This window comes from Puma concolor, chromosome A1 (assembly GCF_028749965.1).
Source record: "Puma concolor isolate L17-30 chromosome A1, mPumCon1.1.hap2, whole genome shotgun sequence".
NCBI classification, from domain to species: Eukaryota; Metazoa; Chordata; class Mammalia; order Carnivora; family Felidae; genus Puma; species Puma concolor.
This window is the reverse complement of record NC_141667.1, coordinates 25503268-25741977: the sequence shown is the minus strand read 5'-3', so window position 1 is coordinate 25741977 and position 238710 is coordinate 25503268. Positions and strand designations below refer to the sequence as shown.

Below are 238710 nucleotides of genomic sequence, written 5' to 3'. Positions count from 1 at the left end.
TTGCAATCAATTTTGGGGGTTTCACAGGTCCCTGAATCCCATCCACTGATTCCTAGTAGAAAAAGCTATCCACCTGAAATAAGACACACTACTTGATAAATACTTATACTGGATACAAAGCACCAAAATGTCAGCCATAGCTCTGCCATCATTTTGAATCAAATACTATGATTAGGCTTTATTATTAACAAAAAGGAATACCATTAGGCTTTAAGTAAAATGCAAGGAATAAATAGTCTCCATCCCAGGATCATGTAAAACCGTCATCTAGAACGTATAGCTAAATGCACAGTGGATTTCTCGGTATACAATAAATATGTGACATTTGAATTTTTAAACAAATCCTTAGAGACATCCATGACAAGAATGGAGACATTTCCTAAAATTGCACACATTGGAGAGAGTCGCTTGATGCCTTAGCCTGGTCAGTTCCACTAACTCAAAGTGGACTATTTTGCTCCTTTTCTTTCCCCCTGGGTAGCAGTTGGTTCCACCACTGAAGTGATAAACTAGGAGTCACCTTAAGGCATAAACATGCAACATGAAACAATCTTATTTACTAATTTGAATTCCACGTCTGACAGGCACCAAAAGTATAGTAAAGAAGTTTTTCTTTTTTTTTCCTGCAGGATGGCCTGTAGTTTTGTTTCAGCCACTTGAGGATGTTTACACCGTTCACACATCTTGATTTTCCCCCCATAGGCTGCATCCCTCCAAAGCTAGAGATTCTGCTGGGTGGCTCCTCCTCCATAACTTAGTTCTCACTGCTCTCCCTTCTATTCCTCCTCCATGTCCCTCTTGCCCTTGTGGTAATGGCTGGTGGCCATTGCTAGCCTCTGGGTGTCTCAATATCCCTTGTTTGTTCCCTTATCTATAACTCTGAAGGAGTTTCCTTATTGAAGTCCCTTCTTTGGAACTAGCTGAGGTAAGGTCAAGATAAAATCCTCTTTCTGCTAGGACCATCGTGGACCCACTTCGTCATCTTCTATTTTTTCTTTTTTTAAATGCTTATTTATATTTGAGAAAGAGTGTGAGAATCCAAAATGGGCTATGCACTGACAGCAGAGCGCTCCAAGGAGGGCTCCAACCCACCAACCATGAGATCATGACCTGAGCCAAAGTCAGATGATTAACCACCTGAGGCACCTAGGCACCCAGTCCATCTTCTTTTCAAAGAGGTGAATCAGAAAGAAGAGAAGAAAAATGCTTGAGGAAGAGAAAGAAACAATATGGTTTTAAAGATAAGAGTTAACCAGGTAACAGCAAAACTGAAACTCATCAAAAAGAAAATGCTCTTTTCTTTGCAATGGATGCCCTGGTAAGAGGTCACTTAGTAAAATGGTCACCAACCTACTCTTCAACTTTGCCTTTAACAAAAGCCAGTCTTGATAAACATTTCACTAATTTCCATCTTTTGTTTATTCATCTCAAAGCGAAAATGAAACGTCTATTTATTGAGTACATACAGTGTGCTTATAACTCTTGATAATACTTTAAGATATCATTCTTCTTATTTTTTTAAATGTATTTATTTATTTTGAGGCAGAGAGAGAATGAGCAGAGGTGGGTCAGGGAGAGAGGGAGAGAGAGAGAGAATCTAAAGCAGGCTCCATGTTATCAATGCGGAGCCCAACGCAGGGCTCTAACCCATGAAGCGTGAAATCATGACCTAAGCAGATCAAGAGTCAGACTCTTAACTGACCGAGTCACCCAGGAACCCCTACTTAAGGCATTATTAATCTCATTTTAGAGAAGAGGGAACTGAGGCTCTGAGGTAGCAAATAATTTTCCCAGAATCAGATAGCAAGCAGGGGTTAAAGCCAGAATTAATAACTTAGCAAGTATGATTTCATATAGAATATTGTTTTTTTGTATTATTGCAAAGTATTTTTATTTGTTTTGGCCACAATCTTCAGATGCTTTTGATGCTCTGCAAAACAATCTTATTTTGCTTAATTTTTTTATTAAAACAGTTGATCACACTTGTTATTTTTTGTCTTTCTTGAGATTCTTCTATAATTATAGTTAACAAATGAAAAATGTAAGACCAACTGGTGAAATAAAAGATAGAATAGCCCTCAGCTGGTGAAAAAAAAAATAGAAGATGACTATTATTCTTTCTACCCTAGCCTAAGTCTCTGTCTCTGTCACTGTCTCTCCTGGAGAATGCCCACAGCAGAGGATGTACCATGTAGGCAAACAATTAGAAGTTTCTCCCTGGAGAAATTGAATGGTCCTAAAGAAAAGACCTGCATTTTTTTTTTTTTTTTTTTTTTTTGGACTCTCTGGGTTCTCTGAGATAAGCCTATTGCTTCCACATGATCACTCTTCGGCAAAACTGAAAAACTTGCTTATAAACACAGAGTTCCCAGTGCAGCTTTTCTGTGTCCCATTCTTAAATCTAAATGAATAGATAGGGATCACCAGGCATTTGAGCTCCTTAAACATGCAAGAAAATTTCTGAGATAAAAAATTCACTGGATGAGATTGCAATCAGTTGGATACTATAAAAGAGAAGAACAGTAAATTAAAAGAGAAGAAAACAGGAACTATCCATACTAGAAAAACAGAGAAAACCAGTAGTATGTAAAAAATGAGTAGTCTCAGAGTCTTGTGTAACAACTGGAAACCTAGAAGGGGAAGAAAGAAAATGGTACAGAAAGAAATATTTGAAGATAAAATTTGATGAAATATATCAGCTTAAAAATCCAAGAATTTTGAGCAGAATAAGCACAAAGAAACCCATACTAGGCATATTATTGTCAAATTAGTCAAATGACTAAAAAATTACAGATAAAAAGAACATTTTAAAAGCAGCCAGAGAAAAAAGATACATTACACAGAGGGGCACAGTGATGAGCTGGCCTTGAATTCTCAGTCAGAAATGGTGAAAGCTGTGGGGCGCCTGGGTGGCTCAGTCAGTTAGGCCTCTGACTTCGGCTCAGGTCATGATCTCACGGTTCGTGAGTTCAAGCTCCGTGTTGGGCTCTGTCCTGACAGCTCAGAGCCTGGAGCCTGTTTCAGATTCTGTGTCTCCCTCTGTCTCTGCCCCTCCCCCACTCACACTCTGTCTGTCTCTCTCTCTCTCACACACAAATAAATAAACATTAAAAATTAAAAAAAAAGAAATGCTGGGGCGCCTGGGTGGCTCAGTCAGTTGAGCGTCCGACTTCGGCTCAGGTCATGATCTCACAGTCTGTGAGTTCGAGCCCCATATCGAGCTCTGTGCTGATGGCTCAGAGCCTGGAGCCTGCTTCCGATTCTGTGTCTCCCTCTCTCTCTGCCCCTTCCCTGCTCATGCTCTGTCTCTCTCTGTCTCAAAAATAAAAAAAAAAAAAAAATTAAGAAAAAAAATTAAAAAAAAAAAAGAAATGCTGAAAGCTGTAATAGGATCAACATCTGTTAAGTGCTAAAACACACACACACACACACACACACAAATGCCTGTAATCTTGAAATTCTATATTCAGAAAACAATTCTTCAAAAATGAATGCAAACTAAAGACATCTTTTTGTTAAATGAAAGTTGAGCAAATTCATTATCAGCATTTCCAAATGACAAGAAAGGTTAAAGAAAGTGTTCTTAGGCTGAAAGAAAACAATATTATGTAGAAACTCAGATCTACACAAAGGAACAAAGAGTGGCAGTAATGGTAAAAAAAAAAAAAATTGTGGGCAAATAGAAATGAATTTTTCTCTTGTGTGTGTTTTTTAAATTTCCTTCAGGGATTTTTGACTGTTGAAAGCAAAAATAATAATACTTTGTGGGGTTTATAATGCATGTAGGAGTAAAAATATGACAACAATAGTATGAAGAACAAATGAGAGGAAATTACAGTGTATTTGCACTTATTTTATGTGGAGTAATACAATACTATTTGAGGATAGAATGTGGTAAGTTAGAGATATATGTTGTAAACCCTAGAGCAACGACTGAAAGCAAGAAAACAAAAAGGTCTAGCTAATTAGCGATAGAAAATGAAATGGATTACTAAAAAGTATTCAGTGAATCCTAAAGGAGGCGAGAAAAAGGAGAAAAGATACAAAGACATAGGGGAAAAAGGGAAATAAATACAAGAAATATTTTCTTAAAGCCAATCATATTAATAATTAAATTAAATATAAATGTACTATATAGATCAATTAAGAGAGATTGCTGGGGTGCCTGGGTGGCTCAGTCAGTTAAGTGTCAGACTCTTGATTTCAGCTCAGGTCACCATCTCATAGTCATGAGATCAAGCCCTGCATGGGGCTCCATGCTGGGCATGGAGCCTGCTTGGAATTCTCTCTCTCTCTCTCTCTCTCTCTCTCTCTCTCTCTCTTCTCTCTCTCAAAATAAATAAATAAACATTAAAGAAAAGAGAGATTGCTAAAATGGATTAAAAAACAAGACCTGATATATTCTGTCTACAGGGAATATACTTTAACAATAAAAGTGCTGGAGCACCCAGGTGGTTCAGTTGGTTAAGGGTCCAATGTCAGCTGTGGTCATGATCTCACAGCTCATGAGTTTGAGTCCTGCATTGGGCTCTGTGCTGACAGCTCAGAGCCTAGAGCCTGCTATGGATTCTGTGTCTCCCTCTCTCTCTCTCGCTACCCAACTCGTGCACTCTCTCTCTCTTTCAAAAATAAATAAACATTAAAAAATTAAAAAAAAAACAATAAAAGTGCAGATATGTTTTTTACCCCAATCTTTATATTTTTAACCTAAGTCCTCTAAGAGACTTCTAATATGTTCATAGCAACTTGATTCATGTAACTCAAAACTGGAAACAACCCAAAGACTCCCATAAAGAGAAAATGGGTAGGAGTACCTGGGTGGCTCAAGTGGTAAGTATCCAATTCTTGACTTCATCTCAGGTCAAGTTCTCATAGTTAGTGGGATCAAGCCCTGTATTGGGCTCTGGGCTGGCAGCATGGAGCCTGCTAGGGATTCTCTCTCTCCCTCTCACTCTGCCCCTCCCCCATGCCCTCTCTTTCTCTCTTAAAATAAATAAATAGACAGGGTGCCTGGGTGGCTCAGTCAGTTGAGCATCCGACTTCAGCTCAGGTCATGATCTCACGGTTCATGGGTTCAAGCCCCGTGTTGGGATCTGTGCTGACAGCTCAGAGCCTGGAGCCTACTTCAGACTCTGTGTCTCCCTCTCTCTCTGCCCCTCCCCTGTTCATGCTTTGCCTCTCTCTCAAAAATAAATAAACATTAAAAAATTAAAATACATACATACATACATACATAACCATTTAAAACAAGAAAATGGGTAAATTGCAGTATGTTCATATAATTGAATACTACTCAGAATAAAAAAGGAGAGGAGTGCCTGGGTGGCTCAGTCAGTTAAGCATCTGACTTCGGGTCAGATCAGGATCTCATGGTTCATAAGTTCAAGCCCTACATTGGGCTCTGTGATGACAGCTCAGGGCCTGGAGCCTGCTTTGGATTCTGTGTCTCCCTCTCTCTTTGCCCCTCTCCCACTCATGCTCGCACTCTCTCTCTCTCAAAATAAATATTTAAAAAAAAGAATAAAAATGGAGGAGAAAAGAAACAAACTACTGATAAAACAAAAGAGTACGTACTGAATGATTCAATTTATATCATGTTCTAGAACTGACATAGTTAATATAATGTGAAAAATCAGAAATTTGGTTGTCCCAGGAGAGTGGAGTGGTGGGATTGACCAAGAAAGGGCACAAGGGAATTTTCTAGGGTGATGAAAATGTTCTGTCTTGAGAGGGGTGTGGGTTACATGGACATATGTGTATCAAAACTCATTAAAATATACATTTATGATCTGTGAATTTCACTGTATATAAGTTATACCTCAAAATCAAAAGGCAAAAAATTATATAAAATTCAATTCTTAATCATGATATATAAGCTTATAAAGATATAAAGATGGAAAATAACTTCTTTAGCATTATGAATTATTTCTTTCAAAAACCTATTGAAAAAAGGCTTATTGAAAACATCAAAATATAGTGAAATTTAGAAACATTTTTATCAAAGGCAGAGACATCTGCTGATAGCCAAATTGGTCAATACTGTATTTGCCATTGTAATAAGACAAAAGAATGACAAATATAGCATAACTTTTTACTACACACCTTTTAACATTTCTTTTCTTTTTTTTTTTTTTTTTCATTTGAGAGAGAGAGAGGGAAAGGTCGAGCGGGCAAGGGGCAGAGAAAGAGAGAGAGAGAATCCCATGTCCCTGGAGATCATGACCTGAGCTGATATCAAGAGTTGGATGCTCAACTGACTGAGCCACCCAGGCACCCCACCTTTTCATGTTTCTTAAAGCATGTGAATATAATACCTATTACAAAATTAAATGAAAACAATATCAAAAATAAGTGTTGCTGACTTAGATTAGAAAAAAATAAATGAACTATAATAATTTGAAATGAATACCATCATTTCCTGATAATATTATTATCTGTATAAAAAAATCCAAGAAGGGGCATCTGGGTGGCGTAGTCGGTTAAGCATCCGACTCTTGATCTTGGTGCAGGACACCATCTCACTGTGTGGGTTCGATCTCTGCATTGCACCGGGCTCTGTGCTGATGGTGTGGAGCCTGCTTGGGATTCTGTCTCTCCTTCTCTCTGCCCTGCCCCAAATCATGCACGCGTGTGCACTCTCTCTCTCTCTCAAAATAAACAAACTTAATTTTTAAAAAAAAAAAATCCAAGAACATCTATAGACGGGTTACTAGATTTCTGGTGTCTCTTCCCCTTATAAGGAAACCAGTTTCATTGGATTAGGGCCTCATTCCTATGACTTCATTTAACCTTAATTACCTTCCTAAAGGCCTTGTCTCCAAAAACAGTTATATTGGGGGTTAGGGCTTCAACATATGCATTAATTTTTTTTTAATGTTTATTTATTTTTGAGAGAGAGAGAGAGAGAGAGAGCAAGTGGAAGAGGGGCAGAGAGAGAGGGAGACACAGAATCTGAAGTAGGCTCCAGGCTCTGGGCTGTCAGCACAGAGCCTGACGTGGGGCTCAAACTCATGGACCACGAGATCATGACCTGACCTGAAGTTGGATGCTTAACCTACTGAGCCACCCTGGCGCCCCTCAACATATGCATTTTTTGAGGAAAATTCAGCCCATAACAATCAGACTCACCAGTTCATTAGTATTTCAATTATATATTATATAAAACCATCCCAAAACTTACTGTTTTATTGTCTCAATGCAATAATAGTAAAAATAATTCAGTATTTCTCAAGATTCTATGGGTTAACCAGGTAGTTCCTTTGCTTCATGTGGTGTTGATAACAGTTTTGCCAATTTTTTCACTAGCACAAAACATTGCTTACTATCCTTCTGGACTTTAATAGTAGTTTCCCCACTGTTTTTTCAAGCTTCCACTAATAGTCTCCTTGCTCCCCCAGCAGTCTCTATCCACTGCCCAGTCCCAAGGCCATGCCACATATGTTAAGTCGTTATTATAGCTGTACCCCACTTTTGGGTACCAATTTCTCTTTCAGCTAGTCTTTGTTGTGGAGTAAAATACCCCAAAACTTAATGGCTTAAATCAATAACAATTCATCATTTCTTGTAATTCTATGGGTTGGCTAAGCAGTTCTCCACTGCTTTCACGCAGGCTCATTCACACAGCTGCATTCAGCTGGCAGGTCAGCTGGCTGGATACTGAACTTAGCTGAGACAGCTGCTCAGCTTTCTCTTTCCATATGCTCTTTTATCCTGGGCTTCATTATGGTATGGTGGTCTCAAGGCAGCATTCCAAGAGAGTGAACGCAGAAACCATATCACTTCGTGTACCCCCAGCTCTGGAGCTTGCAAAATGCCACTTCCGCCACATTCTAGTGGATAAAGCAAAGAGCAAAGCCAGCCCAGATATAAGAGGTGGGGAAATAGGCTCCACCATTTAATAGGAGGTGCAAAGAATCTGTAGCCATATTTACCACGGAAAGTTATGCCATGTTCCTAGATGGAAAGACTCAGTGTCCTAACGATGTCAGTTCCTTCAAATAAATCTGCATGATGTCATACCAACCGAAATCCCAAAAGAGTATTTCAGGAAACTTGGGAAGTTGTTCCTAAGATTCATATGGAAGATGGACTTTGAGCTGTATTACAAAGCTGTCATCATCAAGACAGTATGGTACTGGCACAAGAACAGACACTCAGATCAATGGAACAGAATAGAGAACACAGAAATGGACCCACAACTGTATGGCCAATTAATCTTTGACAAAGCAGGAAAGAACATCCAACGGAATAAAGACAGTCTCTTCAGCAAGTGGTGCTAGGAAAACTGGACAGCGACATGCAGAACAATGAACCTGAACCACTTTCTTACACCATACACAAAAATAAACTCAAAATGGATGAAACACCTCAATGTAAGACAGGAAGCCATCAAAATCCTCCAGGAGAAAGCAGGCAAAAACCTCTCTGACCGTGGCCACAGCAACTTCTTACTCAACACATCTCCAGAGACAAGGGAAACAAAAGCAAAAATGAATTATTGGGACCTCATCAAAATAAAAAGCTTCTGCACAGCAAAGGAAACAATCAGCAAAACTAAAAGGCAACTGATGGAATGGGAGAAGATATTTGCAAACAACGTATCAGATAAAGGGTTAGTATCCAAAATCTATAAAGCACTTATCAAACTCAACACCTAAAAAACAAATAATCCAGCAAAGAAATGGGCAAAAGACATGAATAGACACATCTCCAAAGAAGACATCCAGATGGCCAACAGACACATGAAAAAATGCTCCACATCACTCAGCATCAGAGAAATACAAATCAAAACCACAATGAGATACCACCTCACATCTGTCAGAATGCCTAGCATTAACAACTCAGGCAACAACACATATTGGAGAGGATGTGGAGAAAGAGGGTCTCTTTTGCACTGCTAGTGGGAATGGAAACTGGTTCAGCCACTCTGGAAAAAAGTCTGGAGTTTCCTCGAAAAATTAAAAATAGAACTACCCTACGACCCAGCAATTGCACCACTAGGTATTTCTCCAAGGGATACAGGTAATGTTGTTTTGAAGGGGCACAGGCACCCCCATGTTTATAGCAGCACTATCAACAAGAGCCAAAGTATGGAAAGAGCCCAAATGTCCATCAATGGATGAATGGATAAAGAAGATGTGGTGTATATATATATACACACACACACACACACACACACACACACACACACACAATGGAGTATTACTCAGCAATAAAAAAGAATGAAATCTTGCCATTTGCAGCTACGTGGTTGGAACTGGAGGGTATTATGCTAAGTAAAATTAGTCAGAGAAAGACAAATATCATATGACTTCTCTCATATGAGGACTTTAAGATACAAAACAGATGAACATAAGGGAAGGGAAGGAAAAATAATATAAAAACAGGGAGGGGGACAAAATGTAAGAGACTCTTAAATATGGAGAACAAATGGAAGGTTACTGGAGGGGTTGTGGGAGGGGGGATGGGCTAAATGGGTAAGGGGTACTAAGGAATCTACTCCTGAAATCATTGTTGCACTATATCCTAACTAACTTGCATGTAAATTTAAAAAATAAATTAAATAAAAATAAAAATAAATCATATAGAAGAGCAAAGGGCTCAGCATCACCAACACAATTTTGAGGAAGGACTGGTCTTCACAGATATCAAGACTTATTATAAAGCTATTTGAACAGCAGGGTATTGGTATAGCAATACAAAAATTGACCAGTGGAAGTAGCTAATAACTACGTGAAAAGATGTTCATTGTCAGCGACTATGGAAGACAGATACTGATTGCTCACAAATTTTCCTTCTTTCTTGCTCACAGACTATCCTGTCCCTCCTCTCCCACATCCAATAACCATGTACTCCAGAAGAGACAGAGTCCTTCTGAAGAGCCACAAGGTGTGAATCTTGATTAATACATGATTGGTTTAGAAGTGAGCATGTGATATAAATCCAGCCAATGAGACATGAGAGTGCACCTGCTGGGGGTTCTGAATAAGGTTTTATAACTCTTTAAAAGGCACATGAGGAAAAGACATGAGCCTCTTCACTTCTTCCCGTCTTTGGAAATTGTTGTGCAAGAGTTGGATCCTTGGAGCTACTGTCCTTTTTGCAACATGAGAGAGTATCTGAATCAAAGGGCAATATCTGAGAATTACAGAGAGAAAATGAGGAAAAAAGACATAGGACTCTGGATGTCTTTGAGCTATTCATTTAACCCCCCCAGCACTTCCCTACCTCCTAAATGGTGTGCAGAGCAAAGAGCAATTCATGTGAAGCCCACACTACATGCAGCATACGTGGGATGTATCACATCCCAAATGGCTTAATGGAGCAATTCACCTTTATGATTTAATAGTGAAAATAGATGAGGTTGATGTTAACTAGACTTAGTGTGCTGGTCATTTTGCAACACCATGCTGTACATTAGATCACCAGAACTCATTCATCTTATGACTGTAAGTTTGTACTTTTTGACCAACATCTCTCTATTTCCCCCACATACCGGAGTCTGGTAACATCATTTTTGAGACTTGGCATAAAAACCCCCTCTTCCCATGGGGCATGTGGGTGGCTCAGTCGGTTAAGCGTCTGACTTCGTGTGTGTGTGGTTTCTCCCTCAGGGTTTGAGAAGTACAGAAGAATTTGTACTTGTGGAGAGTTTGCAACTGACGAGATGCTAATGAAGTGCATGTGGACCTGGAGGTAGTTTGAAATAAACATAACAGAAACCCAAACCTGTGACTGTTGAGAAGGGCAACTCTCTGAAACTCAAGAAAGAACAAAATACCAATGACAGTAAGACTTTTCTCTAAACTTAAACAGAAAGGTCCCTCATACCAGCAGTTTCTTGCATTCACACACACACACACACACACACACACACACACACACACACAGAAAAGCTACCTATTATTATATAAAACAAAAGCCAATTATAGTGTAGGAAAGTACAAACTATAAAAAATCAGAAGTCAATAGAATTGGAGCAACTGGCTTACCTGAAAGAAGAACACCTCATTCTGAGCAGTTACTTGGTGAACACTGCCACCACTGCCCACAGGACCTCGTTGGTGTTGGCCTTCAGACACTCCACTTCCAGATCTAAGTCGAGGAGCTGCCGTACTCTCTTGGTAGCTAAATCATACTGCTCGTCCAGAAGGGGGGCGAAAGCATTCTCCAGGACGTCGGAGGCATGGGCTAGGTAAATAAGGGCCAGCAAACGTTTGTCCATGCGGTGAGGGTCATTCACCCATTTGTCAAGAACAGCTTCCTGTACCTTCTTGATGAGGCACTGCTTGATATTGTGGTTGGTGAGGGGATGTGTCATCACGTCAAAAAGTAGAAAGTTCTGGGGCTCCTGGGTGGCTCAGTTGGTTGAGTGTCTAACACTTAATTTTGACTCAGGTCATGATCTCATGGTTTTGTGGGTACAAGCCCCATGGTGGGCTCTGAGCTGACTGCTCTGGAGTCTGCTTGAGATCCTCTCTCTCTCTCTCTCTCTCTCTCTCTCTCTCTCTTTGCACCCCTCTTTCCCCCTGCACACGCTCTCTTTGTCTCTCTCAAAATAAATAAAGTTTAAAAAATGTAGGAAGTTTTGGGGGCATCTGGGTGGCCCAGTTAGTTAAGTGTCCAACTCTTGATTTCGGCTCAGGTCATGATCTCTGGTTTGTGAGTTCAAGCCCCGCAACGGGCTCTGTGCTGACAGTGTGGAGCCTGTTTGGGATCCTCTTTCTCTACCCCTCCCCGACTCACTCAGTATCTCTCTCTCTCAAAAAAAAAAAAGGCAGAAAGTTTCTACTTGTTTCTCTGTTTTCAATATGTCCTTTTACACCAGGTATTTAATCATTCTTGCATATTGCTTAACTGGTGATACAATTCTAAGAGATTCCACATCTCACCTAAACAAAAGTTTTTGAAAATTAGAGAATTTCAGCCTTATTTTTTTCCACTCTTAATATGAATAGCAAAATGTGTTCATGGTAGCTGGTGTGTTTCTAGAGAAGTAGAATACAGAAAGTATTTTATGTTAGTCTGTTTTCCTCGAATCTGAACTTCTTATGGGACAGGAATCATATTTTATTGATCTCTGTAGCCCCAAGCACCAGGTATATTTCCTGAAACTTAGTACTTGCTCGGTAAGTATCTGTAAAAGAGAACGAATAAACTATTCCAACACACAGAATAGGTGCCTAATAGTTTTAGTATGAGGTAGAAATGAGCCAAATTCTGGCACATTTCAGTTGGCATGAAGGTATCAATTAAATAGCCAAAGGATAAATGAGAGAGGTTTAATTTTTTAAATAAACTTTTTAAAAGAATAATTTTTGATTTACAGAGAAGTTATGAAGATAGTAGAGCATTGCCATATGCCGCACACCCAGTTTGTCCCACACCTCACTGGTTTTCCCATTAGTGTGGTACATTTATCATAATTAACGACCTAGTATTGGTACATTCCTCTTAACTAAAGTTCATACAGTATTCAGATTTCCTTAAGTTTTTGCCTAATACTCTTTTTCTGTTCCTGGATCCTGTCCAAGTTACCACATTCCATTTATGTATTATGTTTGCTTAGGCTCCTCCTGGCTTTGACAGTTCCTCCTTGTTTTGAGGACTTGGACAGTTTTGGGAAGTACTACTTAGGTACTTTGTAGATTGTTCCTCAATTGGGATTTGTCTGATGTTTTCCCCTTGATTAGACTGCAATTAAAGGTTTTTGGAAGGGGTACCACAAAAGTCAAGTACCATCCTCTTCTTATAATATCAAGGATGGACACTATGAACATGACTTATCACTGTTAGTGTTGACTTTGGTCCCTTGGCTGAGATATCTGTCAGTTTTCTCCATCATAAAGCCAAAGCCCCTGCCCCTTTTCATTCTGGACTCTTGAAAGGAAGACACTCTGTGCAGCACACATTTAAGGAGTAGTGATCTAGAGGTGCCTGGCTGGCTCAGTTGGTTAAGTGTCCAACTTCAGCTCTGGTCATGATCTCAGTGCATGAGTTCGAGCCCCATGTCAGTCTCTGTGCTGACAGCTCAGAGCCTAGAGCCTGCTTCAGATTCTGGGTCTCCCTTACTCTCTGCCCCTCTCCTGCTTGTGCTCTGTCTCCTTCTCTCTCAAAAATAAATAAACATTTAAAAAAAATAAAAGGAGTGGTGAGCTATGCTGCACTTCTTTGAGGATAAGGTTTTTACATAAATTATTTGAAATTGAAAGTTTTACTTTTCATTAAAGAATTGAATTTAGGGGTGCCTTGGTAGCTCAGTCAGTTGGGTGGTTAAGCATCTGACTTTGGCTCGGGTCATGGTCTCGTGGTTTGTGGGTTCAGGTCCCGCGTCTGGCTCTGTGCTAACAGTGCAGAGCCTGCTTGGGATTCTCTCTCTCCTTCTCTCTTTCTCTCCCCCCTCTTACAAGCTCTCTCTTTCTCTCAAAATAAATAAATATGCATTAAAAAAAGAATTAATTGAGATTCACATTAAAGATGGCTTGTTGAATAAGTACTCTATTCCTGACAAAAATGCCATGAAAATGAGAGCAGAGGGAATTTTATGGAGGCACAAACCTAAGAGACTAGTAAAGAAAACAATAGCAGTAAAATTTTAGACACTGCAAAGTAAGTGGAAACGTGGTAGATGGATTAGCGATCCAAGAAAACGAATCCTAAACTGGCAGTGGGTAAAGCAGAGAGGTAACCCACATTACACTGCAGATCCCCAAGGCTCAGAAACTGGCACCAGACAGCTGTGGAAACATGGGTGGAGGAGCAGATAATGGTAGGGCTAAAAATAGAGAGATTGTTTGAAAGTCTTTTTAGAAAGTACCTCCAGATCCTCTCATCTATTCTGTGCAGCCAGCCTAGTAGAAGAGAACAAAACACAGGGTCTCTGGACTCAGGCACACAGACACAGTCGAAGGAGGCAGGGATCTCTTACTGAAAACAGGGGGATCAAAGAAAAGTTTATGTCCTAAAATTTGTGACATCTTAGCCTTCTCCTTCCTCTCAATTCCAAGACATTAGGAGAGTCTTCTCTGGAAAATTCTACCAGCCCAACAGAAAAGAATGAAAAACACTGACAAGAGAATTTCCTCAAAGACGTATAATGAAGCCCCCACTGCACCACCTCCCATCATGAACACACATAGTTTCCAAATAACTTTTTGGGCCTCTCTTTCTAAATATGAACAGACTGCCAGGGAGTGCATTCATTTGGTAAAACCCCTCTAATGTGAAACACAGAGCTCAACATAAAATATGAAAATAACAAAAAGATGTTTATAATTGCCCTAAAATGGAATACTCTTCAGTGACAGAAAAAGGAACGACCTGCTGATGCCTGCTGCAGTGAGAACGGTGTTCACACAGCATGTGAGGTGAAAGAAAGCAGACACAGAAGAACATTTATTGTACTATTCTATTTGTATGAAGCATCTAGAAAAAGTAAATGTGTAGACACAGCAGATTATTGGCTGATTGGGACGAGATGGGAATGGAGATGAATTGCAAATGGGAGCATGAGATTTTTTTGGGGTGTAGAAATGTTCTACAACTGGATTGTATGGGGCACCCGGGTGGCTCAGTCAGTTAAGCCTCCGACTTCGGAACAGGTCATGATCTCGTCGTCCATGAGTTCGAGCCCCACATCGGGCTCTGTGCTAACAGCTCAGAGACTGGAGCCTGCTTCAGATTCTGTGTCTCCCTCTCTCTGCCCCTCCCCCATTCATGCTCTGTCTCTCTCTCTCTCTCTCTCTGTCAAAAATAAATAAGCATTAAAAAAAAGAAAAAATAATAAAACTGGATTTAGTGATGGTTGAATGATTCAATGAATACTCCAAACGTCAGTGAATTAGACACTAAAAATGAGTGAATTTAATGACATAGGAATTATATCCTGGGTGGCACAGTTGGTTAAGCATCAGACTCTTGATTTTGGTTCAGGTCATGATCTCACAGTTCATGAGTTCAAGTCCCATGTCAGGCTCTGTGTTGACAGTGTGGAGTCTGCTTAGGATTCTCTCTCCCTCTCTCTCTCTGCTCCTCCCCAGCTCTTTCTCTCAAAAATAAATAAACTTAAAAAAAAAAAAAGAATTATACCTGAATAAACTTGTTTAAAAAAAGAAACTCAGAGAAACAAACTATGGAGGGAGAAGAAAAATGAAAAAGGTCATGGCTATCCCCAGAGAAATAAGAGATGATATGTATCCATATACAAGATGATAGTTTTAAAAAGGACATTCAGAGGATAACAACAACAACAACAAAAAAAAACTAGAAAAATAAAAAATTGGATGGCAGAAATGAAAAACTGAGAAAAGTGGAGGATATAAGGAATCCAAAATGTAGAGCAAAATGGTGAATAACTGGACAATAAGAAAGAAAACATAAGAAATTAGATGGTTGATTCAGGAGGCCTAACAGCTGAATGATAGGAGCTCCAGAAAGAGAGGGCTAAAAAGAATGGTGGGGAAAGTATTGGTAAAATAACATAAACAAATTTTCCAGAGCTCAAGAACATGAGCTTCTTCTCAGAAAGGCCCTTTGGGTATCCAGCCCAATGAATAAAAGACAAAAAACAAAAGCAAACAAAAACCTCAACAAACAATTTTAAAAAACAACAAAAGACTCATTATTGTGAAGTTTCAAACACTGGAGATAAACAGAGGATAGTAAAAGCTTCTGGAAGGGGAGGAGGACATGGGGGGCGCAGATAATGGTGAGACAGATAATGAATAGAAGATTATGAATCAGAACGGCATCAAACATCTCAAACGGGAGGTGGAAAATAATGGAGCTAGACCTTCAAATTTATTTTTAAGTTATTTTTTAGCCAAGTGTTCCATATTTAGTCAAACTCTCCATCAAGTGAAAGAGTAGAAAAGAGACAATCTTCAAAAAAAAATTTAAAATATTTATTTATTTTTTGAGAGAAAGAGAGAAGGGGACAGTGTGAGCAGGGGAGGTGCAGAGAGAGGGAGACACAGAATCCGAAGCAGGCTCCAGGCTCTGAGCTGTCAGCACAGAGCCTGATGCGGGGCTCGAATTCAGGCACTGAGATCATGACCTGAGCCAAAGTTGGCCACTTACCTGACTGAGCCACCCAGGTGCCCCAAAAAGAGACAATTTAGACATGGAGAGGCTCAAAAAAATGTACTTTCCAGACATCTTTCCTAGGAAGCTATTTGAGGATGTGCTTGAGTGTGGATGAATGCTTGCATGTACATACACACACACACACACACACGCACACACTAAATTGAGCCCAAAAAGGGCTCAATTTAGAAAAAAGATATTGGGATATTGAGATACATGGGATTGAGGAGACAGAAGATCCAACGGAGACAAAGAGAATTCCCAGAGTGACAGCAAATGGAGTCCCAACAAAACAGGAGTGAAGCACCCGCAGTGAAACCTTGCAGACTGGAAAGCAGGGGGAGGGAGGCACTAGGAGGATTCTCTGGGACAGGATCCAGGGGATGCGGGAGGCATGAGGGCCAGGATATAATTCTTCAATCACTGAACATGATTTGTATAAAGTGCAATTTACAGCTATTTTATAGAGCTGTTGAGGATGTGGGAATGTTTAATCAGTTGTTCAAAGAAAATGAAGAAAATATTAAAAAAAAATTTTTTTAACATTTATTCATTTTTGAGATTGAGAGAGGCAGAGCATGAGCAGGGGAGGGGCAGAGAGAGAGACACAGAATCTGACGCAGGCTCCAGGCTCCAAGCTGTCAGCACAGAGCCTGACGTGGGGCTTGAACTCACAGACCATGAGATCATGACCTGAGCTAAAGCCGGACGCCCAACCGACTGAGCCACCCAGGTGACCCAGAAAATATTTTAAAATGAGGCAATTATTGGGGAGCCTGGGTAACTCAGTTAAGCATCTGACTCTTGGTTTTGGTTCAGGTCATGATCTCACAGTCACTGAGCTCGAGCTGCACATTTGGCTCTATGCCAATAGTTCAGGGCCTGCTTAGGATTCTCTCTCTCTCCTTCTCTCTGCCCCTCCCGTGCTCATGCCCTCTCTCTCAAAATAAATAAATTTTTAAAAAATTAAAAAAAATAAATAAGCAAAATCAGAGAAAATAGCTAAAAAAATTGGAACTGTTAGCTTGGTGGATGATAGGATAGGAGGGTTGAAGAGAAGGGACTGCTCTTTTATAAAAATCACTTTTAGTAATAATTGATGTTTTATACTATTCAAATGTAGCATGCTGATAAAAATAAGTGGATTTAATTATAATTATAGTTATTTTATTAAAAGCAAAAAATGTAGGGGCACCTGGGTGGCTCAGTCGGTTAAGCGGCCGACTTTTCACGATCTCACAGTTCGTGGGTTTGAGCCCCGCGTCAGGCTCTGGGCTAACAGCTCAGAGCCTGGAGCCTGCTTTGGATTCTGTGTCTCCCTCTCTCTGCCCCTCCCCCACTTGTGCTCTCTCTCTCTCTCCTCTGTCTCTCAAAAATAAATAAACATTAAAAAAAAAGCAAAAAATGTATATTTGAAATTATTCAATATCAAAAATAGGAAACTTCAAATTGTAGTATCAATACTCAATTTAATATGCATAAATTGTATTTAATCATATGAATTAATACCAAAAAGAAGATTTGATTTGGAAAAGCCATTTTGCACTTTATGATTTGCTTTGTAGAATTGGAGTTTTAAAATTGTGATAATTAATTCATGAAGGGTTGAGGATTTGATTCCTACTTTCTGAGGTTTATTAATATTTAAAAGTCTGTATCTGAAGCATAAAGAACTTTATCAAATTAGAGAGTGGTAAATCATTCCCCTTTGAAGAAAAACATCATAATTTGCATTCAAATTCCTTCCTTATCTTTTAAAAAGAGTAAAGACAGCACTGATTTTTAGGCCTCATGATATTTACTACCTCAGGAAGAGTTTGCAAATGGGAATTATACCCAAATCATGAATGTAATCCTGATTACTTTTTCTTCTGGATTAAACATATGTGTACACACCCATATTTAAACATTAAGAAATTGACAACAGTTATTTTACCCATCTGTAGTCTGAGCCCAATGATGGAACAGCCTTTCTCCCTTCTACCCTCCCTCCCTATTTCCCTCTTTTCCTTCTTTCCTCTTTCTAGAAGCATTTACTTTGTTCCCAGTACTAGCTGAATGTTGAGAACACAAAAAAATAGTAAAATAAACTCTTTTCTACAGGGAAATTACAATCTGGTGCCACTTTCCACAACTAGCCATAAAGCAAGGTGTAAGGGAAAGAACAAAGTATTATGAGAACAGAGAGGAATCAGAATTTGCAGGGTGTCTGGGGACAGAATGTAAAGGGAAAAACTCTCCAAAGAGGATACTTTCTTGCTTTGACTTGGAGAGTCAGACAAGCTAAGGGAGAGAGGTGATGCCCTCTGCAGAGGGCGCAGCAGGCATAAAGCATCCTAGGGCACAGAAGGAAACAGTGAAAGGTACAGAGTACCCAGTATCTCTGCCTCCCAAGGTGATTAACTTCTGGCCCATTTTTGCCCTGAACACTCATTCCCTCAAAGTCACCTGCACACACTGGGAAGAGAATAAGAAGCCCGAGGCTGTTGAGTTAGAACTGGACACGCCAGGGTGGAGGGCAGGGAGGGCTCTATAGAACTGGGAATGGCTGTTTCATTCCTGGCACGAAGGAGAATGCATTGTAAGCACATTTGAATAAAGGAGTGCTCTATGAATAGTACTAAATTTGAAATTCTTGAACAAAAGGATTTTCTTCAAGTTCCAGATTATTCAGGTTCAGGTGAGAAATGACTTGACAATTTATATTTGGAAATTGGACATGAGATGTTCTTTCATTTAACAATTATTTACTGGGTGCCTGCTGTGGCTGCTGTCAGTGTTCAAGACACTGGGGGAAAAAAGGTCTTAACATTTGTGACACATATTCAGGGGCTTCTTTATATTTATAGTTCATCTTTCTAGGTTAAAAAAAAAATAATAATTGCCAGAAATCAACTTAAAAATTCATCAAGATCGGGGCATCTGGGTGGCTCAGTTGGTTAAGCATCCAGCTCTCGATTTCATCTAAGGTCATGATCTAATGGTTTGTGAGATCAAACCCTGCATGGGGCTCTGCATTGACAGTGCACGGCCAGCTTGGGATTCTCTCTCTCCCTCCTTTTGCCCTTCTCCGGCTCATGTGCATGCTCTCTCTCTCAAAATAAATAAGTAAACTTTAAAAAAAAATTCATCAAGGCCAATTTAAGGGATTTACCAAGAATATTGCAGATACTTGGATGCAAATGTGAGGAGGTGATTTTTAAAAAATTATTACAAGAGGGGTGCCTGGGTGGCTCAGTTGGTTAAGTGCCCAACTCTTGGTTTCAGAGCAGGTCATGATCTCACAGTTTGTGAGTTTGAGCCCCGAGTCAGGCTCTGTGCTGACAGTGCAAAGCCTGCTTGGGATTCTCTCTCTGCCTGCCTCCTCTCTCTGTCAAAATAAATAAATAAACTTAAAAAAATGTTTAAATTTATTACAAGAAAATTTAGCATTGCCCCTAGTAATACAGAATTATGAAACTGAAAGCACTTATGTGGTGATCTAGTGCCACCGTGTGTCCCAATTACTCAATTACATGATTTAACAGTCAAGATTCTGTATTCTTTTCCTATTGCAGCTGTAACAAATCACCACACATTTGTGAAAAACAACAAATTACCACAAATTTGTCATAAATTTGTAATGTATCTCAGTGGGCTAAAACCAAGGTGTCAGCAGGGCTGTGTGCCTTCAAAGCCCTACAGAAGTCTCTGTTTTACCTTTTCCACATTCTGGAGGCTGCCTGGATTCCCTCACTGGTGGCTCCATTCCAGAACCAACAATGGCCAGTTGAGTCTTATGGTAAATCTCTCTGACACTGCCTCTCCTCTTTCACTTTTAAGGACCCTTGTAATTACATAGGGCCCACCTGGATAATCCAGGATAATCTCACCATCTCAAAATCAGTTGATTAGGAAACTTCTATCTGCAATTTTACTTCTCCCTTGCCATGGAACATAACATATTCACAGGTTTTGGGGATTAGGATGAAAATATCTTGGGGCGCCTGGGTGGCGCAGTCGGTTAAGTGTCCGACTTCAGCCAGGTCACGATCTTGCGGTCTGTGAGTTCGAGCCCCGCGTCGGGCTCTGGGCTGATGGCTCAGAGCCTGGAGCCTGTTTCCGATTCTGTGTCTCCCTCTCTCTCTGCCCCTCCCCCATTCATGCTCTGTCTCTCTCTGTCCCAAAGATAAATAAACGTTGAAAAAAAAAATTAAAAAAAAAAAAGAAAATATCTTTGGGAGGGGGGCATTGTTCTGTATGCCACAGAATCGATTAGGTTTTATTTGGGGGGGATATGCTACTTTTTATGTTTCAAATGATAAAGACATTAAACTGTTTCTCTGTCCTTATTTGTAACTTGGAATTGATAAACAGGAAAAACATATCTTTTGCCAATGTCTGTAAAATTAGCCACTGTGAGAAGTGAAATGATTCATTTTCAGAAATACCAAATCAAAGCTGTGCTGTCTAGTTAACAATAGGTTTACAACCTATTGGGAATTTGTATGAGCCCCTCTCCCCCCACACCCACCTCCCAAACCCTTAGACACTTCACTTCCTGGTTCTTCCCCTCTCCGTTTTTGGGTTTATTTTCACAGGCTTTGCAGTGAGCATGTGCCAAAGAACTGAAGTCTCTGTATCACCTCAAGGAATGTACATTTGTTCCAATCAGACTACTCCTTGCCTTGCATGGGCATAGGCAACGTCGGGTAAGGCTGTAACCTCTGTAGTGCTCAGCCAATGAGGAACCAGGGGAGAGACTTGCATGCTAGGAGATAAATTGTCTGCTGTAACTGCCCCAAGTGTGCCTGTCCACCAGACACCTGCTTTTGCAACACTGTTGATTAAAGCCTTGCTCTACTGTGCTCGGAGTCCCCACGTGCCTCCTTTGATTGGGGCAGTGGGCTTATTTCTCACAGCCATGCACTTAGAAATCCTTCCAGTGAATTTTTACTTATGCTTTACTAATCTTAGCTAGAAAAACCCAAACTAAACATTAAAATATTGTTAAATTCATCTTAAAATTATTTTGACTTGGGGAGCCTGGGTGGCTCAGTTGGTTGAGTGTCTGACTCTTGATTTCAGCTGAGGTCTTGATCTCAGGGTTTGTGTTCATGCCCTGCATCAGGCTCCATGCTGACAGTGCATGGAGCCTGCTTGGGATCCACTGTCTCTCTCTCTGCCCCTCCCTCCCCTGTTCTCTTTCTCTCTCAAAATAAATAAATAAACTTAAAAAAATAATAAAATTATTTTGACTTGGCAAAGGCAGGTGTAAGCCCAAATACTGCTTGGTCATATACAAAATATACAAGTAGAGGGTCTTTTTTGTTTGTTTACAGGGCAAATGGCTTTGTTCACAAACCAGTCAGAATTAAGTTCACAAAAACTCATAATTGGAAAATTTTGTAGGGATTAAAAGAGGAGAAGAAGGGAACCGGTGGATTTTGTTTCTTTACATGTATCTACCTCCATTACTGTAGCAGATGAGCACCCCACTTTTGTACTGGTCATTTTCCAGCCAGGGGAAGAGAGACTATTCTGCACCCACCAGGATTTAATGGGCTGCTTTCTGAGTAGAGATGAGGTAAGGCAGGGTATGCTAATCAAGTCTCACAGGAAAATCAACAAGATAAAATACTTGTGATGTGGTTTGAAGTGTTGGGGTTTGGAGCTGACAGGTAAGAAAGAACTCTTGAGATGTCTTTGGTGCAAACAATGTGGTTTTATTAAAGCACAGGGACAGGGCAGGTGGGCAGAAAGAGCGGCACTAGGATTATGAGTGACTGATTAACTACCCAGGAGCTGGGGGAAGTAGAGATAAGGGGAAGTTTCCAAAAGGACTTTCATATGCTAAAGAAGACTCCGAATCCTGAAGGCATAGCTATTGTCAAGCTAAAGTTGTTTTTCCCTCTAGCAAAGCATTAACTTTTAAGATTGTCAGGAGTTCCTGGAAGAATGCCATACTCTGCCTATCTTAAGTGTTTGTCAATGGGCTGCGGGTTATAAGGAAATTTAATTTTATCTACACTTCTTTCTGCCTTTGTTTCCCACATCACTTATGTTTTCTTTTTATTATTATTATTATTATTAGTTTTTATTTAAATTCCAGTTATTTAACAGTGTAATATTCGTTTTGGGTATACAAAATACTGATTCAACACTTCCATACATCACACGTGCTCATCACAAATGCATTCCTTAATCCTCATCACCTTTTTAACCCATCCCCTCCCCTCCCACCCCCACCTCACCTCCGGTAACCATCTGTTCGTTCTCTATAGTTAAGAGTCTGTTTCTTGGTTTACCTCTCTTTTTCTGTCCCTTTCCTCATTTATTGTTTCTTAAATTCCACTTGTGAGTGAAATCATGGTATTTGTCTTTCTCTGACTGATTTATTTCACTTAGCATAATACTCTCTATCTCCATTCATGTCATTGCAGATGGCAAGATTTCATTCTTTTTTATGGCCACACCTTTGTCCATTCATCAGTCGATGGACACTTGGGCTGTTTCCATAATTTGTCTATTGTAGATAGTGGTGCTATAAGCATCAGGGTGCTTTGAATTAGTGTTTTGTATTCTTTGGGTAAATACATAGTAGTGCTGTGAGATGTAAGGAAGATGATTCATTTTCAGAAATACCAAATCAAAGCTGTGCTCTCTAGTTAACAATAGGTTTACAACCTATGGGAATATGTATGATCCCCCCCGCCCCCCCCACCACAATGGAGTCTCAAACCCTTAGACACTTCACTTCCTGGTTCTTCCCCTCTCCGTTTTTGGGCTTATTTTCACAGGCTTTGCAGTGAGCATGTGGCAAAGAACTCAAGTCTCTGTATCACCTCAAGGAATGTACATTTGTTCCAATCAGACTACTCCTTGCCTTGCATGGGCATAGGCAACATGGGGTAAGGCTGTAAGCTCTGTAGTGCTCAGCCAATGAGGAACCAGGGGAGGGACTTGCATGCTAGGAGATAAATTGTCTGCTGTAACTGCCCCAAGTGTGCCTGTCCACCAGACACCTGCTTTTGCAACACTGTTGATTAAAGCCTTGCTCTACTGTGCTTGGAGTCCCCACATCCTTCCTTTGATTGGGGCAGTGGGCTTATTTCTCACAGTGCAATTGCTGGATCCTAGGGTGATTCTATTTTCAACTTTTTGAGGAATCTCTATACTGTTTTCCAGAGTGGCTGCACCAGTTTTCATTCCCACCAACAGTGCAGGAGGGTTGCCCTTTCTCCACATCCTCGCCAATACGTGTTGTTGCTTGTGTTGCTGATTTTTATTTATTTATTTTTTATTTATTTTTTAATTTTTTTTTAACATTTATTCATTTTTGAGAGACAGAGTGTGAGTAGGGGAGGGGCAGAGAGAGAGGGAGACACAGATCCGAAGCAGGCTCCAGGCTCCGCGCTGTCAGCACAGAGCCCGACGCGGGGCTCGAACTCATGAACCATGAGATCATGACCTGAGCCGAAGTCGGACACTTAACCAACTGAGCCACCCAGGCGCCCCTGTTGCTGATTTTTAAATGCATGGGTTTTCAATAGTGCTTCCCCAGCCTTTTCTGGAATGTCACATATAGTGTACTATGGGAAGGGTACATCAATATTATGCAGGTAGGATGAGGAAGAATATAATAATTGCAGACTTCTTTTTCTGTTGTAAAATTGTTACCAGCTATTAGCAGGACTGACCTGCACATCTCTCCAGGGCCCATGTAAGGCTTCTGCCCAGCTTGAGGAAAGCTTCATGAAAACATTAAAGCATCTCCAACAGAATTTCCTTACAAAGCATTTCAGTAAATTAGCAGTCATTAAACTGCTGTGTAAGTCTCGGCGATAACCTGTTATAGTTTCCATTGTAGAGGTTTTATGTATCTTTTGTTAAATTTCCTCTTAAGTATTTTGTGAAGTAAAATGCTTCTTTAAAAATAGTAATGATTTAAAAAACATAATAATGGTTTTATTTCTTCCTTTGTGATATATACGACTTTTGTATCTTTTCCTTACCTTTTCACCATAGGTGGGACTTCCAGGATAGTGTTGAATGGAAGTGGTCCAAGTGAACATCTTGTCCTTGTTCACTGTCTTGAGGGGAAAGTATTTAATATCTCACGGGCAGTATGGTATTAGCATCAGGTCCTTTCTAGATGCTTTTTTTTTTTAAATGTTTATTTTATTTTATTTATTTATTAGGTTGTTATTAATGTTTATTTATTTTGGGGGGGGGTGGGGAGGGAGAGAGGCAGACAGAGAGGAAGACCAAGGATCTGAAGCAGGCTCTGTGCTGACAGCAGAGAGCCCAATGTAGGGCTCAAACCCACAAACTGTGAGATCATGACCTGAAGTCAGACACTTAACTGACTGAACCACCCAGGCTCCCCAGAGCTTTTTTTTTTTAATCATTTTTATTTTCATTTTATTAAAAAAAATTTTTTTTAATGTTTACTTAGTTTTGAGAGAGAGACAGACAGAGTGCAAGTAGGGGAGGGGCATAGAGAGAGGGAGACACAGAATCCGAAATAGGCTCCAGGCTCTGAGCTGTCAGCACAGAGCCCAATGCGGGGCTCAAACTCACAAACCAGGGATCGTGACCTGAGCCGAAGTCAGATGCTCAACCACTGAGCCACCCAGGTGCCCCCAGAGCCTTTAGTTTTAAAATTATGATGGCTATTGGATTTTATCAGAGGCACTTTTTTCACATTTATTGGTATGATCATATAGTTTTTCTCCTTTGTTCTGTTAATGTGACAAATAACCTCAATTTTCAAAGATTAAGGTGACCTTATACTCCTGGAATAAACCCACTTAACCATGATGTAGTTAGTGTTGCTGCTTTCAAGTAGCTAATATTTTGTGAAAGATTGTTGTATCGTGAGAGATGTTGGTCACAAATTTTCATGTAGTCTTTGTCAAGGTTTTGACAGGGTTATACTGGCTTCATAACATGAGTTGGAAATAGTTTCCGTTTTCTAAAAATGTGTAAGATTAGTATTATTTCTTTCTTAAATGTTTGATAGAATTCCCAAGAGAAACCATCTGGACTTGCAGTTTTCTTTGTAGGAAAGCTTTTGATTAGCATTTCAACTTTAAAAATAGAGTTATTCAGATTTCGATTTCTTTTTGTATCATTTTGTAAGTTGTGTTTTTTTTAAGTTTATTTATTTTGAGAGAGCAAGAAAATGCAAGTGGGGGAGGGGCAGAGAAAGTGGGAAAGAGAATCCCAAGCAGCTTCACACTGTCAGCGTGGAGCCCGATGCGGAGTTTGAACTCATGAACCGTGAGATCATGACCTGAGCTGAAGTCAGATGCTTAACCTACTGAGCCACACAGGTGCCCCTGGATTATTTTACTTCGCATAATATTTTCAAGGTTCATCCATGTTGTAGTATGTATCAAGGTCTCATTCTCTTTCATGATCAAATAATATTCTATTGTATGTATATAGTACATTCTGTTTATCCATTCATCTGTTGATGGACATTTGGGTTGTTTCCATCTTTTGGCTGCTATGAATATGCTCCAATGAATATTGGTGTATGAGTATCTGAATCTCTGCTTTCAGTTCTTTTGGGTATATACATAGGAATGGAATTGCTGGACTATATAATTCCATGTTTAACTTTTTGAAGAACTGTCAAACTCTTTTCCATGGTGGTTGCACCAGTTTTACATCCCCACCAACAGTATATGAAGGTTCCAATTTCTCCAAAGCCTTGCCAACACTTATTTTCCTTAAAAAAAAAAAAAAAAAAAAAAAAAAAAAAGGAGCCATCCGAAGGGGTATGAAGTGCTCTCTCATTGTGGTTTTGATTGGCATTTCCCTAATGACTCATGATGTTGAGCATCTTTTCATGTGTTGGCTTCTTTTATTGACTAGTTGTATATCTTCTTTAAAGAATTCTTTATATATTCTAGATATTAATCCTTTATCAGATATATGATTCACAAATATTTTCTTGTATTCATTGGGAGGTCTTTTTCACTCCCTTGATAATGTTCTTTGATGCAGTAGAGTTTTTAATTTTGATAAAGTACAATACAAAGTCTTTAGGGACAAATTTGAAGAGATTTGGCATCATATTGAGACCTCCTACCTATGAATAATAATATTCTCCATTTACTGAGGTTTTCTTCTATGGCCTATAATGTTTACATTTTATCTTGTAAAGATCTTTTATATTTACTATACAATGTTGAATGTATGTTTGAATGTTTATTCTCAGGTATTTTATACTTAGGTTTCTGTTGTGAATTTCTTTCTGTTGCATTTTCTGTCTGCTGCTGGTGAACTGGAAAACTACCAATTTGTGAATGTCTAGTTGCTATCCAGTCCCTTTGTTGAACTCTGTTATTATTTGCCAGTTTTCATCATATTCGTTTTCACAGTCTATCATTTGGTAGACTAATACTACCCCGGAGCCTCAAATCCCTAGGAATGACAGAAAAGTCATATAAAGAATAAAATCCATAGCATGAAGAAATACCCACACTTTCTCTTTTTTTCATGTGCACAATATGAGAGTATACTATATGCACTGTTAGTCATTTTATATTTTCTGCTCCCTCCTACTAGTGTTCAATATCAGTACACAGAGAGGACCTCTTCCTATTTAAGGGTGATGGTGTAAGGGTGTACAATAACTTACTATGTCGTGCTGAGGAAAACTTTCCCCCATCTTTTACTATTACAGTGAAAATCCTTGTATGAAAGTCTTTGCACAAATATCTGCAGGATCAAAAATTCCTAGAAGTGAAAATCCTAAAACCTGGATCAAAGAGTATATTCATCTTCAATACTGATAACTACTATCAAACTGCCTTCATGAAAGCTGTACCAATACACATTCTCAACAACAGTATATCAGCATGCTGTTTTCTCACACCTTTAGCAACACAACATACGCTGTTTACAATAGTCTGAAAGAAATATAGAGAATTAGTATCTTCATTCTTTTTGTAGAAGATGCTGCTGACGTCCCACCAACTTTACCTGCAGCTGTAGAGGATAGTTCCTAAACATTCCGACAGCACCCAACTTGTGTCTGGATCTCTCTGCTTCTCTTCCTGAATCGCTTTTAGGTGCCATAGGAATTTGCTTAGTTCAAGCAAGGGTAGGCTTTCCAGGGTGGCTGGTAAGTAATAGCATATCAGGCTCTCAGAGGCAACCTTCAACATATGAGGAATGGGAACCAGTGGATAAATGTGCAAGCTTCCTCTTCCCTCAGCAGGCAATTCTAAGCCATGTTCTTACTGATTCCTGAGGGGAACTGAGCGCCTGTTGACTATAGCAGTAATCTCATTGATCTGTTGTTAACTTTTCCACCTTCCTACCTTACTTTCACTACTTCTTCACATCCTGATTTCACCTCCAAGATAAACCACATGCACTCAAATCCCTTCAATACCTGCTTTGAGGAGGACTTAAACTAAAATAGATGACCAGGTTTGGTCCTAGAAAGTTGACCCTCAAGAATCGGACTACAGAATTTGTTCACTCCCTGGTCAGGGAGCAACGAGAATCTCATTGCTGGTTTACGTGGGGGTTGTGGTAATCCATGGCATGCTGGGTTTACTAAGACTCTCATGTCTGATTGTTTAGGATGAGGTACAGGTAGAGGGTCTGGGCTAGGGAATAGTTAACTGCTCTTGAAAGACATGAGGCAATGGTAATTATTAAGGACTGTGGAGGAGGCTGACTTTTCGTTAACTTTCCTGGAAGCCTCGGAGAATGGCACACTAGGTTGGCCAGCTGTCAACTCAGGGCATGCTAGAAGGCTCTCATGGCCAACTTTAATTAATCCGACCCTCATCTCTTGCAGCAGGAGGGCAGATTGTGCTGAATATTAGCCTCAGAATACAATCATAAAAATGTCAGAGCTCTAATGGATATCTAATGCACAGCCAGAGCAGGTGTCCCATCTTAAATTCAGAGCCCTGGAAGGGAAGAAATAGGATTGTGAAATCTGGATGGTTTTATTTAGGTGAATGCACTACACAGTCCAAACCCAATATTTCTCTGAATCTTCCAGACAGGCATGCTTCTTGGTAAACAGGCCGCCTTTCTCTCCTGTGTTGTCTAATACTTTCCTTCCCTTGCTCCCTTCCTTCTTCTCAAACTTGATCCAATTGTAATCTATTTTGTTGTAAGGAGTGAATTGGGAATCCGACCTTTTCTTTTTGAACTAGCTATCCAGTTTTTCAGCACCATTTATTGAATATTTCATCTATCCCCACTGATATAAAATGCACCCTGACTGTATATTACATTCCAGTATGTACTTGGGTCTTGTGGGAGAGAATGCTAAGTATTCACCAAACCTTTTCCCTCCTCTTTCTGGAGACACAACAGGGTGGTCTCTCAGCTTCCAGTGCAGTTAGGAAATGATGGGCCTGATACCTAAAAGCCTTCAGCATGTGACCTTCTAACCTCCTTGCCTTCTGGTAGGTGGAATGGAGCTATCCTCCAGGAAAACTCAGGAAGCCACGTGTTCACAATGGCAGAGTTACAGATACAAGGGGCAGGAGTCCCAGACGCCTCGTTTGCATGAGAGCCTGCAAAGCAGAAACACTGGTTTTGGACTTTATGAAAATGAGGAATAACTTTCATTTTTTATGAGCCACTTGCTTTTTCTTTTTCCCTTAAACTAGATATCCTTACTTTAACTAACATAGATCTATTTCTGTTAGATCCTTTCTTTAACTAACATAGATCTATTCTGTTCCGTTCCATTGTCTGACTACCCATATGCTGGTATTACAGTTTTAATTAATATAATTTTATAATGTATTTTGGTACATAATAGGGCTAATCCCTTCATTAACTTTTATTTTACAGTTTTGGTTTCCCCTGCATGATCGTTTTTCCGTATGAACTTTAGAATTAGCCTCACTACTGGGGCGCCTGGGTGGCTCAGTCGGTTAAGCCTCCGACTTCAGCTCAGGTCATGATCTCACGGTCCGTGAGTTCGAGCCCCGCGTCGGGCTCTGTGCTGACAGCTCAGAGCCTGGAGCCCGTTTCAGATTCTGTGTCTCCCTCTCTCTCTCTCTGACCCTCCCCCATTCATGCTCTGTCTCTCTCTGTCTCAAAAAATAAACGTTAAAAAAAAAAATTTAAAAAAAGAATTAGCCTCACTACTTAAAACAAGATCTCCTTCATATGCTTATTGAAACTGCATTATATGTAGCTTGATATATACATTGATAAAACATTGACATCTTTATAACATTGAATATTCCTCTACAAACACATATCTTTCCATAGATATTTACACCTTCATTTATATTCTTCCATAACTTCATAAAGCTTTTTTTTTGTATAGGTGGTGATTTTTCATTTAGTTTATTCATAGGGGTTTTTTTTTTTTTTTGAGTGAAGTGATGCTATTGTAAGTAAGATCTTTTCTTCTGTTATATTTTATAATTGTTGTTGCTTATATAGGAAGCCTACTGGAGGCTGTGTTGCCCATCTTAGCGTGATGTCAAATAAAAATCAAACACCAGCCTGACAGCCAAGAAAAGCACTTAAAAGCAAAATAAATCTTAAAAATTTTTTGTAGATGTCTCTACTGCACAGCAGAAAAACAGACTGTATAAACAGAAGGTATGTGGTCGTGGGTTGATTCAGAATGGTCATAGAATGTCCTCCTTTTTGACTGAAGTTCCAAAGAGATACTGCATTTATAAACTTTCCATACTCTTCAACAGACACGCATTGTCATGTTGCAGTTTGAGGAGGCCCAATAGACATAACTGTTCTCCAATAAGTTTCTAAACAACTTAGAAATATGCATAGGCATTCAGGCAGATGGAGACAAAAATGTCATCATTACTAGTAAAACTGATATTAGAGAACATGGCTTAAGTCTGGGGCAACAACTGGATAGCACCCCAGATGAATTTTGCCGCCCACGGGCACGACTGCACAATGTAAGCTCTCTCCCAGGGCCTGTTCTTACAAACTATGGAATGAAGGACAAAGCAGAACATATACAGACTTCCAATAGAAGGCATTCGAGAATTCCCTTCTTTCACTCTTCCTTCCCTGGGGAGGAATGAGTAAAAGGGCACAGCAAGGTCAGGACTCTAATGGAAGGTGCCTCCTATAGAAGGAAAATCAGAAGTGAGGAAAAGTGTTTCTCCACCAACACTCAGCAAAGCTATAATTTTTTTAGGGACCCAAAGTTCATATCCACAGTTTTTGATGGTACTGTCCAATATAGGATTTTAATTTTAGGCCAAATTCAAACTATATGTATTAAAAATTTTTTTTTAAATTTATTTTTGAGAAAGAGAGAGAGAGAGAGCATGCAAGCGTGCTCTTGCACGTGAGCAGGGAGGGGCAGGGAGAGAATGGCAAAGAGGATCTGAAGCAGGCTCTGCGCTGACAGCAGGGAGCCTGATGCAGGGCTCAAACCCACGAACCGTGAGATCATGACCTGAGCCAAAATCAAGAGTTGGACGCTTAACTCAAAGTATATTATAAACTCATAGACTGTCAGAAAAATACTCAAGGATGTGCAATAGTCAGTGGAAAAAGTGAATCAGCATAGAGGCATAGAGAAGGTGGAGAACATGATAGGTAGCAAATAGTTACGGTGATTTAAACCGAAAAAAAAAAAAAAAAAGAAATAAGAATTTTAAGACCCATAACAAAAGAGCCTGCCATACTTCTTCTTTTTTTAAATGTTTATTTATTTATTTTGAGAGAAAGAGAGAGTGTGTGCAGGGAGAGGGGCAGAGAGAAAAGGAAAGAATCCCAAGCAGGCTCTGGGCTGTCAACAGAGTCCCATGTGGGGCTCGATCCCGTGAACCACAAGATCATGGCCTGAGCTGAAATCAGGAGTCAGTCACTTAACCAACTGAGTCACCCAGGTGCCCCAAGGCTGCCATACTTCTAATTTAAGGAATATAATGAACCCATGAAATATTGTGCTGATTTAAATATTTAGTTGAGAGTCAGCAGAACTGCAAGATTGTGGCCCACATTCTCTTGGCGAGCTGCTGATCTAATCTCAGACAACCTTGGACTCCACTAGGATAGTTAGTTGCTAGGGAATGAAACAAAAGTTTCCAAGCATGCCAAAATTTTGTATAGAAAACGGATCATTCTAGTTCTTAATCATGTTTTGAGATTTGTTTATTGGCATCTTACACTCTGAGTGATGTGTTCATTTTTCTATGAAAACCAAAGAACCTATAAATTTAAAATAAATTGTTGCTTTAGAAAAAAAATAAAGAGTTAGATGCTTAACAGACCGAGCCACCCAGGAGCCCCAAACTACATGTATTTTCACATTACATTAACATGAGCACTGTGGAACATGCTTCTAATCAGGTGTTTTGTTTTTTAAATTTTTTTTAACGTTTACTTATTTTTGAGAGACAGAGCATGAGGAGGAGAGGGAGACACAGAAGCCGAAGCAGGCTCCAGGCTCCAAGCTGTCAGCACAGAGCCAGACACGGGGCTTGAACTCACAAATTGTGAGATGATGACCTGAGCCGAAGTCGGTCGCTTAACCGACTGAGCCAACCTGGCGCCCCTACTTCTAATCAGGTTTTATCTCTAAGAGAACAGAGTGCAGAAGAGCTGGAAAACTGACACGATTGCCTTTCTCTCATTTATAACACAGTTATTCTATGGATATGATCACTAGATTACAGGTATTATCTTTTAGTTCTTTTGGACTCATGTTTTTGACATACCTAATCCTTGGTAAATGTTCTTGTATTAGTAATGCCTGCATTTGTCCAATTTGCTGTCAAAAATAGCATGCTCAGAAGTGGATGTACAACATAGGGCATACAATGTTTATCACTGCCAACCTTCCAATGACCACTGATATTTTCTGTACTCATTAATTCATTAGACATTAAAAAAATTTCTTTTAATGTTTATTTATTATTTTGAGAGAGACTGAGTGCAAGTGGGGGAGAGACAGAGAGGAGACACAGAATCCGAAGCAGGCTCCAAGCTCTGAGCTGGCAGCACAGAGCCTGATGGAAGGGGGGCAGACTCAAACCTATGAGCCCCTAGATCATGACCTGAGCCGAAGTGGGACATTTAACTGACTGAGCCATTCAGGCACCCCTAAAGTTTATTTATTTTGAGAGAGCAAGAGAATGAGCAGGGGAGGAGGGGCAGAGAGAGGGAGAGAATCCCAAGTAGGCTCTGCACAGCACAGAGCCCATCGTGGGGCTTGATCTCATGAACCTCGAGATCATGAGCCAAAATCAAGACTTAACCAACTAAGCCACCCAGCTGCCCCTCATTAAACATTTTTGAGGCCTTATGATGACCGAGACTATGGCAAGGCCTGGGACTACAAAGATGTATGATATGACCTCAAGGAGCTCACAGTACATTGGGGAGGGCAGATGTAAACAGCTAACTAATGTGCAATCCTGGAGCCCAGTACAGAGTCCCTTAGGAACACAGGGATTCATGACTAACACAAAATTAGATTGCCAAGCTCATATAACTAGTAGCAGGCAGAGGTAGTATTTGAACTTGGACTGATTTTAAAGCCACCAATACCTCAGGGTCACTTTGTGATGACGGTGCCATTCAGTGCCTGTGCTGCTCCAGATGTGGCAATGCTGCAGAAGGTGGATGGTGCTGCCACGCCATTCTCAGGGCAATTTCTGTTGAAACAGCTGACTTTCCAGTCTAGCTCCAACTCTGCCTCAAGGGAGACAATGAGGTATGTCCCTCCTTGAGCCATCAGGGTCACGTCTGATGGGCTGCTACATAACCTTATGAGGCCAAGCGGATAGAGGCATTCCCTCTTCCTCTGAGGAGCCCACTTTCCTTAACGCTCGCCAGGCAGAGGCAGCTCTGTGGTAAGGCTGAGACCCAGAGGAGGGACGCGTGTGAGGGGTCTGGAAATAATAGTGAATTAGTTGGAGGTACTCACTCCACCCTCACCTCCCTGTCATGCTCCAGCGGATACATGAGGGACTTTTTTTGGTACCAGGTCACCTACACATCAGCAACATCAAAAATGATGACAATTCTTGGGGCAGTTGGGTGGCTCAGTGGGTTAAGCGTCCGACTTTGGCTCAGGTCATGATCTCACGGTTCATGAGTTCGAGCTCTGCATCACGCTCTGTGCTGACAGCTTGGAGCCTGGAGCCTGCTTCGGATTCTGCGTCTCCCTCTCTCCCTGCCCCTCCCCTGCTCTCACTCTGTCTCTCTCTCTCTCTCAAAAATAAAGATTAAAAAAAATGATGAAAATTCTAGATTCTATGAAGGTAATTTTAGATTCTATGAAGGTAATTTTAAATTAGGGGGCAGGTAGCAACTTCCAAACAATGTCTACATCAGGGGTTTAGCATCACAAATTCTAGCTTTATCTACAAGCAGGCAGGAGGGAAAGTGTGAAGAGGAACAAAAGCTGGGGCAGGCTGACTTCTCTGACATGCATCGCCCCCACCCCTGCCCCCAATTGCATGAATACACGTTTTACAATTACGAATAAATAGATGCTTGCACCAATTTCAAGACAACACTTTTACACTATGAGTAACTCTGCTTAAAGCTGTTACTTCTTGGGGTACCTGGGTGGCTCAGTCGGTTGAGCGTCTGACTCAGTTTCAGCTCAGGTTGTGATCCCAGGGTTGTGAGATCAAGCCCTGGGTCAGGCTCTGTGCTGAGAATGTGAGAATGGAGCCTGCTTGGGATTCTCTGTCTCCCTCTCCCTCTCTTGCATTCTCTCTCATTCAAAAATAAATAAATAAATAAAAAGCTATTACTTCTTTTCTTATGGGCAAGGACCAGCTTTCTTTGACTAAAAACATTTGAAAATCCATTATTCACAGAAATACAGTGGAAGCTAATGTAGGGTTTTAAAAAAATCAGTGTTTAGGAAAGGCATAAGAAGATCAGTTGAGGGGCGCCTGGGTGGCGCAGTCGGTTAAGCGTCCGACTTCAGCCAGGTCACGATCTCGCGGTCCGTGAGTTTGAGCCCCGCGTCAGGCTCTGGGCTGATGGCTCTGAGCCTGGAGCCTGTTTCCGATTCTGTGTCTCCCTCTCTCTCTGCCCCTCCCCTGTTCATGCTCTGTCTCTCTCTGTCCCAAAAATAAATAAACGTTGAAAAAAAAAAAAAAAAAAGAAGATCAGTTGAGACTTGGAATAGCCATCACAGGTGACACTAAGTAGGGCTGAGTTTGGAAATAACAGTCAATGTTTACTGAATGGTTCTTGTGTTAAGGGTTTTTGTGTGTGTTATTCCTCACAATATCCCAATGAGTTAAGTTCTCTTACTGTAAAAGGGAAGCTGAGACTTAGGTCACGCAGCAGGAACATGGAGAAGGGGACACTGGAGCCAGGCAGTAGCTCTTTGAAGCTCACAGTTTTACCACTATGCTGTACTATATTTCAGTCATAACACTTCTTTCTTGTCTCAGTCTTGGCATGATTCACATCAACTAGGGTGCGAAGGCTCCTAAACAGTGCCGGTGGCCCACGGACGGGCTTCAGTGATCTGTCTGCTGTTGATGAACATTTTGACGTTACAGACGTGCTAGGGATGCTGTAGCTGGAGGATGGCTATTCAACAAGGTCTTCAGAGAACGTGAAATTGTGCAGCCTCAGCCTTGCTTCAGCCTCTGCAATGAGCCCCTGCTTCTGAATCACAGGAACCAAACTCACAAGATACTAATGTATAGAATGTCAACTTACTAATTTGCAGTGGTGAGACATACCCTTCCAGTGACGAATATTTACTGTGCAGAGAACTCCCTCCTAAGAATCCAGGTTCACAGAAACCTTGTCGCCATAACTTCATTTGTTGAACTCAAATGAGAATAAAGGGACAGGATGGCACTGATGTTTGGGATTCCAGAAGTGCAGCTAGAACTACAAAACCACAGAGGCAGTGCAGGACCAGTTAGTTTAGAAACAAGCACAAGAGAGCGCTGTGACTCAGAATAACCAAGTACAGCCTAATAATGAGTATTTACACAGCTGATCCTCATGTATCTCGGGCATTTCTAAAAGATGTCCAACAAAAACTCCTTTAGTTTCATGCAAGTACTTTCTCCTAAGCTGTCTGGTGAATGGATAATCTTGTAGTAAGAAACACACCACTGACTGTAAACCATTAGCAGTATGATGCACACATTGCCAGCAATCCAGGGCCACTACTGCTGAAACAAAATAAAGATTTGGATAGAGTATCATATAAAGGTGAAGAACTTTGACTAAGAGCTCCTTGAGGACATAGAACAAAGATAGAGGCCTACAGGAAAAAAAAAAAAAAAAAAAAAAAATATATATATATATATATATATATATATATATATTTATGAAATTTATTGTCAAATTGGTTTCCATCCAACATCCAGTGCTCATCCCCAAAAGGTGCCCTCCTCAATACCCATCACCCATCCTCCCCTCCCTCCCACCCCCCATTAGCCTTCAGTTTGTTCTCAGTTTTTAAGAGTCTCTTATGGTTTGGCTCTCTCCCTAACTTTTTTTTTTTTTTCTCCTTCCCCTCCCCCATGGTCTTCTGTTAAGTTTCTCAGGATCCACATAATAGTGAAAACATATGGTATCTGTCTTTCTATGACTTATTTCACTTAGCAGAACACGCTCCAGTTCCATCCACGTTGTTACAGAAGGCCATATTTCATTCTTTCTCATTACCAAATAGTATTCCATTGTGTATATAAACCACAATTTCTTTATCATCAGTTGATGGACATTTAGGCTCTTTCCATAGTTTGGCTGTTGTTGAAAGTGCTGCTATAAACATTGGGGTACAAGTGCCCTTATGCATCTCACTACTGTATCCCTTGGGTAAATTCCTAGTAGTGCTATTTCTGGGTCATAGGGTAGATCTGTTTTTAATTTTTTAAGGAACCTCCACACTGTTTTCCAGAGCAGCTGCACCAGTTTACATTCCCACCAACAGTGCAAGAGGGTTCCTGTTTCTCCACATCCTCGCCAGCATCTATAGTCTCCTGATTTGTTCATTTTAGCCATTCTGACTGGCGTGAGGCGATTTTCTCAGTGTGGTTTTGATCTGTATTTCCCTGATGAGGAGGGATGTTGAGCATCTTTTCATGTGCCTGTTGGCCATACAGAAAATATTTCTAAAGAAAAACTTTTCTTCCTCAATACTGAGAAATATATACTTGTTAATACCAAAGCTATAGTCAATGCTTACATTTAAGTCCATTTTCAAGAACTTGCCAAAATCTCATGTGTCAGTGATATGTGCATATAATCCAAAACCCTGTATTGTGGTATTCCTCATTGATATTTAGAACACAGATGAAGGATGTCTTTATAAACTTTTTTTTTTAATCTTTAATTTTTTTTTTTTTATTTTAGAGAGACAGAGAGACATGTGAGCAGGGGAGACAGGCAGACAGACAGAATCTTAAATATTGACTCCACACTCAGCACTGAGACTGACTTAGGGCTTGATCCCACGACCCTGGGATCATGATCTGAGCCAAAATCAAGAGTTAGACGCTCAAACGAGACACCGAGGTGCCCCTAAACTAAACACCTTATTTGAAATGCCCGGTGATATAATTTACCAAATTGGTGGCAGTCAATAGACAGGGACTGAATTTCATTCAAACAGAATTACAGAGCATGAGAACTAAATGATCTGAATGTTCCTAAAATAGAAATTGGTGCCCTTTTTTTTTTTTTCAACGTTTATTTATTTTTGGGACAGAGAGAGACAGAGCATGAACGGGAGAGGGGCAGAGAGAGAGGGAGACACAGAATCGGAAACAGGCTCCAGGCTCTGAGCCATCAGCCCAGAGCCCGACGCGGGGCTCGAACTCACGGACCGCGAGATCGTGACCTGGCTGAAGTCGGACGCTTAACCGACTGCGCCACCCAGGCGCCCCTGGTGCCCTTTTATTCCACCTGAATTAAAACGATGCTTGAGTCACATCCTAGTTCATGGGAATTATAATAAATGACTACTGAAACAGACTCATAAGATCAGTGCTATGAACACATTGAGATCATACACAATTAACTAGTGCTACGGTTTGATTTTAAATCTTTATTTTTTTAATTTTTGTTTTTTGTTTTAAATCTTTAAAATCTCAAAACATACCTTTTTATTTATTTTAGCACACAAAATAATTTACTCATAAAAGTAACATCCGTTTATAGAATTCTAATAAAATTTTTTCAAAACTTAAAAATAAATAGCACTCTTTTGCAATTCTGATTTTACAGAGAAAACTTTTTGGCACATAATGTTCTATCAAAATAGAAAGCTGAATCACTTTGCTTTGCTTTTCACAACAGAAATAGGCATTCACGCTATCAGCCTTGGGAAATTGGTGACGAGAAAAATTCGCAGGAAAATAGCATCATTGGAAAAATGGGATCTGGTGCCATCTATTGAGTGGCAATGGTAATGTGATCTTGGGTATTAGCCATCAAGTTAAGTAACATACAATTGCAGTTACATGCAGCTGCACAGGTACACATGTAGTCAAGGCCTGACAGTAACATGTAAAATGAAAACAAATGCTATGTTAGGACTGAGGAATGGATGGATGTTTTTTTTTCCCCCTTTAAATGCCATCCTACCTTTTAAAGAAAAAGATATTACGTAGTGAAAAATAATTGCTGAACATGGGGAATGCTGAAGACGGGAAGACTGGTAAATTAAGCAAATGGAAAGTTCTATGATTTAGAGGGACTCAGATAGGGTCTCTTCCTCACGGGGAGGCTGGTGGAAGGCAGATATGTCTTTGGGTATTTACCGTAGGTCAGAATTAAGGATTTACCTTTTTTTCTACTATTTACATTAAAAGCTAGTTTATTTGAAGAAATTATCAACCCAGACTGCCAATAAAGTGGCACTTAGGAACTACAACGATAATCGATGCCAATACTGATCATCTGGAGGCACCAAAAACCCTGAAGGGCTTTTCTGATTAGCAAAGAAAATTTTTGTTTTGTTGACTGCTCAAATAGACCTTCTCCATACCAACAATAATGTGAGTTTGCCACAACAGCTGCACCACAACCCTGACAGTCTTGGAAAGGTAGGATTCCTGCAACATTTTCATGGACTAGCAAGTTTATTTATTTATTTTTTTGGTAGCTTTTGAGAATGTTACTTTCTTATCCTACCAGGATGCCTTGAGTACTAAGAAGATGCCTAAGACATGTTTGTGGTTGCTCCTTCATAATACTTCTCGTAATCCATAATTTGTTTCTTAGCCATCCCCTAAGAGGGCAGGGGGCCTTGTCTATCCTGTTCATCACAATATACCCAGCACCTAATTATGTTTAGCACATGTAAATGCTCAATAAATGTCAGTTGGTTGAGTGAATAAATGAATGAATTTTGTACAGTCCAACTGACCTAGGGGGAAAAAACAACCCGCACAAAATGAGGAAGACTATGATGGAAAGGAAGAAAAATAAGCAACAATTAATTGGAGGGGGGGAGCGTAGAACTGATGTAAAAAAAAAAAAATTGTCATCATTCAACAACTGATAAGATCTGTTTGAGATTCAAACTATCTGAAAGATTTTAACAAAGTTAATATAAAAACAAAAGTCTTCTCTGGAAGACTCATTTATAATAAGTTAATGAAAACCCTGTTATTACATCAAGATGTTATAGGAACCTAGTGTTTTGTTGTTTCAAGATGGAGAACACTCTGCTAAATACACCAGGTGAATGTCTACAGCCCCATACAGGGAGCTCAGCACATTAAGGACTTTTTCTTGAATGGTGTCGACTTGCTCAGAAGGACAGTAATCATCCAGACTTGACCTGGAACCAAGAAGGGAAAGAAAAAGAAAAATACACATAAATGTGATCATACTGTGCAGTGAGGAAAAGTCTGCATGTGTTGATTTCAATATAAAATAGAAACAAAGATGTACTGAATTTTGGAATAATAACAGTTGGAAGCTACTAAATAGTTACTCTATGTCAGGTACATTACATTATATTCTTTAATCTTCTCAGCAACTCTATGAAATAGGTACTTTTACTATCCCTTTAAAGGAATCTAAACAGAAAGATTAACCTGCATAAGTCACATAGCTAGTAAGTGCTAGTGACAGGATTCAAAATGACACAGCACGCTTCAAAGCCTCAGTGCTTTATCATTAGACTGCTGTTTCCCTTAGAGGGAGATATGGGAAATACTGGGGGTTCTTAAGTGAGTGGACATCTTTCCTATCCTTTTATTATGGGTACACTAGGGCTAGAAATTACAAGGGTAGAGTCTTCCCAACTGATAATAGGTTTCTACTTCTACAAACTATTTGTTAACAAGCATACAGAATTATCCAGAATCAAATGTGGAGATGTGCTGGTATTAGGATTAGTTTCCTAGATGGTATAAAGGAGAAAAGAGCAAAGTAGGATAAGGCAGGAATCTGTATCTTGGTGACTCTTTGTAGAATCACCAACTACAACTTTAGTTACCAACTAGTTACAGTGTCACTGAAAATTATAGCCAGATTAAGTTCTGAAATGACTTGATCAGCGTCTCCTGGTTCTGGACTTGGGTGAGGAAAGCCATTTGAGGAGGATGGATTGGAAAGAGTGGCATAGAAATCTTTACGGAAGGAAATGGAGGGGTGTCTGGACGGCTCAGTCAGTTAAGTGTCCAACTCTTGATTTCAGCTCAGGTCATGATCTCCCGGCTGTGGGACTGAGCTCTGAACTGGGCTCTGAGCTGACAGTGTGTAGCCTGCTTGAGATTCTCTCTTTCCCTCTTCCCTCCCCCCCCAACTCTCTCTCTTTCTCAAAATAAATAAAAATTTAAAACAACTTGAAAAGGGGTGACTGGGTGTCTCAATTGGTTAAATGTCCAACTTTGGGTCAGGTCATGATCTCACTGCTTGTTGAGTTTGAGCTCCGCGTTTAGCTCTGTGCTGACAACTCAAAGCCTGGAGCCTGCTTGGGATCCTGTGTCTCCCTCTCTCTCTGCCCCTCCCCGCTCATGCTCTGTCTCTCTCAAAAATAAATAAAAAACATTTAAAAAAAACACAAAAACTTAAAAAGAAAAGAAGGAAATGGAATTAGTTATTTAGTCCTTGTCACAAGTATTTTAGACCTAAATAATCTGTGAGACATAATCTGTGAGACTTCTGATAAACTCATTCTATTCTCTGGTGATCAGGTTATTTTTGAGACTAGATGTAAATATTTAAACACAATAAATAAGACAGAGCGATTAAAATTATTAAATACTACCTAATATATACATATGGATAAAGACCTACTTTAAGACAGTATCATATATAAAAGTTTAATTTATAAGCCTCAATCAGTCAAAGCTTTCTGGCTTCTTTAAAACAGAGTAGTTCTTGATGCAAACTACCCTCAAGATGTAGTTTTGGAAATCTGTTGGTGCATTTTTGATTGTCACAATGACAACCGAAGGGCCAAGGTGAGAGGGCAGGGCTGCTAAAATGCTTGCAACATGCAGGACAGTCCTGCACTATGAATGTGAATATGAATACTTGTCCTGTGTCCTACATACTTTTTTCCAAAGTTCATGGAGCACTCACATAAGTGAAAACCATTTTTAATTTTTTGAGCCTAGAATTTAATACTCTTTTACATATGAACAAAGTATTTTTGAAAATGAATTAAATATAAACTAAATTTCCCAAGAATGCAACTACTCTGTATATTGAGGGAAGATTGGACTCTAAGCTTAGAACTTTACCAGGAAATTGTTATGACCAGAAAAAACATGTCACATGGGGCACCTGGGTGACTCTGTCAGTTAAGCATCTGACTCTTGATTTCAGCTCAGGTCATGATCTCACAGTTCGTGAGACTGAGCTCCACATCAGGCTCTGTGCTCACAGTGCAGAGCCTGCTTGGGATTCTCTCTCCCTCTCTCAAAACAAATAAATAAACTTAAAAAAAAAAACAAACATGTCACTATGGCAGTGCTGTTAGGGTATTTGGCCAATACATCACGTGATTATCTGTCTGCATTTGTAACTGTTACATTTAGAGACTCCTTGTAAAGATGCTAGTCTTGTGTGGCATTTTAATACATATTATTTTATCAATTACTTTTATTTCTTTTATGTTAGGATTTTCTTGTGTGTACGCACATATAAACATATGTTTAAATTATGTGTACAGGTATATTATTGCTATAGAATAAATGTTTGTGTCCCCGCCAAATTCGTATATTGAATCCAATCCTCAATGTCATCATATTTTGATTAGATCACAAGGGTGGACCCCTCACGAATGAGATTAGTGCTGTTATAAGAGACCCCAGAGACCTCCTTCATGGGGTTTACAGGGAGAAGATGGCTGTGAACCAGGAAGCAGGTCTTTACCACACTGAATCTGTTAGTAACTTTACCTTAGACCACCCAGCCTCCAGGACTGTGAGAAATGGATTTCTCTTGTTTATAAGCCACCTGGTCTATGGTATGTTTGTTAATGCAGCCTGAATGAACTATGTAGGTTAGATCACCTATGAATTTCATTTCAGGATGGTAAAAGGAGGTTACAAAATATTTGTCATAAAATATATAAAGTACTAACCTCATAGTTCCATACAAAACCAGCCCAAAGATGAACACAGAAAAGTTTCATTAAATTGTTGTAACTATTCAGCAATTATGTTCAAATTTAAAAAATGGCAGCAGCTAAATATTCATTTGTAGGACAAAGAAATAGGAATTCCTGTGTTCATCTGAATAGTATCACCAACTTCAAAGACAAGATAATAAGAATTGTATGTTTTTTGCCAACCATCACTAAGAGGAAAGAGCAAATACAACATCTGAATTTTGAGCTGAGTAGGTAAAAAATTGGTTAGTAATAGTAATCATTAGATTAACCTGTGGAAACTGTATTAATTTCTTATGGCAGCTGTAACAAATTGCCACAAATTTAGCAGCTTAAAGCAACACAAAATTACTACCTTACAGTCTTGTTGGAGATGAGAAGTCCTATAATAGAGGGGCTAGCAGGGCTGCATTCTTCTCTAGGTTCTAGGGGAGAATGTTAGTCTTTCCAGTTTCTGGAGGCTGTCTGCCTTCCTTAGCCTGAGGCCCTATCCTCCATCTTCTAAGCCAGTAGCCTAGCATCTTCCAATTTCTCGAATTCTGACCCTCTTAAAATGACGACTGTGATCACATTGATCCACTGGATAATCCAAGGTATTCTCATTTCAAGATCCTTGAGTTAATTACAACTGCAAGGTCCCTTTTCCTATAGAAGGTTACATATCTGCAGGTTCTGGAGATTCGGATGTGAACATCTTTGGCGTACCACTATTCAGGCTACCACACTTACCTTGCAATTGTCACGAGAGTAGGTTTTGGTAAATTTTTCAGTAAATAATATACAGACTGAATAAGATACTCAATTTCTTGTTCTGTGCTGATATGGTGAGGAAGTTCTGAATAATCACAGGTTAGACCAGCCTGGTGAACCTGAAAATAAGAAAATTAAGAATTACACTATAAGGCTTTATTGTTTTTAGAAAATTCTTTAACCATTAGAGGACTTGCTGATACATTTTTTAATAATATTGTGGACTGGGATTGTTTTTTCCTTAACAGCTTCTGTGTCACAGAAGTTACCTATTCTCTCAAGTTTTGAAAGAACTGGCCTGTACATTTGTTTGGGCCTGATGCCTTTTGTAGGAATAACTCCTTAACTATTTTTTTTATTTTATAATTATGGATTAATTCAGTTGCTGTCTTTACTTGAGTCTATTTTGACAATTCATATTATCTAGCAAATTATCTATTACACCTAGATTCTAAAAGCTGATATAAAATTGTACATAATATTCTGGTTTTACCTTTTCTTTCAACATATTATTTTATTTTTAAAATACATGCATGTACTGCTATATTCAAAGTTTTAAGAGGATACAAGGGAGAGTTTTCCTCCTGTCACCAGTTCCTTATATATCCTTTATGTACAATCAAATAGTACTGACGTACATTTATGTGTCTTAAATGTAAATGACTGATGTTCCAGTCTCATAGCACTAAACTGTGCCTGAAAGCTAGAAGTGGCTCACAGGCTAACATTTTATAGCCTTTGCTTGAAGTTTTGAAAATTGGAACTCAAGTATGTCACTGTTTTCCCTACTGTATATACGTGCAAAGCATGGAAAAAAACCATTAATCTGATATTTTATTGGAGGTTCTGAATACACATCAAAAATTTAACTAGGAACAATCCTCGTAGTAAAATGATATGAATGTTCTTTTCTACTGAACTGATCAAAACACTTAGTGTTCCAACCCTGCAGCTATAGGCACATCATATTTGATTACATTATCTGCAACCAAGCCCATGCCATCCCTTCTGTCTTTCAACAAACAATGTACAAACCACTCCCAACCAGTGGAAAATCCAGATGTAATATAATGATTATAGCAGACCTGCATGAAGACACATTCAATAATGTCATGTGAACTCAAAACATTTTTAAATCCTAAGGATCTTCTAACTCTATCACTCTTAATAACTGCCATGAAAAAAGGGGTGGACTAAGGCGTTTGGACTAGCTCCAATTTAAGCAAAATATTCTTTTGCTAATATTTTTTATTCTTATAAAGTTGGCATTAAATCAATACATAAACTTCAGTTCAAGTAAGGTGGTTTAATTGTATTCCATAACTAAATAAAACACTAGAACAAAACAATTTATTGGAAGTAAAAGCAGCAGCAGGAGTAAAAGAAGAAGACTTATAGGTCTTAGTTTTAGCACAAAATCTGGGAAAAGGCACTTGAACTTCAAATAGGAAATTTTATGCCTCAAATACTGAAAAATGATACAAAAATAAAAGAAATTATCATTAGAAGTATTCACTTTTGCCATAGCTTTCAGGTCACTGTTGGCAAAGTCAGCAATACAGCTGATACGGCTGAGATGTACTTGTCAAAACACCTTCTTTTATCTTTCTGCTTGGTTTTTTTTTTTTTTTTTTTTTAATTTTTTTTTTTTCAACGTTTATTTATTTTTGGGACAGAGAGAGACAGAGCATGAACGGGCGAGGGGCAGAGAGAGAGGGAGGCACAGAATCGGAAACAGGCTCCAGGCTCTGAGCCATCAGCCCAGAGCCCGACGCGGGGCTCGAACTCACGGACCGCGAGATCATGACCTGGCTGAAGTCGGATGCTTAACCGACTGTGCCACCCAGGCGCCCCTCTGCTTGGTTTTTATAATCAGGAAAGTTTTTAGAGGGAGGAAAGAAAGAAGGAGGAAGGAAGGGAGTATAAAAATGAATCGATAAAGAAGGGATATCTTTAGAAAGCTTATTTTTTTGGAAAACTTTTCCAATGTTCTGACTTCTAAGAAGTGTGTATTTTTTCATTTCTTCTCATTTTTTAAAAAGAATTCATTTACACGTCCCTGGTACACAAATAAAAGCAAACCACTTAAATAAAAAGTACTTTTTCTACCCAGAAAAATGTCTTTCTAAAGGGTCAATTTTATACTGCAATATATTTACCATTTCATAGTCTGGTACTTCCATCCGTTTTTTCAAACTCTGTACAAGTGGAATTAGTGATTCCATTCTGGAAAAAAGCCACCCCTCAATTAAACATCACACCACCTCAACTAAAATTACAGAAGCAAATGATAGATATGTAACATTTAAAGTATATCTTTAACAATACATTTCACATGATTGAGAAATGAAAGATAAAGATATTCAAATATCATCTTAAAATATTAAGAAATGTTGTTTTTTCTTACCTAAAAAAGTATACATTGTGTTAAACATTGAAAATTAACACTCAAGAAACTGAGATTTTCCTCTTTTTTAAAAATAGAAGCTCTACTGTGATTTAAAATTATTTTGATCAATAAGAAAACTAAGTGCCTTGAGCACATGGTGTTGAAAAAGTTACCCAAAAGTTCAAAAAAAAATTAAGAATATATTTATTGACATACACAATTACACCCGGGAAAGTTCTATACCATTTAGTATACTAACACTAGTGCCTTTAAGTCATTTAAATTTTATTTATTATTTATTTTTGATGCTTTTTATTTTTGAGAGAGAGAGTGCACGCAAGCAAGCGGGGGAGAGGCAGAGAGAGATGGAGATAGAATCTGAAGGAGGCTCCAGGCTCTGAGCTGTCGGCACAAAGCTTGACATGGGGCTTGAACTCGTGAACTACGAGATCATGACCTGAGCAGAAGTCGGACTTTTAACCAACTGAGCCAACCAGGTGCCCATTATTAAATTTAAATAGAACTCTTTGGGAGTCCTGACTGATGTTTCTAGTATTTTGCCTTCCCCATCAATATCTATGCAACTGCTAGGAGGGAAAAAAGAAAGAGGGGGTCATGGAGACCTATCTATCCACTCATTCTGTTACTCTTTTATGAAAACACTTTCTGGTCTTCTAGACCCTAATCACCTACTTTATTTCTTTTTTTTTTTTTTTTCTTTCTGAGGGTAGGAACCCCTGCCCATTTATTATTATTTTTTTAATATGAAATTTATTGTCAAATTGGTTTCCATCTACTTTATGTACTTCTTAAGGAACAGTGAAGACTCCTTCATGCTGAGGGTCTGGCTCTTCAGGGGCATGGTAAGTTTGGGGAGATTCTTCTTGCTGTCTCACCCACTTTTCCTTTGTGCTATTCTATTTTCCCTCCATTCCAATCATGGTCTGGACTCATTTCTGTTGTAGCCTCATTGTTTTTTCAACTCTGTGACAGAACTCTGCAGGTGCTGAAGAGTTAACTGGGCATGCTTACCAGGCACAGTGGGTTTCAGTGAACGTGGCCCCATCTATAGGCTAGATCCAGGACTCCAAGGTTTTCATGCTATCTTAAGTTTTAAACTCGGCTTGAGACATCACAAATTCACAAAATAGTAGGTACTTTTCAATATTTCTAGGAAGAATCATGTTCTGTGAGATATTTCTAGATCTCCCTCTTCCATCATAATTTCAAGAAGGAGGGAATCATTTTTTGAATGAGTTCCCTATACTGAAGAAGAAGAGCATTAACTGATGTTAAAGTGCCTGGTCAATATTTATTGATGTGATGAATACAATTATGGTTTTTATTCCATACTACTCTTTTTTTAGAGATAATAAAGTTTTATAATGTTTATATTTCAGGGAGGTTTCTCAATATTTGAAACAAAAATTACACTGAATATTTTGAATAGGTAATACATACACATAGCAAAAGACGTTTCTCCCTCATAACTTCATCTATTAGCCATACAATTCCTCTCTTCAGAGGCAACCTCTATTCCAGTTTCCTATGTATTCTTCTAGAAATCTGATGAATTATTACCAATAACAATGACATAATAAGACTTAGTGGCCCAAAATACTATGATTCTAACTTTCTAATTTATGTTGGTATCTTATGACTGATTTCTTACATTTACACTGTGGAGAATAATCTGTGAGAGATCAATTTGAAAATAAGCTAGTTCTGGTCTTCCTATGCTCATGGGGACAAAAAAGTTGATGTCTGATGGTTACATTTTAGTTTTCAGGCTTTTTGTTGAGTCTATATGATTTAAAGAATTATTTCAAAGACTCAACATCACTAATCATTAAGGAAATGCAAACCAACACCACAGTAAGAAATTACCTCACATAAGTCAGAATGGCTAGTATCAAAGAACAAGAAAAGAACAAGTGTTGGTGAGGATGTGGAGAAAAGGAAGCTTTTGTGCACTGTCTGTAAAAATGTAAACTGGTACAGCCACTATGGAAAACAGTATGGAGGTTCTTCAAAAAATTAAAAATAGAAATACCATATGATCCAGGAATTCCACTACTTGGTATTTATTCAAGAAAACAGAAACACTAATTTGAAAAGATATATCCACTCCTATTGTTACTGCAGTATTGTTTGTTATAGTCAAGATATGAAAGCAACCCAAGTGTCCATCGATAGACAAATGAATAAAGAAAATGTAAGACAGATATATGCACATACACATGTCTATGTATACAATGGAATATTACCCAGACATAAAAAAAAGAATGAAATCTTAATATTTATGACAACATGGATGAACCTAGAGTATCATGCTCAGTGAAGTAAGTTTGATAAGTACCACATGATTTCACTTGTGCAATCTAAAGCAGGACAAATGAACAAACAAAAACAGAAACAGACTCATAAATACAGAGAACCAGTGGCTGCCAGAGGGGGTGGGGAGACAGGTGAAACAGGTGAAGGGGATTAAGAGGTCCAAATTTCCAGTTATAAAAATAAGTCACAGGAATAAAAACTAAAGCATAGGGAATATAGTCAATGGTATAATAATATTGTATAGTAACAGGTGGTAACCACATTTATTGTGGTGAGCACTGTAGAATATATCGAATTGTCGATTCATTATGTTGTATACCTGAAACTAATATAATATTGTACGTCAACTACACTTCACTAGAAAAAAACAGAATTAGTTCCAAGAAAAGTACACTATTTATGTCAACATTCTTTCAAACTTGCTTTTTAACACTAAAGGCACTCTTCACCCCACCCTATAAATCGACAAATGATCACACGAAAAGAACTTTCTCTTCATGTTTTCAAGGTAATGTTAATGCTGAGACAATTGGCCAAATAGATGACCTGATGAAGAATCCAGCTTTCAAATCGTGCTTCCTCATATGATGGGCAGTTTTGACCTTCTAGTCATATTGGGTTATCCTTAAAAGGAAGCAAATTTTCACATTTTAATTTACCAATCTAGTAATTTACTTTTTTATTGATAATTTTTTTTTTCTTACTCTCCTTTGAATGGGGGCTGTCTTACAAATCATTAATCTTCTGTAAGACCCAGCACCACATCTTATAGGGGCAGCTACTGCACAATGATTAAAAGCATACCCACTTACTATGGGACTCAGAGCAACTTAAACCTCTGTGTCTTAGCTTCCTCACCTATAAAATGAACACAAAGTCTTAAGATTGTTAGAAGGAATAAATGAGGTAAATGCAAGAAAAAAATCTTACAACTGGGCATATAGATAGCACCTAGTAAAGGCTAACTATTGCTAGTAAATTTGTGTTGGCATTTTTTTTTTTTAAGATACTATTTTTAAGTAAGCACTACACCCAATGTGGGGCTCCAACTCACAACCCTGAGATCAAGCATCACATGCTCTACAAACTGGGCCAGCCAGCATCCTTGTGTTGGCATTTAATACTAATTTTTAAAAAGTAATTTATCTAGCAAACTTAACAATATATCTAGGACTGAAATAAAGTTGGGGAAAAAATGTTTCAAGGTCTTACCCAGGGTTTGAAGCCCATTTCTGTACAGTTTCTTCATCATCACCATCACACAAATCAGCAAAAGCAGCTTCTAAATCTTCTAACTGATGAATTCGAGTATCAACACAATCTACCAAATCTTCCTTTAAGCACATTGAAAAGCCAAGATTATAATTTTTCTTTGAAAAAGTGAAATTCCATTACAATGAAAATATCAGTTCAATTAGTTAAACCATGACTTGTAAGTACTAACCATGGGTTTACCCAATAAACACACAAAGATTCTGGTGAGATGTCCGACAGCACTCTAATGGGCTATAAGATATTATTAGATATGTAACAGACAAAACGCAAAAGAAACAAATGAAGGATACCTCTGTCAGGTTGGTATCAGGCTTTTTAAATTGGTACAACTCTTGTAAGATTTTGTATTCTTCCTGGAAAACAAAACAAAAACCCATATAGTAGGGGAAAAAAACCCAATTGTTTTGATGATATTCTTTAAGTAAAAATGGCTGTGATATTAGGAAGATAGATAATTATTTAAAAATCAGTCTGTGAAAATCCAGCAAATGTATAGTTCAGATATCATTATAAACACTGTCATTTCTATACTGACAAGAATGTATGAAATAGCTATGGAAAAGACTTGATATGAAAGAAGATTTTTAATAATATTCTACTCTATAAATTGGTACATCTTAGGATCTAAACAGATTTTCGCTATTTACAGGAAATATACATGTCCTGAATAACAAAAGAACGCTCCATGTTCACTTTGCAGCCCTTTCCCTAGCTGCAAAAGAGAACCCTGAAGTTCAAAGGTGATAGGGGAGGCAGTTACAATGGAAGAAGGATACTTTCTAAGCACTGACTTTGCAGGAGAGTGTCTCTCTTCATTCAGCACACTAAGTAGCCCCATTATACATGGGTATATCTGGCCCCAAAATCCCATTTAGGAGTATTGTTGCGAAGAAATTATATGCAAGAGCTGAAGTTCACAAAGCACAGTGTTGTGCCACTCCCTCACTGTAATAATCCTGTGACTTGGGTGTGATTATTTTTATTTTATACTTGAACTGTGGGTCAGAAAGGTTAAGTAACTTTCCCAAGAAGTGATAAGCAGAAGCAACAAACAGAACTTAATTCACTCTGGACTTCTGCACATGCTCTTTAAAAAAGGTAAACAAGTGACTTTAACTACATTAAAAAAAAGTCTATTAAATTATAAAGTATACTACATGCTCTTTTCCAAAAGTTCCATAGTACCAAATGGTATAAAGGATACAAAAAACTCCACTACCCAGGTTTCCTGATAGTACTGGAAAAGGAATACCTGCCATTAAGTTCCTTATGTAACTTTTTAGAAATTTTCATTAAAAATATTTGATGAGTATATTTGTAAAATAAATTCCTAAAGTCAGTTTCTTCAGCTTTCAGATGCACCTATTCTTCAAGTTTTCTAAATAGCTCTAAGGTCATTTCATAATTCTAAGAACTTGTGGTTATAGTCACTGGCTCCACATACAACAGCAGAAAGAAATAGCAATTTTTCTCCCTTATTTACAAGTTGGGAAAATACTCTAGGTCCCCCATTCTTGTTCCAGATTACACTAAATCCTCAAATCTTACCTATTTTTAATCATTACCTACTTAGAGGTCTTCAATAACTTAGATAAACCACCATGGCTTCTTATACGTACATATTATGATTGTAAGGTGCAGCATCGTTGTTATAATCAAACACTGAATTTGGGTAGAAAAAATACAGTTGATCTGAATCACTGAAATAGGTCTGAATAACCTCCCAAATGTTGAAGTAAGCAGTTGTGCCCATAAAATGCACCTAGGAATGCTCATTTGGATCATGAATTTACCAGTTTCTTAAATGCCTAGTTCTATCTCAGATCTGTGCATACTAATATTGTCTGGTGATTTGCATTTAAGATCTGATGAGGTACCCTACGGATTAGAGGCGTGAATCATTAGCTGCAAATAGTACATGTGTGATCAGGCACCTGATTCAGATTTTTCAGTGAAAAATCTGTCACACAGGGCTTTCTTTACATGTATAGAATATCTCCGGAAAGATACACCAAGAAACTGGTGATGTTTCTTTCTGAGGTAAGAAACTGAGGAAATGAGGATGGGGTGAGAGAGTGACATTCTTTAATGTATATATTTTCTTACACTGTATGATTTTAGTTTTTTCAACTACCCATGTACGTATTACCTCAATAAATACAAAATAAATACTATCTAGAGCAGGGATTTGCAACCCGCAGCTCACAACCTGTTTTTGTATGGCATTCAAGTTAAGAAAGGTACATATAGGGGCGCCTGGGTGGCGCAGTCGGGTAAGCGTCCGACTTCAGCCAGGTCACGATCTCGCGGTCCGGGAGTTCGAGCCCCGCGTCAGGCTCTGGGCTGATGGCTCAGAGCCTGGAGCCTGTTTCCGATTCTGTGTCTCCCTCTCTCTCTGCCCCTCCCCCGTTCATGCTCTGTCTCTCTCTGTCCCAAAAATAAATAAACGTTGAAAAAAAAAATTAAAAAAAAAAAAAAAAGAAAGGTACATATAAACTTCAATTTAAAAAAAGGTATGTATAATTTAAAAACATTTAAATACAACAAGGAAGAATGTGTGATAGAGACCATATGGGACCCCCAATAAAGTAATTAATATCTGGCTGTTTGCAGAAAATTTGCTGAGCCCTGATCTAGAGAAATGTCATACAATTCTCAAGATCTACATTTTAAAAATGCCACATGTTTACCTGAGTGAACATTTCTTTGAAGGGATTCTTGACTGAAAAAAAATCCAAGTCAATATCCAAAACAAATGCATCCCCTTTCTTCAAAATTTCTAGAATTTCCCCAGTGCTGACTGTTGTCTGGCATTCTTGGCTTTCAGAAAAGCATGGACGTGACTGCTCTAGGCAAGTTTGGCCCTTCTTCTGTGTCACTGTGTCCTTTTCCAGTCCTTCTGAATAAGAGTCACAGTTAGTAGAGGCAGTGTTTTCTGCATCTTCCAGTGCTAGCTTTGGCTTCTTAGCAGAAGACACTGCATCATTTTCTTCTTGATTGTTACAGAGTTTGTAAGGTTTCACCATAATCACATCCAATTGCAAAGGTTTTTGGTTCTCTAGCTGGTCTTCAGTTACATAAAGACCGTCACTTAGAAAGTAATGATCTGTACTTGTAACCCTGCATTAGAGGAAAAAACTATTTTAAAGAAAAATGGACAACTTTGCTGACATTTCATATAGTATTTCCAAAGCACTCAGAAACGTAACAAAGAACATATTTAACAAAAGCTAAGAGCTATCCCTACTTTTTGTAATTCCTGTTCTTCTGCAGAAATAGCATTCCCCAAATTTTTTAGCTGGGCACACAACTGCCCAAAGTAAAGACTGTTAAGTAAAGATTTCATAATCTACCTTGCAGCCAGGTGTGGCCAATTGACTAAGTTCTGGCCTAAGGCTGTGAATGGAAAAGAAGTGTATAAAACCTTGCTCTCCTTTCCTCACTGACTGGCATATGAACGTGGAAGTGGCAAGCCCACCTTGGACTATGAGGACAAAGGCAATACTCTAGAGATGAAGCAAAAAGGTAAAAGGAACTGGAGTTGCTGAACTGGTAAACTGCCACAAAGGCCCTGGGCTGCATGTGGTAAACTCTAATATGAGAAAGAAATAAATGATCTTCTTTAATTAACCTAGTGTGTGTGTGTGTTTTTTTTAACTTAAAAAAAATATTTATTTTTGAGAGAGAAGAGAGAGAGAGAGAGAGAGAGAGAGAGAGAGTGAGCGAGGAAAGGGCACAGAGAGAAAGAGACACAGAATCTAAAGCAGGCTCCAGGCTCTGAGCTATCAGTAGAATCTGACGCAGGGCTTGAACTCATGAACTGTGAGATCATGACCTGAGCCGAAGTCAGATGCTTAACCAAATGAGCCACCAAGGGGCCCCTTTAAGCTAGTGTTTTGGAGCTCATATCAGCTGAAACTTTAACCAAATAATCACTTATGAGAAAAATTGTATCTGGAAATAATTTCGCTTAACAGAAACTTCCTCTGATGTGTTTCAAAGCTTTGTCAAATTTTATATGAACATATTTTAATATGAAAAGCAACTTAAAAATGTTATACATATGCAGAATGCATTTTACAAGTTACAGATTTCTACTCAGTAAGTTCTTAGCTTTTCACTATTTTATGCCTTAGTAAATACTTTGAAAAGCAAAACTAAATTCGTCTTCCAGAGGCAGGCTCTATCCAACTAAAATAAAGGTCATATTTATTTTCTACTCCCCCTCCTCCAGTTATACAGCATTAAATTTAAAAAGGTATTAATTTTCCAAAATAAGATTAATGACATAATAAAGCTAATAAATATCCAGGCTTCTTATAAATTATGCCATCCTAAGAAAGACAAAGCCTGTATTCTCCAAACTAAATTTGCATTCTTCTTTAATAAAGGACCCTTCACATTCATTTCATCACAAGAGAATGTAGAAAGTCAAGAACATGTTGATATTTATAAAGATAATTACAGTATTGCAATACACATAAAACATTGGTTAAACTGCTTACACAACAAAAATAGTTGCACATGTAACTCAAGCCAGAGAATGCTGTAATTTAATTTAGGTTAATTACCTAAAGCTAGTCATAGTACTAAAATGAAAACTCCAAATCTACTTTTTAGCTATTGGATTTACAAAAAAAAAAACAAAAAAAACAAAAAAAAACAAAAACCCAAAATGAGGTAATTTTGCTTTTCCAGTGCTAACTGTTAAATTCAGTGGACAATAGTTATATTGTAAGGAAATGGCATTTCCTTAAATATATAAATCATTAAATATATATATCTATAAGGTATTTCACTGATTTAACGGAATTAGTCATCAATGGAGCCGGAATTCCAGAAGATGGAGACCATATTATTCAAAACCAACTTGACTAGCAACAAAATATAAATGATATGTGAAGAAGGTCCAGAGACATGAAAGCTTGGTTCCTGGTGTTTTGAGAACTATTTAAATAGTTGAGGCTTAATCTGACCCTATCTGTATGTAGAGAACTTACAAGTTATTATGGGGATTCAAAGTAAGATAAAAGAAGAACTCATTCCCTTTCACACTCACAAATATGATGAAATTACCTGATGGTTGTGGTAGAAATGTCTCTGCCTACTAAAAAGTGATGCTTTCCCTCTCTGATTTGCTGAGCCCACATGGGATGAAGCCATAGAACATGAGAAAAATGGCCAGCATAAACCGCAGGCATAATCCAATTCTCAATACTTAATTCTCTGGAAAAGAAATAGAAAGCATGAAAGAAATAGAAATAGAAAGAATAGAAAGAAAGAATAGAAAGCATGAGTGGGTTTTCCAAATGTAATTTCACCCAGAACAAGATTTTAACAATTTTCATAATGACATCAAGGGCTTATTTCCCTTTTTCATTATACTGACATTTGCACTAACAGTGCAAAGCAATGGTGGGTTGATGTCCTGAGATTAATCAAGGCAACAGCATCAACTCTACTAGCAGTCACTGTATTCTTCACTACCAAACACCACTGACCCCTCCCAAAGCCAGTTTCATGTATAAAAAAAAAAAAAAAAAAAAGCCAGTTTACTAGTTTACTAAACCTTGACCCTGAATATACATTTTAAATAGTCTGTGCAGTAAAATGAGAAATGCACAAAAAGTACTTCTGCTACATACTTTGAGGTACCATGGTTGTTTCAAGGAAAAGTACTTGTGACTGAATTGAAAACACCATTTTTCCTGAAAGAAAGATTGATCAACATACAATGGTTATTCAGACTTGAAATTGAATTGTTGGATTTCCACATTCGAACTGAGCTTTAAGAACCACTACTTGTCAAGTTTTGGTATGGTACTGAATATTCATAATTATCTGAAAAAGCTATGAAAATACTGTTCCTAAATTTTCTTCATATAGTTCCACCAAAACAACATATGGCAACAAATCGAATGCAGAAGGAGATAGGAGAAATAGCTGTCTCTTATAAAGGCAAATATTAAAGAGATGGGAAAAAAATTAAATATTGTTATTCTTCTCCCCAGATACTTTGCTTTAAAAAATAAATTTTTCATAAAAATATCATATTTATGCTAACACATACAGGTCTATTAATTTGAATGAATTACTTTAAACATTTCTCAGCTTTAAATTCAAATACGGTAAATATCAATAGATGTAACCTACACTTAGAAGAAAGCTCAGTAATTTTTAGGAATATACAGGAATCCTGAGACTAAAAAGTTTAAGAATTATTCTACAACTGTATAGTCTATATACTTATAAGTTTTTTCAATTTCTAAAATATATAATCTCTAAATTTATAAAAGAGACTAACAACAATGGTAGCCTACCACATTTCTTTAGAAATTAGTGCTCTAGGGGCACCTGGATGGCTCAGTCGGTTGAGCATCTGACTTTGGCTCACGGTTTGTGGGTTCGAGCCCTGCGTAGGGGTCTGTGCTGACAGCTCTGAGCCTGCAGCCTGCTTTGGATTCTGTGTCTCCTTCCCTCTCTGCCCCTCCCTCACTTGTACTCTGTCTCTCATAAATAACATAACATAACATAACATAACATAACATAACATAACATAACATAACATAAAATAAAGAAATTAGTGCTCTAAAATGGGGTTCTGGAAAAAGTCAACTAAAAGAAGTGTAGTAGGCTAAAATTAATTCATGTAAACATCTATCTCTTAATTTTATATTATAAAGAAAAGTTACTGCTATGTAACTTTTTACCTGATATGAGTAGACTACATTCTAACAAAATGCATACATAAACAGTGGCAGAATTTCAGAGAACTTTATTGCTAAAGAAAGGCTTATAAGTCAATGTTTATAGATACATTAGGTATAATCCTTCCTGCGGATTGTACAAATTGCGAGGTTGGAAGGACAATACTGGAAGAAAGGATATACAAGTTAAAGATGTGTTGCCTATATAATTATTGAATAATGTGTTTAAGACACATTATCTTGTGCCTTAGTATTCAGACTTTTTAAGTGGAGGGGTAGGGAGTACTGGCTCAAGTAACATCTAAAGTCTCTTCTACTTCTTTCACTGGCTGGGCCACATTTTTTTTTAAATCAGATTTTATTTAATTAATTAATTAATTTAATGTTTATTTATTTTGAGAGAAAGAGAACATGAGTGGAGGAGACACAGATAGACACAGAACCCGAGGCAGGATCTAGGCTCTGAGCTAGTAGTACAGACAGCAATGTGGGGCTTGAACCCACAAACCAGGAGATCATGACCTGTGCTGAAAACTGGATGCTTAATGGACTGAGCCACCCAGGTGCCCCAGGCTACCTGTTTTTGTAAATAAAGGTTTATTGGAACACAGCTACACTCACTTGTTACATAGTGTCCATGGTTGCTTTCATACTACAAGGGCAGAGATAAGTAACTGCAACGCAGACTGTATGGCCAGCAAGCCTAAGATATTTAATATCTGGCTCTTTATGAAAAAGTCAACAATTGGTGTAATTAAAATAAAACAGGCAAAGAAAAGAAAAAGAAAACACATGAGCTCGGCAAAGTCTAGTTCCCTTAATAGTTCATCACATCTGCAAATTGTATTTCAAGCAAATAAAAGATCTCTAACAGGGGTGCCTGGCTGGCTGTTGCTGGAGCATGCAACTCTTGATCTCCAGCTCTTGAGTTCGAGCCCCACACCAGGGGCAGAGTTCACTTAAAAACAAAACAAAAGAAAAAATCATTAACAAAAATCACGTATTACCCAAAAAGTGTTTCCTTGTCAAACACAGTGTCAGCTGGCATATTCACAGGAATAAGGAGGTCTGGATGTGAATCGAAATGCACAAAACTTATATTACTGGCAGGAAGATGCTTTGAGCCAATGGCCCGGTATATGTAAGGCAGGACCTGTAAAAACACACGCACACATTCAGAATGGGCACTGAAATCATGAGCATCCGCTCAGCTGCAGGCTGAGAAACAATGCTAAACGTAGCCGCCCGGAATTCGAAGCGCACCGAATCGTTAAACGGTAGGCAAATACAAAATCTGTTCGTCCTAGGTGGGTTTAGATAACGTTCTCCAGCTTTTTTCCCTCAGAAGTTCCAGGTTGCTCCTCCAAAGGCCTTAATGGGCATCTCTTGCTGCCATCTCGCCCCCAACACAAACTCGGAAGATGAAGCGGGTAAACAGATGGGCTCTCAGGAAAAAAACGGGTAATGAAGACACATTCTGGCATTAAGGGTGTGTTCAAGCCACCCTGGGTCTCCTGGCCTTTTCCACACCTTAGAATGGTGGAGCCGGGCTAGGTAGCCTGTCAAGCTCTGTGGCTCTAGATTTAAACCGGAAGTGGACAGCACCGCTTAACCCACGCTTGGCTTTTGCTCGGGTCCATACACTCTATCTCTAGGTCCTGGGAAACCCAACTTCCCGCCTCTCCTCTTAACTTTCTCCATCCATAAATCCGGAGCCCACTCCTTCCCTCTTTCATATCCGGATAATCCCCAAGGTCTACGAATTAAAAAAAAAAAAAAAAAAAAAGTCTTAGATGCATGATCCTCCCTCATAGGCTTCCAGAAGACCAGATAAAGGCACCATTTTAGCTACTCCAAAGTAGCACTGCCACAAAAAATAGAAAATACCTTCGGTGTTTACAAACGCAGGGCTCTGTGTTAGATTTATAAGGAAGCTTTTTAATGTTTATTTTTGACAGAGAGAGAGCGCGAGAGAGCGAGCGAGAGACAGAACGCAAGCGGGGGAGGGCCAGAGAGGGAGCAAGACGCACAATCCGCAGCAGGCTCCAGGCTCAGCGCTGCCCGCACAGAGCCCCAGGCGGGGTTGAACCCCGAGATCGTTACCTGAGCCCAAGTCGGATGCTTAACCGACTGGGCCACCCGGGCCACCCCATATTAAAGGATTTATGTACACACCCAGCACACAATAATAGCAGCGGCCCTAAGGGTGCTAAGGTGATGGTCCCGTTTCACAGATGACAGCCCACATTCTTTGCTAAAACCTTCCCACCTACACGGCAGGACTGTGTTGGAGACGCCAGGGAGAGCTGGAAGCCTCCGTTAAGAAGCAGGTTAAGGACACGGGACTCTGCAGTCAGAATGCTCAGGTTCGAAGCCCGACGCCACCAGTTGTTGGTTGCGGGATTTCTGGGCAAATCGCGAGGGTTAAATGAATTGCCCGACGCATACTCAGCGAACCATAAATGTCAGGGCCTGTTCCTCCCAGTTAGTCATTTTGGTGTTTTTTCCCCACAGCAATGGAACTCGCGCGGGTAACAAATTCCGATTATCTCCGGCCTTCGATGCCGAGGCTCCGCCGCCTCCCGGGCCCTCACGCGATTCTGCCTCAGGACCCAGCAGTCGCCGGCTCACCTCCTGGTGATCCTCCACGACCCACACTGGGAGTTTGGAGTAGCGCCGGAGGCGAGCGCGCTCTCCCACAGAGTCTGCGCTCATGGTTTCCCTGTCAGCGTCCTCGCCAGCCGCAGTGCTGAGGCTAGGACTCCCGAAAGCGGGAGCTGCGGCCTCACAGACCCTCCCGGGTGGAAACGCGCGCTCACCCGGTTGTGGTTCCTTATTGGAAGATGTAGAGGACAGGGGGCGGGCGCCGAGGGGTTCTACAAAGACTATTGGCTTAATTATCCATCGCTCTAGTTGACGGACCAATCACTGCGCACAAGGCCCTGTGGCCAGCCCAGAAGCTTTCTCTGTAGAGGTCCAGCTTTCTCCGGTTCGCTTTTTAATTTCCTCGGTTTCCTGTTCCGGAGGCGCGGGAGGCGCTACAGTCCTGGCGGCTGTAGAATAATCCTAGCTTTGCTTTGACGGCAACCTCGCGGCGCGAGAGCCTTTTGTAGGTAAAAGGGGCAACTTGCGGGTGTTGGGAGAGGGAGCGTTTCCGAGTGTCCGGGTTTAAACGGGGCTAAGAGTCCGGGGCTGGGGCGAGAGCCGCCTTTGAGTTATGGTCGTGCAGCCCCTCTTCAGTTCTGCAGCTAAGGGCAAAAAAGCGACCCTAGGCCCGAATCCCGCAAATAGAAATGAAAAATGAGACCTTTCATTCATTTGTGGAACGCAGGCGGTGGTCCAGGCCCGGGGCTGCCGGGGTCTCGGAGTGCCGCGAGACCCTGAGCCCAGCGCTTGCCTCGTGGGGCTCACAGTCTGGCGGGAGATGCAAACAGGGGAAACCGCAATTACAGATGAGCTCGACGAAGGTGACCGGCCTGCAGATGCAAGTGGGGGGAACGGTGTTCTTAATAACGTAGTTGCGCACTATGCAACTCTTTGAGCATAGGCTGATGTTCCTGGTCGTGTTAACTGTACAAAGCGGTTCCCTAAAGCTTCCACACAAGCAGTCTAGGAGTAGACCTACGCCGCAAACAATTACTTTTCCAGTTGCAGTGAATTCCTTGACTTTTGAATTAAAATTTGCATCCATAAGATAGCCCGACTACGCCTTTAATATGTCAGTTTCATAATTAGTGTTTTCAGATATTCTCTCCATAGAAACATCCATGAGGATCTAATCCTGAAAGTATAACTATTACACACTGTCCAACAGTGTTAGTGTTCGTTTCGCACCTCTAGGTTCAGTACACTCCTTTGTATTCCTCTAGACGCTGTGTTGAAATCTTTTCTCTTGTTTATTGCTTTATTTAAGGAAAATGTATTTGTAAGTGGATTGAGAGCTTGAGTCTTGCAGGCTGTGTGTCTTACTCAACTTTGAGTCTGTGGGGCCTGTGACATGTATAGGCTCATTGAATATTGTATGAATCAGTGAAAAGGTCCACTCTTTGGTTTTGATAATGCAAATCTGTGCCGGATATATGTGAAAGGGAAATATACAGTAGCAAGTAGAAACATATGCCATTGGTGAGATAGTAAACATTTATTGACCACCTATGTGCAGGATTTTCTGCCAGGAGCTGTGAAGGATACAGAAATGACTTATGAATCAACCCATGTCCTCAAGGAGCTAATAACCTAGTGGAGAAGTTAGAAATGTACACACATGACTATAATATGAGGCAGTCTCTGGTAAGTGCTGTAAAAGAACTAAGTATGGACTAAGCAATGGTAGTCTAGGGGGAGTGGGATTATTTTCTAAAGGGAACTAGGCAAGGCTTCCCGGAAGAGGTGGCATTTGTAGGCAGATGAAAATTCAGTGGGCAGATTAATATAAGTAGGGAATTTTAGAAGAGTGGGAGCAAAGAACAAGCTGGCTGATAGCACCTGGTATGTTAGGCAACTGGGGAAATCTGGGATCATAGGGATTCACAGGGAAGGTAATGGAGGATAAGCCTGCAAGAAGTTGGGTCCAAACTTGGAGTTTGAATTTGATTCCATTGGCCGTGAACCATAAGTAGCCTGTGGTGGCAAGATCAACTGGGTAGGTCCTGGGTTTATCATGAAGGTCTTAGCCTGAATAATAATCATAAGTCAGACCATATTTCATGCCTACTAGTTATTAAGCACAGTGATTGGCACTGCTATATAATCTGAAATTATTTTCGTGAGCCTTTTGAAAATCTACCTTAAGCCTATTGGTAAAGCTTTTAGTTAGACTTTAAGAGGATGCTTCTGCATTAAAGTTCTTTGCACTTAATATTTATGTATTTAGTTTTTAAAACCTTTTGCTGAAGCTTAAGTATTTGGAAAGCCGTTCATGTTCACAGAATTCTTCAGTGGAAAGAGTTGAGAATGAAATCAAGGATAACTGTTGTGTTTACAAAGTTATTTTGTTAGTATGCTAAGTGCATTAGAGAATGCAAAAATCAATGTTAAGATAATTGCGGACATTAGCAGTTTGGGAAACATTTTTATGTGTATTTTATTCTTTCTGTTCTCTCTGTTCTGTTTTATTCTTTCTGTTCTCCCTATTCTTTCTGTTCTGTTCTCTAGAGTTTATATTCTCTGTGGAAGATGTGACGTATCCAGACAGTACGTCATGATGCAAGGCAATACGTGGTGAGTAGTGTGACAGTCATGGCAGGGGTTTTGGAAGAACAGAGAGAAGAAGAGAAACACTGGCACTGGGTCCTGAGAGTGGGAAGGATTTATATATGTGGGGAGAGGAAGAAATGTGTTCATGAGGGCCATGTACATAGTTAGGAATCCAGACTGCCCTGATGGAACTTACAGTTCTGAGGTGCAGGCAAACATGAAAGGTGGAATTAATTGTGAATTGGAATTACTGTAGGAGCTGCCAAGGAGAAGCACAGAGTGTGAGAGCAGGGAGCCTGACAAAGGCCTGGTAGGTTGGTAATAGTGATTGGAGAAAGGCCAGCAGTGGTGTTATTATTGTAGCCAGGGGAGAAACAATGATGTGAAGTGGATGAACTCCGGAAGTATTTATGAAGTAGAAGTGATGGGAATTTAAAATAAATTTTTGGCTAAGGGGGATAAGGGAGGAGAAGTTGTCAGATAATTCCCTGGTGTATGACTTGAGGAACAATACATGTTATTTATTGAGATAGGCAACACTGAAGCGGGAGCCAGTGGTATTGTCTTGGCGGGGAAGGTCATTAATTCCTTTTGGGACATGTTATGTTGAATTTGCAGGGTCTCTGCTGAGTGTGGAGGAAGGTGAAGACGGGGAGATACTGGTGCAGGTGGAGAAAATGTGGGGTGTGTGGGTGGGATGACATGGCAAAGTTCACACTTTTGGGGAGCCTGAGCGAGGACATAATAGCAAACGTTTAAACAATGGGATGTTGAGTTGGTCATTCTCGAGGAACAGCTTTAGGGAGTGACGGAGTCCAGGGATTGAGACAGGGGAAGAGGGGTTTATTGGCCTTGAGGAGTCTGAGGTGTTACAGAGAACTCAACGTTAGATGGGTGGAATATTCCTGTGGCTGAAGGGGTCTGTCAGTTGCTCTTGAAGATGATCAGGCATTGTGAAACCCAGCTTATGGTGAGTTTTTAGTTCTTTTTCCCTTCTCTCTTTTTCTTTCCTCCCACAAAGTCATAGGATGTCGTTCCACCCAGGACGAGGGTGTCCCCGAGGGCGAGGAGGACATGGAGCCAGACCCTCAGCCCCAGCCTTCAGGCCCCAAAATCTGAGACTACTTCACCCTCAGCAGCCTCCTGTGCAATATCAATACGAACCTCCAAGTGCCCCTTCCACCACATTCTCGAACTCTCCAGCTCCCAGTTTTCTCCCTCCACGACCAGACTTTGTACCCTTCCCTCCACCCATGCCTCCGTCAGCACAAGGCCCTCTTCCCCCCTGCCCTATACGACCCCCCTTCCCCAACCACCAGATGAGGCCCCCCTTCCCAGTGCCTCCCTGTTTTCCTCCTATGCCGCCTCCGATGCCCTGTCCTAATAACCCCCCAGTCCCTGGAGCACCTCCAGGACAAGGCACTTTCCCCTTCATGATGCCCCCTCCTTCCATGCCCCATCCCCCACCACCTCCAGTCATGCCACAGCAGGTCAATTATCAGTACCCTCCAGGATACTCACACCATAATTTCCCACCTCCCAATTTTAACAGTTTCCAGAACAACCCCAGTTCTTTCCCACCCAGTGCTAATAACAGCAATAGTCCTCATTTTAGGCACCTCCCTCCATACCCACTCCCAAAGGCTCCCAGTGAGAGAAGGTCCCCAGAAAGGCTCAAGCACTACGAGGATCACAGGCACCGAGATCACAGTCACGGGCGAGGTGAGCGGCATCGGTCCCTGGATAGGCGGGAACGAGGCCGAAGTCCTGACAGGAGAAGACAAGATAGCCGCTACAGATCAGATTATGACCGAGGGAGGACGCCGTCGCGTCACCGGAGCTATGAGCGGAGCAGGTAAAGCACAAACACATGTGTTTTTTAATGAACTGCAGAGATCCAGACATGTGCCATTTGGGTTTCTCCGCAAACCAGACCAAAAAAGTTCAACAGTGCATTTTGATTTATAAAGGGAAGAATACATGTTTTGGGCTGTTTTAAAGAGGGAGAGACAACTGTCATGTCAGAAAAAGCCACTTTTGAAAAGCATTTCAAAATTAATGTAAACTCATTTCAGTGAGTGTAAGCTGATTACGCTGTATAATACAGCTGACATTTTAATGGTGATCTAATGAAAGTTCATTAGATTTTTCGCATGTTTTTTGCATTATCGTATTTACTTTTGTTGTATGATCACCGTGTCAGCTTACAGCACCTGAGTTCTTTTGGAATTGATCTGTGTATGTTACCAATTAGGAATCAAAGTAGTGAAGCAGAACTTGCTTTCTGGTTTTTAGGATAAGTGGGAGTTTATTGTATGTAATTGCCTTCTTGTTTTGTTTCCTTGTAAAGTGCAATGACATTGGTTACACATCAAAGTTTTCAAAATAGCTTTTAACCTGTTTTGTTGCATTGAAATGTATTCATAGTGAAGAAAGTTATATTTTAAAAATACCATTTTATTCCAGATTACATGTTTTTTTCCCCCAAAAGACCAAATATGTACATATATAAGGAAGTAAGGTTTCCAGCAGATACTTCTTTTTTTGTTTAAAATTTTTTTTTATGTTTATTTATTTTTGAGAGACAGAGCATGAGCGGCAGAGGGGGAGAGAGAGAGAGGGAGACACATAACTCATAGTAGGCTCCAGGCTCTACGTTGTCAGCACAGAGCCTGATGTGGGGCCTGAACCCATGAACTGTGAGACCATGACCTTAGCCGAAGTTGGACGTTTAACCTCCTGAGCCACCCAGGTGCCCCTCCAGCAGGCATTTCTAAACTGAGATTCATAGATGGGTTTGTAGAAATGTTCTGAAATTAATATGCAGCATTTTATGTGTATGCATGTTTTTCTGTAATTAAATTGGTAGCTTACAGCAGAATCTCGAGGTGGTGTGAATCTATTTCTTCAAAAGTCTAAGAACTATTGGTGTAGATGGAAAATACAAATCTACATATTTTTTGTAGATAACGATCGTACCAATTAATTTGTACCTTTGGCAAACTCTTTGTATCGTTGAAGTTTTCCAGAGGTGGAGCTAGTAGTGGTGCTTCTCTTTCTGTCCCATAAGGTGTGTTTACCTTCATTGTCCTGTGGCACTTCTGTGCTAATCTGTGGCATCACTTTGCTTCTTGGTTTCCATGTTTTTCTCATGGCTGTTGGCTTGATTCTGATTGAACATTTTGCCAGTAAGTGGTGGTGGTCATTCTCAGTCCTGAAGGGAGTTACTAATGCTTGGAGGGTTGGAAAGAAAATGTGTTGTGTCCTCTCCCTGACGCCCAGTGGAAGATGGAAGGGAACTTGCTTCCTGCAGGGATGACTGATTTCTGGTGGGCCAGAGCTGACTGAAGTTGGTGGACTTTAAAAAATATTTTCAGCATGAGTTATGTCTCTGGTCAATTTTGTCCTTAATTATTCTGTGATGGGTTAATTAGCAGAGGCTGTGATAGTTTATTTTATAATTTTGTGGTGAAAATCTGATCTGAAAAGTGTTTGTTAATAGTTTTCTGTAAACCTTACAGTGATGATAATCCTTTTTCTGGGGAGACACTTTGTTGCAAACTTTAGCATTCTAGAAGGCACTTTTTTTCCTTTTTGGGGTGCTGCACTTAGAGGAGTTTTTAGGGTTCTGCTGTAAAACATTCTGTAAAATTCTTCCATAAAAAAATTCTTGCATCAGGTTTTAATTTGGGGCTATGTATTTGTTTAAAGAAATTCATGTCCTGTCAACTGAGGATCTCTATCAGTAAGTGAAATTAAGTGCTGAGAATTACCACCAATCTTCGTTATCCTAAACCGTAACTCCTTTACTGTGAAGGACCTATTTAGGCAGTTAGCTCATCTTTCTAAATGGCCTTTATTTATGTTGGAGTTGTTTTGTAACATCCTTGGGGGTGTTTGTCCTGGAGCTGCCCCAGTGTCATGGACACATTATAATCGGCTCCCTTTGAGGTCTTACGTAGAGTGCCAGTCACCTGTCTTATATGGAATGTTTTTGTGAAATAAAAGTGGGGTGTGTGAAGTCCCAGTGTAACTGCTAGAAGTATATTGGAGAAAACCAAAACTTCACAAATCTGTGCATTAAATTGTGTTGAGTTTATTCAAATTCTATAGTCTGTCCTCTGGCTACTTGTCCCCTTATTCCTTAGGATAAGTCAGTCCATCCTTTTTCAGATTCCATCTTTCTTCTTTTTCTTCTCCTCCAAAATGTGCTTGAATAGTAATTACCAGATTGTTTTAGGACAAACTGTTTTTAGAGGAAGTTTGTGAAGAAGTGGATCTATGTATTTGTTATTATGAAAGATCAAAATTACTATGGGGAATGGGAAAAGAAACAGCCATAGATGCAGTGCACTGAGCACGCTGTTTTGCAGTGTGGTGGGACTGGTGCAATGGCTTCCTATAACTGAGTGGTGTTAGAGCACAACAATCCCCGTAGCTGGCCTGTTGAGTACAGTGTGTAGCCATCAGAGAGCTAGTATTATATACCTATATATCTCAGTGCCTGCAGCTAAGGAAGAGTCTTTGGAAGAGTAACCCAAACATTGTTTTTCTTGCTCTAAATGGGTTCATTACATAGTGTTAACTAATGTGGTTTGTAACCAAATTGGCCTTTTCAGTTCATACCAACTCAGAGGTAGCAGTCATCATCAGAAGTGTCATTCTCAAATGCAAAATTCTATTGCCTAGATGTTAAAATACAAACAAAAATCAAGAGTGTCCTTTCAATAGAGTTTGATTTGGAAATTATTATTATTGGCAATTATTCTCAGCTGCCATCAGTACACATATCTGTTGTGTGTTACCACTCACTAGTTGGGATTTTACTGCTTAAAAGTAAACTGTAATTTTTTAAATTTATTTTTTAAGTGACCTCTGCATGCACTGTGGGGCTTAAACTTACAACCCAGAGATCAAGAGTTGTATACTCTACGCACTGAGCCTGCCAGGCGCCCCAGTAAACTGTAATTTTAGAAGTTGTATCAGATAAAGAATGTAGAATCCCAAGCTCTGGCCACTTTATTTTAGACAGCTGGTGTGTCCCTGAGGCTTATGTATATGGTAAAAGTATCATTCAGTGGAATCTTTCTTGAGGAGGGAGTGACCTTTAAGTGAAAAAACATTTCCTGTTTTAATATCTAAACAGTTACATTTTTCTATCAGTTTTGTAAGTTTTGATTTTCAGTGTATTTACATTTCTTCTATTTGGCTATAGGTTGGGGGATATTTTTGATTTCAGACATTTTTATAGTCTTCTTGCTGGACTCAGGCTAATACATTTTTTTTACATGCTGAAATGGGGTGGTTATTTCCCTTAGACTTAGTTGTGATTGACACACACTAGAGTTCCAGTTTTGTTCAAGATCTTCATTGTACTTATTAAATAGACTCAGACATTATTATTGTTATTACTAAATTCCCATTTTACATTGAAAGGTTTTAAAATCCCCTATTTTATTTTACATTGTGTAAACTGTGTCTCTATTTAGAGTTGTTTTCAGAGTAAAACACTATTTAAAGGTAAAGTGACTTACAGTCTCATGGCAGTTAATGAATGATACCTAGAACTATAACTCAGGCCTTTTTTTTTTTTATGTTTTTATTTATTTTTGAGAGAGAGAGATATAACACGTGTGGGGGAGGGGCAGAGAGAGAAGGAGACAGAGGATCCAAAGTGGGATCTGTGCTGACAGCAGAGATCCCGATGTGGGGCTCCAACTCACAAACCGCATGATCATGACCTGAGCCGAAGTCAGATGCTTAACCTACTGAGCCACTAGGGCGCCCTCAGAGTTTAGAACCTTAGCTTAATTTTTACTATAAAAGCTTTAATTTACATTTATTTGATGGATGAAATTTAGAATTTTCTAGCAATCACTAGGTAGTAGAGTCCTTTAAAGTTTTACCTATAGGTTACATAAAAGAATTGGCTGCTTGGAAGGTCTGGAGAGAAGATTATGATAAATCCCCTGTTGCTTAGCATCAAGTATGACTTCTTTCTTCAAAGAAAACAACAAAAAATGTCCAAGTTAGTTAACTTCTGTAAAGAAAAAAAACCTCCGTTATCCTTTAATAAATGATGAATAAAAATGTCCCATCGAGAATAGTGCCAGAAAAATTCTTAGGTGAGGTCCATTTATTTAGAAGATGAATTTATTCAGTGAAAAGAGATGGTGTTTTTGAGTCTTTCTGTTGAAAACAGCTCTGTGTATTAATTCCTTTAAGAGAGCGGGAACGGGAGAGACACAGGCACCGGGACAGCCGAAGATCACCATCTCTGGAAAGGTCCTACAAAAAAGAGTATAAGAGATCTGGAAGGTAAGCAAGGAGTTGACACTGAAAGAAGTCATAGGCTTATCTCCTTGAATTTAGGTTTTGTGCTTCTGCAAACATCACCAAGTCTTCAAAATAGCCTGAGTCTGTCCAAAATGCCCTATGAAAAGCTAAAACAGCCAGTAACTTAAAAACCTTTACTTTCAAGATGTATCGATGATGCACAAGGAAAATTTTGATAAATTTCCAAAAATTAGAAATTATACAAGCCACTTTTTCTGACCTCAGTTGCTATAAAACTGTATATGTTAATAATTCAAGGTTTTTAAAGTTTTTTTTGTTTTTTTTGTTTTTTTTGTTTTTTGAGAGAGAGAGGGAGAGCACGAGTTGGGGAGGGGCAGAGAGGGAGAGACAGAATCCCAAGCAGGCTCTGTGCTATCAGTGCAGAGCCTGACGCAGGGCTTGAACCCATGAACCCCCGTGAGATCATGACCTGAGCTGAAATCAAGAGTTGGATGCTCAGCCAGTTGAGCCACCCAGGCACTCCAGTAATTCAAGGCTTTAAAAAGAAACCTTGGAAATTCATAATTATGCTCTCAAATTTACTTGTTTCAGAAAAAAAAGAGTAAAACTGCAGCCATACTTTATTTAGAAGAACGACATTGACATTGTTGTAAACCAAAACTTACAGGGTGTAACCAGTTCTATACTGAGAGGTAAAATCATGGTCTTATGTAATGGTAATTAAAAACAGCACTCTGGAATCTGACAGATTTGGGGTCAGTTATTTTCCCAATTTGGATATTAGGCAGAGTTATCTAACCTTTTTAAGCCTCAATGTCTTTGTCTAAAATAAGAGCAGTTTTACTTGCCTTTTTGCATGGTAAGGAGATGTTGAGAGAATACATGTAAAAACACTTAGAACTGGGTCCAAAGTTAGTGCCAAATGAATGGTAACTATGTGTGTATATATATATGCGTGTGTGTGTGTGTATAGGTTAAAGTTATATTAATATGTATAAATATGCATATCTAATTACTGTCTGATCACTTAGCTCTACAAACTGGTAGAGTATAAGAAAAGCAGAAAAAAGGATTTAAAGATAAAAAGAAATTAATGAAATAGGAAAAAGAACTATAATACTGTAGCAATATTTGAAAATAAATGCAAGACTTCTTTGAAAGGTTATACAGTTCAAAAAGTGGCAAATCTGGAAAAGATAAACATACATTCCATTAGGTATAAGAAAGAATGTATCATAAGAATGAAGGGGATTTAAAAAGTATAATATGTTGGTATAAGTACAGATACTATATTTACAAAATTTAAAAACTTGGATGTGATGGGTTGATTTCTATGAAAGCAAAAATTACAAACTTCACACAAGCAGAAAGTTTTAATAGGCTAATAACTACGGAAAAAATGGAAAAAGTTGGATTTTTACCACTTCCAAAAATGTATTAAACTGTTCTAGGATACTGATGAAGATGGAAGGGAAAACAGAGATGACAAAACCTAACCCAATGTAGAAAACTATAAAACAATCTGTTATGAATATGGCTATGAAAATTTTCAGTAGTGCGTTAAAGTAACAGTTTATTCCAAGATTGCATGGATAAATAGGTTAGTATCAGGACATCTATAATTAATTCTTTGTGTCAAAATCTGTAGAGTTATCTCTGTACCTGTCTATTAGATATTTAAAATAGAACCAGCATCCTTTTATAAATAGAAACTTTGGTAAACTAGGCATAAAAGCAGACTTTTTTAACATGATAAAAGAATATAGAATATTCTTAGAATACTCATAGAATATTATCTTATGAATATGATTGATACCATTTCAGAAGAGTCGTATTTAATGTTGAAACCTTTCAGGCCTTCCCATACAAGTTAGAAAAAGGATTGAGGCCCCATTGCCTATCACTGTCACCTAACATTGTATAACTGAATGTTATACAATTCAGTTCTTCTTGAAGTGAATGAAAAACAGCGCATTCTCGTGTGTGCCAGGTATTGTACTGGTGTGAGTGAAAACATTCACAAGAGTCCCCACTTTACAGGCATAAGAAAGTTAAGTGCTATGAGGAGTACTTCTGATAGAACAATTACATGTGGCTCTGGGAACACAGCAGCGAAAGCTCAGTCTTGGGTAGTCAGAGAAATTGGTAGAGAAATTGGTATCTTACCTTTTTAATAATTGGTACTTGAAGTGTGTGTAGGAATGCATTAGAGAAGGGGATGGTGAAGGGAGAAAAAAGAGCACATGGGAAGGTTGCAGTGTGGAGAAGTGGCTCTGAGAGGGTCAAGCCTGGAGCTTGGGAAATAAGTTTAGACAGCTTTTGTAGTGATCCATACAAGAAGTGATTATGCCTACATCAGCTCAGTGACCGTGGTAACGGGGAACGGTAGAAGTAACTGAGAGGTGTGTGTGAGATCGAGTCAGTAGGATAACTGATGGTGAGGGAAGAGCAGTCAGCACCTGAGATCTGGTGGCCCCCACTGGGGGTGGGGAGCACTAAGAAAGATGCAAGGTGAGTACAGTTTGGGCATGTGGAATATAAGAATCTGTGAGACAACCAGGTGAAGTTGTGTGGCAGTTTATTGGTTACACAGGTGTAAAGCCCAGAAAAGAGATCCCAGCTGGAAATACTAAATGCCAAGGATAGATGAGATTAGCTAGAGTTTGTTCAGTGAGAAAGGGCCTGAAGAGGAGATAAGGGTAGGAAAAAAAGCCAGACACTGTGTTGGTAGATATTACTGAGGACCCATTTCAGGTTGGTGATTTTTTTTTTTTTTATTTTTTTTTTTTCAACGTTTATTTATTTTTGGGACAGAGAGAGACAGAGCATGAACAGGGGAGGGGCAGAGAGAGAGGGAGACACAGAATCAGAAACAGGCTCCAGGCTCTGAGCCATCAGCCCAGAGCCCGACGCGGGGCTCGAACTCACAGACGGTGAGATCGTGACCTGGCTGAAGTCGGACGCTTAACCGACTGCGCCACCCAGGCGCCCCTCAGGTTGGTGATTTTTAATGTAGAGTGCTGGAAACATCTTCAGTCTAGTGGTTTTCTTCTCCTGTGCCCAGTAGCTTGTGGGGAAGGCAGAAACTTGGATTCTGTGAGTTCCAACTAATGCAGTGGATGAGAAAATTAAAATCATAGATGTACATACTGCAAAGGAAGAAAAGTTATCATAGCCTGTACTATAACTTATTGTTAAGAAACAATTTGTAGTTTGAATTTTGAAGTTTGGAGTGCCTGAGACACTTAGCTAAAAAAGATGTTTTGCCCCTGTTTTGAAATGACCCTCTCAAAATCTTAAAAAGAAAAAGAAAAAGAACATTAATTGATATTCACAGCAGACAACCCTGGCCATCCATCATTCAAGACACCTGCCTTAAGAGAAATGGAGTGAGGATATTTTTGCCCATGTTTCTTGACAATAATAGTAAACATTTCATGGGCTTTTAGTACAGGTCAAAATGTCTGTGTTAGACAACCATATTAGCATTTAACTACCACTTTAATAGCTTGGGAATATGGGTAAGTGATGCAGTTTCTAATTCTGTTTCCTCTGTAGGAGATGTTCATATCTGCCTCATAGGATTCTTCTAAGGGTGAAATGTGAGTGTCAGTAAAATGCTTTAGCAGAGTGCCAGGCTTGCAGTAAGCACTAAAATAAACATACAAACCAAGCCATACCAGTGGGAGCTAAGAGTTGCCATTATTAGCTAATGGTATTAGCAGGAAAATTCAAGAGGATCAGCTAAGAAACCATGAGAATAATTCACTGAAGTTGACAGTTGTAAACAAACAAAAAAAAATCAAAATTAATATCCTTCCTAAATACCAGAAACACCTAAGAAAATGTAATGGGGAAAAAATATACGTTCACTACAGAAATTTTAATTAAAATAAAATATCTTGATAAGCTTAAAAAATACAGATCAGTGTGAAGAAAACTATCAGTGTAGCTGATGACAAGATGACGTAAATGAATGGAGGGCATGCTGTATTCCCATAGTGGAAGTAGAAGACAGTGTTGTAAAAATACCAGTTTTCTTCAAAATAATGTACAGTGTAACGTAACTTCAGTTGAACTGTGGGTTTTTAAACTTTATAATGATTTAAAATAGAAGTGAGAATAATGAAAAATAATAATGCAGGGATATTTGAGCAAAATTAAAATGTTCTATACCCATAATTATTAAAACAATTTGATATGGGTATAAAATATTCCAAATATTGAGCAACATTCAAGTATATATAAAAAAATTTACCTCTGTCATAAAATTGTTTCAAATCAGAGGAGAAACTGATGTGGGGACAATTGACAAAACATGGAGGAAGAAACTAAAGTTAGATTTATGCCTTATATCTTAGAGAGGTAGAATAAAAAAATTTAATGTTAAAAAGTAACTGAAGAAAATAGAAAATATTTATTTAATTTTGGGATGGGAAAGGATTCCAAACATAACACTAAGGCAGGCAGTATAAACAAGATCTCTAGGTTTGGCCATGTAAGTCATATGTAGCAATAGACAGAATTAAAAGGAAAACAAAAAACTGAAAAAGGTTACATTACATTTGACAGAAAGGCAGTTATCTTTTTATTATTTATTTTAATGTTCATTTATTTTTGAGAGAGAGAGAGAGACTGAGGATCTGAAGCAGGCTCTGTGCTGACAGCAGCGAGCCCGGTGTGGGGCTTGAACTCCGAACCATGAGACCATGAGCTGAGTTGGACGCTCAACTGATTGAGCCACGCAGGAACCCCAGAAGGGCAGTTATCTTAATAAAAAAGTTTTTCAATAAATAAAAAAGACTGTACTCCTAGTTTTAACAATACTGGCATAGCATATGACTCGGCTGTTCATAAATGAAGTGACCATGAAACGTTATTTCAATAGTGATAAAAAAAATTGCAAGTTAAATAAGACACTTCTTTCATTGGAATGGCAGAGATTAAAAACAGTCATGTTGACAGAATGTGTAGAAATGGGAACTCCCATATGGTTTTGATTTTAGTCTAGACTAGTACTACCTATCTATAGAGAAGCCTTAAAAAAAGTACACATTCTTTGTGTGAAATAATTTGACAGGTTGCAGAGAATGCAGGTGTGTTCACAGTGGCATTGTTTATGATGACAAAAAAAATAAATGGTAACCTTAATGACTATGATCAGATTTGTTAAATTATGGCATACATGTGTAGATCAATAATACGCACCTATTAAAAGTGGTTCAGGAATGGATGCTTATTGAAGGGTATTCCTGATTTCTTTTGAGAATGGCAAGCTATAGAGTTGTGTGCTTTTTTGTTGTTGTTAAATGTGTGTATTTTTATGTATATATTGTCATATTTATAGGTTTTAACCCATTTGTTAAATATAGCAGTTATTTCTTAGTGGTTTTATGGATGACGAGTTTGTTTGTTTTTTTTTTTGTTAATGCTTTATTTTTCTACAGTGGGCGTATGTATATTTTACTTTACAGTAACTTTTCTGGTAACAAAATGTAATATTTAGAAGTTATATCAATAAGTAATCAATACATAATCTAATTACCCACCCTTTCCCCCTCGATGTATACACACCTACATACTCACACTTTCCCTGTCATAAAGTTAGAAGTTAGTGGTAGAGTTGATGAGAATAGTTAATTTGTGACTTTGATCCAGATGTGAGCTTTCTTGGATAATAGTGACTTTGTTAGTGTTGCTGCAGAGGATGCTACCATAATACTAATACAACAGTTTCTCTCCTTGGCTAGATTCTCAGGGTATGTATGGTTGCATTTAAGTTTTTGGGTGTCAAGTTAAAACCTGTCCTTTAGGTTTTTCTCTCTAAACACATCCATAGGATAGGCCTTTGCACATGTTAAGCCCTAGAAATTCAAGGAGAGCGAGTTGTTTTTATCCTTTTTAAATGAATTAATATCAGTATTTGCAGGGATCAGAATTAGACAGAGTGGTGGTTCACTAAGTAGTAACCCAAGTCTGAGCTTCCAGAGAGATGGTTAGGGATGATATAACTGATTTTCTCTTAGATTATGGTCCTCAAGCTAAATTTATGGCCAAATTGAGACTGTGTTTTGTGAAGCCTTTTTTTTACCCCTTGGCAAAGCAAGCTGTGGAGGATTCAAAAGTAGTATTCTCATTGCTGAGATTGTCCATATGTGGAGATTTTCAAATATTTCCGAAATATCTTTCTCTTCTAGGAGTTATGGTTTTCCAGTTGTCCCTGAACCTGCTGGATGCACACCAGAATTACCTGGGGAGATTATTAAAAATACAGATTCTTGGGCCCCACCCCCGGAGACTGTGAATCAGTAAGTAGATCTGGGGTAGGGCCTGGGAATTTGTATTTTTAAACAACTAACTTCAGGTGATTCTGATGCCACCAGACTAGTGTTTGGGAATCACTGGTTTAACAAAAGTAAATATGTTGATTTGGTATGGCATTTTTATTTTAGGTGAAAAAATGAACTAAACAGGTGAAATAGAATAATCTTACAACATAAGAACATTTTAAATAATTAGCCTCTTTTACCTCCTTTTAAAGTCGCTCCCCAAGTAGGGAGAAAAAGAGAGCTCGTTGGGAGGAAGAAAAAGACAGATGGAGTGACAGCCAGAGCTCTGGCAAAGAGAAGAATTATACCTCAATGAAGGAAAAAGAGCCAGAGGAGACACTGCCTGACAAAAATGAGGAGGAGGAAGAAGAACTTCTTAAGCCGGTGTGGATTCGATGCACCCACTCAGAAAACTACTACTCGAGTGACCCCATGGATCAGGTGGTAGGTCTGAGAAGCGATGACCAGGGTTTCTCAACTTTGGCACCTTCAGCATTGGGAGTTGGGTAATTCTTTGTGGTGGGTGCCATCCTGTACATTGTAAGATGTTGAGCAGCCTCTCTTGAGTTCTGTGCACAGGATACTCCCCAGTTGTGAACCCAAAGCTGTCTTCAGACATTGCCAAATGCCCTCCACCCCTCTCCCCGGTGGAGAATCACTGCTGTAGACCAAAGCTGTCTTCCACAACCAAAGGCAAGAGTGCGGTAGATTAAAGTATCTCTTCGTTCTGCATTTTTATAACACTGTTAGTCTTGATAATGGTGGTTTTCTAAGTTCTCACACATAACTGCTTTATGCAGTTTGTGGTTGTGTTTGTATGTACATTTCCCCCCCAACATGGGAAATAAGGAAGACTTTGAGTTTGTCTCTTAGAAGTCTGACCTTGACCAGAGATAACCACAGGAAGTTTCCCATGCATATTGGCTGGTTTTGTGGAATGGCAGGGGTTATCACCCTTCATGGGCTCTTGAGAGAGCCTGTGCACAGGCTGCTCAAGGGGAGGTTCCTGGGCTCCGCAGCCCATGTGGAGTCTTTGTTGTGTCAGACTCCATGACTTCCTCTTTCGTATACTTGTTTCTTTTGCCTTTTTTATCTTTTATCTTCATTTTATTTTTGGTCACTCTCTGTTTAGTCTCTCTCTTTCTCCAGGTAGGTGTTAGGACTCCATCCCATTAATTTAGGCCTATTTGCCACAGGGTAGACACAGAGTGACGCTCATTGATTAGATGGATGAGTGAAGGAATGATCGTCTATAGGTCTGAGATGTAAGTGGTTGGAGATGGTAGATTTTGTGTATGGGGTTAGATAAAAGAACATTCTGTTTGGAATTTTGTGGAAATAGCTTCTACTTGGCTTGGGCTCTTATCTGTAGAGAACGTAAAAGTAGACTCTCTTGTCTTTGGGAAAAAGAATTTGAGAAATCTCATGATGCTGTGATATTTTACTTGATAAATTAGAGCAGGGTTTTAAGTCATGGTTCATGTGATACAGGAAAGGGAAAGCTCATGCTGAGCATTTTATGGTGCAACTTTACTCGTGCTTCTCATATCTTACTTAATTCTGAAAACAGTCCTGGAAAGAAGGTATCTGTTGGTTAAGCATGTTTGTAAATTATAATACTTGACGAATTGTGACTTAAACTGTGAGCCAGGTTTGTTTTTCTCAACAAGTTGTCTGGAAGGAAGTGGTGGCTGGTGTACATTTAGTGGCTCAGTGATGGCAGAGCTGGCTCTAGTTTGCTATCTGCTGCTTTTGGAGCATCCACTGTGAGTTGCAGGGTGACTGCAGGTGTCATGTTCTTACACACGTCTGTCCAGACACAGGATGCAAGGGCAGTGCTGTGTGGGGCCCAGCGTACCCATGGATCTTTCCTTCTATTCCTTCCCCAGAACTGTATCATATGTCTTTCCCAGGGCTTCATTTTCCATTGCTGCCATAACAAATTTCCACAGACTTTATAGCTTACCACAGCACACATTTATTATCTCACAGCTCTGTAAGTCAGAAGTCAAACTTAGGTGTTGCTGGCTGAATCAAACAAGGCTGTGCTCCTTTCTGGAGAGAATCTGTTTTCTTGGCTCATTCAGGTTATAGGCAGAGTTCAGTTCCTTGTGGCTATAGGATGGTCCTTGCGTCCTTGTTGGCTGGCTGATGAAGGCTGTTTTCACCATCCTGAGGTCATGTGCATCCCTTGGCTCATAGGTCCCTTCCTTCATCTTCAAAACCAGTAGTGCAGGTCGCGTGTCTCTTGTGCTTTGAGGATCTCCAGCCTCTTCTTCCCTTGCACCTCTGATTCCATTTCGAAAGGTTCTCTGCTTTTAAGGGCTCATATTAGATTGGGCCCATCCAGATAATCCAGGATAATATCTTCTTCTCAAAGTCTGTAACCTTAATCACTATCTGCGAAGTTTTTTCTGCCACATAAGGTAACATACTCAGTTCCTGGGTGTTAAGGCAGGGACATCTTTGAGGGTCAGAGGGGGACTCTAAACCCACTTTTCCTAAGACCAGGAATTCTCTACCCCAAATCTGAAGGGAATCATGGTTCTTTTAGCAAAGAAGAAAAGGAGAATGGCTGCCATGGATATTATTCTTAAAACAAAATAAAATAGCAAAGGTTCAAAGAGTTTACACAGGCAGTTTTTTTCCTTATATATTTTATGAGTATATTAAAATTGGTGTAGAAGGAAGGCTAATAAACTAAGCCCAACATTTGCCTTTGTGTTTTGTCATCTGGTGCAGAGAGGTGGCACGAATGTCAGCTGTCCTCGCATTGCCAGTGTCAGTAATGAGCTGGGGCTTTGAAAAGCAATTATCCTCTTTTGGGATAACTGCAGATTTTATGATTTGCTTTAATTTGCTTTTTCTGTCTGATAGGTCTGGTCTTTACATTTTGGAAACTACTAAGTTGAAGAATATGGACATTTAAAGTGATTTCATCCTGGGAAGAGAGAGTGGGGGAAAGTGGAGAGTTTCCTCTAGGAATGCATTGTAGAATCCTGTGTTTGTGGAGTGTGGGTGTGTTGGTGTATGGGTGTGTGCACGTGAGTGTGCATGTATGTGTGTGTGTGTGTGTCTGTGTTCCTGTGTTTTATAGGGTGTATTTGTGGAGGAGGGGATCTATGTTCTTGAAAAAAATTTTTTATTTGAGTATAATTGACAATGTTACATTAGTTTCAGGTGTGCTACATAGTGATTCAACATCTTTGTTATGCTGTGCTCACAAGTGTAGCTACCATCTGTCACCATGCAATGCCAATGTCACCATTGCAATGTCATTGACTGTATTCCCTATGCTGTGCCTTTTACTCCTGTGACTTCTTCATTCCATAAGGATATTTATGTTTGATCATTGGGTTGATGTGGAAGATAGACTATCAGTGATTTTCAGTAGTGGGGAAATGTATGTTCCCTAGCAGAGTGTCAGATATCATGAATTCTTGGGTGGCGGGGGTCATGATTTATTTTTTCATATCAAAAGGCATAGGTGAACAGTTTTTATATTTCTTCTGAATGTTGGCAAGTACATTTTCCTGAAGATTGTGTTAGCCATAAATGTGTGTGATTCAGAACACCCATGCCAGCATTGGCCATTTTGTTTTTAAATGTTTGTTAAATTGAAGGAAATGGCATCTTGCTGTTACAAATCCTTGATTATTTGTGAGGTTGTATGTATCTTTGGTATGGCTATTACTAATGTAGTTCCTAATATTGATTCTTTATTTTTCAAAGGGAGATTCTACTGTGGTTGGAACAAGTAGGCTCCGTGACTTATACGACAAATTTGAGGAAGAACTGGGGAGTAGGCAAGAAAAGGCCAAAGCTGCTAGACCTCCGTGGGAGCCTCCTAAGACAAAGCTAGATGAAGATTTGGGTGAGTTAGAAGTTACGAGACCAAGGCCCTGTGCTCCTGTTACTGCTTAAACCTTGGCTTTGGGGATATGTTCTTGAGAGTCGTATATTGAAATTTCCTCTTTTTCATTTATTTTCCTTAACTATAGTAGCAATATATATAAAAGTAGAACTTTCTCTGTTTTGATCTTATTTTTCCTTAGTTGCATTCAGAATACATAAGCGATCTCATTTGTAAGGCATGCTAACAGTTGTGTCCCTTGTAGAACTGTCCAGTCTTAGAATCAGCACCATAGTCCAGCCTCTCCACCAGAAGCAGGAGTCTATTCCCTGTCACCTGTGCCTCTAATGGGCAGGCATTCCCTTGTGGCTCTCTCCACTGCTAGGGAGCTCCTGCTTTGATGAGGAAATGCCAGCTGTAGGCCAGTTCTGATTGAAGGTTTCTCTCAACTCATATGGATAGTTTCCATAACTTTATCATGTGGTGATCTATTTTTTTTTCATGTGTATTATGAGGTTCCAAGTAGATGCTGAGATCTTTGAGGATAGAAACTGCTTTTCACCACTTTGCAGCCTTAGCCCCTAACAGAAAGCCATTCATAGATCAGGCACTCCCTGTGCCTTTTCCCTGTCTTCTGGCTCTCATCTGCCACCTTCATTTTCCCAGCTGAGAGGCAGCGTCCATGGTGGGTAAAAGCACCGACTGAACCTCAGTTCAGACTCCTGCTCAGCCACTTGCTATATGACCTTGGGCAAGTGATTTCATTCTCTCCATGCCTTACTTTTCTCATCTATAAAAGGAGGATGAACAGCGTCTATCTCATGCAGTACTCAAGAATCCAACCATGTCGGGGTTGGGTTTTATTACTGTGATGTACTGTTAATCTCTTGTAGGAGTAATGTAAGTTCTGGGTCTGTTTTTTCATAAATATATATATTTTTAAGTTTATTATTTATTTTGAGAGAGAGAGAACATGAGCAGGGGAGGCGCAGAGAGAGGAAGAGAGTGAGAATCCCAAGCAGGCTCCGCACTGTCAGCTCAGAGCCCAGTGCGGGGCTCAAACTCACAAACTATGAGATCATGACCTGAGCTGATATCAGAGTCACCGACTAAGCCACTCAGGCACCCCTAGGTCTGTTTTTTTAATTATGGTAAAATACACAGAACAGTAAATGTACCATTTAGCCATTTTGTAAGTATACAGTTCAGTAGTATTTGAGACTATTTACATTGTGTGCTGTCTCCAGAACTCATTTTGCTCAGCTGAAACTCTGTATCCATTAACTCCCCAGTCCCTCCTTCCACCTAGCCTCTGGCAACTACCATGCTACTTTCTATTTCTATGAATACTAGGTACCTCATAGAAGTAGACTCACGTAGTATTTGTCTTTTTGTGACTGGCTTATATCACTTATCATAATCCTTAGTCTGTTTTTATCCAGTCACTTTCAAGGACTAAAATCTTTTATTGCTACTATGGGGAGGAGAAAATAATTTAAAATCTTCAGTCTGGTACTCAGAACCTTCAGTCTGGCGTTTGTGACACTTAAACCCCTTACCTCCTGGTATTTTTCTGTGGGGCCTTTGTCCAGTGCTTGTGCTCCTCCCTCCATGCTTTTGCCTGAGTGCCCCCTTTGCATTTTTTTCCTCTTACCCGCTCATCAGCCAAACTCCACCCCATCCGTGTGCCTGGGTCATGTGCACCTCTTCCAGGAAATCTCAGTGACCTGAGTCAGGGTAGACTCGCCCTTTTCTGAATTACTACACCTATCTATCTATCTATTTATTATTATTATTATTATTATTTTACTACTACACCTTTTTAAATGTGAGACTCCATACCGCTGCTGTGGTTTGCATTTTCCCTGGCATTGTTCATTAGGTCTTTCTCTAAAACTCTTGTTTTCATTGCTTTCTTAACTAGATTGTGACTTAGCAGTATGGGCTGCATTATTTTCCTGGTATTGCCTAGCAGAGTGCTTGGTGTGGAATAGGCTCCCAAATGTTTACTGAAAGAAAAAACAATTGTAAATTTCTTCATCTTCTCTGTTTTCCCTTGCCCTCTTTTAGAGAGTTCCAGTGAATCCGAATGTGAGTCTGATGAGGACAGCACCTGTTCTAGCAGCTCAGACTCTGAAGTTTTTGATGTCATTGCGGAAATAAAACGTAAAAAAGCCCACCCTGACCGACTTCACGATGAACTTTGGTACAATGACCCAGGCCAGGTGTGCATGTTTTTATGCCGTGTTCTTGCTACAAAGGTTGCAAACCCACACATCACATTTATGACTCCGGGCTCAGAATATGCATGTTGGCTAGTATGAAAACTGAATTTTACTCTCAGGGTTGTGTGTCATCCCTCAGAGCTTATTCCTCTTCAGCTTCAGAGTTCGGCACCAAAGCATAAGTACCAGAGCAACTGTCTCTTGAATCATGTTTGACGATGTTTGTAAATTCCATGTTAGGGAGCAGGATAATGGTGCTGCCTCATTAAAGTTGCAGTAAACGGAAAGAGACAAATGGTAGGCTGAGGGAGAGAGCACTTGTAGGTGTTTTTAAAAGCAATTCATCTGGAAGGTATCTTGCAGCAATATAGTAAACAATAAGTCCTGTAAGACTTCATATTTCTTAGCTGGTAATAGTCATAATTACTTATAAGTTCTTTTCCTATTAAGCATTTTTGAGCTAACGATGTCATGGCTGGACATAATCATTTTATTTTTACTTACTGTTTTATTATGAAGTAATACTTAATACCAAATAGTATCTTTATAAAAGATTTATTTTACAAATATACAACACCTGCAAAAATAGTATCTTTAATGCACATGAAGTTATTAAGCTTAATAAAACATACACCTATAAAAAGATACTTTATATTAATTTGAATGCTTTTTTGGTTCTTATTAGATGACTGCTATCTAAGTGGTTTGTTGGATTTTTTTTTTATACAATTAATATAGTTGGAGTACCTGAACAGAAATGTATTTTGTGGTGCTTTTTGCTCTCTTGGAATTGAGCAGAAATGTTTAAAAATTGCAAATGTGTTTTGAAACTTACTTTGACTTATTAACCATGTATATGATCTCTGTGAATAGCTTTACTGAGTTATAATTCACATACCATCCAGTTTACACACTTAAAGTATACAATTCATTTTTTGTGTTTCTGTTCACAAGATTTAACAGTCATCATCACAATTTAATTCTAGCACATTTTTGTTTCCCTGGAAAGAAATCCTGTGTCCATTAGTTGTCCCTCCCCTTTCCTCGTGTGTGGTCTTTTTAATGCACATAGTTCTATCAGGAAGCCTATCCCTCAGTTTATGTCCATTCTTATTTTTATTAGAGATTACAGAGGCTTCCAATATAGATAGTCTCACTCTTCTGTTTACTGTTTAGTTTCATGTCCTCTGTATAGTTGAACCTTGTCAAGTGCTGATTTGCACTGGGGCCAAGACTGGTAAAAGGCAGGAATTAGGATGTCTGTCTACATCCTTGCAAATCAGTGAGGATGAAGTGATTTTTCTACTGACCAGCATTAGGAGTGTGTTGTGATTTTTGAAGGAATCCCATCACATCACTGTTTGCCAACTGTTACTTTGAATAATAACTTTTTTTAATGTTTATTTTTGAGAGAGAGAGAGAGAGAGAGCATGAGCTGGGGAAGGGCAGAGAGGGAGACACAGAATCTGAAGCAGCCTCCAGGCTCTGAGCTGTCAGCACAGAGCCCGACGTGGGCTCAAACCTACAGACCATGAGATCACGACCTGAGCCAAAGTTAGAGGGTTAACTGAGCCACTGAGGTGCCCCTGAATAATATCTTAATGTGATTTTTTTTTTTTTTTTTTTTTTACATAGCAATGTTATTCCTCTGCTGTGCTACCTGAAGCCTTAGATTTCACAAAAGGATAAAGAAAGTTATAGTTTTTCATTTTAATACTTCTTTTCAAAGTTTTATTGAGACATTTTCCTTGGATGTGAGTTATAAATCCCTAGAACTTTAAAGAAACGTGTGTTATGTGTGTGTTGTGTACATACATATGTATATATATACGTATATATATAACATATACATATTAACACATACATATTTTATAATAATACCGAGAAAGTGAGAGATGGATTCTCCCTTCTCCAAACTGATGCTCTCTGGTCTCTCTTTTGATTCACTGTTACCATCTGTATTGAATAAACTCACGAAACTGGCTTTTAAAGCCCTTGATGATTTTGACCTCAGTTCTGCTTCTGTAGTCTTCTTGCTGACGTAAATGATCTATTCTGTTTAGATGGGTCTCATGTCCCTGGAGCATAACATAGGATTTCTTCCTTCCCTTTTTTTCTCATGCTGGTGCCTTGTGTAGAATAGCCATCTTCTTCTCCTGTCCTGTTCTGCCTTTCACATTTTGTTTCTGAAGCCAGTGGTATCTCCACCTGGACTTTTTTCCTTTTTCTTTAAATTACTAAGTATATCATATGTATGTTATCTCTCCTGTATAGAATAAATATTCCTTGAATACCTGAGTTATTTGTCACCCTCCTTCCCCCCACAATGCTTAGCAACCATCTTTCTGCCCAAGAGGCGCTCAGGAATTATTCACTCATCTTATCATGTGGGTGCAGTTCATGGCAGTAAAACGAATTCAGGTGAAAAAACAGATGTTGACTCACCTGATTAGCACTGAGCTAATGCTACTCTGCTTCTAGTGGCATTTTTTTCCCCCCTCTGCTTTGGATACGTTTAGGTTTCTCTTTTGGAAACATTAAATCTGGAGGTCACCTTCAAAGCATTCTGTGTGTTCCTTCAGGGTATAAAATATTCTTTTCTTTTGTGAAAGAGTCATTTTTCCTGAAATAAGAAATAGGAGAAACACACTGAAAAGTGGTAAGAGAAGATGGGGGCAAACAGTGCAGTGACATTGATATTTTCTGCTTGGTTGCACAAATAACTTGGGAATCCAGCGGTGTCATACAGTTTCCCTTTATCAGACAATATAGACAGTTTGCAGCTTTATTGGTTTTGGAACATCCGTTTAATCTTCTAACCATGACAGCCTCTTCAGAACTTCCGTACTCATGACATTAAAACCCACACAGTTTCTGAGGCATCATTGTGCATGGTGTGGATTTTCCCCCCAATAAAAAAGAATTACATTCTGTTTCTGACAGATGAATGATGGGCCACTCTGCAAATGCAGCGCCAAAGCGAGACGCACAGGAATTAGGCACAGCATTTATCCTGGAGAAGAGGTAACCGATTTGGGTTATTATATTTGTAAGTGCTGAGAAGCCAGAAGTAGACAGATGCTGTTGCTGTTCTTTTCCCATAAATGAAATAATACCATCAAAATAGTCTTTTTATCTTCCCCTAATAGTCTCTGTTACTGATAATTGGAGAAGAAAAGTACTTGGGTTTTGGGGTGGGAGTAGGGAATGTTATCAAGGAAACTTAAAAATGTTTGGAAGTTTCATTATTTGAAATAGGCAGGGTGTATTTGAGGGGTTTTTGTTGTTATTCATATCTTAAAACTGTGCATACAGTGAAATTTTTCATGTTTTCTTATAAATGGTTATGAGTTACTTTGGAAAAATGATCTTACTAAGGCACGTGTTCTCTTACCTTTGGGGTATGTAAGGGTCTGCTGTTGTCTCCGTTAGTCTTTGTTAGTCTTTTGTCCTCACTGACTGAGTGGTGTGTGAACTGTTTTACCCTGTGCCCCATCCCCTGGTTCATCAAGGACACTCCAGATATGTTGAACCGAATGAGTTGAATACTTTATATCATAGAGTTACATGTAGTTGCTCCCTTTCAATGATTTTCCATCATTTCCCTCCGCCATCTTTTATTTTATGTTACTCTTATTAATCCCAGATTGTCACTTAATGATTCAGCACATTATATTTAAAAATAGTATATGTAAATCCTTAATTACTATTTAAAACTTGTTTGGGGCTATAATAATAATTAGAATCAAGACTATGAGACAATGATGGATATTTTTAACCACTTCCTTGCTTTTACCTCATTTGTCTTTGAGTACCAGCAAGTGTAGCTAGGAACTGAGGGACAGGATCTGCACCTTGTGAGTGTCCACACCTGTGCTTCAGACGCGGCTCTCTGAAAGCGGGTGCTGCAGTAGAGTTTGCGATGTGAGATGTTTCATGGGGTTTAGGCAAGAAGAGAGTGGAGGCAGGATTGAGCAAAGGGAGAAGTTCACCAGTTATGGACAGGTGTCTTAAAGCCAGAATTACTGGAATTGTCTTAGATCAGGCTGGCATAGCCTTCACACCCCCACTGCCCTCTGTCCCTAAGCAGGCTGCCCCAGGAAGGGCATGATCTTGGGGGAGGGGGCTCTGTAGCAGAGGCAGACCCTGAAAGAGCTGGTAGCTATAGGCTGTCTGCTGTCCTCACAGCTGGGCAGCAGGCCCTTCCTTGAAGGAAGATCCAGGTGGCTGGCTGTGCTAACTGAAGACCTGTGGGAAGACAGGCCCATACTCAGTACATGTTTATTCCTGTGAGAGCAAACTCCTGGCCCTTTCAAGATCGATGGGGCCTATGTCATCAAGTGCATACTAAGTGGCAGGTTGGTCTCCTCAAGGAATGGTGCCATTTGAGGGGCCCATCATTGGTCATTGTAGATGGCCTGTTGGATGTTGGGCGTTGACAGTCAGCTTAGCCAGCTTAGCCTTGATAAGTCAGGTCCATGCTGTTGGGCTCATGTGCTACTGTGGCCACTTCATTCATGTGCCCATACTGTCAACTCTGGGTAGCTGACAGCTGAGGCTGGCTGACTCCATCTGACCGAGTCATATGTCAGTCAGGTGGTTTAGTACCTCTTCTGTGGTGTGTGCTGTCTGATGTACACTTGGCATCACTCACTCCCACTTGTTCACTCACAGGTCTACCCAAGACCTTTCTTTTTTTGATTAAAACAATTTTTTAAGTAATCTCTATACCCAGCCTGGGGCTCAACCTCAAAACCCTGAGATCAAGAGTCACATGCTGCACCGATTTAGCCAGCCAGGCACCTCTACCCCAAGACTTTCTTATCCCTCATCTTCCAATCTTTTTCCTTCTAGGCCTCTGACCAGCTGGCATGGCCACTTGCTTCTGCCATGAGTCCATCTATATTCTAACCTCAGGCTACTTTTCCCCCACAAAGTGGATGACCAGGTACATTGCCTGAAACTCTGCTCACTGGGAAGACTTCTCCTCATCGCTGTCTTTCATATTCCTCCCTGAACGAGGCTGTGGCACAGTCCGTCTTTGGCTTGCTCCCCCATCCCTGACAGACTCATCTGCAAACCAAGCTTGGGCTTTTCCCTCTGCTTTCATCCTTCTGTCCTCAGCCATCGGCTGAGGGAGGGGCGCTCGTGCAGCAGTGGTGGGCCACCTGCTTGCGCAGCTTGTTTGTGCCTGCTGCTCCTGTGTGTGCCTGATTCTGGACGTACGGCCTCTGTCTTGGGATGGAATGTTGCTGGTCCCTTCCAAACTTCTGCCTGGGTGAGACTGACAGAACCCAGCTTCTGATGGGCACTTCAGCCACATGTCTGTTTCTGTCCCTTGGCCGTGCCTTCCATATCCACCATGGCCCACTAGCACACTGGGGGTTGTTTTTCAAAGGCATATAATTCTTTACTACAGATGGCATGGCTTTGCCCCAGAATCCCACATACCAGCATTATGATTCTCCCAGTATGGCCGCAGACTCCCCTCAGCATCTTTTCCTGCCAACAATGTAGGATTTGCTGAGTATTTTGGCCCCTGCATCAGGGCTGCTCTCACTACAGCTTGGAACTGCCGAAGCCTTTGTCGCTGGAGCCACGCTCAAAGCTGGCTGCTTTTTGTGCCACTCTGTGAGTGGGCTGCAGCAATATCCCTGGGTGGGGGTATACTGCCCCCTGAGCCCAGAGAGGCCCGCCTGGTGTTGTGCTTTCTTCTTCATTGTAGGAGGTGGACAATGCAATCATTTGTCTTTTACTTTGGACTGATATCTTGGTATTGAGATCATTGGCTCTTAAAAATGGTGTGGCTGTGGTAGACCCTGGAGTCTTGGTGGGGTTTATCTCTCCCCCTCCAGAGCACGTGTGCTTTGCCAGGGCTTTTAGATGATAAACATGATGTCATAGATGTAGTGGAACATTACAATGTTCTGCAGTATGTCCAGAAGGTCAAGAGTTCCTTGGACTGTTGTGACAGTGAGTGGGAGAGTTAATACAGCCTGGCAGCAAAACTGTAAATGTTGTCTTTTCTGTGTGAATAAACATAGAATGCGAACCATTTCTTATCTTCATTCCGATTGGGATGGAAAAGAATACATTCAGCAAATCAGTTCCTATACACTTTGTACCTGGGCTCATATTAATCAGCTCTATGCCGTAGCACCTGGTGCAGCTGGTACAGTCCGAGGTTCTACGTGGTTGAGCTTGTGGTGGTCTGTAGTCATCCTCCAGGATCCATTTGTTAAACAAAGCTATGATGAAGATCGTCACTCCTGAGTCTTTGGATCCTTAAGGATGGCACTAATCTACACCATTCCCCCAGAGTGATACTATTTTTGATACCTGTGTTGGGAATGGCGGTAACTTCGGTGGTTTCTGCTTGACCTTTCCCATTATGATGGCTCTTACTCCTCTTCTAGAGCAAGGACCCAGTGTGGAGTGGTGCCATCTGCCAGTTTTGTCAAAGACAATGAAACATTCAGGGACAAGGGGAAACACTCACTGGGCAGATCTGTGTAGTCAGTGGACCTAGTTAAGCCAGACCTTGACCAAGATTCCATTTGTTACCTTAGCTTTATATCACCCACTCTCATGTGTACTAGGGTGATATATCTAGTCTCCTCCAAGTATCAGTGTTGATTCAGATGCTGTGTCCAACACTCCTTGAACACTCTGGATTCCCCTTTTCCCAACGTACAGTTATTTGGGTAAATGACTGTATACCCTTTGGTGGAAGGACAGGGTTGTCCTGTCCTGTCCAGGTCTAGTAGGGCCCCCTTCCTCCTGTAGGCCTGGAACTGGGTAAGGGATCATGACTTTCTATTGGGGCAGCCTACCTTCAGCCTCTTGGTTATCCTTTCTTGATTCTTCTGGTGGTACAAACTAAGTATTATTTTTGCTAGCTACCCATTCATTTTACCTAAGGACACCATGTTCTGTTAACTACTTCCGTGACTCCCTGTGAGCCAGACCCCTTTGGTTGCTACTTTGATTTTGCTGGTTATAATGAGACCTGGTTTCTAACAATTAGTCCCATCATCTTGCCTCCCTTGTTTCAGAGTCTTGTCATCCACATTGCTATCAGCAAGCTCTGCTCTGTGACCACCTCTCTTACAGTCAGCCCTGGCCTGCAGAGAAGGCCACCACTGATCTTCCTAGTGAGGCTGGTGCCCCTTCACCAACACATTCCTTTTGGCCTTTGGCATGTGCTCTGGGCCTTCCCACGGAATATGAGAATCTGGTGTATTTTTCAGTTACAGATAATATATCTATTCCAATGTGCCCACTTCCTTGAGTCTTTGAACTACTTCCTTCTGTGTTACAGCAGTTTTGGCATTTTAACTTCACTCATCGTGGGCCATTGCTTTTTCATGCTTTTAGGAGACATCCTAGTAGGCAGTTCCTGACATCTGGTGTCCTTGAATCCTGAATGTTCCCAAGTCAATTAACTCTTTCCTAACTACTGTTTTGTTCTGGCCCTGTTGGTCAACCACTCTCATCTGGTCCCGTGCAGACTCTTGCTGCTGGCACATGCTGACTAGTTCTTGCAGTTCCTTTGGGATATAACCTCTCCTCTCAGCACCTCCCCAGCTGGGTTATGCTGTGACCTAATTATAGGTCTGTTGGCCGGGAGGGGAGACTGATGGGTGCTGGGACAGGGGGAGGTAGTATTGCCTTACAGGGACATTGCCTTTAGACACAGGTGAGTGCTTGCTCTTAGTAGACAGGGATGGTCCACGTCTGAAGAGGCAAAAGGTTTCAGGGAGTCTGAGGAGTTAAACCTGTATGTCCTCATCTCAGGTTTCCAGGTCTCTTCCCTTGGTCAGTACCTTGGTTGGCCGTAATTTTCTTTAGGGTCCATCCAATTCTGACCCTGCACTTGGTCCTGGTCCTCTTGGACTGATCCCTGCAGGTAACAAGAGCTTCTTTGTGTGCCTCGAACAGTCCGTCTGGCTTCCACTTGCCTTTCCTCCCCATCTCCTGTTACATTTCTGTGGACCACTGGTTCTCCAAACATCAGCTTTACCTGGGAACCTCTTAGAAATGCAGTTTTGTAGCCTTCTTCATCTGCTGAATCAGAAACCCTGGGGTGGGGAGCAAGCAATCTGAGATTTAGCAAGCTGTCCAGGTGATCTCAAAGCACACTAAAGTTTGAGGGGCTTAGTGCAGCGTCAGTGGTGCTTAGCAGTAGCTGTCTATACCATTATACTTATAGCACGCATTTTCTCCATAGTCTTAAGTACCTGGTACACTGCATCTGCTTCCGCTCGTATACTCTCCCAATTCACCATCTTTGAAAGTTTCAGTTGGCCTGCCATCTGGTGCCAGGGACTCCAACTACCACCTTGATGGGGTCCTCATTGCCAGTGGGTGCTAAGTGATTCAGATCCAAAATCCCTTCTTGTCTCTGGTTTTCTTGGTTCATACCTGGAGCTACACACACTGGATTCTGCAGAAGCAGATGCTAAGATGAAGTTTGGGTGCCCAGTGTTTCTTAGGGATCTTTGCCTGGGAGGGGAAGAGTGTGTAAGCAAGACTGGACAGAGGGATTATTTGGACTATGAGTCAGTCCTAACAGCCCCTGTCAACCTCGTGGTGATCCAAGGAAGGAGAGCAAAAAAAAAGCATCAGTTTATGTTTTCCTTTTCCCATCTTGACCTCCATGCATACCCTATTCTGCCACCTCTCATGTGTTCTTCGTTTCAGGAACCTTCTAATTTTACTCAGCATATTTGATCCTTTTACTGTTTTTTTCCCCCTATCAAAACCTGATATTACTTTCGAGATTATTTTTCCCTTTTTTTTTTTTTTTTTTTTTAGTATATTGGGAGTTTAGCCAAAGGTCAATTATTGTGTTATTTTACAAATAAGAGGAAGATAGAGAAATTTAGATCTAGAAAGTTCTTTATGTTGTCTGAACTCCTGTTATTGCACATGAGGAAATAGGTTAAATACTGGTGACCGGGCAGTCCTTTCTCATCTTGTTAATACTGTTCTTCCTACCAACCTGTGAAGGAACACATTTAAAACCTCTTTTGTCAGACGTGAATCTAGAAAATACAGTCTATTTTTGAATAAAAATAATTTGCTACTTTACTTTTAAACTCACTTTTGGTTCCCCCCTCAGGCCATCAAGCCCTGTCGCCCTATGACCAACAATGCTGGCAGGCTTTTCCACTATCGAATTACAGTCTCCCCTCCTACAAACTTTTTGGTAAGTTCCTAACAAAATCAGATTTCATTTGTTTTAAAATGTAAATAGGTTGAATGTGTGCAAGTAAGTTAAAATGTGAATAGATTCAGTACTGATTCATTTTTTAAATTTTCTTTAAAAAATATTTTATTTTTGATAAAATTGGCCTTTATCATAATGACTTTTATTTTGCTTCCTCTCACTGTACTACTTTCTGTACCTTTTTTTCAGTTATGTCGTCAGTACCACATAGTAGCCACATACATAATAGCCATGACTTTTGGAGCTATTCATTGGAGCTATGGGAGTTGGAAGAATGCACAGAACACTTTTGCATCTCTTAAAAATCCGTGAATAGCTAATATAAGCTAGCAATCAAGAAGGTCTATTGTATTTATGACAATAGTAGTAATACCTAATATTTATCAACTGTGGTACCAGGAACCACTCTAAGTATTTGACATGTGTTAACTTTTTTCTCACAACAAACCAATGAAGTAGAATTATTATCCCCACTATACAGATGGAGCAGTAGTCCACGTTTTACTCTGAGGTTAAGTAACTTGCTCAAGATTATTCAGATAGTAAGGGTTGAGTGAGGATTTAAGACAGTTTGACTGCAGTGTGCATGACTGTTGGCTGTTGCACTTTGTTGTCTTTCACAGTGCATAATTTATTAATTCTGGTTACTTGTATCCAGAGATTTCAATTTCAAAATTAGATTGTTAGTGATTATATATTTTAACATTATCGAGAGATAATTCATATACCATAAATTCACCCATTTAAAGTGTATACTTCAGTTGTAATTCTTTTCACAGAATTGTGAAACCATCACCGGAATCTAATTTCAGAACATTGTCATCATCCTGAAAAGAAACCCTGTACTTAATGTAGTCAGTTCTTTTGTATCCCTCAGCCTTCAACAACTATTAAGAGACTTTCTGCCTCTATCATTAGCCTATTCTAGATATTTCATGTGAATGGGATCATAGAAAATGTGATTTAGCTTCTTTCACTCAGCATGTTTTTAAGATTCACCCATGTTGTAACATAAAACTCCATTCTTTTTAATGGCCAAATAATATTCCCTTATATGGATATACTACATTTACCTGTTTACGAGTTGACGAACATTTGGCTAGTCTCCACTTTGGGGCTCTTACGAATAATGCTGCTGTAAATTTGTAGACGTTTCTCTGTGGGTGTATGTTTTCTTTTCTCTTGGGTATGAACCTAGGACTAGAGTTGCTGGGTCACGTTGTAAGTATGTTTAAGGAACTACCAAGCTGTTTTCCAAAGTGGCTATACCTTATTATCTTGTCAGAAGTTCTTTCTATTATATTTAATTTAGACCAGCTTTATTTAGAGATATCCGAATAGAAAGTTAACAGTAATATTATGTTACTAATGTACAAAACAACTAATGTACATGTGGATATTCTTTAGCGTGTTCTTTCCATTCTTCACGTATATATAATGTTTAAAAGAATAATGTTCAATACCTGTGTTAAAAACTGTCTTTTAAGTTACCAGTCTTGATAATTAGTTCCATAGTTAGCATCTAGGATTAAAAATGGTGGGTTATAAGAATAGCATAAGGAAGAGAATCTCATACACTTAGATTAACAATTGTATGTTTTAATCACAGATTGAATTTTCAGATAATTAATGTTTTTGATATTATGTGGGAATTGATTTGTAACTGTGTGTGGTGGGTAGCTTCTCTTTGGAGGGCCTGGGAATGCGTGCTGAGGGGTTGTGCCTGTGGCACCCTGACGTCTTTCAGAGACTTTCAGGTGGTTGCTAGTCTTGACTATCGTGATCCTGAGTTTTTTTTCCAGTTTGAGCTTTGAGTTGACTGTGCTATTATCTTGTTCTTGTTAGGACTTTTGTTAGGTCAGAAATATAGTTCAGTAAGAATAGATCTGGTAGTATTGTGGGATTAAATACAACAAGTTCCTAGAAAATGAAGCCATATAGCCTTTTTCTCCTTTATGATACCCATAATAAACATTTTGATAGTCTCAGTATGTAAATATTATTGAAGCTAGAGAATTCCACCAACCAAGAGAATTCCACCTAAAATTAAACTTTTGTATAAAGTTGTCCCTGGAGTTTAGAAAAATGTCAGTGGAGTCCATTGTTGATAGCTTTGTATTCTTATGGATTTCTGCACATGCAAATTATATTATTTAATTCATGCTTTGCGTTTCTGTTTGTTTTCAGACCGACAGACCAACTGTTATAGAATATGATGATCATGAGTATATCTTTGAAGGATTTTCTATGTTTGCACATGCCCCCCTGACCAATGTAAGTATGTTCTAATTGACTGGCTTTCTCCTTTCCTGTACCCTCTTCTTTCTTTTCATTCTTTCCCTCTAAAAGTCAAAATAAATTTTTTTCTTCTGGCTTCTAAGTAACATTTACTTTGTGTTCCTCTGCATGAGCTGCAGGAAGTCTGCAGCGGTTTGTGTCAGGTGGGGGTGTGACATCTGTGCTAATGAGTCACAGGTTTGGTCTACATTAAATGGTGTAAGTAAACATGTGTCAGAATAACATTTTGAGAGTGTGAAAGATTGAAAAAGAAGGATAAACTGTGGATTAATGTGTTGAAGCTATTTTGAGTTGGGTGTCCTTCAGAAGAAGGTTGGAAAGTTTTAAGGAGCGGCTATTTAGTCTTGGAGCTATAGAAAAAGAAATAGCGCTGTGTACAGGACATTTGGACCCTGAATTAATTTCATACAAGTTTCTGCTTTCAAATCCCAGGACTATGTCTTCTTTAAGAGATTTGGTCTGACATACAGATCTGTGATATTTTTATATAGGCATTAAAGCTGCTTTGTTGGTAATTGGTTCAAATGGGAAGTTCTGTATCTATGAGTCAAAATCTTTCTCTTTCAAAGCTAACAGTCTTGGTAATTGTCTTCTTCCGTATTCTAGTTGGACATAGAGTACAATTTGCTGGCAGCTCGAAAAGGCAGTACAGCAGTATACTTTACCCAGTCTAGATGCTGTTGTAGAACTTACTAAATTATATAGCCGTGATGTGCCTGCATTAAAATACAATGTTCTTTAAATCCTTTCTGAATTGGTTATAAGAAATTACATTTGCAGTTTAAAAAGTTATTTAAGTGCTGTTTACTCAAAATGTGAAATTCTGTTCCATTGGAGAGTAAAGAATAAAATTTGCCTAACTTTGTTCCTTTCTGTCATTCTTTTTTCTTTATAAGTAGACATGATTCTATAATAGTGATACTAATTTATTTATTTAATGTTTGTTTATTTTTTGAGAGAGGGAGAGAGTGTGAGCACGAGCGGGGGAGGGGCAGAGAGAGACACACATGCACACGCACACACACACGCACGCATGCACAGAATCTGAAGCAGGCTCCAGGCTTTGAGCTGTCAGCACAGGGCCTGACGCAGGGCTTGAGCACATGAACCGCGAGATCATGACCTGAGCCAAAGTCAGATGCTTAACTGAATGAGCCACCCGGGTACCCCAGTAGTGATACTAATTTAAAGTATTTTTTTCTTTTCTTTTCTCTTCTTTTCTTTTCTCTTCTCTTCTTTTCTTTTTTTTTTGATTTTTTTAATATTTATTTATATTAGAGAGAGAGAGAGCAGAGGAGGGGCAGAGAGAGAGACGGAGACAGAATCTGAAGCAGGCTGCAGGCTCTCAACTGTTAGTACAGAGCCCGACAGCTTGCGAGCTGTGGGGCTGGAACTCCCAAGCTGTGACATCATGACCTGAGCCGAAGTCGGATGCTCAACTGACTGAGCTACCCAGGTGCCCCAAAGCAGATTGTTTTCTTAATGGAATTTTTCTTACTCTACTATATATTTTATCCTAGAGAATTTTCAAGCTCCAGGCTCTCAGCTGTCAGTACAGAGCCTGACAGTATGAGCCCATGGGGCTTGAACTCCCGAGCTATGAGATCATGACCGGAGCTGAAGTCGGACACTCAGCCGGCTGAGTCACCCAGGTGCCCCAAATCAGATTGTTTTTTTAATGGAATTTTTCTTCATCATATATTTTATCCTAGAGAATTTTCTTTAGAAGATAGTTACATTCTAAATATAAAAATAAAATCATTTGATAATATATATAACATCTACCTTCAGTGTGGACCATAATATAGAAACGAATGTAATGTTGGACCATTCTTTTTCTGAGATATAATTGACATATACCATTATATTCCAGGTGCATAGTGTAATGATTCAACATCTGTACATATTGTGAGATGATCACCACAGGAAGTTTAGTAACATCCATCACAACACAGTTACAAAATTTTACATTGAACCATTCTTTAATAGTCTTTATGAAAAGCCACTAAAAGGATTTTGAATTTTGATGGTTTCTTTACTTTTTTTTTTTTTAATGTCTCAGGCACTCCAACCTTTTGTTACACCAAACCTCATAGTCTCAGAGTAGGAAAGGCCATTGGAAGTCCTATAGCCCAGCTCCCCCAACATAATACATTTCTTTTTTCCCCTCAGTGGGCTTGTAAATATAAATAATTTAGTTACTATGAAAATATTTAAAGTTATCTATCTTATCTCTTACTTCCTTAGAAGTAGTATAGATCTTGGGATGCCTGGGTGGCTCAGTCAGCTAAACGTCCGACTCTTTATTTCGGCTCGGGTCATGATCCCAGGGTCATGGGGAACAAGCCCCGTGTCGGGCTCCGCACTGAACATGGAGCCTGCTTAAGATTATTTCTCTCCGGGGTGCCTGGGTGGCTCATTCAGTTAAGCATCTGACTCTTGATTTCAGCTCAAGTCATGACCTCATGGTTTTGTGAGTTTGAGCCCTGCATAGGGCTCTGCACTGACCACTTGGAGCCTGCTTGGGATTCTCCCTCTCTGCCTCTCCCCCTTGTTTGCTCTCTCTCTCTGTCTCTCTTAAAATAAGTAAACTTAAAAAAAAACAAGTAATCTCATCTTAACTTTCAGGCTCACCTTAATCAAAGGAGGAAAGCATTGTGGCTCCAGAGAAACCAGGGGTTTAAACATTAGTGAATTCCACTTACTAGCTGTATGGTTTGACATTTCAATCTTTATAATCCTTGATTTTCTTATTTGTAAGATAGAAGTATTAGTTGTAGCAATCTTACCAGCTTCTGGGAAAAATAAATGAGAGGACACATGAAAAGTGTTTGTCATGTTTTTTGGCACATGATACATGTTGGCATTTCTTATTTCGGGTAGTATGTCAGACCTTGGTTTGTGTCTTTCTTCTAATTTTTTTTTTTTTAAGCCAATTCTTAATATTTATGTGACCTTGGATGAGTGATTCTTTGCACTTTTTAAAAAGCCTGTCAGCATAGGGTTTGGCATTGAGAGGCTGCTAATGCTTCATTAATTGCAGTTGTTACTGTTGTTACGCAATAAAAGATAGGTCTGAAAAAATTCCTGGCTTCAGCATATATTTTATATAAATACTCAAGTTCTCCAAATTTGAGAACTTAACTCTGTAATGAGAAGATAAGCCTCATCATTTATGTTAGAGATGTTGATAAAATAAATCGAGTTTTAAGCTGAATGTTGTACAGTTCATAGGGATTAGATCCATCAAAGGCCTCTTGAATTTGAAATAGCCTCCCAGAAAAAGAATTATTAAATCGCTTTACTGATCTGATTCATTTTCTTGCTAGAGAGAGCATATCAGCAAGAAGGGCATGCAAATGACGGTAACATTAGAATCTCAGCAAATCTAGTTCTGACAAGTTTTCTTAAGATCTTCTTGAATTGAAGTGGATTGAAAGCCTTGTTGGCTAACTATAGAGCATTTGGGAGAATTTTATCCTTTTATGTAGTACATTTTCTATTACTTGCAATACCTGATATTATTAAAGATTTTGACAACATAACTAAAGTTATAAAGATCTATGTATTAGATGCATCATGTCTTGTCCTGTCCTCAAAAACACAAGAAAACCCCTGCTTTTAGTTGGCTTTCCATTTCTAGTAGTCTTACTGCCCTGGATTTAGCTGTCCAGCACCTGGAAGTAGTAGAGTTAGAATGTAGAAGTTTAGGGAGTGTTTTCTGTTTCTTTTTGGTAGTATGAAATAAGAGTTGGTGTCAGTCAGTATTCAAACATGTTTTAAGAAATGGTAGGCATTTATATTATTTGATTGGCCACTGGTTTTGAAATAAATTGAGCTTGCCATATGTAGAAAAATGACAAATTCTCTGAGTCTTAGAGAGAGATGAAGGTTTGAATAGAAAAGGAGACTTTGCCTTTCCAGATTTGTATATCTCACAAGAGCTCTAGTGGTGTGGGTGAGAGCCCAAAAGAAAATAAAGTATAGGGACACCTGGGTGGCTCAGTTGTTTAAGTGTTGTTTGACTTTTGATTTCGGCTCAGGTCATGATCTCCTGGTTCATGAGATTGAGTCCTGTGTCTGGCTCCGCTTTGAGCATGGAGCCTGTTTTGGATTCTCTCTCTGCTGCCACCAACCCCCCTCCCCCGCCTCCCCTGCCCTTTTCCCCAGCTCACACATTTGCTCTCACTCTCTCTCTCTCTTTCGAAAAAAAAAAAAAAGAAATGAAAGAAAGAAAATAAAGTATGTAGAAGAGAAGAGCTCAAAGAAGGAATCCCAGGAAGTGATTTTAGTTGGTATGGGAAAGGACCAGTGGAGTTGCTTTTGCGCATGGTAGGAGGAATCAAGTTGACACTTTTGCTCTTTCGCTGACTGCCTCTTGGGCTATTCCCAAGGGCTCTGGTCCTTTTCTCTTCTGGATGTTCTCTCCTGAGTAATGCAGTCTCACCTACGGTTTTTCCTCCCATGCATCTTCTGATCAAATTGATACTTTTGGCTTTGACGTGTGCTCCACACTCACATTTCAGATTGCCTTTTGGACATATCCACCTTGATATCCCCTCAAGTACCTCACCTTCAACCTATGCAAAACTGAACTTGTCCTCTTCCTCACATACTGAATTTGAGGTATTCAGAGGACACCCTAAGAATTTCTTTGTATTAATGCCATTGTGATTTATCTGTTCATTAGGCCAGAAATCTAGAGATTATTCTCTCTTTCCTTTTTCACTTCCACATCAGAACAGTCATTGTATATTTCACTAACATCTCCCTTGTTTAAGATTTGCTCTTTTATTTCCAGTCTTCTCTTCATTTGGCTCCTGGACTGTTTTTTTCATTAGACTCCAGTCTGGGCTTCCAGTGTCTGGTGTTGCTCTACTATAAACCATTGCCACACTGTTTACATAGCAGCCCATCCAAAATGTAAACTCTCTCACTTAAAGTACTTGGGTAACCTCTCGTTGCCATAAGGATAAGCCTTGAATCGGTAACATGGTTTATACAGTCTGTAGCACACAGTTTATACTTTTCCTGTCTAAAATCTCCTTGCTTCTCTCTCCATGTATTTCACGCCTGAACCGCTTAAAGACTTAGTCTTCCCCAGCTCCCTTTTCTCTTTCTTGCTAAAAACTAAACACCTGTTCTTTCCCAACTTAATTTTTCTGGATGACCTAGAAAATTTCTCCCCATCTTTGCAGACTCAACTCAGATGTTACCTCCTCTTTGGTTCTTTTGTACTTTATACTTTTTTGTTTGCTTATTTGTTTTCAGGTGCACTTACACGTTACATTGTATGCATTCTATTTGTACTTGTTTACATGCCTGTTTGCCTCTTTAGATTCTTGCCTTTTAAAAAAGGCTGTGGCTTATTTTAGAGTAACTCCGAACCTAGCATAATTGTTAGCAAAGAATAGATATTTAAAAATATGAATAGGGGCACCTGGGTGGCTCATTTGATTAAGTGTCTGACTTCGCTCCAGTCATGATCTCACAGTTCGTAAGTTTGAGCCCTGCGTTGAGCTCTGTGCTGACAGCTCAGAGCCTGGAGCCTGTTTCCGATTCTGTGTCTCCCTATTTCTGCCCCTTCTCCAACTCGCACTCGCGTGTGCGCTCTCTCTCTCTCTCTCTCTCTCAGAAATAAATAAATATTTAAAAAATATGAGTAATACACACATTTGTAACTGAAATATTTTTATATGCTATAGGAATAAAGAGCTTAAGAATAATAGTGGCCTTAGTATATCACGTTAGTTGGATTTCTTATTAGAGTTAACTATAAATTTCACTCAAATTAGCCACTATCCTTAAAAAAAAATGAAAAAGCACCAAAGAACTAAACTTCTTTTCTGAGAAACACATTTCCAGCAGATGGCATTATAAGACTATTTTTGTTTTTCTTATCGTTCTTTTTGGTGGTAGAATTAAAGTTTGTTTCTGGTTGCTATGGTTTCTAAAAAGATTGCATCTATATAAAATCATCTATGGGCAGATTGAATGGCCAGAAAAGCCTACTTAACACATCTCTAGGCTTCTGAGTCTATTATTTTCCCCAGCTAGTCAGCTAACACACTACAGTGGCCTCACACTTTCCCTCTCATTCCTTCCTTCATTGAAAAATATACTTATGGAAAACCTATTATATGTAGGCCCTTGGCTAGTGTCTGATGACCAAACAAAATAGATGTGGTTTTATTTCACCTGAGCCTTCCTTCATTTTCACACAGACCTTGAGTATTAGAACACCTAATGAAAGGTGTATTCTCTGGTGCCTTAGAGCTGTGGTCTAGAGCAAAATTTTCTTATTTACCAGCTCCCATTTGCCTTAGACAAGGTAGCTGATGACCCTGCCTTAGTTTCCTCCACTGTACAGTGGGGATAGTAGTTGTGCCTATCTTATAGGTGTATGTGAAGTAGTACAACAGTGCCTGGCTCAATAACTGTTAGCTATTATTATTTTTATTACTGTGTATGCTTTTGCTCCAGAGCCAGGAGCAAAACTCAAAGTGAGTTATATGCACTTTGGTGACAGGAATCTATAACCAATGGGTTGTCATCCAGCTGTCCCTGATGTACCTGAAGAGCTAAAGCTTCTGAAGGATTTTAAAAACCTGAGTAAAAGAAATATTTAATTGTGGTTTTATTAATACTTTAGAGGCAATGTATTTGGTTTAAATGGGTTCTTATCATATTTATGCTGCTGCTAATGTAATAACATGATAGTTAATTAAGCACCAACATTATGCAGGCTTCCTATAGAGACCAGGCTATCTGGGTTCTTGCCATTCAAATCCAGCAGTTGTGGTCAAAGCTCTGTGTATGGTACTGTTAGCAGCTTAGGTTAAGGTGAAACTTTCTCATTTGGTTCATGGCCTTCTGGGTCAGATAGCAAGTGCATGTGTACTGTGAAGGAAGAACTGAACCTATCATTTTTCTTATTGCAGATTCCACTGTGTAAAGTAATTAGATTCAACATAGACTACACAATTCATTTCATTGAGGAGATGATGCCTGAGGTAAGAGAAAAGGTTATTTAATAGCTTCATATAGTTTGCTCTTTTGTTTATTTCACACTCATTTGTTTAAAGCATTGAACTTGGTCAGCTCTGGCTATCTGCCATAGGAATGCCCTTAAAGTGTGGAGTTCACTGTTGGAAGGGCAGTGAGATGTAGCTCTAGGAGCAAGGTTAAAATTTGGGTCCTTTTTCAACTTCTACTGACCTGTTTTGGAACTTTTTTCTCCTCATGTTGCATTTACTGATGGTAACTTTACATCTGTTTCCAGTTTGTTTTGGAAAAGGGGACAGATTTTGGTTATTGGTCGTTATCGGAGAGGAAATTAGAACAGTGAAACCGAATCTGATAGCTGTTGGAATAATCTTATTCATTATCTCCAGTGACAAGATCAGTGCTTGATTCATTTTTCTTCCCATATATTTACATATTTTTCCTAATTGTTTTTCATTGCGGATGCTCAGCAGCTGATTTATCTAAATATATGCAAGAGGTTTAAAATTCCAAAGCAAGATTAATGCGAATCTCAGAATGATTCATTGCCTGATCTTGAATTTAGTGGTGTCAACAAATCACACTAAGAAATAGCAACTAGACAGCAAACAAGCTTGTGCACTTAACATTTGTTGAGTCGGGGTCGATTTCCTGAGCCCCCAGCTCTTCTTGCGAACCTTGTTTAACAGTGCGGCTTTGTCACGGGCAGTGGAGCACTGAGGGGGATTGACGAGCACGACACACATGCTTAGCTTGTACCTGCTTCATTCTGAGCGAGTCCTGGGAATTCTACCTGTCTTTCAAAAAAAGTAAAGAGAAGGGGCCACCCCTTCATTCTCCAGCTTAAAAGGGCTTTTTTGCTTCCTTTTGATTTTTAAGGTCATAAGCCTTCATTTGCTGTTGTAAAGGTTGATGACTTCTGGCGTGATCTCACACAGGGTGATTTGTGAACCCTGAGCAAGACAAGTGGGAAGAATTAGGAGACAAGTCTCACTTGTAAATATATCGTCTGTTAAGCTTGTTGATGGGAGAAATTTTGGTACTAGGTTTTGTAGTTTTTCTTAGCCCTTTATTTGCCTTCATTAAGAGTTTGAACTTTTTTGGGCACAAAAGACCTCTTTTTATGGTAACTCTGTAATAGTGATTCTGGGTGTTTGAAGGGTAAGGGTGAGCAGGGGTAGGGTTGGGGGACAAACCTATTAGAGCCTGTCAGTATGTGTGTGTGTGTGTGTAGTTTGAATTAACAAAAAGTCCCTAGGAGATTCTAATTCTGAGATTTATAAGTGGATTAGGAAAATACAAGGTTTTAATTTTTAAATTTCACATCATTTTATTTGTATGTTTGGAAGGGCTGAGTTCATATTTTTGTAGGAATTCTAATGGCATTATTGCCTACTTTATATAGCCAGCCAATTCGCTCTTATAGGACAGTGGCCATATTTTTTAGGAAATTACATGATTTTAGTATAGTTTTAATACACATTTTTTAAGACACTTGACTAGGACAAGTTGAATCTTTCGTTGATATATATTTGCTGTAGTATAGTAATTTGATTTTGGTTTATTTTTCAGAATTTTTGTGTGAAAGGACTTGAGCTCTTTTCGTTATTCCTGTTCAGAGATATTTTGGAATTGTATGACTGGAATCTTAAAGGTAAATAATAGGATATAAAGAAAAGTATAGTGCTTATAAAAGAATATTGTAATATGTGTAAAAACTTATGAAAGTGGGGAAACAGTTGAAATTTCCATTATTTTTGAAATACCCAGGGAAAAGTATATTATTCATAAGAACAGTTGTTATCATTTGATGTGAATAAGTTCTTATTTTAATACAGTTTGACAGTGTTCATTAGCTAAAATTACCATTATCCATTATCTGATGATACCTCAGAAGATGATACCAGTTACTATCAGTAACTACCTTGATTTATGTGCACTAGGGAAAATCTCATTAGTTAATATTTTAAATTTATTGACCTTTACTCTAATAAACTTCTTCTAAGATGACAGTTTACTAAGACAGAATTTTGGTTAGCCTTCAAAACACACACATACATTTTGAGCTGTATCAGTTTAAAATTAGTTCTTTTTAAAATTTTTTTTTTTTTAACATTTATTTTTGGGAGACAGAGTGTGAACGGGGGAGGGACAGAGAGAGGGGGAAACACAGAATCTGAAGCAGGCTCCAGGCTCTGAGCTGTCAGCACAGAGTTGGATGTGGGGCTCGAACTCACGAACTGTGAGCTCATGATTGCTTAACTGACTGAGCCACCCAGGCACCCCCAAAATTTAGTTCTTAGATAATTGTTCATTCCTTTGGAAGTATCTGTATTCCATCAGTCATTGACTTACCTAATTTTATTTTATTTTTTTATTTTTTTAATTTTTTTTTTCAACGTTTTTTATTTATTTTTGGGACAGAGAGAAACAGAGCATGAACGGGGGAGGGGCAGAGAGAGAGGGAGACACAGCATCGGAAACAGGCTCCAGGCTCCGAGCCATCAGCCCAGAGCCTGACGCGGGGCTCGAACTCACGGACCGCGAGATCGTGACCTGGCTGAAGTCGGACGCTTAACCGACTGCGCCACCCAGGCGCCCCGACTTACCTAATTTTAAAACAGTGTATTGATGGATGGCTTTTCAAACCAAGTTTTTAATGGCATTTCTCTCTTTTCCCCCCAGTTGTATTGATTAAAGTAGAACAGAATTAAAATACAAGCATATTGGGGCACCTGGGTGGCGCAGTCGGTTAAGCATCCGACTTCAGCCAGGTCACGATCTCGCGGTCCGTGAGTTCGAGCCCCGCGTCAGGCTCTGGGCTGATGGCTCGGAGCCTGGAGCCTGTTTCCGATGCTGTGTCTCCCTCTCTCTCTGCCCCTCCCCCGTTCATGCTCTGTCTCTCTCTGTCCCAAAAATAAATAAACGTTGGAAAAAAAAAAAAAATACAAGCATATTATATCATGCAGTAGTTCAGTTATAACAAGTCTTTATATTTTTGGATTTCTAAAAATAGTTTTCCTGTACATGTCATATACTAGGTATATCCTTGGGGCCTTTATTCTCCTCTGACTTTGGGGACTCCCCTCACTGCAGTCTTCATTGGGTGTTTGTGGCAGTTACCACATGATTGATTGAGCCGTTGGGGAGAAGAAGGGGTGGTGTTTTTTATGTCCCTACTTCTCTGGTGGTGTTTTGTTGTGGTTGTCATAAATCTTAGGAATTAAGTCGCAGCGTTTGTTTTCTAAGGCTGTTTTATTTATTTTTTCTTTCCTTTTCACTTGTTTGCTTTAGGCCCTTTGTTTGAAGACAGTCCTCCCTGCTGCCCAAGATTTCATTTCATGCCACGGTTTGTGAGGTTTCTTCCAGGTAAATCTTTTGGCTTGTCAGTGACCCAGTGTGATAGTGCATCTGAAAATAAGCCTGCTGTTCTCCTTTCAATCTTTATGGACAACTTCCCATCTCAGATACTGTTAATTATCTACTTCTTAGGTCAGGAATGAAATGTAAAATTACACATTCTGATTTGTACCCCTGTATAATATATGATAGCCCCAAATTAGATGAGCAGTGGACAAGCGATTTATAAATTTTGAAGATCTAGATAAAGTATCATGCAAGTATTAAAATTAATATGGGAAAACTATGACTCTAAAAAATGCATATAGTTAGTTGGAAAACAATTGGTATAAAATTGTATATGGACTATGATTATAACTAAGGCAAAAATTACTGCAATAATAGGTATATTAATGTACTGTATTATAGGTGGTTTTTTTCCTATTTTTTTTGACACATGCTTTTATGCATTTTATCGTGAAAAAATAAGTCATTTTCTCACTAAGTAAATGTATTACTTTTTAATTTTCATTTATTTATTTTTTTATTTTAGACAAAATACGAGTGGGGAGAGGGGCAGAGGAGGGGTGGCAGGGTGGGGGAGAGAATCCCAGGCAGGCTCCATACCCAGTGTGGAGCCTGATGTGGGGCTTGATCCCAAGATCCTGGGATCATGACCTGAGCCAAGATCAAGAGTCAGACACTCAACCAACAGAGCCACCCAGGAGACCCTTTAATTTTTTTAAAGCAGTATTTTAAGTTTTACATTTTTTTTTCAAGAGTCTAGCTATGTGATATGGTATTCTATTTAGCATTTTTAAAAATGGCAAGGTTTTCTTTTTTTTTTTTTTTTTATGAAATTTATTGTCAAATTGGTTTCCATACAACACCCAGTGCTCATCCCAAAAGTGCCCTCCTCAATACACATCACCCACCCTCTCCTCCCTCCCACCCCCCATCAACCCTCAGTTTGTTCTCAGTTTTTAACAGTCTCTTATGCTTTGGCTGTCTCCCACTCTAACCTCTTTTTTTTTTTTTTTTTTTCCTTCCCCTCCCCCATGGGTTTCTGTTAAGTTTCTCAGGATCCACATAAGAGTGAAACCATATGGTATCTGTCTTTCTCTGTATGGCTTATTTCACTTAGCATCACACTCTCCAGTTCCATCCACGTTGCTACAAAAGGCCATATTTCATTCTTTCTCATTGCCACGTAGTATTCCATTGTGTATATAAACCACAATTTCTTTATCCATTCATCAGTTGATGGACATTTAGGCTCTTTCCATAATTTGGCTATTGTTGAGAGTGCTGCTATGAACATTGGGGTACAAGTGCCCCTATGCATCAGTACTCCTGTATCCCTTGGATAAATTCCTAGCAGTGCTATTGCTGGGTCATAGGGTAGGTCTATTTTTAATTTTCTGAGGAACCTCCACACTGCTTTCCAGAGTGGCTGCACCAATTTGCATTCCCACCAACAGTGCAAGAGGGTTCCCGTTTCTCCACATCCTCTCCAGCATCTATAGTCTCCTGATTTGTACATTTTGGCCACTCTGACTGGCGTGAGGTGATACCTGAGTGTGGTTTTGATTTGTATTTCCCTGATAAGGAGCGACGCTGAACATCTTTTCATGTGCCTGTTGGCCATCCGGATGTCTTCTTTAGAGAAGTGTCTATTCATGTTTTCTGCCCATTTCTTCACTGGGTTATTTGTTTTTCGGGTGTGGAGTTTGGTGAGCTCTTTATAGATTTTGGATACTAGTAAAATGGCAAGGTTTTCAATGAAATCTTTGGATGCGTTTTTGTTTGCAAAATCTTTACCTAAATGAATTCATCCCTAGAATCTCCTTCTGGCGTCACACTTTCTGGTGACATCTTTCTATTCCTCCAGCCTCTTATGCCCTAGTCTGTTTGCTTCTACCTGAATCTGTCTTCCCTTTTCTCCCTGTGTGGAGCCACCTTTCTTTGCCTTCTCTCTTCAGTCTTGTGCTCTGACGTCTATCTCTCAGCTCTACTGACCTCAGCCCCTTGTGCTAGCCACCAACCTCCATTGAAATATCAGTTTAGGGGCGCCTGGATGGCTCAGTCAGTTAAGCGGCCGACTTCAGCTCAGGTCACGATCTCGCGGTCCGTGAGTTCGAGCCCCGTGTCAGGCTCTGGGCTGAGGGCTCAGAGCCTGCAGCCTGCTTCCGATTCTGTGTCTCCCTCTCTCTCTGCCCCTCCCCTGTTCATGCTCTGTCTCTCTCTGTCTCAAAAATAAATAAAACGTTAAAAAAAAAAAATTAAAAAAAAAGAAATATCAGTTTGGCCATTTGCCTTTTCTTGTTCTGTATATGGGCCACTAAGTGATACTGGAGAAAAACAATTAGCTGCTGCAATAGATCTGTGGTCTACAATTTCATCTGGGGAGCTTTTCAGAGTGTAAACTTTCTGCCCACATCTGCATATCAGCAATTTCAGGAGGTCAGCCCTGTGTTCATGCTCTCCTTCTCATGCCTCTTGTCCTCCTGGGTGCTGGAGACCTTGCCTCCCCATGCCTCAGAACCCTCGTATGAGCCTGTCAGACCTTGGTCCATTCACAGCCTGGCTTTGCCTGGGCGCCCTACCCCCTCTAATCTGTCCCCACCCCCTTGCAGCTGCTGATGCCAAAGCTGTCCTCCCAAAAACCACATCAGTTTCAGTCTCTTCCCTGATGTGGTACCTGGGCTCTTGACCCTCTCTTCTGTGTGCTGAGCTCTTTTCGCTTTCCTCCTAGCTCTCTGATTTGTCTTTTATGGCTTTTGTTTCTTGTCTACTCATTCTAGTTTAGATTTTCCTCAAGATTTTGTCCTTGATACTCTTCCCTTAGTTGAGACACTCAGTCACAATGGCTTATTTTTATTTTAGAGTAGCGTTACTTATATTTTTGGTATTATTGTTAATGCTTATTTTATTGGAAAGTTTCATTTGGAAAATGCATTCAAAAGCTTTTCTCCTTTGTACAGCTGGTTTTATTTTATTGAGAAGTCCTTTTTTCTTTTCATGTGAATGTATCTCTGATTTTATAATGGAACTTTAGCAACGAACTTACTAGAAAATGGTGTTAGAGTGAGCTTGTTGAAAGCCTTTCCTTTCTCTATCTGTCTGCCTCTAGGCACTTTATAACCAAACAAATTCTAAGAGAAAGTGGACAGTTTTAAAATCATCTTAAAGAAAAATCTTATGTCAGATATTTACTTTGTGGGATTTGAACTCCTACAAAATGTTTCCTATAACTATGTAGGGATAACATTTAGTTTGTCATAAAGAAAAAGGTTTCTTGATTTATTTTTAAGCAGGATTTACTTTTCCTTGGACTTCCTTTTGGAAATATATATATTAAAAAGCCCTGAAATATACAGAAAAATATTTAACATATAAAATGCATTTTGGTATTGGGTGGCAAATTATGATTGATTTGTTTTCCACAATACGATTTCATTAAAATCTTTTAGAAAATGGTGAATAAAAAACATTTTAATATATTATTTTTATTGTTGTTTGTGCAGAGGCTGTTTCTACATAGTTGTCATCATACTAATGTATGATTTGCATCCCAGTTTTCACTAATTCATTGAGTAGATGGATACTTTTAAAGAATGGGGTATATAGTACCAAATTTCTTCTCTAAAGAATAACATCAGTTTATGCTGCCATGAAAAATGCATTATTAGTCATCTTCACATTTTGGACCCTCCCTCCTTTTTTCTTCACTTCTTCCTTCCTTCCTGTAACTTCATGAGGCTAAGGAGTAAACAGTGTCTGTCTTGTATCAGTGCTAACATACTACTTGGCACATAGCAGGAACTCAATAAATATTTGTTTACTGACTTCAATTGATCACAGTAGTGCCTTAGTTAATTATTCCTGTATTTTGTTACTAATAAGAGTGAATGTACTTTCAAATGTTCTCTGGTATTGTCTCTCATTTTTAAAAATAAAATTTTTAATGTTTATTTTTGAGAGAGAGAGTGACAGAGTGTGAGCGGGGGAGGAGCAGAGGCGGGGTGGGGGGGGGGCGGGGGACACAGAATCTGAAGCAGGCTCCAGGCTCTGAGCTGTCACCACAGAGCCTGACACAGGGCTCAAACCTATAAACTATGAGATCATGACCTGAGCCAAAGTCGGATGCTTAACTAACTGAGCCACCCAGGTGCCCCTTGTATTGTCTCTCATTTTTAAAAAGTAAACCGTTGGGGCGCCTGGGTGGTGCAGTCGGTTAAGTGTCCGACTTCAGCCAGGTCATGATCTCGCGGTCCGTGAGTTCGAGCCCCGCGTCAGGCTCTGGGCTGATGGCTCAGAGCCTGGAGCCTGTTTCGGATTCTGTGTCTCCCTCCCTCTCTGCCCCTCCCCCGTTCATGCTCTGTCTCTCTCTGTCCCAAAAATAAATAAACGTTGAAAAAAAAGTAAACCGTTGAAGTATAACACAAACACTGAAAAATGCCCATATCATAAATATAAGACTTCAGTGAATTTCAACAGTGAATATGACTGTGTACTCATTACCCAGATCAAGATTATCAGCATCCAAGATCCCCTTTGCAGTCACCTCCCTGCTCCTCAAGGGTAGCCTCTGTTCTGACTTAAAATCACCATGTTAGCTTTGCTTGTTTTTTAATGATAAAAGCTATAATTGTGTGTTCCTTTTTATTTTTGTCTTATTTTGCATTAAGAGTTTTTGAGACACTTGGTATACTTAACTGTAGTTGGCTCATTCTCATTACTGCATAGTATTATATGGTATGACTAAGATGTGTTCAACCTATCTGTGATTAATGGGCACTTGGGTTTTGTCAGTTTTTGGCTCTGTCAGATACCATACATATGTTCATCGTTATACTTGTACATGCCTTTTGGTGAGTGTGTATTTGTGCTTTCTCATTGTGGATATATACCTAGGAGTGGAGTAGAAATTTTGGTTGTGTTTATATTAAGCTTTGTAGATAATTTCTAACAGTTTCCCAAAATGGTTGTTTCATTTTCCATCCCCACCCGTAGTATTATATGACCTTTCAAGTTATTCTGCATTCTCACCAACACCTGGCATTTTTCTTTCTTTTTCAAGTTAGCCATTTTGTTGAGTGTTCAGAGGTATCACATTATTGTTTTAATTTTCATTTCCCTAATGACTTATGAAATGGAGCATCATTTCATATATTAACTATTTGGATATTGTCTTTTGAAGTGTCTGTTTAAGTCTTTAGCTTATTTTTCTACTCAGTGATGTCTGCCTTTTTCTCATTTATTTGTAGGTATATAGTATATGGATTATAGATGAGACTTCTGTGAGATGTATAGATTGCTAATACCTCCTCTGTTGATTGCTTTTTCATTATCTTAATGGTGATTTTTGATGAACATAAATTCTTAATTTTAACATAGTCTATACCCAATTTTCCTTTTATGTTTAGAGCTTTTTGTATCTTGTTTATGAAATCTTTGCCTATCTTAAGGTCATCAAGATACTCTCCTGTATTTTCTAGAAATTAGATCTTTAATATGTCTCAAAATTTGTTTCTCTAATTGGTATAAGAATCAAGATTCCTTTTTTTAAATATGGACATCCAGTTGACCCTGCACCATTTATTGGAAAGATCATTCTTTCTTCACAGAATTGAAGTGTTACCTTTACCCTTTATTGGCTCAACTGTGTGTGTGTGTGTGTGTGTGTGTGTGTGTGTGTATGTATGTACACAAATAATACAAAAGTGTGTAAAGCAAAAAAGTAAACATCCCCTTCTAGAAGGGTGAAAATGAGTAAGTGCTATAAATGGTTTGGTTTGTATTCGTTTTAATCCATATAGGGAAAATTATGCTTTTCTTCTTCAAGTGGGATAACACTAAATATGTTATACAGCTTGCCTTTTTTTACTTGACTATTTTAGACATCCGCTATAAAAATACATTGCCTTATTCTTTAATACCTTCATAGCATTCTGTAGTATGAATGGACATTAATTTTTTGGACAGTTCCTCTAGTGACGAATATTTTAGAGATCTCTGTTCTTTTCTCCAGTACATATAAATACTTCGACAATAGTCTTGTACATCTTCTATGAGCTAGAGTTCTAGAAGTGAAATTATTTGTTAAGACAGTATGCACATTTTAAATCTAGAAAGATGTTGCCCACATGTTCTCTAGAAAGGACATAATAGGTAGTTCTAACCAACATTTTTAACAGTATCCTTTTTCTATGTATCTGTCCACATTGGATATTATGTCTTTTATAGTTTGTCCATCTGACAGGCAAAACGTAATCTCATGGTGATTATTTGCATCTTACTTGAACTCTTATGAGAAAGAGCAGCTTTCATATATTTCAGGTATTTAATGATCCTCTCATTCTCATTTACTTTTCATTTATATCAATTTATTATATCTAATTGACAGTGTATCAGTCATCATAATTTTTCTTTAGTTCCCTAGTTTACACAGTTTTGAAGGCAGTGGTTTCATTTGCTCCATACAGATTTATCCAAAATTAAGCTTATAGTTTAAACCAAGGATTATTTAATGCAGGCCAGTTTACCAGGAGTCAAATCACAGAGCAACTAGTTTATTGAGATTTTAAGGATTTTCTCAAGTTTTTGTTTCTTTCCAATCCCTACCTCTACCTTTGATAGCCAGACTATTGATAAGAGCTCTTCTTGAATTAAAGGTTTTATTCTTGCTCTACCTGGGGCCAAGGCAGGGTATAACTCAAGACAGGACGCTGTACTTCTGGGAAACCTGGTCATTGCTTACATCATCACTGTAGTAAACCCTCGGAATTCCTGAATCCGTTTTGCAAATCTGTTTATTACCTTGCAAATTGATTTCTGGAAATTGCCCCATTCTGGAGAAGCAGTTTTCAAGGCATGGCTGAGAGAGAGCCAGAGGGGGAGACTATCTCAAAATTCCCAGGGGGCCAAGTGTAGTGGGATAAAAACATCAATTGATATAGCATCTTAATATAACTGTCTATTTGGAGAGTGATTTTTTGAGGGGGGAGTTTAGAAAATACCTGTTAATACACATTTTCAAAAGTTGAGATTATGTGCAGACATGTTAGCAGGAATATACAGGAAACATAATAATGCAGTTATACAGTTATTCTCCATGTAGGAAAGAGGAAGGTATTTTTATAGTTCTTAAAATAACTATTACACCATTGAAAAATACTTGTTTAACCAGCCATATTCTTAACACAGATTCCCTAACAAATTGTCCCCCCCCCATATAAATAATCAAGCAATATAAGCTGAGAGAATTGGGTCTCTGAGAAACAGTTTATAAAGTCTGTCAGTTCGTTAATGACTGTCCAGATTCATTCCCTGAAACACAAACTCCAGTTCTTCCCGAATAATGAGCCGTTGTCACAGCTCCAGTCCCAGTGCTGGCAGAATTCCTGCTAACCTTAGCTTACCCGCTCTCATTTCTCATTTATATCATGTCCTATTTATCTCAGCCAATGAGATAAAAATTACTTCCTAGCCCTCAGTGACATAGTTCCATAAATCCCCAACATAAACATGTAGCAAAACAGACAAACCAAAAGAGCCAATTCATTAACATTAGTAAATTCATGGCAGTCTGCGAGCAAGTGGCCATGTTATTTATCTGCTTCAGAAAATCATTCCACAAGTATTTATGGAGTGACTTTTTTACCGGGCTGGGTGTGAGGGATGCAGCCCTTGCCCCACAGGCTCTGGCAGGACTCTGGTCTCATCTTCCTTTTCTTACATTCCACAAGGATTGCGCCCCAGTACTGGACCTGGAGCAGTGCCTTGATCCTCCCCTGGGTAAACCTTTCATCTCCGGTTATCTGTCCTGAGTTTCTGCTTTGTCACAGTGGTAAATACCTATCTTTTTAGGTGTTAGTTGCCATTTAAAATATTTAGCAGGTTTCAGCATGGATTTACAATTTCTCCTTCAGCATTACCGACTTTGCACCGATGTGTATGTTTTTACATGGCTCTAGTTTTGATGCTGCTATAAAGCTCTCTTTTCTCATTAGCAGCTTTGTATGTGAACTAGGTAAAAGCATTCTTAGGAGCATTTGGTGGCCTTTTTTCTTTATCTTGCTGGTATTCTTCTCCTAAATTGGGCTTTGCCCTTGGTTTGTAGGCTCAGGTATTCCCCTCTTCCAATACTTTTTGGTTTTTTAGACTTTTTGCTTTAAATTCATAGCACTTAGTCTATTTCATTTCTGTTTTGTTTTGTTTGTTTGTTTGTTTATTTATTTATTTATTTTTAAATTTACATCCAAGTTAGCATATAGTGCAACAGTGATTTCAGGGGTAGATGCCTTGATGCCCCTTACCCATTTAGCCCATCCCCCCCTCCCACAACCCCTCCAGTAACCCTCTGTTCTCCATATTTAAGAGTCTCTTATGTTTTGTCCCTCTCCCTGTTTTTATATTATTTTTGCTTCTCTTCCCTTGTGTTATCTGTTCTGTGTCTTAAAGTCCTTATGTGAGTGAAGTCATATGATATTTGTCTTTCTCTGACTAATTTTGCTTAGGATAATACCCTCTAGTTCCATCCTCGTAGCTGCAAATTCTATTTCACTTCTCCTTGCGGGGCTAGGAAGTCAGCCCTCCGTAACTGCTAGTAGGGAGGTTCTAGTGCTCTTTTGTATACCTGGCGTTGCATGTATTTGCTCCTTCCACCGTACACCAGTCTCCCCAAATAAAATCTGAGTGTTTTTTTCTAATCCTTAGAACAACACTCTCCACCTTCCTATGGCATCCTGGGCTTCTGTTGGATCCTTGTAGGCTCAGAGTTCTCTTTAGGGGTACTACCAAATGTAGAGATTATGAGCCAAATATTATTTTATTCTTTTCTTGGTTCCTAGTGAATCTAGTCAGTGTGGTAGTTCTTCTCGGGGCTCTCTAGGGTTCCTTTCTCTCTGCTGTTCTGTATGTATACACATGTAGCATACATCAGCGTATTCTGGTTTTAAAGTTCTCTTGTCCATCTGTTTGCCTCAGACCCCCTGGAAGTAGAGACCAGTGGGGGCTCAGACAGAGAGGCATTGTGGCTTTGCCCGGCTCCTTAGCAAAGAGGGGAACATCATGGATTGAGGAAGACATCTTATATGCAGGGAGATTGAAATGTTTTTTTGGGACAGACTCTGAGAAATATGCCCTTAACAGTGGAAGTTTGTTAATCAAAGGTGACTCTTGGATTTAAAGCAGATGTTTTGTCATGAGGCATAAAAAGATTTCGCTGCTGTGAGCAGTATTCTGAATCAGTAGGTGGAGCATGTCTTCATGTGGGTTGATTGTATTTTAGTCACTTCTTGGACTTTTTCTTTTTTCTTTCTTTCTTTTTTGTTTTTTGGAGACTCTGTATCTTTGATTAAGGGAACTCTGTTTTCAGAATGCTATCTACGAAGATTCCTCTAGGAACTGTTGTGATTAATCATTATTAGCTTACATATGTCTTGAGGACCTGGAGCTTGTGTTTTTGTTTGTTTTTTTCCATGGCTGTGACAGGGCACCACTCATAGTGCCTGGCACATAATGGTAAAAACCCTGCTCCCTTGTGAGAATAGAATGCAGAGCTCTTACTGTGCTCTGTAAAAGCTGTGCAAGATCTGACTTCCCTGCAACCTCTTTCGTACTCTGTTCCTTACTTCACTCCATCCACGGTGGCCTCTTTGCAGTTCCTAGAACACATCGGTCCCGCTTTCCATAGGACTTCTGCTGTTTTTTTCTATCTGAGACACTCTTCTCCCAGATTGCTGCATGGTGGGTTCCTCTGCTTCTTTCTAGTCTTTGCTCACATGACACCTGTCTGAAGACTCCTTTCCTGACCACCATTTTAAATACAGCCGTAGTGCCTTGCCCATTTTGATTCTGCTTCACGGAAGAATGTTCATCTTGACCTGCTCTGTCATGTAGTTGTTTTTTTATGGTCTCTTTCCCTTCTCTGGAATATAAGGGGTTTTAGCTGTTTAGGTCACCATTGTGTCTCCAGGGTCTAGAAGAGTGCCTGCTGCATAATAGGTGCTCAGTAAATACTTATTGCATATAAGCAAGTATTTAGTGAATGAATGCATGCCTACATATATAGTAGCTCTAGAGCAGCAATGCTGTCCAGTTCTATAACAGCATCTAAGATTTAAAAAAAAATACAGATCAAAAAGGAATTTTGATCTTTAGTTTCTTCTTTCTCAGATGTGTAATCCTGTCCAGGCTCCTATCTCACAGCAACTTATATAAAGATCTTTTATCCTCTTTCTAGTAACCCAAATTCCTTGGGTACCACTAATCCCTCTAGCACAAATAGGACACTCTCATCTGTGCCCACCCATCCCCATAATCTTGGTCCCCTTGTTTCTCCATGAAGTGTTTGGCCCTATGTTGCAGTTCCTAGCATATCTCCTGACCTGGGGAGGGTGGTCATTGTTCTCCATACCTTCAGACCTCTTGTCCTTCCTTGGGTCGAGATTAGGCAAAGAAAAGGGGTACAAGGTGGTTGCATACATTGGTCAAGAAGTTAAGCCCAAAGAGACGGCAGAAGCATGTGAACACAAAATTAATGACCACATTATATTAATGTCTTTGGTTCATCAAGTACCAGATTAATTGGCTCTTTCCAAGGTACTTTAATTATGTCCTTTGTTGTTTTTATGCTCTGTACTTGGTAATATATGCTTCTGTAAGCCTCAGAGTACTCGGTATTTTTTCCGTGTACTAACTCCATAATGATCTTCACGATATTAGTACAGGCTTTTTAGTGCTATTCATCACGGCAGGTGCAGCACATTAGCACCAAAAAATTAGACCATAATGCAACAATAGCTTATTGGAAACATCCATAAATACCTCATAAAAGCTTAGAATTTCCTTAAGACAGTAACATCACTTCTAAAGAGCTTTCATCTGTTACCTTAGAAGGAATGATAAAATATTTAAGACATAACATAGTTCTGTATATTATAAACTGTGGCTCTTTATGCTAGGTGGTTTTAAATTTATTTAGGTAGGCACTTTTTTTATATTCATGCCTCACAAATGGAGCCTTTTATCATTTATAATGTTGTTGTTGCCATTTTAGTAAATGAGATGGTTTATGAGCACTGTTCATCAGTGAAACAAATGGCTTTTGTATTATTTGGCACCTGGTTAAACAATGTAAATTCTAAATTACTTTTTTATAAATGTCCTTTTTTCCCCTTATTGTTTTGTTTTTCCTTATTCGGCTGATGATTGGCTGTTAAGTAGCCTTATTTTTCCCTCTCTTCCACTCCTACTCTAGATGGAGGAAAGGAGGTGCTGTCCATGCACCAGATTCTCCTTTACTTATTACGGTGTAGCAAAGCCCTGGTTCCCGAAGAGGAGATCGCCAATATGCTTCAGTGGGAAGAACTTGAATGGCAGAAATACGCAGAAGAATGCAAAGGCATGATCGTCACCAACCCTGGAACGGTATGTTCTGGTGCTTTCACGTTCTGAGACTGAATTACATGTTCTGAGACTCTTTCCGGGTTTGAATGTTGACAAAAACAGTAACAAAACATTTTAAAAGTTTTAAGTATTCATTCTTGTCCTTTGAATAATTTTCCCTATTTAAAATTTCATTTTATTTTTTTAATGTTTATTTATTTATTTGGGGGGGGCAGAGAGAAAGGGAAACAGAACCCTAATCAGGCTCCACATTGTCAGCACAGAGCCCATTGTGGGGCTTGATTCCACAAACCATGAGATCATGACCTGAGCTGAAATCGAGAGTCAGGTGCTTAATGACTGAGCCACCCAGGTGCCCCAAGTAATTTTTCCTTTTAAATATTTAGTAAAAAAAAAAAAAAAAATTGACAAGGGAGTCATATTGAGTAGTAAATTTCTCTGATTAGTAAATTTTGCCCATTATGGAGAATTTAAAAGTTTTTAGATATGTTCATATCTGATTTTTTTCTGAGTATAAAAGTAACATACTTCACTATAGAAAATTAAGATAATAGAGAAAACATCCCAGAGAAGACAATAAAAGTTATCCATGGTTCCATTTTCCAGAGATATTACTATTTACTTTTCTAACCTCTTTAGAGACTTTCATATTGTTTTAAAACAAAATTGGCATCATACAATTAAATATTAATATTCAGATGTTTTTCTTTTCTTCCTCTTCCAGAAACAACCATAAAATTAATTTTTCATAGTCTTAGTTTCTTTATGAGTATAATTTGAAAAGGCTCCTAAGTTATTTAATTTACCCCCTATTATTGGACACCTAGGTTGCTTCCAGAGTTTTGCTGTCACAAATAGTGCTGTAGTGAATTTGTATATGCATATATAAACACATATATACATAAATATGTATGTATCATTGATTATGTGTCCGTTTAGTGTTTTAGGAAGAAGTCCCATAAATGATATTAGTAGGCTGAAGATATACACATTTTAAAAAGTTTTTATTTATTTATTTTGAGAGAGACAGAGTATGAGCAGGGGAGGGGCAGAGAAAGGGAGAATCTCAAGCACGCTCTGCACTGTTAGTGCAGAGCCCGACAGGGGACTCAAACTCATGAAACTGTGAGATCATGGCCTGAGCTGAAACCAAGAGTTGGATGCTCAACTGACTGAGCTACCCAGGAGCCCCTGAAGATACGCACATTTTTAAGGCTTTTGATACATGTTGTAAATTGCCTTCTAGAAAGGTTCTAAAATTTGCACTTTGACCGGGAGTATATGAGCATGTCCATGTCTTCATATTGGTTATAGTATACTAGTTTAACAAAAATACTATCAATTTACCCGGGGGGAAAATTATGTAGTTCAGTATTTATTTTGGTTTCTAGCAAAAATTGGTATTTTAAATGTTTCTTGGCCTTTCATGTTTTCTTTTGATAATGACCTATTACTATCTCTTGTCTAATTTTCTTTTGTGATACTTGTCCTTTTTCATTGATCCTTTGCCATACTTATTACCAATATTTCCCATTTCTTTGTTTCTTAATTTTTTTTCTAAAAATTAGCCTCTAATGTTAATTCTTGAAGTAAAAATGAAAATATTAAGAGCAGAAAGTCAAAAGTTAAATAGATTCTCTTATAAAGAAAATGCTGTTTTGTATATTTATATGAATTAAAAGTTTTTTCTCTAAAGTATGTTACTGTAATCATAAAATAATTATATATTGGCTTCTTATCAGGATAAAGTTTTCCAGAAATGGAGAATTAAAATATTTTTATGTAAAGAAACAGAGTAATCTATTTAAACAAAGCTGTTGTTTTTAAAAGGCTGCCAAATTGTTTAATAGCCTTGATTCATAAAAATAAAAACTCTGGATCAACTTTTTCTAGCATGACAGTAACATCTGTACAGACAAAATGTTACTATTTACAAATCAAACATTCCGGCTAATACTGATTGTTTCAAACAAATTTAGACAGTGAAAGTGTTTAATAAAAATATGTTTAAACATAAAACTTGTTTAAAACTTAAAACAATCATACAGTTTTTACAATTACATTGTTAGGCCACATAAATAATTGTTAAAGTAACTCTAAAATCTATTAAGTCATAGCATTATGACAATATAACTGTGAATTTGGTTTTTCTTCTTAAATAGTTGCATGAATTTACATTTCTTCTGCCAGTTTTAAAGTGGGGTCAGAGGATGGGTGGGGGTGACGGTGGTGGGAGACACACCTTTTCATCTTGGTGGGTCTGCCTGAAGAGTCTCATGATCTGTAGTGGACACTTTGGGAACACTTTCACCCTGGGGCTTCTTTCCACAGAATGGTTAACATTTCCTAAAATCCTAGAATCAGTTGGAAAGCTTTTGAAAATGTAAGAATATCCTGACTGTCCCCACCCATATATATTTCAAGTATGGGGCCCAAGGATCTCTAGTTTAAAAAAAAATCCCGCAGTGCTTTTCTGATTCATCCATTGCTTGTTTTTGAGCCAAAGGCATTGAGGATATTTACTCCATTGCCGTGATTATCATTTAGCTCCTTTGTTGAGGGACTACTGTTTGAGCTAGGTGTTAGTGAAGTACATAGATTATATATGTTGTTTGTCCGGGCACAAACTCGTGGCATAGCCATATGAAAGTAGTCTGCGATGAATTGTTGAATCAGTGGACCAGTCAGTCGAAAAGCCAATCAAGAAGGCCTGTAGTTTCAGGCGGGATCCCTGGACCAGGCTGCCAGGGATACGTTATAAAGGCTACAGGGAGGTCTTTAAGGAATCAAGAAATTGTAGAATTTATTGGCATGAATAAATTCATATACTTGGAAGGATAAATGGCCAGTTTTGAAGATAATGAAACCAGATTAATCAGGATGAAAGGTTTATGTTGGGAAGTAATCAGAAATAAATTAAGAAAGATAAGTTTGGGTGCCAGACTTGGTGACATGTTAAAATTAATAAAATATGTTTAAAGGAGGAAAATATTCTGAAATTCAGTATCATGGAAACATCATTTCATTATATCTTTTGCGAATAGAACAGAGTAGACATGGCATCACATTTTATCCTCTGCAGTACTTGCTTTGAAAGATTACCCGGTGGTAAGAATATTGGAGACTTTATTAAATTTTTCAAGCCATTATGGTCACATTAAGTACTTTATTGCTGCAGAACTTAAAAGAATTAATCTCCCTCCTGAGGCACTTTGCCTCTGCCAGGGAATACTTTGGTCATTAGCAAGAACTTTTTTTTATTCTTCCTCAAAGCTGGTATGATGGATATTGTAGGGTGTGGCCAAAGTCTAGAACTTATTTCATCTTGCCCCTCTGTAAATTTAGAGATGCTATAGATATTTTAAATCACAATTTCTTTGGTTGATGCCATAGCATGGTGTTTAAAATCATGAAAACATGAATAATTCACTAGCATTTTCAGTTGTGCGATTCCTCTTTTAAAACTGTATCCTGCTGCTTAGATATACAAAATCTTGGTAACATTTCTTAGACATAAATAACATGTTGCTACTGATGATGGGCGTTTAAATAATTTCATATTAGGTTACCTGTTTCTAGAAAATCTTCTCCAAGAAGTTTATTAATTTTGAGAGCAGAGTTCAACTTTTCCAAATACTAGTGAACTTTTGACTGTTAAGTGACATTTAAATATTCTTTTAAAACTTAAGTATACATTGTTTTCTAATCAGTGTGTATGAATTTACACAGATGTATTTATTTTGTCACTTACTTGGATTTGTCAGATGGCTGAGTGGGGCTACAATTATGGGTAGGGTAACCAGCTTGTTTCAGTTGCTGGGGGTTTTCCCAGTTTTACCATTGAAACCCCTCTGTCCTGGTTAAACCAGGCCACCAACCAGACTCTGACTGTGGGCATTGCTGTATGGCAGAATGAATCTTATTGGCCTCCACGTGGATCAACTCTGTGGCATTTGGCTCTAAAGCAGCTGAGTCAAAGAGTTTAGTTTCTAATTAGGGACTGCTGTGAGAGCTGGATATAAGCAAGGAGGTTATATAATAGCTTTTACCATCTTTTCATAAACTTCACCTTTTAGGATGAAAGAAAGGTATTTCACAAACAGTATGTTGTTAACTGAAGAAGGAACCACCTGTTCACTTCTTCCTGTATTAGAATAAAAAAAATGAGGCTTCTATTAAAATTAAAAAATGTTCTCCATTTTTTAATGGAATGAGAAGCTTAACCATTTGGTTTTTGTACCACCATACCTTCTATTTTAAAGGTGTAGAATTAAAGGAATACATAAGATCAGGAGTAAGACAAGGATGCTCACTTTTATTCAACATGTATTGGAAGTCCTACCAGAGCAGTTAGGCAGGAAAAAGAAATAAAAGGCATCCAAATTGTATGGAAGAAGTAAAACTGTCACTATTTGTAGATGATATGACTTTATATATAGAAAACCTCTAAAGGTTCCACCAAAAAACTGTTAGAACTAATAAGTGAATTCAGTGTAGTTGTAGGGTAAAAAAAAAATCAACACATAAAAATTTGTTGGATTTTTATATATTAACAGCAAACTATCAGAAAGGGAACTTAAATTAAGAAAATAGTCCTATCTATAATTACATCAAAAGAATAAGACACCTAGGAGGAAATTTAAACTAGAAAGTGAAAGGCCTGTCCTCTGAAAACTGTAAGACGTTGATGAAAGAAATTGAAGATACAAATGAAAAGGTGTTCTGTGCTCATGGATTGGAATTAATATTATTAAAATGTCCATATTGCTCACAGAAATCTGTGGATTCAGTGCAACCCCTATCAAAATTCTAATGGCATTTTTCACAGAAATAGGATAAACAATCGTAAAATTTGTGTGGAACCACAAAAGATTTTGACTAGCCAAAACAGTCTTAAGAAAGAACAGAGCTGGAGGCATCATGTTCCCTGATTTCAAACTATACAACAGGGCTATAGTAATCAAACGGTATGGCATTAGCAAAAAAGAAAAATAGACACGTTGATCAGTGGAACAGAATAGAGAGCCTGGGAATAAACTCCTGCATATATGGTAAATTAATTTATGACAAAGGAGGCAGGAATATACAATGGGGAAAGGAAGTCTCTTCAATAAATGGTGTTGGGAAAACTGGACAGCCACATGTGAAAGAATGAAATTGGACCACTACCTATGCCATATGCAAAAATTAACTCAAAATGGACTGAAGAATGTAAGATCTGAAACCATGAAACTTACAGGGAAAACATAGGTGGAATCTCTTTGGCATTGGTCTGGGCAATGATGTTTTCGTACCAGACTCCAAAAACAAAGGCAACAAAGGCAAAAGTAAACAAATGGAACTACATCAAACTGAAACACTTGTGTTCAGTGAAGGAGATCATCAACAAAATGAAAAGGCCACCTACTGAATGGGAGAAGATATTTGCCAATCAGATATCCAATAAAGGGTTAATATCCAAAATATATAAAGAACTCACACAGTTCAATAACCAAAAAACCCAAATAATTTGATTAAAAATGGACAGAAGATCTGAATAGACATTTTTCTAAAGAAGATATAAATAGGGGCGCCTGGGTGGTGCAGTCAGTTAAGCGTCCGACTTCAGCCAGGTCACGATCTCACGGTCCGTGAGTTCGAGCCCCGCGTCAGGCTCTGGGCTGATGGCTCGGAGCCTGGAGCCTGTTTCCGATTCTGTGTCTCCCTCTCTCTCTGCCCCTCCCCCGTTCATGCTCTGTCTCTGTCTGTCCCATAAATAAATAAAAACGTTGAAAAAAAATTAAAAAAAAAAAAATAAAGAAGATATAAATGGCCAACAGGCATGAAAAGATGCTCAACATCACTAATCATTAGGAAAATGCAAATCAAAATCATGAATTGTCACCTTGTACCTTTCAGAATGGCTATTACCAAAATGACAAGAAATAACAAGTGTTGGTGAGGGTGTGGAGAAAAAGTAACCCTTGTATACTATTGGGAGTGTACATTGGTGCAGTCACTGGAGAACAGTATGGAGGTTCCTCAAAAAATTGAAAATATACCACATGACCCATGAGTTCCACTTCTGGGTATTTATTTGAAGGAAACAGAAACACGAATTCAAAAAGATATGAACGTTTATGTTCTAGCAGTATTATTTACAGTAGTCAAGATACGGAAAAAATCGAAGTGTTCATCAGTAGATGAATACACACACACACACAATGGAATAGTGCTCAGCCATAAAAAAGAATAAAATCTTGCCATTTGCAACAACATGGATGGGCCTTGATGGTATTACCCTAAGTGAAATAAGTCCCAGAAAAAGACAAACACTGTATGATTTCACTTACATGTGAAATCAAAAAACAAAACGAATGGACAAAGCCAAGCCAAACTTAGATACAGAGAACAGATTGGTGGTTGCCAGAGAGGAAGGGGAGTGGGCAAAATGAGTAAAGGGGATCAAGAGGTATACACTTTCAGTTATAAAATATATAAGTCATGGCGATGTAATGTAAAGCATAGTGACTATAAGTCAGTAATACTGTGTTGCATATTTGAAAGTTGCCAAGAAAAGATCTTGAAGGTTCTTATCATAAGAAAAAATTTTGTAGCTTTGTATGGTGACAGTTGCTAATTAGACTTGTGGTGATCATTTCATGGTGTATACAAATATTGAATTATTATGTCCTATACCTGAAACCAATATAATGATATATATGAATTATACTGCAATTTAAACAAAAGAAAGGAAAAAACAAGGTACATAGAGAACTAATGGAAAAAAATATGGAGAGAGGCATCTGTGTACCCTGAGTAGAAGTAAGCCATTCATTTGATATGTGAAATGAAACAGAATAAGCCAGCACATTTCTTCCCTGTAATGTGGAATATTTCCCCTGTGTCTTTAGAGAGGTTAAGGAAAAGTTATATCTGACTAGGTGTCCTTTTAAAAGTTTAATTTTTAAAGGTTTCTATGTGGACTGCAAAAAAGGACAGACTCATTGTTCATTATGCCAAATGGCATAGACTCATTTGCAGGGATGACATTATAGTTTTTATATAGAATAGCTGCTATGATTAAAGTATTTTAAATGACATTTTCCCTTGGGGGATGAGGCTTTCCCAGAAAAAAACCCAATTAATTTCTTCCTTACTTAGGTTAAAGTCAATACTGAAAGTCTTCTTATGGGAATAAACGGCTTTGATTTTTCTCTCTAGAAACCTAGCTCTGTCCGCATTGATCAACTGGATCGTGAACAGTTCAACCCTGATGTGATTACTTTTCCGATTATCGTCCATTTTGGGATACGCCCTGCACAGTTGAGTTATGCAGGAGATCCACAGTAAGATATTTCTCAGTGTTTGTCATAGCCAATTTCACCTTCTACTAACAGCTGAATTAGCAGAGGAATACCCTTTAGTGGATGCTTTCTTTGTAAAAAAATTAAGACCTGAAATGAGCCATGTTTCCAAATTTAGGTTACCAAATGAAACACGTTTTGGTAGCTCCTGAAGAATTATTTTCTCTATTGATTTGACTGTAGGTAATTATTATTCAATAGGATTATCCTTGGCAGTTTTGGTCAACATGAGTCCTGTATGTTTTTAACCTTAAGGAACTTTTCCTTTATTCATCATTATAATATTTATTGTTATTATTATTATTTACTTTTCCAGTGTACTCTAGAGGAAAGTAACACCATGTTGGTTCCTAGCACTGCCGGATTTATGCAGAGTTCTATTTTGGGAGGCATCTTAATAAGCTCAGGATCCTATGCAAAGTCAAAGGTTGTGTTCTAAGGAGAAGGCATGACTTCTGACTCTTAGAATTGATGTTACTTTCCACGCTTGAGTTTTTCCAACTCGCTTGTTAGTGTTTTTCTGGGAGAAGCTGAGGATGTGTGGGAATAGAAATAGTACCATTATATTCTTCAGAAGTGTTTGGATTTCCTACCTCGTTAAACAAACGAAAAAATGGTTTCCTGACTTAATTTTTTTTTTTAAGGATTCATAATGGGAGAAAAGGGCATGGGAGATTTTCAATTCATAAATACAATTCTGGCTGATACATTAGAAGAGGCTAAAGGGTTTTGTTCTTTTTTTCCCCCCTTTGGATAAAAGTATGAAGCAGTGAACCAGGCACTGTGTAAGTACTTCTTTCTTTCCTCCATTCTCTAAAAAATTGTTACCAAAAAGGAGAGACCCAGCTAAGGCCAAGAAAGGAGCAGTTTGAATATGACAAAATTCTTTGAAAGTCCCTTCTTGTCAAAAATGTTAGTAGAATGTGATAGGCTGTCGTGGACTCTCCGATGGCAGGACTGTGTGCTGCTAAAGGACCGCATTTCTCTTCATTCCCAGGACGCTTTAACAGGATCCTTTACACTGAGCCAGCTTATCCCATATTTGGCTGCAACAAATAAGCTTATTTTTGTCATGGTAAATACAAGTTGGTGCACACCATTCGTCTTTTTCCTTCTCCAGTGGAGAAATGGAGACAGCTGTGTAGCTTGGGTATTGGCATGGATGGGGTTCTCTTTTCTAATATTCTCCAGCTTTTATTTTCAATGTAGGCAGTTCAGAGACCGACAGTATCCTTGTTAAGTAAGGGATCTTTCTTTCAACAACCTCAGAAAGTACATATTTAAATAAAATAGGTAATGATGAGAAATGATACATATTTCTGTTGGTTTTTATGTTTCTTTGGAATTCTTTCCAGAGAGATTCAGGCATATAGTGACACCTCATTTTCAACACAGACTTATAATAATGAACTTAATTACTAGGTTCCAGATGACTCTTGGTCATCCTGCCCCACTGCCCCCAAATCATATCCTTCCTTAGAATGAAGGTTTGTTACCATTAAGGATCTCCAAAAGAATGTAATTTATGATTCAGCAGGCCTATTAAAACAACTGGTTTTATTGCACTTCGGATTCTCGTTCTCCTTGTCTGAGATGTCTGTCTGTCCTTTTCCTTAGGTACCAGAAACTGTGGAAGAGTTATGTGAAACTTCGCCACCTCCTAGCAAATAGTCCCAAAGTTAAACAAACTGACAAACAGAAGCTGGCACAAAGGGAGGTTGGTATCAAATCCTGTTCTGTGATAAATGATGATGTGCTTCAGATTTATTTCAAGATTATTGCATTACACCATTCTTCTAGAATAAGGTGGAAAAACACTTAAAAATATCATACTTTTTCCTCACATTGGTATATAGATTGATTTTCTTTTCCATCTTTCAGTGTCTAAGCATTTTCCCCCTAAAAAGGCCAGTTTCTTCATGGATTCCTACGATTGGGAATAAATGTATCTTTTAGAAATTTTCCAAATTTTAAAACTTGCTAGGTCAGTTTTTTATCGTTAATTAGACTGCATATAGTACAACGTGGGTCTTACTCAAGTTTCTTCATCTTAAGGTTGTAAAAGATTATCTTCCATATGTCTGTTAGTTTAGTAGGGTGAACTTCTAAGGTTTTATATCCCAAATTCCATATTTTTTTACTAATGGGTAGTATTATCCCTGTATTCCAGGATTATTTATGTTTTAATTCTTAATTCATAATTTTAAGAATAAGTGGATTCAATGTCAACATAGATTTTATCTCATTGAAGTTTTATTCTGCTTTGGTAGTATAAGAGAACCAGACTTTGAAGATGGGAAAAGCGTTTGAATTATGGTCTTGTCCACTTCCTGTGATTTGAGCCAGACATCCTCATTAAAAAGGAGGGAAACAAGGCTAAGAGAGGCTGACTCAAATTTCTCTCTGTTGGTGGACCCAGGGAAATAGGTGCTTGTGTGGACTTCTGAAATACTCCATTGAACTTTCCCCCCAATGGTATTTGGTCTGTGGTAGGCACTTAATGGTGGGAGTGGTGCAGTAGTTGTTATGAGTACCTGTGAGATTCTTATTGAGTAAGCATACAAATATAAAATTATTTTTTTATAATTAGTTTTTTGAAGGGAGGTAAAAGGGAAGAGTCTTGCAAAGTCTTGATTATGTCTTGCAAAAGTTTTGAATCATTGTCTTTTTAAAATAAAATGTACCCCTGCAAGAGTTTTTGTAAGGGTTTTGCAAATTAGAAGCAACATTTAGAATTAGGTGGGTTGCAGGTTAATTTACTGATTGTCTTTCTTAGATGTAAATGCTTAACATAAGGCTTGATATAAATATAATTTTTACATGATGATTTTAAGTCCCAAACATCACATTTTGTTTATCAGTACAAGGTCATTTTTTACTTGAACTCACCAGAGTAGTCGATTTGGTTTAGATTTTTTTTCTTATGTAGTTACCAGGAAAGACCGACTTACACCCAAGGCTTTGAGGATCCTGGCCTTCATTTCAAATAAAATATTGTAATTTGGCATAAAGAGGTTTGAATAGGTTTGAATACCTGAATATAAGGGTGATATTCAGTGAATCCAGCTTATAGTCTAATGCTTGATGTTTGGCTTAATATTACCTTACAACTGTCAGGTTACTTATCGTAATGAGTTCTTTTCTAGGAAGCGCTCCAAAAAATACGACAGAAGAATACAATGAGGCGAGAAGTAACAGTGGAGCTGAGTAGTCAAGGATTTTGGAAAACTGGCATCCGTTCTGATGTCTGTCAGGTGATGACGCCTCTGAGAACACAATTATACCTATATATCTCTTTTTTTAAAAGGCATCTGCCACTGAAGTTTTCCTAATTTCCATGAATTTCCGTAGAACATACTGTCTTATAGCTAAATGGAACACCAACCATAAATTGTTTTCTATTGTTTGGGTTTTGTTTTTGTGTCCATTTTCATGTTGTCTTGTTCAGTTTTGTGTGTGTGTGTGTGTGCACGTGTATGTGTGTGCCACTGCGTGTGTACATGTGTGCATGTGTGCAGTGGTGGGCAGTTACTTGGTAGTACTAAATTCTGTCTCTGCATGTTGAGTGAAGGCAAGTCTGTTCTTGAAATGCCCCCGCCTGTTCGCAGCACCTGTGTGGGTGCTTCTGAAAAGAGCTCCAGCAGCTCTACAGGCAGACTCCTGAAGGTGGTGTGTACAAACTTTCCAGACGGATGACGCAAACTTACACTTTAGAGAATTGAAGGCATTAATGAACAGAATCAGTGTAAATTTCATATTTGAGCCAAATGATAATAGTTTTTGATGGGTGAACTAATAGAAGAACAAGTCAGCTATATATGACTGTCTCACTAGTAACTATTTTTGTTTTCCCTATGAGTGGAATTTATACCAGATTAGAGATTCCTAAAACCGAGCATATTCCTGGGCTCTTCACTTGATTCTTTTGTTATGATTGGTACTGGTTATGCTCCATGGGAATTACAGTAGCAGAAATGAGTACACAGGCAGGGATCAAGTAATGTAGTTCACTGTGTTCAGGCTTTTGGAAGAATACTTACAGGCTTCCACTTAATTCTGTTTTGATGGTAGTATATATTGTAATCAGTTCAAGCAGTCTTAGGAATTTATTTCATCATAATGAGGTTTATTTTTTCCTTAAGTCGGTGTTGGCATTTAATTATTATATTGAACAGTGGGATTTAATCTTATCATTAAATGTATTGCTGTGTAATTCATTTATGTTGTGATGTCTGGAGCTACATATTTTTGTGTTAAGATTAATTGCTATTGATGCAGTGTTACTAAATAGTTTGAGAATAGTTACCAACAGTGGCAACCACCTATATCTACCAAGTCTTCAGTTACTTTGTTAACTGACCAATTTTTTTTTTTTTTTTTTACCATAAGTACTTTCAGGAGTGAGTATCTCTGTTGATTCTTTCTTAAAGCCACTTGAAGCCATGATACTCAGGTTTTCAGTTTCTCCCAAACCAACATAATGTCATCCTAAGGTAGACATTATAAGAACAATATGCGGAATGTTCAACAATCTGTTCAAAATCTGGTGCTTTCAGTGATAAGTCAGAATTGATAGAGACATCATAAAATTGTGGAACATTATAAACTGGAAGGAACCTTAGAGATCTTTCAGTTCAGTGGGTTTTAAACTTGTGTGTGTGTGTGTGTGGTTTTTTTTTTTTTTTTTTTTTTGACAAAACCCTATGGAGCCCTAATTTGTTTTTGTTTTTTTTTTTTTTTTTAATTTTTTTTTTTTCCAACATTTATTTATTTTTGGGACAGAGAGAGACAGAGCATGAACGGGCGAGGGGCAGAGAGAGAGGGAGACACAGAATCGGAAACAGGCTCCAGGCTCTGAGCCATCAGCCCAGAGCCCGACGCGGGGCTCGAACTCCCGGACCGTGAGATTGTGACCTGGCTGAAGTCGGACGCTCAACCGACTGCGCCACCCAGGCGCCCCGAGGAGCCCTAATTTGTAAAAAGATAGAAAATAACTAAGGGGTGGTGGGAGTGGAGGGAGTATCCTGTTGTATTGATTTCCACCCTTGTAGCAGGCCCTAAGGCAGTTTTGTTCCACTGGACACAATTTTGTTTAAAGTATTGAGCCCTTGGGGCACCTGGGTGACTAAGTCAGTTAAGCATCCATTCTTGATCTGATCTTGATTGGCTTGGGTCATGATCTCACTCGTTGTGAGATTGAGCCCCACCTCGGCTCTGTGCTGGGCAGTTGGCTCCATGCTGGGCAGTTGGCTCCATGCTGGGCTTGGAGCCTGCTTAAGATTCTCTCCATCTCCTTCTGCCTTTCCCCATCCTCAAAATAAATAAATAAATACATACATACATACATACATACATACATACATACATACATAAGTGTATAAATAAATAAATAAATACAAAATTAAATTAAGATAAAATAAAACAAAGAGCCCTTTTCCCCCCTTTCTTTTCGGTGAAATGTGTGCATATGGGTGCTGAATAATCTTTTCCACTGCAGTTCTGTGTTTTTTCAGCTGTGTCACAGATTTCTTATTCTGGCTTGTCAGCTAGATTAGAAGTAGCTGGAGGACTAGGTTATCATCTCTTTATGTATTATATTTAACCTTCTGTCTGGAGATTGGCAGGCAAAAGCACTCAGTTAATTCCTTTTACTAACTGGTCAGAGAAATTGGACCCTGATTAAAACTCCTGCCAAGGTGAGTACTCCTTGATCTAATAATAGTCCTTTGCTCTGAAGGACTCCCACTCTCCCAAAGACAACTGCCATCTGTTTAGAAGCCATGCTTCCAGTCTCCAATCCTATTTTTTACAAGTAATGTTGGCTTTATTTAATTTCTTATCCTAGAATAAATGTTTCTTTTTGTGTGTGTTCCTGAAATCAGATGGCAGGTGGCATGTAATAATGCAGTTTAAAACATTCAAACTAAAGGCGTTTAGTATGTTTGGTAATGAAGAATAAGAATCTGAGAAAGAGCAGTTAAATGAAGTTATACACTGAATACTTTGAGTAATCCTGAAGCCTGTGAATAGGTAGACTCATACCTAATTTTTTTTTTTAAGTTATTTATTTATTTTGAGACAGAGAGCACACAAGCAGAAGAGGGGCAGAGAGAGTGGGAGAGAAAGAGAATCCCCAGCAGGCCCCGCCCTGACAGTGCAGAACCTGATGCAGGGCTTGGACCCACGAACCACAAGATCATGACCTGAGCCGAAACCCAAGTCAGATGCTTAACTGACTGAGCCAGCCAGGCGCCCCTCACACTTAATTTTAAGGGGAAAAAAACCACTTCTCTAAAATTCTCAGGGGTTGGGCAGGGGAAGGATTCTCTATTTGGTAACACATTGATGTAGAACCCACTGTTCATAAGTAATAATTGCTACTAGGTTGCTGGCAAAAGCCTTTTGATGTTATCTTGCTGCCTCTGAGATGAAACTGTTGTCACACATCTGAGGTGGAGAAACTTAAGTACCAGCCCTTTATTCTAGATGTATAACCTCCCACCAGAGAAGTTACAGGGTTGTTATGAGGTTAGAAAATTCTATCTAATGCTCCAACCAATGTGAGGAGGAATGGGAAGCTAGGTGTGGGCCTGTAACCTATAATTACATGTGAACTAAATGCAGACTTGAGACTGTGTTTAGAGACAAACTATTGAAAGATTTATTCTGTGTTGCTGTTTATTAGAGTGAATTCTAGGTAACATGGGAGGAAAAAAAGCAAGAATTAAAACCTGAAACCAAGGCTGAAAAATTCAACAGTAGGACTCAGAAAAGGAAGAAAGGCAGCATGTTGCTACAGGATCTGTATTTTAAGAGTGGGGTTCTGCCCACTGAGGTTGAATTGGTATCTTATAGAAGTAGGTGCCTGTACCCTCTGCTATGGTAAGGAGGTAGATGGTCCATGGGAATCAATAAACTGAACCATAAGAATGGAGAATGGATAAATGTGACAAACAGAGACATCAAAAAAGAAGCAAGGAATCTGCTACCATTATGGTGATATAGCCCATATAAGGCTTATCCCAAACTGGGGAGATGAACTAATTGAGAAAACTAAGGAGGCACAGGTGCATGGAGAATTGCTGTTGGTGCTAGGGAGACAAGCTGAGTTGTGGTGGTTGGTCTTTGTACTGGGTAGATCCAGGGCTATATTTGGATGCATTAATAGCTGTGCTGTCTTCCCATAGTAACTCTGGAATGAAATGGAGGGCTGCCTTGCTGGATCACAATAACTGATACTCGCTTCATGATTTATCAAGGGGACTGAACAGTGTAAAGAAATATCTCTAGGGATTAAGAGTTTTGGACAACACATTGAAGGAATCATTTTCTAAGTTTGAACTTGGGAGAGAAAATGGAGATTTATACCTCTGAGAGACATATGGCTTCACAGTTACTGATAACAAATTTTTGGACAATGAGAGGTACTTATTTTTTTATTTTATTTTTTTGAACTGGAGATGTCGTGCTTCTCGTAATGGAAGAAAAGGAGATTTTGCTTTGATGGCTGACTGGCCTTATAGAGAACTGTTAAAATTACATTTTTATTATACAAATGTCAGACATATAAAAGGTCAGGGAGAAAAGTGTAATGAACTCTATGTAGTCCTCACACAGCCTCAGTGGTTATCAGCAGCATTTCTGTAATATCAAATACCAGCCAGTGTTCATGTTTTCCTGTTAGATCTGTGTCAGTCTGCTTGAATTGGGATTCAAACAAGATTCATACATTGTGATGAGTTGATGTATTTTAAGTCTCTTTACCCTAAGTTCTCATTCCATTTTCCCTTTGTTTTCCTTGCAAATTTTTGTTGTTGAAGAAACTCAAAGCTCATGTTCAGTAATGGAAGTGTTCCTGCGGTCTGATCTGATCTGAATTTTGCTGATTGTAACTTGATGGTATCATCTAACATGTGCTTCTCTCCCTTGTATATCCTATACATTGTTATAAACTGCTGTCTAATACAATACTACTGGCTACACATGGGTTTATAAACTTAATTAGAATTAAATGAAATTAGGGGTGCCTGGATATCTAAGGGTCTGACTTAGACTCAGGTCATGGTCTCACGGTTTGTGAATTCAAGCCCCATGTTGGGCTCTGTGCTGACAGCTCAGAGCCAGGAGCCTGCTTTGGATTCTGTGTCTCCCTCTCTTTGTGCCCCTCCCCCACTTGTGCTCTGTCTCTCAAAAATAAATAAATGTGAAAATATTTTTTTTAGAATTAAATGAAATTAAAAATTCAGTTCTTAGTTGTCCTAGCCACAGTTCCAGCTCTTATTAGACACATCTTGCTATTGCCTGTTATAACAGCAGAAATGCAGAATATTTTCATCATCATAGGACGTTCTGTCGAATGGCACTGATCACTTGTAAGTATATTTTTTTTGCGCAACCTACTCTTAAGTGGTAGTGTGGTGTCTCTCTCCCTGTCTCTTTTTATTGTAAGTGGATTATTTAAGGGTGCCTGGGTGGCTCAGTCAGTTAAGCATCCATCTGACTTCGACTCAGGTCATGATCTCATGGTTCTTGAGTTTGAGCCCTGCGTTGAGCTCTGTGCTGACCGCTGACACCTGGAGCCTGGAGCCTGCTCTGGATTCTGTGTCTCCCTCTCTCTCTGCCCCTCCCCCTCTCACACTCTGTGTCTTTCTCTCTCACAAATAAATAAACATTAAAAAAAAATTGTAAGTGGATTATCCAAACATTTAATAGTTCTTTTAGAGAGTAAATTCTGTTCATAGAAATCTGACTTAATCAGACCATTTTTCAATTGAAGAAATAAGTCTTTGAATTGGAATGTATTTCTCCCCAGTCGTATACCTTATTTTAAAAATTGAAGTATAGTTGACATAAAATTAAATTAGTTTCACGTATACAACATAGTGATTCAGCAACTGTATACATGATGAAATACCACAATAAGTGTATTACAGTATTATTGACAATATTCCGTATGGTATGCTTTTTACCTCTGTGACTTATTTATTTTATAACTGGAAGTTTGTAACTCTTAATCCCCTTTACCTATTTCGTCCATTTTCCTAATCCCCTCCTGTTGGCAATCTCCAGTTTGTTTTCTATATTTATGAGTCTTTCTCTCTTTTGTTATTGTTTGTTCATTTGTTTTGTTTTTTAGATTCTACATGTAAGTAAGTCATAAGGTTTTTTGCCTTTCTCTGTCTGGCTTATTTCACTTAGCATAATACCTTCTGGGTCCATCCATGGTCTCTCTTGTGTGTAGCATTTTTAGTCACTAATGAATTATGACCTAGACCCAGTAATTCACTAAGAGCTTCCAAAGTGATATTTTAATTCTGTCTTTCTGCATTTATTAGTTAGAATACTTTAAAAAAGAATCTTTCCCTCATCAACTATTTGATATTCATACCAAAAAAAGTACTCATTTTTCTTTAATACACTAATAATAGTCCCAGGATAACAATATTAATGGCACCGATTATGGGAAGCAGTTGTTTGGGGGTATTCCTTTTTATCTGTGATTATCTACAGATATGACACAAGGCATGCACACACATTACTGTGGTTTGGTCGCTTGTGCTTGTATCACAAACTGGGTACACAGATTCATTTATTTCATTTGACTTTTGATTTAAAGTGTTTCTTTTAGAAAGTATTGTTTTGTAAACCTGTAAAATATTTTCCATGTTTCCAAACTCAGGTTTATAAAGCCAAGTCTGTTTTAAAATAATCTAATTTGTATCTCTTTCCTCTACTCCTTTCTTGCCACTCTGCACCCCTAAGGGTAGCCATCTTTTAGAAATGGTTTAATTTTTTCCTTTAATATAAGAAAACACAGACACACGCGCGCGCACACGCACGCATACATTCTTTGTATGTTTGGCCTCCCCGCTGTCAAACTGTTTTTTGTTACGTGGTCCCTGTGAGCTCCATTTTCGTTGTTTGTTTGTTTGTTTTCTCTTTTTTTTCTTTTTTTCTTTTTACATCTCTTTGTATTCGGGAAGGTTCATAATTCTGTATGAATGGTTATCTTTTTATTAACATCTTTGTAGTCTAATGAAACTTCTCCCTCCCCTCCTATGTGTGTCCCATTGCCCATTATTGAAAATAAATGATTATTATTTCTTGTGCTTCTCTCTCTCATCCAGCACCTAATTTGAAGTGATTATCCTTTTTTAAAAAATGTTTATTTATTTTTCAGAGAGAGAGAGAGTGAGCACGAGCAGGGGAGGGGCAGAGAGAGAGGGAGACAGAATCCAAAGCAGTCTCTAGGCTCTGAGCTGTCAGCCCAGAGCCCAACATGGGGCTTGAACTCATAAACTGAGAACATGACCTGAGCTGAAGTCGAATGCCCAATTGAGCCACTCTGGTGCCCCTCAAGTGATTATCCTTTTGTTGCAAGTTAGTATTTATGAGACACACAGCAGCCTCATCCCTACTCTTCATGGACTTCACGTTCTCCCCTCATTTTCTGATAGTTGTAGTAATCTGTTAGAGTATTAGGCATTTTCTATAATGTTGACTCACTTATTGATTATCTGTAGTTAAAAATATATTTGAAGGTAATTGCTAGTTTATATGGCAGTGTATATCCCCCTTGTTTTGATTGTCTGAGTTCCTTTCTGGCAGATTCCTTAAGAAGGGCTTATTGAAACAATTATCCTTAAGGTCCTGCATGTTCCTAACCCTTTGTCTTTAAATATAAAGGCCACTTAAACTGGATTTAAAATTTGTGAGTTATGTTTTCTTTTTTTAACATCTTAAATGTGTTCTCTTTGTTATCTGGCGTAAAGCTCTGTTGTCAAAAGTGTGATAATATGAATTTTATAAGTGACTTGGCCCTTTTGTCTCAGTGCCTAAAGGATTTTTTTCCTTTAAAAACTAATAATAGCCATACTAGAATATGTCTCAGCTTTTTTGGTTACTTTTTTCAGATATGCTGTGTACCCTTCAGTATATACTTTCAAGTTGTCTTTTATCTCAAATGTTTTCTTGAATTACATATTTCATTATTCTGTCCTGTTGTATTGATTTTCTTTAAGGATTCATGTTATATGCACTTTGTACCTTCTTTGTTTATCTTCTGTATCTATCATTTTCTTTTGAATCCTTCATTTCTTTTTGATTTTTTTATTTCTCTAAAATTTTGCCTTTTTCCATCTTTTATTTCTCAAAGGCACTATCCATTGGTTAATTTGCTGTTCATTCTCTTTAGTCTGTATTCTTAAAATGATTTTTTCCTTTTGTGTCTTTTCTCTGAGGTTTGTCACTTTTTTTCAAATCTTCCTTTCCTCCAGTCATTTCATTTCCGAATTAATGTAAATGTAATACTTATTTGTAGGGTTTTTTTTTTAATTGCTTCCTTTGTTTTCTTAATTTTGTTTATCTTATTTTGAAATGTTAGGTTACAGCTTTCATCTGTTTTGTTGGCATGTTTTTCTGGCTTTATTTTTTAATTATCTGAGGAATCTTATTCTGTTCTTTCCATTTTCTGATAAAATCCTTGGATGGGGTATGATCATGATTTTGTATTGCTCTTCAAGTTAAATAATGTTAGATAAGTAAGTGAAATATTTTCTCGTACTTTTAGGAGGGAGGTAGAAGTCAGATTAACTTTTCACGGTTAAAGAGCCCCTCCTGCTGCTTTTGCAAAGTGATAAAAGACATGGCTTCATAATATCTGAGACCTGCCCTCTCTGCTTTCCTCCCCTACTTTTATCTGGACTTTCTCTTTCTTTTGCCCTTTATTCTTCCTCTCTTGCTTAAATGTGGCTTTTACTGTCCGTACTTGCTTCACCATGGGACTTTATCCTCGAAGGGAACTTCAGTTTTTAATTTTGAGTATTTATAGGGCCTTAGCTTCTCTGGCAGCATTACACTGTCCTCTTGTACTCACCCGGTAGATTGGAATCTGCAGAGCCCTCTCCAGTTTTGGTCACAGTTTTATTTTTTTTTATTTTTAAAAAATGTTTATTTTTGAGAGTGATGGAGATAGAGTGTAAGCAGGGGAGGAGCAGAGAGCGAGGAAGACACAGAATCCCAAGCAGGCTCTGGGCTGTGAGCTGTCAGCACAGAGCCTGATGTGGGGCTTGAACCCGCAGACCATGAGATCATGACCTGAGCTGAAGTCATGAATGCTTAACCAACTGAGCCCCCCAGGTGCCCCACAAAGTTTGATAATATAAAAAAGGGCACCTAGGTGGGTCAGTCGGTTGAATATCCAACTCTTGCTTTTGCCCTGGGTCATGATTCCAGGGTTTTGAGATTGAGCCCCACGTCAGGTTCTGTGCTGAGTGTGGAGCCTGCTTAAGATTCTTTCTCTTTCTCCCTCTGCCCCTTTCCCCTGCTCATGCTTGCTCACTCCCTCTAAAATAAATAAAATGAAAAAAAAAAAAAAAAAAACAACAACTGAGCTAGAGATTTTAACAGTCTTATACATAATGTTGAGACTTTGTTGTCTAGGTTACAAGATGGGCATGGGTCATATATAGCTTTTAGTGATATTCACAAGAAACACTCATATCTGTAAAGATAAACTAGTATTATTTGGAGCAAGTTTAGAGGAAGTAGTGAAAGGAATCAGAGCTGTTTGACATGAGTAAAGGTTAAAGGAAATAAGACTTAGGTTAGTGAAGAAAAGATGTGGAGACATTACCATTAAATGTTTTTTTTTGTTTTTTTTTTTTTGTTTTTTGTTTTTTTTTGTCCCCAAGGGTATAACTAGGTTTCAAGGGATAAACCTCCAAGAGATAGATTTAGATTAAATGTTGATAATAACTTTCTAATCACCAGAGTACTCTAAAGAGGGTGTTCTTTCCTTTTTAAAGAATTTTTTATTAGAGTGCCTTGGTGGCTCAGTCGGTTGAGCGACTGACTCTTGATATTGGCTCTGGTCATGATCTCATGGTCGTGAGACCAAGCCCCGCTTTGGGCTCTGTGCCAACAGCTTGGAACCTGCTTCGGATTCTCTCCCTCTCTCTCTACCCCTCCCCTGCTTTTCCATTGCTCTCTCTCTCTCTCTCTCTCAAAATAAGTAAGTATTTAAAAAATTATTTTTTATTGTTTTTAATTTTTTTAAGTTTATTTGTTTATTTTGAGAGAGAGAGAGAGAGAGAGAGCACAAGCAGGGGAGGGGCATAGAGAGAGGGAGGGAGAGGGAGGGAGAGGGAGAGGGGGAGAGAGAGAGAGAGAAAGAGAAAGAGAAATCCAAGCAGGCTCTGTGCCATCAGCACAGAGCCCAATGTGGGACTTGAATTCATGAACCGAGAGATCATGACCTGAGCCAAGGTGGAGAGTCGAATGCTCATCTGACTGAGCCACCCAAGTGCAGCCCGACCCAGCATTTTCTTTATTAAGTATAGTTGACATACAATGTTATGTTAGTTTTAGCTGCACAACATGGTGATTGAACAGTTCTGTATATTACATAGTGCTCACTGTGATAAGTGTAGTCATGATCTGTCATCATACGTTATTACAACATTATTGACTGTATTCCCAATACTGTACTTTTCATCTCTGTGACTTAATGTATTTATAACTGAAAGTTTATACCTTTTAATCTTTCACCCATGCTCCACCCCCTTTCCCTCTGGCAACCACCAGGGTGTTCTCTGTACTAATTTCATTTGTTCGTTTTGGTTTTTTTAGATTCCATATAGAAGTGAGATCATATGGTATTTGTCTTTCTCTGAGTGATTTATTTCAGTTAGCATAATACCCTGAAGAGGGTGTTATTTTCTTGACAGGGGATGATCTCTTACTGGAGGTATTAAAAAAATAATTCATCAGTTTGAGTTCATACTTAAAGAAGATAGTTGCACTGTGTAGTCTTCATGACCCTTCTACCTTGAGTTTTTAGCATCAACTCCCTTGAGCTTTCTGCAATTTAAATGCCTGGAAAGTGATACCAGACATTGGTCACAAGTTTGTTTCCCTATTAACATGTTCTTTAATGCAGCACTTATGAGAACAACATGGAGGAAATGCCAATACTTCTGATCATGATGGCATATCTCTGGGAAGCCCTTGAGGGCAGAGAGTGTCTATCTTTTTTCTCTTCCACAACCCTAGTAAGCCTTGCACATGGAGGTGCTCAATATGTATTTATTGAATTGAAATGGAAAAAAGGACTTCCTCTTGATTGGAGTTCCTAATTGGGAGCATTGATCTTTACTTATAAGTTAATAATACAGGAGACTGATTTCTGCATTTTCAAGCAAATCCATTTTCATGTATTTTTAAACAATGCCATCTGAAAATACTTCAAAGAGTAAAATGATATAAAGCGTATGTCAGTCATTCTGTGGGCTGTGCCCATCCTCTAGGTTCTGATGAATAAGATGAATAAGAATGACTCCTTTCTCTCAAGTTCTAGGGAAATATTATTAAGAAAAAGAGAAGGCTATGCCTTTTATGAAATTATTTCCAATAAGGCATCTTTATAGCCAAATGAGAAGTGATTGAAACGAAAGTAAAAGTTCCATGTCCTCAGGTGACTTACCTGTATTGGTGGTTTTATAAAAGTCATCCTCAGATTATTAGATCATTAAGTATTAAACATGGAATGGCCCTTTGAGATCATCTGGCTGAGAAGTTCTTACCTGGAGGATAGTGATAGGCTTTTAGGGGTCTGTGAACCCATTAAAATTGCATACCTTTTTTTTACGTGTTTATGCACATAGGCATTTTTCTGGGAAACAGTCATTTTCCTTAGATTCTCAAAAAAGTCTTGACCTTGACAAAGTTTCAGAATTTGTAAGTCCTAATCCATTCTCTTGGAATTAAAGGCAGGAGGCCCAGAAATTCTGATGACTTGCTGAGATTACCCTGCTGTATCCTGTTGAAGCCGGGCTACTCCTACCTGAGTGAGGCTGAGAGGCCTTGTGCTGAGCATTTTTTTGTATTTGCTCATTTCATCCTTTTAACCACCCCCCCCCCCCCCCCGCAAAAAAAAAAAAAGTAGCTATACTGATTATTCCCATTCGGTAGGTGAGAAAACTGAGAGAGGGAGGTTAAATAACTCCCCTGTCAAGTCCCACAATTAATGAGTGACAGCAGGAATCAGACCTGGGCACTGTGATTCCTGAGACTACACCCTTCGTAACTATAGTCCACCACCCCTCATATGGGATTCGCAAAGATGCAATCTGGGATGGAAAATGGTTCTTGTTTGTTGTAAGTTAGATGAAGCATTTTTAGAAGTTTTTATAGAGTTAAACATATTGAAATTTTCTTTCCTAGCATGCAATGATGTTGCCTGTTTTGACCCATCATATCCGCTACCACCAATGCCTAATGCATCTGGACAAATTAATAGGATATACTTTCCAAGATCGTTGTCTGTTACAGGTAAGAATTACTCTCCTGTACACTCATAATGACAAAATAGGGGTAATTCATCTTGCAGGTTACAAATGGAACATTGAGATTCTCCGTTCTGGGAGATAATGAGGACGTTTAGAAACATAGCTCTCCATTACTCTGGTCTCTGGTTGCCACTTTTAAACACTTTTTCTCACTTTTTTTTTTTTTTTTTTGACACTGTCTTTAAAGAAACAGGCTAAAATTTGCCTGTCAAACCTGAGTCCCTTCTTTCAGCCTTCCCTTCTCTATGGCTCTTCTTTTCACGTGATGACTATCCTAGTTCTCCTTTGAAAGATGTGAATTTTTAGGTTTCTTTTCAGAAGAGGACTTGTACTAGAGCTCTGGTACAAGCTCTGACACTGGAAGAGAGAAGATGGAAAGATGAGGGCTTAAAATTTGACTGGATACATAGATCTCTTTCCTGTTTCATTTGAAATGGTTTAAAGATGGCACTTCTGAGTTAAACTAAATTTATTTCATTGAAATTTTAGCTGGCCATGACTCATCCAAGTCATCACTTAAATTTTGGAATGAATCCTGATCATGCCAGGAATTCTTTATCTAACTGTGGAATTCGGCAGCCCAAGTATGGAGATAGAAAAGTTCATCACATGCACATGCGGAAAAAAGGTATGTTTGGATTCTACCATTGTATTTTGGCCTGTGTTCTCTATTGTAAACTAAATCCTCATGATATGACTGTTTTATACTCTCATTCCTTACTGCTTTATGACCCATATATAACAGCATTCACTTTGAGCATTATTATAAGGATGGATACAATTTTTAGAAAAATTTGTTGCTCCCTTTCAAGTGCTTTAAGTAACTTTAGTTGATCACACTTGTAGACATGCAGATATTAAACCTTTTGAAATCAAATTGGGGTAAAATAGATAATTATCTATCTGTCATATCATGATCCTAGAATGGTTCTAACAGTATTTATTTGTGTATTTTTTTAATAGGAATTAACACCTTAATAAATATTATGTCACGTCTTGGACAAGATGATCCAACTCCCTCAAGGTAAAGTAACTTTTCTTAGTAACAGCCTTATTGAGATATAATTCACATACCATATAATTCACCCATTTAAAGTATACAATTCAGTGGTTTTTAGAATGTTTACACAATGGTGCAACACTACTTAATTTTAGAATGTTTTCAGCACCCCAAAAAGAAACCCCTTACTTCCTGTTTCCCCTCAGCCTGCCCATCCCTAGGCAACCGTATTTTGCTTTCAGTCTGCTTCCAATCTCTATGGATTTGCCTATTCTGAACATTTCATGTAAATGGTATCATACAATGTGGTCCTTTGTGACTGGCCTCTTTTACTTAGCACAATGTTTTCAAGATTTATCCATGTTATAGTATGTGTTAGTGCTTTGTTTCATTTTATTGTCAAGTGATACTCCATGGTGTGGGTATGTCATGTTTTATTTATCGTTGATGGGTGTTTGGGTTGTTTCCACTTTTTGGCAATTATGAGTGATATTGCTGTGAATATTTGTGTACAGGTTTTTGTGTGGATATATATTTTGATTTTCTTGGGTATATACCTAGGAGTGGAATTTCTGGGTCATATGGTAACTTTGTTTAACCTTTTAAGTAACTGCCAGACTGTTTTCCAAAGTGGCTACATTATTTTATATTCTCAGAAGCAGTATGTAATAGGTTCTGATTTCTTCACATCTTTCCCAACATTTGTGAATCTAGCCATCTTAGTAGGTAGGAAGTATTACCTCATTTGTGGTTTTGTTTGTATTTCCCTGATGGCTAATGATGTTGTGTATCTTTTCATGTGCTTAATTGGCCATTTGTATATCTTACCTAAGAGAACTATCTGTTGGGAATCTTTTCCTGTGTTTAATTGGGTTATTTTAAGTTACTGATTTAGAATCATTTTTATATATTCCAGATATAAGTCTCATCAGATGCAAATTTGCAAAAATTTTTTCTCATTCTAAGGATTGTTTCTTCATTCTTTTGAAGATGTCCTTCAAAGAAAAGTTTTGATGAAGTCCAATTTTTCTGTTACTTCTTGTGTTGCTTATACTTTTGGTGTCATGTCTAAGAAGCGACTGCCTAATATGGAGTCACAGAGATTTACATCTTTTTTCTTTTAAGAGTTGTATAGTTTTTTTTCTCTTACATTTAGATCTTTGGTCTATTTTAGAGTTAATTTTTGTGTGTGGTGTGGTGTAGGGGTCCAGCTGCAGTCTTTTGATGTGGATATCCAGTTGTGCCAGCATCATTTGTTGAAAATGCTAATCTTTCTCCACTAAATTGTCTTGACACCCTTGTTGATAATTAATTGATGGTATATGTGAGGATTCTTTTTGGACTCTCAGTTCTATTCTGTTGATCTTTATGTCTGTCCTTATGCTGGTACCACACTGTCTTGATAACTAACTTTATAGTAAGTTTTGAAAATAAGAAATGCAAGATCTCCAACTTTTTTTTCCTCTTCTTCTTCTTTCAAGTTTGTTTTGGCTACCCCAGACCCATTACATTTCCACATGAAATTTTGGATTAGCTTATCAATTTTTGCAAAGAAGCCAGCTAGGATTTTGGTAGGGATTGTATTGAATCTATAGATCAATTTGTGAATGATTACCATCTTAATATTAAGTTCTGATCCCTAAACATTATATATCTTTACATTTATTTAAGTCATTTAAAAAAAATTTATTTTGTAAAGTTTATTTATTTTGAGAGAGAGAGAGAGAGAGAGAGAAAATGAATGAATGGGGGAGGGGCAGAGAAAGAGAATCCCGTGCAGTGCAGAGTCCGATGTGGGGATTGAACTCACCAACTGTGAGATCATGACCAGAGCCAAAATCAAGAGTTGAATGCTTAACTGATTGAGCCACCCAAGCACCCCAAGTCATGTTTTTTTTTTTAAATACTAATATTATTGTGTTTTTATTTATTTATTTTTATAATATTTGTTTATTTATTTTGAGCAACACAGTGGGGGGGTGAGGGACAGAGAGAGAGAAGAGAAAGAATCCCAGACAGGCTCCACGCTATCAGCGAGCGTGGAGCCTGACAAGGGGCTTGATCTCAACGAACCATGAGAGTACGACCTGAACTGAGATCAAGAGTTGGACATTTAACCGACAAGCCACCCAGGTGCCCCTAATTAAGTCATCTTTAATTAATTTAATTTACTTTATATTATAGTTTTAAGAGTACATTTTGTCTTTTGCTAAATTTATTCCTAAGTATTTTATTCTTTTTGATGCTATTATATATGGAATTGTTTTCTTAATTTCATTTTTGGATTGTTCATTGCCATTGTAGACAAATAGAATCAGTTTTTGTATATTGATGTTGTATCTTGCAACCTTGATGAGCTCCTTTGTTAGCTATAATAGTTTTTTAGTGGATTGTGTAGTATTTTTTTGTGTATATGATCATATCACCTACAAATAGAGATGGTTTTAGTTTTTCCGTTCCACTTTGGATGCCTTTTATTTCATTCTTTAAACATAGTTGCCCTGGCTAGAGCTTCCAGTATAATGCTGAATAGAAGTGGTAAGAGTGGGTCCTTGTCTTCTTCCTAAAATCTTTAGGTGAAAGCATTTTTTTACTGTTGAGTCTGATGTTAGCTGTGGGTTTTTCGCAGATGTCTTTTTTTTTTTTTTAATGTCTATTTATTTTTGAGAGAGACAGAGCATGAGTGGGGGAGGGGCAGAGAGAGAGGGAGACACAGAATCGGAAGCAGGCTCCAGGCTCCAAGCTGTCAGCACAGAGCCTGACGCAGGGCTTGAACTCATGAGCTGTGAGATCATGACCTGAGCCAAAGTCGGATGCTCAACAGACTGAGCCACCCAGGCACCCCTGTAGATGTCTTTTAATCAGGCTGAGGAAATTTCTTTCTGTTCCTAGTTTGCTGAATGTTTTTATTATGAAAGTATGTAGAATTTTGTCAGATGTTCTTTTTGTTTTTTATTCATTTATTTTTTTGCTATTGAGATGATCTTTTTTTTTTTTTTTCATTTATTCTATTCATGTGGTATATTGTGTTCATTGATGTTGAACCAACCTTGCTTTCCTGGGATATATCTCACTTGATCATGATGTATAATCCTTTTTATATGCTACAAATTTAGTCTACTAGTATTGTTGGGGATTTTTATGTCTATAGTCATAAGAGTTATTGGTCTGTAGTTTTCCTTTTCTGTGATGTTTTGTTTGGTTTTATTATTAGGATAATACTGGCCTTATATAACGGATTGGAAATTTTTATATGTTAATTCTCATTATTGTCTTTCTTGATTTTAAGAGATACTCTCATATATTAACATTCTTAATTTTGTGTGGCCTTAAGCCCCTGAAGAATCTGGAAAGGAAGTGGACTGGGTCTAAACTCATTAATAGCCCTGGAAAACTAATGGAGGCAATTGCCTAATGGCTGAAGAGTCTCTGATGTTGCCCTCAGGAAGCTTATCTTTGTGTGTAAAACACAGTGGGTTATACTCTGAAAGCCAATAGAGATTGCTAGAGGGCAGATTTCTTTTTAAAATGGACTGTTGAGAAGTTAAATAGCCAGGCTTATCCCTCTTGGATCCAGACTTAAATGGATTAAAGGTGGGTAGAGCCGGGATAGAAGTGACAGGGTTGACTGTTGCTGCAGCTCATAACTGGCTTCCACAGCCAAGAGCATGGCCAGCCATAGCTAGCATAACTTCCTTTTCTACCTCTTTCTTCATCTGTCACTTTTCTTTTTAAATTGGCTTGCCTTGAGTTGCTCTCTTTTGAAATTATCATAGACCATACTATCTTCCTCTTCAATCAAGAGGTGAAAAGAAAGGCAGGATGAAACTTTAAAATTTTCGTTTGAAGATGATCATACGCCTTACTATGGTATTCTGTGAAAGCCTAAGATCAGAAAAGAGCTGTCTAATTAAAAGAGCCCTTAATCACACCCTCAGGGACAGTGTGGCCATGGTTTCCTTTTACCCTGCTATATTGTAGAGTCTCCAGATGACCAGTTCTGTGTTTTAATAAGTGGAACCCTGAGTTCCCTGCGGCCCCATTGAAAAAGGCAAGGCTACACATTCCCTACACATGTACTTTACACTGATGAAAGCATGAGCTTAAATTATCTTTGTCTCATCTACCCCAACCATAGTTGTTGGTACGTAAATTGTCTCTGATAGCGTTGTTCAGACCTCACGGTTTTTTTTCCTTTTCCCCGTCACAAAGAACAGGGCTTTCTTTCCGTGGCAGAAGGAATGATATCTGAGAAACCGTGTTCATTTGAACTCAACCATGTTGAAAATGATAGAGAATAAACAGATATGATGTGTCCTTTGCTGCTTGTGTCGAGAGTCTCCTGATTATTGCTTATTGCTGATGTGGGGTTGACCCCAGGTTTCTGTTCAGTAAGAGCCTCCTTGCTTCTTTGGTGGCAGCGTCTGCTACGGCTGGACTGTGGTTGTCCAGCGGTCTCTGCTGTGCATGGCTCTTCATACATGTTTAATCCAACAGACGTTTATCTAGTACCTTTTGAGTTTGAGGTAATTTGTAGGTATTTTGGAGGATTTAAAGGCAAGTGAGACAAAGCCCCCACTCACCAGAAGGTGTGACTACCTTAGGTGGGGTAAGAGTGCTATGAACATAAATAACTTAATGTAAAAGATACTCTGCTAAGTGCTTCACTCAAGGTCAAAACAAAATATACATAGTCTGCTGTGGGGCTGAGGATAGCTCTGGTGGTTGTTTAGGGATTATAGGTCAGTTTTATATTATGCACTTGAATAATTGAGTTCACTTGAAATGATTTGCCCTCTCCTTTTATTTCTTAGTTTGCTATTTTAAAACGGGATGCAGTTGTCCCTGCTCCTTGGAAGTGTTTGTGTATCTTTAAAGTAAACCCTGTCGGGGCACCTGGGTGCTTCAGTCAGTTAAGTGTCTGACTCTTGGTTTCAGCTCAGGTCATGATCTTACAGTTTGTGGGTTCGAGCCCTGTGTTAGGCTGTCAGTGCAGAGCCTGCTTGGGATCTCTCTCCCTCTCTCTGCTCCTTCCCTACTCATTTTCTCTCTCTCTCTTTCAAAACAAATAAATTAATTAAAAAAAAACTATCAAATTGCAAGTGTCAGTGGTTGTATCTCCTCCCAAACAAGCTTGCTCAGAACCTCGAACTTGAGAAAGGAAAAAGAGAAGGAGTGAGGTACTAATGGAAATAGGAATGTGGAGGAGCAGGACAGGCAGAAGAGAAGGGTGAGAGGAGGGGCTCTTGATCGAATCCTTCTCCTGATCCTCCTGGAAACCACTCCTCCCACCCCTGTCTATCCTGCACTGCAGTTAGTGACCACATTCTGCCACTTCTGCCCTCATACTGCCTCTGCATTCAGTCGCCTGGCTATTTCTGGAGCCTCACTTCTAGTATTTTTTTATGTCTGTTTATTTATTTTGAGAGAAAGAGAGAGAGCGAGCATGCACACAAGCAGGGGCAGGGGCAGAGAGAGAAGGGGAAGGGGAGAGAGAGAGAGAGAGAGAGAGAGAGAGAGAGAGAGAGAGAGAAAGAGAATCCCAAGCAGGCTCTGCACTGTCAGCACAGAGCCCGATGTGGGTCTTGATCTCATGAGTCATGAGATCATGACCTGAGCTGAAATCAAGAGGTGGACACTTAACTGACTGAGCCACCCAGATGCCCGTCTCAATTCTAGTTTTTAGCTGTAACCTGCTTGAAAGCTTTTAATGAGATCTCATCACCTACTGGATAAGTCTGAACCTCCCCACCTGGCAATCCCAGCAGCTGTGATCTGGCCCCAGGCCAGTGTTCCAGGTACACCTTTCTTTTCCCTGTGGCTACCTACACACCAGTAAGACTGAGGTCCTTTACTGTGCTATCTGGTGTACCCTTTCCCTTCCCCAAACGCCAGCAGTCATTGTACAGCTCCCCCTGGAATGCCCTGGAACTCTGTGTGATGGGCTTATTTTCTTTACTGTAAGCATTTTGAAGGTCTGTGGTCATACCCTTTTTCTTTGTTGGTTTGTTTTGTTTTGTTTTGTTTTGTTTTGTTTGCAACTAGTGCCTTGCATAGAGCAGAAGCTCAGTAAGTAAGTATTAAAGAGAGAATGCCATTCGTGATAATACTTTCCTCTTAGGTTATTTACTTGTTTACATTTCCCTAGAAATAGGGAAACTTGATGTTAAGGGTCATGGTCAGAGCCATCAGTAGAGGTTTAAATGGCAGGTTAGTATCTTATATAACCTGATTTGACACCAGCTAAGATTTACAAAAAGGCATGAAGACTTAAATAAAAATATGTCTGCCTATCAAAACTATAAAATAATTAACTCTTATGATGGCATCATCTCATGTGAATATGCCACCCTTAATTTTTGAAGTGTCACTGTTTAACCACATAAATCTCAGTTGTATGATTATATTTAACTTCTGTAGATTGCAATGAAATGTTACCACAGAAAGGGTCTCTGAAAGATTAAACTTCAGGTGGCATTCAAGTAATCCATATATTATCAGTAAGACCTTTAGGAAAGAGGGGCGAGAAGACTGTTAATAGAAAAATAAGCTGCCATGGGGCCCTGGGTGGCTAAGTTGGTTGAGTGTCTGACTGGCTCAGGTCATGATCTCACGGTTTGGTTCGTGAGCTCAACCCCCACGTTGGGCTCGCTGGTGTTCATGCAGAGCCTGCTTCAGATCCTCTATCCCTCTCTCCCGCTCTGTCCCTCCTGCTGTTTACGTTCTCTCAAAAATAAAAATGAGCTGCCTTGTTTTATTTTGTTTTTGATTTGTAGAGACAGGTATGGACTATTTATTAATGTCTGTGTTTAAAGAAGTGGTGGTAGTTAAAAAGTTTCAATCAATTATACCTAAATATCTCTCATTAAAGACAGTAAAACATGCTTGAGTACATGTGAATTCTACTGAGTAGATTTGCTGTCTTAAATATTTCAAGTAAAATCCCAGAGATGCTTATCCTGGGATCCCTATGTCCAGTGAGTCTCAGATCTAGTAGCTCTCTGACCTCCCTACTCCCTAAGTGTCCAGACAGATGTAATGAATAGAATTCCTGAATTGGGTGGAAGGTTCAGCTGATCTCTAGCACCCCTTCTACCTTCACTTTACCTGTCACTGGTTAAGGCCTGAAATGCAAAGGTGAGAAAATGTCCATACTATCACTGTAGTAGTCACCCTTGGACTTGGCCCATCCCAAGATGGTTTTCCATGAAGTAAATGACACCTTACAGGAATTACTGTTACAGGGAGACCATTATGTATTATAAAGTGCTTTGAATTCCTCAGGCCAAATGTGCTGTATAAATGATATACTTAGTCTAGATTTCATAATGCCTTTGCTGATTCAGTTCTCAAAAACAAATGGAGTGTTTATTGCTCAGTAAACATCTCCTCTTGGAACTAGTTAGCATTTATAAAGAGGGTGATTAAAGAGTGTGGAAACAATAGAAGAAGGAACAAAAGCTTGGCCTCTGCAGTCAAGTGACTAGCAGCTCGATGTGTCCATTTTTTTCTAGATAAACCGTTAAATTAGGAATTGTCCGTTACAATAATGAACTGAAGTGGTATTTAATCCCCATTTTTGTTTGTGACTCACGGCCAGCATTTAGTCACAGTGTAGACACAGAAAAACATACGCTGGATATGGGCAAATTATTTAGTAGATGGCAGACTCACTATTGAATAAACCTGTTTGAAACTGTGACCTTGTATTTTTAACACATTAAATAATAATAGTCTAACTTTGTGGTTATTAAAATCCTAGACCTAGTTCTTGTCCTGAAAGTTTATAAAACAAATTAAAGTAAAATTTATGCCAATATGACTTCATTCAAATAGTATATGACTCAAAGCAGCTATTATTCTTTGGCCAGATGTCTTATTTTTTTCCTAGATGTCTCACTGTTTAATAAAGTATAAGACAATCCAAATATGGTTTGTCTGCACCCCAGGTGTGGTTTCTTACTTTCCATGTTAAGCAGATTTTCTGTACAGTGCTTTGAACTATTGGCAAAAAAAATAGTCTCCACCACAGAAAATGCTATTCTCATTTTACTGACTTTTGGAAGAGAATAGGGTAATACTAATTTCTTTTTTTATAAAAACTCAACATTTCTTTTTGCTGTTCCCATCATCTCTCAGGAGAACAGTTTATTAGGTTTCATGAAATTAAGTTAGCAAGAGGTCTTAGGCCTAGTTACCATGTTAACTAGGGCCTCTACTCCTTGATGCGCTAAGAACGATGACAGACACTTTTGGAGTTTTGGTTTATTTGGAAAACAAAATCACAGTATCAAGTAGCTTCTAAAACATACTTTTAAAATATAATGTTTACTTATTCTTGGCTAATGGATTAGCAACAAAGTCTTCTAAAATCTAATACAAAGTAGGTAAGACTGAGGAAAATATGTTTGAGGGCTTTTTTCTTTTCCTTTTCTTTCTCTTTCTTCTCTTTCTGTAAGCTATTAGATTATGAATTCTTCATCATAGCTATAAATTGTTTACTTTTTCCCCTGCATTTTCCATTATTGACTATTAACTGCTTTCCAGAATGCCTTTTTCACATAAATAAAGGACATATTGAAATGAAAGTTCAGAATCATATCTTTGTTGCTCATATCTTTCTAGTTTTCTCCTATTATGTTTATTTTTCCTTTAAAATTCTAAAATGTGGAGGAATGAAAAAAAATGTGGAGGCATGGTAGGGTGGAAGAATTAAATTATGAGATATGTGAGATAATATAAAATTGAACTCAAGTTACCAAGTAGATGATTTGGTAGCCAGGAGTCATTTAATTTATAAATAACTATCTTAAAAATTTTTCCACATGTATGGAAACTATAGGGTGATTTTATTTTATTTATTTTATTTTTTTAATTTTTTTTTTTAAATTTTTTTTTTTCAACATTTATTTATTTTTGGGACAGAGAGAGACAGAGCATGAACGGGGGAGGGGCAGAGAGAGAGGGAGACACAGAATCGGAAACAGGCTCCAGGCTCTGAGCCATCAGCCCAGAGCCTGACGCGGGGCTCGAACTCCCGGACCGCGAGATCGTGACCTGGCTGAAGTCGGATGCTTAACCGACTGCGCCACCCAGGCGCCCCTATAGGGTGATTTTAAATATGGGAACTAGGGGTGCCTGGGTGGCTCAGTCAGTTAAGTGTGTGACTCTTGATTTTGGTTCAGGTCATGATCTCATGGTTGTGAGATGGAGCCCCGTGTTGGACTCCACACTGCACGTGGAGCCTGCTTAAGATCCTTTCTCCCTCTCTCCCTCCCCCCCCCCCCCCACCCCTCTCCCCTGCTCATGCTCAGGTACTTGCACTCCCACTGTCTCTCAAAAAATAAATAAACAGTAAATAAGGAAACTAAACTGGCATACATGAGGCAGTGAACAATAAAAGATAGTATATAATTTTGTTATAAATTGAGTGATAAACGCTTAAGTCATGTGGGGCTAGGGGTGCTCCTGGGAGCTCCAGTGATTCGGGCAGGCCCCCAGCTGACATTAAGAACAAACAGGATTTGGGAGAGGTAACATGGAAGGGAGAAGCAGTGGTGTGTCTGGTCAACTTAGAGTCGTGAATTGCTGTTGAAAGTAGATGAAACGGGTGGTTACTGTGGGACTAGAGAATCGCCTTGAAAACCAGGCAGGTTTGGACTTGATAGTCAGCTATTGAATTTTTGAAGATGAGGGTCAGTATCAGAAGATGAGGAGAACCCTGGAGTTAGGGAGGTGAGATCCTGCCCAGGCCCAGGTCTGTCCCCTTCATTGCTCAGGTCCCAGGGATTTGGTGTGCTCTCCTTTCCCTGTCACTGTTGTCACCATCCTTCCTGGCTTCCTTCTGTTATAATCCTCCAGACCCATAGTTTCTGTGTCTGCCGCTAGCCTTGAAACAGGAACCCGGGTTCTTCCCATAAGAGGCTTCAAACACACGTTAGTTTGCAGCCTACTCTAATCAGAACCGGGTTTGTCTTTTCTGTTTCACAGAGATGCTCCCCCCCCGCCCCCCACTCCATTGGCCTTAACAGTGTCCTCAGCATCACATCCATGCTCTCTTTGCATCTTACCTGGATCCGTTTCTTTCTTGACGCTTGTTCTTGTCTGCTGAGGGATAACACTGGCCTCCTTTTCCGCCCACCTCCCCAACCAGTCCCCTCTCCTTTGCTGGTTTTTCTTCTGCTTGACCTCAAGTGTGGCCCTCCCCTGGGCTCAGTCCTGAGATCCTTTTTTGCTAGCTTAATTCTCTATATAGGTAGTATCATCCAGTTCCATCGCCCAAAATCCTGTCTAAACATTGACCACTCCTAAAGATTTATTACCAGCTTTGTTCTTGCCCGTGAACAGTAGGATCATAGATACTGGATTTCTCCATTTGGATGTTTCATGGACATTTCAAAGTAAACATTCTTCAAATGCACCTCCTGCTTCTGCCCAAACCTGTTCCTTTTGGTCCTCCCCTCACAGTAAATGGCACCACCTTTCACCCAGCTATGGAAGCCAAAATCTAGGTATTGACCTTCATTCTTTTCTTTTCTCGCCTTCCCCACCATTTCCTCCCAGCTTGAGCCTCCATCATGTCTCACCAGACAGCCACAGTACCCCTCTCAGTGCTTGTCACCCTGCATGCTGTCTTCGCACAGCAGCCAGGGTGGCCTTTTAAAAACCTGAACCAGATCACGTCACATCTCTGCTCAGCCAAAGGTAGCGATCTGCTTTAGCACTGAGGGAAGGTGGCTGTGCTGGACTTTCTGAGAGGCAGACAGAGGTTTCCTATGGACTACCTTCCGGGTCATTTCAGCCTTACACTTGGATATGAGGAACTTAGCCTGGGAGATGTGCCTTCATCACTCAGTGAAGGTGTAAATAAAGTGTGATATGCACTGAGGGGGGAGTATTAATTTAGATGAGAGCCCTCGGGCAAGCATTCACAGAGAAACAACATTTGGTAGGCCTTGAGGAATGAGTAGGCTCAGTGCACCGGAGCGATGGTGGAAAGCTTTAGGGCATATGCCCTTTTCAGAGAGTACCACACAGTTTGGGGGCAGGAGCCCAAAACATAGGTGGGAGAGGATAGCAGTGGATACTGGGACTTGAAAAAATAGGTTAGGCCTCTTTTGAAGGACTTTAGATGCTAAGTTAAATTTAGAGTTTGGGCAATGGGAAGCTGTTCTTAGAACATTGTACCAAATCTTTTTCAGTGCTCAGTTCTAACTCATTAGAGTGCATTCTCCTTTCTCTTACCCACATTTAGCAGTGTGGAAAGATTCACAGCTGTTAGGGTGATAACTCCTCACTTTAAATCTGATTCCCAGGGGAAGGAAGCCCTCAGGTAGGAAGGCCTTAAGTACAGAGTACGATAGAATGCCCCCTCCCTTACCCAGTAGGTGTGCCATACTTCGACTAAGATGGTGGTCAGTGCTTTTGATTATGAAGAATAAGGTAGAGTGTTTCAATTACAAAAGGAGCTCTCATGTGTCTTTTCTTTGAGAAGAGAGGGAGGGAATGTAGATGTTTGCTATTTTAAGTGATTTTTTTAAAATTTTCCTACAGGATTAATCACAATGAAAGGTTGGAGTTCCTAGGTGACGCTGTTGTTGAATTTCTGACCAGGTAAGGAGGGTTTTCTGCTGTCCCCTAATAATTACATTTTATAGGTAACATACTTACTCTGTTACCCTCTTTGTAATTATCTAAATAAGGGATTGAAACACAATGTATTTTGTCTCTTCCGTACAGCTTGAAAGCTATATGTCTGTGTCTCTTGCCCTGATAAATTGTACTCACTGACGCTGTAATGCACAAGATTATAAGATGAAAGGCTAGTGTCTTTGTCTTGTCAAGTTTATGTTCAAGTTGCTACAACCACAAGAGATCCAGCTTGTCTTGGTCTCGATGCTTCAGAGCTTATATTCAATTTGTAGAGAAGGGGATGATATTTTAAAATGTCATTTCATTTTCTAGGATTTGTCTTTAATCCATTTCTCACTCTTTCTGATCTCAAGGGAAGTAATTTTAATGACGAGATTTTGGTATGCATATGTGTGTGCGTGCATGTGTGTATTTGTATGTATTTTCTCTCCAGAAATGTGTTTGTGTCCTTAATTCAGGGGTAGGGGTAGGAAAGCCCACAGGGTCTCTCTTTTAAAGGGAGACAACATGTACCTCTCTGGGAACTATCTTGAGCTATTTGTATTCTTTCTGGGTCATTTCTTTTCGCAAAAAGGACATAATGAGACAGAGGGGGCTCTTCTCCAAGCCTGTTCTCACTGGACACAACAGGACTAAACAAGCTAGCTGCCCCAATCAACAGCAGATCCTAAAAACTGGGGTGAGATTTAGGAGCGGCAGTTGCTGATGGTGCAACTGTCCATGTGGCCTTCTTCCAAACCTCCATGCTTTCCATCAACCCCTTTGGCTTTCCTTGGGGCCAGTCTTGGTTCTGTTCCTGTCCCTGTTGTATTTGTAAAGGATATGCCACCACTGCTGCCTGCTCGGGGCTTCCAGGCTCGTCTTCAGAGGCTACTCATAACTCAGCCCAAGCAAAGGTATTTGTTTCCAGGCCTGGTATCTGAGTGTCACATAAATTTGCTCTTAGCAGTCCATGACCAACCGCTCAGGTCTTTGTTGTCATCAGATTTGTCAGAGAAGTCTTTTTTTTTTTTTTTTTTTTCCTTCAACGTTTTTATTTATTTTTGGGACAGAGAGAGACAGAGCATGAACGGGGGAGGGGCAGAGAGAGAGGGAGACACAGAATCGGAAATAGGCTCCAGGCTCTGAGCCATCAGCCCAGAGCCTGACGCGGGGCTCGAACTCACAGACCGCGAGATCGTGACCTGGCTGAAGTCGGACGCTTAACCAACTGCGCCACCCAGGCGCCCCGTCAGAGAAGTCTTTTAACACAAGTAGATGTGAAAATAGGAGTGAATGGTGCTGTTTGGGTTTTAGTACATTCAGATATACTGTGCTTCCTATTTAACTTTCATAGACTTTTAATCAAACCCTTCAGTTTGGTTCAACACAGCTGATACCTGTTGTGCAGATATTGTGTGCCAGGCCTGTTTTTGTAACTTGGAGCTACAGACAGAAGGTTGTGATGCATATTTATATATGTACCTTTTTTTTTTTTTTTTTGCAGTGTCCATTTGTACTACTTGTTTCCTAGTCTGGAAGAAGGAGGATTAGCAACTTACCGGACCGCCATTGTTCAGAATCAGCACCTTGCCATGTTAGCAAAGGTATGTCAAGCATCTGAAGCATTTGTGGTAAAGTCGGAAGTTTTCTTCTTCATTCCATGCATAATTTTGCATTTGAATAAGTAACTCTTTAGGGTATATTAAGAGTTTAATATTTTATAGACTGGGAAGGATTTTTTTTTGTTTGGGTTTTAAAGATTCAGTCTTATTAGTTCTGTTACCTTTGTGAGTTCACCAGCAACTAATGAACTCCATGGTGAAGTAACTTGATAACAGAAGAGGAAAAATTTGACAGATGTGCGTGAATAGAGTTAAACATTTGGGGAAAAGGAACAAGAACAGAGCAAAGAAATGAAATATTTTGTATCTTCCCTTTGTGTAAAATTTCTGTATGGCATTTGTCTTTAATTTACACTAATAAGCAGCATTATAGCTTTGAATGAAATATGCCTGCCCATTTATACCCACAAGGGATACTTTCTAGATGTTTGAGAATTCCCAGATATCACAAATCCCAGTAGGGTTTAGGTTGTCCAGCCAGCCACATTGACTTCATTGTTTGACTCTTTTCAGTTTAGATTCATGGTGGACATTTTACTTATTTACATTATCTTATCTGATCTTCCTGTCTCTATATGGTGTCTTAGGACAGTAAATTAGAGCAAACCAATTCAGGCGCTGGAATTGGCCACCAGGATTCCAGTCCACAGTGGGGTGAGGGGGGACCTAGGCAGGTTGTCGTCTCTCCTCCAAGCCTCTGCTCTCTCATCTGTAAAGTGGAGATGGCATCAGTGCCTGCCACTCAGGGTGGTTGTAAGAAAGGAAATTATTGTTTGAGTGGTTTTGTTTTTTTAAGTTTCTTTAGTTATTCTGAGAGAGAGAGAGAGAGAGAGAGAGAGACAGAGAGACAGAGAGAGAATGAGAGAATGCCAAACAGGCTCCACACCATTGGTTGAGAGCCCTATGCAGGGCTCGAACTCACACCATGAGATCGTGACCTGAGCTGAAGTCGAACACTTAACCAACTGAGCCACCCAGGTGCCCCAATATTATCGTTTGAGTTGGGAGAATTCACTTTGTAAAGTACTTGGCATAATCCTTGTTAGTAGTAATCACAGAAAGAGGTAAATAAATTAGTAGGAGTTTGTTGTTTTTATTGTTGCTACCACTGTTTTCATTATAAATTATGACATTTTAAAGACCTGTGTGTTTATTCAGTAGTAAGGGAACTGTGGCTTTTAAATCTCCAAACACCAATCAATGATTCACTGGAAAAACTTTTCTGAGTTTCCCTTGATTTTTGCTTTCTTTTTCTTTTTTTTTTTTTCTTCATTTTATAGAAAAGACTGGATTAAACCCATCCTGGTTCTTAATTTGATCTTGCTAAGGCATTTAGTATATTCAAAATGGTTAATTTTAGCCTCTGGTTTTTATGTTAGCAAGAGTGTATTATTTAATTTTATGTAACAATATCATCATAATGATGGCATTTGAGAATGCAAGTAATGACACATTAATAAAAAACTATAGGCGACATGTATGCCAACTTGGTTTTAGGAGCTTCACAATGAGTGAAATTCTACAACCCTATGTACAACTACTTCAATGTTTCGTTGCTTTAATTGTCAAAATGTTTCCTGACAGGGCACATAAATGTCCACTGGAAATAAATGTTAATAAGTAGTTATCAACTATACTCCCAATTTTTTTTTCAGTTTAAGATATAATGGATTGTTTTTCAAACAGTTGTAGGCAGGATATTTACAAAGTTTGAAAAATTGCCATAGCAGGAAAACAGAAACTGTTATGTGACACCTGGGGTATGTACAAACCCGTGAGTTAATTTGCCCAGTTTCTCCCTTCACTTTTCTGTATGATCTTCTTCCACCCCAAGTACTGACACTCCCATAGCATTCAACATTCATCTGCTCCAGCAGAAGGCAGTGGTGGCCTTGCCCTCTGTCTAGACCAGTGGTTTGAACCATTTGGGAGGGAAGTACTTGACAGAGGATTGCTGAGAATCTCTGAGAATCTAATGAAAGCTCAGGTCAGCTCTCCACAGACAGATGAACTTTTAACACAAGCACCAGTTGAACACCACTCTCCTTTTTAAAAGTTCCACTAATGCCTACGGGAAAAAGTAAAGATGTAGAGCAGGGATTATGAAAACTTGGAAAATTCATAGCATTCCAGAATACTTGTTTGTAATATAAAACATGACTTGCAGTCTATTCTCAAACAGGGCTCCAGAGATTAGCAGACAATTGGATTTTCCCAGTGAAGTTGTGCAACAGATGAAATTTACATATTCTAGCATAAGCTCTTGCACTTAGGGATCAATTTTTTAAAAGATGTGTTTTCTGCTGTTGCATTTGTGGTAGTCGAAACTCATTTGAATATATTTTGTACTCATGAATTCGTAGCAGTACAGAATACTGATAGCACATATGTCTGGTTTTTATTGTCTCTTTTTCCAGTGTAAATGGATATGGATATTAAAATACACTGAGACACACGAAATCTGAGTATCCTATTTGAGGACTGATAAGACTTCTATTGTCCTAGTTGGTTCATTAACTTGTGACTTGGTCCATATTACATAGCATGTTCCTGTTTAGTAAGAATTTATTGAACTGAATTATAGGGTAATGGAAACAGATTTATTGCATGCATATGCAATGTTTGTATTTTTCTCCTTTTATGGGAAGAATTGTGATTTCCATTTATTCAGTCTCAGGAGTTTTATTTTAAAAAATCATTCATACTGTGTCTAGTTCTAAAAGGACTTGATTTGTGTCTTATAATACAATAGGGTAAGAAATCAGTAGGACTTAACTCAAAGTAAAGGGAAAATATGCAGGAAAATAAATGAAGCCAGAGTGAAGTTACTATATACAGATATATTCGTAAGTCCTACACAATTTCCAGATCTTGGCCACAAATTTGCTTCTAAACTTTCCTGAGGCCAAATTAAAAAAAAAGAAGCATAATTCATTACAAACAATAGTCCAGGAGCCCTTAGGGTAAATCCAACTCCGTTGCTCAGATTTCACTGAGCCTTCTGAAAGATGAGTACAGAGACCTCACAGAGTGGACACAAGTACAGAGATAAAGGGCCACAGAAATCCTTAATCCAAACTACAAAAAAAAAAAAAAAAAAAAAAAAAAAGATTTAGAGATACAAGGCATTTTGAAATCTTCCAAGGGTTCCCATTGGTTCTGCCACATACAAATTTGTTCTGTATAGTACAGACATCAATACCGTATAAATTGGGAATCAAAGAGGTTGACTTTGGGTTAGATTTGTGTCTCTAGACATGTTGGGTGAACCCAAAGGCCCATGGTCTTATAGCATAGTCTTTTTCCAGCTTTGGCTAGTGCTTGGTCTGAACTTGGAATTAGACTCAGATCTGATCAGTTCTGAACCATCAGAGTTGAAACATCAGAGTTCATAGAAGCCTAGTTGGGGAAAGGTTGAGATTAGTCAGATCTGAACCATATGTAAGGACTCCTAATGAATGGCAAGCTAAACTCTCTTACTTTATTGACATAAGACCAATTAATTTGTATCCATAATCCCTTACCCCCAGGAGATGTTGAGTTGTTGCAGTTATGACTTCGTCAGATTCTTTCTTTCTTATTGTCATTTTGAATTTTGTAGAAACTTGAACTGGATCGTTTTATGCTTTATGCTCATGGACCTGACCTTTGTAGGGAATCAGACCTTCGACATGCAATGGCTAATTGTTTTGAAGCATTAATAGGTAATTTCTCTTTTTATAATCTAATTTCTTGTATGCTTAAAATGTTTGGAGACCATATAAAATTCAGTGTGGAAACTTGGGACAAAGTTAGTTGTTTCCAAAGCATGTGAGGTCCCTAGTAGAACACTAACTTCACGTATTGTGGTTATTGTAGCTCTTCCAGAGCAGCAGTCTTGCTTTCTTTTCTTGCATTCCCCATGCTTGAACTGGTGTCTGATGTCATGTACGTGCATGGTTAGTATATACTGAATTGAATTGAAGTAAGTTAATATGTAGATGGATTACTTTCCAGATTTGATTCAGGACCACATGCATAAATAAACAGTAAGTAGGTTGCTTGTGAGGCCCTAACACTGTTTTTAATCACATTTTAAACTGTTTACAAGATTTTCTGACTTCAACAATTTGAAAACACTGCATTTTTTAAATCCCAGGGCTTGAGTCTATGTAACTATTACTTACTCACTTGAAGCAAGACTGATGCAGACACTTTACTTCCTCGGTTTCTTTTTTACTATAACCAGAATATAGTTAGCTATTGGCACAGGAAAGTTATGAAGAGTTAATGAGCTGGTGATTGCAAGTATGCTTTACAGTGAAATGTAACCGTAGATTGACAATTCCTTGATTTTTTTTTTTTTTTTTTTTTAGGTAAATGATTGAGTACATTTTATGTTTCAAAGGCCTTTGTGCTTCCTTATCAATTTTTCCTTCTTCCTTTGAAAATGAGTATAAAAGCATCCCATTATAGTTTTGTACTGATGATGGTAACAAGAGAATGTTTAATAATTAGTATCCACAGTCTTTTCACAGCTATGTCTGTTTTGCACAAATATGTCTATTTTCAGAGAATGTGTCACATGGAATTACTGTGCTCTGTACACATAATAATTTTGACAGTGTTACAGTTGGCTCCCAAGCCAGGCAGACATGATTCAATTCCTTTTTGCTTTATTTATCAGCACTGTGTCTTCACCAAGTTACTGAGTCTCTTTGAGCCTCAGTTTCCCCATCTGTGACATGGAGATAGGATCACTTATCTCACAGAATTGTGAGAATCTTAATATGCAACCCTGGCAGCCACCCCTTCAGAGTTCCATTTCCTTAAACCTTCCCCAAATCACCTACTATAAGCCAAAGTCCTATAAATCTTTTGTAACACTCTTTACTGAGGTGTCCTATGAAGGTGAAGATAAGAATGCAAAAATGCTTTGCACTTTGCCTAGGGCCTGAGTAGTCCCCAAACCACTACTGCTACTTTTACTATCCTTCTCATTGTTACTAGCATTATTATTATTATTACTATAACTATGGACAAATAATAAATGTATTTATTCATCAAAAGTCCTGGTGACTAAGTGTCTTAATGTTTTACTTAAGAAATGCCTTTCTGAAGACAGATATAAAAATATGATTTCAAAAATATAGGACTATCTTACTCCAGAGTTATTTGATACTCAATTAAAATGTTATTTGATTTGATGCCCAGTTTAAATGTTAAATAGTTATTTCAAATTAAAGAAAAAGGTCCTGATTTTTTAAAATTTATTTATTTTTTATGAGAGAGAGAGAGAGAGAGAGAGAGAGAGAGAGAATCCCAAGCAGGCTCTGCGCTGTCAGTGTAGATCCCGACCTGGGGCTCAGTCCCATGAACCATGAGATCATGACCTGAGCTGGGGTTAAAAGTTGGAAGCTCATCACCAAACTCCACACCCAAAAACAAATAATCCAGTGAAGAAATGGGCAGAAAACATGAATAGACACTTCTGTAAAGAAGACATCCAGATGGCCAACAGGCACATGAAAAGAGGCTCAACATCGCTCCTCCTCAGGGAAATACAAATCAAAACCACACTCAGATATCACCTCACGCCAGTCAGAGTGGCCAAAATGAACAAATCAGGAGACTATAGATGCTGGAGAGGATGTGGAGAAACGGGAACCCTCCTGCACTATTGGTGGGAATGCAAACTGGTGCAGCCACTCTGGAAAACAGTGTGGAGGTTCCTCAAAAAATTAAAAATAGATCTACCCTATGACCCAACAATAGCACTGCTAGGAATTTACCCAAGGGATACAGGAGTGCTGATACATAGGGGCAGTTGTACCTCAGTGTTTATAGCAGCACTCTCAACAATAGCCAAATTATGGAAAGAGCCTAAGTGTCCATCAACTGACGAATGGATAAAGAAATTGTGGTTTATATACACAATGGAATACTACGTGGCAGTGAGAAAGAATGAAATATGGCCTTTTGTAGCAACGTGGATGGAACTGGAGAGTGTTATGCTAAGTGAAATAAGTCATACAGAGAAAGACAGATACTATATGTTTTCACTCTTATGTGGATCCTGAGAAACTTAACAGAAACCCATGGGGGAGGGGAAGGAAAAAAAAAAAAAGAAAAAAAAAAGAGGTTAGAGAGGGAGAGAGCCAAAGCATAAGAGACTCTTAAAAACTGAGAACAAACTGAGGTTGATGGGGGGTGGAAGGGAGGGGAGGGTAGGTGATGGGCATTGAAGAGGGCATCTTTTGGGATGAGAACTGGGTGTTGTATGGAAACCAATTTGACAATAAATTTCATATATTAAAAAATAAAAAGATAGAATTCCACCCTCCCCAAAAAAGTTGGAAGCTCAGCCAACTGAGCCATCCAGGTGCCCCTGAGATTGTCCTGATTTTTATTTGCAGAAGCCTTTATTGATCTGAGCTCAGGTTTTATCAGGTCTTTTTATGGTCTAAAACATAAACTATAAATATAAAATAAAACCTAACATGCTCGTAAAGTCGGTATTTGTGCATAGTTCCCTTAGTAAGTTCATACCCATACCTCGCATGATAGTTCATAGTAGGCCTCTTTTTACTTAAAATATTGGATTTAGGTTTTAGTAACTTGAATTTCACATTTCAGTCGAATTTATAGTACAAATCCTGGCTCAGAGAGGGAAGATGCTACCTTTAAATTAGTTGCTCTGGTCTTGTCAATTTTTTTTCTTTAATGTGAGTGAGTTTTGGCTTGCCTTTTTGCTTTATTTATAGAGACATATAATTTTCTTTGAATATTAATGCAGCCTTCCTTTTGGCATTCTCTTCCTTTTATCTAGGAGCTGTTTACTTGGAGGGAAGCCTGGAGGAAGCCAAACAGTTATTTGGACGCTTACTCTTTAATGATCCGGTATTTATCTTGAATCATTTGATTTTTCTCAAGTATCATTATAGAAGATTTTATATCAATTAGTGTTTGTGTTTAAAGAGAGTGTAGGAGAAACAAAGTTCCCGAATATGCCATGGATGGTAGATTTCAATACAACAAAAATAACTTACTCAACCCTGTTGCAAATGGGAAAGTTCTGTGGGCATTTGCATTAGGAATTTGCCTTCTACCTGAGACCCCGTTTCTCCCATGGCCACTTAACAAATTCAATATGAATACTTTGCTTTATTTTCAAGTATCTTGAAGTTGATTATGATTTTCTGTTTTATAATGGTTGGGTACCTACGCCATGCAAGCTTACTTGAAGCTATAGCCTTTTGGCTTTTCTGTTTAGGATTTATTTTTATATAAACTATGGAGACTAGATAAATGTATATTTATTTTAGAAAGTCAGTTCATAGGGAGTTTCTGGTTTCTGACAGGGCTATGAATAAAGAGTATGAAGGTACTTTTTTTTCCTTCCTTAAACAAGTTATAGTTTAAGAACAAATGATAGATTCTAAAATAGTCCCTATTGTTACTAAAGTATTAAGCTATTAATATTGCTAGAGCCACTTTTTAAAATCCTGCATGTAATAGAGCATACTGGATGCTTTTTGTACCAAAACAAGTCAATTTAACATTTAAAGGGAGACGCAACTCTGTATTCCAAATTGAAATGTCATTATAATTGAGTGAAATAGCCCTCATGGAGCAATAAAGAACATAGGAAGCCAGTGTTTTAAGCCTTTGTGAAGCCTTCAGCTTAAATGGCTGTCAGATGTTATTACTGAATTACTTAGGATATTTAAAAAAAAAAAGAATCAATAGTTTTGAAAAATGTGACCTCGATAATGTTCATATTTGAGGATTTGATTTTTTTATATTTGTTTTTATAGAGATTTGTGATGATTTTATGTTTGTGAATTTTCTCCTGATGGGAAAGTTATCTACAGATGTTCCATGTTCCCCATTTTGTCCTACACATACAAATGAGTGTGCATCTTGATTTATATCTGTAGCAGATGGCATGTATTTTAAGTCTTTTTCTCAAATCTTAAAATATCTTTGTTTTGGCCTTTATCTTTTGTTGGCAATTTCAGCAACTTCTTTACTTTCTTCCTCCTTCCAGTCTTGCCTTACACTAGTCCCCTCACTCCCAGCTACTCCCTGCCCCCTTCTCCCATCGTACCTGCTGCACCCCCCCCCCCCCAAATCTATGCTGTGTTCCTGGTTTCCTGAATTATATGCAGGTTTACACCATGTGCTTTTCATTGCATCGGTTTTTGTTTAGATTTGTTTCTCTTTTTAAACTGCTTCTTTCTCCCACTTGTCTACTTAGCAAGCTTATCTTATATTTCCAGTACCGAGTGCAGTGCTGGCAAGCGCAGTATTTAATAAATATTTGTTAACAGAATAAAATGAAGTGATTCAATGAAAAAGCAGAGTCTGAACATGATCTTACAAATGGGAAGGCCGAGATTCAGAATTCATCTTAGTGTGTCTTTATGAAACTGAGCAGTGCTTAGTAATACATGGTCTTTCTGTTTCACCATTTTCAAGTGCACACACCAGGCCATTCTGACTCATTTGACATCTCCATATTGGTTCACATCTATTAAGTGTAATGTGTGAGAGGCGGGGGTGAACCGTTGAATTTTTTCTTGAGTAATGATACTGTGAAAGTCTAATCAGCCACAGGCAGCCAGACACAAACCTGTAGGCCCACAAAACAGAGTTATTGAATCCATGTAGTGAGGGAGGCGGGAGGGCTGGTGCTGGCAGATTGTAAGGAGGAGCCAGGGAAGCAGGGATCAGTTCTTGGTTGGTAGTCTTTTCTGAAGCTGAGTTAGAAGAAGCCGTGGGTTGGGGTGCCTGGGTGCCTCAGTTGATTGAATGACCACCTCTTGGTTTTGGCTCAGGTCATGATCCCATGGTGGTGGGATTGAGCCCCTCGTCAGGTACTGCACTGAGTGTGGAGCCTGCTTGAGATTCATTCTCTCTCTCTCTCTCTCTCTCTCTCTCTCTCCCTCTCTCCCCCGTCTCCCCTCCCCCTCCCGCTCCATCCCCCCTCCCCTGTCCCTCTCCCTCTCTCCCCCACCTCCCTCCCTCCCTCTCTCTCTCTCTCTCTCTCTCTCTCTCTCAAAAAAAAAAAAAAAAAAAAAAAAAGGCAGCCACGGATTAATTTGGGATTGGGTGCTGTCAGGAGCCAAGGGCAAGTTAACATAGTGTCCCCAGTAATCTTTATTCAGAGGAGAAGACATAGCAAAGCAGATCAGAGGGCAACATCGGCAGAAAAGCAGTGGTCCCTCAAAGAGGGTGTCTTTTCTGGCATTTTACAGCGGCTGTAAGACCTTGAGGGAAACATAGTTTCCTGCCATCTTTGCAGTAGGCTTTATGTCTGTCGTCCCCCTAGCCCTGTTGACAGCGGGACTGTTTTTGCATTCTCAGCCTGGTCTGATGTTCATTCACTCTTTCATCCCAGACTGTTTTTCCTGGTTCCATGTTTTCATCTTTGCGTAGCCCTTCATGGTTTCCCAATACATTCAGATCCATTGTTGCAATCTGATCTTCCCAATGGCTTCTTGGAAAGATAGGGAGAGATTACTATGTAATCTTTCATATTCTCCCATTCCCTTCCCACCCCCTTTTTGTCTTTATGTGTCTGTCCCAATATCTCCTTCCCTGGCCTTTCTCTGGAGCCCCAGAGATTGGGATGTCTTTTCAAATTGCCCCTGGGCAACTTCATGTGGGTACATACCTCGTTTCAACATTTTTAGTGTTTGAACTCATCACCTTAATACTAAAATGTATTTCACCTCTTTTACTTTTATCATCTAAACCGAAAACCTTACGATCTTCTTTTGTCCTGAAGCTTTTTCCTTCCCATCTCTATGAGTTGCAGACTCTTCTATCAGTTCTGTCCCTAGTATGTCTTTTTTTTTTTTTAATGTTTATTTATTTATTTTGAGAGAGAGAGAGTGTCTGCAAAGGCATGAGTGGGGGTGGGACAAAGAGAGAGGGAGAGAAAGAATCCCAAGCTGGCCCCACACTGTTAGCGTGCAGCCCTATGCGAGGCTCAATCTCATGAACCATGAGATCATGACCTGAACTGAAATCGAGAGTGGGATGCTTAACTGACTGAGCCACCCAGGCATCCCTGTGTCTAATATGGCTTGAATTGGTTCCTGTTTGCTTTAATGTTTGCCCTCCTCATTTCTCACATGAAGTATTTAACCATTCCAGTCTATCGTTCACACTACATTTAGAGTTGTCTTCTTTTTAGTGTATGGATTTGACTATTTTCTTTCTTGCTTAAGATCTTTGATTTCTTTACTGTCTGCCAAGGCCTGTATTATACAACCGAGCATTTAATAGTTTTCATAATCTAATTCCCATCTATTTTTTGTTTCCTTTCTTCTCCCCCTTTGTGCCATTCTAGGAATTCCCTTTTTTAATTAAAAATTTCTTTAAGACTTGATTTTTTAGAGCAGTTTTAGGCTCACAGACATATTGAGAGTAAAAATTTCCTATACTCCCCCTCCTCTGCCACACGTTCCTAGCCTCTCCCATTTTATCAACATCACCCATCAGAGTGGTACATTTATTACAGTTGATGAACCTACATTGATACATCATCATCTCTCAAGGTCCCGTAGTTTACCTTAGGGTTCACTTTTGGTGTTATACATTCTGTGGGTTTGGAGAAATGTGTAATGCCATGTACCCATTATAATACCATATAGAGTATTTTCACTGTCCTAAAATCCTGTGTTCTACCTATTAGGAGTTACCTTTTTGTGCCTGTTTTCTTTGAGACATATTATTTATGCATATACGGTGCCCTGCTTTTGATTGCCACTCTCTGCTGATTTGCCAAATTTTTCATGTCATTCAGGATACATCTGAAGAGTTACCTCTTCTTTGAAGCTTTATCTGATACCCCCAAGCAGAATTTTCCTTGCATTGATTTATATCACTATTATAGAACTGATCTCAGTTCATTAAATTATACTTATTTACCTTCATTTTCCCCCACTAGGCTCCTTTGAGGACAGGAATAGTGTCTCATTTGTTTTAGTAAGCTAATATATAATGGGTATTTGATAAAAATATGTTGCTAAACAACAAGCATTGGTGAGGATGTGGAGAAAAATTCTCTTGTACTGTTGGTCAGAATGAAAACTGGTGCATCCATTCTGGAAAACAGTATGGAGGTTCCTCAGAAAATTAAAAATAGAACTACCCTACAGTCCACTAATTACACTACTGGGTGTTTACCCAAAAAATACAAAAACACTAATTGTAAAAGATACATGCACCCCTATCTTTTTTTTAATGGGTAAGGACAGATTTTAATCAGTAATATACTATTGTAATAAGAAAGAAGGTCTAGTGTGAACTGATCCAACTTTGATTTGGACAGAATGACTGGGCATTTTAAATAGAGTCAGGGAAGTGAAAATGACAAAGGAGGGATCAGTGTAAATCATGTACTTTTATGTTTATTGCATTATTTTATGTTTATTGCATTATTGCATATGTTATTGCATTATTTACAATAGCCAAACTATGGAAGCAGCCCAAGTGTCTATTGATAGATGAATGGATAAAGACACACACACACACACACACACACAAAGAGAAGAATATTACTCAGCCATAAAAAAGAATGAAATCTTGCCATATGCAATGATGTGGATGGAGCTAAAGAGTATAATGCTAAGCAAAATAAGTCAGAGAAAGACATATACCATAAGATCTCACTTATATGTGGAATTTAAGAAACAAAACAAATGAGCAAAAGAAAAACAAAAAGATAAACTGAGAAACAGACTCTTAACTATAGAGAACAAACTGATGGTTACCAGAGGAGGTGAGTAAAGGGATGGGTCAAATAGGTGATGAAGATTAAAGAGTACACTTAGCACGATGAACAAAATAAAAAAAAATGTTGCATTAATAAATGTCTCAGCAGTCAGTCAGCATTTTCTGGAACACACTGAAGGAAGAGGTTTTTGCCTTGAATAGATGGTAGAGCTAGAATTCCAGTCTGGAGTTTTTATTTTACAGGCTATTTTCTCTCACACCAAGGGATGGCAGAACCTGATCTCTGAGTAGGGTAGATGAAAGGAAATGGAGGCAGTTGAAATAATTTAGGTGTGAGGTGTTAAGTGGTTATACATCTAAGACATCTCAGGAGAAATCACAGTGTCACTGAGTGAAAAACAGGAGAAAGGGGAAAGAGGAATTAGAATTAAGTTCCTGAGAATTTCGAATATTGGAGACTAGAGTCGGTTAGAAGAGATAGCTGTTGATTGTTACTGTTGATATGATCAACATTAGTAGTAGCATCTTCTGTGTGCCAGCACTGGGCCTGTTGCTTTGAGGAGGAAAAAAGCATGAGAGAACGTGAGAAAGTTGTAAGAAGGGAGTGACATTCTGTGTAATTCATGCTACAGAGAATTCAAGGGAAAGGTTATTGGTTAAGAGAAGCTCTCTAAAGTGCCTTAAAACAGTTTGATATTTAAGCTTTCTTTTTTTTAAAATATTGGCAACAAAACACAAACAAACCCAAAACCTCTTAAGTATATTTTACTGGGATGCAAGTTGCCCAAAAAAACACTGAATATTTTATTTCACATGGTCATCATGTGTGCCACAGTGATACTAAATTTTCCTATTCTTCTCTGCCCCCCCCCCCCCCAGTTTTTAAAAAAGATTTTTCCCTCTTTTTAAAAATCTTTTGTTACTTGTTTGAAAAACTTAACATCAAGGCCAGAAAGTAGATTCAGTCAGAGGCTCCCTAGAGTCTAAAACTGAAGGAAAAACGCTTTAATCCTGAGGAAGTTCTAATTATAACTGCCTCTAGATTTAGCTCAGTGGATAAAATAATGTACTGGGCTTCTCCGTAAAATCCACTCATTTCCATATTTCAAGAGAACATTTGTAGTGACCCACAGTAAAAGTGTGGTCTTATAGATCTGAGAGTTTAGGCACTAGATATGGATGTTTTCCACTCCATCTTAAAGCAGCTCAAATGATAATGAACGAGTGCCTAAAATGAAAGACATCTGAGATGAGTTTTAATTACAAAAGGCACAGCTGATGCGCATTTCTAGGGAATGATAAACTAAAAAATATGATGAAAACAGCAGCTTAATCCCATGTATTAGGTTAAGCAAATGTGTAACTGACTTTTAAAAGGTATCTTTGACTTCTGGGGGTGGAGGTGGCTCTTTTCCTCCCCAGCTTAATAGGCTAATTAGAGTCACTACAGGCGGTTTGAGTGGTGAATACACTTTAAAAAAATTAGTTTGCTAGCACTATTGAATTTGCAATAAGTGGAGTCAGCATCTGAAATAGTTCACTATTTCAAATAATGGCATTTTATTTAGTACTCCAGAGTGTGTTAAATGGCTCCCTCGAGCATTAAAGGCATCACTCTGTTTTCCAGGACCTACGTGAAGTCTGGCTCAATTATCCTCTCCACCCACTCCAAGTAAGTGTGACCTTCCTGTCTGAAGTGAGCTTTAGAAGGGGTTCATGTTATTTTAGCTTGCCTGTTTCCCCTCCTGCTTTTATAAACCTTTGATTCCCTTCAGTGGCACTATGACTTGAGGCTGGGTGTTAGGCAGAATTGGAAAACTTTGGAACAAATATTAAAATGAACCCATTTGTGTTGCATTTGTGCTCTGGGATGGGATGGGGAAAGCCCTGGGAGTTGTCTTCCTTCAAGTCAGGAGGATGTCCTTGTGTGATTGTGGTTTGGTGCCCTCTCTCCCCCCAAAAAAGTGATATTCAAAGCTTAATGTGTTGATTGCAGTGTATCTTCCTGCATGCTATTGTAGAGAAAGTAATATGGAGTCAAGTCTGGGCTTAGTAAAAAGAACAAATACTAAATGAACATTGCTAAATTGTAACCTACTTTGGATCTTGGAAATTGAAGGCTTTGACTCAAATTGCATAAAACATTGTAAATTAAAATTTTAGTACAATGTGATGACTTTTTGCTCAAGATTTTGGTATTTAAAAGATGTATGTATGGTAACCCTCTTTTTCCCAGTTTAAAAATTCTTTGTATTTGCTTGTATTTCTATTTTACTTGGAGATATACAAATGTATGTATACATGTATATATATATACGTACATACTTTTATATATGCATGTGTGTATATGTACATTATACATATATAAGAATAATCACTAGTGGCTGAACTTTCATGAGAGGCTTTATGATATGGTAATAAATGGCATTAATTCAAAGAACTTTAGAAACATTACTATGAAATTGTCCAAAGTTGTTGAAAATGTTCACTTTAATTATGCTTTTCGTGTTTGCTCTCTGCCAATTGTTAAAGGCTCATTATTATGTGGAGCCACCTGCCTAGTGGTATGATAATCTCCAGTGTAAGCTGAATCTAGTTTTAGTGGTGTTCATTTACCAAAATAGGTGGTCCCTAGAAGACACACAGAGGTCATGTTCCTCTAGTACAGCGGTTCTCAGAGGGCAGTTCCCAGACCAGCAGCACCTGTGTCTCTTTCTCCTGGGAAGTTGCTTGACAGGCAGACTCTCAGTCCTTTCTCCAGACGTACTGAATCAGAAACTCGGGCGGTAGAGCTCAGCCATCTGGATGTAATAAGCCCTGCAAGAGCTCCGATGAACACGAGAGTTTGAGAAGCACTGCGTTACTAGATATACATATTCTCCACCAGCAGTCCTTCCCTTTGCCTCTTCCTTGGGGAGTTAGTATAATACTTGGGATTTTGAACTATCTGTGTACAGTACTTGGCCTTGAAATTTGATAGAAGATTGGAAAATATTTTTTGAGCCCTCTTTAAATATTAGGTTTGTTTGCCATTCTAAGGGTTGAGAAAGAAGCTTCCATGTTTTATTGGCATTTCAGAAATTTCTGCCCATAGGAGAAGGAATTTTATAAAACACTATCCTAGAATTGATAATTACTTTTGTAACCAAACACTGCACATAGTTTTGTATTTATTTTCTTCTCATGCAGCTACAAGAGCCAAATACTGATCGACAACTTATTGAGACTTCTCCAGTTCTACAGAAACTTACTGAGTTTGAAGAAGCAATTGGAGTAATTTTTACTCATGTTCGACTTCTGGCAAGAGCATTCACATTGAGAACTGTGGGATTTAACCATCTGACCCTGTAAGTTAGAATTGCTCGTGTAATCCCAGTGTGACCATTTAGACAGGAAGTCCCAAACCTTTGCTGCATGCCTTTCAAAGGAATTGGGATTTCAAACATGTTTCCAGGAAGGTCACATCAGGAGATGGTGAGTAGCCAGACACTGGGATATGTTCCAATACAATATTTTTGGTTTCATTGTCGTGCATCTTATTTCTTCGTAGAGTAGAAGAGAAGCATGAAGGAAGTAAAAATTTTATCTGTAAAGGGATAGATATTAAGTATTTTAGGCTTTGCAGGCCATGTGGTCTCTGTTTCAGTGATTCAACTCTGCTCTAGTAGCATGAAAGCAGCCATAGAGAAAATGTAAATGAATGAGCGTGGCTGTGTCCCAATTAAATTTGCAAAAACAGACCAAGGGCTGAAATTGGCCCTCCACCCTAGCTCTAGATGAGTGATTTGGAGATGAGCTAATGTAATAATTAGGAAAATAACCAAAATGTTATTTTTTTGCATGTTTTTCATTCTGTTTTTGGCTTCTCTCCCCCAAATCAAATATTCACAGCTATCTTTAAAGTGTAAAGATTTAAGATTCTTGTCATAGATATTTTTTTTAGTGTCCTTAAACTGGATTCCAGATAGAGTATATATTTCAATAAAGAAGTAAAGATTTAACAAAAATCTTTTCTGGACCTTTTTGCTTTATTTCATCTGAATGGGGGTTCTCTGTGCAGATAACAATCTGTACTATATTTTTCAGTTGATATTCCTTAACCTCTGACCAGACACCATTTACCAATCTTTATTTTAGCAGTTTTGTAATCCTAAGATGGTGCTCACTTTCTTCTTCAAGACCCAATCTATATTGACTCAGATCTCTCCTCAATTGAGAGGCCTTAGGGACTTGTATTTAATTTTGTGCTTTAAAGCAAGGTGAATACATTGCCTTTTAAAATCATGTCTTTTTAAAAATTCTGTTTCTTTTTTTAATAATACAAATGCCTATTGATCTCTTCTGCATTGATGTTGTTTTTTTCCAGAGGCCACAATCAGAGGATGGAATTCCTAGGTGATTCCATAATGCAGCTGGTAGCCACTGAGTACTTGTTTATTCATTTCCCAGATCATCATGAAGGACACTTAACTGTGAGTTTGTGTTAAATCATTCCCTCCAGTAAGATTGCTATATAATAAAGTGAAGATTGGAAGAGCCAGATATATATTTCTGTAATTGATTACTTAATTCTTGGTGACGTTAGCATAGTATATGGCTTTGTTCATTTCGTTATGCAAATTGTATACAAAGCAGTTTACGAGAAGAACTCATTTTATACGTCTTCGTTAATGGTTACCTACTCTGTGCAAGACATTGAGCTAGGCTTCATGGGAAGAGCAAATATTAGTTGACACCAATCTATCCATAAGGAGTTTAAAAACTATTAGCAGCAATGAAAAATGTAAGGCAATAACTGCAAATTGTCTTTCTCTTTTTGTGTGTGTGTATGTGTGTATACGTGGTGTATATGTGTGTTATATGTGTATGCATACCCATACATGTGCACTATGAAAAATAGAAGTAAGTAATTGTAACTAAATGCAGGAAAGAACCATATGGAATATTATGAAGAGCATAGGTAAACTGCTGCACTTGTGCTGTTTAGGAAAAGATCAGCTTTCTTGTATCTGTGATTTCTAAGAAGGCTTTGTGGATATGATGATCTTTGAGCCTTTAAATACGAATAGGATTGGGCCATTAGGAGTTAGTGGGAAGAAATTTTTGTGCAAAGACACACCACAACATGGGCATACTGAAATAAGGGCACAACCTGAAAAACCAGAATAGAGACACAGTAGGGAATGAGTTTGGCTGGATCCAGGGTGGAGTTGAAAGGGACGTAGGCAAGGTTTGATTTAATGAACAAAGTGAAACAGCCCCCATTTCTCTCATTTTTATTTTATTTTATAAAATTGTATTGAGCTTTTTTATTTGTTGCATACTGTTTTTACTCCATGAAACTGATCAATAATATATCTGGAATGGTGAACAAAGCATATCTGGAAGCCCCTCTAGAGTTGGGCATTGAGAAAACAAATACATTCCTGGGCCAAGAAAAACAGTAGTATGCTCTAAGATATTTTGTTAGTGTAGATTTTCTTCTTTATTATATTGAAGAAATAATAAGTCTTTCATAGTTTGCATCTCAACAATTTTTTTTTATTATTATTTTTTTTTAATTTTTTTTTTCCCAACATTTATTTATTTTTGGGACAGAGAGAGACAGAGCATGAACGGGGGAGGGGCAGCGAGAGAGGGAGACACAGAATCGGAAACAGGCTCCAGGCTCTGAGCCATCAGCCCAGAGCCTGACGCGGGGCTCGAACTCACGGACCGCGAGATCATGACCTGGCTGAAGTCGGACGCTTAACCGACTGCGCCACCCAGGCGCCCCTGCATCTCAACAATTTTTATGCATGTTTTGCTTTGAATAGAATTGGATCTTATCTTTGCAACTGTGAACACTGGAAATAGTTTATGTGAGACACAAATATTGGAATTAGGGAGAATATGGTGATTTAACTGTGTTTAGATATAATGTCTCAGTGAAATTTCTAAGCCTAGCAAAATGTGGTCTTTTATTCACTCACTCAGTGAGCATTGTGTTCTTACTATGCCCCATGTACTATTATATGGGAAATCAGCAATACACTTCTTTTAAATTTAACTTAAGGGGCTCCTGGGTTGCTTACTTGGTTAAGCATCTGACTCTTGGTTTTGGCTCAGGTCATCAGCTCATGGTTTGTGAGTTTGAGCCCTGCATCAGGCTCTCTGCTATCAATGCAGAGCCCACTTCTGAGCTTCTGTCTCCCTCTCTCTGCCCCTCCCCCACTCATGCTTGCTCGCTCACTCTCTCTCTCAAAATAAATAAATAAACATATAAAAAATAACAGTCTGATGACCATTTGAAGTTAACTACTTTTGGATGGACAAGGAAGTATTTTCCTCTTGAATTAATATTAAATTCTGAAGAAAATAGGAGTATTTACCAGAAATAAACTAGTGTCTAGTGTCTTGTTCTACATTAGGGAATCAATAACTGCTTGTTCAGTGTCTTCCATTAGGGAATAGACTTCATAGCTGTCAGAGTATCTGGTCGGTCTGAGAAATTACCAAACCAAGCCAAATGGCTTGAAGTAGTAATTCATTTTTTGGCCACATAGAGGCCAAAATGTAGAAAATGTATGACTTCAACACACGCATTTACCCTTGTATTTCTGCAGAATTAACTGTGAACTCTTGGGTTTTGTGGCGGTGGGATGCTATAGACAAGTTTACTGCTTCCTATCTTGGTCATTGCACACATGTACACATTGAACATATAATAAAACCAAAACTCAGAAAGGCACAAGTCCTGCCCAAGGTCTAGATGAAGGTAAAACCAGAACTAAAGACTCCAGTTTTATGTTCTTTCCCGAAGTGCTTCAGTGCCATAACTATAGTTTTATCTAAAGTGTGTTTATCAGCCTTGCTGTCTTAAAATTAGAGAATTTTTGAATAGCTTATTAGAAAGATGTTAAATGACAAAATTATGATATGACGGTTTTATTAACTATATTCACAGAAAGCTTTGGTAGAAATCGATAGGACTGACAGATCTGCTGGCAAAACAAAGATGATCTGTCATCAGTTGAGTACATATTTTAAAAGATATTAACTCTCATCGGTGCTGCTGCAGTTGCTCCCCCCCCCCCCCCCCCCCCCCGCTTGAAACACTGCCCTTTGCTGGCTTCCCTGTGACACTGCACTTCCTGGTTTTCCTCTCACCTCCTTAGCCATATTCTGTTAGCCTCCTGTGCAGCTGATGAATATTCCAGCAACTGAAAGGCTCCCTCCCAGGCCCTGTCTCTTCTCATGAGAGCCTCTCCCAGACAGTCTTTTCTGTGTCCACACCATCAGGTCCCCTCTAGGGGCAGTGATGCCCACAGGGACCTCTTCAGTCCTACTTTTTTTTTTTTTTTTTTTTTTTTGTCTAAGCTGTTGTGGCTGCCCTCTCAGCGTCTCCACATGTCCAAGACAGAATGTATGGTCTTCTTGCACCTGGGTCCTCTTCTAGTATTTGCTGAGTAACCGAATGGCAGCATCAGCCAGCTGGTGTTGCAAGTCAGGAATCTAGGGATCATCTTTGATTCCTCCCTCCACCCATTTCCTATATTCTAGACCAATCACGAGTCCTGATGTCGTTACTTCCTGAGTAGCCACCTCGTCCTCATCACTTAAATTCTCTCAACCAGCCTGTCACCTGGACCACTGTAGCAACTTCTGCATCACTAGCAAAATGGTACAGGAATATGCTTGACAAAGAAACCCCATTAGAAGAGGTGGCATTTATTAAATTGCAAAGGATACAATCTTTTTTTTTTTTTTTTAACATTTATTCATTTTTGAGAGACAGAGCATGAGCGGGGGAGGAGCAGAAAGAGGGGGAAACAGAATCCAAAGCAGGCTCCGAGCTCCCAGCTGCCAGCACAGAGCCCAGTGTGGGGCTCCAACCCACGAACCGTGAGGTCATGACCTGAGCCGAAGTCAGACACCTAACTGACTGAGCCACCCAGGTGCCCCACAAAGGATATGATCTTAAGGGTGTGTTTATACCAAGCACTAGGCAGTGCAGTGTGTACAGATTTCCCTGAGATGTTCGCAGCTGTCTGCAGAACTGGCCTTTGCAGCTGTGTGCTCCCCCACGGTGCGTGTTGTCTCAGCAGAAATCCTTCAGTCGGCCCAGGTTTCAGGCCTGTTGACAGTGTCATAGCTTCCTCATCCTGTATCCTTCCTGTATACACTCCTGCCCCCACTCAGTGATGCATTCTCATGCTGTAGCGGTGGCTGGCGTCTTTTCACAGCAGACCTCCTGTGACTGTGCTCGCTGTTCATCTTCAGTTCACTTTGGTCATTTCTGTTATCTCCCCAGCCTCTAAATGTTGGAGTGCCCCTGTTCTCAGACCTCCTCTCTTTTTCTCTTGGTTTCTTTTCTGAGTAATCTCATAGCTTTGAATACTTCTGCCTGTACCTCTCCCCCTAACTCCACTCAGGTCTTTGTATCTCCAAATACACTTGACTACCTAGATGTAAAGATATACTGGAATCCCTAGTTGGATTTCTCTTAGGCCATCTCCATGGCCAAAACAAAACTGATTTTTCACCCCAAAACCTGCTTTTCTCTAGCTGTGCTCCATATCAGTAAGGACTGTTTCATTCTGTATTTGCTCAGGGGGAAAACCTTGAAGTCATCCATAACTGTCCTCTTTTCTTCATGCTATACCTATTAGCCACTAGCGTCCTGTTGATTTTAATTTAAAATTTTGTCCAGAACGTGACTACTTTTTACCAGCTCCACTGTTAACTCCCTGGTCCAGGCTACTGTTATCTTTTCCCTAAATTATAACCATAGCCTCCCAACTGGTCCATCCCCCCTCTCGCCCCCCCACCCTCCCGCCTCCCAGCCCTCAGTCTGTGTTTAGCACATCATCTACAGGGACTGTTTTATTTTTTTTTTTTTTTAAATTTTTTTTTTCGACATTTATTTATTTTTGGGACAGAGAGAGACAGAGCATGAACGGGGGAGGGGCAGAGAGAGAGGGAGACCCAGAATCGGAAACAGGCTCCAGGCTCTGAGCCATCAGCCCAGAGCCCGACGCGGGGCTCGAACTCACGGACCGCGAGATCGTGACCTGGCTGAAGTCGGACGCTTAACCGACTGCGCCACCCAGGCGCCCCTACAGGGACTGTTTTAAAAGGAAGTCAGATTACAACCTCCTTGGTGAAAAACCTTCCAAAGATTTCCTGTCTCAAGGGTAAAAGACATAGTTGTTACCTACAAGACCCTATGACCTGCCTCTCTGATGCTGTCTCTGTCTTTCCTAGACTCTTCACATTGACTTCTGTGCCATTCTGCAGGACACTAAGCAAACCTTTGCCTCAGGGTCTTTGCACATGCTGTGGCTAAATCCCCCATCTCCTTCAGGTCTTGGTTCAAATGCTATCTTACTAGTGATGCCTTTAACTTATAGTGACCTCTTCCCCTTGTCCCTAGTCCCTGTCTCCCAGCCTGAAACCTCATTTCCATTTTCTCCTTGGCATTTTCTGTGTATTTTACTTGTTTACTGTCTTCTCTCATCAGAGTATAAACTCCTTGAGGGCAAGAGTTTTTGTCTGTTTTCTTCATTCCTGATTCCCTGGGTCCTTGGGAGTTGGTATATCATTGTTCTGCAAATATGCTCAATGAATGATTGTCATATCCTAGTCCAGCGGTTTTTGTTTATTCTTTGGATAGTAACTAAAGAGTAAGCAAGGCCCAGGGTGCCTGCCCAGCTGTCCACCTCATGTCACATATTCTTCTTTTCATTGTGCACCTCTATGCTGGCCTGTTTTGTGTTCCTCCAAGCCCCCTCCTGCCATCAGGCTTTGCATGTACTGTTCTTGTTCTGGAGAATATTCTGCTTCCAGCCCTTATTCCCATCTGCGTGGTCTCTCCTACTCTTCCCTTAGATGTCAGTTCTGGCTTGACTTCTGGATGCAAGGAGAGCCTTCCTGGATGCCCTCCTGCCCACTCAGAATTCCACGTTCTTTTCTTTCCTGGCACTTTTTTTCAGTTTGCCTGTCCCACTAGCCTGGAAGTTCTGGGAGAGCATGTTTTTATTTATCACTGTGTGCCCAAGCCATACGGTAGGCTTTCCATACATATTTGATGAGTAAATAAAAGAGAGTTTTGTGGGCAGCTAAGTTGTACAGAGAGGGAAGTAGCAGTGGCACTGGAGGGAAAAGTGGCATGTTGTCTTATGTGTAAAGAAGGAGGCTGAAAACTTATTTATGAATGTCTAAAGATTAAAATTCATTTAAAATTTTGTTGAAGATTACTTGCTACAGTTGCATTTGTATGAGGGAAATAGCAAATTATTCATTATTGGATTAAAGAACATACAACTACATTAATTTACACTGGGAGGCATTCATTAGCTTTGAACCATTTCTTTGTACACTTGTTTTACAGAGAAGAAGGACAGCTGAGCAAATGAAATGGGAAGTTTTGGATGCTGATGGGGAAAAACATAGTGTTGTAGGAGTTGGATATTCAAAAAGTCCTGCGTGGGAAGGAATATCAGGCATATATAGTTGTACTAGGATGACTGAGGTTCATTTCATAGACTGAAGTATTTGTTGTTCAGGGTAGGGATTAGGTAAGTAGTGAGAGGGTAACAAAGAGCGTTAACTCAGACCAGATGCCTGTCTTGTCACACTTGGCAAGTTTCAAACCTGCATGTTGTTCTTCCCTCTAGATCATTCCTCCCTCTTAGCCTTTCCTCTGTGCTCCTGAGCTAAAAATAGTTGTTAACCCCATACCTACTATGCGCAAGGTACTGTGCTCATTTGTGTGCGTCAGTGAGGTGAAGGTGCAGAAAATTCTGTTTACTTTTAGAGGAATGCTTTGCAATAATGAGAAAGCAAGGGTTACAAATAAAAAGTTTGAGAAACAGTGATCTCATCCCTCTCTGCTGCCTCCAGACAGCACTAAACATAAATCATTTGGACAAACACGGATCTTATGTACAAGATCTCTTTGAGAGGATAGATTCCACAGCCTCCTATTTGAGAATTTCTCTGTCACTGACATAATTTGCCTCTTTGTATCTGACCTGCATTTTGCCTGCTAGCATTTGTGTACCTTTTCTTTAGTTATCATAGGAAATGGAGACCATCTGGCTACTACTCTTGGTATAATAGACCTGTGTGGCACATCACTGTCACTTTTAATAATATATTCTGCGTTCACCCCATGCTCTTATATTAAAGCCCGTAAAATAATAAATCACAGTCTACTTATTTTACACTAGGTGGCCCTCTTTGGTTGCTCATGTCCCACAGCTGTCACTTCCTCTTTAGAATCGAGAGTGAATACAGAAGTTGAAGGAAGAATGCCAGTATGTTTCTTTGTTTGTTTTAAAGCAGTAAACCTTTTTCCTATTAAAAGTTAAGTTTAATTATGAAAGACTGCTGTGCTGAGATAATAAAAAACATCCTGGATTCTCAAAATCAGAATTCAAGGTGTGTGATATTTATACTGGGCCTGCCATTGCATCAGGAACTCAGCCATCTTCTCAGCTTCACAGAGAGTCCTAACTCCATCTTCATTTTTTCTCTTGATCTCAAGTATAATTTGTGGGGCACCTGGGTGGCTCAGTTGGTTGATTAAGCATTTGACTCTTGATCTTGGCTCAGGTCATGATCTGTGGTTTGTGAGTTCGAACCCCAAGTCAGGCTCTGTGATGACAGCGTGGAGCCTGCCTGGGATTCTCTCTCCCTCTGCCCCTCCCCTGCTGGCTTACAGGTGCACACACACTCGTTCTCTCTCAAGATAAAACTTAAAAATTTTTTTCAAATAAAATTTTGTCTTTTGTGGGTGGGGTTTAAAGAAATAGTTTTTAAGGGCAGCCTACCACTTGCTAAAATGGAAAGCTTTGAAGACAATAAGTAGACAGGCATCTAGAACATCTGTGTTGAAGAAAAATCCAGAGGAATTTCTAGAACTTAATAGAACCCTTTTCTTGTAACCAAAGAGTGAGCTTATCTTTCCTAATAATGATGATGCTACTGTGGGTAACAATAGCGGCTAACACAAATTTCTTGTGTGTTTATTGCATGCCAGCCATTGCACTGTGATTCATTACAACCCTGTGCAGTAGGTACTACTTGCTCCATTTAATATTTTTTTTTTTTAACGTTTATTCATTTTTGAGAGAGCATGAGCAGGGAAGGGGCAAAGACAGGGAGACACAGAATCCGAAGCAGGCTCCAGGCTCCGACCTGTCAGCACAGAGCCTGACGCAGGGCTCGAACTCACGAGCCGTGAGATCATGACCTGAGCTGAAGTCGGACGCCCAACCGACTGAGCCACCCAGGTGCCTGCTTGCTCCATTTTATAGATGAGGAAACAAACTCAGAGAGATGTAGTAACTTACACAGGGTCACTGAGCCAGGAAGTGGTAGGGCCACAGTTGGAACCCAGGAAGCTTGCTGCCAAATGTTTTGCTTTTCACTATCACATCTAATGCAAGGCATTGTTCACAAAACACTCTAATAACTGTCTCAAGCTTAATTGGGTATTTAATATAATTTTCTAGCATTCTACTAAAAAATAAAAAGCAGATATTTCCTCTTTGTAAAATAATGATCTATAGCATCGATGTCGGCAGGTTTTCCAACCTGGTATCTTGCCCCATTCAAATCTGTTTGTCAGAACAGTCTTTCTAAAATCAAAAAATTAACCTTGCCCCTGTTCCCATTTGACACTTTTTGGGATTCCTCCTCCCCTACAGGAAAGTACAGACTTCCTTATATGACCTGCAAGACTTCCCCAGAGACCAGCTGGCCTCGCCTGCATCAGTGCTTCCCGACTCCGCTCTGGAAGCTCTGACCTCTCCTCCGGTCCCACCCAGTGATCACCTTGCTGTGTCATGGTGCCTTGTTTTGCCAAAGCTGTTCCCTCTTCCTGGAAAACCCTTTCCCAGCGTCTCAATCTGTTCAGGCTGCTACAACAAAATACCACAGACTAGTAGTATTTTGAACCACTTATGAACAATAGAAATCTATTGCTCACGGTTCTGGAGACTGGAAGTCCAAGATCAGAGTGCCAGCATGGTGAAGTGAGGGCCCTCTTCCAGGTCACAGACTCCTCCTTGTGTTCTCACAGGGGAGAAGGGGCTACAGATCTCTCTGAGGCTTCTTTTATAAGCTCATTGATCCATCAGTGAGGGCTCCACCCTCATAACCTAATCACCTCACAGGCCCCACCTCCTAATGCCATCATCTTTAGGGGTTAGGATTTCAACATAGGAGTTTTTAGGGGGCACGGACATTCAGACCGTAGCACCCACCCTCTGGCAGACCCTTTCCTTTGTTCAGTTCTGATTTTGTGTTTGTCAGAATCCACCTACGTGCACATGGCCAAGTTGTATCCCCAGAAATACTAATTCCTTGGTTCTTGGAAGGGGCCTGAGCACCAGTATCTCAGAAGCACCTTATGATTCTGATGTAACAGCCAGGTCAGCGAGCCTCTGCGGTGTTTTTACTCAGGGGTCAGGTCCTCCAGGAGGCCTTTAGGCTGAGGTAGAAAGGAGTGCCTCCATGCACCGTGACCTCTGTGCTGTCACAGCAGCTACCACAGTACATCACAATGGCCAGTTCGCGTGGCTTCCCTGGATAGTAGCAGCAATGGTGTGTCAATCATCTTGGGGTCTTTAGCTGTCAGCATAGTGCCTGGCACAGAATTGGGCTCCACAGCTGTTAACACTGATGAACTGCCATAACTCCAGGTGGTTTTCTGCCTTGTGACCCCACCTTGATTCCACTTGTTGGCAAACGGCATGATTCATTCTGAAGTAGGGTTCAGCAGAGGCCAAGGATACAAGCTGTCATTTAAAGAACTGCCATTCGGACTTTGTTGTTTAGGTAAAGAGAAAGTCCTTCTCATCTTCTAAATTTAAATTGACTCTAAAAATATGGATGGTTTATAGCTTCCTTCTTCCACACTGAGTTCTGGTTTAGGCTCTTAGTTTTGGCAAGAACTTGAAGATCACTTTCTGCTGGCCACCCTACTGCTTCAAGACCTGTCAGGGCGTATCTTAGGTGAAACCAGAAGCACTTGTTAGCATCCTCACTGTTTTCCTCCTTATCCATCAGACAGCATTACTGTATAATAGTGAAGAATGAGCCCTGACTCTGGAAGGCAGCCGTGGCAGTCTGGTAACCTGAGATGTATGGTGTTTTGTGTGTGCTCATGTGTTCATTAGGCTTGTTGATTTTGAGGCCTGAAATCTCCGTATAGGCAACCTAAATTAGAGTTTTGTCTTCTCACCAAAGCATATACTGAGAGAGAACCCAACTTGCTCAGCACAACCATATTTTCAAAATAGCCCTTCTATTCCCCCTGTCCTCTACTTTGAGAACTGCCTCCCCTCCACCTCCCAACTGGGAATCCAAATGAAAAAAGATCTCTCTCTTCCAGTTCAGTTATTCTGTAATTACAAGATATTAGGCTAGTGGGCCTTTATTGGTTGGGTCTTTTATTAACATTATATGGTAAGCCTTTTTAATTTTGAGCTTCTCTGTGGATATTAATTTTAATGAAACATTTACTATATTGAGAAAAAAGATAGAGTTGGGGGAAATAGGAGGAGGAAGGGGGCAGAGACAGGCAAAGAATAATAGTCTGTAACTCAGCAGCAAGCATGGCTTATGAAGATCAAGTTGTATTTCTACTTCATGCATCACTGTCAGGCAAATTAAGAACATATTGTTTCTTATTTATCTATTGTCAAGGATGCAATCTCAGGCATTGAGAATAAATCTTGATTTTCATAAGCTCAGTTGACACTGTGGAGCCACAGAGCATAAAACTTGCATCTAATAAAGTGCGATGTGGAATGGTAGGGGTGTGATACTAGCACAGCCCACAGCTGCTTCCTGCTCCTTGGCCCTGGTGTCACCGATTTTCCTCAGCAGGAAGGGATTGTTGTAATAGACCAAGAATTTGTTCTAGCTGTTGTAAGAAGAGTTCTAGCTTTAGGTATGTCATTCCCCAAAATAGTAGATTTGGGGATAATAATTACTTTCAGCTTCTGTTTGGTCCATCTTGGCTTCTACCTGCTTCCCTAGCCACCCTCCCCACCTTCCTCTAGTGAGTGGTTAGCGAATGCTGAAATCCTAAACCATGCTTGTTTTATGGGCACCTCTGTGAAGGGTTTGTTGTATAATTTTCATGCACTGTTTAATGTTATTGCTTAGGATGGTGCTTAGAGGACTCTTTGCTGACTAAAATTTCTGCTAGAATTTTTGTTTTGAATTCTTGAAGTTGAAATATGAAAATCATATTTTAATATAATTAGAGACAGTCTCAATTTGATAAACTATAACTCAGGATGTATTGCATACATTTTTAAAATAATAAAAGTAAAAATATAAATACATAATTGAAAGATTTTAAAATAATACTTACTAAAACATTACTTCCCCAAATCCTGTAATATATAATTTAACATCAGTGCTGTGAAACTTGAAGTTTATTTTAGGCTTCTAAAAATACTCCCTTAAAACTAATGTACAGTGACAGAAAGCAGGTCAAGTTTGCCTGGTAGGTGGTGCATTGGACTGATTGATTGCAGAGGGGCATGTGGAACCTATTTCAGGTGACAGAAATGTAGAATGTTGTCAAAACTCATCTAACTATACTTAAAATGGGTACATTTTACTGTCTGTAAACTATGCTGCAGTGAAGTTGACTTAAAAATTTTTTAATACTCCTTCACTTAGTAGCATTACATTTAATGGATGCTGTGCTCTTTAATCATAGTATAGTATCCTCCCTCCAACATAACTCACTGCTACTAAACTAAATAAACTGTTTAAATTGTCAGGTAAAATCCAGGAGCAGAGTAAGCTATTAAGGAGAAGCTAGAAGCATATGGAGTTTGTCCCAGCAGCCTGGGGATAGCAGTTGAGGACTTAAACCATTGCTTACCTTGGTGCCTCTGCCTGTGAAGTGGTCTCGGGCTAGTTGGGCCCAACACAGGAGCAGGAGAGAGACCACAGTGAGATGGTTTCTAAACGTATCTCACTTTCTTTTGGCCAGTTGTTGCGAAGCTCTTTGGTGAATAACAGAACTCAAGCCAAGGTAGCAGAGGAACTGGGCATGCAGGAATATGCCATCACCAATGACAAGACCAAGAGACCCGTGGCCCTTAGGACCAAGACCTTGGCCGACCTTTTGGAATGTGAGTCTTAGGAATAGAGCTTTTCTCTTAACCTGCGGATTCAGAGTTTAAATCAGATGCACCCACATTTATCTTACTGCTCATTATTATTATGTTCTAACTAAAGAAACCTCTCTTCCATTTTAATTTTTATTTATGTATTTCTCCAAAGTTTATTAGAAGGAGGATAATTTGGAATTAAGATAAGTGAATAATGAATTTTATATTCAGTCTTTGTTCAGTGGTATCACCCCCATCCCTGCCCCTGCACCCCTCCATTCTACTGTTCAGCCATCACATTCTTTGTGTGAAACAGTAGCAGAGTGTGGAGATGGGTAATAGTGAATCACAGCTTTTTTTTGCCACCCAGCAGCCTTCATATAGGGGCATAGAAGAAAGAAGGGTAATTTATTCACTAAATACTAAAACTATTATCTGTTGTTTTAAATGAGCTCAAAGCTCTACGGACAAATGTTGTCATCTTTGGCAGTTTCTGATATGGTCTGGAAGCATCATAAATAATCCTATTATAGCTAACTAAAGGATTTTACACATCATTTTATTGTTTCTGATACTACTTTAAAATAAGTGGACCAATCACTGGGCCTTGGACCTTTTTTTTTTTTTTTCTTCTTAATATTATAGTATTCTTGACAGTTGGAATTATATACAAATATTAAAGTCTACCATGCAAAACCAGCTCATTTACAAAGTGCAAAGGCAGTCTAAGGAACTTAAAAGAACTTTTTCAACTAAAGAAAAGTAACTTAAAGATTAAAATTACAAAAAAAATTGAGTAATCAGTTTTACTGGAATTTTTTTTTTTTTTTTCCTCAGTGAAAGCTACTTTTATACCTTCCTTTAAAAACTCACTGTTTCTTTACTTGGTTACAGTACCTTTTAATGAAGTTATCTTTGGGGTCACCATTTATTAATGCAAAGTTTGATATATTGTTGTATTGTCATTAAGCCCAGTATTAAGTTTTTTTCTGGGCAGATTGAGTCTATAAATTATTTCATTTCTGTTCATGAAAGGTAACATAGACTATTGTAAATGGCTAGTCTCCTCAGGATTGGTGTTGAGGATGGCAGGCCCCAAGAATGTGCTCATTCTGATGTCCTATCTAATCTTCAGGTTTTCTTCTGATTTGTTATTAACACAGTTGTGTTCCCAGATACCACTTTTTCCCTGGCATATAGTAGCATTTTGTGTATCATTTTAACTATTTATTTAGCCTTTAACCAAATGTAATTTGGTCTTTGTACCCTCTGATTTTTGCATTTTAGTCACATCTATACTATTGCTTCTAATACCAGTGATGGTGATTCTTGTTTTAAGAAAGAGGATATGATAATTCTAAAAAATAAAGAGTGTCTGGCAGTTGAAAACCTCATTACAACATTTCTTAAAAGTCTGGGTTTCGTGATCTTTCTGGGAAATGGCGATAACATTGTGGTTTTATTTTTTAATGTTCTTCTTCTCAGCATTTATTGCCGCGCTGTACATTGATAAGGATTTGGAATATGTTCATACTTTCATGAATGTTTGCTTCTTTCCACGATTAAAAGTAAGCTCATATAAAATATATATTAGTTCTGTGCCTTACGCTCGGTGATTCCAGAGCCCATTACTAAATACTTTCTGGGGACTTGCTGCAGGAGTTTATTTTGAATCAGGACTGGAATGACCCTAAATCCCAGCTTCAGCAGTGCTGCTTGACACTCAGGACAGAAGGAAAGGAGCCAGACATTCCTCTGTACAAGTAAGTACTCGTTCCTGCAGGCGTTGGCTGCTCCGGGGTGATCATGACAAGGGTCCTGCACTGGGACTTCTTTACACTGACTCTGGGCCCCACATGGAGTCTCTCTGGGCATCTCCGTGTTTTCATTCTAAGTAAAGTAAGTAGGTCACCTTTGATTATCGGTGCTTTGTTTGTCTTCTTTCTTGTAACCTCTGCGGGGCCATGCATCTAGATTAGAAGGTTGTGCTTCTTTCTCACGGTATTTGGGTGTCGGTCCCCACTCCGCTTTGAAGCCTTGTTGGCCTTTGTCCCTGTTGCCTGACAGCTATGCACTCTGTCGGGCAGTCACTGTGAGAAACAGGCGGCTCTTCACCGCCACTGCGTTATTCACGTTTGGAGTTTTTCTTCTTAGAATGTGTGTCACACACTGCCGTGTAATTTTGAATATCTTTAGTGACAAATCGTTATCCTTTGAATGGTAGCCAAAAGTCATTCAGAAAGAATGCAGATCACTACACACAAGATACTGGTTTTGATGAAAACAGGAGATTTGACTCTGACGTAGAGTAATTATCTTGAGACTCTCATACATTGATTCAGAAGGTGTTTTCAAAGAAGAATTGCAAAAGGGGAGAATTATCAAAATAGGTGGATTGCCTCCCCAGGTATTATGTGGGTGTATGTTTTGAAGGATGTTTAAAAATCGAATTTCAGTACTGGTTTACCTCCTGTCCGGGGACACACATGGTTGCAAGCACGCACGTTGGTGCGAATGTTCCATATGGAATAAAAACCCCTCTCTGTGGGCTCTCTCAGACTTCAAAAGGAGAAACACCAGAGTGGCAGGGGGAATTTTAATCCTTTCTTATGTCTTTATTTAATAGTCACAACACGTTACAGGCTTTTTCGCTAAAAGAACTGAGGCCAAGAGAAGTTTGAGTCACCCCACAGCAAGCCACTATAAATTGTCCCAAGAAGCTGTCACCGCCAAACAGTTTCCTTTCCTTGTTGGGAAAAATCCCCAAATGTTTAGAAATAGCACTTTAATATCTACCTAATAAGCATAATGAATATCCAAACCATATTACATGAAAGGCTGAAGCTACTTCCTCATCAAAGTGATAATTAAGGTTCAATAAATAAAATGAAGACGATAAACTCGTAGCCCAGGCCTGATTACTATAATAAGTGCCACCTTGAAGAAGCCATCCGTGTGCTTTCATCCCACAGAATGTAGAAACACAAAGGAAATGACTGCTCCCTTCTCATAAATCCCCCGGATGGAAGTACATAGTGAGCTTGTTCTTTTTCATCAAGATGATGGGGTTGTTTTACATATTTTTTTCAAGATTACTGTGTTCATTCCATTATCTTTGTTGGCTACTTTCAATTTCCCTTTTCCATAAAGTTATCAGTTTTACTGCGTTAGAAATCTGCACCATGTCATTAAAACCCAGAATACCTGGCATTTTGTGTTTTGGCAATTGTGTTGTGTACTTGGCATCATAGCAAACCTCTGAAATGATCTCAGGTGTTTCAGAAATTAAATACATCTTCTGATCTTTTAGATAAGATACCAGACATTGGGAAGAATTCATAAAGGATGAAACCATACAGATGTGGCTTGAGGTGTATTGCCCAGATACTTATCATTTTCAGTTGTGATTAGCACTGAAGAACGGTGAACAGACTGAAATAGTTACCTTTTCACTGCTGAAAGTTTGTTAGTTTTATGATACTTGGAGTATACACACTTAGAAATTGTTCAAAATATCTTACACTTCGGTGCTAGCCTTCAGATACTGCTTATAATGCTTTGGGGAAAAAAAATATGAAAATCCAGTGTAGAATTTTAAAAAATTTCCTACTTTAAAAGCTCTCTCTATATTTGTTAGTTTAGCAAATAAACTTACTCCTTGAATTTTCTTGTTATTTTTACCTTTCTCTGAGTGGTAAGTACATGTTTTTTCCTAGAGTTATATATTACCAGTAACAATTAAATAACACTTTACCCTAATTAAAGTTCCTTTTTTTCCTTTCAGGACTCTGCAGACAGTAGGACCCTCACATGCTAGAACCTACACTGTGGCAGTGTACTTCAAGGGAGAAAGAATAGGCTGCGGGAAAGGACCAAGGTACGAGAGAAGATACTTTTAATTTCTTTGAATGAACATCCTGTGTGTCTGCGAAGTCCTTACTTGGTACTTCCAAGCTCTCTGCAGTCTGTCTTTCTAAACTCCGATTATAGAATGTTAAAGGGTAATAGCAAAGTGAATCCCAAGGATTAGTGTCCCCACCGAGCTCAGCCCCAAACTTGAGATTGGCCTTGGACAGTGCGAATACCGTTGCATAAGGGACTTTGGCTACCTTGAGAAAGCCACATTACCTGGTGCGCAGGTAAGTTGTGTCCAGTTTTAGTTACCCAACATTGCTGGGTACCCAACATTGTTGCAAGTATCTTATGGGACACGTCGTGCATGATAACAGCCATTAGACATTTGATTTCTTGTCGTTATTCATTTGAGCTTTGTTGGAAATGCTTACATCTCTCAGGTAAAAAGAGTTATGTATATTATCATCTTTCTTTGAACCACCTAATTTATATCTTAAATTGAGAAGTGATTAGAAGTCTGTCTATACATATATTTTTTTCTCTTTGCTTCTTTAAACTTTATGCTGAGGATGTTTAAACTTAAGTAAGAAATACTTCAGACCTAATATGGAAGGCATTTTATTACAGTATTAAGTATTAAAGATGGGGGAACAAATAACTTAAATAGGCTTTGTGCAAATAAATAATGTTCCTGCACGCCCTTGTGTATATTCCTGACTTGTACAATTCAGTATGTGACAGAAGTAATCTGATAAAATTTTATGCAGCGAACATGAAAATCAGCCTGAACAATTTGTAGCCGTAGCTTGTGTTTCTGAAAAAAATCTTTAAACTGCACCTTACCTTTATTTTATTTAATAGTATTCAGCAAGCGGAAATGGGAGCAGCAATGGATGCACTTGAAAAATGTAAGCCTGTCCCTTTTTCTAGAATTGTATGTTCATAATGTATATTTTATAGAGAGAAAATGAGGAAATGTAAAAATGGTAAGTACTGATAAAATGTGATCTTCTTTTCTTCATAATTATTCTCCACATAGAGTGTAGTAGAGTATAAGATATGTATAAAATGGGTGAAGAATTTTTTTTTTTAAGTATTTCCAAATGCTTTTTGATTTTCATTTTCCTTCTTTGTGTGGAGTTCCACTCTTGACGCAGGGAGCCCGTGTGAACAACCTAGTGTATTTTTTTCTGCATATTTCTCTATATTTCTAAAATCTTATATAAGTGAAAGTTTTTTCTTTTTAGTTTTTGGCCACTGTTTTAGTAGAATGATACATTTACATACTTTTCTGCATCTTTCTGTTCTTACTCAATAACATCATGGGCAGCTCTATAGGTGGTAGGGTGTAGCCCCAGTTCTTTCTTTCTTTGTTTCTTTCTTTTCTTTCTCTCTTTCTTTCATGTTTATTTTTGAGAGAGAGAAAGAGACCAAGCGTGAGGGGAGGAGGGAGAGAGAGAGAGAGAAGGACACACAGAATCCCAAGCAGGATCCAGGCTCTGAGCTGTCGGCACAAAGCCTGATGCAGGGCTTGAACTCACGAACTGTGAGATCATGACCTGAACCGAAGTCGGATGCTTAACTGACTGAGCCATCCAGGCACTCCCCCCAGTTCATTCTTTCTTAATAGCTGTGCAGTATTTCGTGCTATGGATTTGCCACATTTTATTCACCTTTTTTAGTTTTGGTGGACACTCTTTCTGGTTTCTTTTTTGAATCACTGTTGACGATAAATGACTGTATATTGGTCCTTTTAGTTCTGTGAGATAATTCCCAAGAGTGGGATGGCTGGGTTGAAGACACTGCAATTACATAATTGGCCATGTAGGAAATTGCATAGTCTTTTGTAAATTGAAGGCTTAAATGCAGAGGATTTTCTTCTGAGGTACCTATACTTACTGTGCTGCCCAGCAGAACCTGTGAGCTAAACATGACAGTGCAATTCTATTACGCTTCAAGTACTGGTACCTGCTAAGTGTGGGAGAGAGAGCGCAAAGTGGGGGAAGCTAGAAGTGAAGAGGCCCAGGATTCTCAGCTGTGCGACATTCCGGGAAAGGCAAGAGGGCCAAGAGCCAAGTGGAAATCAGCAGACAGTAGCTTCCTCAGTGTGGGGAGGGAGGAAAAGTCAGGGGCCAGTAGCTAGTATTTCCAGGTTCCAGTGTCCATGGAATCTTCACTGAAAGTTTTAAGTTAACTCTGTTGGGAATTTTTTCATTCGTTATATACAAAAGTACAATCACATATTGAGATAAAAGTAAGATTCTGTTTTCTACCTATAAGACTGTTAAAGGTTGTCTTTGGAGCTTTTTGTTTGCTTTTAACAATAACACGGTATTAGAGAGATGGTCTGTTCTGAGACTGACCTCTACACATATACTGGTAGAAGTGAATTGTTTAATAGCTGGAAAGCAATTTGACCATCTGTATCTGGTCCTTAAAGAGGATCTTTGATCCGGAGACTTCATTTCTAGGAATCAAACCTAAGGAAACAACTGGAGTTATGAGCTAAAGTTCACATGCCATGATGATAGTGACAACTTGATTTATAATAGTCAGAAAATAAAAAAGTAAATCAAACTGCATGTTTAACAGTAGGGAAATGTTTAAATAAATAATGGTATATCCCAGGGATTGGCAACCTTTTTCTGTAAAGGACCAGATAGTAAATATCTTAAGCTTTGCTGGCCATAAAGTCCTGTCATAATTACTCAACTCTGCCATTGTAGTGGGCAGGAATGAATCATATGCAAATGAGTGGATGTGTCTGTGTTCTAATAAAACCTTATTTACAAAAACAGGTGGTGGGCTGTATTTGGCCTATGGGCAGTAGTTGACCCATTCTTGCTTTACCCAAATGTAATATTTTGCAATCATTACAGCAGTATTTTTGAAGAGTAATGGTATAGAGAAATGCTTATACTAGGATACATTTAAAAACAAAAGTGTACCCATAAAAACGTACCTATGGTATTCTCTCCCAAAGTAAGGGTGGGTGGGGAAATGATGAAGTCTTCATGTGTTTATGTAATATATACACATTTACACTGTGTATGTATGTGTGTAGTATAACTTTACTTCTTAGGGAACTTAAGGATATATTCTAAAAGTTTATCAATGGTTACATCTGAGTGGTGGGATCTTTTTAATGCAAATTAAGTTTTAGAATAGAATTTACTGAGGAAGGTAGGACTCATTTTGTAGAAACATGCTTTATAGCTTACTTTTATTTATTTTATCTATCTTTTTTTAAAGTCCTTACAGTGTGTGAAACCTGTGTTTTATATCATACAGAAGGTCAACTTGATATCATTTAGGGAATTGGATTTTATTCCTGCTTTATTTCTAAAATACAGATGTCATTATATACGTCTTTTGTTCAAAATCAGCCAGTGACTTAGATATACATCTGATTCACTGCTTGCCTCTCAGATGTTTTTCCTACCACTGTGTTCCTGTCCCTTCTCCCACCTGGGGCTGAGGATGAAACACTATATAAAAAGGGGGGGGGGGAAATAATTTAGGAATTTGCTGTCTATTTGTATCCACTTTAATTAAGCTTCAACTTTAACAAAAAATAAACTTGCTCTTCCCCAAACATGCCGTGCTCTCTCTCCCACATCTCTGAATCTTCATATTTTTAAATGTGACATAGGAGCTCTTGTATAGAACGACCCCTTACTCAGTTAGGCAGGACAGCGCCATTTTCCCTCTGTGTTACCAGATATCCCGGGTGGCTCTCATTCATGCACACATCCGTTTGTGATGTTTGTGGTTGAAGCATATAAGTGTTTGTTGACTACGTGTATACAGTGACTTTTTCCTTATTCCATCCTTGATTTCTTATCCCATCTCTACACTTGTTATATACCACAAATGACAGCTGAGTCATAAAATTTTTAAATCTTAACCAAGGTTTACACTGTGTCTGACACTCTTGCACAGCGTCAAATATCAAACCACTTGTAGCTTAAACTATACCACTGAGTGACCTGTTTCCTTTAACTAAATAAAAATGCTCTACCTGTGTTGCTTTTGCTGACATAACTTGGGGTATCTCATGGTAAACTTTAAAAATAGAATTGTCAGAAATAATGACTTAACGCCATTTGTCCACCAAATCTTTTTCTTCTTTTCAGAAACTTTAATTCTTGGTAACTAATGGTGTGATAATACCTTTATTTGTATGAAGCTTTTGGTTTTAACTTTGCAAAAATATACAGGTCCATTTGACTGTATTCTGTAATCTCTCCCTGACAATCACTTCTTACTAGGAGAACTGTGTTAAAACATCTCCTGCCTACCTGGAACCATTCTGAAACCACACATCTGTGTTCTAACATTTCTGTATGTTTTGGTGCCTTTGATACTCAAGTTCATCTCAGATATTGCAATCTAGAATTAGGGGTCCTGGTGCAGACTTCCACTGTGTTTCTGAATGATAAAAGGGTAAGGGAGCCCACCGAGCAGTTGCTTGCCTCTTGCCTTAGAATATGCAGCTCTCCATTTCCCTTGAATGTGTGTGTGGTTAGTTTACATCATTCTTTGCACTAGAGGCTACCCTTTATTGAGTATAAAATGTATCTCCTCGTGTCAGATAACTTTCCCCAGATGGCCCATCAGAAGCGGTTCATTGAACGGAAGTACAGACAAGAGTTAAAAGAAATGAGGTGGGAAAGAGAGCATCAAGAGAAAGAGCCAGATGAGACTGAAGACATAAAGAAATAAAGGCGGGCACGGAAGTGGTGGCGTATTTACTTGCTTAATAACTGTGACTGTTGCCCATTGAGATCTAGCCTAGTTTTCCTACAGACAATGAATGAAGTGTGCCCATTGAAATAAAACACAAAGTCAAAATCGCTCTTGTTGTTTTACTGATCTAATATGCTGTTTTTAGCTGGATGGTCTTTATTACAAAGTATTTGGTTTCTCTTCTGTTTAATGGAAAACCTTACTTTGGTGGATGTGCATACTCCCTTTTATTTTGTTCTTTAAACAATAAAATTCGAAAAGCATATTCTATGTGGAATAGATCATGTTTTTCTATGGCTGTCTGAGATTGTGTCACAAGACTTTGAGCTGACAAGTGAAAAATTCACCTCACTAGATATTTGGGCTACACTCTATTAACGTCTATACTTTTGGAAATCGCTGGATTATTAACTAGATTTTTCAGCTTTCATCTGGATGTTTATCGTCTTCTCAACTGCAGAAATTGAACTTACCCCTCATTAAGCAGTGAATTCTTTGTAGAAGGGATCCCTTTAATGTTTAACTGGCTAGTGGGAGTGGGGATAGACATATATTCTTTGAGTCATCAGAATAGGGGAGAGATCACGACTCTAAGCCAGATGACACTTTAAATCAGATACTCTAACTCTGGGGTCAATGGATGCTTTAAGAAGTTTATAGATGGACTTAAAGGAAGTCTCAGAAGCTCCTGAAATTGTATTGGATTTTGTGTCTATCGGGGGGAGTTGGGAGTGGACGGGGGGGCAGGATGAGGACCTTGTGGCTTTCATCAGCTTAAAGCGGTCCCTGCAATAATGGGCTAACGTTACATTAAAAGGCATGACATTTTAAAAAAAATGTTATTTTAAACTGAATATCACTTGTTTTTTATTAATAAAGGCAAAACCTCTTCTTTAAAACAAATGTGTTTTCATTCATTATTTTGGCAAATACATAGTGAATGACTACTGTGTATCAGGTATTGTTCTAGGCTCTGGGGCTACAGCAGTGAACAAAATAAAACTCCCTGCCCTCAGGGAGCTAATGTACTAGTAAGGAATACACACAATAGACAAGAAAATAAAACATAGGTCACATGGTGGTGTAGATGATGGCCAAAAATAAAGCAGGGAGGTGGGATGGGTGCTGTTTTCAATCAGGTGGTTCATGAGATCCCTAAATGGTTGTCATTTGAGTTAAGATCTGAAGAAGAGTGAGTGAGCTTTTCAGGTATCCGGAGAGTTTCTTACTTACAACTATTTAATGTTACATATGCAAGATTGAAAATTTGGGGAATATATTACTTTTATTAGCAGGAGAAAGAAACATATGCTATTTTGGAAATTCTGTGGAGAAAGTAGGAAACATAGGCAGAAAAATAAATCACCCATGATTCCATCACCAAGAACTTTTGTATACTGTCAGACCTTCTGTATATAAACACATGTACACATTATGCACTCAAGTATGCCTTAACAATTAGATACCATACATATGGTTTCCATAGACTTCCTTTTTCATTAACTAATACATCATGCATATCTCTGTGTTGAATCCACATTTACATTTACATTGATGGCTGCATATTAATGCATATCTTAAGTACCAATTGTAGATACACTGTAATTTATTGACTAATGAAAGATGTGTAGGTTGTAAGCAATCTGTTGTCGTAAATGTTGCACACACATACGCACACACACACACTCACACACAGAGGAGTGAGAGAAGACCTGTCTAGGGCTTCTTAATTTGTTAATCATAAAATGTAAGATGGTATCTGTAAGAAAAGGGTGTTCTCGTGCTCCCCCTCCACACAGATAGCAAGACTGGATGGGAAGGAATGCTGGATTCATCAGTGGCCTTGAGACTGTTACAAGGGAAGATATTTGAAATTTTTATACAAGTACTTTGACTAGTCTTTATGCATTAAAATAATGCCAGAGCCACATGCTGCTTGGGACTTTTTATTTTTTATTTTATTTTTTATTTTTTTATTTTTCCAACGTTTTATTTATTTTTGGGACAGAGAGAGACAGAGCATGAAGGGGCGAGGGGCAGAGAGAGAGGGAGACACAGAATCGGAAACAGGCTCCAGGCTCTGAGCCATCAGCCCAGAGCCCAACGCGGGGCTCGAACTCACGGACCGCGAGATCGTGACCTGGCTGAAGTCGGACGCTTAACCGACTGCGCCACCCAGGCGCCCCTGCTTGGGACTTTTTAATGGACTTTGACTTTTTCTCTAATATTCTGGCCTTTTTCATTTACTCTCTCCATATTAATAGTTCTTGAAACCTGAAGAAGTCCATTAGAGTACCTAACAGTGAAACACATCAAACACACCATCAGGGCAGTTTAGCTCCAGGGGCTCTGTAGAGCAATAACGAGGCCAGCAGCCACATTCTGTGACTAGGCACGTTGACCAACTCAACATAGCAGGCCACTGTGACCACAGCGTCCACCCTGCCTCCTACCCAAGCCAGTCCAGCCTTCTCACCTTATTCTGATCACGAGAAGTGCCAGTGAGAGTACATTCCTATATTATTTCAACTGCATTATTATTTATGGAGGCTGAATATGAAGGTTCCTTCTCACAAGTCACTTGGGTCCGGTTTGGGAAACAGGTAATGGTGTGTCTATAGACAGAGGGTCTCCAACTGAGACTGGAGGGGAAGGAGGGAGAGTAGGCCACACTGGGAAGGTTCGCATTAAGGTTTAATATTTGGGGAGTTAACTGAACCTTAAAGATGAGAGACCGCTTGCAGGGTGGGGGAGGACAGGTCTTTCCAAAGGAGCAACAGGATTGGGTAACAAGAAAATGGGTTAGGATCCCACTGTATACCATGGGAGGTGTAATGAAGGCCTGTAACAAGGCATTGGGAATGGGGGTGCTGGGATAGAAGAGATTTGAAAGATAGGCTGTAGAGCTTTCAGGACATGGAGTAGAGCAAGGTGTCTATCTTGGCACTGTTGACCTTTGGGGCTAGATAATTCTTCCTTGGGGGCAGGAGGGACTGTAAGGTATTTAGTTACATTCCTTGTGTCTACCCATTATGCCAGTAGCATCCTTTCCCCTGGTTGTGACAACTGAAAGTCTCTGGACATTGCCAAACATTCCCTAGATGCAAAATCACCCCAGGTTGAGAACCACTGAGGTAGGAGAAGTGAAGTGAGGGAACACCAGGCTAAATTTTATACAATCAGGTTACAAACCATTTATGGAAAAGCAGAATTAGAAAGAAAGGTGTTGAGTTTGCTGTTGAACTTGAGGGGCCTGAGGGATGTCTCTGGAGATGTTGAATAAACAGTTGGATACATGGTTTTGCAGCCCAATAAGGATATTTGAGCCAAAGTACATATTAGAAATGGACTCAAAACCTCCAGTGCCATTTGTACATCTGCAAAGGAGAACACTGGTTTTCCTATGTTAGAGACAGGACACCATTCCAGTGATGTAGCACTTTGAAACTATAGATGTCACACATTCGGTACATGTATACCAGAGAAGGAACTCTGCTCTCATCTGAGCTATTTCATCTTTAGATGAGATTTTCTTAAACCAATGGGCTGTTTGAGAATTATTTCAATCGTCTTCCTTAAGTTTTGTAATGTTTTGTGACATTTCTCTGCAATGACCTTCTACAAAGTGAAGAAGACCCTTTGTGAATTACGCAGGTTTCACATGAGAGTGTTCTCAACTGGGAGTAACAATGTATTTACTAAAGCCTTGCACACAAGTTCCCTATAGCTATTAGCCCCAGATTCTTCACTGGACCCTTATTATTTATTCTATCTTATGAGGGATGAAATAAGCATAATTAGACGTTATAATAATTTATTTTGCATAAATATCAGAACATTTAAGAGAACAACCTGTGGAGGAGATAACTGGCCACAAAGGGTTTTTGCTCTGTAGAGTTGTGTTCAGGAAGTACCTGCCCAACATTCCAGCTTCTTTGCATTGAAGTGAGGTTTAGTGGCTAGTTCCCATGCATTGAATGTCAATAGCTCCTCTCCAATTTACTGACTAGATTTTGGTATCCAGGGAGGGGGACTTTGAAAGCCACCTTCAGTGAGAATGTGAATGGCTGCATGGAACAGAGCCTTTATCCCTATCCCACCACTTGCCCTCCTTTGATAGGGGGCTCCTACTTGGACTTATGTAAGTGAAAAACAAATAGCTGTGTGTTAAGCTACTTGAGATTTGGGGGCTTATCTATTATAGCAGCTAGCATCACCTTAACTAACACAACTACTTCTGAGGCAGGCACTGAACAACCCAAATTAAGTATTTGCCAGCCCAATCACATAAAAAAGAACATGTTCACCCACCTGTTACTAGATGCTATACTGAACTAGATAATGTTCCTTATTTAATTTTGATACGTTTTATTTATGGGTCAGAAATGCCCAACTCATATTTTAAAATGTTAAAATGTAATGACCATGAAATAGAGTAAATTCATATCTATGACTTAGGGGTTTGGAGAGCATTCATTCTGAGATTTATTAGTGTTTGTAGCATCTACTATGTCCTGGGCATGGAAGATTTAAGCAGAGTCCTTGTCCTCAAGAAGCTCGCTCTTTAGAAAAGGAAACACATACACCCGTGTATGTAAGGTACCATACAGAGGATCTGAGAGAGGGAGAGGCTCATTCCTTCTGGAGGAAGGATGGAATCAGAGGACGTCAAACCTCAGTTTGATCTTGGGAGATGATATCAGCCCCCATGTCTGTTGACTCTCTTCCCCATGACAAAAAAGCCTTTTTTCAGGTCAAATATATTGTTTTCTTTTTCAACTACAATATCATCATGACACCTAACAAAATCATCAAGAACTCCTTAATAATTCCTAGTAACCAGTCCATATTCAAACATACAGCTGGGTTTGTCCAAGCAATTATTTGAGCAGGATCCATACATTGCCTTTGGTTTTTATGTCTCTTAAGTCACTTTTAATCTAGAACACCCTGCCAGTCCTCTTTCTCTTCATAACTAGTTGAAGAAACCTAGTCAGCTGTTCCATAGAATCTCCCACCTTCTGGATGTGATAACCAGCTTTCTTGTGGTTTTGCTTGCTTTTTCCCTTTCTCCTCCGTATTAGATCTAAAGGCTTGATTTTAAATTTAGGTTCAAAATTTGTGGCAAATGTAATTTTAGCCTTCCCTTCCCAATAATAATTATTTTAATAGTGCCAGTTCTCAAATTCTTTTGGGTAATAGATGGCTGTGGTGGTTCATTTTATGTCTCAGTTTGGCTAGGCGAGAGGTATTTTTTAAGCAGCTAAGTTTGTGGACATTGGTTATATAGCAATAGAAAACAAATATATTCTCTTTATCTAAAGGGTAATCTCTTCATGTTACTATCCTGTTTAAAATATTTCATGGGTTCCTCATTGCCTATAAGATAAAGACCAGATTCCTTACCAGGGAATTAAATTTCCTAACAACTGGACATTAGCACCTCTGCTACCTCCTCCCTCTCACCCACCGCCGCCCCCCCCCCCCCCCCCGCCCCCCAACTCCATCCTGACTGAACAGGTTGCAGATGTTCGAACACATTTTACGTTTCCCTCCGGGATTTTGTGCTGCCGGAATAGGCCACCTCCTTGCTAATTACGGCTTACTCATTTTTTGGGCACCAACTCAGGAACTGTGTCCTGTAAGCCTTTCCTTGAACCTTAAATTTAAGTGTACATCCTTGGGCTCTTTCCTAATCTCCTTTGTCACGCCATCTTGTTACTATGTCTTGACTCACCGATCTTGCCCCCCTTGGACCACAAGCTCCTGGCAGGCAGGACCATCAGAAATTACCTTTGAACCGTGGGCTCTCCGTCACTGTCGACTGAATGAAAATAACCAGCCTCCTCCTTGCCATTCTTCCACAAGCCTCAGCTACCTTAAAGCACAACTCCAGCTTGTTCCAAGCACGCTCCTGCAGGAACTCTGAGGCTGAGGCAACAAGAATGACACATAGGAGACGGCATCTGTACCCTCTTGGGACCTCCTACACTTGGACTTGGTCAGGAGCTGGAGGCCAGAACAGGACAACACAAGCCCACGGGGATCACGGGGATCCTGCAGGAAGCAGAGGAACCAGCTCGACCCCTCTTGTCTTCCCGGAGCTGATGTTCTCACTGCTCTCCAAGGCAGGCAGCTCACATAATGTGGACAAGACAAAGATTAGCTCCAGGAGCTTTGTTCTAGATCATGAGATAGAGCCACAGAAGCCCGAGGTGTGGTCATCAGTGATGGTGGCTTGGGACAGGCTTTAGTCACCTGACCTTATAATCTACAGCAGCAACTCCCTCTCCAATATTCTTTGCTGTGGTCTAATGATCTTACTCCATCTCATATCATTGCACTATGTAAACATCGCTCCGGTAGGCACCTCCAGCTAGATTGCGGCTTCTATTTGGGAATTTGGGAGCGGCTATAAGCAAACGAGGGCAGAACCCCTACTTTTCCCTCAACTACATTCCCCCCAACTACATTCTATCTCTCTGTCTTGCACCCTCAGAGGCCCCAGAGATGTCCCTTTGAAGAGACCCCTGTCAGATCTCTGCCAGTAACCCGGTGGTGAGTGAACACAGCTGTCCCATCACTCAAATAGCTGCTTCTCCAAATGTTCTCCCATTTGTCCTGAAATACTTGTCTGGTTAAGGAGGAAGCTTTAAATGGAGTTTAAAAAACAAAACAAAACAAAACAAAATCAAACAAACAAAAAATCCACAGCTAGCTAATCATTTGTATGCTGAGTATTAGCCCATCACAATAGAAAACTCCCAGATAAAACAACTCATAATGAAAATGCAGCAAGACCCTTAACGGTAGCAATTCTAATGCTCACCTCTATTATTATAATAATAGGGGTCTCAAATGGAGCTGTTGAGAACAGTGACTGCCCCTGACTAGAATTCAACCAGAAAGATCAAGAGAGAGCCCTAATTGCCTTTCTTCTCAGATCAAACAATTGACTTAATTCTCCAGGCCTACACACGGAAATGTGTTTGAGGAGATTCAAATAGGTTACTGTAGAGGATTAAGGTTTTCTCTGCAGATTATACTTTTATGCCCTGTAGTTCATTGCTTGAAGTGTTAAGTAGTTTTGTCAAAATAAGCAGGGCTGGAAGGATTTTTAAAATCTTACAAATCACACACTCTTGCTGAGTAACACAAGGGACGTCTGTTTTTCCCCCTCTCCCTCTTTATTATTATTATTTTTTTAAATTTAATGGTTGAGGCTTGGGGGGTGGGGAGAAATTAAGCACATTAAAGATTAGTTGGAACTTGCAAGAGGCATCACAGATAAGAGCAATACAAGTGTGGGGGGTTATTGTGTTTCGTCTTTTAAAAATTGTTTCACAAAGTGATGCGGCTGAAGAAGCCACATAAAGAGAAGGGATTTTCTTGTGTACGCTTAACTGCCTGAAGAGAAAGTCCAGAGGGGCGGTGAAATCAGACCCTTGAGGCTTTTCTGCAGTGTTGTGCTAATCAGGGTTATTTTACTCGCTAAGACTTCATTTCTGCTTAAAGGAGTTGGTGGCGAAATAAGCTTTAGTTTTCTTCCAGTAGAGCGTTCCCAGGAAAGGGCACTTGTCAGAAAGTCTTCAGTGACATTCTGTCCTTGGTTCCACAGGTGGCTCGGTCATCCCCCCATTCCTCCGGGGAGTCCATTCCTCCTTAATCAAAGGGTTGTTCGATGCAGGTCATTAGCTGCGCCCTCCACTTCCTCAATTCTGGATCCATCGCTCTTTGCAGAGCTACGTTAAATAGCTTTATTGATGTTGCAACGGTGCACCACATACCCAGCAAAAGCAAGCCGCAGACTAGGGAAAGCCCTGATAACGACTGGACAGTCCCTCCTGGAACCACAGCAAGTCTGTTTTCGTCCAGCCTGGCTCGGAGACGGACACTTCTGCCTCACCTTTTCAGTTTTTGCAGAGCTCAGCTCCATGCACTGGGTCTTGGCCGGTGCAAAGAAGGTTGTTCCTCTTGCTTTGATCTCTTGTCTCTGGCGTGGGCCTGGCTCCACTTTCCCATGTGTTAGAAATCCACACAGAGACACGGCGCTTGTCAGTACTGCCAGTGGGGACACGGCACCACAACAGTCCCCAGTGTCCCACGGGCCAGGAAAGCTCATAGGTCCTTTCTAACCCCACCCACGCTGCCACCCCCACCCCTGCCCCCTAGAGGGCACCTGCTGGTAGACCTCAAGGAAGAGTCCAGTGGTGAGTGCAGAGATGTGAGATGGTCTGGACAAAGCTAAGTCATACAGGAGGAGAGAAATCGAAGGCCTGGAAGGAAGGTGAGGCTGATGGGGCCTGTGGTTCTCAGAGGCTGGGAGCAACCTGACGAGAAAGGAAGATGGCAGCTGAGCAGAGGAGGGGCAGAGAGGGATGGGGATGGGGCCGGAGGAAAATCCGCTAGGGCATAGGAGGTCCCAAGTGCTGTGTGTTCTGCATCGCAGACTCCCTTCTCTCCCCGCCCGCCCCCAGAGCATCAGAACCCTCGATTGCTCCGTGTATACTTATTGCTCAGTAATGGAGGAGGGCAATAGAATGAATAGTGTTGAGTCCAATGCCCAGACGTCCCACACAGAGCAATGAGACCACACACAGGGCCACACTGTATCTGGGTCACATCTCCAAAGGGACTGAGGAACCAGTTTCTTCCACTGCTAGCATTTTACATCTCTTCTTCTCTCTGTCACATTCCTTTGGCCATTCCCATCCTGATCAAGTCCTAAATGGACCCATCTGCTCTTTCAGTCCCCAAGCAAACCTTAGTCTTCTCTGCCTATAGAACATCTCTCCCTTAGGGTCTCAGCACAAATAAAGTCCCCGAGTGGCATGGAAGCATTCAAATTGATGAGGACTTTTGAGTCCCTTGGATTCAAAAGCAGAATGAATGCTTTAAGACAGGAGCCAGCAGACTTTCTGTGTAAAGGGCCAAATAGTATGAATTTTAGGCTTCACAGGCCAACAGCCAAAAATCAAGAATATTAGGTAGGTACTTGTAGAATAAATTTTTACAAAATTTGTTATTGGTAAAATTAAAAACTGTAGACACTGAAATTTGAATTCCATAATAATTTTCACATGGCACAAACATTATTCTTGATATTTTTCCAATTAATATTGTAAAATCTATTCTTAGCTTGTGGGATGTATAATAACAGGTCATGGGGTAGATTCGGCCCACTGGCTGTGGTTTGCTGACCCCCGTTATGAGAAGTGTCACTAAAAAGGAAGCTGTACTCAAACACCCTGTTCTGTCTTTATACAGACTTGTTTGTGATGATCTGGGCAAAAACGTTGGTCATCAGAACCTCGGTTCCAAAATCATTGCCTGTGATCATGACAGGTAGGCAAATGGACAGAGTTATAGAACTTCTAGTCTCCTTCCAGATAATCACCACAGGCCCAAATGCCTTTGTAATGAATGCTGGCATGTCCCTTATGTACATGGCCTTTGTCAGCTGTGGTGCTTGACATGGTGGTGGGCTTACATTTTTATGGCAATAGTGTATGGTTTTCAGAGCACTTTAACTTAAAATATCTCATCAGATCTTAACAACCCAAGGGTAGAAAGGGTGATTATCCTCATTTTATGATTGAAAAGGACCTAAAAAAACCACAAGTCTTCAAGAAGTTGTGCAGCTACCTGAGATCAGTCATCCGGTAGTGGGCAGGGATCAGACCTCAGGTGTTGCCGGGAGCAGAGGACAGAACGACAAGCACAAAGTTGGAGGTTCAGCTGAGAGGGCCAACAGCAACAGAGAAAATAATCCTCCTAATGTTAGAAGCGGTGGTACATATATTAAGATGAAAAAAAAAAAAAACTCCCTCTGAGTATTTCCAGAAATATTTAACCTTGTTTATTATAACATAGAAGCATATCTGAAGGCAAAAAGCTCTAAAACTGAATGAATTCAAAAGATAAAAAGAACAGTCTTCAAGGTAATAATTATACTTCCAAACACACTCCCAGGGTGCTTCTGGGGGCCAGTCCCTAGAACGTGTGTTTTGTTATTACCATATATGTTAGTCTTAAAGCAGGCAGCAAAGAGAATGTTAAGAAAATCACAGAGAACAGGTTGACCCTAAAGGAAAGCATGAATCAGGGGACACAAAGGCAATGATCATGACCCTTTCTCACAGATCTGAATGAGATCACAGAGCCGGAGACTTTAATGAGCCGCGGCAGGTTAGTGGTATAGGCTGTCCGGCTGCCCACTTATAGCTGGCTCCCTTCTGAGGAGAGGTCAAGGAAGCAGGGATGGCCTGCTGCTGCTGTCTGCTTCTATCACAGCCACGTGGTGACATCACACAAGTCCAAAGTCCTTTGAACACTGCCCTCAGGAAGTGTCACTTGGAGACAGAACTGATGCATTTAGAGGGTACTGGTTAAGAGTGAGAGCTCTGAACTTGCACTAGGGCTGGGTTCAAATCCTCAGTCCTCCCCTTACTGGCCTTGACCTTGGGGAGCTTGCCTCTGTGTTGTTCATAGTTTATAAGGGAGGATGATACAGTAGCTACATCATTGGCTTGTGGGGAGCATTAAATGAGATGATGCAAATAAAATGCCTGGCACATAGCAGGTGCACAATAAATGTGCACTATTGTTATGGGTGTTATTTATTAGGCCCAACAACAAACCTGAAATGGCTAATGACTCTGGAGAGACAGCTCAGAGACAGAAGAAAGAACACTGGGCTGAGATTCCAAAGACCTGGGTTGCACGTCTCAGAAATGGAGTTACTAATATCTATTTTACGGGGTCATCGGGAGGATTAAGTAAGACGGGATGCGAGATTGCTTCATATATTATTATAGAGTTTCACAAAGTGTTCATGGCAACATCTCTAAACACAGAATGTTTATACACACACACACACACACACACACACACACACACACACACCCCACATCTTGTTCCATAAAAGATTTGAGACGTTCTACAAACCTTAAGCAAGGCTCAAAACCCACATCAATAAAAAGAATCCACACAAAATAATAAACGATAAATATGACTTAAAAATGAGGACTGAGGACCCAGGAATGGGTAAAAGTAGGAAATAAACATTCAAAATTATAGGTCAGTTTTTTTATCTACAATTCAAACTGAATATGCAATTTATCTCTTAAGTTTTCTGAGAGTCAGAGGGGAAAAGAGGAGAAGTGATTTATCAAAAAAAAAAAATCTCTTTCTTGCCTTCTCCTGTCCTTCCTCTCTTCCTCTCCCCTCCCACTTCCATTCTTCAAGAGAAGCAGTAATTTGCAACCTTTATTACAACCTTGTCAAGGTAAGTACTATTTATAAATGAATAAACCAAGGCTCAGAGAGGTTATTAGCTATCTTGCCTGAGATCACACAGCTAGTAGGAGGCAAGGTCAGGATTAAAGTTCAAGTCCAAAGGCACCAAAGCTCTTGCTCCCTCCACTGTACTATCAGTAAAATTGTTCCACAGGAGCCTTCGTGGGCTGTAGTAGCCAAGGATGCTGTTTCCTAGAGAATTAGCTGGAGCTTTCTGCTCAACGTATGATTCTGCAGAAAATTACTTGTGCAAGGCAAAATATGCAAAAGTAAACCTTCTTGTCACATCATTGCTGGGCCAGCAGAACCAGTTTTCATGGAGGGCATGGACTGGGGGCCCCAAGGTAAGGGGCAATTTGCTATCCTTGGGCTCATAAGTGGATTTGGCAGAGGGCACTTGCAGAGGTGTCCTCCTCAGTCAGCATTTGCTGAAGGCTCCTGTGACAAACATGAGCAAGAGCACAGAATCTCATAAGAAAGTGCTCAGAAACAAGAGAAAATTTCCGCTCAGGTCTGGATGGGGCAAGAGCAATGCAGAGCCTGTTCATCAGCAGGAAGGGAACAAGGCAGGAGGAGGAGGAGGAAAACAAAATGATTCTCAAAGTCCCAACCAGCCAAGCCTTTTATTAAGGCCTGGTAACTGATACCACTACTCCGTTGTCCAGAATTCCCAGTCATCATAAATAAATGAAGTTCAAGTTTACTATATAGTATAAAGTATATAGTTCCCACTGGTCTTTTTAATAGATCCATAAAGTCCTGAGTTAAGGAGCTCCTCTAGGCACCATCATATTGATATCTGGACTGGAGGAACCTACCCATTATTGCAGCCCAGAGTCAATGACACCTGTGATTTTAACAAGGTTTATATCTCTTCAGGTGGCTATAGATTATGTTAGCATGGATTCCAAAATGCATTTCGTGGTAGGTTCATAAAAGGGGCACTGAGTGACTAAGAGTGCAGTGTCTTCAGGCGATATTCCTACAGCAAATGTGGCATCTGGTCTCATAAGCTTTTCCCTCTAGGGTCTCTTGATCAAAGCCAAGGGCTTGGCACCTACAGTACAGCTTGGGAAGAGTTCTGCAGAAGCCAAGACCACTTGGTTCGGTTCTGTGCCTTCTGATGTCGTTTGATCAAATGATAGACTTTATGTGCCACTGGGTCATATATTCTAAATAACTGTCCATCAACATCACTTTTCTAAACCTGAAGCTTTGATAAGAATTGGACAGTTGACAGTTTGGTGTTGTATTTTTAGACACTGTGTTCTTTTAAAGAGAGTTTGGCAATTGAGGATGGAATTGTGTTCTTTGGAAATAAAAAATAAACAGATGGCAATTTTATACTATTTTATGAAATGTGACTAGGCAAAATATGCTGTCTACTTGGACTGATAGTCATTGGACCATCACGTGGTGGCCAAATGCAGAAAACTAGCATATATCTTAGGAACTAGTTCTGGGGCTTTTCTGGTACTTGAAAAAAATGATTAATTAAGTCCTGAAAATTTTACACTGTAAAAAGCTTTGAGCCTGTAAACTGTTGGAGCAGTTGTTACTAGTTCCCCTCAATGACCATATAAAACCTGGACAGATAACACAGTTTTGATCAAAGCAGTGTTCTGGTGAAACTGCCAGGTTGAATTAATTTAAAGATGTACTTGCTTTAGATTCTAAATAAATGTACCTATTTTATGAGATAATTGAATATGAACCAATTAGACTTTGGACAATATCTGCCAAAAATGATTTTAGTTGGGCCCTATAATTAATTAACTGGAGGCCCTCTGAATCAGAAGGGTTTGTTTGTTATCAAATATAATTTGGAGGAATTTTGGCCACAAATCCTTGGCTCTTTTTTCTTTTTAAAGTTTATTTATTTGGAGAAAGAGGAAGGGAGCATGGGTGGGGGAGGGGCAGAGAGAGAGAGAGAATCCCAAACAGACTCTGTGTGGGCCAAGCCTGATAAGCCTAACGTGGGGCTCAAACCCAGGAATCATGAGATCATGACCTGAGCTGACGTCAAGAGTCAGACACTTAACTGACTGAACCACCCAAGCACCCCCAGTCAGGGTGTTTTAGAGCGGGAGTTGCTATATATAGGAGAGAACCCTAAATGGAACCCTTGTCTTTAGTTTGAATGACAAGCATTCATGGACAGGACCAGTGCAAAAAGCCATAAGGGGTAACTGAAACACACACACACACACACACACACACGCGCGCGCGCACACACACGCACACACACACAAATGTGAAGGAACATGTCCCAGGCTCAACATTACCCAAATGAACTGGAATGCCACATTAGTAAGTCCAGAAGTATCCGGCTTCACAAATAAGTCAATAACCACTCTGCTGATGGGAACCTAGTTTTGAGAGTAAGGTTGTAATGGCAACATATTATTTTTCTGCCCCTTTTGTTCACACATCTTCGCCCAGATGTTCACACATCTTCTACCAGTTACATAGGTAGAAATGAGAGTCTTTTCAGACTAGACACACTTCAGGCACTAGAAATGAGAGCTTATCAAGGAAGGGCCTCAGGTAGATGGCAGCCTTCAGGAAACTCTGTTGTCAATAAACAAATGTTGTCTTTGTCCTTTAGAAGGCTGTGAGGTTACCAAAAGAATGTAATATTCCACTTATCTGCCTTACATCTTCCACTTCAAAATATCAACTTCAAAATACAGCTCTGACTCAGAAGTATTAAAAAGCCTTACTTAGGAAATTCTGCCCCAGATGAAGCCATGTATTTGCTTCCTCAGTTCTCTCAGATTTATTGGCTCTTCTGGGTAAGATTCTTAACAAATACATGAATCTGGCTTATCCTGCTCTTCAGATGAGAAGCAGTGTACTATGACAGGAAGAGAAAGAGAATGTCTCAATAATAGCTGGAGATGTGGTCAGAGCCAGTGAAATGTTAAGTTCAGAGTAATAACAATAAAAAATCCAATTCTAGACATGGAACCATATTTTATATAAGAATAAATTGTTGTGTATTCATGATAATAATTCTGAATTAAGACCTGACCAAAATGCCATTTCCCAGGGCGTAAAATAATAAATGTTAAAATCAACCATAAAATGTATTTGTAAGCTCAAAATAAAATAATATTTTAGCATGAAGCAGATTTTACCATATGAAGGAAAATAAGTTTGCACCAAAGATAGACCAAAAAATAAGAGAATAATGAAAAATGAAAAAAATATTGGTTTAACAGGAACCACTTTCCATTAGATGTTACAGAAAGCAAACATCAGGCTTCTCACAAATCTGGATCACAGAAGCTCAAAGTGGTTTGCACACATTACTTAGAAGAGATCACTGGCATTAGGGTTTTCGCCAAGGAGGAACTGCCAGGCCACAAACCAGGAAGCTCGGGACACAACACCGCGCTTGGAAAGATGTATTTGTGCGAAGAGGGGCCTGCACAAGTGAAACAGGGGCGTGAAGCCAGCAGCACCATGGAATTGCCTGGGGGTGGTACGGGATGTGCTGGGGGTGTGCTGAGTGGAAACCAGTTGTATAAATATACAAGATCAAGTATATGTGTTTGTGAACATTGAGAGGGGAGCCAAGTCAGCATAAGGAAAGCAGTGCAGGTAGACAAAGCCTCTTCTTCCTCCTTCTCATGTTCACGCATCAGCAAGGGCTAGAGGAGTTCATTTGAAGATGTAAGAGTTAAATTGGGATCATACCTGACAGCCCCTGTTTTTGCTCTGTGATGAGAGTAGAAATCAGGGGCCACGTTTAGTTTTATCTGTTTTTGAATCTGGAAATGTATGCTCCATTTCTGAAAGATTTTCATTAAAATACATCTAAAATAATAAAATTTGATCTTTACAGAGGTAATACTGTATAGTGGTTATATTTCTGACAAAACAAGTTCAAGTTCTGGCTTTGCTTCTTATTAGGTATATGACCCCAGGCAAATTTTAAATACCTTTACTAGCTGCATGACCCCCAGGAAAGTTTTAAATACCTTATCTTTAAAAAAAATAAGAAACAGAACATATCAAAATGATAAATACCATTGGCAGAGGTGTGGTTGAGAATACCTGTGTCCCACTTGAGGGGCATCACTAGTGACCCCATCATTTGCCAATTTCTATGATTCTGAAGACTCATGGTTAGTGTGTGTCATGTCCTTCCCATTGCTCATCTACTTGTGGGGGAGAGTTCACAAATGAGATGGAGTAATTGGAGGGAGCAATGAAGAAACTGGAATTTGATCTGAATCCTGAAGGAGGGGACAGAGTTAGGAGAAGCAGAAGATAAGTCCCCACCTGACCATGGAATTTATAGAGGCTGCCAAAGCAACTCTTCTGCTGTGGGCAGAAGACATTGTTTCTTTCTGCTGTTTCTCAGAATTCTCATCCTCATTCAGTCTCAGCTTTCCAAGGAAAAGGCCAGAAAGCACAACAATTATACTCAGAGAGACCTCAGGCTGCATGAGAAATAAAGACCATTTCCTGTTGATTTCCTATTAATTCAGCCACACCTAGATTCTCAGAGTAGAGCTGTTTGGAGAGTAGGCATGGCTGAGAGTGTTTCTTGAGGTAAGTAAGGCTGAAAGTGGACAACCTCCTACTGTTTCTCTTCTTCCATGATGGGGTCTAAAGGGCCTCCACTTTGCCTCCTGCCTCCATGTTCTTTGAGTTCATCTGTCCTTTCATTGTCCATAATCTTGAATGCTGCTGCCAGAATCAACAGAAACAGGAGGCAGCTGGGCCTTTCAGACCCAGTCAGGCACAGTCTTCAGCTCCTACCAGTGGGTGGACGTGTGAGAATCTGGGCTGCCTAGAGCCTCCCCATTCCTGGGGAACACCTGGTGGTTTGCCATGACTCTGTTCACATCCTGGAACTCATGTCTGATGACCCGGTCATCTCTGGTCTGAACCCATGACTTTGGCCATGGAAAATCCATGGTGTCACAGTGCTTAGCAAGTGGCTCCTTTGTTGCTGGCCAAGGTGCTGATCATGTAGGAGGCAGAACTCCAGTCTTCCTGCCAATGCAACTCCTGCAAGGGAATGGAGCTGGAAACTTGTCCTGATTGGATGACCCAGTAACATCCTGCTACTTGGGAAGGGCAGTTATCACTACATTTCTAGGGTCTCCAGTGGCAATTCCCTCTTCAGTTGGGATTGGGGAGGGAGAGAGGGGGATAAGTGCTTTAAAGGCAACACATTCAGCAAGAGCAGTTTTATTTTGGGTAGGATGAGGTGGAGGATGAGGAGCTTGGGGTTAAGGTTCAGGAGACAGTTGGGAAGGACCATAGAGACTACCAAGGCAGCAAAACAGGCTAAAGGATGGGATAAGGCAGAGGTGGAAGACAGGGGTCAGGGGATGGGGCCAGTAGGGTTTAATCCTGGACTATGGCAGAAAAACCTATAGTGACTAGGAGGAGCATCAAGGCTAGGAGTGGAGTACTTGGCTAGGAAGAATCTTTGAGATTTTGCAATATAATACATGACAGAGAGTCCCAGGGAGGGACAACTGGGGAAAGGAAACAGCAGAAAGGAAAAAAAAAAAAGCCTTTTGAGGGCATCTCCTCCCATAGGAGAAAGGCTGTTTTTGGCAGCCTCTATAAATTCTAGCTGGCCAGGTGGGACCCCTGCTGTAATATTAGGTGGGGATTTATCCTCTACCCTCTCTCTCTTTAAGTGCATAATAGCTATCTGAACTGTTACTCATAAGGCAAAATCCTTGTTTTCAAAGAGTTTACAATTCAGCTGATGATATATCATGTTCACTCAATGGAGGGTTAAATAAAAACCTAGCAGTACAGAATAAAGTGACATGGTATTCAGAATGAATGGATGTTCTAAAAAGAAAGAGTTCACAAATGAGATGGAGTGATTGGAGGGGGCAACATGGAGAAACGAATTTGATCTGAATATTGAAGTAAGGGGCAAGCCTTGGAGAGGTAGTCGTTGGAAGAGCGGGGTTTTAGGTGGGAAGAATATACTATGGCAGAGTTGAGGAAGGCATTTTATCAGGAAAAATACAGTAGGCTGGCCAGGGTGGAAACTATATGAAGGGGGAAAATGAAAGATGCTTGGATAGCAAGGAGGCCACAGTGATGTACCCTTCCAAGAACATGGAGGAAAGAAGGCTGTCAATACATAATGTGCCAGAGCTTAGATATGCCAGGTTACCTTAAACATCAAGCTGTATTTTTGGCCTAGAGGATTGTACTGTAACAAGATAAAATATATAAAGTTAACACATATAAGGAAAACAATCAGAAAAAGTAGAGTTAGCCAAACAAATGAGATTTGGACATCCTCATCAAAGTCTGTCTGAGTTTTGTACCCAAATGATTTCTAGTCTTCTGGTCTTATTGGTAAGAGCATCACATGGGCAGATGTCAGCATCAGAAGGCTTGAGTAGCTATTCAATTAGATGAACAAATAAATGATTGAATGATCTTATTAAATATTCAATTAATCTGATTCTTCTCTTTTTTTTCTTCTCTTTTCATACTCACCAAGCATTCTTTTGATTATAACTTAGCACTTCTTTTATATTTGCCTGCAAAGAGACAATGACTGATCATAGACATCTTAAGTATTTTAGCCTCTACCACAAGAATTTCCACTGTAAAATAAATCTTCTTGTTTCCTACATTATACTCATGACTTTGGCTAATGGAAAAGATCCCCTTTTGGTTTCTGAGGCTATCAGACGCTGGATGGTGGTCAATTTGCTGGCACAAAAATATCTTTGTGTGAGGTTTCTTGAGGATAACCTTGCCATGGTTGAGTAAGTGCTGTGTGCAGCATGATTATGAAGGGTCTTAAGTGCCAGCATGATGAGTATTGAGTTTATTCTGTAGGCATTTGGGTGTGGTTCAGGTTAGTGAATGCTTGCTGACCACTTGCTTTGGGAGAGGCATGCTCCTTGGGGGAGGAAAGCCTCAATTAATAGTCTCTGTGGAATCCATGGTATAGTAGGGAAGGCAGCTCCTCACAAAACCATTTATGATGAACATTTCAGATAAAGGTAGAAAGTAGACTTCAGGAAGGAAGTGGCATTCAAACTGGGCCTAAAAGAGGAAGGATAACTTTAGCTGGCAGAACTAAGGGAAAGGCCATTTTAAGATGTGGGAGCAACATAAAAATTACAAAAACCCCTCGTGCCTGAAGATGGGTGATGAATATCGAGAGGAGAAAGGTTGGGTGAAGCAGAGATGACCTTGACCAATGGGCTATCTTGTAATGGTGGTTTGTGACCAGACAAGTGATGCAAATGGATTTTATTTATTTAAGAAAAAAGTTAAAGTATTATGAATAATGAATTTGAAAAGGACATTTGGGAAGAGAAATATACATTATAAGACCGTGTTATGTATCAGGTGAAAGATGGAGAAAAGCCTGAACTACAGATATAAAGGGAATACAGTGGGAGTAGAAGGAAAAAGGCAGGTTTCAGGGCAGAGTTTTTAATATAGTGGCCGAGGGGCTTCTACAAGCCCTACAGGTGACCTAAGGGGATGCATGAACCTCAAAAGCTGTGTATCAAGTTTTGTGGGAGTGCAAGTGTGAATTTGACTGGGGAGAGGATTCTGTTAGCCCATATCCCCTAACAAGCAGATGCCAACATGCTGTTAAACATTTAAGAATTTTTGTAGGGAAAATGTCTGTGGGAGAAAGCTGGGAGGGAATTGACAGAGGCTGGGAGAGCCCTCAGCGAAGGAAAGCAGGAAGAAAGTTTTGGTGGAAGACTTGTAGAATGCCCTGCCATGGAAAGAAGGTTCAGCAAAGCCGTGGACAAATCCTCCAGCCAACTTACTGGAGAGAGGAGTCCCTACTCTCCCAGGAATGGCTGTGCCTGAGTATCCCTGCCATGCTTAGTAATTTTCTGTGAACGGCCTGTCAGAAGCATAGCTGGGGCACAAATGCAACAGCTCTGTTTCCAAGCACAGAAGCTGTGGTGCTTTTCACTGGCACTTCTGCAGCTGGAGACCTGAGAGGTTCATTCTCAAGACCACCACCAAGGCACACAGCCTTTATTGGATTCCCAAGGAGGTTCATACCAAAATAGGGTTAAAACATTACCTTTTAGAACATTTTGAGGTAAAGCTAATAATATATGCAGGTAATTTTCTGCATACTAGGAGAATGGTGGTGCCATTGCCTAATGCATGATGTGCAGGATGAGGCACAGTGCAAGAAAATGTGTTGTTTCTACCACGCTGTGTTTGAGATGCTATTGAGAGCCCATTCAATATCTGCTGAGCAAGCAGAAGTCTCAGGTGGCACAGGCTCAGCTGTAACTCTCTGAAAGACAGTGTTCATGTAATAACTGAAGTGACAATGGAAACAAGAGACACAAACGAGTTTCCTTCAGGAAGAGTGTAGATTGAACAGAGCAGAGGGTCAAATGTTTTTGTTTTAGATGGAGGTATTGAGCTATAATTGTCCTCACACATGGTTGAGAGAAGCCAGGGTAAGAGTGAAAAGGAGTGGTCCAAAAGGGAAGGAGATAATCACTAAAGAACTTGTATCCTAAAAGCAGTGAGGACAGGCTCTAAAAAATAGTGGTGTTGTCAAAAATGCCCAATACTACCAGAATATCAAGCTGGAAGAGGTCCAAGGAAGAGAGTTATATTTTAAGAAGAAAAGAATCATGGAATAGAGACCTCGTGTTATCACTATATTAGCTCTGTGTTTGGTATCTCTGCATTTCTGTGAAGAACTGTTCATGACATTCAATCCCTTCTCAACTCTAAACCAGAATAAAGTGGGTACAGTCAGGAAGGAGACTAGAAGAATCAGGTTTTATCCCCCTAAAATGAATGGTGCTCTTCTTTACGTTTATTTATTCTGAGAGAGAGAGTGCGCAAGTGGGGAGGGGGCAGGGAGAGAGGTTGGGAATCCCAAGCAGGCACCACAGTGTCAGTGCAGAGCCCAACATGGACTTGATCCCACAAACTGTGAGATCATGACCTGAGCTAAAATCAAGAGTTGGTCGCTCAACCGACTGAGCCACCCAGGCACCCCTATTTGTGTATGTCTGAGGCATTTTTTTCTTTTCTGTGTCTTGAGAAGTTGTCACTCAAATCCCACAAAAGAAAAACTAAATAGTACCTAATGCATGTACTTTATATTAGATATTTTAGACCTACTACTGTATATTTGCTTTTGAATGATGATGATAGCATTAAAAAAATGATTGATATCATCTTTTATTGAATTCATTTTTGAAAAATGTATTTTCTAGTTGAAGATACCTTTCCCTGTGTCATGTTGGCACTAGAAACTTACACTATTGTCTGATAGTTCAGAAAAGCTTCTCAGTGCCAGTTACATATTCACATTGTTTGATGACCAAGGCTCGATTTCTTTTTTTTTTTTTTTTAATTTTTTTTTTCAACGTTTATTTATTTTTGGGACAGAGAGAGACAGAGCATGAATGGGGGAGGGGCAGAGAGAGAGGGAGACACAGAATCGGAAACAGGCTCCAGGCTCTGAGCCATCAGCCCAGAGCCCGACGCGGGGCTCGAACTCACGGACCACGAGATCGTGACCTGGCTGAAGTCGGACGCTTAACCGACTGCGCCACCCAGGCGCCCCAAGGCTCGATTTCTATAAAGCGTAAGTGTGTGGAGGGTTGATTCAAGCATTGTCTGTTTGATCGACATGTCTTTTTTTTGGCAAGATGGTAGTTTTTCTTTTCTCCACTACTCAGTGTCCTCTATATAAAGATCCACATGACTCATTTACTTGATTTTTGTTCTGGGAATATTTTTTTTCTAGTGTGAAATATATACTTTTAACTTTTTAGGAAATACAAACTTTGTAATATAACCTCTTTCCGTTTTCCTCTTATTGCTAGAGCATTACTTGATACTTAATTGTAATATGGTTTAATCTTAGTCCTAGGAAGGTGACTTCTAGAGAAGTGCTTGGTAATATATACTTGGTGAATTACTGAATGAATGGATTAGTTCCTTTTGATCAACTCAGTCCTGTTTCTGCAATAAGTGTCATATTTTACATTATGCTTCAGCTTGTAAATTACTTTGGGTTATCTCAGAAGTAGACTGAGAATTAATCTTGAATTCAATCTATAAAACAAGCAAACTGCACCTACAAAAAAAAGAAGAAAATGAGTTTCTTTGATTTTTTTCACCACTTAATGTCATATAATGTCATCTGTAAGAGTACAACCAATGTTGGTTTCATTTTTAAGGAAGGTCAAGAAGAAAAGTCACCATTTTTGGTTAATACTTTGAGTTGATTCAAAGAAATATGGGCATGGGAGTAGCATTGTCTTTGAAGTCAGATAGATTATATAAAACCTGCTAATGCTGTAACCTTGGAAAGCTAAATGGCTTCTTTCAACTTCAGCTTCTTTGTAAAACTGAGGCAATAATGCCAACTATCTCCTAGGGTGGCTTATGAATTAAATGAGATAAAATATGGGAAGCCCTGTACATATGATCAGACAAAGTTAAGTGTTCAGGGGACTTCAGATCCCTCCCTCCTTTTCCTGTGAGCATCACTACAAGCAGAAATTCAATTATGGGAGAAGAAAGGCAATCAAGGAACACTCAACTTTCCTTGCTGTTATAAATCAAGAACATATTTTTGAATTATATTTTAGCGTGCTTGCCAGAGAAAATGAAAACAACAAACAGAAAATGCAGGTACAAAATCTCACTCTTCTCTTGTATTGTCCTGGCTGTAAAATGTCTATGGGTATTTTTTGTTTGGCATTTAAAATCTGGTGTTTCTGAGTCCTACGAGGAAGCCCACAAACCACTCACTCTGCTTCAAGTATTGACATTCCTGTGAAGAACTGGTATTTTTTATAGGATTATTACTCATCATGACTGAAGTTCAATAGATAAATTAAAAACACAGCCACTCCTCAGCCCTGGAAGTGACTCACTTCTCAAGTAATGCTCTGCGTTTGCTTCAAGATGGGCTTAAAGATGCCCTGAATCAGAAATGCTCATTGTCAAAGTGGCCTCTGGACCATTCCCAGAAGAATTTGTGGGTTGTCTAATAGAACTGCACAGGCATTTGGCCCGGCACTTTCTGGAGCTTGTCCTGCAAATTCCTGTAATTTGCACCAGGTCACTTGTTATCCATTTTAGCTGACTGAACAGTTTGAATCATGAGTGTGAAAAGGCAATAGTTAGCAGAGACCTTCCAGGAATGTGCTGTTGCCATCCTGATCATGTCTAAGCAGGGCCATGAACTACAACAAGCTCCTCACTTTGCAGACACACACACACACACACACACACACACACACACACCACTCTTTCAGAATAATTATCAGTTGCCGTGAAAACTAACTTACAACAAGAATCTGCAAAAAAAAGAAAAAGAAAGAAAGAAAGAAAGAAAGAAAGAAAGAAAGAAAGAAAGAAAAAGAGAAAGGAAGGAAGGAAGGAAGGAAGGAAGGAAGGAAGGAAGGAAGGAAGGAAGGAAGGAAGGAAGAAAGAAAGAAATCTAAGCCTGACTGGAAAATACTTCAACTAACTGAAAGCAAACACTTTTAAACTCGAATGGGTCTCCAGCCTTGTTTTGGATATTTTCAGTGTTCTTTTTAGATTGATTAGAGCTTAAACAGTTCAGTGTTGTTCTCTATGTACATTGCAAATGTGGTGTTCAGGTAGTTATTTTCCAGTTTAGCGTTTCACTAATAGTCTGTTATTTTCCGCCTAGGTTGCTTTGTGACAGTCTCATGCAGAATTTCCTCTTCTGTGGTCTTTTCTCTTTTAGATATGTCTTATTATCCATTAAAGAGTAATGAGATAAATAGGTGCCATCAAGTTACTACAGGGAATAAGTGCCTAGCGCAACCTTGCAAATAAGTAGTTGCTCTCTCACCTGGAGAGCTTTAAAATATGTCCATGCTGGAGACATTTTAAAGGGCTGACTTAAAAAAAAATCTTTACTTAGTACTGCATCTATACTGTTCTCATAGGAGCTTTGTTAAAACTCTACTTATCATGAATATACGTGGGTGTTTATAGAAGAAAGAAAGTGAATATGAAATGATTTTCCTGTTGGGCATGTTTCAGGCAGGTTGTGAAACACAGAAATGACCAGAAATGCTAGATTTCTGAAGGGGAAACCAGCCACTCAGCTCAGAGCCCTGAGGAATGGTGGTTGAAGGCAGAGGTGCTCTGACTAGAAGAGCTGTCTGCTGCAGCCACCAGGGCAGCAGACACTCCCTGGGCTTTTATTGCAGGAAGGAGGGCATGTAGCCCCTACCTGGGACCTGACCCTCTAGGGTGGGAGGAATGCATCTGTGGCTCACTGTGCAGTGTTTGGTATAAGGGATGAGGCCAACTGCCGGCTGGGCTTTCTACATCCTGTGTTGTCAGGCGGTGCTTCATTAGAGTAGGAGGTAGAACGGTCCACCTACAATTCCAGACAACATTCTTTGCTTCCTCTGTAAGTGTCCTATAGTGTTGCCACGTGGTCTGTGCCATCCTCTGACCTCCGTGTTCCATGGTTAGTGTCCAATACTCACATTCCTTCCTAGTTAAATTTGTGAAATGGACTTTGGAAGCTGGAATAACTCAGATTACAGTCCCAGAAACTTAAAAATAATTATTCAGAAAATCTCTTACATCGCCTCTATCTATCTGAATGTCATGGGAATTCAAATTTAGAGTTTCTCCTAAAATCAGTCCTAATGTTCATGTTGCTGTAGTAACATTGCTAATGAAAGAGAGTTTCCATGAGATCCATTTGTCAAACTCTGTTCAATTACAAGGGCTGGATTTATAAGCTTCATAGACTACTTCAACGTTATTCCTCCTCTGCAACTTCCTGTTGGCATCAAACTTCCAGGCAACTTCCAGGCAGACATCAAACTATGTAGCTGGATGAAAAGTTAATAAAATACTATGACAGATAGGCTAACTATATGGGGCAAATTAGAAAGATCATGGTCATTATTGTACATAGCCAGTATTTTCTTTGTTGAGTTCATATAAGCTCTTGGGGCCAAATTTTTCCAAATCCTGCCCTTAGCCATGATATAAAGACAGATGCCATCAAACTCCCCAGTCCAGAAGAAAATTATACATTCAAATTTCTGGAGCTTTGGTAAATTAAATCCCAATCTCAGATTTTGACTTTGACCCCATTCTCAGTTTGATATTACTAGTTAGTGTGTGATGCATTCTTTTGGAAACGATATGCCAGAGTATGATAGGATATACTCTGTGAAGTTATGTGCTTCAGTTTTAAGATGGAATATTTAACACATGTTGTCTTTTCACAATTCCCAAAAACCACTGGGGAAAAAAGGACAGAAGTAGTTAACCCATAGTGAGAAGACCAAGATAAGGGGAAAAAGGGTGGGTCACCAATGGATAATCAAGTTCAGTGAATTTCTAGGAATGAAACTATGAGGAATAAAGGAAGCCCAGAACATGCCATGGGAGGTAGCAGTGCAAATGGGAGCCAAGAACCTTGAAGAGACTCCAGGTTCTGCATCAAACCAGGAGTTAAAACAGGAGTAAAGGCCGCTAGTCAAAGATAATCTTATGGAACAACTGCACAGGTGGGTCCCACAGTTCTGTATGTAGGCTAGGACTTACCTGTAAGCCAAACTAACCAACCAACCAACCAACCAACCACCCAATCCAAACCAACCAACCAATCAGTAAAAGCAGAGGGCTATTTTCTAAAACAAATATGAACTCTGAGAAAAAGTCAAGGTCCCAGCTGTGTTGGTGCCTAGAGTAGACCTCTCTTCATTCGGCCTTTGGCTGACTTACAGCCTAACAGAAGCTGACCTTTCACTCATTGTAAAGTAAAACTGGCAGCTGACTCATCTCATCCATGTGAACAGACTTCCCAATCAGAATTCCTCAGAAAAGGAGAGGGCCTTTGAGGATATAGATCTACTTAAGCAACAACAAAGGAAAGCTACACCAGCCACTCTGGTTTCTGTTGTCAAATATGAATTTACATTATGAGTCATAGGACAAAATAGGATGAACTATCAGTCATAGGACAAAAACCAGTTGCATGGAAAAGAAAGACCAAGTAACCTGTATCAGCTAGAATGCATTCAAGTGTGAGTGACAGAAAACCCAACTAAAATGGACTTGAGCAAGGAGGATATTTATTTTCTCATATAAAGAAAAATCTGGAGATGGGAAGATTCTTTTTTTTAAGTTTTTTTTTTTTTAAGTTTATTTATTTATTTTGAGAGAGTGAGCACAAGTTGGGGAGGGGCAGAGAGAGAGAGGGAGAAAGACAGAATCCCAAGCAGGCTCTGCACTGGCAGCAGAGAGCATGACACAGACTTCAAATTCAGGAACCATGAGACAAATACCTGAGCCAAAGTCGACTTCTTCGCTGAATGAACCACCCAGGTACCCCTAAATTTTTTTTTTAATGCTTATTTATTTTTGAGGGAAAGTGAGCCAGAGAGGGGCAGAGAGAGAGAGACAGAGGGAGACAGACAGGCTCAGTGCTTCCAGTGAAAAGCCTGACGCAGGGGCTCGAGCCCACGAACCACAAGATCATGACCTGAGCCAAAGTTGGACACTCAACCGACTAAACCACCCAGGTGCCCCAGGATGGGAGGGTTCTTAAATGGAGCAGCTCCACAATGTCTTCAAGGACTTAGGGCCTTCATCTTTTTATTCCACTCTCCTCAGCATGTTAGTGATTTCTTTCCTCATGGTTATGGCCAGCAGGAGGTATTATATGAATAAAATTGCTTTTGAAAGTTCTTAATTGTTTTTTTTTTTTTACCATGTGTTACTTATTATTAGTGATTATACCTTTCCCATAAATGTTGCAGGAGATTTTCCCTAGGGTCACATTGGATCTCATGAATTGGGTCTCACACCTGTGCCTATAAAATCACTAGAAATGGGAAGGAGACTGTTGAGAATGGCCTAGACCAGGGTCTCCCAACCTTGGCACTATTGACATTTTGGAACAGACAATTCTTTGCTATGGAGGGTTGTCCTGGACATTGTACAATGTTTAGGAGCATCCCTGGCCTCTACTCACTAGATTCTAGTAATACCTCTACCCTGTTGCAACAACCAAAAATATCTTTGGACATTGCCAAATGTCCTCTGGGGGACAAAACCACTACTTGACAGTAATTCTCAGACCTTTGATTTTACACCAAGAGGAAGTGAACTGCAAAGTCCTATAGAATTCTAGAGGAGTGTCCTCTCGATCAGTCTCCAGTAGGCCATGAAAGACAATGGACAACAATGAGTTTCCTAGAGAGCAGAACCAGGGGTAGGAAAAGGACCATTGGGGCTGCATACAGAAAGCAGAGTCAAAGATCAGCTTTGCTATACTGGGATTTGATATATGCAGCAAAACACTGACCTGTGTACATTTCCTGTTCTGCTATTTCCCAGATGAGTGGTGTTCATCCTGTTTTGTCTTGTTTTTTTTGGTTTGCTGGGTTTTTTTGTTTGTTTGTTTTTCAGTTATTCTGTGTCTTCTCCCCCCTTGTATATCAGATGTGTTGTTTCTTAGCATACACCATCTAACCCCAGGGAGAACCATCTACACCTGGCAGAGGATAATCACTCACAGACTGAGAACTTCAAGCATCTGAGTGAGACTGTGTGTGTGCCTCCCTTGGTGAAGGGATGAGTGTGTTCTGTTAGTGTATGTGGGTATTGACGAGCCAAAGGGAGGACTTTGGCAGACACTGTAAATTGGATTACTCAACATCTATTTCCAACTTCCTTCACTTTACAAATTTCACTATAGAGGTTGTAAATGTACATACTTACCCAGTCACCCACACAGCTAGTGGTAGCCACATGACACAGTTCTGATTGGGGAGACACGAACAGAAGTTTATGGAGGAGACTGTTCTAGGGAAGCATTTGCTTTGTTGATAAAGGAAACAAATGCAGCTGGCCCAGCTCTTTCTTCCCTTTTCCTCTTCCTCCTGCCTGGATCCCAAATTTGATTCCTGGCTTTACAGTCATGTTGCAGCCATGGGACAGCGAGTCAGCATGCTTGGAATGGCACAATGGGAAGACAGAGTCTGGGATTTCCATCACCTCATTACCTCTCTATCAGTTCTGGTTTGTTGATAAGTTCTCTGGACTTACTGATAACTGAGCAATTTATAAGTCAGGTATTCTGTCATTCGGAGTTGAACAGGAACTGATTAACAACGTAAAAGAATGTTGAGTAAAGGAGAAAGGGTGGAATGAAGGATAGGAATGCTAATAGCCTTGCCTTATATGTAGTGGAACTGAAATAATGACTTCTGTCTTTGAAACCTGGTCCATGATAATATTTGGTAGTTCCTTATCTACCCTCACCTTTTGTTGTTGTTGTTTTTGGTTTTTAATCTCAAGATCCTTTCCCTATTCTGAGCTTAGTACCTGGAGGAGGCTGGCATAACTATATGCATCAATCAAGTTCTTGGCTTTTGAGATTCTAAGTATGCTTTTGAAATTCATTTTCTTGAAATCCAAAGATTTTCAATTTGCAAGAGCCAGGCTTCTTGAGAAAGAATATGTCATTAAATTCCAAAAGCTGGGTTTTAAGTATCTGAAGAAAAATGTCTGCAGGAATCAAGCCATAAAGGAAGGTGTGTCTGAAGTGAGGAAGAAGGCCAGAGGTTCAGGGAATTAGAGGGAAAGCAAGTACTGTACTTAGGAAGTTGGTTGTGTTCTGCCCGGAGCTCTTCACTGAGTCCTGGGGCAGGAGAGGGTGAGGTTTGAAAATGTAAGAGTGAAAAGGAGCAATGCATTCCTTTATGCGTTCATCTCCTGGAAGGCAGCAAGCCAAACAGCAGACCTCACAGAAGTCCCCCCACCAGTGCCTAACAGAATGACGCCTTAGCGAGTGGGAATTGTAGGGGGACAGGCCAAGGTAAAGAAGGCCTGACACAGCCTTGCTGAGTTTGCTGTGTCCTCATACGTCATAGAGGAGAGTTAGAAAACTGGTCATGGCCCTAAAAAGGATCAGGATGGCTAGTGGATCTAAAGGGATCTCTTATCGGAACATGGATGATGCAGTCCATGTGAACTAGTAATCAGAGATCATGCTGGTGCCTGGATCAGCTCAGTGGATGTCAAAAGAGATTCTGATGACCAAAAGTCAGGAGATGCCAAGGAGGATGGAGGTCAACCATAGATAGAAGCCTACCTATTCCCAGAGATCTGGCACCACATAAATACCTGGGAAACAACCTGCACTCCTGCGAATGTGGAGAAGGGGGGAGTTAAATCTGACCGTATAAGAGATTACATGCAAAATGACTGTGTTTGCTTGGAATTAATTGGTAATGAATAAGGTTTCTGCCAGCTGGTGCAATGGGATCTCTTAGTTATAGAAATGAAGTTAATCCTTTTATGTTTAAGAACGTGGCTTGAGAAAATCAAAACTGCTACATAAGAAACTGAAGCATATTATTTAAAGTAATTACAGATAAACAAGCAAATAAATAAAAATGATAGCACATCAAATATTATAAGGAGGAAGAGGTGGGAGAGGAGAGAGGATGGTTGTAAAAGTTAATTAAATCCTCATCTTTCATTTCTGGAAGACAATATGCTAAATATAAATTTGATACATTCAGAAACTTCATAGTCATGTTTAGTTTTGAAGGTAACAAGTATAGGAATAAAAAAGAATTGTTTCTTGGGAGAGGGACTAGGGATAAGCAGAAGACTTTCTTTTCATAATTATTTGTGCTCTACTGCTTGATTTTTATTCTTACAACATACTCATTTTACTTTGATATAAATTAAACTAAATAAAAAATAATCATGAACCTGTGAGTGTTTGTGGTATATGCTGTAGTAGTATATGCTAATAGAATGTATATTCAAAAGATAAAAGCAGCATAGGAAATACAATCGATGGTGTTGTATGGTGATGGATGGTAGCTACACTTGTGATGAGTTTAGCATAACATACAGAGGTGTTGAATCACTATGTTATACACCTGAAACTTATGTAACATTGTGTGTCAACTACACTCAAATGAAAAAATAAATAAAAAATAAAGATAAAAGTACACTTAGGTTTTCTAAGAATATGGAATATCATGCTCTAGAAAATGGCTTTGCAGAGCCCTGCAAGAATTCCTAGACTGTATGGGTAAATACGGCAACCACCCGGCCACTAGGAAATGGATATTATGAGTCAGGAAACAGAAGAGAAGGACAAATACATGTGAAGCTTAGATAGGGAGTCTTTTCAAAACAGTTACTGTGAGAGAGATTGTATCAAAGGTTGTGTCATAGCAGTTGGAGCTGTGAGATAATAAATGTGGAATTTGAATGGTCTTGTGTGAGATGTACTAGGAGCAGTTTCTAAGGCATAAATACATGTGCGCGTGTGCATGTGCACCCCCCCCCCCACACACACACACACTCGTATTGGATTTAGCTTGCACTCTAGCCCACTAATCATCTTTTTCTCACTTGGCCTTCATATCGGATCCTCGGAGCCCAATTAGAGGCCTCAGAAGTAAGTCTGTTACACTCTCTGTTTCCCCTACTTCATCCATGGCCCCACATAGACAGAGGACTGACAGACAGGGGCCAGAGGGTCAGGACTAAAATCAGTGGTCATTTGACCCGTGTGGAAACACAGCTCCTGGAACAAAGGACTGAGACTTCATAGGGGTCTAGGAAACAGACCAGCAAAGCCTTTTAGCGTTGAGCACATGACCTCTGTACAATTACATCAAAATCACTCTTTTTTTTTTTTTTTTTTTTCCCAGTTTGGGTAACTTTTGTACTGATAACTCGGGCCAATAACCTTCATTATTATTTTTGGGCTGATGGAGCCATAAGAGTACAGAAATATTCTGGGCAAGGTGAATTCGTGATGTGAATGACATCTCCTGATTACTTCTTCAGACAATATATGCAAAGAAGCATTTTCAACATTCTATCAAGTTCATTCTCTTAAAATCTGAAGAAGCAAGTAAGGGTTATATATATTTGGATCCCAAATCAGTTCAAGTTGATTTATGGCTGGTAACAACAATTAGTGTGATTAATTAAAATGTTCAGCCAGGCAAATTTCCTGAAAGGATTTGTAGAAACTCTAGAAAATCAGAGAATGAGCTAAGATTTGTTTTTTAAAATTGATTTCAACCCATGACACCTTAGGGTATAATCATGCTGTTCACAACTATATTATGGTCCCACCAAAGAAAAATTCTATTCATGTGGCTACAGAGAGGTGAATGGGAACTTCTGACCTCTAACAGTGCAATTTTGCTTTCCCAATAACAGCATCCTGGAAGCACTGGGGCAGATTGCTTTCGCTAGAATGCAATACCTGAAAACTGGCCTTTGCTTTCTGGCCGTTCATTTGACCACCTAGGAGAGTGCTTATTAACAGCTGACAATACAGAAAGAGATTTAATCAAAATCAAGCTCCATACAAATATTTTATACCTACATCAGGGTGCTTTGGTTGAAATTCAACCCTGGGATTTTTGAAGTCTTGATGGGTAGGAGTTGGAAAACCTGTCATTTAAAAACTGCCAGCAGTTGTCTAGTTCAATGGAGGTGTCGAAGCTCCTTTCTGAACAAGATGGTTCTTTTGTTCTGGGTGAACCACCTGAACGGGCTGCCCTAGTCAACTAAGCGCAAATATACCTAATCCTTTTCTATCAATTTGAATTCTTTCCTGAAACCCCTGCCATTACGTGAAAAGCTGCTACATGGAAAATATTTCCATTAGTTGTAATGAATTCCGTCCTCACCTGAGGTTCCCAATTTTATCAGAGAGAGAAATATATCAATTGGATAATGAAAATGAAATTCAATAGTTAATAAACAACAATCATAAAACAGAATTTTCACACAAAATGCAGTGTAATGGAGGTTTATTTTGCTTTTTTTCTCTTATACTGTTTTCTTCACCAATCTTTCAACCATTTTAGAACCCATGGTTATCTGGAACTCAAACAATATTGAGAAATAAATTTAAGCACTGATGATAATCTGTAGGGAGAAATTAAGGCTAATCTTTCCACCTTTCCATCTTCCTTCCTCCATGTAGGCACACAGCAAAGCATCTGAGCTTCCAATGTGTGTGCAATTCAAATGTGTTCCAGATGATATTCTCTAACCAGAAGCTGTTGGCCTGAGTAAAATAGTGAATGTATCTTTGACTGAAAGTATTATTTCAAAATATCACTTCTTATGGCTTATTTAGTATGTTTTGGGATATAAAGTCATTATAATGAAAAAAAAAGGGAGTGTGGTAGGCAGTATTATAATGGACCCCCCCCACAAAGATATTTAAATCCTAATCCCCCAAATCTGTGAATATATTACCTTACAAGGCAAGAGATTTGCAGATGTGATTACATGAAGGATCTGGATTATCTTGTTGGGTCCTGTGTAATGACAAGGGTCCCTGGAGGAGGGAAGGGGGAGAGGGTAAGAGAAAGAAGGGTGATGATGGAAGCAGAGGTCAGAGTGATGCAAGGAAGGTGCCACCAGACAAAGTGCAGATGGGTGGCCCCTAGATGCTGGAAAAGGCAGGAATGGATTCTGCCCTAGAGCCTCCAGCAGGAGCACAGTACTGTTGTTCCATTTTAGATTTCTTGCCTCAAAAGTTGTGAGGTAATCAACAACCTGATTGTCCATCAGTGGATGAATGGATAAAAAAGATGTGGTATATCTATACCATGGGATATTCTTCAACCAGGAGAAAGAAAGACATTTCCTCCATTTGGGATAACATGGAACCTGAGGGTATTGTGTTAAGTGAAACAAACCAGAGAAGGACAAATACTGCATGGTCTTACTTACATGTCGAATTAGGGGGGGAAAAAGAAGTCAAACTCATAGAAACAAAGAGTAGAAAAATGGTTGCCAGGGGTTGGGATGGTTGTGGGGAAAATGGCGAGAAGTTGGTAAAAGGGTACAAACTTACCACCTAGGTGGCTCAGTCGGTTGAGTGTCTGACTTAGGCTCAGGTCACGATCTCATGATTTGTGAGTTTGAACCCTGCGTTGGGCTTTGGGCTGTCAGTTCAGAGCCTGGAGCCTGCTTCAGATTCTGTGTAACCCTCTGTCTCTGCCCCTCCCCCACTCACACTCTGTCTCTGTTTATAATGAATAAACGTTAAAAAAAAATTTTAGGGCTCTGTGCTGACAGCTCAGAGCCTGGAGCCTGTTTCAGATTCTGTGTCTCCCTCTTGCTGACCCTCCCCTGTTCATGCTCTGTCTCTCTCTGTCTCAAAAATAAATAAAAACGTTAAAAAAAATTAAAAAAAAATTTTTAAAAAGGGTACAAACTTTCAGCTATAGATAATCAGATTTAAAAAATTGGCTAGTGTTTGTACCCTAGGTCTGTGAATTATCTTTCATTTAAAATATTTCTAGTTTAACCAAAAGAACCTGCTGATTACTTTCCTAAACAACCAGAAATTTAAAAAGTGGTTTTGAAAGTTGTTTTCCATAGCTTTCCCTAGGCTTGATAAAACGTGGGCTTGATAAATATCAGTGTATCCAGTTTAGTTCAGCAAACCTTAATGAATATTCTATTTTGTCTTTCAAAATTCTGTCTCAGGAAATTCATGGGAACATTTTTTTCCCATTGCACAAATCTATCTCATTAAAAGATGTCTATTAAAAACCTGCTGTGTGAGGTTCTATGGGATCCACTACTATAACTTTAAACCTGGCCCAAGAAGAAGATACCATATGTTTAGTATGAGGGAGAAAAATTTATTGCTGGAGTCAGAAAACCAAACCTCAGATAGGCTTAAACAAATTTAGAAATTTATTGACTTAACTGAAAAGTATAAAATTAGGCCTGGCTCCAAGCACTGTCTTCCCAGAGTTTCAAAGTATCACATTTTCTTCATGATTCTTTTAGTTGTCCCTCCTCTTTGTGCCAGATTTATCTTCAGGCTGGCTCCCCTCATGTTAGAAAAATGACTTCTGCAATTCTAGATATCACACCCTCAGCACACCATCTGAGAAAGAAAGAGTATGTCTTCTTGGAGTTCCTTCAGAAGATAAGGGAGACTTCTATTCTCAAAGCCCCAGCAAATAGCTCTTATGCCTCCTGGATCTTAATTAGATCATGTCTTCTCTTCTAAACAAAATATCAAGACTCAGACTTGGGTGGGACTGGTGGATGGTTTATGTTCCATTTGAAAACAAAAGAGGAGTAAATTCCACCCAAGTCGCATGGCTGAGACTAGGACAGGAACAATTGTCCTAGGAAAAATGTGGGTGCTTTTCAAGGGAAAAGGTGAATCAATGTATGTCCACAGTGTAGAGTAAACAAAATGCAGGAAGATAAGCACAAAGTGCTATGATGCTATGGTATCAAAGAGAGAAATCTTTTGTCAGGGTTGGGGAAATAAAAGATTTCATTAAATAGTTGTAGTTTGCGTATTGATTCCTACTTATCCTTAAAGGTCCATTGTAGAGAGGGGGAAAAAAGACATCCTTTGAAGTAGGAACACAGCAGCAAAAGGAAGGAGGCAGAAAACTGTAGAGTTGTGCAATGGTGACACTAATTAATGCAGCATGACTACAATACAAAACATTGGAAGGCAGCTGAAAAGGGAAGCTGGAGCCTTATTGTGTAGGACTTTCCTTGAATTCCAGCAGGAGGAGTCATATTTAATTTAGAAACCAAAGGGGAGCCATTGACAGGTTTTGAATAGAGGAAAGATATAACCAAATATGCCTGCTGGAAATATTAATCTGCCAGGAGTGAATTGGACGAATTGTAGCAGAGAGAGACACAATTCATGGAGAGCAGTTAGGAGGCTATTGTAGTATTCTGATGAAAATGATGAAGGAGGATGGCAGCCAAGAAGTGGGAGGAGATGGTGGGCATGAGAGACTTAACATAGTGGGATCTTCCTGGCTTGCTAATAAATAGGTTGTAAAGGGCTAAAGGAGGAGGATTAGTAGTGACACAGAGCTCTGATGTCACCGTGATTAGCAAGACAGTGGTATCATTCATGAAAATGGAGAACTCAAAAATGGGAGGTGTTTTGCTGAGCAAGAACCTCCACAGGTAGGGCGCCATAAGACTGCCTGCCCCTGTGCCAGTTGATCCTTAATTGCTTGAAAAGCAAAGGACCCCTCTGCTATAAGTCACCTCTTTTACAAGCAAAAGTAGTTAACTCTGACCTTTTTTACTGTGTCGATTCATTAGCTCTTAACATCACAGAGCCATAACCCAGGGGCAGAATCCTGCGCCTTCAGAAGTGTGGGGGGTTTGAATGGGTTGGAATGACATCCATTTTTTCCCTAAGCAAGTTCAGATTTGAAACTCTAGACTCAGTAGATGGAGATCAAAATATTATCTCTAGTGCTGAGAAAACCATAGGAGAATGTGGGTCAAATGGACTCCTTTAGATTGCCCAATTAAAACAACTGACTGATACACAGTTACTCCTTGGGATGCAGGCTATCTCCTGTGGGGACAGAGCCTCTGAATGAAGACTTACACCGTGTCCTAAGAGAATGGCCCTTTCTCTATGGGCAGGTAGGCCCAGAGAGAAAAGAGAGACATACAGGCCCATTTCTTTTCTTCACCAGTAGGTCCTTCCTCTCCCCCTGGGAGGAATGGGTGAGAGGGGTGGAGACAGACCTGAGGTTTTGTTTTCACTGACAGTGGGACTTTCTTGTGATCATGTGCAGATCATGTGCCTTCTGTTTCTTCATCGTCTAAGCCTGGTATCCCCAATTCATGATGGCTTCTGGACTCTGACTCTCCCTGATTTTGACTCAATGAAGACACAGAGGAAGCCAGACAGGCAGATTTCCTAGTGACTGCATAAGGAGCTCAAAAGATTTGAATTTATGACCTGTTGTGATGATATTGGAGTTTTAGAAGGTTCCCTCTGGTGACAATGTAGGAGAATGGCACATGGTGGAGAGGTCAGTTAAGAAGATTGGGCTGGAATCCAGAGGGAAGGTGATGAAGGGTTGTAGCAAAACACTGACCATGAGGTTGGAGTAAGGGAAACTGATTCAGGAGCCATTTAAGAGGAATCCACAAACCATTTAAGAGAACTACAAGTAGACAGAAAGAAAGAGAAAGTGAGATAACTCCAGGTGACTGCCTTGGGTCCATGGTTCAACAATGATGTCATTCCTCAAGAAAACTATAGGAAGATGAGCATGTTGAAGGGGGCAAAGTGAGATTTCATTTTGTGGTCTTTTAGTTGCATATGGTGTTTCCAAGTGAAGATGGCCAGAAATGACTTCACTTCTTTTTGAAGTACAGACAAAATAAAGCTAGAGATTGGCTTGAAGTGGGAGCATGGAGACACTTATTTTTCACTACTCACGTTTCCATATTGGGTAGGGAGTTACATTGCCCCACTCAGAGGAAAAAGGAACACTCCCAGCCTCTCTCCAACACCTTACTCACTCCTTTGCAGGACATCCTCCTTCTTCCTAACTGGTTCTGTGTCCTCTTTCTTTCAGATCTGTCTGCCTATCTAGACGGCTTCCTCAAATTTTCCATCTGATATGTTTCCAGGCAAGTCCTGCTGTTTTGGTTTTGATGCAGGCTCTATTAACTGCTGATCCAAAGCCATACTCTTAAATCAATTTTATCAGTAATATAGCTTTAATCCCATCTTTGTTTCCATCTCTTCTTTATCAGTTGGTTCAGAAACTCTGGAGGAGAGTGTCTTAGCTTTCTAGAGCTGTTATGACAAAATATCACAGAGTGGGTGGCTTCAACAACATAAATTTATTTTCCTACAGTTCTGGAGGCTGGAAGTTCAAGATCAAGATGTCAGTAGGGTTTGTTTCCTCTGAGGCCTTTCTCCTTAGCTTGTAGATAGCTGTCTTCTCTCTGTCTTCACATGGTCTTCCCTCTGTAGTTGCCTGTGTCCAAATTTCCTCTTCTTTTTTTTTATTTTTATTTTTTTAAATGTTTTTATTTATTTTTGAGACAGAGAGAGACAGAATATGAGCAGGGGAGGGGCAGAGAGAGAGGGAGACACAGAATCCGAAGCAGGCTCCAGGCTCTGAGCTGTCAGCACAGAGCCTGACGCGGGGCTCGAACCCACGGACCGTGAGATCATGACCTGAGCCGAAGCCAGATGCTTAACCGACTGAGCCACCCAGGCTCCCCTTAAATTTCCTCTTCTTATAAGAAAACAGTCATATTGGATTAGGGCCCACTCTAATGACCTAATTTTAACTTCATTGCCCCATTTAAAGGCCCTATCTCCAAATAAAGTCACATTCTGAAGTACTGGGGGTTAGGGCTTTAACATATGAATTTGGGGGATGAGCAGGTCACAATTCAGAAAATAACAGAGAAAGAATGATATTTATTAACCCTCTAAAACTCTATCAACAGCCCCTATATTGTCTTTTTTTCTTAAATACATTGTCATACACAATTTTGAAACAGATTATTTTTTCCCCTCACCTCATTTAACTTTTTAATGTTTGTTTGTTTGTTTGTTTGTTTGTTTGTTTGTTTGTTTTGAGAGAGAGAGAGAGCAGGGGAAGGGCAGAGAGAGAGGGAGAGAGAATCCCGAGCAGGCTGTACACTATCATCACAGAGCCCTACATGGGGCTCAAACTCACCAACTGTGAGGTTTTGAACCAAAATCAAGAGTCAGATGCTTAATCGACTGAGCTACCCAGGTGCCCCTTCTTACTCCATTTATTTCAGTGCCAAGAACTAAGAACATTTTAATCAGGGCACTGTTTAGTTTCCTTAAAATAAAAACAGGGCAATGATGCTCAAAGGCTGGTTCCTAGTAGGGGGAGGGTTGCTAGGTGTTGTATTACCTAGAATTGGTTCAAGACAAGACCTGGTGAAAACCTGTCCCCTGCTAATCAAAGCGTCTGTAGGTCTTCCCTCAGAAACAGTGTGGAGCAATGAGATCATTGTTTGTACAACCCTTTGGAATTTACAATTTGCCGAAATACCCAAGGTTGATGTTGTGTACATGTTTAGGTTCACAAGTAATTATAAGGCTATAATCCAAGCCTATGTTTCTCCATTAGTTTTGTTCTTTGATATTTCTCTTACCAAATTTGAGCTTGAATGGTTTTCCCAAGGGAAATTATGCACCTGGAGTGATGGCTGATTTTTATGGAATTCTGTTAATATCCTACGTGACTGAAGATGGTCATTCAGAGCTTTGTTTCAGGGACATAAAACCTTTAGGCATTTCCACACTGTGAAAGGAAGAAATGACAGATCTGTGGCAAGGAAGCACTTTTTTTGATCAGTGTGATTATATTAGAATGCTCAACTTGGATATATTGATTTGTCTTTGAGAGCACTTTGTGCCACATAAATCTCATAGAAATATCTTTAAGGAGCTGCCCCAGAAGGCCACTACTTCCCTTCTCAGCAAAGAGAAGCAAAGCCAGGGAGTCATTTGTCAAAGTTTCAAACAGAATGGTCCATTTATGAACTGACACTGCATGGTTTCCTATTCTGACATTCATGGGATTTTAAAACAAAGATGCATTTTATGATTAATCTCGGCATATAGAAGCAAAGAGCTATATTTGTCTCTTTTGACTTCAGCAACCTGAATTTTTAAAAAATCACCTTCAAGGAGAATCATATTTGTTATACCTCAAAAATTCAGTTTATATGCACCCTTGTTCAGAGCAATTTCTTTTTTCCTACATTTAATAGCCAAGTGGTCATTTGTTTTGGACATGCATTCATGCTTTGGAAGATTTGGCCACCAATGGACAAGAACATTTTTGAGAGTGTTTTTTTTTTTCCCCTTCCCTTCTGCCTTAGTATATGGGAAATAGGTCTAAAAAATTATAAATGAATTTTAAAAGATTGATTAAAAGTTTCTCACTTGCTCTGTGTTCTGGGACACATAGCCTCAATTTTCTAATTTTTAAGGGCTGTTGTGGAAAGATCATCTTCTCTCTCTCTCTCTCTTGAATTGGATGACCTTGAGCAAATTACTGGTTGAAATTTACTGTTTTTCCCTCATAAAATGAATATTATGATGTTCATATTACGAAACAGGCAGTATTGGAGGAAGAGGGGAAGTAGGTTAGGATATTATTTATTTAGGAGAGAGGATTTTGAGTCAGTGTGGCTTGGTAAATCTATTACTTGCTGGTTGGATGATGCTTGGCATGTGACTTAACTCCCTAAGCCTCAGTTTCTGTATCTGGGAGTAGGCATAATAATTGCTCCTTTCCCATGTGGTTGTTTGAAAAGAAAATGAAATAGTTTACAAACATAGTGCCTAACACACGGTAAGTGTGAGATCATAATCGTCATCATGAAAATAACAAATAACCATTAACAGGTTTAATTACTTTATTTCCCTTAACATAATGAGTAAGACACAGACTCAAAGGGAAAGTAAAATCCATAAAATTCAAACTCTGCACTGGGCAAAATGGATTGAAACGAGAGTTATAGAATTTGGAATATATCTTTTGAATATCTGTATTCATATATACATATACATGTGCACATATATATACAGACACATACATAGATACTTATGTGGAAATATAAAAAAATATATCTATTCATAGGCAGTTGAAATTTCACAGAAGTTTTAAATAACATTAAATGTATTTACCAAGATTTTATATTATATTATAAATACATTTCCCTTTCTAATGCAAAAACATTTTCTAAATAAAAAACATATTTAGTCACAAGTACAAAATTGGAATAAGATTTAATAATCTCCCCTAGGAACTGATTTTGAGGTTTAAACCATCCTTTTATGAACACTGCATTAACTCTTAAATCCTTCTTATAATGTCTTCATATTTAAGCTTCTGTGGAGAAAGAGAGGAACACACCATTCTCTCACTTATATAAAAATATTCCTGCATTTAAAAATATTAAGAGCTGCTTGAAGATGGCAGCATAAAGATAATTGTATTAAGCACCACTTTCTAATATCAACTGAAAGGAACACAGATCTAACAGAAGAGTCCATCTTTAATGAAACCAGGAGACAGACACAACCTCGAACAATGAAGGATTGCTTCTAAATATAGGGCCACGTGGTCCCAGTTCCAGGAGGATGCCAAAAGTGAACTCAAACTCAACAGTCCACGTACACTCTGCAGTTTTCCAATAGCAGGTGCTGCAGCTCCAAGGCATTTACCAGTTATCCCTTCCTGGAAACCATCACTTCCACAGACCATACTGAGGCACTGTGCACCTAGATGGGATTGAAAGGGAAAAAAATCCATTAACTTTTCAGGAATCATCTTGGAGGCATACAATGGGAATAATAATACCACAAACAACAGTATCAACAATAACAATGGCCAATATTTACTGAGTGGTTACTGTGTGCTAGGCGTTGCTTTAAATGGTTTACGTACACCAACCCAGGCAATCCTCAAAGTAACCTTATGAGGGTATTATTACTACCCCAGTTGTACTCATCAGTTATAGAACTTGTGCTTTTGAAAATGCTTATTTATTTATTTTTGAGAGACAGGGAGAGAGAATCCCAAGCGGGCTTCACACTCAGCGTGTAGCCCAACCTGGAGTTCGATCCCATGTCCCGAGCTGAGATCAAGAGTCGGACACTTAACTGACCGAGCCACCCAGGTGCTCCTAGAGCCTGTACTTTTAGCCCCCATGTTCTGCTGCATTTCCATGGTGTGCATGGAGTGCAAGCTTCTGTCAGCAGCTCAACATCAGTTGAGGAGAATGAAAATAAATGTCAGGTGCCCACACAGTAACTGGATTCTGCCGGTAACCTGAATAAACTTGGAAGATTCTTCCCCAGAGCTTCCATGTAAGAGCCCAGTCCAGCTGACACCTAATTTCAGCTTTGGGAGACCCTGAGCAGGGAACCTAGGCATGCCACGCCAGACTTCTGACCTGACAGAACTCTGAGCTAATATATAAGGGAGTGTTTTAAGTCACCAAGTCTGTAGTAACTTTTACACAGCCATGGAAAACCAATACACAAACATCTTTCACTAATTTAACACATTTAAGAGAAAAATATGACGATAAGTTCTGGATGGGAAGAGTTAAGGGAATACCGCAGTGCTTTTGCAAAGAGTGACTAAACCGAAATGGAACTAACTCTTTTCCTCCCTGCTGCTCATTGTCCTCACGATCTCCAGCCACCACTTCTTCCTCCTCCTCACTCTTAGGCCACGAGTTCTGTCACGTGTACCTCCAAGATATTTCCTCTAGTTTTTATTCTCACTGAGTGGTCTTATTTAGAAGACTTCAGTACTTTCTACATTTTTTTTGTTGAGATACAATTGACATGTTATATTAGCTTCAGGTGTGTAACACAGTGATTCAATATTTATGAATATTGGGAAATGATCACCACAATAAGTCTAATTAACATCCATCACCATACGTAGCCATACTTTTTTTCTTGCAGCAAGAACTTTTATGATCTTCTCTCTTAGCCTTCATCACTTCTTGATTAAATTAGTATAGTAACCTCCTAACTCAGAGCTATACTCAATTCTCTACCTTGCTCTTGTTTTGAGGTTTCTGAATCCCTAATCTGATTATCTACCTTTTCTACTTCAACTCCTTTAAGGACCTCCTCTAGCCTTCAGAAGAAAATTCAAACTCCTGGCATAGTATTGCCAGCTTGAATTTCTCCCACACTTATCATTGGCTATAGTCATACTAAATTATTTGCCTTTGCTACAGTGAAGCATATTTTTGCACCACTCTGCTTGGACGACTACTGCCAATTCTTTCTGGAAAATTGCTATTCATCCTTAAAACTCAATTCGAACATCATCCCTTCCAAAAAGTGTTTTATGAGTTAGATATGGACACTTCTCTCACAGGGTCGTCTTCATTAGCTAATTGGGTGCTTTAACAGGGGATCTTACCCCTTCTTCACTGACAGATCGTGACAACCACTTTCACAACAGGCAGAGAGACCCTGGGTTTAGACCAGGGTCATGCAGATGTCCATCCGACAGGGTCTAGTCCCGATCTGAGAGTATAACTACTCCATCTCTATTGTTGTCTTAGGGTATGACCAGCTTTGAGGCAGAGATGGGGAATTTGCATAGGCAACTCAAAGGTGTTGAGAAAGATGGTCTAATCACTCCTCTGTCTCTTCTCACTGCAGTTTGCTTTTATAGAGACATTGGGATTTACAGGCTTTACCTGATGAATGTCTAATGATAGGGAAGAGCAAGGCTTTTCACATAGTGCTAGTTTGAGTTTAGAGAGAGTTGTGAAAGGTTAACACAAAGGGATGGTGGTTCCAGTCTATTAGGTGCTGCTGAAATGGCCTTAAGCGCGTTCATGTGGAGCCTGTACTCGCCCTGGCAAGCGGTTATGTGGGAATGGAGAGGGCTGGTAACTCAGGCCCAACAAGGCATGGCCCACCTTGATGGACAAAATGGAGCACCTTCTCTTGAAGGCTGTCTTCACAAGCACCTTGGAGCAGAGTACTTAGCATAAGAGCTGCTGAAGCTGTCCCCTGCATTTTTACTCCAGGATGGTTCTTTGGCCTGAAGTGTCAGTGGCTAAAGAACGGAATGAAAAGAGATGTGATGTGAAGTTCTTGGCTGGTTTCCTTCATACTGAGGGGACATTGAGGCGTGGGTAGGCCCCCTAATTGAGCTATTATTGCTTTGGTAGGTTGGTAGCATAGGGTCTTTGTGCCACCTATGGTGCTTTGGACTGATCTGCCTTAGCCAGCTTCTACTCCTCAGCCATGTTGGAGGTGGGAAGACAGGATGGACTTCCCTCTGCTATCAGCATATTACTTTTTGAGCAGTATTCTGGGATCTGACCATTGTCTCTTATTTGCACCGCAACTACCACTTTCATGAGTTTTCTTAGTAACATTTTGTTTGGTTAAAAGAAACAAAAGTAAGTAGCCCTTTACTTTCCTCACTCTATGCAAAATAATCCAAACAAAACTATGTATGTATCTCTATAAGTAACAGAAACAAAGCTTGAGACACCAAAAGCATTTGTGTAACCAACTATGGCTGGAGATCTGATTGTCAGCCCCCAGCCAACCAAGGCTGGGCACATGTCTCAACAGGTGTCTACAAGAACACTGTCGTATATTCATTGGTGTGCCTGTTTGTTTATCCATCCAGCTTATTAACGTTTTAAAATCATTCATTTTTTTTTCTATTTCTAGTGAGTAATTCACAATAGACAATTGGAAAAATGTAAAACTAATTTAAAAATGCAGGGTTTTATATCATGTATTTTTGTTCATATGTTTTATTATCACACTTGGTTTTACAGATATAACATTGCATTCTCAAAGGATGATGAACTCTGATAATTAAGTATCCTCCTTAATTACAAGTTATTTTGATACTTGAGAAAAATATTTGACGCAGATTTGTTGGTAACATAATTTTGTTTAATCAAATGAATACTATGAAAGTTATAATAAAAACACTGCTCTATTAACACACTTAAGGTGTACTGTTTTCCTCCAAATTTGAAAATTATCTAAAAAATGTATAAAACTCTCTTTCATAGAAAATATAGAGACAAGTTAGCAATGAAAAAACGTATCAAATGATTGTACTCCCAGGTGATATTTAGTTGCGTCAAATACAATTTTACACCAATAAGAAATGCTTAAATATTTGTTTTTTTATCATAATATTCCCTCTAATTCTATGAAAAGAATTAATAATTCAAACGAGAAAGGAGGGACACTAGTGATTTGGATTATTAGTCTCTTTTAAAAATCTTACTACGGATGGGAAAAATACTGTTTGTAAACCTTTTTTCTTTCCTCAATCTATGCAAAATAATGCAAAGTAGAAGACTTTGAAATACTTAGAAGTATGATTCAATGTACCCAATTCTACAAATGGAAAGGTAGCCTATTAATTTCTCTTTGTGAGTTTATTAACTTAAGCCACATAACAGACTAGTTAGAAAAGAATCTGTTACAGGTAAAATAGCTAGAGGTATCAAGTAATTTTTTCTTCTAACTGGTGAGAGTATATACAACCATTTTTAATGAACAATGCTGAGCCATTCCCAGCATGAAAATATTTAACAACACTTTCAGGATAAACAAGAATCCTACTCTCTTTTTATCTCTGACATAGCTTTCTAAAGAACTTTGCATGGAGCAGGTGCCTGACAAATGCTTTTAGAAGCAATTGAATAAATGGATACAGAAACAAAGAGAAGTGAGTACAAGAGTTTGCCGAAAGCAAAACCCACATTAAATGTCTTGGATGTTTGGGATGTGGAGAGTAAACTTAGAACAAAATACTTTTTGCATGTAAGAAGTTATCCATTTCATTAACGCTTGTTTGGAAAACCATTATTTTTATCTAAACCGGTGATTAAGAAAATCTTTTTTCCTGGCCTGAACTCTCTAGCGTTGTGCCTCAATTATTTCTCATTGTCACACTCCCCGACAATAGACCCATAGACATAAGTAGTGATCTTCAGAAAACAATGTTTTCTTTTCACAAAGGGCCCCAAATTCAGAAACAACATTAATCCCAAACCTTAAAAAAAAAACCCTACTTTTGAAATTTCAAAAAAGTGTTTTCGAAGCTGCTAGATGAGACTTTTTTTCTGTCAGCTTTGATTGTGCAGCATTTTTCCATGGTCCACACTAATATCCTGAACGTTCTGCTTGCTCAGCACCATTCTCCTCTCCATTATCATGTATTCAGAAGAGATGAGCGTTGCCTTTCAGTGTGTGTATAACACTTGTCCCCCAGGTATTCAACCTCTTTTCCCTTTATTAAGAGGCCCAGCTGCAATATTCAACATTGAAAAAAAATTAATGTCTTTTCCAGAGTCACCATCCAACACTGTACCCAGGGATTTCAAGGTCAATGTATGTGATAGCTCAACACTGAGCATCTTGACTATGTGGGATCATTGCAAACATGAAAAAGATGCTTTATGCACTAACTATTGGAAATGAATGTGAATGTGAAAGCATGTAAAATTTAAGGCACAAAAGCTTAGGAAAATATTACAGTTGTCATACCTGATTACTTTTAGACACAGCTTGATATTCCTGAAGAGTAGATATTAAAGAGTAACTCTTCTTCTTCAGAGATATAAAAATTCACTCATTCAGGTATTCAATAAATATTCATTGGGAGTCTACTGTGTACATAATGTGGCTGATACATTGATGGATAACAAAGATGTGTAACATATCGTATTGACCGTGCATACCATTTCCTAAAGGGCTTTACCAATGAAGCAGCAATAAAAAGGACTGATTATGTATTATAAATGGTGTCAAAAAGTATTCCTTATGTACCATAATAATATGACAGGGTATATCTTTAATAACCTTGTCCCCCCCCAAAGATACATTATATATTACTCACCAATAACAAAGGAAAGTCTTAAAAAGACTCTTTTCTGATGGAAGTAGACATAAACCAAATTTGAGTGAGGATAGAGAATCTGAGCACCAATGCTTTAAAAAAATTCCAGGTGTGGGGCGCCTGGGTGGCGCAGTCGGTTAAGCGTCCGACTTCAGCCAGGTGTCACGATCTCGCGGTCCGGGAGTTCGAGCCCCGCGTCAGGCTCTGGGCTGATGGCTCAGAGCCTGGAGCCTGTTTCCGATTCTGTGTCTCCCTCTCTCTCTGCCCCTCCCCCGTTCATGCTCTGTCTCTCTCTGTCCCAAAAATAAATAAACGTTGAAAAAAAAAAAATTCCAGGTGAAATGAGATAAGCCTGACTTGATTATACAGGTCGTCTGTTTTCCAAGATAATCATATAGATTTAAAACAAAAGGAGTCAGTGCAGTGCAGCATTGGGATCCCAAGATTAGAAGGGGGGATCTTGACATTTTTAGGAAACTGCTCATTCTCTAAGGACCTAATGAATAGTCTTTGAAACTAAGGGAAAAAGAATAATCAAATAGGTTGTTTAAGAGATTCATTTAAAGGCTTTTTCTACGAAGAAACATGATCTTTCAATCTACGAAGTAGATTGTCAAGAGATTGAAACTTCAACACTGCTAAATATGTCACTGAATTGTTCTATAAAACACAGTATTACTATTTCCCTAAATTTTCTATGTAACTTACAAGTTTGATGGAAAGATGAATTGCTTTATATCACATTACATATTTTAGGCTTTTGGAAAAAAGGAGATGGCTCAAATTTTAATCATGTCAGACTATAGAGACTGGAGCTCCTACAAATTCATGGTCTTAAACAACTCAGACCTTAATGCTACCTGGAAAGCCTTCTCTTTGTAGTCATCTCTTTCTCCTATTCTCTGCAGAAACTCCAGAAGCTCCTAACCCCAAATTTTTCATCTTCTCAGTACCTCACATCCTCACCATTATACTCTCTCACTGCCTAATTTCTGGAGAGTTGGCAAAGTTCAGGACCTCACATCCTTACCCAACAACCTGGCTAATGTCCCATCTCCACGGCAATCACTGTATCCAAGGTCATCTACTACCTCTTTTTCTCCATGTCCATTGGTAACTTGTCAGTTCTTATTTTAGATAACCCCTGGGTAACATTTTATACTGTTGACCTTTCCATCTTTATTATAACCCTTTCCCTAAATTGGAAACACCAACTCCCCTGATTTCCTCCTCGTTCTTGAGAAAATATTTCTCAGCCTACATAGCAGGTTCTTTTTGGTTTTGTTTATCCTTTAATTGCTGGTGTTCTTCTGGAAGAAGGGTGTCCTTCTTCCCTTAACACTCTACAGACTTTCCCTGCACAATCTCATCCATTCCTACCTTGAAATTGTTATCTATATACAGCTGGCTCTCTAGGTTACATCCGTATCCCAGATTGCTTTTCTTAAACTTCAGATCTATATATTCAACTGCTGCTTGACTTCTCTTGAATGTCACATGAATACCTTAAACTCAGCATGCTTAAATTGAACAGATTGCCTTTCTTCAAATCCTTTCCTTTTATGGGACCTTGTCTCTGATGGTGTTACAAGCCACATACATACTCAGTCCAGAAACATATAGGGATGGCCCACAATCTAATCAGTCAGCAAAATCATTCTAAATCTCTCCTGAGTTCATGGACATAAACATGAAATTACTGTTACCGCTGGGTTAGTACCAGATATTTTCACTTCCTGTCTAAATGAGCACACTAGCTTTCTCTTGTGTCTGCTTGCTTATAATTCCATCTCCCAAGACTTTCTCCACACTAGAGCCAGAAATATCTTTCAAAAGAAAATCTTACTAGTCCCCTTTTCTAAGTCTTATCATAGGTTCCATCTTAGAATAAAGTACAAACTCTTTAAACGGTCTTATACTGCTCTTTATGACCTTGTCTCCACTCTCCTTGCCTTTCATATCTCAACATGCTTCTCCCTTGCACGATATTCCAATCACCCAACTTTTAAAGTTATCTAAATGTACCATGGTCTGTGTCAATTTTGAGTCTTCTCATAGACTGTTCATTTCATTTGGCTGTTCTTCATCTCATTTCATGCTTGACTCTCTTTCACTGTTTAGGATAATCATTTATTCCTCTCAGAAGCCACAGTTTATAGTATCCATACCCCCCATACTTCTATGACAGCATTTGATTATACCCGCTTATTTATCTTTTTTTCTGCTATACTGTAAACCCCAAATTTTTGTTATGTTCGAAGTTGTAGTCCCAGATATCTATCACAATAAATATTCATTCATATTCACGGATTGAATGAACATAGGAAAAACACATTAAAACAAAAAACTTTAAGAAATGAAAGGAAGATAAATGAGTGGCAACTTACTTCGCAGAATGGAGTAGTTGAAGCCTAATTTCAAGCATGGGGTGGGGATCCAGTAAGAAGCAAGCTGATTCATAATAATCCATAATAATGTCAGGAATTAGGGGTGCCAGGGACCTCTGATTGTCTGAGTGTGGGGAGTGGCTGAAAACAGATTGACTGTGAATCTGTATCAGGAGCACATAGACCCCAGATCCTCTTCCTACCCTGCATATCCAGGTAACTTTTCTTCACTTCTGTTTCCCTGCTTAGGAACAGCGGGTACAGTTGAGGGCAGCAGGAAGAGCTGTACCTCAAGATGGTTAAGTGAAAATCTATATTATGAACATTGGGATCCTCCCAATTCCTTCTCCCATGTAAAGCTCTCCTAATATTGGCAGCCAGGCTTGGACCCCCAGGGAGGAGATTGGAGGTATCCTCTCAGTGGAAACTGACCCAAGACAAAAGATTTATAAATGCTCCAGTGAAATCATCAGTTTCCTCCATTGTGGTGAGGCCCACCAATGGACACAGAGAGCTTCTCCTTAGCTTTTCAGGACCTCACTATTAAGTATGAAAAGACAGCTAGCAATCACTAGACATTTGAGGAAGACTTTTCATGTGGAAGAAAAAGATCAAAGCAAACACTGAAGAGAAATTTATAAAAACATAGAGATAAGCAGTGGAGAGCAGAAGAAAATGTTTTAAAAAATTATTCATGACATCAGAGAGATGGAGAATTTCTGGAGTGATATTGCAAGCAACAGAAAAGTACTAGAGATTACATGGTTGAAAGGAATTTAAGAATCGTGTCAGGAAGTTTGTGACTGAATTATGATAGGTGTGTACAAAGCTAAGCAAATTATTTAAAGAGAGGTAATTATGATTTTCAGGAAAAAATTAAGTTGAATGAGAAAGTTAAGTTATAGTACAGTATAAGGCTCAACTGTGAGCATATACACATAGGGTAAATGTAAACTCTTAATTACCAGCTGTGCTGTAACTATATTGGATGGATGGTGAAGTGAGCATCTGTGTTTATGCATGCACACGTGAGCCCGCATGTGTGTACGCATTGAGGGTGTTGCAGTAAATCTAGATATTTTACTCTCCATAGCAGGAAGTCAATGGACAATTTTCAAAACTGGAAACCCAAGAAATAGTATCTTTACTTTGAACTATCTGAAGTTGTTGATACTAACCACTTTTTAGCCACTAAATGACCATTTCTTATGATTCAACCTAATATGAGCATTATTTAGAAATGTGGAAGTAAACCCTAGAAGAGCTATCTGGAGAAGTTGAAGGGGGTTACCTCTGGGTAAGGGAATGGTATTGAGTGGGTAAGTTTTTGCTGTAAGCTTTATTTATAGAACTATTGGGCATTGTAGACAACATACATATATTAGTTTAATAATAATTAAAATTAATAAAATAATGAATAGGTGGCTTACTTCCAAATTACCTAAGTGAAAAGACCCAACTTTAGTTCCAGGAATGACTAAGAGCAGTAATTGATCTGATTATGCTCACCTTTTCTCCTTTAAGGATTTTTACCTTTTAAAAAGTGACTATTAGGAGAGCTTTCTCTGAAAAGACAAAAATAGCTGTTCTAATAGCTCCTTTAGAACTTTAATTGGAAGTTTGGTTGTGTCTTCTTCCAATTAAGCTAATTGAAGTGGTACTCTGATTGGGCCCTGGGAGAGGAGGCACTCCCCAGCTGAGGCTCATAGAATAACAGCTGACTTTAAGAAGAGAGAAATAGAAGCAAATGCTTAGGTGAATCAACTCTAGAGGGATTTCAATTATTTTACCTATTGACTGACACATGCAGGGAAAGTAGCCAGAAAAGTTCTGAAAAAAAAAAAAAGAAAGAAAGAAAAAAAGAAAAAAGGTGGGGGAGTGGAGAGCTTACCTGAAGTTTTAAATAGATATGTATCAACTATTCCTGCTTTTTTAACTGGAAACTTGTACACTTTTCTAGGGAGGGCACCTGTGTTACTTCCTTTATCATTTGCCAAACAAGCTTTGCATCCAGTAGGTAAAGGAAAATTGGAAGGCATGTGCAAGAGTAGTAGAACTTACATCTCTCCTCATCCCTTCCAGAGCCTTCTTTGCTAGTCAAACTGATCTACCCCCAGTTCCTCAAGTATGCCTTCACCTTTACTGCTTCAATAGCTTCACATCTGTCTTGAATTCTGGTGTGTGTAAAAATCACTGGGAAACTTGCCGTAAATGCAGATTCCCAAATCCTGTCTTCACTTTAGGATGTCTTTGAACATATTAGGCATAATACACACAGTACCCATTTGCTCTCAGATGAGCTACAGTCCAAAAAAGCCTAAATTTTAAAAAGGGGACTTCAAAATATAGAAGGAAAGTTGCAAAAAAAAATATCTCAATAGAAGTCTAATGGCATATATGACAATATTACATAAACTAGTAAATTGCCACCTGATTAATGTCTCTAAGGTGAAGTATGGGTACATTTAAATATGTTTAAGAAAATGAAGGTGGAGTTTCCAACGTTTGGAATGTCCTGTGGCCTGTGGAGTACATCAAATCGCCCTCACTGTTTCTGGAGCTGGACTGGACTTTGCTGTAGGCACTAGTGCTCCCAGCTCAAGTCTTAATGCTCGGTCTTAGTGCTGGAATCAGTCTGTCTCTCAACCTTTCTCACCTGAGAGCTGTTATTTGAATTTTGGTGTCATTTTGCCAAATTCTTTTAAGGTAGATATATTACTTTGGATCCAAAAGGAACTAAACAGTCTGGATGTATCATGTTTTTTGTTTCCAACATAAATTATTTGTTAAATACATATTCAATTGTGATTTAATTTTTGTAACTTTGCAAGATTTTTCATGTAAATGTATTCACAAATCCAAAAACACTTTGTTGTGATCTTCTTGATTTATGATAAAGAAAAAAATATATTTTACTTATAAAGTAGATACTAACGTTCTCACCACATAGATGTTCAGAAATCATTGAAGACTGGTTCAATCTTACCATACTATTTAATATATTTTAATACTATAAAGGAATAGTTTTTGTAATGTTTGAGACAGTAAAGGAAAAGAAAACACCATTATAAATTAGCATTAAATTTGAGACATTGACATTCTGAGGTAACTTTCAGCTCTTTCTGAATCTCTGCCGAAGTCGTAAGTCAGGAGAGAATCAGGTGTCTTTCTTAAGCTTTTGATCCTGACCTTCTGAGAATGAGAAATAATGACAATAACATAAAGACACTTCTGATCAATAAACTTTAGCCTTCCCATTTTGTGAAGAGTGGGAGAACAGACAGGGAGGGCTAAGAGAATTACGCTGTTTTTTGTTTTGTTTTGTTTTGTTTTGTGTTTTTCCTGGAATCCATCCACACTTCCCAGCTCCCTGAGCAGGTTAGCTTTAAGCTCTGACTGCCTCCTCTTCTGGCTACCCCAACTCTTTATGTCATCTTAGACTCTTAGAAGTTCACTATAATATGAGGGAGGGCTTCTGGAAAGAAACCCCAAATGACTAATGTTGACTTTCTGTTGCTCACAGGATTAAGGTCCAAAACAGAAATTAAGCTCAGTTATAGAAAAATGTGGAAAATGCATTACTTGTAGTTTATGAGCAAAGATTTGTAGCTCCTGCTTTGCCACACAGACACCACCTCACTGGGCAGCTGGATTTTCTGGGGATTTCACAGCCACCATGTTACTGGGTAGGGTGCCAGGAGTTAATGGGTGCTCGTGGACAGAGCAAGTCTCCCTCCTTCCTCCACAGCTCCTGATTCAGTTATGAAATCTGAATTGCTTAAGGAGCAACAGGACATCCTCATTCCTTGCCTTTTCCCTCTCCTGTTATAGGGCATTGCTTCCCAACAGAGGGCTTAACCACAATTTGATGTCTGAACTATCGATATTGTCAAGATTATTATCACATAAACAATTAAAGCTTTTGCTGTCTTGGGTGGAAGTTTATGTTTCTTGGGAATACTTTTCTTTGGGAACACTGTTCTAATTTTATCATTGAAATCAGTTGGATAACTGGGGTCAATAGGCAGATTTTTGCTTTTCAGCCTTTTTTTTTCATAGAGCATTTAGACTGATCTTACAGATAGGAATGTCTTTGAGGCTACAGCCCTCAGCAGAGTCCAACCTCATCTGAATTTGTAGAAAGGAGAAAAGAATCCTTTTTCCCTCCCAATAAATATTTCTCTCACATGGATGAGATGGGACTATGCATACAAAGAAGGAGATGTAGGGTTCAGTGGTAGTCTTGCAGCACCTGGATTAAAAGAAGTGATTTTAGTTCTAATTCCTGTGATGGGACCTCAGGACAAATGACCCCACTTTGTTTGTTTGTGTAATGGGAATAGTATAGCCTATTGTGCAGGGTTTTTGTGGGAGTTATATTAAGTCATGTATATAATAGTTTTTTCTAAAGTGCTATATAAAAGTAAGGCACTATTATCAGGCAGCTAAGCAAAGTTAAAAGCTTTAATAAAACCTATCCTTTACTGACTATAAGGAGACATTTTCTTACCAATGTGCAAACAAGACATATTTGCCATTAAAAGTTTAGTTTTTGAGACTAAATGGCTCAGGAAGCAATAAAGATGATCTAATATGTCAAGAAAGACATTTAAAAAAAGGAATAAGTATATCATAGACAGAAGTAGGAGACAATCTACTTCTTTTAAAGAGCCATATCTATTCATAGCATATTTAGAAAAGTATTGAATTCAGGAATATGAGACCTAGAAAAGTGATCTAAAGAATCAGGATGTCATTCAATACACAAAATGTTTAGTCAGGCAAACCAAGATTAATAATGCGAGATTACAATCATGGCAGTCCTCGAGAGAAGGGTATGTGTAGAGCAGGGAGTGTCTCTTGTCTTTTTACCCCTGTATCCCTATCACCTTGGTTTGTGCTAGGCCTATCACAGGTTCTCATGTGACTTTTGCAGAATGAATGCAGAGGTTCAGGAGTATTGCTGAGGGGAGATGCACCCCCCATCCCCAAGCTGAAATTAATCAACAAAGAGATACATGCTTGTTGGTTCAGATTTATGAAATAAAGATGTAGGCTAATTATAATGGCAGGCTGAGCCTTTTAGCTTCCTTAATTATCCTAAATTTTTCACAATCTGAGGATCAGAATGCTCTTCCAAAATGTCAGTGGTGGGTAGTCAACAAAACTTAAAATGAAAGAATATAAGTCTTGGAGTGCCTGGGTGGCTCAGTCAGTTAAGCATCCGACTTTGGCTCAGGTCACGATCCCGTGGTTTGTGAGTTTGAGCCCCGCGTTGGGCTCTGTGCTGACAGCTTGGAACCTTGAGCCTGCTTCAGATTCTGTGTCTCCCCCTCTCTCTCTGCTGCTTCCCTGCTGCCATTCTCTCTCTCTCTCTTTGCCTCTCTCTCTCTCTCTCTCTCTCTGTCTCCCTCTCTCTCAAAAATAAATTAAAAACATTTAAAAAAAAAAGAAAGAAAAAAGAAAAATATGTCTTCCACTGGAGAACTTAATCTCTTAGGTTAGGGATAGCAAATAGATCCATATTATTCTATTGTTGATGGCCACTAGGGCATTCCTGTTAGGGGTTCTAAGGCTACATCTGGGAGATCTATGAGTCAATTAATTAGAAATATCTACTATGGGCACTGAAGTCAGCAATGGCAGACTAATAGCTTTTAGAGGGGTTTCCAGGGGCAACTGGGTGGCTCAGTCAGTTAAGCATCTGATTCTTGATTTTGGCCCAGGTCATGATCTCATGGTTCATGAGATTGAGCCCCATGTTCTGCTCTTGTGCTGACAGCAGGGAGCCTGCTTGGAATTCTCTCTCTGTCCTCTCTCTGCCCCTCGCTTGCTCTCTGTTTCTCTCAAAATAAATAAATAAATAAATAAATAAATAAATAAACATTTAAAAAAATAAAGAAGTTTTCAAAATGAAGTTTCAATTTGTGGATGATTTCCTATTAGCGCTTTTGATAACAACCCCATGATTATTATGGGATGTGGCTTATTATGATGACTGAAACTGGAGGGAATTGGGAATGATATTGCAAGATTGACAGACATTGAACCTATAAGTGGCAGATAC

At 39.3% G+C, this 238710-nt stretch overlaps 2 protein-coding genes and 1 pseudogene across 10 annotated transcripts; 1 reads left to right on the top strand and 2 right to left on the bottom strand.

The window, feature by feature from the left end:
• Positions 1-11020: 11020 nt before the first annotated feature.
• On the bottom strand, positions 11021-11336 carry LOC112860442 (Golgi phosphoprotein 3 pseudogene; annotated as a pseudogene).
• Positions 11337-37079: 25743 nt separating this feature from the next.
• CA1H5orf22 (chromosome A1 C5orf22 homolog) lies at positions 37080-57907 on the bottom strand. 3 transcript variants are annotated; one of them, XM_025924886.2, is made up of 9 exons: positions 57716-57907; positions 56092-56237; positions 53454-53603; positions 51068-51497; positions 48668-48730; positions 48315-48436; positions 44536-44602; positions 42356-42495; positions 37080-38839 (listed from the first exon to the last, which is right to left on the bottom strand). In XM_025924886.2, exons 1-9 carry the CDS (start codon positions 57797-57799, stop codon positions 38707-38709), a joined length of 1335 nt encoding a protein of 444 aa, XP_025780671.1. In that variant the 5' UTR covers positions 57800-57907; the 3' UTR covers positions 37080-38706. The 3 variants fall into 3 exon arrangements, with proteins under 3 accessions (XP_025780671.1, XP_086532555.1, XP_086532549.1); XM_086676429.1 differs by lacking the exon at positions 57716-57907 and adding an exon at positions 54023-54085 and having other exon boundaries at positions 56092-56220; XM_086676423.1 differs by lacking the exon at positions 56092-56237 and having other exon boundaries at positions 57716-57872.
• A 167-nt stretch (positions 57908-58074) lies between these two features.
• On the top strand, positions 58075-185945 carry DROSHA (drosha ribonuclease III). 7 transcript variants are annotated; one of them, XM_086676407.1, is made up of 35 exons: positions 58075-58193; positions 59247-59374; positions 60239-60304; positions 61302-62135; positions 66506-66598; positions 72775-72885; positions 73119-73350; positions 76639-76780; positions 78830-78984; positions 81928-82008; positions 88109-88195; positions 90404-90490; positions 97456-97527; positions 99092-99173; positions 100814-100888; positions 112125-112294; positions 119477-119601; positions 121237-121336; positions 122766-122873; positions 134842-134949; positions 135456-135594; positions 135930-135990; positions 147520-147579; positions 149105-149204; positions 152824-152926; positions 156031-156101; positions 162577-162621; positions 164139-164296; positions 165316-165421; positions 176956-177097; positions 178562-178644; positions 178736-178839; positions 180861-180953; positions 181793-181839; positions 185526-185945. In XM_086676407.1, exons 3-35 carry the CDS (start codon positions 60285-60287, stop codon positions 185654-185656), a joined length of 4125 nt encoding a protein of 1374 aa, XP_086532533.1. In that variant the 5' UTR covers positions 58075-58193; positions 59247-59374; positions 60239-60284; the 3' UTR covers positions 185657-185945. The 7 variants fall into 7 exon arrangements, with proteins under 7 accessions (XP_086532533.1, XP_086532541.1, XP_086532528.1 ...); XM_086676415.1 differs by having other exon boundaries at positions 58082-58197; positions 119477-119577; XM_086676402.1 differs by having other exon boundaries at positions 58082-58197.
• Positions 185946-238710: the final 52765 nt, after the last annotated feature.

Bases quoted from the DNA above. Each gene is read 5' to 3' on its own strand.
- CA1H5orf22 (XM_025924886.2), bottom strand. From the start codon at position 57,799: ATGAGCGCAGACTCTGTGGGAGAGCGCGCTCGCCTCCGGCGCTACTCC. The intron at 53,604-56,091 runs GTAATACGTGAT...TTTCTTTTCCAG, and splicing joins GACAAGGAAACACTTTTTGG to AGAATTAAGTATTGAGAATT. The intron at 38,840-42,355 runs GTAAGTGTGGTA...TCTTGGTTCCAG, and splicing joins ACTCTCGTGACAATTGCAAG to GTCAAGTCTGGATGATTACT.
- DROSHA (XM_086676407.1), top strand. From the start codon at position 60,285: ATGATGCAAGGCAATACGTG. The intron at 156,102-162,576 runs GTATTTATCTTG...TCTGTTTTCCAG, and splicing joins GCTTACTCTTTAATGATCCG to GACCTACGTGAAGTCTGGCT. The intron at 180,954-181,792 runs GTACGAGAGAAG...TTTATTTAATAG, and splicing joins GGCTGCGGGAAAGGACCAAG to TATTCAGCAAGCGGAAATGG.